Genomic DNA, 288,358 nt, shown 5'->3' on the forward strand with positions numbered 1-288,358 from the left:
TTCGACCAACGTAGTCCAAGTAGCAGACAGTGTGAGCTGAATTCCTTGTGCCTTGTGGAAACTTCTAATTTTGGCAGATAAGGCATAGTGAGATAAAAGGATGTCCCCGGGAGCACACACTTTGGTTAAGTGGTGGAGCTGGGATTTGAGATTCAGGCACTTGAACACATCTCTTCCCAGATGTAATTGAGAGAAATATTGTTTGCAAAAGATCTTTTTGAAACTGGTTTGAAAACATCATCAGACTGTTGAAGGCATTGCAAAAATATGGTGATTTTGTTTTGCTATCTGAAGTTAACTGCTGTTTTTTGCAGAAGTTTCATAATTGTTTTATTTTTATTTTGTATATATTTGGTCATATTGTCCAAGCTAGCAATATGCTTTTATTTTAGAAGAGAAAGAAAAGGATTATTTGGACTGTCAAAAGAAATAAACTCCAAGCAGGCCCCAAGGATCTGATGTCAGGGTAGTGATTGGGCCCGCGGCAGACTAGTTGATATTCTGAAAAGTATTTGCATGGGCCGACCAAAAAACGAATCCCTGGGTGTGGCAGGATTTCTGTCTCCTCTCCTGCTGGGTTCTGCCTTGATGATGTGTTAGCATACATCTAGCAAAGTTATCAAGTGCTGCTCACTACAAAATGAGAAGGGAGCCTCATCAATGTACCCACTGGCATTGATTGGCGGGGGCCAGCATGGGAATTGCATGGGAAGCAGGGGATCCTATAGAAGAATGTTGCAAAGGCAAATCAGCAAGTTAGTTGACTGTTGCTGAAATGTTATATGTTTATACCTTCTAGTAAATGATATGGCTTTTTTCCTATAATTGCTGTAACAAGTGTTGTAAAATGTGTTGTTTCAACCTGGGAATAGGTACGGCTCCCTCGCTTCACTTGGTGTGGGAATATTTACCCCCATAGCAAAAATCAAAAGCTGGCACACATGAATATACGCTCAGTAAGTGAACATATAAATATACAAATTTAGTTCAATTGATCTTTCCACTTTGAAGAAATTGCACAAGACAAAAGAGCATTGGCCTTTGAAAAAAAATAATTAAAACCAGGAAAGTAACCTGAGAAAGGAGATTTTCCAATAACTATGCTGGCAAAGTATAAAAGGTGCCCACCTTTTAAACTCAACAATCTGAAGTGAAATATTCCCTTGAAAACAAAATCCTAATATAAGACACGTGCCTTGATGACACATTTTTTTGGTCTTGTGTGTAAGCGTCTGCACTTTGAACATGACAAACTGGGTGAAATCCTGGTAGCCAAACACTTGAGCAAGCTTGTCAGCCTCAAAAACACCTAACGGGGGTTGCTTCAGCCCCGTGAAAAAAGTGCATCTTCTACATGGTCACAAACAGGGAAAATAACCTCTCCAGTCTCCCGGATTGCAACCTCTCTGGCCACATCCTGGGTAAATATTCATGACTAACTTGGCCTCTCATCATTTTCCCTCCTCACCCCTATGTTTGGCTTTCAAAACTACAGTTTTATAAAGATAACTTGAAAAGTACACAAACCATAGGAAGGGAGTCACACAAATATATAAATCCGTAGAGAAATATGTCAGGCAAAGAGTGGACAATTATGGCGTTATTCCCTGCATCTTGAATGGGAGACTACAAATACCAGAATGCAAGTCAGCAGAAGGCAAGAAATGCCATTTGGGGTTTGAAAATGTACTTTCAAGACTTAAAGACTGATAACAAAAGGTAATGTGTGAAAGGGTTACCAGTTTCGTTTCAGTGTTTGACAAATGCCCGCTTCATATATGATGTGATGAAAATATTACATTCTACCAAAAATAAATGCTTTTTGGTGAGTTAAATATGAACATCTGTAAATAATGTACTTAGTTTAAAGCTGTTGTGATACATTTTAATTGGCCTGGAGGAGGGCAGATTTAGGCAACTAACTAGTGCTTTGTGTGTGCCATGGAATACAAATTCTCCTTTGCATTTCCTAACATGGAAACATTAAGAACTTCCTGTCTAAAGCAATTCTCTCTTAAATGAGCCATCTCTTTCTCTCCCACTTCAAAATCTCTTCTAGAAGAAAGAAAGGGATGAGCAGTAATTATGGGGCCTGCAATGTCTGATGATGAGCCACTGGAAGGGCATTTTTGTCTCTAGAGCATCACAGGGTTTGGGCAGTGACACCATGGTCTCAATCGGACAAAGAGAAAAGCGAGCCTCGTACACGGAAGCAGCACTGCCCCCTTTAAAACAATATTGATCGAAGCAGGCACTGGTGCCTGAGCCCACTTGACAGCCGAGCCCTGGAAAACGGCACAGACTGGCCATGCCTCGGGCCGGCCCTGAGTTGTAGTCCAACATGTCTGCGGAAACAAAGGTGGCAGACCGTTTTAATGTGCAGGGATATCAATCACTATCCACTGTGCAGGTGTAGGCCTGATCCATTTGCAGAACAGCCACTAGAAACCTATTTGGTAGAAGTATTTTTCCAAGGTTGGGCTCCAGATGGATTGCAGAGTCCCACACCACCACTAGAGGGCTCTCCAGCTTTGCCTGCAGCACACAGCTGGCAAGATATGCAATTCCAAGTTCCTACGCTAAACCACATAAATATACTGCAGACATGTAGAAACACAGCATACACAGATTAAATTAGTTCACGTATATTCAAACCCTGGCAGGCAGCAATTGGCATCAGGTGGGGGTCCTAGGCACATTGGGCCTCATTACGACCCAGGCGGACTTCGCGGTGCTAAATGCACCGCGAAGCACGGCGGAAAGCCGTCGATAGCGCCATGGGGGTTGGCGGATTTACCGCCCCATTCCGACCTTGGCGGAGCGGTAAATCCCCAATCCCCATTCTGCCCTTCCCCATTCCCATTCCTGCCCCATAGGGTATAATGGGAGTGGGGAAGGAGTTAATTACGCCACCGTAGAATACGGTGGCGTAATTAACGACAAGGTCCCTTACCGCCATGGATTTTTCCGGCTGCAAAAAGCAGGCGGAAAAATCTCCATGGCGGTAAGGAATCTCGTAATCTGGCGGAGAGGTACGCCATGCATTACGCTGGCGTAATACCCCCTCCGCCAGGGTCGTAATGAGGCCCATTGTGTTTTTGGGGATCCGGATCATCTGGCCTTTCTATGCTTGCATGGCTTGGCATGGCTGCTTCCTGTGTGGTGAGCACCCACAACGCATAGCTGGCCACATTCTCTCTAGGATCTACTGTTCCACTACCTCCTTGATTGTGGATACTTGGGGAGACCCATGGTTTCTGGGGGGGAAATGTTCTAAACCTGCATCAGTTAAAACAAGTGGAAATCAAGCAAGTGACCAGTTTTAAAGGGACACAATGCCACTATAACATTTCACAGTGCAACATGGATATGGCAGAAGGCCATTTTGTTGCCCACAGGCAAGAGGCACTACTAATAGCTTCAGTGCAGGGTCAGCTGTGGATAGCAGCACCAATGTTCACTGGATTCTCAACCTCAGATGTGTCCTCTCAACAAATACCGCCTACAGGGTCAGCATGTCAACACATCCAGGATAACCTAGGGTTCAACAGTGCCATCTTCACTGCCTATCCGTTCCTTGCACCTTCAGTTTTTCACAGGCCTATAATGCTGGTGCATAGCGTCAACAAGCCAACATTTTCCAAATTCCTCGGACAAAGTCACTGATAGGATGCTTGATCAGTTGTTGTACAATGCTTACTATTAAGTTGCTTGCCCAGTGTTATTACAATTATTATGCTTTCATACTGCACCACTCATCACCGTAGTGGTCTTGCAGTGCCCGTACCTTACCCGAGAAATTGGCTTAGTGTGTAAGGGAAGTTCTACTATATTTTGGGATTACTCAATATTGTTATTGAATTGGACTGCATAAATGTTGCCTTCATCCCACCTTATGCCAGGCTGAAGGTCTTACTGTAAGAGAATGATTTAACCTACTCTGATTATCTAGGGGGCATGCAATGCAGACGTGTGGATGGCTGGCTCCACGCATGACTACATGGTGCTGAGGAATGCCTTCTATGGGTCACAGAAGCCCAACTGTTAAACAGGAACCCAACAGAGGACTCCAGATCCCCACTGCACCACTGGCTGCTCACCGCAATGTGGCAACCTGCAAAGGCCTCAAGGAATCCCTCCAGTACTGTGTATGCTCCGACCAGTAACTCAATGATGCAGGCCATATGGGCCCTGAAAATAGGCGTTTCTCCTTCCAAAATACCAGGTGTAGGGACTACAATACAACCCAAAACTCTCACCCTGGCTCTTTAACGTCTATCTCGCCTCGCTTGCTCACCTTATCTCTAATTTCTCCCCTCACTTCCAGTGTTATGCAGATAACACCCAACTCTTCTTCAAACTTCCCTCTGATGTTCTCCCTACTTCCTCTACCATTCCCGACTACCCATCTGCTATCCAGTCCTGGTGGGCCTCCAATGATCTCTGCCTCAATACCAGCAAGAATTAGATCCTTCCTATTGGGACTCCCACTCCCTCTTTCCTCCCTTCACTCTGGCCACCCTCCATGGGCTCTCCCCCTTCTCCTGCACCTGAAGCAGAAACTTTGGGGTCATCTTCTATTCCACTCTCTATTTCCTCCCTTACATCTTGGACCCTGCCAAGAAGGCCCTTTTTCAATTCCACCTCCTCTATCACATCCAAGATTCAACAGCATTCCATCTGGAACAGATGGAGAAGGATCAGCCCGATCCTCCAACCTCCTCCCAAGATGGCACCTGGTGTTCCATGCAACGTTCCAGCTCTCATACTCCCTCCAGTCTGCTTCATGTTCCCGCCCAGTTCTGACTGCAGCAGAGGATTTATGCTGCGGCAGTCAAGACATCGGTGCGTTGCTACTCTCCTTTTCAGACGCTCTGTGAGTACATATGCTAGCTATCGTACATTTACTCTTAAAGGACTTTTCCCTATCTGACTTTCTTTCCCTGCGATTTAGTTTCTGCAAGAGGATGCTGTACTGTGCTTTTCTCAGCCTGATCCTCCTGTACCTTTAGCAATAACCACTCCTTCCTGGTACATGGTGATTCTCTGTCCTTACAATCTCCAGAGTCTCCACATCGCATTCATTACCCCATTCCTCTTACCTTCCTTTAGCACGACTGCTCCAGTTGCCACACAACTCTTCAGATCCGGTTGTCAGTCCATGCCTTTCTGTACTCAGAAATCCTCTTCAGTATGTAGTGCTTGTTCACCTTTCCCTGATCTAACAGTCACACGCATAACACTTCCTTACCTGTCTATTTTCCCTTCCTCCAGCAAGGCAACATTGAATCTTGTGTTTCCCTGTGATGACATATTCCCCGGACTTTCCGCACTGCAAGACCAACTCGAGTGAGAAAACGTAGTAAGACAAGCTCAGCGATCTGCATGCCAGGGTTTCTTACCCCCACAGGGCTTCCCTGGAGCTTTTATATTCCCCATATCTTTTATTTACAAAGGGAGCGGGGGACAAGGGTTCCTGGGAGCTTCTCTCAAGCCTCAAGCTTTTGCACCGGATAAGGTTAGTGCAAACATTGGGGGTGAGAGAACAGCTTTATGCATTTCAACACTGAGATTGGCAATCTGTATTCTCACCTTAATGATAGATAGCGACGCCCAAGACGAAGCAGCAGACATAGCCATGGATCAAATGCAACAGCTGGTGCCTGTGCAATCCCTGACCATTGAGGTTCAAAACATCAAAAAGGAAAACATAAATTTACGGCAACAAATGATCCATCCACCCGTGAGCCCTGAGATGCAACCTGGTCCCCTACTAGGAGGCAAGTTTGATGGCAATCCCCATAATTTGAAGGAATTCCCAGAGGCGTGTACAGTGCATTTTGCTTTCAAGGCAGCATTTTCTCCAGTTTATAGAGATAAGGTGGGACATATGATCTCACAGTTGACCGGAGCTGCTTTAGCATGGGCTACCGCGTTAGTCACAACCAACAACCCCATTCTAGATTCACATGCAGCCTTTGTAAACAGTCTCAAAGCAATGTTTAGTAGACAGGAGATTACTGTTTCCTCTCAAGAACGTCTACTAGACTTCAAACAAGGTTCTCAGGACCTTTTTACATGTATGACCAGTTTCAAACAGATGGCTACTGACACAATGAGGCCTGATGATGCTTTAATTAAGCTTTTCAAAGAGGTCTCACAGAGGAAATTAAAGACGAGATATCTTGTGTTCCTCGTTCTCTTAATCTCGCAGAGATGATCACACTAGCAATGCAGTTGGATTACAGAATGCAGGAACGACATGTTGTAAGGAAAAGAGGCAGGGCAGTGAGGACCACTCTAGAACCACTTTGTCTTCCCACTCGAGCTGTGGCACCAGAGGAACCCATGCATATGGGAGTCGCTCGGGGTCCCCTGTCCCCGGATGAACGTAATCGCCGGCGTACGATGGGTATATGTATGTATTGTGGATCAAAGGATCATTTGGATTGAGACTGCCCAGTCGCCTCCTCCCCTAGAAGACAGGGAAACGCTGAATCCCAATCGTGGGGGGAACCGCGATCAGGGAAGACAAATCTGGTTCCCCCGAACAGAGAACTGACCCTCATTGCACTTACCCCACAAGTGTCCCTATCGGAGTCCTTAAAGTAAATTTTGTATTTGCTGTTATGGAACTTCATAATGTACCACGTTTGATATCATCAAGGCTGCCCATTATCCAGTGATCTTAGGACTCCCCTGGTTACATCTACACAATCCTTATGTGAATTGGACAGCAGGTACTTTGTTCTTAGGATCAGAACACTGTTAAGCACATTGTCTCACAGAAGGTTTGGTAAGGCTTCACACTTCCACACCCCTAACCACATACAAAGCATTCCAGAATCGTAGCTGGAATACCAAGAAGTCTTTTCCTCTCCACAGCATTCTGAATTGCCCTTTCATCGCAGAGATGATTGTGCCATCAATATTCTCCCCGACCAACCTATTCAGTTCGGAAGAATGTACATCCTCTCTGAGAATGAAAAGTCCTAAAGTAATACCTACAGTCCAATCTTCAAAACGGGCTCATTACTGAGTCCACTTCTCCAGCTGGAGCTTCTCTTTTCTTTATTCCCAAGAAAAACACAGATGAACTCCGTCCTTGCATTGACTTTCGTGGGTTACACGAAATCACCCCCCAGCCGGATACCCCATGCCATTAATTCCCGACAACTTGCAGGCGGTCAAAGGTGCTTCCATAAACACAAAACTCGATCTTCGCGGAGCCTATCACCTTAACTGTGTTAAAGCCGGGGATGAGTGGAAGATGGTATTTCGTACGCCTTTTGGACACTACGAATATAGGGTGATGCCCTTTGGTTTGTCCAATCCTCTTGCCATCTTCCAGCGATTTATGGATCATGTATTCGCTGACCTTCTTTTCAACTCTATCATTGTCAATCTGGATGATATTCTGTTTTTTTCACATTCTGTAAATGAACACATTCAACATGCCCAGATGGTCCGTGGGTCAATTAAAAGAAAACCACCTTTATTGCAAATGGGAAAAGTGCGAATTCAACCAGAGCCAAGTCACTAACCTTGGATATGTTCTGTCTGCACAGGACATTTCCATGGACCCAGCTAAAGTCTCAGCGGTTTTGGATTGGCCTTCCCCTTCTACAGTGAATGAAATTCAGCAGTTCTTGGGATTTGCAAATTTCTATAGAAAATTAATCCCTCACTTTTCACTGATCATCCTTCCCCTAACTGCTTTGCTGAAAAAGGGAGACATCTTTAATTGGACAACAGAAGCACAACAGTCCTTTGAGGAACTCAAGAACTTGTTCTCCTCTGCCCCTATTCTGCTTACCCCAGATCAGAACGCAGGATTCATTGTGGAAACCAATGCCTCACAATATGCATTGGGAACAGTACTTATGCGAGTATCAGACCAGGGACTAGAATGTCCAGTTGCATATCTGTACAAGACGTTAACTGCCTCAGAGTTAAATTTATTCCGTCCTGGAAAAGGAAATGCTTGCAATCAAAAGAGCCTTTGAAGAGTGGAAGCATCTGCTATTGGGCACAAAGTTTCCAGTAGAGGTCAGAATTTGAAATGCCTCCAATATGCAGAAACCCGGAACAGCCATCAAGCCAGATGGGCACACTTCTTTTCTCCATATAATGTAACCTTCACCTTCATACCAGGAAGGATCAACCTAAAGGCAGGAAAGACACACACATATTTCCCCACTTTCATTCTGAAGAGGTTTTTCCTTAGGCTATTTTCATTCATGTGGTTTCTGATTTTCTTCAACACGTCCTGGAGGAGACACAGGACCAAGAAGACTTGTGTCGGCCTGTCACAGACAAATATGGGCTTAGAAAGGAAAAGGGTTACTATTTCTATGAGCAAAGCGTATATGTCCCTTCAGCCTCCTTCCAAACGTGAAGTCCTAAGGATGTGTCATGATTCAAAGGCAGCCGGATATCGTGGTGTAGCCAATACAGTAGACTTGATACAAAGACACTTTTGGTGGCCCACCTTAACCACCGATGTGCATGGATATGTCTCCTCTTGTATAACCTGTTTAAAAACGAAGATACCCAGGAAGTTTCCCTTGGGGCATTTGGTTAGGATGCAAATACCGGACAAGCCCTGGCAGATTATGTCTACCGATTTTAACGTTGATTTGACACCCTCTCAGGCATCCAAAGCAGTGATGGTCACTATCGAATACTTAACAAAATTGACTAATTTCGTTCGACTACCTGGAGTTCCTTCAGCTGCTTGTATGGCAAGATTGTTAATTGAGAACATCTTTTCTCATCATGGTTTACCAGAAACCATCCTGTCTGAAATGGGTCCCGTCACTGGCAACAGATTTGCTCCAGTCTCAACATCAAACAGGTCTTAAACTCAGGGTTTCATCCTCAAATCAATGTGCAGTCAGAGAGAATTAACCAAATGTTGGAGGGTTATCTATGATGTTTCATTTCAGCAGCTCAAGACAACTGGGTCGATCTGTTACGATTGGCAGAATGTGCTTATAACATCGCAACCGATACTGCCTTGAGATTCAGTCCCTTTCTGTGCACATATGGATTTCATTCCTTCTTTTTTCCAACTTTTTCACCTACTTCCACCTGGTTCCCGGACATTGATGCCCTGGTGACAAACATTCAACAAGGTCACAGGATCACCCACACGGCTCTCCAGGAGGTACATGATCATGTCAAACAGTTTGCTGATCACCATTGCTCACAAGTGCCTTACATTTCTCCGGGAACAAAGTGTGGTTGGCTTCTCACTTTCTCCCAAGCCATCTGGTACCTTTGAAACTGTCTACTAGATACTTTGGCCCCTTTGAAGTGCTGGAAAAGAGGGGATCAGCAGCATTTTGACTGCAACTTCCTCATACCTGAGCCAGTATCCACCCTGTATTTCATGAATCACAATTGAAGCTTGATGAACTGGACTGGTTTCTTTGAGACTCAGTTCTTCGCCCTCCTCCAGTGCCACTGCCACAGGTCCAGAATTTGAAGTATCCGGGATATGTGACTCTCGTTATTTGCATGTCAGTCTTCAATATCTGGTGGACTGGAAGGGTTATTTTTCAGCAGATCGAACATGGGAACCAGCAGCCTCTGTTCATGCCCCCCACTTGGTTCAGCGTTTTCACAGACTTCACCCAGGCAAACCAGGGTTGCATCCCATTGGGAGGGTGCATACTGTCACATCTAGGATTCAACAGAATTCCATCTTGAACAGATGGAGAATGATCAGCTCGATCCTCCAACCTCCTCCCAAGATGGCGCCCAGTGTTCCATGCAGCGGTCCAGCTCTCAGACTCCCTCTGGTCTCCTTCCTGTTCCCGCACAGTTCTGATCCCAGCAGAGGATTTATGCAGCGGCAGTCAAGACATCGGCGCATCGCTACTCTCCTTTTAATGCGCTCTGTGAGTACATATGCTATCTCTCGTACCTTTACTCTTAAAATACTTTTCCCTATCTGACTTTCTTTCTCTCTTTCCCTGTGATTTAGTGTCCGCAAGAAGATTCTGTACTGTGCTTTACTCAGCCCAATCCTCCTGTGCGTTTAGCAATAACCACTCCTTCCAGGTACGTAGTGATTCCCCGTCCTTACAATCTCCAGAGTCTCACATATTACATTCATTACCCCATTCCTCTTACCTTCCTTCAGCAAGACTACTCCAGTGCCTACTCAACCCTTGAGCTCCGGTTGTCAGTCCGTGCCTTTCTGTACTCGGAAATCCTCCCCAGTACGTAGTGCTCCTTTGCCTTTCTCTGATCCCACAGTCACACGCATAACACTTCCTTACCTGTCCATTTTCCCTTCCTCCAGCATGGCAACATTGAATCTTGTGTTTCCCATTTATAACGGATTCCCGGGACTTGCCAACTCGAGTGAGACAACGTAGTAAGACCAGCTATTTACAAGGGGAGCGGGTGACAACGGTTCCTGGGTAGCTTCTCTCAAGCCGCAAGCTGTTGCACCGGATAAGGTTAGTGCAAACATTGGGGGTGAGAGAACAGATTTAGGCATTTCAACACAGAGACTGGCAATCTGCATTCAGACCTTAATGATATTCTCAGGGGTATCTTTCCTTTCCTCACTTTTCCCCAGAGACACCATGTCTCTAGAGCTCTGGTACTCTCTAGGCTGGACTACTGCAACAGTCTCTTCCTCAATCTACCCTCTTCGTCTCTCCACCCCCTCCAGCTTGTCCATAATAGGGCTGCAAGACTTATCCTTGGCCTCAAGCTCAGGGACCGTATCTCTCTAGCCCTACAATCCCTCGAATGGCTCCCAGTTTCTGCAAGGATCACATTCAAATCCCTTTGCATCATCTATAAGGCTGTCTGGGGCCAAGGACCAATCTACCTACAACTTGTTCTCAGCAAATGCTTTCCTTCCAGATCTTTACAATCCTCTGGCTCCAACTCTCTGTGTGTCAGGCATTTTTCTAAGCAACGAGCTGGTGGCAGATATCTCTCCCCGGTTGGCTCCCTCCTCTGCAACAGCCTCCCCTATCCTCTCCGTCTTGAGCCAGATTTCCACAAATTCCAGAAGCGCCTCAAGACTTTCCTCTTCACCTCCTACTTCGCCCTCTCACTCCTGTGCTAATACCCGTCAGTTGCTGAGATTGGTGGCCTGGGACTTTATGTGTCCTTCTGGGTCCTGGCCTTTCTGCCCAATCACCCTCAGCCTTCTGCCCCATCCTAGCACTTGCCTGCGGGCTCCCACTGGTTTGTGTGCTCACAGGCCTGCACTTATTATTGGAAGTTGATCACTCTGCACCAAGCAATCTGTGCCTGGGACTTACTGTTGCACACAACTGAATCCTTGGCACTTCCCTCTGTGGAACTCGTAGCACTTACCTCTCTCCCTGTCCCTTATCTCTCTCCCTGCACTTCTCTCTCTCTCCCTGCACTTGCACGCTCTGAATGCTCACAAGGCCTAGTAGGACCGCCCTTTCCTGTTCATCAGTTTTTTCTATTTGCCTTTGTTCCCATGTTCCCGCCCCGTTGCCCTGTGGGTGCTTTGAAACACACTTTCTTGATGCATAAGTGCCTTAGAAATGCACAATAAATTAAATTGAATGTGGTAAGGTTGTGCTACATGCTGCACAACATTGCAATATTGTGCGATGTGGCCATGCTTCCCCAGGAGAAGCATCCACTGGCTTTGCTTGGTGACTGCTGTGGGGATGATTGGGAGTGGGACGAGAAAGGGACTGCACAGCTGGTCTAACTGTTTTTCTCTCAGTGGACAGACAGAAAGGGGAGGGGCAGATCCTGTCAATGCAACTGCTGGGTCCTTTGAAATCTGCTCGGGCATGTTCTGTATTGGCAATAACCAAATGCAAGCAGAGGTAGGGTTAGGAAACTCCAGAGCATTGTTTGGTCTATAAGATGCACTGTTAAGCACGGACAAGGCAGAACTGAGTCTGGAGGTAAGCTCATGAGCCAGGGGAGTAATTCTTCCCTGACTGCTTCCAGGTGCTAAGTTCCTTTCCCAGGTAGCAGGCGCCCTCTTTTTTCCCTTCATTTCCTCTTTCTCTGTCACATGGGCAAAACAATATTCTCCAAGGTATTGGTGACTTGCCTGCTTTTCACCAGCTACTTTAACAACTGAGTTGCTTAGATTACAACCATTAAAAGGTGTACACCATTGGGGGCTGACTGCTTCTGGCCAGTCTCCGTGTCTTTCACACTGTCTAGGAGGTTAGACAAGGATTTAGCCAGTTCTGTCCTGATTGGAGGGAAAGGCAGGGTAGGAGCCCCGGTGCCAAAGCTCTGTGGGCATTTATGTGGGGGATCAGAGGAGGGCTCTTGCCATTCCAGCCCTTATAGGCCATCTTCCAATGGGTGCATGTCTGTATCCCCTGTGGACGGCATCCACAATACAGCCCCTGGACTTATCCTCTACAGCAATTGTAGAATTACTAACATCTTGACTCTGTGCAGTCAGGATGGCATCTTGGTGATCAGAGACGGGGTGGTTGGTGGGGACTACAGGCTGAAGGAGAGTAAAGTGGGCGGCTACTTCCTCTTCTTCTATAATCTCAGCAGATGGTCCTGGGGTGTCTGCCAGATCACTGCTCTCCCTGAGACTATCTTCCGCTGCCCTGTCCCATGTACTGCCTGTAAAATGGAGCAGTGTGTCAGTGTGCTTTGATCTTCTCATGGGTGTACTTTAAATTGACAAACATTGGTTGAAATGCATTTGTTGTACGTATGTTGATTCAGACTTCCATTCTCGTCCTATCTGTAGGCCATGTTCTTTCATGAGGGACCACACAGGTGTTCAGAAACCCTTCATTCATGTGTCTTGGGTGTGTTACATCCCTTCCTGATATTGTCCAGTCAATAGGTTGAGCAGCCATCTAATTGAATTGGTTGGAGATGGACTACTGCAGCCACATCCTTATGCATGGTTGAGTTTTGGCCATGAAGAACCTATAGAAGCTCATCACCTCCTTCACAATGCAATCTACAAGTAATGACAGCTTTTCATCCAAGAATCTTTTATTTTCATTTTTCATTTTTATATTTCTATCGTGCACCAAATAGACTTAACTGCATCTAGCGCAGAATGTTATAGTCAGAAACGAGGAAACACACTTGTGACCCATTATCAGCCCAGAAGAAATCACAGAGAGGTCTGATCACATAAGCTAGGAATCAGCCTAGTGGTTAGTAATGTGCTCCACTTCAATAAAAAGATGGGTTTTAAAGCCTTCTGAAAAATGGGGAGTGAGGTATAGAGGTAGCAAGTTCAAATCTCTCTCTTCTGCAGGAGTCTCCCTCTGGAATGGCCTCCCTACCCCCCTCAAACTTCAGCCAAACCACCTGATGTTCTGGAAGCAACTCAAGACCTTCCTATTCTCCCCTGCTTTCTCTCTCTCCCTCCCCTGCTGACCTACCTGTCTGCCACACCGACTGGTTGCCTGGTTACCCTCTGAGCATAATGGGTACCAGGCTCCTCCATGATAAGTCTCCCCTGCACGGCCTCCAGGCTACTGCACACTTAGGGGTTGTTACCTCTACAGTCCCCTGCCTCTTTGCACTTACCCAGAGCTGTGCTGCCCTGTATGCACTTACTAAGAGCATTGCTGCCCTGATCGCACTTCCCCTACCTCTCCCTGGCCCTTCCCCCTCCCCCCTGCACTTTGGCGCTGTCGCACTTGCACAATCTGAATGTCACAAGGTCTAGTAAGATCGTCTCTGTCTTCCCTCCCTTGTCTTGTCGTGTAGGATACTTTTTCTAACTTAAAATTGTATCAATACTGATCTAGGAGTGTACTGAGACCATATGAGTCTGGTAGTGTAAACCTAAGCCTATGCGGACTTACAGTGCTATATGGGCATTGATAGGAAAGTGTGAACCCCCTTACTCCCTCTAGGTACTGCATTAAGTACATAGTATATGTGAATTCATTATTTGTTAAGTACTAGAGGTTGTGGGAAACAAGTTGACTGTTCGTGTTGGCATTTTGGTCCATTATACCTCTTTAGTCTATTCTTCTGCCTCGTCTATTTCACCTATCCATCAGTCTTCCTACCGGATCTATGTGATTACATCGAGAATCCTTTCTCGAAGACGATTTCCTCAAATTTGTTTTTTCTTTTAAAAGACATTTTATCCCAAATATATGCCTGCAGTCCAGTTCGGCCCACATCCCCCCTACCGTAATTATTACCCTAACGCATATACCCCCCCACATATATTTGCGGTGAAATTCGCTTAAAAACAAATAGATGAAATTGTTTTCAAGTGAATCTTCTGCGATGTAATATATATACCTTCCTACCTCCCATGAGTGGGGGACTGACTGCTTTTCCAAAGCTACCAGTTTAGAGAGTTTTGTCTGTCTTTTGGTTGGAACACTAGCTACCATTAGGATAGATGTGCAATATCTTCTAAACAAACTACTCGGCTGGATAAATGTGGGGTACACGTTTACATGGTAACACTTGCTTTCCAGCGCCGGTGGTCTGGGCAGGGCAGCAGAGCTTGGGAGTTTTTTTCACTTGTTTTAATCCACACACCTGTAGTGTCATTTTACATACGTGCCATACTGGCTCATACGCCCTGTATGTATGTATTATATTCATAAAGCACAAACCCAACTAAGAAGCCACTGAGGGCTGTACAAGGATGTACATTGTCAACAAGGATGGTCCTTGGTGAGTGGAGCCGCCTATCAGGATCACTATAACTGGTGGGTTGTCCTACCCTCTGTGAATCAAAAACATGTAAAACAATTTAAATCCTCACTGGTTTTAAACCCTTATGGATGCCCATATTGATGGGGCAGCCATTGTTAGGAACAGCACGCTCGCTGCTAATGAACACATATCTCTTACTTTTTGAAAATGTCAGCTTTTTATTATTAGTTAGCTGATACCTTTTCTTTTTGCAAAATATTTAAGTTTTTTTATATATATAACAGTACATGATGACTATTGTAATGAACAAACACATGGTTATATTTAAAATCCAGTGCAACATGTTTACAGGTGTCCAAGGCGTAAACAATACACTTGTATAATTAACAAACAACTTGCTAATGAGTGAAAGATACCATGTAGTTAGGTGGAAGAAAACACAGGATGTGAGCGCAGTTGGAGGAGACGTTGATTGTAGGTCTCCTATGCCCGGCTAAAGTCTGACCTCATATTTGGTTCACAGCTCGACTTGAGGAATTCCTTCAAAGCGACGTTTTCTGTTCTTTCATGGATCCTGTGCAAGGCACTGTTTTACCCTCGTGTGTGGTCTTTTCCACCGATATTCTCCCACATGCAAATTGTGTAGGGAAAATATCTGAAATTTATGCAGAAAGGCGGTAACACAGTACATGTATTGATGCCTTTGGGTTTTGAGCGCTCTATAAAATGTAAAAATAAATATATAAATGCATACATAAATGCCCACTACATGCGGATTCCCATTAGAATAGCACTGAAATACTCCTTCCGCTGATTTCTCGGCAGCTTCCTCATTCATTGGAGGGAGGCTGTGAGTCTTTGGCTCACTCTTAACTCTCATACTGGGATTGAAGTTTCTTATGTACACATTGTACTCGTTTTGGAAGTTCTCCAGTGGTGGAGCAAAGGGGGTCATAGGGTCGATCATCCCCCTCTCTCAGCATTGATGCCCAGTTCGCTCCCTTAAACTCTGTGGGGCCATCCCTGAGGGCACACAGTATAATCGTTTTTATGTTACTTTATTTTTAAAATTGTGCACAAGCACACAGTTATGTGGTTGCTAGCATGTTGCTGAGCAACCGTTTTGATAAGCAGCGCCGGCGTGTCCCAAATCCCTTATTTTCTAATTGTGATGAATCAACTTCCGGGGTACCAGTGGTCCAGGGATGAATATTGGTTTCTAAACCATCAATCAGCCCCACTCCTCTATTACACCAGAAGGCATCCAAACAGATAGGAATGAAAAGCAAATGACAAACCTCCTTATCCAATTTTGGTAACATGGACGGAACGGCAGACTTATCTCCAAAAAGGTTGCGGATCGTTGGTTAGTTGCAACACAACGAAAATGCAATTATTACCCAATGATAAAAGGGACTGTCCAGTCCAGGTTGTATCAAAAATATTTACTTTCTTTATATCACAACAGACAGTCCTAGCAACACTACAAAATACAACCCACCCTGTAAAGGAATGCAGGGGACAGACAGTTTCAAAGAAGGCAAAGGAATGCACACTGGCTACTGACAGGAGGTTTGTTGGTATGGTTAATAACCAGAACCGTTTGTTAAGGTTTCTTGGCTTTAGCACAAAGGGAGCAATTGGTCTTAACATGTCTGTAGGGGCCTTCTGGGAAGAACTAGGGGGACAGAACCACAATGTACCTTGTGCTGTAAGTGTTCTTGGTGCTCAACAGGGTTGAGTCGGCTTCAGGGCACTTTGCAGGCTTCTGTGGCAGAGTTCAAGATGGGAGACAGTTGCAGGTATCATGCGGCAAGAGGGATTGGCGAGCAAAGCTAGACGAACTGCTGCAGGCTGGCCTATATGGCAGCTCAGGGCCAGGAATCATTGTCTCAGTGCTGGTCGGCGGTTCTGAGGCACTGGTTGCAACATCTCAGATGTCTTTAAGTGACTGCAGCTTGGCACTGGTCAGCTTTGAAGTCGGTTGCAGATCGAGGAACTTGACTGGCTAGAAATTATCTTCTAGGCGGACATCGGCAGATGCTTGTCGAGGCACTTCTCCAAAATTCTTCAATGGGCTCATGTCATAGGCTCAAGTATGTTGCAGGCAGATAATCTTGTCCTTTGATGTAGGTTCAGAGACCTTCTGGCACTTCCTACCTAGGAAGCTTGCTGCAGAGCCTGGCTGGATACTGCTTCTGAAGTGGCTAGAGGGTCCTCTGGATTTGGTATATTCCTCTGTTCCCTGCGAGATGTTTAGGGGAGGGATCTTGCTTTCCTCTTGGAGGTCCTGGCCTTCCTTCAGTGGCGGAAAATATGAGGCAGACTGTATCTTCAGCCAGGTTCCAATGAAGAGTTGTCCTTTCTACTGCTTGCAAAGTCTTCAGATGATCTGCCAAAAGAGGGGCTCAGCCCTCTTTTAAAGCCAAGTGGGACACAGTCGTTGGTGTAGGCTAAGCCCACCTTAATGAACCAATCATGGAGTCCCCTCCAACAATCTCTTGTATGCATGAGGTCATAACCAGAGTACTTTGCAACTGGAAAGGTAAAGGGGTGTAAACATGTGATACTAAGTCGCACCCATCTTCCTGTCTGTTGTCGATCAAAGTGTCTCTCTGGTTACTTGATCTCTCTGTGGTTCCTGTTTAGAGCGGCAGGTCTCCCATGAAGCTGCAACGTGACCAGACTCTGTGGCTCCTGCAAACCACATTCTCTTACCTGATTAATGAGGTCCCTCTACCGGGGAGGCTTACTGCCAACAAGCAGTCCCAGACATGACAGTTCACTGTCAATGACACTGAGGGCGGGAGCTGTTTTCAGGTTGACACAGTTAAATATGAAAGGTTGTTGGGGTTTCCTGTCTCCTTTGTTTACCTCTGCAGCCAGGCACCATGTGGGCCTGTTTGAAGTACACTCTACTAGTATGGTGATCACTGCCGCCAGCTGTAAGGCCCAACAAAAGAGCACAGCAGATCCATAGAGCCTTTGTTAGTTTATCAGGTAGGCCATGGCAGGGGGAAGGTTGGACTTCCCCCTTTCTGGATATGACGTGGTGTACTCCTTGCTGTCATATACCAACTAATTATGACAGGGTGGACTGTGCCTTTAGGCTGTTTCCAGTCAGAGTACAAGGTTCTATGCGTTTGTTGTGATGTGAGGATAGGAACATTTGTGTGGCATTTTCCTGATGTTGGCCTACCATCATTCCATTTAATTAAACATTTAAAGAAAAAACAGGCAAGCACACACCCAGGGTGATGCGTGGTGTACCAGCACTACATGGAGTCATTTCTGCCCTATGGTTGCCTCTGGTGGAAGACAGAAGGACCTAAAGGGAAGAGAGTTTGTTTTAATGAATGTTTCATGCTTGTGTGCATGTTTGAATGTAATGCATGCAATGTATGTGTATGTGTAAGACTTGCTTAGTTAGTCTGTGTAGCTGTGCGTCTTTGTATCTGTAGGTTAGCGTCTGAGTGTCAGTGTGTGTGTGCACGTGTCAGACTGAGTGTGTGGATGTCTGCGCATGAGTGTGTACAAGAGAGCGGAGCGACCTCTGACGGGCCCATGGGATCAGAGCTCACCCTTAAGACGAGATAGCTGCACCTTGAGGAGGAGGGGATGCAGGATTCTCTTACTCCAACACAAATCAATAAGGACAAGTCAATGGTTTGGCAAAGGGAAGTCCGTTTAATGACAAGTACAAAAAAACGGGGAACCAAATGGAAATCAACATTTATGCGATCGTCTGTCTCACTTCAACTCCCAAATTCTTCATTCAGACAGCAATGGTTATAGTACATTCTCGTCATCACTGACGTGTAACACTCAGAGTTTGTCATCCACTTCTATTGGTTGGGAAAGGTAACTTAAGTATAGGTGTTATATCTGTATATGGTAACAGAGCGTGAGGATTGGATAACTCTTATCGGGTGGGCGTCTACGCCCATCCCTGTACATCACTCATGATAGACGTCACTACAAGTACAATGTCTTATTGGTTGTACTAGCTATAGGACCCTAGATAATTTGGTCCATTGTGATTGGGTGGGTTACACCCCTAGACATAAATCTCCACGTTAATTAGAGGCATGCAGAATGGACACCCAGGTGCCTTGTGCCCCAAGATTCAGCCTGCCTTCCTTCCATCAATCAGTACTTTAGGGCTACGTGTCAATTAGTTGGCTGATGATGGCCTCGAAACTGTAGATTCTTATCAGGAAAAGTTATGGCATCCTTGCATTCTGGGTGACATCAGACATTGGTACCTCTTCGCGCTTGGCTGGTCACGTTTTTGTTCACTGTCAATCTGCTTCATTTTCCTTCTTTTTGTGTATTTGATTCTTCCTTAGCCTTGCCACCTGCCAGGGGCCTCCTTATCTCGACCATCACTGGCTGGCTGCTATGCTCTGAAGTTTTGATTCTTCGAAGTTGCCGCTCTCCTCCCTTCCTTAGGTTGACCTTGAATTCCCAGGCATGAGCTACTTCTTACTGAGTTTCGATTCTGCTCTTCCCTTCTGGCTTTAGCTGGAATATGAATCTCGGCCTGTTTTATCCCTTGCAGCCTGGGCTTAATTCTGCTGTTACAAAATGGAGTCACACTTGTATAAAGTGCTTAATTGTGGTAGATATATAATTGGCGCTTGCCGCTCTATCCTTCTACTAAGCAGTGCAAGCGGTATTGTTTCCTTAGCTTCTTGCGTTCCAAGCCTAATTACAGGCGTTTGCTGGCTGAATGCTTCCATCTTGTTTTACAGCTACATTTCCCTATGTTTCAACATTGCCTCTTCTTCTAAGTCCATTACATCTATATTCATAGCTGTTCGTCCTGGCGTTTCATCTTTTAGTTGTCGTTTTCGTTCATCCGTGAGTCTGTCCGGGCCCTCGTGTCGTCACCACTTGCTTTCCATTAAGGCTCTTTGGGTCTCTTCGGGGACAGTCTGTAGGTAATCTTCATTTCGTGTCAGCTGCTGGTACGGTTGTCTAAGTGGGTACCGAGCTGCCCATGGTTGTCTGGTTATAGGCACTTCAACAGGTATTGCTCTTCTGATGGGCATTGGGCAGAGGCTTAGTGCTGCTCTCTGTTGGTTCATTTGTTCCTCACACATCACATACCTTGGTGAGTATGTTCCTGGTACCTCAAAATGGGGGGCTGGGGAGCAGGCGATGTCTGGGACCCCCTCTACACTCCCCCCTCTGGTCGGTTCATCGACCACTTCTGCTTCCTCCTTCGACTTCTTGTTACTCTGTTCTTCCGTATCTTGTTCGTCATCTTCTGGGTTTGTGCATGATGGTGCGAATACCGGTGTCTTTGGAGTCCATATTTTTTATCACTCCTTTCAAGCTTCCTGCTATTGTTACATGTTCGTCTTTGTTCCAGGTCATAAACTGACATTGTCCATTTGGGCTGCAGTAGATCCATTTTCCTTCATATTTTCTTTGTTTTAAGGGATACACAAACTTTGTTCCTTCTGGCGCAAATTCGCTGCCCTTCACAAAGCCTATTATTTCTTCATCTGTCAGGTCTCTCGGCTTCCATCCTGGTTTGACATCGATCATGATCTTCATCCCAATGGCCTTCTTCGCAGTTTTCTGGCATCGTGTGATGATTATCTTGATAACACAGAATCCTAGCAGTGTCATCAATAGCAAGGCTCCCAGAAACTTGAATATGTCCACCATCCATTGTGTGACCCATGAGAATAGTGTTCCAAACCAGCTGTCATCATCCACTTCGTCAGTTTCGTTGATCATCTGGTTCTGTAGGTTTGTCAGCATACTTATGGCTTCTGTTAAGGTTCCATTTTCTTCATCATGCGAAGGTATAAATGTGCAACATGATTCTCCGATTTTTACGCAAACACCTCCATCCTTCGCTGTGATCATGTCAAGTACATATCTGTTCTGGAGGGTCATCAATTGGATTGCTCTTAGTTCTTCTTTAATCGCCTTGAACCCTTTTATGGTAGTGTTGATGGTCTGCAATACTCCCATTTGGTTATCTGCAACCATTTCGTATTTACTCCAACTTGGATGTGTGGTATGAAAATCATTGTGAATACTGATGAGGTGAGGCTAAACAGCCTGTGTTCATATGGGATGCTTCTTCTGATTTGGCAGAAAAGTTATTCTCTCTCTTCATTCGTGATACCAGTTCCACAAACCTCCTCTTCCTTAGGTGAGCATCTGCCTTCGGTAAACTGTCAATATTCAGGTCACTTTTTCGGGATCACAAGTGCAGGAACGTGGACGTTCACAATTGTGCATATGCCTCCCCAGTTTTTCGGTAGTCTTATAGATGCTTTGGATCCACACGCCCAATAATGATCCATGATTACTGCGGTCCCGTGAGTCATTCCGGTAGCTTCAAAGATTCATCCGCAGTTTTGATTTTCTCCCATCTTCCTCGTGCCATTGTTCCTGAAGCACAATTTCGGGCTTTCCAGTGGTACTATCTGCAAGGGTCCTCCTCTGTCTTCGACCCAGGTTAGTAACTTTAACAATTTTGGCCATAGAGGTTTGCATAACCTCTGTGAGTTCTCTATTGCTTCTTGGCAGGCACCAAGGACCACCCAAGCTTGACAGATCACCACTCCTTCTTCCCATTCGTTTGGGGAAACCACTGTCCCCCAGATCTGCATTTGGCCTCTGTTCTTCCAAATTTGAGCTTCTTCTGGAGTCTTTCCTTGGACGTTCAGCCTCGTGTTTATCTCCCATCTTGTTCCCGTTCCTTTAACTTCAGGCTTCTCATACCTGATCACGTGATTCCTAGTATGAGCTTTATTTCTCGTCTTAATGTGCTGGACGTGGCCATCTTCATCCGGGTAGTCCGTCTCAGTTGCCCATATCAATGAGGCATCCCTCCCCATAACCTGTCCTCTGGTGTTGCACATTGCCACGTGTGACATAGAGTGTGCTGTTGGAACATCAATTTCTACCGTCACAAAGATCTTGGATTTTCCCATGCTGTATGGTAGGAGTGCACAGACAAAGTATTCTCCTTCTGATTTTAACTTCTTCTGACCTCTTTCATGTGTTGGTACCAAATGTTGTTTCCTAGATGTGCTGTGTCCAGGTAATCGTTTAGTTCATTGCTATCTTCATGTGGGCTTCTCTTGATTCTTAGTGTCTTTGTGTAGTTAGCTATAACTACATCTCTAAATGCGTCTCTATGACTTTTTGTTGCTGAAGGACTCTCGGGCATTCTGGTCGGTGAAGCAGTTTTCTTCATCAGCATCGATGTGCTAAGAGGCGGTTTTGCGTTTCTCTTCCTTTCCTCTTGTATTTTTTCGTAGAGTGCCTTTACCCACCATCCGTCTGACATCAGCCCGACGTAAGGCCGCATCGTGGGCCTGGTGCTTGTTGTTTGTGTTGGAACTGGTGTGTCTATCACTGCAGTCTCTGTGGTTCTTTTTCTCAGATCCTCATGTAGTTTCCTTGCCCTAGCTATAAACGGGAATAAATAATCTATCAGCATTTGCGTCCTTGCAGTGAATTCTCCCGTAGCCGCTTCTGTCTTCTTGAGGGCTCTTGCTATATCTTCTTTAGTCGGCCTTTCATTTGATTCTTTTCAGTCACCTTTACTATTTTCTGGGACTGGTTGTTCGGTAGGCAGTCTCGTACTTTCTGTTGTCTTTGTTCGAGTATCTCTAGCCATTGACACTTGCCCTTGTTTGTGTGCATTCAGTGTGTGTGTGCGTGTAGTAGTCAGTGCTATGTTTTCATTCATTCCGCGCTGACCCTGTCTCCAGCTTATCTCTTCATTCGTTACCTCAAGTGTGTATGAATCACTACTAATTACATTCAATTTTAGTTTGTTTACCTTACCATCAGGTTTTCTTGGAACCGGAATAACTATATAGGGCCTGGGTGCCTTCGTGGGACCCAGGCGTACATTATCTGGTGGGTGCACTGAAATTGGAACGCTTTGTGCACCAATAAAGAATGCAGTTCTGATTGTTAATAACAGAAAAGCAAAGATAATCACTATGCATATACACATAATCAAGTGGTATGACAGTTGGCAGCATTTCCTTCCAGGGAAGCGAGGGCGCCCCTCTGTTTGTGGTAGGACGAAGTTACTGTTTTGGGCTCCCATTTCAATCATAGCAGCTGTTAAAGTTCTGTTCTTTTCACTTACTCCATTTTGTCTCTCAGAAAGTTTATAGCATAAAGTGTCTTGTGCTTCGTAAGTGCCCCCCCCTCTTGCGGGTGACGATTATCTCTGGTTACGGGATACAGTTCCCCTGCTAAACTATGGAGAAAGATTAGACTAACACCTTTGGTAAGTCACATTCATTGAGCATATTCAAAATAGGTCAATTCCCAGTCCACCCCCCAAATTTGCTTCAGTCCTGAAGACATGCTGGATCCTGTTCAATGTAAAAAATGGAAAAAATAGCAATCAATCCAAATCAAAGTCAAAAAATAAAATTAAAATAAAAAACAAGATGGTGAAGTTCTCGTCTCCGCTCTCTCGATCTGTCCCTCGGTGGAAAGATGAAGTGCTGTGTCTCTTTCTCCTCAATCTGTCCCTCGGCGGAAAGATGAAGAGCTGTGTCTCTGTCACTTGGATCTGTCTCTCGGCAGGAAGATGAAGAGCTGCCTTGGCTTCCTTGATCTGTCCCTCGGTGGAAGGTTTCACTGGAATCTCCTTAGATAGTCTCTTTGAAATTTGGAAAGCTCCACTTGGAGCATGATTCCATGGAGGAGTGTTCCCATATGCGCAACATTAGCTGGATCTCTGATGAAGGTGATGATGTCAACCTCGGCAGGTCTCCTCACCATTTCTGGAAAGTCAGTGACTAGGCGAAACAGGACGTTGTGCGCCAGTCGGCTGTCCTCGGGAGACAGGGACATTTGTCCTGCTTTGCTGGGTTCTGGATCACAGGCCTTTCTTTTGACGTGAACAGTCTCTACACTTTCCTGCTGCGTGGATTGCGACCACGTAGTTTAGTTTGACCCACAGCTGGTTCAAATGTTCAGTGTTTCTTGGATCCCTAATGTATGTAAGTATGTAGGGGATATGAATAGGTGGAGAGGGAATCCAGATGATAAAGAGGCCATGGCCATGGAAAGTGCCATGAATAACCTGGCCTTCTAAATAGTAAATAACAAACCCACTACCCCGCAGGGAAGCCAGTTGGACTGGATCTGCACAAATAACCTACAATCAACACAGGTAAAGCCAGAGCCATGCATATGGTCTGACCATAGTCTGGTGACTCTAGAGATACTCCTAACTTCCCCATTTAAGCAGTTAGAGAACCCACATGTGAAAGTTTTGAGTAGAACTATTAAAGAATTGGATCAGAACAACTAAAACCATGTCTACTTCAGATCCTCGAGTCCTTCTCAATCAATGATGACTGCGAACATATGCTGTTGAAATACACCAAACATATGCAGGTGATGATAGAGAAGTATGCACCACTAAAATGCAAGCTGTTAAGGAAAAACAATAATAAAGGCAAATGGTATAATGAGCATACTAACAAACTCAAAGAAGTAAAACGCGCCAAAGAACGAATTGGCAAAGGAACCAAACTCAGGAAAATAGGGAGGACTAGAAATGCGCGAACCAAGCATATAGAAAGGCATTTAAAGAAGCAAAGTCCAATTATTATAATAAAGAAATAGAGGCAGCTCATAACTCGACCAGCAAACTCTTTGAAATACTCAAAGATATGGAAAAACCTGAGATCCTCTCTCCTCCACACATTCCTTCAAAGGAAGACTGTGACAGGGTACAAGAGGGTTTTGCTGCTAAAATATTAAAAGCAAGGAATAACATAATTCTAGCTAGAGACACCGCCAGCATATAGACCCCCCCGCCCTGGGAGAAAATCTCACTCTAAACGAGAGGGAGAGATTCAATTTCTCAGCGGTCTCAGAGGAAGAACTATGTAAGGTGATGTCAAAAATTAAACCAATCTCCTGCGCTGAAAACATCCTTCCAACTTAGATCATTCTGGATCACAAAGAACATTTCGCACCTATCCTGACTAGGTTAGTCAATGCATCTTTCTTAGAGGGAGGAGTACCCGATGTTATAAAAAATGTCACGATAACCCCGCTAGTAAAGAAGGCAGGTCTGGATCCCAAGGATCCTAGTAATCTCCGCCCCATCACGAACTCTAACTTCATTTTGAAAATCTTAGACAAAGTAGCTACAAATCAGCTACAAAAATATGTGGAAACCGCAGATGTATTACATGAACAACAATCAGGCTTTAGGGCGGCTCACAGCACAGAGTCAGCTATGCTGGATTTACTGACTCACATGCTGGAACTGATAGAGAAAAGCCAAACCCGGGTTACTCATGTTGCTGAATCTCAGCGCTGCGTTTGACCTGGTAGACCACCATCTACTCCAATCAGCTCTGGATAAATTAGTAGGGTGCTCGTCAACAGCACTGGCTTGGCTAGCATCTTTCCTGAAGGACAGGAAGGTGAGAATACATTGGGGCGAACATTTCTCAGTAACAACTCCAATACTGTTTGGATTCCCCCAGGGAGCCAGCTTGTCTCCACTTCTTTTTAACCTCTACATAAGAAGTCTCTGTTCCCTGCTAGAAAACATTGGCGTGTTTTTCACCAACTATGCCGATGACACGCAGCTGATCTTCGAATTAATAGGAGACTACGCAGTAGATAGTGCAAAAATAGAGGAAATATATAACATCATTGATACCTGGATGCAGAGACACTGGATGTATCTAATCAATACAAAAACTGAATTAATGGTTTTTGGATCAAGCCAGGCTAGGTCCAAGTTAGACTCCCAATACAAGGCCTTCTATATCAAAGAAGCCATCATACCAGTAGTATCCAAGGTAAAAACCCTGGGTATGATGGTGGAAGCCTCATTAGGCTCCGGAGCCCAGGTCAACTATCTGTACAAAAACAATATGTACTACCTGTGCCTTCTGAGAGCAATTAGACCCTACATAAACGAGACAAACTCGGCTACCATCGCAAGAGCAATTTTGTTGTCCCTTCTAGACTATGGTAATGCATTGTTACTGGGAGCCTCCAAGAGAGAGCTAACAAAATGCCAAGTAATGTAAAACGATGCGGTTCGCATCATCAAAAAGAAAAAATATAGGGACCATATATCAGAAGGAAGAAAGGAATTGCACTGGCTTAGAATAGAGGACAGAGTCAAGTTTAAGGAAATGACGATAGTCCATAGATGTCTCTTTGGGGAGGCACCAGCCTATTTAAAAAAAACAATTCTCCATGTATGCGCCCCAAAGATGTCTAAGATCAGCAGACACGGGTCTCCTAAATATACCAGAGGCCAAACGGGCAACTGGAAGGGGAAGATATTTCCCTGTCAAGGTGGCCAAATATTGGAATGGGTTACCAGTGACCCTGAGACAAAAAGGAAATGATCTCAGTTTCAGGAAGGCGCTGAAAACTTTCTTATTCCAATAGCCTTTGAAGTATCATTGTGCCTCCACAGCGTTGAGGAAACACTATGAACCCAGAAAATCCTTCACTGTTAATTTAACTTCTATGCGCTCCCCTCGCCTTGATGCCCGTGGGTTTACGGTGCGTTATAAGCTCAAAGACATAGACATAGACAGCATGTCAGTGGTTCTCCTGATGAGTGCTGGGCACTCTTTGATTACGCGAAAGAAAAGCGTATATGTGAGTTCATCTATAATCACCTGTGGTGGAAGCATTTGTGTCCTTATCACTGTATTCTGGCAACACAGCAAAGGCTTCCGTGATGACAGTCAGCAGCTGCCGGATTACCTTCTTGTTAGCAGGATCTTGCAGAAAGTCTGTGACACTGGTGACTCTCCCTACAACGGTCGGATAAGTCTCTAATACTAATTGGAAGTAGGTGAGCACATCCCTTGTGAGATTTCTGCGGGGAGATACCATAAGTTCTGTGAAACAAAGTGGTGTTGCTTGCTTCAGGACACTGTTTTACGCTCTTAAACTAAATGTCTTTGCTCACAGTCTATCAGAGTCTTGTTTTCCAACAATGCTTAAGTGTGGCTTGATTCAAAGGTTCGTATCATCAACGTGTGGTGGTTTAGATGCGCAATTTTCTTCTTCACCCTGCAACTATGATGCACAGAGTGTCCATTTTAAAACCCTTACTCCCTTTTTGTTCGGCGGAAATGTCCAGTTTTTTAAGCTACAACTTACAAGGGAGTTCTTTTGTCTTGGCTTTTTTGCTCATGCGTCCTTCTTCCTTGTCATGGATCTCGTCTGCATGTGCTGAGGTTCTTCCCCGTTGTCTGTGATTTCTTCTCGGTGGGGTGCAGCTAGAGGGATCTCACTGATATAGGGTTTAATGTCATTCAGAAAGATCCATGCTCTCCTGCCCTGCAGTTTAACGGCTGACAGAGTGCAGTCCTCTACGATAAAAAGGCAGTTGAATATTTGCTCCTCCCACCTTTCTCTCGTGTGTTTTTTGACCAACACAGCGTCTCCAGGGAAGATGGGTGACGTACATGGACCTTGAACTGCATCTGTTTCAGCATCTTCTGCTGTGTTTTGTGCTGCGTTGCACCCTTTTCGTTGTCGCTGTAGTTGGTCTGAAATGATAGTAAGGCTTGATGTCATGCAGTTCAGGTATTCCTGCAGCTCGGTTCCCAAGACCTCTCGGGTTGCCTGGGCATCACATCTAGCTCGAGGGGTAGGTGGGTGTTCATTCTCCTTCCCGTGACTATCACGTGCGACGTAAGATGATTGTCGGAGCCTGGTTGGTTCCGAAGAGCATACAATGCTAGTGGTAGGCAGTGCAGCCTTCCCCTCTTTAGAGTAAGCTTCAACTTGGCTATCCTTTCCTTTAACAAGCCATTGAGCCTCTCTCAAATACCATTACCTTCCAGATGATACTCTGACGAGAACTTCTGCTTTATACCAAGCAGCAAGCTGATCTGCTCAAAGATTATGTTAACAAAATGAGCCCTTTTATCTGACCACATCACCTCACACACACCCCATCTAGGGAACACTTCCCTCATCAGGAGTTTGGCAGCACAGGTTGAGTTTGGGTCTGTACAGGGACCTGCTTCTATCCATCTAGTGAATGGACACAGCACTACAATTAAGTACCTGTACCCGTTACACACTTGAATCATGTCGAAATAATCGATATGTAAGTGCTGAAAAGGCCCATTTAGGCGGGGGATGACTCCTCTCACTACTTTAAAGTGTGCCCAGCGGTGAATTGCTGGCAGATTATGCAGTTCAGCATAAAGAATGCAACATGCTCCGCTAAATTCGGTATAAACCAGTCTTCTGCGAGCGTTGCAGCACGATTTTCTTTTGACATGTGAAATGGGTAATGCAACTGTTCCAATGCTATTTTTAGTAGGGCTACAGGCATTAGTGGTTTACCATTGCTGTCTTGCCGCCACAATCCATCAGAGGGGTTTAAAGAACACCCTCGATGCCTCCATAGGGTCTTTTCATCCTGAGGTGCCTCCCCTTGAAGCTCCATCAGTTGAGTCTGCCCCACATTACTATAGGCCTCTGGTGTGGCTCGAGCTACCATCATTCGTTCATGGGTGCGTGCCACTTCTACTTCCATGATCGTTTCACTTTTAGACGCCATACGCTTGGCCTCCGTGTCTGCTGCATGGTTTCCGCGTTACACGAAATCTGTCCCTTTTGTGTGGGTGGCGCATTTCACGACCGCTATGCCCACTGGGAGCTGTAGTGCCTTTATCAGCCTGTCCAATAAGGCTGCATGTTGCACTGGCGTGCCATCTGCTCGGCGGTAGCCCCTCCTTTTCTAGCGCGCTAAGCCTGCGTGCACTGTGGATGTCACATAGGCGGAGTCACTGTATACTATTTACTTCCTGGTCTGCGTGATTCTCAATGGCGAGCATCAACGCCAATAGTTCTGCAGCCTGTGCTGAATAATTAGATGGTATTTGTTCACTGACGAGTACTTGAAATTCTCCGTTTGCTATGTGTGTCATTACGGCCACGCCTATATATCTTTGTCCGTCTTCTTGGTCGATTCTCGAAGACCCCTCAATAAAGACGATCTCACCACCTGCCAGGGCATTTTCTTTCACCCTGGGGATTTCATCATAGAATTCATCGTAGTTCACGCAGTCATGTATCTGCTCGCCTTCAGTGACTGGCTCAGCTATGAACGTAGCTGGGTTTACTGTTTTACATCGAACTATTTTGATCGATGGATTAGATATGATCACTTCATATGCAGAAGCTCTCTCAGATGTCAATGTGCGTTTTGGTTTCTCTAAGATGGCAAATAATGAGTGCTCGACGTTAACGTCATGGAGCATCCCATACAATGGTTGTCGCCTTCTCTATGGCGAACGCCGCGGCAGCTAAACTTTGTTCGCATGGGAACTGGCCACTCATCACTGGGTCCAGATTCCCACTGTAATACGTCAGGGCCTTGTACCCAATGAGGTTCTTTGGGTGAGCACTGCCGTCATAACGCTGCCATTCGTGTGTGAGAACAGGTAGAATTCCTCTGCATAATTAGGAATCCCGAGAACGGGAGCCATACAAATCGCTCTCTTGAACCCCTTTTCCATTGTCTCAGTCCATTGAATCCTTTCCTTTCTCGCCTGGGCCTTCTTTAGGGCCTGGAGCAAGGGCTTAGTATATGAGCTGTAATCGAAGACCCATGCTCTAACATAATTGCACAGGCCTAGGAAGCTCTGCATTTGCTTTATCGTGAGTGGCTGAGCCGTATTCATGATAGCTTCAGCCCTTTCTGGGGTTATCTTTTTCCCCTCATGCGAAATTAACTGGCCTATGTACAGCACCTCTTGTTGACAGTATTGTAGCTTTTCCTTGTCAACCTTATATCCTTTCTCAGCCAGTATAGTCAGTAGCTGGATAGAATTGCGCATGCATTGCTCTTCAGTGGTGCTGCAGATCAGAATGTCATCCACATACTGCAAAACGACACTGTCTACTGCAATATTGCTTAGGTCCATTTGCAGGAACCCTGTTGAAAATGGACGGGGATTCACAATACCCCTGTGGCAACCTCGTGCTTTTCAGACGCATTTTTCTGAAAGTAAATGACGTTAGATCTTGAGTCAAGGTGCAATGGGATTGAGAAAAAAAGCATTTTTCAAGTCAATCACCATGAAGTATTTCGCCTCGATCGGTATGTTACACAGGATCGTAGATGGATTAGGGACTAGAGGGAACTCGGCTTCGACAATATCGTTTAATTCTCTTAAATCTTGGATTAAACGCCAAGACCCTCCCTTTGATTTCTTGACCGGGTAAATCACTGTGTTACACAGTGATTCTGACGTCACTAGGATGCCCTGATCCATCATGGCGGAAATTGTCTTTGCGATCCCTTCCTCCGCTTCTCTGGACATGGGATATTGTCGCGCTCTTGGTAAAATTGCTCCTGGTTTCAGTTTAATTTTCACTTCCCCCAACCCCTTCAGGAGGCCTACGTCATAGGGTCCTGTATTTCATACTGAGACAGGCACTTGGGCCATGTCGTCATCAAAATATTCCGGACGCTTCAGTGCCAACATCATTTTCTGAGGCACTACTAGTTTGATCATTTTGACCCAGAATATGAGACTTACTTCCACCCTTGTCTCTTCTAAGTCAGGGTGTTCTTCGAACAGATAGTCATTGGTGACATCAGTCACTCGATACCCTTCTTCAATGGCAATAATTGCACACCATTGTCTGCCTTCATCATCGTACTCTTCGACCAATGCTACTTTCCCTCGTACTGCTGCAATATGTATCATCAAGGGAAATAATTGTCCCCCTTCCTCATGCATAGGTATTCTTGGTCTGAATAGAAACTCGTCAGGGGTTCTCATGGTCCTATCTGCAAAGCCAGGCAATCCTGCCATAAGCACACGCATGCCATATGCAAAGACTTCTGGTTCTAATGGTACAGCTCTCATGGCTATGCGTCCAGAGTATGCTCTGATCATTTTGCACACGTTTGAATAATGCATTCCTGGAGTGGAGCATACTATGCCCTCCTCCGTGAACGAGATTGTCATATTCAATTTTGTCATTAAGTCTCGACCCAAAATGTTCACTGAGGTCTGACGTGTATATAATAAGGGTACATTCATCTCACATTCTTCTACGGAGACAGGGAGATTGTCCGTAAAGGGAACTCTGCTGTGAGCTCCTGTAAAACTCTGAGTATCTATGGCCTAGCCGGACAAGGAAAACTTGCCTTCTCGTATGCACGAGTGAGTTGCACCCGTGTCAACTAAGAAAGAATATTCTTTCCCCCCTATGACAACATTCACCCTTGGTTCCCTGTTAGGGTCTGGTGTCACTGATAGGATATAGCACATCAGAGTTCCCAGTGAGCTGTCCTAGTTCATATATAAGTTTGGTCCACTCTATACTTGTGGATTGTCTACATTCCCAGGGTTGCCTTCCTTTCTGCAATTTGTGCCCTGAGACCTTTGCGGTGGTGCCTGTTGGGATTGCCCTTGTGGCAAGTTCCCCATGTTCGGGGGTTGATCCCCTTGTTGCGCACCTTGCTGCAAACCTGGTGCTTGCTGCTGCACTGTGTGATTCTGTGCACCGCCCTGTTGTGGGATAGCAGGTGGATTCACTGTGCCTGCTCCCATTCCTTGATCATTTTGCCACGTGCCTTGGCTTCTGCACGAGGGCGCCACGTGCCCTGTCATTCCACACAGCCAATACACTGGCGGTGGTCGGTCTTTTTGTCCATTTGGCATATCTGGATTGCCCATCTGCTTCCAGTCCTACCAATTTTGGAGCTGTTTCTGCACTGGTTCTGGCAACCCTTGGCACAATATGTGGTAGAATACAGGGATAGATTTCGTCCAAAATTCATGCGTTTCGAGCACTCACGCATCTTGGAAATTCTGGATATAAATCAACGGATCTTCTGACTCAGAAGTGTCTAGGTACAGCACTCGTAGCGTTTCCACACTGCTGCACTACAGTTATTGAATGGTGCTCCATCATGGGTAGTGTTACTTATGGTTACACCAGGGTACCCTGCCCGTTTCCACACATCGTCTGCTCTCTCACCAAGTATAGCGATTAGGAGGTCCTTAATGTCCCCTATAGCTAACGTGACACCCCCTGTCATTTTTTCTAATTCGTGTATCCACTTCCCGGCTCCCGATGTCAGCATTGGAAGCTTGTTTTTCAGGTTCTCTCGATCCATGTGTAGCCATGGAATATATTGTGGTCTTACTCCCCCTTTTTCTAGCAGTGGGAATTGGAATGCGCTGTCTTCCTTCGCTTTCCCCATGGCTATCCTGTCTATCGCCGGGGTAACATTCCTGCATCGCCGTCTACCTGGAAATGTCCTCAATCTGTCTACATAGGCGGGTGCTGACACCCCCCTCTGACTGTGGGGTGTTCCAACATGTCGGTCAGGTTGCGCGGCAGACTCCGATGTCCTGGGTGCAGACTCACTAGCGTCTGACCATTGTACCCCTTTGTCCCTTGGGAGCCGCTTTTCACGCCGTCTCCCTTCTTCATTTGTCTCATCCTCCGTCTCCTATCCGGAGTCGGACACTGATTGTTCCCAATTCACGCAACTCCTTGCGTCTTCGTTGTTCTTGCTGATTTCCAGCCTGTCCAGGGACAGTCTCCTGCTCCCACTACTTCGGGTGATATCCTCTGTGTCATACAGCTGAGTGCTTTCCAAGCGCTCGTCTTCCCTTCCCTCGTGGGAATTTGGTTCCAGCCTCATTTCATCGTATATTTTATCGATCGTTTCCCCGATGCTTCTGGTGTCGAAGTCATCTTCGATATTCTCCCCACTCGTGCCTGGTACTGAATCGTACGCAGGAAAGAATTCTTGAATGTCTTCCCATTCTACAACAGGATTGGGTTTTTTAACTTCCCGCTTCAAATATTTGAGATCCTGTGCCTTCTGTCTATGCTTACGTTCTATATCATCATCGACTTCCTTGCGCTTCCTCGCTTCTTCTCTAGTCTTATCTTCTTCCCTTCTTCTTTCATTTCTACGTTCATTTGCCCTTCTAACTTCCTCATCTTCCCGTCTCTTTATTCTCTTTTCACATACTCTTTGCTCTTCTTCCAACCTTTGCAGGTTCTGTCTGAACTGGTCATAGGCTGCGCTCTGTTTGCGACTGAGCGGTTTTCTTTGCTCTTTGCGATATAGCTGTTCTCGCCTCAGCCTATCTTTATTTTTTATTCTCTCGTCCCTTATTTCCTTATCCTTTTCTTTCTACCTTCTTTGTGTCTCATCAGACTTCTCCCTCGGTCTCACAACATCACTTCCTTTACCATCCAGTTTCAACAATATCTGTCCTCCCATCCATTCGTCTTTTGCGAATGCTATCTCATCATTTCTGTCTTCACTTCCTTTCCACTTCTTTCCCTCTCTCTCTTTATCGAGAGGTGCACTAATCTGTGCTTGGTCCTTCCTTTCATCATTGCGTCTCTCCTTGTCCCTCGGGACTGCGGAGGTAAGATTAATTTCCTGATCCTTCCCCTTGATTTCATCACTACTGTACGTAGGTGACTCATATGCGGGGTTGCTATACCCCATGGCTGCCTTGAGCTCTCTTAGTGGGTAGAGTCCCTCTGACTTACTTCCCTCGATCTCTGGCTCAGGCGGGGCTGGTGGAATGGTAGGCGTCTCACCCCCCTCCGTGCATACGTTTAATATCTTTAATATCCAGTCTGCGGGTGGCTCTTCCTCCTTCGGCTGTTCAAACATCTTCCAAAGTTCTAGAACAGCAAGACGTTTTTCAAATGTCTTGCCTGTATATGTGGCATGCAAGTAAGTTATCATACGTTGTAAGACGCTTTGGGGAAGGACCCGTTCTGTGGCCATGGCATAAACATCTTGTAGGCAGTACCCTTAACCCACTTGGTGCTATATTTCTTAAGCTTGGGTGCATGTTTAGGCAGTTGCTTACATAAGTGTGCAAGTGGGGTAATCTCTTCCATGCTTGTACTCTGGTTCTAACAATACTTTCATGCAATTTCACCACTCCCAACAATATGAGCGAGCACCAAATACTGCAAGCTCCAATCCAATCTTGTCCCGCCAAAATTTGATATCACCAATTTACTCAAAAACATCAATTCGTGTGCGATTCCCTCTTAACTATAGAATCGCGTAAAACCCAAACTTCATTTCAAACAATCAATGATACAAGTTCTTTACATGTGACATACAACAGAACACGTACAACAGACACTTGACAGACTAGACAGACACCAGCTGGACACAAATATCTCTGCCTTCTAATCAATACCCCCGACATGGGGTATAAACAAACTCCCTTAACGACGCCTTTAAACGTGGTCGTATCCTAATCGTCCTCTATTATGTGGGCTCTGGGTTCACGTTTCTTCTGACCGCTATATTAAAGCGCAGGAACAAGGTGAATCCCCTCACTTTTATCTCAGGTGTCCTCCCTGGTATCCTCTTGTTTTCTTTTGGGTGTCTTTCCTGGTAACCTCTGTTTTCTCTCGGGTGTCTATCCCGGCAACCTCTGTTTTCTCTCGGTGTCTATCCTGGTAACCTCTGTTTTCTCTCGGGTGTCTACCAGGTAACCTCTGTTTTCCCAATTATGCTCGAGTCATTATCCCCATTATCAAAACCATCCTCACCGCAACCAAGTGTACAAGAGGGCGGAGCGACTTCTGACGGGCCCATGGGATCAGAGCTCACCCTCAAGTACTTTTAAGACCAGATAGCTGCACCTTGAGGAGGATGGGGTCCAGGATTCTCTTACTCCAACACAAATCAACAAGGACAAGTCAATGGTTTGGCAAAGGGAAGTCAGTTTAATGACAAGTACAAAAAACGGGGAAACAAATGGAAATCAACAGTGATGCAATCGCCTTTCTCGCTTCAACTCCCAAATTCTTAATTCAGACAGCAATAGTTATAGTACATTCCCGTCATCACTGACGTGTAACACTCAAAGTTTGTCATCCACTTCCATTGGTCAGGAAAGGTAACTTAAGTATAGGTGTTATATCTGTATATGATAACAGAGCGTGAGGATTGGATAACTCTTATCGGGTGGGCGTCTACGCCCATCCCTCTACATCACTTGTGATAGACGTCACTACAAGTACAATGTCTTATTGGTTCTACTAGCTATAGGACCCTAGATTATTTGGTCCATTGTGATTGGGTGGGTTACACCCCTAGACATAAATCTCCACATTAATTAGCAGCATGCTGAATGGACACCCAGGTGCCTTGTGCCCCAAGATTCACCCTGCCTCCCTTCCATCAATCAGTGCTTTAGGGCTATGTGTCAATTAGTTGGCTGAGGATGGCCTCGAAACTGTAGCTTCTTATCACAAAAAGTTATGGCATCCTCGGGTTATGGGTGACATCAGACGTTGGTACCTCTTCGTGCTTGGCTGGTCAAGTGTTTGTTCATCGTGAATCTGCTTAATTTTCTTTCTTTTCATGTATTTGATTCTTCCTTAGCCTCGCCACCTGCCAGGGGCCTCCTTATCTCGACCATCACTGGCTGGCTGCTATGCTCTGAAGTTTCGATTCTTCGAAGTTGCCGCTCCCCTCCCTTCCTTAGGTTGACCTTGAATTCCCAGGCATGAGCTACTTCTTACTGAGTTTTGATTCCGCTCTTCCCTTCTGGCTTTAGCTGCAATATGAATCTCGGCCTGTTTTATCCCTTGCAGCCTGGGCTTAATTATGCTTTTACAAAATGGAGTCGCACTTGTATAATGTGCTTCATTGTGGTAGATATATAATTGGCGCTTGCCGCTCTATCCTTCTACTAAGCAGTGCAAGCGGTATCGTTTCCTTAGCTTCTTGCATTCCAAGCCTAATTACAGGCATTTGCTGGCTGAATACTTCCATCTTGTTTTACAGCTACGTTTCCCTATGTTTCAACATCGCCTCTTCTTCTAAGTCCATTACATCTATATTCACAGCTGTTCGTCCTGGCGTGTCATCTTTTAGTTGTCGTTTTCGTTCATCCGTGAGTCTGTCCGGGCCCTCGTATCATCACCACTTGCTTTCCATTAAGGCTCTTTGGGTCTCTTCGGGGACAGTCTGTAGGTAATCTTCATTTCGTGTCAGCTGCTGGTATGGTTGTCTAAGTGGGTACCGAGCTGGCCATGGTTGTCTGGTTATAGGCACTTCAACAGGTATTGCTCTTCTGATGGGCACTGGGCAGATGCCTAGTGCTGCTCTCTGTTGGTTCATTTCTTCCTCATACGTCGCATACCTTGGCGAGTATGTTCCTGGTACCTCAAAATGGGGGGCTGGGGTGCAGGCAATGTCTGGGACCTCCTCTACAAGTGGGTGTGTGTATAAAATGAGTGCTTGAGTTTATATAGGTGGACGGAGAACACAATACAAATTAGCACTGCTTTGCCCCCACAATAAAATGATGAAAGGGCAGAACAACGCTGATTTCTATTGTATTCTCATGCTCTGCTTCAAATACATGCTGCTGTGGTCACAGCCTTCCATGATAGTAATGGTCACAGTAAATCACATGCATGAGTCTGCAGCCACAACCGCTTCATGGCAGAAATGGTTACTGTAAATCACATGCATGAGGCTCCAGCTACATCCTCTTCATGGCAGTAATGGTTACTGTAAATCACATGCAAGAGGCTCCAGCTACATCCTCTTCATGGCAGTAATGGTTACTGTAAATCACATGCATGAGTCTGCAGCCACAACCGCTTCATGGCAGAAATGGTTACTGTAAATCACATGCATGAGTCTGCAGCCACAACCGCTTCATGGCAGAAATGGTTACTGTAAATCACATGCAAGAGGCTCCAGCTACATCCTCTTCATGGCAGTAATGGTTACTGTAAATCACATGCATGAGGCTCCAGCTACATCCTCTTCATGGCAGTAATGGTTACTGTAAATCACATGCAAGAGGCTGTGGCCAAAACCTATCCATGCCAGTAATAGTCACTAAATCATATGTGGCCACATCCTATCCATGCTGATGTCAGTAATGGCCAATTTGAATCACATGTATGAGTCTGCACCCAGCACTTATCAAGTAATGTTCATGATAAATCACATTCATGAGACTGCCACAGGGACAACCTATCCATGCCAGTAATTGTCCTTGTGAATCACATGCATGAAGCGTAGGGTAATCAGACATTCCGGTTTTGCTTGGACTGTCCCAGAATTGATTTGTGCCCTTCTGATAGTGGTCTGAGTTTGCAGAATCCCAGATGAGAGAGTACACATCTTTATCTCAGTGGCTGTGCACGCTCGTTTACCAACAGCCTGATTATTACAGTCCAAGTAAATACTAGCTCTGCGATTTTCCACTTATATCTCACCATCCCTGGCTAGTCTCAAACCACCAACATTTCAGATAATATGAACATTAATGACCCAATTGTGCCACGGAAAAGGCTTGAGAAATGGCTTCACAGCCAGGACACAAATAGCACTCTGCACAGTTTATATCCAGGGGAATGTCTGGAATATGCTCCTGTAACCCTTTACCACTATTGCAATCTAGTCCTGGCAGCCTGTAGCCCTACTTTTATATTGTTGGTCTGTCCCTGTTTTCTATTTTGTAAACCTAGTCAGGCTAATTGTAGTGACCATTCCCTGCATAGATAGTTTGTGGCCACAGCTTCATGCATTTGATTTACAGGGACCATTACTGGCATAGTTAGGTGTGTCTTCAGCTTTGAGCATGTGGTTTACAGTGAGCATTATGAGCATAAAGGGGTTCTGGTCTAAACCTCATGCAAGAGATTTACAGTGACCATTACTGGGATGGATAGAATGTGGACTCAGCTTCATTCAAGTGTTGTACGGTGACCATTAATGTCATAGATCGATTTTGGCTGCAGCCTCATGAAAACGGTGTAAAGTGTTCCTGTGTACTATTGATGGCATGCCATTTATAAGGGTTTTTCATGTTTTACCCCAGTGAATCAATTGTAAATTGTATGGTGTAATAATGTATGATCCCTAGGCTCACAGGTAGGTTCCAGCAGTTACTGTATTAAAGATACTTAAGTTACATATAGAGAGCTCAGTAGGAACACCACTGGCTCACATCACCCAGGCAGAGGCTCTCCAACTGTATAAGACTAGAACCTGTACTACAAGCATTCCCTCACTCACAACATAACATTCTATCTTACATCACCAGGCTTGCACAACCATCCCAAGCACTATATAACACATCTCCCTTCCTTCCAGAGCTCATCACATCTTAACAGAACACATCATAACACATCGTCCTTCACACACTGCATAACCCCTTGTACTTGTGATGCCTTTCATACCCCGTGGCCAAGCAAATGCCGTACGTGGGCTCCCCTTTATTAATTCCGCATGTGTGGCCCTCGCTATGGCTCGCGCATGCGCACAGGGTATGCATCACTCCGTAACAGTACTGAAAGTTACATCGCAACATATGGCTTTGTACCAATTTCTTCTAACACATTAGGCTTTTAAAATGCACCATTTTAACACATTATTTTATAATCTTTCTCGTGGAGACCCCTAAATTCCCCCACGTTTCGTTGGGCCTCTCGCTATGCTCATTCACTTGTGCTAACTTGGAGAATATTTAGGCTTCTTTACTGAAAATATTCACTGGATGGGATTGGCCCTGAATCAAGAAATGTACTGGATTTTTTCATGTGTTACCCCAGAGAACCAATTGTGAAATGTATGGCTTTTCAGCCCCTTTTTCTTAAAAATTGTGCTGCAAAATGCACCATTTCAATACATTACTTTAAAAAAATTCTCGGACCATCAGTTAATTATGCTGGGATCCCTCACTTCGCTCAGTTACTCATGCTAATTTGGGGGAAAATGTGCCCCCCTACAATGGAAACATTCATCAGCTGTGAGTGTTGCCCCATGAATCAGTTAGAAATCTGGTCCCCTTCGAGAGCCATCACCCACCCCCTGGCACGAAATCTGCCCCCGCCACTGTAGTTCTACAATGTAAACCACATTCATTCTTATGGATATGTGGCATCTACAGGTAGTTGCACTACTCTAAGGGTGGGGGGGGGGCGGATACCAGAACCGGACCGACTGCTCAAGTGAGGCACAGAGGCCTAGACACAATACCGCGGATGAGGCTGCCGACACCATACTTCAGATGTGACTGCTAGAAGGACAATGATTACTCAATACCTGGCCTCCTGATGTCGGGTGCAGTCTCAATAACAAAACAATACTCTGAGGTTGAGACCTATAGAAATGACCACAATCCTCTCCAGAACTGTACACGTGGTGGGATCTGGATCTTTTATTCTGCGGATCTACGAGATAACATTGCATCCATTACTGCAAATACGATTTCGCCAATTTATTTCTGCGCTTTTCATTGCAAATTAATAAGGGGGAGACCCCTGTAACCTCACCCAAATACCTCCTCCTTATTGATACCCACACCCACCGCCCCTTCTCTAATGCAATGAAATGCACAGAAAAAGATCCCGCGAAATCTGCCTTGCAGTAATGGGCTGCGATGATTTAATGCGATACCTATTCTGCAGGCTCTGCCTCACCCTGTGTTGCTGAGTGCATCCTTAGCTTTCCCCATTGACTTGTAGCACTGCTTTGAGGTTTCCACAATGGGGCTTGTCAAATAAACTGCTAACTCCCGAGATGCCCAGATGAGGCCATCAAAGAGGATACAGGTATGCATTTCCATTGTGGAGATACATGCCACTGAAAAGCATGGAATTGGAGACAGGGATACATTTCTAGAGTGGTGCCAATGAAAAGCATGGAGTTTCCAGGGCTGCCTTGGGCCCTGATTCTATCAAATGGTACATAACATGGCACATTTTAGTGAGTGTGGAGGGTCTACGTAAGAGAGTTTATCCCTGGGGCCCATTCTGGCTCTTGATGCCCCTGGGGATTTACATTTGCAGAGTGAGGCTTTGTGCGTCAAGCTACCATGACCGAGTGAGCGCCAACCACTCTAAGGAACGTGAAACGTGGTAGGTCTGCCCTGGGTGGATGCTGGAGAGCAGCCAACAGCCAAAACGTGCTTCCTGTGCAGCTGCATGGTGCTTCCTGTGCACCCTTTAGCCCACCGCCATCCTGATTGGAAGGGGATGTTTTAGAATCTCTGAGGCCATCAAGTGAGGCCTAGCTTTGTTAAAGTATGTTGACAGGCATTTGTATAGCGCACATCTGCCGCTTGTAGCGTCAACCATTGATTGCGATAGGGTGAGGTAGTCATGGGGCCTTCCTTCCGCCAGATCCTGGATGTGTTATCCCTGATAGGAAGCGTGCCCTATAGGTGAAGAAAGATCACAGCAGGGGATAGTTTTACCCATGTCCACCTTATAGAGCGATTGATTGCTTCTATCTGAAAGGAATATTACTCTATATGTATATTGTGAGCTCTCACTAACAGGCCAGAGAGTTTGATAGGCCCGTAGGGCTGTGGAAAAGTTATTACAAGTCTGACATGTGACTGACTCTTCGGAGACACGCCTTACCTTAACCGCTTCATCTAAAAGGTTATTGAGATGGAGGAATGAGCCATAGACGATAAGCTAGGATTTAGTAAATTGGCTCACCAGTGGCTAGCAGAAGATTGCTTTTGGTTGCCACTTGACATGAGATAAAATGGCATCAGACTTAGCTTTTTTTCTACAAGAAGAAAACCGTTGGTTCTGCATCTCTTCTTAAACGAGAAAAATGCCATACTTACCTCTCTCAGCCAAGTCAATCTGGCCACCGATATTTAGGAAATTGTTTCATCTGTCCTCGCATCACCCCACCCCTTTTATCCCTTGCACGTACTGGTCCCCGCCCAGCCTCTAGACCCCCGCCACATGGCCAGGCAATAGCAGAAAGGAGAGGCCTAGCAATGCAGCATAAAGACACATAACAAAATGGAGTGAGCGATCAATGCGGGCGATGTTGCTTTCCCTAAAAAGCTTTGAATAAAGGTGTGTATGCAGGACAATTTCCTTGTCTCCAGAGCTTCATATGAAATTCACAGTGCCTACAGGGCACTTTAAGGTTACATGTGCTTTTAACGAATAGAAAATAACGAACAACATGTATATCTAAACATTTATATTGAAAAAAATACAGATTTTTTTTATTTTTTATGGTCCAAGTGGCAGAAGAGCAAAGGAAGGAACTGTACGACTATGCCGAGGAAGAAGATGAGGACAATGGGTTCTTCTTGTCCTGCAGCAGTGCAAGCGGCCAGTTTGATCCAGGCATTTTCTGATCCCCAACGCCGGCCACCAGGGACTCTGTGGACTGGAATACACTTTACTTTGCAGTGATTGAACAGTTCATCGGAGTGGTGTGCGGACTGGAATGCACCACTGTTTGCAGTGAGTTGGTAGTTGACGGGTGGTGCACGGACTGGATCACACTAGTAGACCCGGTATATGGTCATTGTGTTATGTGTGCTGTGTTCATTTTGTTATAATAAAGGAGGGATGTGGTGTGCGGCCCATTCAATTGTGGGCCCCTTGCCCCTTTAAGAAAAAGCATCATGACATTGTCATGACGCTCCTCAAATAAAAGGGGCTCTGCTGGCACGTTTAAGGCAGTGCAGCCGAGCCCCAGGAAGTGGCAACTTGCGCCTGTGTCCTTTGTTGTGCGATCACGCCTACTGTAGCAGCCCTGGCCTGGGTGCCCCCAAGCCGAGGCTGCGTTCTGCTGGGTGTCCCAGCCATTGTATAAGTGTCCGGTGTTCCGGATATTGCAGGGTTAACCCTGCCTCATGGATGCTGCGAGCCCGCAGCCATACTGTCCAGCCCGGTGCTCCTGGCATATGGTGCGGCCCGCCCTGGTGATCTGTGGTGGGCCCCTAACAGAGATATACATTTTATTTCTTCTCATAAAACATAAACCCTGTGTGAGCTAAGCAAACTAATTTAAACAGAATGCACCCACAAAGTTTGTCGTATAAAGTGTTCAGGAAATTCTGATGAGATAGAAGCATCCCACGTTGCAGCTCAACATAAAGTTGCACCAGCATTTAGGGATGTGTAAGTGACTGCCCCCAGGTTTACTTTCCTGAGCTTAGTGTCTCTTTATCTAACTTCGTCGTGGAGACTCAAGGGCTTGCCAGTGTACAGTAATGTGTGTGTTTTTTTTCCCTTCTCTTTTCTTTACCGCAGCTGAAGTAGATGCCCACCGTGAGCGAGATACACAATGGGTTGCAAGACGAATGCTACGAGCAGCTATCCCCCTAGCTGATACCCCTCTTACCTCTCAGCTAGAATAATTGACAGAGAGACAACGGCTCTTCAGACAGAGTCACCATGCAGATGATAGCATCAGACTTTAAGAACCCTCGGGACGGCAGACGGCTCTCTCACTCTCCCCTCCATTTTCCTGACCAACTTCGCCTGATCCCCTGAGGAGGGAATAACTAAGCAGACCACTCCTGCCTTCCATTCACATGTCGATTCCTCCACTTTTTTTACTCTCTCCCGGCAACTACCCTGGGATGGGGGGTAAAATTAACAGGCCAGAGCGGCCTGTAAAAGTCGGACAGCACAGCTCGAAGAAACAGAAATCCTTCAACTTCTGTTCTCCTTTTCCCTCTGATGCGTCACCCCCCTCAGTTCTCTCCTGCACTCGCTTTTCCCGTGATGGAAAATGATATATTCAACAGGCAGGACTGGCCTGTCAGGAACATTCCCAGGGTTCGAGAAACCCTCCACCAAGGTGTGGTTTCCATTTCCAGTCAGCACACATTTTCATTTTACTTTCTTCATTTTACATATACAACGGTCTTTGCTAAACCCAGAATTCTCTGAAGGGTTACACATATATTTGAGTTCTTTTGTCTTACTTTCTTCTATACTATCTTCACTACTATAAGCAGGTGGTGCATATATTTGATTAATGTACACCTGACACTGATTTTAACTCCTTTAAAGGATAGAATCCCAGTTTCTCAGTATCTGTACTTGTCTTCAGAAGGTGAAAGAGGAGCCGAAGGCGCTGCACCCTCCCCTTCATGCTGATAAAGCATCCACTCCTTTTCGGGTGGGTCTTCTTTCTCTCTCTGATACATTTTCCATAGCTCTAAAAAGCTAACCTTTTTCATAGCTTCTTCCCTTTGCACACAACATGTAAGTATGTTGTCATGTGTTGCAATACCGTTCATGACAAGGAACCCTCTTGAAGCCAAGGCATGAACATATTGTCATCCGTGCCTCTTACCCATTCAGAATGATATTTCCTAATCTTAGGTGTGTACCAAAGTAATGTTTTGCACAAATGTAAAGAGGAGTGTCCGCCATCGTGACAAGTAATTTCTAACTGTCAATACTTACCGAACCTTTTATACTGTTATTACTTTTATTAATTATATCACAACAATCAATTCGGCCAAGCACCATCAATCACCGCCCATTATCCAAAAACAATTCTTCAACCAAATTTCAAGCCTATACAATCAATATTCTCTTTATTCTTACGTTTACAGTTCTATCAATGCTCACTGTCCTGCTGTTTTATCATTGACAATCTAAGAATCTTATTTTATTTCCATTTTTCCTCAACTGTTCCCCTCGTATGATTGACGTCAATCGCTTGTTTTTAGGGTCTGATAACCAGCTATATTATTACTATTATTCTGTTTCTTAATTCAAAGAAATTAAAATGTTTAGACTGACATATTCATAACCCTGAACAAATGTATACAACAATTTCTACAATTGGCTTTCTTTACTCTCTTTAGTAGAATTATCTCGTCTTCGTTTTACCCAATCTTGGAGTGTGTAACGCATTCTTCATATTGGCCTTGACTCAGGAATCTCTAAAAATGTCCCACTTGGAGTGTAATGCGTTACCTTCTATCTCCTTGAGATTAGAAATCAAGGTATCTGTCTCTCTTAAAACAAATCCCATTCCTGTTTCCTTACTATATATATTTACACTGACAGTACAATCCCTCATCTTTTATTTGCCACTTTTGATGTTCTACTTAAGTCCTTTGCTGAGTTCAAGCCCTTCGGTATTGACTCTTCCCCAATCGACCAGTTCGCCTTCACTCCGCTGGGTGCCCATGAGGACAGGACAGGAATTTCTTCAAAGTGGCACCTGCCGACCATCTCATTTCACATGCGTGTTTTCCTCGCTCTCCAGAGGAAACTCTGCAATCTTCTGGCTAATGGTGGAAATCGTCAAATATCTGAGAGTCTGGATCTGAACCATCCGCACCGCTACCAAAATTTCAATAGCACCTGGAGTGTTCCAGGTGCCGAATGGGATTAACAAATAAAGGATCTCAGGCCCAAATAACTGGACAGACTCAAACAATATGGCAAAATACTACTTTATTATCAGTTCAATAAAGTAGGGAGACCTGGCGAACAAACAGATTGTAGCTCACACACTCGCATCTCACTTCCATTACTCAAACAACTTTATACCCCAATGTACATCAGCTATGATGTCATCCTATGTGGCAGAAATTACATTCCTTCACTAAATACTGGTCTATACATATTGTATGATGCGGAAGTACCCTCTTTGTACCAATAGTCTTGAAAAAATAGACTTAGTACCTAGTTGTTTTTTCACAATATCAAAAACAGTTTATTTTAATAGGTTAAATCACAACCCCATTTTTCCTTTATAAAACCAACCCTAAAAACAGAATTTTCTTAAAATAGACCCAACAACACAAGGTGGATACATATACAATACAAATTACTAGTTTCACACACATACATTTCTATAACATAACAATACAATACAACAGTCTGGATATACAATCATTGTATACAGTTATTCCTCAAAGGGCCACTCTGGAGGTTATAGAAGAAATTCTACGAGATAGGGAAGATGGTCATCCTGTAAGTAATGCCTTCATTATGTGGTGTGCTGAGTTTGCTTTGACCCGTAATTTTTTTCAGTTTCAAGGAGCATTTTGTGAACAAATTGAGGGCACAGCCATGGGTGCTGCCATGGCACCGAATCTTGCCAATTTGTATGTGGAATATTTTGAAAAAATGTTCATTTATCCGGTTACCAACCCTTACAGAAAACATCTTTTGAAATGGCTTCGGTACATAGATGACATTTTTATACTATGGGAAGGAACAGTTGTAGAGGCAGAACTTTTTGTTGAATGGTTGAATGTACAGAATCCTTTCTTAAAATTCACTAAAGAGATCAACGCACAGGAAATCAACTTCCTAGATATCACCATATTCCACTATGAAGGCCATTTTAAAGTTAAACCCTACAACAAAAGAACTGACAAAAATGCTCTTCTCCATTTCTCCAGCCACCATGCTAATCATATCAAGGCCAACTTGCCCTTTGGGCAATTTCTGAGGCTAAAGAGAAATAGTAGTTTGCAGCAGGACTATAAAGAAAGTGCAGCTCTTTTGTCTAGAAAATTATGTAGTAAAGGTTATCCAGCTAAGTTGATAAAGAGGTCTTCTAAAAGAGCTTTCAACAATAACCGAGAGGCATTATTAGAGAAAAGACAAAGAGACGACAAAGGGGATCGGATTGTATTTGTCAATACTTTTTCAAATTTGTCATATAAAATCAAAGGCATCATTAATAAGGCATGGAGAAAAGTGTATAATGATAAATCGACTCCTCCCCCATTGGTGGCATTTAAGAAAAGCCAAAACATTAGAGAGATGCTTATCAGGAATGATATATCCATCAAACAACCATCAGAACCCAGACAAACCACATTGTGGGGTCTCCCACCTGTTAAGGGACATTTCTCTTGTGTAAAATGTGCTATGTGTGCCACGACGAAAGAAACCAAACAGATTATGTTGAATCCAAATACTAAGTGGGTTCTGAATGAAATGACCAACTGCAACACTGAAAATGTTGTTTATTTAATCACGTGTCCTTGCGGATTACAGTATGTAGGTAAAACCAACAGGAAATGTCGCACCCACATGATAGAACATCGCAGTTGCATAAAAAATCAAGTACTGTTAGCACCTATGGTCAAACATTTTGTACAGATGAAACATTCTCACAAGGATTTCAGTTGGGTGATTTTAAAGAAAATCTGTGGCAAAAATAAATCAGAAATAGATGGTAAACTCATCTTATTCGAACAAAAAATGATTTATAGGTGCCAAAGTCATATCATTGGTCTTAATGAAGAAATTGATTGGCCACATACACAGAGATAAAGGGACACTTGATGGATATACTTTTCTGTGGAGATATAGTTGTATCTGATATGTCATTAATGAGAAATATGAAGACATGTTATGGTCTAAATTATATGAACAGAAATGGTGTCTTGAAAAACGATATTGGTCCGAAATTTGAAAATATTATGTGATGGGTCGGATATGGTTCAGGTACTGAGAATGCTTTGTTTAATAAATCATCAGATGTTGTTTGGGTGACTCTAATTGTCTACAAAAAATCGTATTTAGAACATGGGTTAATAATGGTCTCCTAGTTATGTTATATCCACAGGGTCTTTTTAACCTACCTGGCGTATTTATGGATGTGGATATTGAGTTTCTCCAACATGGAATCCAGTGTCAATTACATTCGTGGTTACAATTCTGCTTGCCGTCGTGTGTGTATGCTAGTTGTTATATTTTTGTTTATGGCTTTGCTTTTGACATGGCAGTCGTGTCTAGTCGTGTTTAGTCGTAGCCAGTGAGGGTTTAGTATATGGCGTGTAGAGTTCACGTCATCTTTGCGCCTCCATAATTAATATGTTTAAGTTTTTTCTTTTGAGTGGTAATTTTTTGCCCTTTGTAGCGCAGTTACTATCCTTATTCAATTTGGCAATAACTAGATTAGTGGTATTGCGGTGTCTTTGTAGTTTAGAGACATTGCATACATACCGGGTTCCTTGCTACAATGGAGTGTAATCCGCTTTCTATTTTTATGAAACAAAGGGTGTTAGTCCTTTGTTTATGTCGTAGCAAAAGTGCACGTTTACTTTTTCACACAACGCGAGCAGGATGCCGGCAGCCGAACCGCCGTACTGACTGGAATTGAGTTCTGGATTACCGGAGCTATAGCGGGTGAAGTTCCGTTCGCATTCAAGGTAATAAGTGCTTATACTGAGTATATCGCATTGTAGACGACACAGCACGTTATGAAATCACGTGTCACTTCCAACACGAGCATCCATTTGGGTTTTTTACAAATATCGGTTTATATTAAGTAAACTACATTGTAGAAGACAGAGTACGTTATGGAAACACACGTGGTATTTTTTAGCAAGTATATTTTTTAGCAAGTGTATTGATCTGGTTTCTTCTGTTGTAGGATGTATACTTAAATAACTTACCAGCGATGAGGAAAATGTAAAAAAACTTTGTTTATGTCGGCATCTACGCAGGAATGTTGGCGTTGCAGAGGAGGTATATATATATATATATATATTTCTTTGAATTAGTGACATTGTCATGGTGAAGGGTGTAGTTTCAGCAGCACGATAGTGGTGATATATGGCTGGTGTAATCATATTGAATGATATGGGTACACGATGGTGCACTACAGAGGCGGGCATTCCTGTCAGCACTGTTATCAAAGCACAACAGAGTGTCTGTGGTTACATGATATTGGGATGAAGTGAGGGAGTAGTGGTCGTGTTCTCACACCACTGTTTGTTTTATGTTCCTTTACAGCAGTGATCAGGTTCCTGGTTACTTAAGAACCACCAAGAAAATATTTACAGGCTTAATTAAAGGAGTCTGAGGTTATTCGGGTGCACTTTGGCACACCCACATTACAGAAATCCTACTTATGAGGTATGTAGTGGCCATCTTGTTTATTTAATTTATAATCTTACCAGTACATTGTATAAATTTCAATGTGACTGGAGTTCAGTTAGTAGTGTGGAACTGACTTACATATTTGGATGATGTTGATGTGTAGTGATACCCCTCCGTTTTTTGTCATTGTGTATTCAATAATTATAGGAGTACGATTTGAAGAGTATTTTTGTGGCCCTGGATTACATGGTGGAGAATAAAAACAAAAGGGTTCTTCCCCTGAAGAAGGTTCATGCATTGAGCGCAACGAGGAACTGAAACATGTCGGGACTGTTTAACCTGAGTCAATAATACTCAGAGATTGGAAGTGTTAAGACCACTACATAAATTTTATATGTTGATGTATTGTATTGTTATGTTATAGAAATGTATGTGTGTGAAACTAGTAATTTGTATTGTATATGTATCCACCTTGTGTTGTTGGGTCTATTTTCAGAAAATTCTGTTTTTAGAGTTGGTTTTATAAAGGAAAAATGGGGTTGTGATTTAACCTATTAAAATAAACTGTTTTTGATATTGTGAAAAAACAACTAGGTACTAAGTCTATTTTTTCAAGACTATTGGTACAAAGAGGGTACTTCCGCATCATACAATATGTATAGATCAGTATTTAGTGAAGGAATGTAATTTCTGTCTCCTTTATATGATAAAAATGTATGGTTATCCCCTGACCGTGAGAGAGAGGGAGTATTAAACAAGGGGAACGATATGCCTTTGTTAAGGTAGAATCCTATGTGGCAAACAGTAAAACCTATCAGTTGCAGGGATTGGTTCAGGGAACATAAATACCTATAGTTCATATATGTGTTAGTATAATCATTGGCTGCCCCTTATCTGGTAGGCATGCCTTGAACAACCTATATGTATAATACAGATAAAAGCATAATACCAGCAGCGGATAGGCTTCTGCAACAATGTATGGTATACCATCACTTAGGCCCTCATGATTGGTTAGCAAACTCTTCCAACCTTGGTAATTCGGCTCGTAAGAAGCACATAAGCAGCGAAACCCAGGTGCATGGAAACAACGTCAGACAATTGCCTTTCTTAGCTAACTAGCCTACCATCTCTCATCAGTTAAGGCCTAAGCCAAGTCTTCTTCTTTGTAGTTGACCTTGCTGGCCTTTCTCTTCCTCAGAACTTTAATGGTAGTGAAGGTACATTGCTATCTTCGTCTAGAGCTTCATGAATAGGCCTTGTTTTCTGGTCTTACACCATGTGTGAGGAGACCATAATTTTGTCCATTCTGTCCTTCCATTTAGTATTATTTGATTCAATTATGTTGGGTGTTATTACTCATCTTGGCCTCTGGAGACTTGGGTGCTCTGTCTTGCATGTGCTTTCTGCATCTTTGATTGTTCAATGCTTGGCACTCACAATTATTCACTCTTTTACTTCATCTGAGAGAAATATGTCTTACATACACGGCTCATCCTCTTAGACTCCTTGCGTTCATTGCAGTTGCTTCTTGTTGTGGCATTGTTGATACTGAGCCAAGCGAATACCCTTTGTTCCTTGCACGAATCTGTATTCTAGCGCCTTTCAGCTTTCCAGCCTTGGTCTCTCTTCTCGAGGCTTCTTGCTTACTATTATACTATGCAGACATCCATTTTCTCAACATGGCTGCTTTACTCACGTTATATTTCCTTCTTTAGCAAGCTTGTACGTTGTCTTATCTACCTTGCGTTTCTACATATATACATCGACAACATCTCTTTTCAGTTATCTTCTTAGTATGAATGGTTTTCTTCATATCCACATGTATGTTTTCTTTGTTGCTTCAGTTACATTCTTTTATCATCCATACATCAGATTCAGTGCGTATATATATCTTCTAGTTTGTGGCATCACTTCTCTTCTGTCAGACTTTACTTATAGTTCTTTTATATCCAGTGTTGCCTGCAAGCTCGTGTCTACCGCCTCAGTTCGAGGGTAAATTTGATGTGGTTGTCTGAGCGCATAACGTCTCTAATATCTTCGAGGTGGTATTGGGATGTCACCAGGTGTCATGCCCAGAGCTCTCTTGCTGTTCTTCCAATATGATGGAGGTGAGGGGATGGGCCCTATAGATGATGTGTACATCTGCCTCTCTACAGTAACCCGCTCCATCATCCGTAAATCCTTCTCATCTGGAACCTTTGCAGGGGCCTTCAAAACCCCTCCTGTCAAACCGCTACTCAAAAAAACTCAGCCTCACCCCACTCGTCCCATCAAGGTACTGCCCAATCTCCAACACCCCCTTCATTGCTAAACAAATTGACCGTGTGGCATACAAGCAACTTGGCCTCTTCACAGAAGCCAATAGACTCCTCAACTCAGCCCAATCTGTGGAATGGAATCCTCACTGGTCTCTATTTGGGATGACCTAAAAAGAACTGCTGATTCAGAAGGATGTGCTGCACTCTTCCTCCTGGATCTATCTGCTGCCTTTGACACCATCGACCACACACTACTCAGGAACAGGCTCCTCACCTTAGGCATCAAAGATTCTGCCCTTAATTGGATCACCTGATTTATTTTGACTTGCTCGCAAACCATTCTCCTCCCACCTTTCTCCTCTGCCCTTCACCCATAACTAAAGGGGTACCACAAGGAGCTTCCCTTTCACCCCTCCTCTTCAACATTTACTTAAGCCCACTGCTTGTTCTCATCCGCTCTCACAACCTTACCTGCTACCATTACGCAGACGACATCCCGATGATTTTGAAAATTCCCAAGACTCCAGCCTCCCCACTTCCTGACCTCACCACTTGTCACTCGAATATCGACCTATGGATGGTGACCAACCACCTAATCCTCAACCCGGGCAAACCAGAAATCCTAATATGTGTCAAAACTGCTCTGACTTCCCAATCTTTACCATAGCCACAAGCCCTGGGAGCCCCACTTGCCACCTCCACCTTCATTAAAAATCTTGTATGCACTATGGACCTATCTCTCTGCAAACACATCAACTCAGTATCCAGAAGCTGCCACTATCACTTATGCATCCTAAAGTAAATCTTTCTCTATCTCACCTATCCTCAAAGAGTCTCTGCAATACTGGCCATCATCATCTCCCATAATGCGAATTCCCTTTAGCTCTGCGTCCCAGCATGCCAGCTCAGGAAACTCCAACAAATCCAAAACTCAACAGCCAGACTGCTCCTTGCCCTCTTGCCCAGAGAACATATCACCCCTGTCCTCAGAGTACTACACTGGCTCCCTATCAGCCTAAGGGCGACCTTCAAAGCCATGTGCATCACATACCAAGCCCTCCATAATAAAAGACCTGAGTTCCAACAGAATAATATGTTCCACTACCAGCCCCAAGAAACCTCTGATCGGGTTCAACTCTCCTCCTCGCTATTGCGCCTTACCACTCCACCAGAGTTGGTGGCTTGGTCTTCTCTAGCCTAGATCCCACCATCTCCCACACTCTTCCTATGCACATCCGCCGCACCGAGGACTTCTTTTCCTTCAAAAACATTCTCAAACCTGGCTATTTGTTGCATTATCCTGTTATGATATGATATGACATTTATAACGCGCCTGTACACAAGTGTTTCTAGGCGCGACAAGACAAGGGGGAAAACAGAGGGAGGACAAAACAATGATCTTACTAGGCCTTGTGTCATTCAGATCGCGCAAGTGTGGGGAAGAGGGAGGGGAGAAGTGCCAGGGGGCCAGCGGAGCTTAGTAGTGCAGGTAACTTATAAGTACAGCCAGCGGGTGGCTCATAGGCACAGAGAGATGGGACTGTAGGGTTGCAGGTACAGACCCTTAAGTGCAGGGGGAGCGCGCAGGCACTGCAAGAGCAACTGGACATGCAGGAGCCTGGGCCTGAGTTCATACCAGTGTCGTAAATCTCCCCCCGTCTCACCTGTGATCGGGATCTCCCTTGTTCGGCCGCAGGACTCTTCCTGTGGATGGTTCGGGTCTTGAATAGGCTTGCCCGAGCCTCGTCAGGTTGCAGGACGCGTTCAGAGTTCTGGGAAGTTCGTGGTTCCAGGGTATCCAGGATAGCGATGAACGAGTAAGTAGGGGGGGAAATCCAGGAACAGGATAAAAGGCAAGGAAGGAAGTAAGAGGATCAAAGGAAACCAATGTAGAGAGTAAACACACGTCGGGTCACTACCGAAGATAGCGTTGAAACGCGCGGACCCGCAGGGGCGTGACCAATTTATAGTACGTGCCATGACGTGAAAGCTAGTGCGTAGCACGGAGCTTGGTACGGCCATGTTGGGAGGAACAAGGAGTACAAGCCCTTCGTGACAATGACTATGAGGTCCAGAAGGGGCAATTTCGCTGGGTCATGACAGCATGCCCCCTCCGAAGACTGGTTCCTCCAGGCTTGCCTGGGTGAATAAGATGGAATCTTCTGAGCAAACGAGGGGTCTTTAAATTAGAAACTGGTTCCCATGTTCTCTCGCTAGGGGGGTAGCCTTTCTACCCGACCAGATATTGTAGTCGACCCCTCCTATACCTGGAATCACATATCCTGGACACCTCATATTCCAACTGGTCGTCCACAACAACAGGTGTGGGTTTGAAGGGTTTTCGAGTAGAACTAACGTAGGGTTTCAACAGGGAAGTATGGAAGACTGGATGTATCTTCTTCCAGGAATCCGGGAGCTTAAGTCGGAAGGAGACAGGATTGATGATCTCCTTTATAGAAAATGGACCATAATAGCGAGGAGCTAATTTGTTTGGTCGTAGATGTCGAGGTAACATTTTCGAGGCTAACCAGACTTGATCGCCAACTGAATAGGAAGGTGATGGTATTCTCTTAGAGTCCGCATATCTTTTGGTTAGAGTCTGGGCCTGTTCTAACTGTTCTAACTGATCCTTGGCCTCTCTTTGTAAGTCGATCAGCGTCTGAATCCAAGAGTCAAGGGTAGGTACCGGAGTAGATTCTGGAAGAACTGATGGTAAAACAGACAGGTGATAACTTTGACTGCAATAGAAAGGGCTGATCTTGAGAGCTGAATGATCTGAGTTATTGTAGGAGAATTCGGCTAAAGGCATAAGGAGTTTCGCGCTGAGTTTCAGTCATCGGCAGTCACCGGTGTGAGAGGAGCTGCAGCGACCCCCTGCTTTCACCGTTTTGCTTTCTGCGTGTGTTGGACAGTACCTACACCTTTAAGGAAAGTAAGGCCAATCCACCTTAAAAAGGCCTGATCAGCGCGAAGCGCGCGCGGAGTTTCGCGCTGAGTTTCAGTCATCGGCAGTCACCGGTGTGAGAGGAGCTGCAGCGACCCCCTGCTTTCACCGTTTTGCTTTCTGCGTGTGTTGGACAGTACCTACACCTTTAAGGAAAGTAAGGCCAATCCACCTTAAAAAGGCCTGATCAGCGCGGAGCGCGCGCAGAGTTTCGCGCTGAGTTTCAGTCATCGGCAGTCCGCGGCAGGAAATCAGTTGCCAGGTAAGACTCTTGGTCATGGACACCCGCTCATTAACTCGTCTCAAAACAAAACAGATTTTGTGTGAAACCGGGTGCGACTCACCCTCGAACTCGATGCCTGTTGACTCAGACTTTATCCCCCCGACGGGGGTGCAAAAAAGATCAGCAACCCAAGTGGAGAATCTGTGGGGAATGAGTCCAGCTTCGTGAGCTCTGACCAGGAAGTCCGATTGGCCCCAGCCCCCTTGACAAATGCTCCCCTCGAACCCCCCATTACTATCTTTCCACCAGTATCAGCATTCTCCGCCTCAACACCGGCCCTAGATGCTGTACAAAATGGATTGTGCCCTGCGGAGAGACGCTCTTCGCCTGCTGTGCCCCTGGAAGAGGCCGTCTCAGCCGCTGAGTTCCAGGTAAAGGCAAGAGATGCATTGGAACAGCCTCACGCCGAAGAGGCGGCAAGCCGTGAGCGAACCGCTTGCTCAGATGTCCAACGAGACCAATCGAAAGCGGGACTCCTTGAGAGTACCGCAAACTTTCTTGACCCCACGCACTTAAACAAAGAATTTGCACTTGTTTCAAACACCGATTGCGTGGAACACACATGCAAAACATATTTCGACGCTACATGTAAGACATCACAATCATGCTGTCCACCAGAAGAGAGCAATGAGGACGGAGAAGATTTGTTTTATTCTCCCTTTGAGGTGACGGATGCTGAGCTTTTAAACTCGGACCCTTCACGCACCCAAAATAACTTCAAAACGTTACGATTTCATTTTCAAAACAAGGATGTCGCCCAATCCGCTGTCATTACAACTTCCCGCGGAATGTCTCAGAACAGTCATCCCCTGATTAACCAACTGGCAAATGACATAACGTCTAAATTAAATACAGAAAACACTAACAAATCAGTGTACATTAACAAAGAGAACATGCCAGTAAACTCCATACATTCCACCCCCTTTACAAGATTACCAAACATCGTAACTGACTCATCTGGACGGGAGGCCAGACTTACACAAAGGCTACAAGCTGACTTTGAGTTAATGAAAGCAAAACTGTCAGAAAGCTACCCCAAAGAAAAATATGAAAATGGGAATAGCAATCGAACGAAGCTAGTTTTGGAACCATCTCCCAATGTTGAATCAGGAACTACAAACTACCAACAAAAATCCAGTCCTCAAGAAAAGGAAGAACGCACATCGATCATCTCACCGAGATGGGAGCGAGGTGTCCTTAGCTCACACCGGTCCCATGTACTGAGAGATGATCGAGCTGAGAAAGCGGGAGGGACTACGCTCAAACCAAAGTTCGTGGCAAATAAAGATGGTGATAACGCGCCAAAATGCTCGACCCCCTTCAACGTCCATAAACTTGAATCTGCTGACGCAGGCCGAGAGAAACAACGTCTGCCACCTCAAGCGGACCCCCTCGAATATAATGGTCACTGCAAGCCAAAATTGGCTAGCCCAATGGACTCAATCTCCGAGGCCAAATCCAATCTTTCGGTCGCTGCAGCCATACAAATACATAACAACGTGCTAGCAGCGACATCTCAGGCTCTAATACCCTTCATAAAGTTATATGAAAGTATGAATGAAACACTTCATAATAACGGTGCAATCATTGGACATCTGACAGAAAAAGTATCCCTGCTAGAATATAACTTCAACCTGCAGTTGGAACAACGAACAAAAGAACAATTAGAGATAGAAGAGGGCCTCAGAAAAATATTCCTGCTAATTGGAAAAAACTCAAACGAAGCAAAGACACAAATGGACGAGCTGTCGACATTTATGCAAAAATCTCTTTTGCACCTAAGTCCAGCCCCGACAAAATTGCTCAATTCGGAAAATGGAAGCTGTCAACATATAAATCCGGGTGATTCAGCTACGCTGCCAATAACACTTCCTGGGAAAATGGTCCAGGTGAATGTTCAAGGTATTACTTATCCCCGAGCAAACGTCGAACTAAATGCACTAAAGCCGGAGTTAAAAGTGAAAGAAATAGACACTACAACTGACATTCCTGTGAAACTTCAATCCTTCCTAGTGGAGGGCTCTCAACTGCCAAAAGAAAGAGAAGTACATCAAAGCCTAAAAAGAAAAGTCCCTCCTAGCATCTGGGACCTTCCCCCAGCAGCACCAAGCTGCTCAAATCTAAAGGCTTCTTTTGGAATCTTTCACGGGGGCGCAAAAAACCTCCAAAACGGAAAGATTCCAAGTTCCACACAAAATAGTAAACCAGGAGGACTTCAAAGCAGTGATTCACACAACAAAAAGAAAGAAAAGACAAGATATACAACAGTCTCAAAGCAACTTCCAATTTCGAAGAAATTCATCAGAAACTTAACAACGCCTTCCAAATCCAAAGTCTTTGTCCGTGACAATATGTCAGGAAAATCGTTAAAGAGTCAATCTCTATTCCAGGCCTCGGTCTCTAGTAGAGAAAACGGCAATAAAAAAGAAGAGGCAAAAGCATCTAATCCCTCATCTCTGAAGAAAAATGCGCCAAACCATGTGATTAAGCCAACAAAACCAAATCCAAACAAGCGAAGGAGGCTCGTCTCGGATTCTGGCGGCGACTCGTCCGTAAATGATCTTGAGGAACTCTGCAACCTGTCCACTTACTCACAAGAAGCGAGTGAGGATTGTAGCCGTGTCCTCGATAACAATATGTCTACCATCGATAAGACCCCCCTCGAGCTTCACATTCAACCATACAACAATCCTTGGAAAATAAAAGAAAACCAAATACGTTTGTCAACAAAACTGAGTGAGAAATGCATATCAGATATAAGAAAGTCCGACAGCAAAATGGTCGGCGGAAAACTTCTTAACTTAAATATTAGTAAGGAAAAGCTAGTCACTGTCCTAAATCCAAAGTGCACAACGGCTCAGAATCATAAATTTAGGGACACAAGAACGAAATGTACCACTGTTGGGCAACACTGTGCCATACCATCAAAGAAAATCAAACTGACCAATGTGTTGGCTGACGACTCTGATGTAAATCTGAATCGTAGAAATGTGATGTGCCTCCTACATTCAGTCCCTTCCTTAAGGACAATTTCATCTGACGACATTCAAATTGTCGAATACTACTCCGAAGAAAGAGTCGATTGCGTACTACTACACGTCAACTCCCAAGCAGTCAGAAGGTCTATGATAGGGGCAAGAGAAGACATATTACGGCTTGGCTTCGAAATTCTTGAACACCTTGAACCAGCTAAACAGCATAAAGACAATCTATCGGAGGAATATGAACAAAAAACCACCTTGAATCATCGGTGTGAGCATATTCGAAGGCATCTGAATTCAAATTTGATATCTGCTAAGACCAACAGGCCCTCACAATACGACATGAGAAAACACTAACTAGACAACGATGGATCAGAGGTTGCTAACACCCTGATTTCTTGGAACACTAGAGGATTCGGCCACTTATATAACAACTTTCCAGTGGACCTTCAGGACAACTTTATAATATGCCTGCAAGAGACCTGGATGCGCCAGCTCCCCGTAAAAGACGGCTACCACATACTAATAAACCCTGCAAGGAAAAATGTGAGAGGTCGTCCGTCTTCAGGATTATTGACAATGATAAAAATAGGAACAGGTTGGGAAGTGGCGGATACAAAAAATCCTAATGGTCATGTACAGTCAACATTACTCGTAAGAAAAACCAGCGAATCCAGAAAAGATCCCAGCCCACCTCAACATCTTCTGCTAGTCAATGTATATTGGAACCCTGCAAAGATCTCGGCAGGGGTTTTTATCCAATCAATAACAACAATAATCGACACAAACCTAAGAAATCTTTACAACATGTGGATAATTGTGTGCGGTGACCTAAATATATCTTGGTTCAATGGAAACCACTCGGACACCAATCATCGCTGTAATAAAGATCTCAAGGACTCTTCCAAAAGAGCAAGATGGCTCGAGGCTATGGAAGCCAGAGATTGCACCATGTTAAACGGCAATGTGCCGGGCGATACTCCTCCGCAAATTACGTGGATGAAGATGGGACTAAAGAAAATACTGGACTACATTTGGGTGTCAAACAACCTGATGCCGACAATTACCAACTTGCAGATCACGCCTACGAAGAACAGCGACCACTTTCCGTTGAAAATGTACTGGCAACCTCACTGTAAGCGTCTAAGTGGCACGGCATGCACCCAACTAGAGGTGAATGCCAGTCGCAATAGACTTCGGATGTCATTAAAACAGATACAGTACCTCACTGCCGACTTTCAGTCAAGAAATGAAGTATCGACAGTCTTTATCGACTATCCCGCCATTCTCCTAACCTTGGGTAGTCCCTATTCAAGAAAGAATACGTCAGTGCCCAAACATAAACACACATGGAGCGTATCTCAGAACAACGAGAAGAAGAAACTGAGGAAAGATCTGAAGGAACTACGAGCTGGGATTGGCGTAAATAGAGTCGCAAAAATTAAACATCGTAAACAAATATATCGAAACTGGACAAAAGCTTTTGCCCTCCAACGTGACCAAGAACGCGGCGAGGAGATGCTGTCCTTGATAAGATCTCAGAACACCAGAGACATTTGGAGAATTCTAAACATGGACCACACAAACCAAGCTGCAATCATTGCTAATGGTATACCTGAGGCGGCTTGGGTAGCACATTTTGGAAATGTTTTCTCATCCAATGGCAATACGTCAGTGGATGAAGAAAACGGCGAAAACGTGTGCTGGGACACTGTGGAGACCGTGGACAACATAAGAGGCGCTATAACAAAGTTAAAAAACTCCCGAGCAGCTGGCCCAGATGGCATATCGAACATCATGCTTAAACAACATCCTCAAGTATGGGCCAAGTTCATAGCTGACCTATTCGTGACAATAGCCTCCTCCAGGAAAATTCCATCATCCTGGTTGGAGGCTATTATTGTCCCGATTTACAAAAAAGGCAACAGAGATGCACCTGCCAATTATCGCCCTATTGCGTTATTGGATACCATCGGGAAAGTATTTGCCTCGTTCTTACAAGAAAAGATCTCAGCTTGGGCTCGCTGCTGCAGATTAAACGACGTACGACAAACTGGTTTTACAAAGGGAGTAGGTACTGAAAATAACCTTGCTATACTTAATCTACTAAAGTTGGAAGCTCTGAGAAGAAAAGGAAAATTGTTTTTTGCATTTATAGACATGCAACAAGCTTTTGACGGAATTAACCGAGAAAAACTTTGGGGAAAACTGAAAAATTGGAATTGTCCACCCAACATATTGAATCCCATAAAAGCCTTACATAATTCTACATCAGTAAGAATAAGGTTAAACGAAAGTGGTGTTCTTTCTGAAGCCATTCCAACGAAAAAGGGAGTGAAGCAAGGCTGCCCTCTAGCAGCGGTACTTTTTAAATTATACATTGCAGACGTGTCAGATATACTAACAAATACTCACTGCTTTCCTCCCAAAGTAAACGGCAACCCTGTAAGCTATTTGATCTACGCCGACGACTTCGTCCTAGTTGACAAAACGCAAATAGGGCTACAGAGGCTACTAAATACATTGAATACCTATATGACGGACAACGACTTAAAAATCAATGTGGAAAAAACAAAAATTCTGAAATTAGGTCATGCTGAGGGTCACAGAAATAAGAACTTTAAATGGAAAATAAACAACGTCCCGATTGAGGAAGTGACCTCGATTCGATACTTGGGCATTCCATTCTCTATGTCAATAAGAGAATGGAGCTGGGTGTCCGAACTCGAAAAAAGAATAAAAACACTGTCCCTACAAGGTGCAAGGATACACTCGCAATACGGAAAATTCTCTCTGATTCCAGTACGAACATTCTACCAACAAAAGGTGATACCATCTTTAACGTTTGGAGCAGAGACAGGCTGGAACATTGACTTTAAGATCTGGTCTAAATTTGAGGGTCTATTCTGGCGCCGGGTGCTAAGATTACCTAAATACCTGTCAGTATCAGCAATCCGCTATGAATTGGGACTTGAACCGATGTATGGAGCTGTCATCTGGAAATCAATGACCTTACTACGAAAGATGTCGTCAGAGAAGGTTGAGCCAGCATTTAAACTGTTCAGCTTACAAAAAAATTTAAATTCGAATACCTTACAAGAAGTATGGGCCGGAAAAGTCAAATCAATCATGCAAGCTGTAAACGTCTCCATGGAGATGCTAATAGAACGACCCCAAAACGCAAAAAAAAAACTGAGACGTCAGCTCTGGATTGACAACACGGGAAAACTCAATGAACTAAAGACTGCCATAGACCTGAGCATGATTCCGAATAAATTAGACTGCTTACCGAAGTACCTGAGTATATTTCCATCTCGTCATCACAGAGATAGCTTTCTGCGATTAAGAACAAACATTTATAAGACCAGACAAATGTGCTTTCTCCGACACATCGACAATGTAAAAGACCCTTCATGTAGGTTCTGTGGAAATCACCCAGAATCGCTAAAACATATAATGACTGAATGTTAATCGCTCAAGGCCACAAGGTCTCTCCACCTATTTAAGTTCGCCCCCCGAACCGATTGCATGGAAGAACTGTGGCTGAGAATTTTAAGCGGGACCTCAGTTCACTTGACTTGTGCAGCTATAAACTTTCTGGAGCAAATTATGAACTAATGAGTTGCCAAATCCCTGATGTCGACTCTTTTAAAAAAAAAAAAAAAAAAAAAAAAAACAAACTGCTAAAGTGAAGTGACTGAGGAAGAAAGTTGGAAAAAAAACAAAAAAGGGAAAAAATTGTAATAAAAGTTTGTATGAAACTAGAAATTGCAAAAAAAAAAAAAAAATAAGGAGAGACCAATCGTCTTGAACCTTGGTGGCAAAACAACGAAGATATTGTCCCAGGGTTTGATTTACTCGTTCCGTTGCCCCATTGGTTTGTGGATGATAGCCTGAAGAAAGGGCACGTTGGATTCCTAGAACAGGACAGAGATCTTTCCAGAATTGTAAAATATACTGAGGTCCCCGATCCGAAATAATCTTGGAAGGAAGGCCATGAAGACGAAAAATATGTTCCAGGAAAATTCCAGCAAGTTCTGAGGAAGATGGTAGTTTATACAATGGTGTAAAATGAGCTAGATGAGTGAACAAGTCAATGGTTACCATGATGGTTGTATATCCTCGGGAAGGTGGTAATTCAACAATGAAGTCAGTGGCAATAACTTCCCAGGGTCTGTTGGCAACGTAGGTTGTAGAAGCAGACCCGCCGGCCTCTGATTATCGAATTTGTTCTGACTAGAAATAGCACAGGTCTTGATGTATTGAACTACACTGGACTTCATCCCTGGCCACCACAACTGTCTTTGTATAAGACGGAAGGTGTTGGTTACTCCTCGATGGCCGGAGTGAAGAGTATCATGGCATAGATTCATTACTTTCTGTTGAAGTTCTTTGGTCGGAATGACCACTGAATTGTTCTTGAATAAATATCCTTCCTTGATTGTTAGACGCCAGGGATTTTTCTTCGATATGTCCTTCCAGAGTTCAGATAATTGAGTCTGTACTCTGATTTCTTCCAGGAGATTGATCGCTTGAGCTACAAAGATTGTGGGTGGAAACATTTTAGGATAGATCTTATCCTCCAAGGGAACGTAGTCGGGACGCCGAGAAAGGGCATCGGCAATCAAGTTTTGCGATCCAGGAACATGTGAAATTTGAAATTGATATTGAGCAAAGAAGTAGGCCCATCGAACTTGTCTACTGTTCCTGCACTCCATGGATTGTAGGACCTGAAGATTTCGATGATCAGTACGGACTTGAACTGGATAATTAGCACCCAGGAGTAGATGTCTCCATTCAGTGAAGGCATGACGAATAGCCAATAACTCCTTCTCCAGAACTGAGTAGTGAGTCTCGCTGGTGGTCAGGGTCCGTGAGAGATAAGCAATGGGATGTTCCAACTTATCATCGGATTCTTGTTTTAAAACTGCTCCTATGGTGTAATTGGAGGCATCAGTTTCCACTAGAAAAGGACGATTTATGTCAGGTTGGGCCAGGATGGGGGCCTGAGTGAATTCTTCTTTCAAGCGTTGGAATGCCTTGTCTTGTGGTATAGACCAGTTAAATGGAACGTCTTTCTTCAGGAGATTAACAATGGGTTGAACAATCTCGGAAAAGGTGGGAATGAATTTCCGGTAGAAGTTGGCAAGCCCCAGGAAGGATTGTATTTGCTTAACAGATGTTGGGGCAGGCCAAGCCAGTATGGCCTTCACCTTTGAAGGGTCCATACTAATTCCTTCTGAACTAAGGACAAATCCCAGATAGTGAACTGATGTAACATGAAACAAACATTTTTCTGGTTTGGCTAAGAGTTGATTTTCACAGAGACGTTGAAGTACTGCTTTTACATGTTCTTCATGTTTCAAGGAGTCCTTGGAGAAGATTAATATGTCATCCAAGTAGACGATAACATTGAGAAATAACATGTCAGAGAACACCCTATCCATAAAACGCTGGAAGACTGCGGGAGCATTAGCCAGACCAAAGGGCATGACTAGGTATTCAAAGTGACCAAAGGGTGTTCTAAAGGCTGTTTTCCATTCGTCTCCTTCCCGGATACGGATCAAATGGTAAGCACCTCAGAGATCCAGTTTCGTGAATATCACTGCACCTCTCACAGCTTCAAGGATATCCGAGATCAGGGGTAGTGGGTATCTGTCTTTCAGGGTGTATTGATTTAGGCCCCGATAGTCCAGGCAAGGTCTAAGCTCTTTGGTATCCTTTTTTGGAACGAAGAACAATGAAGCACCAGCTGGTGATTTTGAAGGTTTTATGGTGCCGTTCTCAAGATTAGTGTCTAGGTATTCCCGGAGGGCTCTCTTTTCGGGTTCTGAAAGGATAAACATCCTGCCAAAGGGAATCACTGCTGAGTGTTCAGTATCTATGGCACAGTCTTCGGGTCTATGAGGAGGTAAGGCTTGAACAATGGCAGTAGAGAATACATCAGCCTACCCTTGATAGATCTCTGGAACTTGTACAATATTGAAAATCATGAGTGGTGTCTCTGGACACCTTGGTAGACTTATAGGAGCTGTGACTGAGGTATCCAGGTTTAAACAATGGTTCATACAGAACGCTGAGCCCAGGAATAAGGATCCCGCCGTCCAGTTAATATATGGATTGTGCCTTTGTAACCAGGGCATGCCCAGAACCAAGGGGTAATGGGCTGATTTTATAATGTCAAACACAATTCTTTCTTGATGATGATTTATGGAAAGATGGATCTCCCTTGTTTGCAGACTTATGGGTCCTGAGGAAAGAGGTCTTCCGTCAATTGCTTCCACTGGCTGTGAAAAACTTCTTGCTTCATATGGAATGTTATGACTTCTGACCCAATCTTGCTCAATGAAGACTCCCATTGCTCCGCAATCCACCAAGGCCAGTATGGGGTAGACCTTGTCCTTGGATGGCGATAAAAAGGCCTGTAATATCACCAATTTGTTTTGTCCAGGGGAGTTCAAGGATGGAATTGATGTGGAGCAAACATTGCTCTCCCGAAACCTTGCTCCATTTAGGATCGGGAGCTGGCGTTTCCCGAGCGTCGGGGAGGAGCCAGAGGACACTCTTTAACTAGATGTTTATCTGAGGCACAATACATGCATAAGCCTGTGTGTATCCTTCTTAACCTTTCCTGCGGGGAAATTGGTCCACGAAAGGCTCCAAGTTGCATGGGTTCAGAATCAGTGCTCGGATTCTTGGCAGATTCTGACCTTGTAGTATTCTCTGGGGAGTTTCTTTGAATTGAGACTTTATTCTTTTTCTTTTCGGCCTTTCTTTCTTGGATTCTGAAGTCTATTTGCATAGACAAGTCCAGGAGGGCCTGGAATGAACTAGGACATGCCATCCTGGCTACCTCGTCCTTAATCTCTTCATTTAGACCCCGCGAAACAAGGTAAAACTGGCTTCCAGCGGCCAGTCCGCCTCTTTGGCTAGCTGTTTGAATCTGGTAACATAGGTCAACATGTCTTGGGATCCTTGTTGGAAGTCAAGTAACTTCTCTTGAGCACCGTGGACCAGCTCTGGTCGTTCGAACATGGTCTTGAGTTCAGCGATGAACCCTTCATAATCATCCAGGAGAGCATCCCCTGAATTGAGTAAAGGAGTGGCCCATGTAAGGGCATTGCCGGAAAGATGCGATATTATGAAGCCCACCTTAGCCCTAGGAGTTGAGAAATAGTAGGGCTTGAAGGTAAAATGTACCAAACAAGAATCCAGGAATCCACGTAAGGTCTTTGTTGAACCGTCGTATTTATCAACCACTCCGCCCAATAAAACGCTGTCCTTGTTCGCGGAGTCACGTGACAAGACAAGCTGTTTTAGCGCCGCATTCTCGGCTTTTAAATTCTGCATCTCTGTGGAAAGTTCTTGCATTCCGCGCATCAGGTCCTGAATAGCATTCTCCATGGTAGAATCCGTATTGATCGTTTGGCGTCTCAAACTGTCGTAAATCTCCCCCCCGTCTCACCTGTGATCGGGATCTCCCTTGTTCGGCTGCAGGACTCTTCCTGTGGATGGTTCGGGTCTTGAATAGGCTCGCCCGAGCCTCGTCAGGTTACAGAACGCGTTCAGAGTTGCGGGAAGTTCGTGGTTCCAGGGTATCCAGGATAGCGATGAACGGGTAAGTAGGGGGGGGAATCCAGGAACAGGATAAAAGGCAAGGAAGGAAGTAAGAGGATCAAAGGAAACCAATGTAGAGAGTAAATACACGTCGGGTCACTACCGAAGATAGCGTTGAGACGCACGGACCCGCAGGGGCGTGACCAATTTATAGTACGTGCCACGACGTGAAAGCTAGTGCGTAGCACGGAGCTTGGTACGGCCATGTTGGGAGGAACAAGGAGTACAAGCCCTTCGTGACATTGACCATGAGGTCCAGAAGGGGCAATTTCGCCGGGTCATGACACCAGTGCGCGGAGCATTCGGGGACATCAGCTGGGGAGAGGAAGAGAGAAAGCGGAAGCAAAAAGGACAGTCTTGAGTTGCTTCCGGAACCGGAGGTGGTTCTGCTCAAGTTTGAGAGAGGCAGGGAGGCTGTTCCAAAGGGAGGCACCAGCCGAGGAGAGAGATCTGACCCCTACTCTATGCTTGGAGAAGCGTCTGACCCTCAGAGAGTTGGAGGTGGATGAGTGGAGAGCTTTAGAAGGAAGATGTTTAGGAAGAGAAAGTTGGAGGTAGTGCGGTCCCAGGCCCCAGAAAGCCTTGTGGACGATGCAAAGGGTCTTGAACTTGATCCTTGCAGCCACAGGGAGCCAGTGAAGAGATGTAAGAGCTGGAGAGATACGATCCCTGGGCTTGAGTTCAAGGACAAGTTTTGCAGTCCTGTTCTGGATAAGTTGTAAAGGTCGAAGAGTAGAGGCAGGCAGATTTAGAAAGAGGCTGTTGTAGTAGTACAGCCTAGAGAGGACCAAAGCTCTGGAGACAGTGAGCTTCTGGGGGAAAGTGAGAAAAGGAATAATACCTCTCAGGAGGTGCTGCTGATAGTTTGACTTCTTAGTGACGTCGGAGATGTGAGGAGAGAAGGAGAGGGTGGAGTTGAAGTTGACACCAAGGTTCTTAGCCTCACAAGAGGGAGCAGGAAGAGGGCCCAGAGTGGGCGGCCAGAAATAGAGTGGAAAGCAGGGTACAGGTGTACCGATGACGAGGATCTGAGTCTTACTGGCATTAAGGCAGAGATCATTGGCGGCACACCATTCCTGAATTGAGGCCCGACAGTCTGATATGAGAGAAGGGGCAGATATGGCTGAGGGGAGCCTGAAAGAGAGCTGGGTGTCATCCGCATAACACTGAAAATTGGAGCAGAAGGTAGCGATGCAGTGGGCAAGAGGTTCCAGGTAGTGGTTGAAAAGCCAGGGAGAAAGGTTAGGCCCCTGTGGAATACCTCCAGTAGAGGGAGAGATAGAAGAGAGGAAAGACCACTGTTGGACCTGAGAGGGTTGGTCGGTGAGAAAGGAGGTCAACCAGACCAGAGCCTGATCAGTGATACTCAGGTTATCATAGGGGTCGATTAAGCAGGATGGCATGATTGACTGCATCAAAAGCATAAGATAGATCAAGGAGAATGAGGACAGAAGGAAGATTAGAGTCTAGATTAGATCCTGAAACCCATCCCTAACCTTCCAATTCCCAATCCGATCATATGAACATTCACCACCAGGCGGCATTGGCCCTTTTTGTAGTGGCTCCGACCTCGCAGCACCTGGCGGCACCAACCGTTATCGCGGCGGCCCGGACACACACACTATCAATCACCATTCATGACCTTGGTCATGACCCAAAACCACCACCAGCTGAAACACAGACCTTCATATCATTTTTCACACTATTAAATGTCACAGGATTGATTAGTCCCTCCACCTCTCATGTACCCTCAAAACAGGCAAATCACACTCAAAGTTGTGATAGAATAGCACCATTGTCACACTGGGACAGACTGGGATGTACTGCTGGGAATTGTCATGGAAGGAGTTGTGCCATGGCCATGATTTGGCCAGAAGGCCGGGGGGGGAGGTTCTCATGCATTACTCCGGGAAGGCAATTAAGAACTAGCCTGGAATCACGCTGGAAGGACTTGAGGGATGGGTGGGTATCACGCAAGGATGAACTGCAGGTCGGGCCACCCATGGTAAAACTAACAATTGAGAAGGTTCATTATGCACACAATATCTGGGTAGATTCGCCATGCTATCCACCTAGAGGAGCCTGTAAGTATAGCCCATGCTCCTCTAGTTGCAATTTGTTGAGGCATAGACTATCGCTGTCGCTAACCGGTTTATCACAGCCACAAGAATCCACAGACGAAGTCACTACCTGATCGTGCAGAAATTCAACAAATCACCACTGCATCTGCTAGGTATGTATAATGCACCACTCAGGTGGACACTGGCATGGCTACCCGCACACATCAGATTACACCAATGACTATGACAAATTCAGTCACGCTGGTCACATAATTCTCCACCTACTTACACCAGACTATGCCTCAATACTTCTGACATCAGTATGACAAATTTGGGCACATAGATAGTCTCTAGCACTCACGTCATCTCCTGATTCCTCTCAACACCCATCCACATGCTGACCTCATGGGTTGCTCTCTTCCAGAGAACTGGCCAGCCCTGCTACGCCTTATTTTCCCAAATGCACAGAAGCATTCCAATCTTACTCTATGAGCTGTAACATTCTGGACTTCCGTCCCCGAGGGCATTCCCACCAACAGTGCATCGAGACTATAAGAATGGTAAAAGGCACTTTATAAATGACAACTTCAATACAATACAATTTACAGACATTTTACTATTAGGGGGTCATTACAAATGAAATGAGCAGCATAGCCAGCAGCGTCTAAATGCTCAGAAGGGTTGCAAGCTTGAACCACTGTCACAGACATAGTTCTGAAAATTAAACATTTGTGCTCGTTCTTATGTTCCCAAAATGTTCTTTGATGTTATGCAAAGCAGCCACGAGACTACATGTGTGGTATGTGTCCCCCCTCTCCTTTCTCATATGTGAAGATCCATGGGTGTTGATTTGGGCCATTTCAAAATGCTGCTTGTACTGCCCGCTTACACTCTCACACGACTGTCTGAGGCAGCTGTGTGTTACATAGATTATGATGGAAATGTCTAATTAAAATTCCAGTGAGTGATTTTCCACACCTTCAAATTAATTTTTCAACAAGCACATTCCCTGTCCCACAGTCAAGAGCGTAAAACTGTACATAACATGTCACTGATAAATTAACACCTTTTAAATATGTCTGTCTTTGGACAGAAGAAGCACATTTAAAGTGGCACAGCCTTTAGTTTGAGCCAACTGCTGCCACTGTAGGGAATACGTGCATACTATCAGCCCAAACTTGCAGCTTCATACTGTGGAAACATCCTTGGTAAAGCAACGCAGGAGGGCCAGGGATTAATAGCTGCAGATCAGCATGGGCAAGGTGTGCTGATCTCTGCAGAGCCAAGAAAAACAGCCAGAATTGGAGCTGAAACCCTAAATGACCACTTAAAAAAGATATCACACACTCTGGGCTGAGTAATTTATTTGCAGAATGAAGGTGGTTTACTCACTGGTTGAATTTTATTTAAAAACCTGAACAAGAGAGAACTTTATTTACAGGTAGTGGACAAAGACCACCTTATGCAATACAGAGTGACCTAGAATGCACATCTGCGGGGCTTCATTGTTTGGGGCTTCCCTAAGCCACCTGCTTACACCCCCCCCACACCGCCCTTCATTTCACATCCCACTTGAAGACCTGCTTGTGACTGCCTCTGCCCCCTCAGTCTTTAGGTGGTGAACCTCACATTTATCTGACTTTCAACCAGTGGCTATGGGCCGGTATCAAAATGTCCAAGTCGTTGTAGACCTACCCGCTTGTGCCCAGGGGCAGAAGGATCTACTAGGCTTTGGTGCCACTGCAGGAATGGGTATTGTGCTCAGTCTGCCTAAAACACTTCCTGTCTGCCCTCCATTGGGACAGTGGTTAATTCCCATCACAGGTGTGATGGAAAAAGATTGAAGTAACATGCTCCCCTCCAAAGTGCCAGGCAGAATTCCAGAAATTTTGTAAAGCCCCCAAAACACATCTGTTAGGCCATGCTTTTAGCTCATAACCACTACACGTTGAAAACCCAGTAGGTGCTGGACCTTCGCTGTTCTTGTCCAGCCAAACACAGGCACCGACTCAGACTGGCCTATAGGGCAATATGCCACCGTTTTTTGGGTCAAAGTGGGGAAATAATGTGTTAATTCGGGCCAGTTTGATGAGTTAATTCACTTTTCGGCTAGTGGAGCAGTGTTGCTGAATACATTTTCTTTAAAATGCTCAATTTGCATCACACTTTATCAAACAACTCCCCCTTGGTTGCTATTCAAACAGTGGCACAAAAGGAATGAATAGCATTTGCAACTGTGAGCTAGGTTTTCATTGGTGCCCGAGAAAATGTAATGGCGCAGTCCGACCCTGGCCCAACACCGGTCCCATTCGCTTGCTTATAACTGCTTAGCCAGACTCTTCAGCTAATAGCGCTTCTGTGGTTGCAACAAAAAAGCAACACGTGTATCATTTTAAAATGTGCTGCAAAAATGTGGACATGCATGCTAAAAAGGCGTAATATATAGTATTTTAACAATATGTCCCTTGTAATAATTAATATGGTTAACACGCCTGAGTCCATTTCTAATATCCAGCGCCAACACTACCAGCGTTGGAAAGCTCCACACCTCATTTATATGAAGTTACTTGCTTTGTTAGAGCTTGTTTTAATCCCAAAAGCACAATGAGAGCATTAGAAGTGGATTTATTTAGGTATCATACATAGGTACCTATAACTATTTTCATTACCTACTATGGTTAGCAAATAGATGTTAGCTGCCTTACCTTAAAAATAACACTAGAGGGCGCTCCAACACCCGTATGCGTTCTAAAGGCTCAAAAACCGTATTAAGGTGTTATAATAATGCACTTCCACTTTGTTATTCTTCATTGGCATGGATTTCACAGTCCCGCTGACATCTAGAGAACCCCTCCATCTGCCACCCTGGTCTTGTTGTTTGCAATTAGTCCAATGAAAGCTGCCAACAGCATTGAAATGTCCAAACGTGAATGGTAACAGCGAGTCACCCCCTTATTTTCCCGATAACCGTAGAATGCAGCCGAAGCCCACATTTGGCCTGGGATGGGAACCAGGCCGATCCCGGCCGCCCATTTGCCTACCTACTCTGACACCGGAGACTTACTGGGTCTTCGTCAGCTCTTTCTTTGCTCTCGTACTATATAAAGTGTTAAAAAAAAGTCAAACAAGTTCCTTTGCTGTACGTCGCAGTTGATATGCATTTTGTGACTTACGACAACACAGATGAAATGCCCAAATGCATTCCCAATATTTGATGTTGCTTACGGTTCTTCTGTGAGACACGCACGCACGCACGTACGCACACGCGCGCGCGCTGCCATGACATTGTCATCACATTGGAGTTGTCATCGAAACTGTCAACGGCGTCTTCGACTGTGTCTGCTTTGTTATCTTGTTTACACTTATATCCGGCTTCCTTCTTACATTTGATAACTTTGCGAGTCGATGCGCCAGACTCTCCCCTAGCCCTGCCAACCTTAGGCTAGCACAATGTCGCCAGAGTTCCCTTAAGCCTTACCCTCATCTTTATTTCGCTTTATTTCTAACCTACAGGTCCCGGAACATCTGGTCCTATAGAAACACTAAACATGTCCCAGGAGCCAGGCGCAGCCCCCACCGGCTCCCGGGAGCCCCGCGCAGGCCCGGAAGCCCATCAAGGGACCTGGAAGCCGCCCTATACAAGTCAATTAGTTACTGCTTCCCTTTCCTGATACTCAAATGTAATTACTCTGCAGTAAGTGATTGCGGCTCTCATCCAGTTCCTGCGGACACAATGGCGCGAGACGATGGCGAGCAGTAGGCGCGCCCCCGATGGTGCCCCACTTAGTTGATCTCTTGCGACAACCCACATACGGTCCTCTTCTGGACTCTGGCCTGATTTGAACGTTTCCTTTAATTTACCGGAAGTGTAGGGGGCTTCAGTCAGCCTACTACGCACCGAACTGCAGTGGGGTTTCTGGCGGCCGAATGCTCATTTTCAAGCATATGCCTGTAGGGCCGGCCCCAGGATTTGCAGAGTCTTAGGCGGCAACGGAAGTAATTAGGGCCCCCTAATTTGCACGTGCAGTGACATCACTGACATCACTGAAAATGACGCCACGGAATGGGTCTTTAATACTCGATGAGTTACATTGAAAATTCCATTGACAGGAGTTGCCAGAAGTAAGCCAAGAGACAAACGTTGTGATGTCCAGAACACGAATGGTCACTGTTATCATGACTTTTTGGGCGCAGCAAATAGTGTGAGTTTCAGTTCTAGATTTATCATTTTGCCAGACAAGCTCAGTGAGATAACACGATTCGCCCAGGAGCACACACTTTGGTTATATACCGAAGCCAAGATCTAAACTGCGTCGTCAACTCAGGCACTTGAACGCATATCTTCCAGCTGCGATTAGTGGTAGTTTTGTTTGTTGCAGGTAATTTGAAACTTTGGTTTGAAAACATCATCTGACTGTGGAATGCAAAGAAAATGTCATTGTGTTTTGGAAGTGATGTAAAGTATTGCTTTTTCCTCAGTTTCTTGATGTTTTTAAATGTATGATGTATATTTCAATTTAATTCCGTTACGATTAACACCCCTTAGAGACAGGTCAAGCGGGATCTCACTGGGGGTGACTCCCCTGTTGTGGACCCCAGAATGGGGTTTTATTCATCCGCCTTCTTGTGAAAAGTTTCATGTGTTTGTTGGGTGTATGGGGATTGACCAGTATAATTTATATGTACGACCCTTTAGAAATGGCTGGTGTAGTTGATGTCCCTTTTATAACACCCTCATTATGAGAACCACTGAATCAACAGACCATCCATTCTCGTTTCAGTGTGAAACATAAATACGCTGTACGAGGAACACCAGGAGAGAAGGAAAAGGAACAGGACGTCGCGCCGAGGATTCAAGAGACAGGAAGCGACCCGCTACAGAAGGCGTGCTGCACGGAGGAGCCAAGGAGCCTGTGGAACACTTTTCTCTACGACAGTCTGGAACCAGCCAAGCTCCACCGAACGAGCGAAGTACCGTTGATGCCAGAAGTGGTATACTGGCGCCTGCAGTCCACTGTGCTGATGAACCAGCGAGCATCGGCGCCACGAAGAAGCCAGCGTGACAAACAGACATGGGGGACCCCAGAAAGAAGCCAAACCATGGTTTCAGGAAAGCCGAGGAAACAGCCTCCTCTAAGGAACACCACCATGACAGACAAGGTATGCGGTTGTTACAGGAAACATGGAAGAGTGCAGAGAGACACAGCCTGAACCCAAGACGGAGTGAGAGACCAGATACTTCTAGCTGGGGTGAAAGCTTAACAACCCCAAGCTAGGATCAGAGGTCAGAAACCACACGGCGGGGTGAAATACCAGAGAACCCTTGGCGGGGTGAAAGCCAAACGACCCCACAGTGTGGAGCAATATACACAAACCAAAGGTTGGGTGAAGAAATCCCACAGTGGGTCGAGAGAGCAGAGTGCCCTAGGTCAGGTGAAAGACAAAGGACCCCAAGAAGGGCTAGGAGATACAATACTCCCTGGTGGTGGGTAGAAAGTGTCTGGTCCTCAAGACAGGATGAGAGAAGCAATACACCAAAGTGGGAAGAGAGATATACAACCCCAAGGTCACCTGAGAGAAACTATATTACCTGCTGGTTTGAGAGATTCACACCCTCAAGCCGGGGTGTGAGAAACTATACTCCAGGACGGCTCAACTGCAAGGGTCAAAGACTTTTCTGCCAGAAGACAAGGAAGAATAAAGTTACACTTTTGGTTGACATTTGAACTGTACAATCAAGGATGGGGCCTGGAAACATCCAGAGAGACATTTGGGTGGTGGTCAAAAATCAGCCACCATTTCATAGGTTGAGAATAACCCCTTTCTGGTCAAATATATGTTAATCCTTTTCATTAGTGGTAGGGTCAGAGCTGACTGTGTTAGGTTTGTGAGAATAACTGACAAGCACCATTTATTAGTTTCTTTTAAATAGGGCCAAGATCCATGTTAGACGTAGATAAGAGTAGGCCTTCTTCTCTTTGTTTTAATGAAACTCAAATTGTGACCTGACCTCTTGTCCGTCTCCTGAGTCTGACTTACCACAGCACCCATAGCCATATCCCACCAGCCGAGTCACTCGTGTCTTCCCCTCTGAATTTCTTTGTCTTACTCTTCTCTCGCTTGTTCGCACTACCTTCTCAACAAATGCTTATCCTATCTCCTGCTCCACTCGCTCTTATCTAAGCTCTGGTAACACCAGGGCAGGGTCAAAATATGCTTCATTTTCAGACAAACTCTAGGCACTGTAAGACCATTATGCTGGTGAAGGGTGCAGTGCAAATAGTGAAAAAGAACAAATGCAGTAACCATGCCTTACTGCAAGCCACACAAAACCAAATGGGAAGAGTGGCAAATACTGGATGCACTATTTACCACATAATTCCAACCAACATTCCTGTGGCAATAAGCCCCGAGACGGCGGGCCAATACCGCCCCAGGTAAAGCCCCCGGGACCCATAGTTACAGGCCTGAGCGTAGCAAGGGCCTTATCGAGGCCCCGGGGGCATTGCTGCAGACGGTATTGGCCCGCCGTCGAGCGGGCTTATTGCCATTAGTACCCCAGCCCGTTAGACCGGGGTACAAATAGCATTTTTTTCTGTTCCGAAACGCTACTGGGTTTCGGAACAGAAAAAAAGTCTAATAAAATGGCCGCTGGGAAAGGGAAAATGGAGTCCATTTTCCCTTTCCATGACGGCCATCGGGAGCGGACGTGCTCGGAACAAAAGTGTTCCCAACGCGTTCGTCCCCGTGAAAAGAAGAAAAAAGAAGGTACGTGGGGTTAGGAGGCTGTGGAGGGGATAGTTTGCAGGGGAGAGGGGTGGAGGAAAGAAAAACATACCTGAGTCCCCAGCGGGGGATGAAGGCAGCCTCCAGCCATGGGGAGGCTCGGAGCGGGGATTGCCCTGTTTCGAGCCTCCTCATTGGCTAAAGGGCTGCCACGCCCCGCGCCGGGAACAAACGCAGGCACGAAAATAAGTCATTCTTCAGAAAGGTAAGTACAATAGTACACAATAAGTAATTTAGAAAAACGAAGGCATTATTCACAGTAAGTAAATTACTTTTTTAATACTTGTACAATGGCAATATGCAATTCAAAGGTAAGTAAAACTTTTGTTAAAATTTTCAAAATATCTATTTCAGGTAAAAGTGGATAAAACAAAACCAACATAAAGCAGGTAAATATGTGTAATTATTTCAGAGAGGTCTTAGGCGTTAGCAGTCCATCCCTATCTAGTTATGAGTGTCTGAGAATCAGATAGGAGGTTAAAACAGGTAAGGCACAAGCTGTGGGAAGTTCAAAGGTTCCAGAGGAAGTCTTCTGTAGCAAGTAAGTAACACATTTGGTTGAAGTACGATTACTGTCTGGTCCATTTGTCTCACTTTCATGGTCCAGCACTCCGGTGAGGGGACTCCAAGGAGTGGAATCTTTTCTCTGGAGGTTGAGAAGGAGTCTACCAAAGTTTTGGGAAGATTCAATCTTCGGAAGATAATACACTGCACAGGTCCCAGGGTATTGGCTGTTTGCAGCCCATGAAGGTCACAGCTCATTATGGGATGGCTCAAAATGCAGGTCGTCTCAAGACTGATTGGCCCCATTGGTCTAAAGGGGAGAGCAATCCTCTTTGGAGTTGTTCTGATGCTTAGAAGAAGGGGTCGGGCAGCAGCGATTACACAGAAGGCATCTCCGGTTATCTGGAAGCAGCTGCAGACATCTCTCCCCTTCTTCCTCATAGATTCTTATATTCCAGGGGTCAGCTTGTCTTATGTGAATGACATCACACTAAAAGGTGCACTTATTAACGCCAGATCTATCACAGTGCACGCATTAGATATTGCAGATGTAATTACTTCCAATGGCTTTAACTGTCTAGCAGTGACAGAAACCTGGCTACACTCAGCATCAGCACCACAGCTTTACCTAAGCGATCCCAGAGGGTTATACCATCTCTAGGAAAGACAGAGATACATCTAAAGGAGGCGGCATTGCCCTTTTAGCCAAGGATACCTTAAACATTAGGACATCAACGTATCTCCCCTTTAATGCTGGTGAAATAATTTCCCTAAAAATCTCCATTACACCATCCTGCACACTCACCACACACATCATCTCTAGGCCCCCAGGAGCCAAATTCACCTTTGAAGATGATATTACAACACTCCTGACACATAATTTGAAACCTCAATCCAAAGTAGTCATTATGGACGATTTTAACCTAGGCCTGAATGATCCTTCAGACACTCACGCAGACCTATTAGGTAAATCAATGGAAGCTATCAGATTCACCCAAAGAATCCTTGCCCCTACCGAAGAAAAAGGACGCACCTTGGACTGGCTAGCAGACATTCATTGCACTACCAATATACTGTCCAATACACCCACACTGTGGTCGGACTGTAATACTATAATATTCACCACTACCATTAGCACCAAATGTCAGAATTTAGCTGCCTCTACACCCACTGCACCAACTAGAAGCTCCAAAGATATGAATAGAGACAACATGCTTCCGCTCCGGACACCATTCCTAGAGTCTAGACACCTAAACATTGACCCATCGATTCCAGTAAGCCAATATCACAAAATTATGCTTAACAAAGTAGCCCCCTGAAAAGTAAAAAATCCAAGTGCCTAGCACACATCAATCCCTGGTTCACCCCAGAACTCAGATCAATGCGAGCGTCCAAAAGATCAGCTGAAAACAACTGGCGCAAATCGCCCACCACAGCATACATAAACCTCTTCCAGATAGCAGATTACAACTACAAAAGAGAAATTCTACTAGCAAAATGTGAGGTCTACAACAATAGAATTACTAACTCACAATCCAATACTAGAGAAATCTTTACTATCCTGCGGGAATTAGAATCGCCTGCACCTACCCAAGACCATATAGTGAAAGATTAGCAATGGTGCTCTAACATTCAAAATGCGCTAGCAAACAAAATCTTGCTACTTACCCTGAAAATAGAAGAAAAAAAGACAAATTATGCCTCACCCAAGCCCAGTTAACCTCACCTCCCCTCGCGGAGGATAATACATTTTCATGCTCTCCTCTCTCTATCCCTGACACTATCAACATCATCAATAGTCTAAAACCATCCAGATGTAAAGGGGACATCTGCCCGGCAACATTGATAAAAGAATGTGCACCTGAATTTGCACCTCTCATCACTTGCCTCATTAACAGCTCATTCGCATTCAAATCAGTACCCAGTAACTTAAAAGGAGTCCGGACATTTAGTCGAAAGACATTTCGTCGAAAGACATTTGGTCGACGGAATTTGGTCGAAAACCAAATGGTCGTATTTTTTAAAATTTATATATATATATTTTAGGTTTTAGTTTAGGGGAAAAAAAGGGTTTTTTTTAAAAAAGGGGGGTTTTGGGGGGGACCCCCAAAAAAAAAAAAAAAAATAAAAAAAAAAACATTCGACCATTTGTCTTTCGACCAAATGGTTTCGACCAAATGTCCCGTCGACCATTTTTTTTCGACCAAATGTCTGGTAACCAACTTAAAAACATCCTGGGTTCTACCCTTGCTCAAGAAACCGACACTTGATCCTAATATCCCCACCAACTTCCATCCCATCACTACTGTTCCGTTTCTACTAAAAATACTTGATCGTGCAGTTTATCTGCAGATCCAGAAACACCTTGAATATAACAATCTCCTGGGCCTAAGACAATCTGGCTTCAGGCCAGGTCATGGCACTGAGATGGCCCTTCTAGATCTGAAAACGCAAATGGATCATTTTAAAGACAAAGGAGAATCATGCATACTCCTACTTTTAGATCTCTGCAGCCTTCGATCTAGTCAATCACGAAATTCTCTAGCAACATCTACAGAACGCTTCCCAATTTTGAACTGACTCAAATGGATCAAATCTTTCCTTAGGAATCGAACCATGAGGGTTTTCTCTGAGAATGCGGCTGCCCCGGCAGCCCCGGTTATCTGTGGTGTGCCACAAGGCTCCTGTGTGTCACCGACACTTTACAATGCCTTCACTAAGTTATTGTTTGATAAACTAGACAACATGGGCATCACATACACAAATTATGCGGACCATACGCACATTCTAATCCCCATCACTGGATGCCATGACACTGACTCCAAAAATATCAACAAGATCTATTTGGCTATGCAGGAGTGGATGGCACTCAACGAATTGTGTCTCAACGATGACAAAACTGAGTTAATAATCATTGGCAATAAAACTAAACTGAGTAAACTCCCACAGACATACAAATCGTTTAACATCGATGGTAACACCATCACAGTTGCCAAAGAAATCAAAACTTTGGGGGTATATATTGACTCCTCTCTAACTCTAAATAGACAGGTCAACGCGGTCGTCTCTTCAGCTGCATATACTTCCAAACTGATAATATCTAGTAGACCATTCCTTTCGGCTGACAACTCCATCACTCTGGCCAGAGCTCTATTACTATCCAGGATAGATTATTGCAACTCTCTTCTCACAGGAACAAGTGCAAGAAATATAAAAATAACATCAAGTTGTCCAAAATAACACCATCCGAGCTGCCTTAAACATCCCCAAAAATGAACACATTTCTACCATCAGGATTAATATCCATTGGCTCCCTGTACAGGATAGAATAAATTTCAAAATTATGACACTCACGCACACATGCATTACCAACAAGACACCCCTGTACCTTAGGAATCTTATACACAAAGTCCAATCTAACAGACCTATTCGGTCCCAATACACTAACCTTCTCATCTACCCCAAATACAAAAGACAGAAAGCAGGAGGAGGAAGCTTCCCGACTCAAGCACCCAAATTCTGGAATGCTCTCCCTACTTATCTAAGCAATTACACTTCCTTCTGGTCCTTTAGAAAAAACTTTAAAACACTACTATTCAGGACTGACCGCTCTGCACTAGTTGTCTAGGTCTATACCTAAATTGAGCCATCATATTATGTATACATGTATATAACTGCCTATATGTTCCACTGTTTCCTGGGTATTTGTGTATATGTATTTTGTAACCATGAAGCTTTGCAACCACCTTCTGAACTATGTAACCGTGCCTAGTTGCCTCTGGGATTTGAGCGCAATACAAATGAATAAATAAATAAATAAATCAGGATCTATGCCTTTTATGCAGGAACCCAGCCAATCAGCACCCATGCACCATTCAAACTATGGATGGAGGCTGTCCTTTTAGGACAGCCAGCCTCCCAGTTGGACCTGGTTCCAGGCAGGCACAGCAGAAGACAAAGTACAGTGGAGTTTTGGTGTCCTCTGCCGTTTCCTGTCCTCATAGAAACTGGAGCCTCGGCGGGATTCAGAAAGGAATCCCACCGAAGACAGAAGTCAAACCAGGAACTTCCCCACCCAGCATGGCAGAAGAAGGACCAAAAAGGGTCAAACCATCTTGTTGAATTGGTGAAAAAAAAAACAGTCACCATTTTGTGTCACTGGTGACCCTTCTGCGCACTACCACAGCTGTGAGTACAGCCTGGAAGTAAATATTGCACAAAAGTATGTAGGATAAAACCACTGCCATCAGCCATTCAGATTAGCACATCACTGTAATCAAAAAGTTACAGGCGCACTGACAAAAGGGAATACAGTGTAACCCGTCAGCACTCCACATAAGGTTGGGTGTGCTGATTTCACAATAGAAATGATAGGAAGGACACTAAATATCCCCCTGCCATGGGAACATAGGTTCTCACAAGGAAAAAAACAGAAAATAAAAAGGGGAGCCTAAGGGGCTCTTAGCAACACTGCACAGAAAGTGTTGTGTGCTGCAAAAGTAAAACGCAGGTGCCATTAAACTGGGAGGAAAGCATTTCTCCAAGGAAAAGGTATAAAACGAAATATAAATATATGCCAAAAGATAGGGTAAAAGAATGAGTGAGTGTGGAAAAAGGTTCCCACTCACTCAGGGGAACAGACCAACAATCCAGTAGTCCAGCAACAAGTGCTGGGGGGCTCACACGTGGAGGAGATTGTGCATAAAAATGAAAATCTCCCCTAACACCCTGCTGTCCAGTTTCTCACACAGACGCAACATGTGCTGTCCTGTCTTCTACTCAAAACACGATATGACCTTTTTGATGTCTTGAAGGACATGAACGTGTTCATTTGACAAGTCCTCCCACTGTACTCTGGTGTCCAGCTCTACGAGACATTGGATAGCTGCCTGGTGTTGGGCCTCAATTATCTTTTGTTGGCCTGTGTGCTGAGTGTTTGCAGCTGCCAAGTGGCAAGCAGGGGGAGTAGGTACAGACAAGATCATAAGAGCCACTTGTTTTTTTTAATATTGGCAGGTCCATGTGAATCAGGTGACCACACGCCAGTGTCACACTGATCATCATCAGAGTTATCTGTGGCAACCCCAGTAGGTGTGCACTGTGGAGTGTCTGTGTCCTCCTCTCCCTCTTAATCCCCAAGGCCCACTGGTTACACTTCTGAGTGTGGGATGCATGTTAGGACATATTAGCTAACCTCTACAGGCACAGCATGGGTGGAAGGCGGCCTTTTTGGTGCTTCTGAGGGACGTGGCACTTCGGTTTGCACAAGCAGTGCTTGTGGTTCACTCTGTGCCACCTGCTCGACTAGAGGGACCTGGTGTGGCGTGGCTGGCATATTGCCCCCTTGCTAGGGTGGCTTTTGTGGCAGGAGTGGTTGCAGACCTCTGAGACAAAATACTCCATGTTTTTGCTGTTGGTGTGGTGGTAGTGAGGGCTGGTGTTTGGGTGTCCGACGGGCCCTTTTAGTCACTGAAGTTGTTCTCTGTGGAAACAAATTTTGCACCTGCAAGGATGTCACTTTACCAAAATGCCTGCGGTAGCGGAAGTGACATTGCATGACACTTGACCTCTGATGATATCACAGGAAGTGATGTCATTTGATTTCACTCCGAAATGACCTGACATGAAGCGATGAAACACAACCTTTCACCCTTTGACAAAACAGGAAGTGGCATCACATAGCATTGTTCCTAAGTACATTTAAAAAATATGGTAACGATATCACTATAATGTGATATACATTTCATACAAGAATGGATCACCATGTCTATCGTTAATATCAGTGGGTATAGGCCCATATTACCAAATTACTGTGAATGCAAGCAAACGTCCAGGGCCAAATGATAATTATGTATTATTATATAGCATTTAGGCTTAACCACTTTATATGGAACACATATACATACAATGTCACCCAACCTGTGTTGGTCCTCATTTATTGACCTCAGAAGGATGCAAGGCTGAGTTGAGGTGTTTAAGAACAGACTAAATCAGTGACTCATCCCCTGAAGTGTGCCTGAAATAAACCTTTTAATGAGTCTAGCAATTATTGTATAGAATTCCAGAACAACAAATTCTTTGTTATTCCTATTCTTTCTTATTTAGGGTCACTGTTGAAAGTGTTACACTTGTGGAGCCCCCTGTTTTAAGAGGCCTAACAGAAAAGACAGCCACTCCAAAAACAAAGAGCTACATGGCGGTGGCCACAGTCCATGAGCTTACATTTCTAAAAGAAAAATGTGTGTTTTAATATTTCTTTTTACGGGTAGCAAGGGAGACCTCAGGGGTCGCACCTGTGACCCCTGGCGACCCCCAAATGACAACCTTGTATACATGTGGTCAGTTACTCTGCCTATGAGAGTGCCAGTGAAGCCTACTGTCAGTCTCTTTCTAAACAGTTGCAGGTCTGACATTTCTCTAATTTCCCTGGGCAGGCTATTCCACAGATTACTCCCTGCCACTGTACCAGATCTCCCAAACACCCTGGTTTTCTGGTACCTGGGAACTTGGATTGACAAGGGAAGTGATGATCTAAACTGCCTGTCTGCACTGTACCAAGCAAACTATGTCTTCAGCTATGTCGGGACAGAACCATATAAAGGTTTAAGGATCCAGGTCAAGATCTTAAAACTGATTCTGGCCGGGATAGGGAGCCCATACAACTTTTGACACAAAGGGGTTATATGTTCCTGATATCCAATATTATGTACTGTCTGGATGGCCATACTTTGAAGCCTTTGAAGGCAGGTAATCTGATGTTTATTTATGCCCAGATTAAGACTTTTGCAATAGTCCAGTTTGGCAACTATAATGGCCTTGGCTATCGTGGCACAGGTTGAGGTAGACAGCAGTGAATGCAATTATTCCAAGGGGAACGGTGGTGGAACTCAACAGGTTACTCATTTTTAAAAATAATTATATTAATTTTATTTCAACAAACAATACAAACCAAACTTGCAGTGCGTACAATAACATTATCAGCATACATTGCTTCAACATGTCCACTGCTTCTCCCCTTTGCTCCCCCCCTCACGAGCCTATTCCCTTCCGTGTTCTGTTTCTGCATCTTGTGATAAGGATTCCTCCTCCATGTTTTCTGTCGGGTCTCGTATTAACCCAAATAACTCTGCTATTAATTGTTTCCAGGCTATCAGGGTCTCAGCCCCCCCCTGACATTACTTGCCTCTTGCCATACTGCAGTTTCCGCTTCGGCCCATTTCTGTAGATCTTTCCACCATACTTCTATTCGTGGTCTCTGGCATGCCTTCCACCCCATGGCAATTCTCCTTTTTGCAAGTGCATATGCTAGATGATTTAATTTACTCATATGCTTGAGTTTGCGTGGTCTCGGAAACCCTCCCATCAAACAGGCCCACACCGTATCTACCACAATCTTGATTCCTTTTTCGGCCAACCTGTGCGCCACCTCACCCCAAAAACGCTCAATAACTGGGCATGACCAAAACATATACACCATTCTGGCATTTTCTTCATCACATTTGGGGCATGCTTGTCGTCCTACATTTTTTAAATTGGCTATTCTCTGGGGCGTCACATACCCCCTATGGGTTATGTACTGTTGTATCTGTTTCAGTCTTGCATTCCTCGATACTTATTTGTGGTACCCTTGGGCTCGTTCCCACATCCCATCACTCATTGGGGCTCCCACTTCCTCTTCCCAGTCCTGTCTCAGTTGTGCCACCTCCTTCCCCACATTGGACATCAGCAGCTCATATATTCTGGATATCTCGTGTCCCCCTTCTGCAATGTCATATATTGTGTCTATGGTAGTGTCCGGTTCTTCTTCTAGTACTAGTTCGGACCATGTCTCCCTGATTTCCGCACCACCCTGTGGTATGTGATATACTGGCCCATATGTAATCCAGTTTCCTCTTATAACACCGCAAAGTCCCTTATGTTCCCCTCCTGCCATTTATCATCCATGGTTGCTAGCCCCACCAGTTCTCAGTGTTTCTTAATCATCATCCTTAGTTGCTTGTCTTTGCCTGCCAGCGCCACTAGTGGTACCTGCGGGGAGCACAAGAATGAATTCACCATCAGCTGGCAGGCCCTGCGCCATATCTTCCACCCTAGTATCATCATCCTTGGGCGCCCTTCCATATCTGGCTTAGGCAGCCACATCATTTCCTTTAGGAAGTATGGAGCACAGTCCTGTCGGAACAGCCTGGACTCCGAGGTTGACTCTTCAGAGAGCCATTTAGCTACATATTGCAGCTGGCTTGCTATGTAGTAAATTTCGTAGTTTGGCAGTTTTATGCCCCCTTTCTCATATGTGTTTTGTAGCTTCCAAAGGGCTACTCTTTTCCTCGTCCCATGCCAGAGGAAGTCCCTGCACATGCTTTCTATCTTAGCAAAGGTCTGCCTTGTTATAAGGTATGGGATATTTCCAAAATAATGCAAGAGTCTCAGTAGGACCACCATTTTCAACATTGCCCCTCGCCCCATCATCGCTAGGGGTAGCTTCACCCAAAACTTCATGCTATTTCCAATTTTCCTGATCGCCTCCTCTGTGTTATACTGGTGTTCCTCTTCTACCGTGTGGTATATATTTATTCCAAGATATCGGAATGTGCACACCTCCCATGGTATCAGTTGCACCAGTAGCTGTTCTAACGGGATCCCTTTGTACCTGCCCAGTGGAAATATACTAGACTTTTGGGGGTTCACAGCTATGCCAGACAGCCTTGCATATCTCTCCATCACTTCCAGAATGTACTGGAGGTTTTCTTCGGGGTGCCTTAAATACAACAACATGTCATTTGCATACAAAGAGATTAGATGCTGTTCCCCTCCTACAGCAATGCCTATCAGGTCGTACTGTTTGTTTGTTTGTTTTGTTTGTTTATTAATTTGTATAGCGCACCTGACCCAAAGGTATATGGGCGCTTAATCTTCGAGTTACAGGCAAGGTAGGGTACAATTATACAGTGATGAAGCAAAGGTATACAAGACAGGATAGCAATTCGTGCATAGACAGTAATATAGCAATTCGTGCATAGACAGTAATATGCTGGCATGGTGCAAAATACAATCAAGCAGGAGGTATGCATTCAATCATGGTAGGTTAATTGTTGAGTAACCAGGTGATGACCTTAGTTCTGAAAGGTTGGAAGGTGGGTGTAGATTTGATATCCAGTGGAATGGTATTCCAAAGTTGTGAAGCCAGAACTGGGAAGCTGGAACCACCAGCTCTTTTGAGGGAGAATTTGGGCACAGTCAATTGTAGTGTATTAGAGGATCTAGTGGTTCTAGTGTTCTGTCTTAGTGTGAATTTGTTGGTGAGATAGGGCGGGGCAAGGCCGTTGAGTGCTTTATAGGTGAGGCAGATGGTTTTTAGATCTATTTTTTGTTGGATGGATAGCCATTTGCATGCGATTCTGGTAGCCGAAATATGTTCTCTTCTGGGAATATTCAGGGCGGCACGGAGTGCATTATTTTGTATAACTTGCAGTTTATTGATTACTGTTTTGTTGGCACCTACGTAGAGACTATTGCAGTAATCTAGTTTAGATTGTATAAGTGCTCTGGCTAAGGTGAGGCAGTTGTTAGGGGAGATCAGCGGTCTACAGGCCCTGATTAGTTTGCCTGTGTAGGCCGTGGCTGAGGCAGTCATGTTAATTTGTTTGGCTAGGTTAGTGTTCGTGTCGAGGTAAAAACCAAGGGTTTTTACACTCTTGCCGATAGTGATGGTGTTGCCGTCAATGGTAAGGCTAGTGTAGCTAGGACTAAGTTTCCGAATGGTGTTGGGTGAGCCGACAAGGAGCAGTTCAGTCTTGTCATCATTCAGGCAGAGGCCATGTGTGGCCATCCATGCCTGAATGATGGAGAAGACTTCATTGATCCAAATGGCGTCCGAATTATAGTTGCCGGTTAAGGTGAGGAGTATCTGGGTGTCGTCTGCGTAGTTGGTGTAGGTGACACCCAGATGGTCCAGCTTGTCGAATAGGGGCTTTGTAAAAATGTTATACAAAGTGGGTGATACACACGATCCTTGTGGGACACCACAAGTAATAGGAATAGGGTCGGCCGCTGCTAGGGGTGAGAAGACCCGCATGGTCCTATTGTCCAGGAAGGATTGGATCCATGAAATTGCGGAGTGGGAGAAGTGAACTGCCGATGACAGATGGTTGCACAGGATTTTGTGATCAACCAGATCAAAGGCAGCGGATAGGTCAAGAAGAAGAAGGATGCCAGCTTTACCTTTGTCTTTGAGGTCGTCTATCTGGCACTTGAGATCGACCAGGGCCGTTTCTGTCCCGTGTTGTGGACGAAAGCCGGACTGGCGAATTCCTAGTAGATGGTTTGTCTCAAGGTAATCCTGGATTTGTAGATAGGCCACTCTATCAAGAATTTTTAGTAGGAATGGGACAGTGGTGATGGGTCTGTAATTTGTGGGTATATCTGGGTCGAGGGTAGTTTTTTTTAGTAGTGGTTAGACCCAGGATTGTTTTAGATTACTAGGGACCGAGTTATCAGAGAAAGACAGGTTTATTAATTTTGTGATGAATGGGGAGAGATCCCTTGCAGCATCTTTTATAATCTGAGCGGGACAGCTGTCCCCCTTGCAGTTCGAAGGTTTCAATGACGCTATGATTTTCTGTACTTCGGGTATGGATACCTTTTTGAAGGTGAATCCTGGGCTGGAGGCTGTAGGAGGGGGAGGGGTGGGACTGGAGGTCGGAACATAGGTGAGTTGTTGTTGTTTATTGTCAATTTTAGACTGGAGCCCTGAAATTTTGTTAACAAGGGCATTCTGGATCCCTGTGCACCATTGTTTATTTTTAGTGCAAGTACCCGTGGGAGGAATGGGGTTTTCTAGTTCCTTTAGGATCTTAAAGAGCTCCTTTGAGCTGGAGCTTGCCTCCGAGATCCTGGAGTTGAGCGATTCTTTCTTTGCGCGTATAATCTCATTTTTGTAGAAAGTGGAGATATTAGTGAGATTCGTTCTGTTAATTGCTGAGGGCGCTGATTTCCATAGTGCTTCAAGTTTACTTTTTTGTTGCCGGAGGGATTTAAGTTCTGGGGTGTACCATGTATTCAGGTGCGCTTTTGGTTTCCCTTTGCGCATTTTTAGTGGGGCAATAGTGTCAACAGCTATGGCCATGGAATTATTGTAGACGTTGACCAATTGGTTCAGGTCGGTTGTGGCTGGTAGTGCGTTCAGGATAGGGGTTACCAAGGGTATTAAGGCTTCCGCTGTGATGTTACTCTTTTTCCTAGTTAGGCAGGCTGGTGCGGTAACAGGCTTGTTATGCACTAGGCTGCTAGTGTTAATGTCAAATGGGAGGAAATGATGGTCAGTCCATAAGAGCTGTATGGGATCCTTCATGGTAATGTTGCAGTTAAGGGCGGTTACCCAATCGAGGATTCTGCCCTTCGAATGGGTAGGTTTGGAGCAGAATTGTTGGAGGCCATGCTCCTCTAATGCTGTGGCCAGGGCAGTGGCTGGGACGTCGAGGGGGTCATTAAACCCAAGATTGAAGTCTCCAAGTATAATCATTTGTGCTGAAAGTTTGGAGCTTTCGGCAACTAGTGAGGTGATGTCTTCCTCAAAGGAGCCTGGTGGGCCCGGGGGTCTGTAAATTAAGTGCATCGTAATGGTGTTCTTAGGGGACGTTTGTAATTTGAATGTGAGATGTTCACATGATTTAAGTGGGGGAGATGAGGCTAGTCTAATATTAAGTGAGGACTTGAAGATGATAGCTACACCGCCTCCTCGTGCGTTAGGTCTATCTGCTCTGAGGATGGTATAGTTGTCTGGTATAGCTAGGGTGAGAGATGGTCCTGCAGCATCATGCAACCAAGTTTCAGTAACAGCAAGGAAGTCCAAATTGTTTGTTAGAATGATGTCGGCTACTTCTATGGAATGGGCGACTAGTGATCTAACATTTAGGAGAGCTCCTTTAGGAGTAGAAAGGGTGGAATTGCTAGGTATTGCAGTGTGATTGATAGTCTTGCAGGGTCGCTTAACTAGGGGTATGCTGGTCTTATGGTGGGTTCTGGCACCGAGTCTTTTGTTCCGATCAATAGGGGTGAGGGTGGTGGTTCTAGAGACAGTAAGGTCAGCAGTTGTAGAGGTACTGGGACCAGAGGTGGGGCTTGAGGTACTTATATTGGTAGGGTTCCGCTTGGAGGTATCTAGGTGATTAGTAGCCGGGACATCAGAAGAGTATGCGTGGTAATAGGTCGGAGAGGCGGATTGTGAGACTGGGAAGAAGGCAGGAGTGGTAGGCAAGAAAGGTGTGGGGCATATAATGGGGTAATGTCTTGGGCAAGCCGGCCTGGCTAGACCGTTTTTATGGGCTATGTAGCTATTGCCATTGCAGGGTATGTTACTTTGCATGACACAGAAGGGGAACATGATTGCGAAGAGGTAGGAAAGCATGCTATGGCAGGGGCGACTTGCGGGAAATTGGCGAGTATGAGGCATTGGTGACATACGGTAGGCACACAACAAGTCAGATGCGGTCTGGGGGCGACCATAAGGCACAACACAGTTCAAGAGTGGTCTGGGGGCGACCATAGGGCACAACGCAGTTCAAGTGTGGTCTGGGGGCGACCATAAGGCACAACACAGTTCAAGAGTGGTCTGGGGGCGACCATAGGGCACAACGCAGTTCAAGTGTGGTCTGGGGGCGACCATAAGGCACAACACAGTTCAAATGTGGTCTGGAGGCGACCATAAGGCACAACGCAGTTCAAGTGTGGTCTGGGGGCGACCATAGGACACAACACAGTTCAAGTGTGGTCTGGGGGCGACCATAGGGCACAACACAGTTCAAGAGTGGTCTGGGGGCGACCATAGGGCACAACGCAGTTCAAGTGTGGTCTGGGGGCGACCATAAGGCACAACGCAGTTCAAGTGTGGTCTGGGGGCGACCATAGGGCACAACACAGTTCAAGAGTGGTCTGGGGGCGACCATAGGGCACAACACAACTCATATGCAATGGGGTTGTATGTTGGCGGGAGTACATCAAAGTATTTGAGTGCGAGGCTGGAAGTGGAGGGCAAGAGGGTGGCAAGGTGGGTGCGGGGTAAGGCAATGAGCATGAGAGTGAGACAGTGGCTGACGGGCCTTGAATGTCACAAGAGAATACAAGGCGCATGCATGTGCACGTTGCCTAGGGCCTTTATAGGGCAACTCGGAGCACTTGAGTGCATTTATACCATAGTGAGGCAGATTTGAGGCTGGATGACCAGCACAAACAAAGATAAAGAATAGCGCAATGTGGCAGCGCTTACCAGGTATCTGATCCCGGAAGGTTTCCTAGCCAAGTCCGCTACTTCTGCGATGTCATGAGCTCCTGCTCAACCGCTGCGTTCCACGGTGTAAGCCCATGTATTGTCCTGGGGCATCAGAGGGTCATAAATGTATAATATGGGAACTCGCCACGCGCCGTAAGCGGCGAACAGGGGCAAACAGGGCCTTAGAATGGCCTTTGAATGTGGCCGGCTCTTCCGCCTGCCGGCGGATGTTGTGTGCTATGAAGCACGGTTGCTTAGCAACCAGGATGCCGAGCCTCGCTCTGGCGCCGCATCGTGCCCGACATTTTGTTTTCTTTTTTTTTTTTTTTCGAAATCGGCGCGTTGCTGGAGCGCGACCCGGGCCGCTTCTGGGTGAGGGGTGGCCGATGGGGTGGTGAAGAGTTCCTCTGGGAGGGGTGGACAGCACAAAGGTGCTGGCGGGGGCTCGTGGGGGCCTGACTGGACTGCGATCCTCTTCGTGCCTCGTGGCACGGTGCGGCAGCTCTGATGAGCTGATCCTGGGCTGTGGAGGGTGGGGGCTCCTGCCCACGCCACCTGGCTGATGGAGACTGTATGCAGAGGGGCAAACAGGGCCTTAGAATGGCCTTTGAATGTGGCCGGCTCTTCCGCCTGCCGGCGGATGTTGTGTGCTATGAAGCACGGTTGCTTAGCAACCAGGATGCCGAGCCTCGCTCTGGCGCCGCATCGCGCCCGACATTTTGTTTTCTTTTTTCGAAATCGGCGCGTTGCTGGAGCGCGACCCGGGCCGCTTCTGGGTGAGGGGTGGCCGATGGGGTGGTGAAGAGTTCCTCTGGGAGGGGTGGGCAGCACAAAGGTGCTGGCGGGGGCTCGTGGGGGCCTGACTGGACTGCGATCCTCTTCGTGCCTCGTGGCACGGTGCGGCAGCTCTGATGAGCTGATCCTGGGCTGTGGAGGGTGGGGGCTCCTGCCCACGCCACCTGGCTGATGGAGACTGTATGCAGAGGGGCAAACAGGGCCTTAGAATGGCCTTTGAATGTGTTGCCTCAGGTATATGGCCAAGGGCTCCAGGGCAAGAATATGCAGCATAGGAGACCACGGGCATCCTTGGCTAGTGCCTCTACGAAGTTGCCACCTCTCTGATATCACCGCTCGCTCCTGTTTTAACTCTGGCCAACAGCGCGCTATATAACATTGTAGCCCACTGTAGGTACCCAGGCCCTATCCCATAGCCAGCCAGGGCCGCCATCAGCCACGGCCATTTGACCGAATCAAAGGCCTTTATTGCGTCTAGCGATACAATTGCCAGTTCGCCTTCATCCTCATTTGCATGCTCAATGACTCGATGGAGTTGCCTGAGATTGTTGGATATGTTCCTGTTCGGAACATAGACAGTCTGGTCGGGATGTATTAGTTTAGCAATAACCCTCCTCATTCTATTTGCCAAAACAGCTGTCAATATTTTACTGTCCTGATTGAACATTGATAAGGGTCTGTAGGAGCCGCAGTTATGACTGGGCTTATTGGGTTTGGGCAGCGGTATAATTGTCGCTTCTCTAAGTGACTCTAACAACCTTACCACTTCATACGCTTTGTTCAGTATTTCTAAAAGTGGAGGAAGCACCTCATCCTTATATGTTTTATAAAATTCAATTGGGAGTCTGTCAGTCCCCGGGGTCTTGCTGGTGGGCAACTGTCTCACTACTTCTTCCAACTCCTCTAAGGTAATTGGGACATCCAGCTCCTCCCGCTCTTCGGCACTGACCTGCGGCAGTCCTATATCCTCCAGTGTTTCTACTATTTATGTACAATCTCTGTACAGGAGTCGATAATACTCCACAAATTCCTGGTTAACTCCTTCCTGGTTGTCCACTATGCTCCCATCCTCCCTTGTTATTGTTCTGATTGTGGGCCTGGGGGTCTCACTCTTGTATAGCCATGCCAAGACCCTCCCTGGTTTATCCCACCCCCGCATGCTGTCTCTCTATATAATTTCTTATAGTTAAGATTGCACAATCTCTCACAGTGCCCCGTACATTTCTGCTGCAGCTTAAGTATTACTTAATTATCTTCCTTGGTGTTACCTCCCTCACTTAACGCCCTTTCTAGTTCCCTCTGCAGTTCAGCCTGGATCCCTCCTTGTAGCCCTCTGGACTTAGCTATAGCTATAGCTACCCCCTCATTACCAAATTAAAGGCCTCCAAAAGCATACCCGCTGTCTCTACACTGCCAGTATTTATCTCAAAGTAGTTTATTATTTCCTCCCTCATGTCCTCCCTGAAGATGGTGTCTTTCAGCGCCTCTGCTCTGAGGCGCCATGTCGGATCTTTGCTCTCGGGGGTCGGTATTGCCACCTCAGGATTAGTGGCGAGTGGTCTGAGAGGTCCCTCGTTTTATATTCCGCCTGCGTTATCTCAGTCATTAGCTCCTGTGTGGCAAATATATAATCCAATCAAGTATATAGGTTTTGTGGGGCTGAGTAGTTCGAATACTGCCTCCATACATCCACAAACCCGAAATCATCCAACAGCGTATGCAGTGCTCTAGCGGCTGGGGTGGGTCTATCCATTTTACCATCTGACCTATCTACCCCAGGGTTTTACAGGCAATTGAAATCTCCTCCCCAGATCACCCCCCTCCCAAGCACGTACTGAGTTTGTTGCATAAGGTTCTAAAATATGCTGCTGTGTTTTGGTTTGGGGCGTACATGTTTATGATGCTTATCTCCCTGTTTTCCACCAGCCCTCTCATCATGACCATCCTCCTGTTTGCCTCCACCTGGACTGTAACAGTTGGAACAGGACATGTGGCGCCACCCAAATGATCACTCCCCTGGCATAGGCCGAATATGAAGCACCCACCACAGTCCCCCTCCATTTCTTCCGAATCATCTCCATCTTGTCTTGCGTAAAATGAGTCTCCTGCAGCAGAGCTATGTCTACTTTCTGTCTGTGTAGATATAGCATGCCCTTATTCCTCTTTAGATAACTATTGAGCCTTCTGACGTTCCAAGTAATTATTTTAAGGTCCTCCATGGCATGTCAGGGTCCCTCTCCTCCCCCCACAAGTGCAGTCCATGACCAAGTACATTTCCATTCTGTGCAGGCTTGTTTCCCAACATAAACTTCCCTGAACAACAAACACTTCAAACTACTCAGTATGTTGTTCCATCTCGCTCTCCCTTCAGCCTCCTCCACGCAGTTCTACAAGTTGGCGACCTGTTGCTTCAGTATGTGGACTTCCTTTGCGTTGCTTGTGCGGGTTTCCGTATTGGTTTTCACCGCACTCTCTAGGCTGCTTGTTCTTTCAGCCAGCGCTCTCAAGTCTTGTCGCAGCAGGTTGACCTCTAGCCCAACCGCATCTATTTTGGTTTCCAGAGCGGTTCTTAGGTCCGCCATCACTGTCCCCCACGAGGCTTCCAACTCCATAATGGATGTTAGGATCAAGTGATCCTCTTTTGTCAGGGATATTTCTGCAGGCGCTGCTGCTGCACCCTGTACCGGGGTGGTTGGAGTCTGTTGTGGCTTGGCAAAAATTTCCATAGTGGGCTGCTTGCTCTTGGTCTTGCCTCCTCTCACCGACATTGTGTAGTCCTGCCTATAAGCCGGGCCCAACTTTTCTGTAGCCTGCGGGTCCTGCTTCCCCGTTCCTCCTTCTCCGTGGTTGCAGCACGCTGTGGCACTGCCAGGCCTATATGTCTCTTGCGCCTTATCCCGGCCCACTTTCTGGGGGTTACACCTCTCGCTCTCGAGGGTAGTCTGTTGCAGCTCACGAGCGTCGTGAGCTGCTCGTGCACTGTGATGTGGTCCGCTTCTCCTTCGAAGTCTCTACAGGTCCCCCATGCTGGGTAGTTGAGCAAACCCCTCAGCTAATCGCCCCGTTCGAGTGGGCTATTCGGGCCCCTTCTTTCTTCATCTCGCGGCTGGGCCACCTCGATGCCCGGCATGCAGTGTAACGGTGCGTCTCACTGGTTCTATATTCCCAGTGCAGTTCTGTCAGCCGCAGTTGCTTTTCGCTTTACATTCGACACGCTGCGCTCTCCCTGCCAGCCTTCGTCCGCCGTGGGTCTGCTGGGCCTACCTCAGCCTCCTTTGTTCTAGCGCGCTGGCCATTTTGTCCGGGGTGTTGCACCGCGGCTACAAACTTTCAGTTGATCTTGCCAATCTTCCTGTAGTCATCAAGGACTCAGTTCACCATCAAACTTGCCCCACGCCTTTACACATCCAATAGTGTATTTCTGAGCACGATCATGCCTTTTTTAGCTTATTTTCACGCAGGATCATATCGGATCATTGGGAGCAGCTCGGAAGACACGTCCTACTCCATGGCCCTCTAGCCAGGCCCCCCCACCCAGCTTACTCATTTGAGGAACTATCGACAAACAGGAGTCAAGATAAACACCTGAAGACTTAACTTTCGTCGCCACTTCTATCGAACAGTTACATTTTGAAAGGTCTAAATATTTTGGAGGTTCTTTTAGCACCCGGTGTGAGGAGACCCTTCTCATGTGCTGTGTTACTCCCCCCACAATCTTTAAGGTCTGCCATGCTTTCTCCACTTGTAAAAGGTGATGGGCTAGATGTCAATATAATGAGCTGCGGGTGTATGTAGCACTCTTTTTGAACAGGCGGACCACTCAATGCAATACTCACAACCCATCCATGGCTCACCAGTCCTTCTTTACACAATGCCAAGGATATCACAAACAATTGCTTTACTGGCCATGCTTTGCCCGTTATCAAATAAAAGTGATAGCCCACTACAAAGCTTATCTAGAGATGCAGTGCACAATATGTGTGTTTTTTTAACCGTGTTGTATTCTTATGTTAAAATAAAATAAAAATCTAGAAAAACAGCTCACCTGCCACTGTTATACAAGTAAACGAAATAAAGAAATACATTTGCTTTTTGTGTAAATTTGAATTGATTCATGATTTAAATATATTAATTTTGTACAAACTCGTAAAATCATTGTTTTAGTACATTCCATGTTGATTCATTTTTGCTCAAATTCATTTTCGTTTAAATGAACACTTTATTTAGTAAATAGTATAACATTTTCCTTCCAAATGATAACCAGTATCATATGTTTAAAACTCTACTTGTGTGCCTCTAAAATAGGTATAGACGTCCTACACGTGTTTCACACTTTTCATGTTTGTTGTAATGACACAAGAGTCGGGCTTCTTCAGGGACACAAAATAGGATGAATTATTTCACAATATAAACTTCACAAAAGGTTTTCATGTTCGAAAGAGAGGCATAATATTCAAAACATAAATAACGCAATTTAAAAAAGGTGCAAAAAAGAAAACAGTTAACCCCACTCTTTTCTAATGCAATGAAAGCTGTATTGAACCCACACATACGTTGTTATGAATTTGTATAGTATGAAAACTTTAAAATCAATTATCAATTAAATGTTACACAACTATACACAAATCACATTTAGAATTTTTTTTATAAAAAGAATCGACCCCGGAAGTGTGCAGTCTGTATTAGAGGCAGGTCTGCACACTGATAGCTCTGGTCCGTTAAGCGCCGATAATGTCCACTCTGGGAGCCAGCCTGGTGTGGCCCGGGATCCAGCACTGAACGCACGTTCCCAGACAGCGCCTTGAGTGATGGATGCTCCTCGGGTTTCAGTTCTTGCAGGTCATTTGTGCGCTGACATTTGGAGCGAAGATTCTGAAATGATCCAGACGGGCCTGCCGTGTGAGGTGTGTGAGCCCACGAGATGCGCATGCTGGCCGTGGCGTGAGTCGAGAGCACTGAACACCTACCGGCGACCAGGAGCCCGCCGCGGGGCTCCTCTCGTTGCTCTTAGAAACTCATTGAGGCAGCAGAGCTCCTCCAGACGAGGATAAGGTTCAGATCCCAGAGATTTCAATTCATGCCCAAGCTTTGTAGATTCCACGGTGTTCGTGCGATGCTAAAAGCGGGAATGTGAGGCTATATGGTGGTGTTGCACGCTGCCAGGCAGTCTGTTGCTTTTGCTGGCACTACCTGGGCAGAACACGGGCGTATTCCAGTCTTCAAACTTGGTCCCTCGAGAGATCTCCTCACAGTGGCGATCATTGTCTTCCCCTATTCTGGACAGTGTACGATTTGAAATAGATGAACTATTTTATCCATAAGGCTCAGATCCTGGGCTGACAACGACAAATAAATAAATACACCGTGAAAACGGTGCATTTTATAGCACACTTTTTGTGGAAAATTGGACATAAATCTATACAATTTACATTTTTTTTCTGAAGAGTAACACTTGAAAAAATCCAATAAGTAACAGTGCACGGGAGCCTTCATGATGTGTTAGCTCAATACATGCCTGTCAGTATAAAAAGACATTCTCATGCTGACTCTGCCCCCAGGGCTTTAAGTGTGCCAGGACTTGCCAGGATTCAGCAACGGCAGGTTCCAAAAAGGTCTGCCCAAGGGAAACTCTGCTGAGGCTCACAGAACTGAATTCTCCAACCTGACTTCCAAGTGTGCTCCACATAAGTGACAATTCTGCTTTTCTCCAGTGGATGCAATGTTCAGCTATATTTACAATACCATCTTCAGTTACAGACATTTTTGGTATTTGATTATTTGTTTTTAAAAATGTAAGCGAAGGCAAAGTATAATATAGAGAATACATTGTTGGATTTTTGCAACATGTTGTATTTAAATGTTATTAGAATGATTTGATAAAATGAATACATAACGCAAACTATTAACGTTAAAAGAACTGCGGGAATGGAAGGTGTGTTCCCCTATTTCGAATGGATGTCATTTTTATGTTTGAATATCGTTGTTATCCATTTTTTTGCTGCACATCCGTTATATTTGCCATATAAAAATACCTGTTTAAAACAGATTTGACCCGCTTTCATTCTGGCCATTCCACAAGTCGATCGCTTCCATTAAACCACTCCTCTAAGGCCCTTACCCCACATATAATTTTTTAGCGTTTTAGGGCCCCTTCCATTTTTTACCCTTCTCAAAGCACTGCTATAGCCGCTAATACCAGCAGCACCACTGTGAGCACACAAGTACATGTTGGCTGTGTCAATGTAAGGTGCCCTCCTTTTGGCTTTGCCCATACCACACTAATGTCACTGTAAAGAGATATGTCCATGCTGACTGAGTTAACTTAATACATGCCAGTGTTGCCACATAAAAGCAAACTTATGTTGGCTTTGCCCATTATGTCAGTAATGCTACTGTATGAAGAAAAGTCCAAGCTGACTGTGCCTAATTCAAAACCTCCTCTGCCCCCACCCTCCTCCACACCCACCTGCACCGGCTCCTCTGTTCACCTTCCCCATCCCCATGACACACACTGGCTCCTCTGCTCACCTTCCCCTTCCCCTGTGACACACACTGGTTCCTCTGCTCTCCTTCCCCATCCCCTGTGACAGACAGTGGCTCCTCTGTTCACCTTCCCCATCCCCTGTGACACACACTGGCTCCTCTGCTCACCTGCCCCCTCCACTGTGACACACACTGGCTCCTCCGCTCACCTCCCCCTCCCCTGTGACGCACTCTGGCTCCACTGCTCACCTCCCGATCCCCTGTGACACACACTGGCTCCTCTGCCCATCCCCCCTCCACTGTGACACACACTGGCTCCTCTGCTCACCTCCCCCTCCCCTGTGACACACCACTCTGGCTCCACTGCTCACCTCCGCCTCCCCTGTGACACACACTGGCTCCTCCGCTCACCTCCCCCTCCCCTGTGACACACACTGGCTCCTCTGCTCACCTCCTCTTTCCCCTGTGACACACCGGCTCCTACGCTCACCTCCCCCTTCCCCTGTGACACACACTGGTTCCTCTGATCACCTTCCCCATCCCCTGTGACACACACTGGCTCCTCTGCTCACCTCCTCTTTCCCCTGTGACACCCACCGGCTCCTATGCTCACCTCCCCTTTCCCCTGTGACACACACCGGCTCCTATGCTCACCTCCCCCTTACCCTGTGACAAACACTGGCTCCACCGCTCACCTCCCTTCCCTTGTGACACACATTGGCTCCTCCGCTCACCTCCCCTTCCCTTGTGACACACACCGGCTCCTATGCTCACCTCCCCCTTTCCCTGTGACACACACCGGCTCCTATGCTCACCTCCCCCTTACCCTGTGACAAACACTGGCTCCACCGCTCACCTCCCTTCCCTTGTGACACACATTGGCTCCTCCGCTCACCTCCCCTTCCCTTGTGACACACACCGGCTCCTATGCTCACCTCCCCCTTCCCCAGTGACACACACTGGCTCCTCTGCTCACCATCCCCATCCCCTGTGACACACACTGGCTCCTCCGCTCAGCTCCCCATCTCTTGTGACACACACTGGCTCCTCTGCTCAACTCCCCTTTCCCCTGTGACAAACACTGGCTCCTCTGCTCACCCCCCCCTTCCCCTGCGACACACACTGGCTTCTCTTCCCCTTTCTCCCCTGTGACACACACTGGCTCCTCTGCTCGCCTCCCCCTTCCCCTGTGACACACACTGGCTCCTCTGTTCACCTTCCCCATCACGTGTGACACACACTGGCTCCTCTGCTCACCTCCCCCCTCCACTGTGACACACACTGGCTCCTCCGCTCACCTCTCCCTCCCCTGTGACACACACTGGCTCCTCTGCTCACCTCCCCATCCCCTGTAACACACACTGGCTCCTCTGCTCACCTCCCACCTCCACTGTGACACACACTGGCTCCTCCGTTCACCTCCCCCTCTCCTGTGACACACTCTGGCTCCACTGCTCACCTCCTCCTCCTCTGTGACACACTCTGGCTCCTATGCTCACCTCCCTCTCCCCTGTGACACACACTGGCTCCTCTGCTCACCTCATCTTTCCCCTGTGACACACACCAGCTCCTATGATCACCTCCCCCTTACCCTGTGACACACACTGGCTCCACCGCTCACCTCCCCTTCCCTTGTGACACACATTGGCTCCTCCGCTCACCTCCCCTTCCCTTGTGACACACACCGGCTCCTATGCTCACCTCCCCCTTCCCCAGTGACACACACTGGCTCCTCTGCTCACCATCCCCATCCCCTGTGACACACACTGGCTCCTCCGCTCACCTCCCCTTCTCTTGTGACACACACTGGCTCCTCTGCTCACCTCCCCTTTCCCCTGTGACAAACACTGGCTCCTCTGCTCAACTCCCCCTTCCCCTGCGACACACACTGGTTTCTCTTCCCCTTTCTCCCCTGTGACACACACTGGCTCCTCTGCTCGCCTCCTCCTTCCCCTGTGACACACACTGGCTCCTCTGTTCACCTTCCCCATCACGTGTGACACACACTGGCTCCTCTGCTCACCTCCCCCCTCCACTCTGACACACACTGGCTCCTCCGCTCACCTCCCCCTCCCCTGTGACACAGACTGGCTCCTCTGCTCACCTCCCCATCCCCTGTGACACACACTGGCTCCTCTGCTCACCTCCCACCTCCACTGTGACACACACTGGCTCCTCCGTTCACCTCCCCCTCCCCTGTGACACACTCTTGCTCCACTGCTCACCTCCTCCTCCCCTGTGACACACTCTGGCTCCTCTGCTCACCTCCCTCTCCCCTGTGACACACACTGGCTCCTCTGCTCACCTCCTCCTCCCCTGTGACACACTCTGGCTCCTCTGCTCACCTCCCTCTCCCCTGTGACACACACTGGTTCCTCTGCTCACCTTCCCCATCCCCTGTGACACACACTGCCTCCTCTGCTCACCTCCCTTTTCCCCTGTGACACACACTGGCTCCTCTGCTCACCTCCCCCCTCCACTGTGACACACATTGGCTCCTCCGCTCACCTCCCCCTCCCCTGTGACACACACTGGCTCCTCCACTCACCTCCCCCTCTCCTGTGACACACACCGGCTCCTATGCTCACCTCCCCCTTCCCCTGTGACACACACTGGTTCCTCTGCTCACCTTCCCCATCCCATGTGACACACACCGGCTCCTATGCTCACCTCCCCCTTCCCCTGTGACACACACTGGTTCCTCTGCTCACCTCCCCTTTCCCCTGTGACACACACGGGCTCCTATGCTCACCTCCCCCTTCACCTGTGACACACACTGGCTACTCCGCTCACCTCCCCCTTCCCCTGTGATACACACTGGTTCCTCCGCTCACCTCCCCTTTCCCCTGTGACACACACTGGCTCCTCTGCTCACCTTCCCCATCCCCTCTGACACACACCAGCTCCACTGCTCACCTTCCCCATCCCCTGTGACACACACTGGCACCTCTGCTCAACCCCCCCTCCCCTGTGACATACACTGGCTCCTCTGCTCACCTCCCCCTTCCCCTGTGATACACGCTGGCTCCTCTGCTTGCCTCCCCTTCCCCTGTGACACACTGGCTCCTCTGCCCCCCTCCCCTGTGACACACACTGGCTCCTCTGCTCACCTCCTCCTTCCCCTGTGACACACACTGGCTCCTCTGCTCACCTTCCCATTTCCCTGTGACACACACTGGCTCCTCTGCTCACCTCCCCATCCCCTGTGACACACACTGGCTCCTCTGCTCACCTCCCCCCTCCACTGTGACACACACTGGCTCCTCTGCTCACCTTCCCCATCCCCTGTAACACACACTGGCTCCTCTGCTCACCTCCCCCCTCCACTGTGACACCCACTGGCTCCTCTGCTCACCTCCTCCTTTCCATGTGACACACACTGGCTCCTCTGCTCACCTTCCCCATCCCCTGTGACACACACCGGCTCCACTGCTCACCTTCCCCATCCCCTGTGACACACACACCGGCTCCACTGCTCACCTTCCCCATCCCCTGTGACACACACTGGCTCCTCTGCTCAACTCCCCCCTCCCCTGTGACACACACTGGCTCCTCTGCTCACCTCCCCTCTTCCCCTGTAACACACACTGGCTCCTCTGCTCTCCTCCCCCTTCCCATGTGACACACTGGCTCCTCTGCCCACCTTCCCAATCCCCTGTGACACACACTGGCTACTCTGCTCAACTCCCTCTCCCCTGTGACACACACTGGCTCCTCTGCTCATCTTCCCCATCCCGTGTGATACACACTGGCTCCTCTGCTCAACTCCCCCCTCCCCTGTGACACACATTGGCTCCTCTGCTCACCTTCCCATCCCCTGTGACACACACTGGCTCCTCTGCTCACCTTCCCCATCCCCTGTTACACACACCGGCTCCACTGCTCACCTTCCCAATCCCCTGTGACACACACCGGCTCCACTGCTCACCTTCCCCATCCCCAGTGACACACACTGGCTCCTCTGCTCAACTCCCCCCTCCCCTGTGACACACACTGGCTCCTCTGCTCACCTCCCCTCTTCCCCTGTAACACACACCGGCTCCTCTGCTCTCCTCCCCCTTCTCATGTGACACAATGGCTCCTCTGCTCACCTTCCCAATCCCCTGTGACACACACTGGCTACTCTGCTCAACTCCCTCTCCCCTGTGACACACACTGGGTTCTCTGCTCACCTTCCCCATCCCCTGTGACACACATTGGCTCCTCTGCTCACCTCCCCCATCCCCTGTGACACACATTGACTCCTCTGCTAACCTCCCCCATCCCCTGTGACACACACTGGCTCCTCTGCTCACCTTCCCCATCCCCTGTGACATACAGTGGCTCCTCTGCTCACCTTCCCCATCCCCTGTGACATACACTGGCTCCTCTGCTCAACTCCTCCCCCCCTGTGACACACATTGGCTCCTCTGCTCACTTCTCCCATCCCCTGTGACACACACTGTCTCCTCTGCTCACCTTCCCCATCCCCTGTGACACACACATGCTCCTCTGCTCACCTTCCCGATCCCCTGTGACACAAGCTGGCTCCTCTGCTCACCTTCCGCATCCCCTGTGACACACACTGGCCCCTCTGCTCACCTTCCCCATCCCCTGTGACACACACTGGCTCCTCTGCTCACCTCCCCTCTCCACTGTGACACACACTGGCTTCTCTGCTCACCTCCCCCTTCCCCTGTGACACATGCTGGCTCCTCTGCTCCCCACCCCTTCCCCTGTGACAAACACTGGCTCCTCTGCTCACCTTCCCCATGCCCTGTGAAACACACTGGCTCCTCTGCTCGACTCCCCTTTCCCCTGTGACACACACCGGCTCCTATGCTCACCTCCCCCTTCCCCTGTGACACACACTGGCTCCTCTGCTCACCTTCCCCATTCCCTGTGACACACACTGGCTCCTCCGCTCACCTCCCCTTCCCTTGTGACACACACTGGCTCCTCTGCTCACCTCCCCTTTTCCCTATGTCACACACTGGCTCTTCTGCTCACCTCCCCCTTCCCCTGTGACACACACTGGCTTCTCTTCCCCTTTCTCACCTGTGACACACACTGGCTCCTCTGCTCGCCTCCCCCTTCCCCTGTGACACACACTGGCTCCTGTTTTCACCTTCCCCATCCCCTGTGACACACACTGGCTCCTCCGCTCACCTCCCCCTCCCCTGTGACACACTCTGGCTCCACTGCTCACCTCCCCCTCCCCTGAACACACACTGGCACCTCCGCTCACCTCCCCCTCCCCTGTTACACACACTGGCTCCTCTGCTCACCTCCCCCCTCCACTTTGACACACACTGGCTCCTCCGCTCCCCTCCCCCTCCCCTGTGACTCACTCTGGCTCCACTGCTCACCTCCCCCTCCCCTGTGACACACTCTGGCTCCACTGCTCACCTCCCCCTTCCCTGTGACACACACTGGCTCCTCCGCTCACCTCCCCCTTCTCCTGTGACACACACTGGTTCCTCTGCTCACCTCTCCTTTCCCCTGTGACACACACTGGCTCCTATGCTAACCTCCCCCTTCCCCTGTGACACACACTGGCTCCTCCGCTCACCTCCCCTTCCCTTGTGACACACACTGGCTCCTCTGCTCACCTCCCCTTTCCCCTGTGACACACACCGGCTCCTATGGTCACCTCTCCTTTCCCCTGTGACACACACCGGCTCCTATGCTCACCTCCCCCTTCCCCTGTGACACACACTGGCTCCTCCGCTCACCTCCCCTTCCCTTGAGACACACACTGGCTCCTCCGCTCACCTTCCCCATGCCCTGTGACACACACTGGCTCCTTTGCTCAACTCCCCTTTCCCCTGTGACACACACTGGCTCCTATGCTAACCTCCCCCTTCCCCTGTGACACACACTGGCTCCTCCGCTCACCTCCCCTTCCCTTGTGACACACACTGGCTCCTCTGCTTACCTCCCCTTTCCCCTGTGACACACACTGGCTCCTCTGCTCACCTTCCCCATCCCCTGTGACACACACCGGCTCCACTGCTCGCCTTCCCCATCCCCTGAGACACACACTGGCTCCTCTGCTCAACTCCCCCCTCCCCTGTGACACACACTGGCTCCTCTGCTCTCCTTCCCCTTACCATGTTGCACACTGGCTCCTCTGCTCACCTTCCCCATCCCCTGTGACACACAATGGCTCCTCTGCTCAACTCCCCCTCCCCTGTGACACACACTGGCTCCTCTGCTCACCTTCCCCATCCCCTGTGACACACACTGGCTCCTCTGCTCAACTCCCCCGTCCCATGTGACACACATTGGCTCCTCTGCTCAACTCCTCCCTCCCCATTGACACATATTGTCTCCTCTGCTCACCTCCCCCATCCCCTGTGACACACACTGGCTCCTCTGCCCACCTTCCCCCCTCCACTGTGACACACACTGGCTCCTCTGCTCACCTTCCCGATCCCATGTGACACAAGCTGGCTCCTCTGCTCACCTTCCCCATCCCCTGTGACACATAATGGCTCCTCTGCTCACCTTCCCCATCCCCTGTGACACACACTGTCTCCTCTGTTCAACTCCTCCCTCCCTTATGACACACATTGGCTCCTCTGCTCACCTCCCCCATCCCCTGTGACACACGCTGGCCCCTCTGCTCACCTTCCCCATCCCCTGTGACACACACTGGCTCCTCTGCTCACCTTCCCGATCCCCTGTGACACAAGCTGGCTCCTCTGCTCACCGCCCCTTCCCCTGTGACACACGCTGGCTCCTCTGCTCACCTCCCCTTCCTCTGTGGCACACACTGGCTCCTCTGCTCGCCTCTCCCTTCCCTTGTGACACACACTGGCTCCTGTGATCACCTCCCCCTTCCCCTGTGACACACACTTGCTCCTCTGCTCACCTTCCCCATCCCCTGTGACACACCAGCTCCACTGCTCACATTCCCCATTCCTTGTGACAGACACTGGCTCCTCTGCTCAACTCCCCCCTGCCCTGTAACACACATTGGCTCCTCTGCTCACCTCCTCCTTCGCCTGTGACACACACTGGCTCCTCTGCTCGCCCCCCCTTCCCCTGTGACACACACTGGCTTCTTTTCCCCTTTCTCCCCTGTGACACACACTCGCTCCTCCGCTCGCCTCCCCCTTCCCCTGTGACACACACTGGCTCCTCTGCTCACCTCTCCCTTCCCCTGTGACACACACTGGCTCCTCTGCTCACCTTCCCCATCCCCTGTGACACACACTGGCTCCTCTGCTCACCTTCCCCTCCCCTGTGACACACACTGGCTTCTTTTCCCCTTTCTCCCCTGTGACACACACTGGCTCCTCTGCTCACCTCCCCCTTCCCCTGTGACACACGCTGGCTCCTCTGCTCGCATCCCCCTTCCCCTGTGACACACGCTGGCTTCTTTTCCCCTTTCTCCCCTGTGACACACACTGCCTCCTCTGCTCACCTCCCCGTCCCCTGTGACACACACTGGCTCCTCTGCTCACCTCCCCCCCCTGTGACACACTTTGACTCCACTGCTCACCTCCCCCTCCCCTGTGACGCAGACTGGCTCCTCCGCTCACCTCCCCCTCCCCTGTGACACACACTGGCTCCTCTGCTCACCTCCCCTTTCCCCTGTGACACACACTGGCTCCTCTGCTCAACTCCCCTTTCCCCGGTGACACACACTGGCTCCTATGCTCACCTCCCCCTTCCCCTGTGACACACACTGGCTCCTCCGCTCACCTCCCCTTCCCCTGTGACACACACTGGCTCCTCTGCTTACCTCCCCTTTCCCCTGTGACACACACTGGCTCCTCTGGTCACCTTCCCTATCCCCTGAGACACACACTGGCTCCTCTGCTCAACTCCCCCCTCCCCTGAGACACACACTGGCTCCTCTGCTCAACTCCCCCCTCCCCTGTGACACACACTGGCTCCTCTGCTCTCCTTCCCCTTACCATGTTGCACACTGGCTCCTCTGCTCACCTTCCCCATCCCCTGTGACACACAATGGCTCCTCTGCTCAACTCCCCCTCCCCTGTGACACACACTGGCTCCTCTGCTCACCTTCCCCATCCCCTGTGACACACACTGGCTCCTCTGCTCAACTCCCCCGTCCCATGTGACACACATTGGCTCCTCTGCTCAACTCCTCCCTCCCCATTGACACATATTGTCTCCTCTGCTCACCTCCCCCATCCCCTGTGACACACACTGGCTCCTCTGCCCACCTTCCCCCCTCCACTGTGACACACACTGGCTCCTCTGCTCACCTTCCCGATCCCATGTGACACAAGCTGGCTCCTCTGCTCACCTTCCCCATCCCCTGTGACACATAATGGCTCCTCTGCTCACCTTCCCCATCCCCTGTGACACACACTGTCTCCTCTGTTCAACTCCTCCCTCCCTTATGACACACATTGGCTCCTCTGCTCACCTCCCCCATCCCCTGTGACACACGCTGGCCCCTCTGCTCACCTTCCCCATCCCCTGTGACAGACACTGGCTCCTCTGCTCACCTTCCCGATCCCCTGTGACACAAGCTGGCTCCTCTGCTCACCGCCCCTTCCCCTGTGACACACGCTGGCTCCTCTGCTCACCTCCCCTTCCTCTGTGGCACACACTGGCTCCTCTGCTCGCCTCTCCCTTCCCTTGTGACACACACTGGCTCCTGTGATCACCTCCCCCTTCCCCTGTGACACACACTTGCTCCTCTGCTCACCTTCCCCATCCCCTGTGACACACCAGCTCCACTGCTCACATTCCCCATTCCTTGTGACAGACACTGGCTCCTCTGCTCAACTCCCCCCTGCCCTGTAACACACATTGGCTCCTCTGCTCACCTCCTCCTTGGCCTGTGACACACACTGGCTCCTCTGCTCGCCCCCCCTTCCCCTGTGACACACACTGGCTTCTTTTCCCCTTTCTCCCCTGTGACACACACTCGCTCCTCCGCTCGCCTCCCCCTTCCCCTGTGACACACACTGGCTCCTCTGCTCACCTCTCCCTTCCCCTGTGACACACACTGGCTCCTCTGCTCACCTTCCCCATCCCCTGTGACACACACTGGCTCCTCTGCTCACCTTCCCCTCCCCTGTGACACACACTGGCTTCTTTTCCCCTTTCTCCCCTGTGACACACACTGGCTCCTCTGCTCACCTCCCCCTTCCCCTGTGACACACGCTGGCTCCTCTGCTCGCATCCCCCTTCCCCTGTGACACACGCTGGCTTCTTTTCCCCTTTCTCCCCTGTGACACACACTGCCTCCTCTGCTCACCTCCCCGTCCCCTGTGACACACACTGGCTCCTCTGCTCACCTCCCCCCCCTGTGACACACTTTGACTCCACTGCTCACCTCCCCCTCCCCTGTGACGCATACTGGCTCCTCCGCTCACCTCCCCCTCCCCTGTGACACACACTGGCTCCTCTGCTCACCTCCCCTTTCCCCTGTGACACACACTGGCTCCTCTGCTCAACTCCCCTTTCCCCGGTGACACACACTGGCTCCTATGCTCACCTCCCCCTTCCCCTGTGACACACACTGGCTCCTCCGCTCACCTCCCCTTCCCCTGTGACACACACTGGCTCCTCTGCTTACCTCCCCTTTCCCCTGTGACACACACTGGCTCCTCTGCTCACCTTCCCTATCCCCTGAGACACACACTGGCTCCTCTGCTCAACTCCCCCCTCCCCTGTGACACACACTGGCTCCTCTGCTCACCTCCCCCCTTCCCCTGTAACACACACTGGCTCCTCTGCTCGCCTCCCCCTTACCATGTTGCACACTGGCTCCTCTGCTCACCTTCCCCATCCCCTGTGACACACAATGGCTCCTCTGCTCAACTCCCCCTCCCCTGTGACACACACTGGCTCCTCTGCTCACCTTCCCCATCTCCTGTGACACACACTGGCTCCTCTGCTCAACTCCCCCCTCCCATGTGACACACATTGGCTCCTCTGCTCAACTCCTCCCTCCCCATTGACACATATTGGCTCCTCTGCTCACCTCCCCCATCTCCTGTGACATACACTGGCTCCTCTGCCCACCTTCCCCATCCCCTGTGACACACACTGGCTCCTCTGCTCACCTTCCCGATCCCATATGACACAAGCTGGCTCCTCTGCTCACCTTCCCCATCCCCTGTGACACATAATGGCTCCTCTGCTCACCTCCCCCCTCCACTGTGACACACACTGGCTCCTCTGCTCACCTCCCCCTTCCCCTGTGACACACGCTGGCTCCTCTGCTCGCCTCCCCTTCCTCTTTGGCACACGCTGGCTCCTCTGCTCGCCTCTCCCTTCCCTTGTGACACACACTGGCTCCTGTGCTCACCTCCCCCTTCCCCTGTGACACACACTTGCTCCTCTGCTCACCTTCCCCATCCCCTGTGACACACCGGCTCCACTGCTCACCTTCCCCATCCCTTGTGACAGACACTGGCTCCTCTGCTCAACTCCCCCCTGCCCTGTAACACACACTGGCTCCTCTGCTCACCTCCTCCTTCCCCTGTGACACACACTGGCTCCTCTGCTCGCCTCCCCCTTCCCCTGTGACACACACTGGCTTCTTTTCCCCTTTCTCCCCTGTGACACACACTGGCTCCTCCGCTCGCCTCCCCCTTCCCCTGTGACACACACTGGCTCCTCTGCTCACCTCTCCCTTCCACTGTGACACACACTGGCTCCTCTGCTCACCTTCCCCATCACCTGTGACACACACTGGCTCCTCTGCTCACCTTCCCCTCCCCTGTGACACACACTGGCTTATTTTCCCCTTTCTCCCCTGTGACACACACTGGCTCCTCTGCTCACCTCCCCCTTCCCCTGTGACACACGCTGGCTCCTCTGCTCGCCCCCCCCTTCCCCTGTGACACACGCTGGCTTCTTTTCCCCTTTCTCCCCTGTGACACACACTGCCTCCTCTGCTCACCTCCCCCATCCCCTGTGACACACACTGGTTCCTCTGCTCACCTTCCCCTTCCCCTGTGACACACGCTGGCTCCTCTGCTCGCCCCCCCTTCCCCTGTGACACACACTGGCTTCTTTTCCCCTTTCTCCCCTGTGACACACACTGGCTCCTCTGCTCACCTCCCCCTTCCCCTGTGACACACGCTGGCTCCTCTGCTCGCCTCCCCCTTCCCCTGTGACACACACTGGCTTCTCTTCCCCTTTCTCCCCTGTGACACACACTGGCTCCTCTGCTCACCTCCCCCGCCCCCTGTGAAACACACTGGCTCCTCTTCCAGGGCCTGCACAGAAACAGGAAGCCGGAACCTGCAAAGGAAGATGATTGACACTTCTCTCCCTAAATACTGCTTCCTGCACAATCCGTAGAAAGGCATTAGAGGAGCACCCAAATTACCCATCCTCACAAGCGCCATCTACTGGGTGCAGCGGGCACAGAGGACAAGCGGGCCCCCATTTGGCACAGCACCCCAAATTAAGGTCTGTATGTCTTCTGTCTGCAGACAGGAGGAAGTCATCGTGTCCTTCTCAGCGCATGACGGGAGGGACAGCTGGTGGTCTGCAGGCTACACTGACCACTCTCCTCTTCTTCTGCTTTGCGCACTGTGGATCCTGTGCTCCTTCTCTGCACCCTTTCTCCCCTGACCTTGGCTTCCAGAGGGCTGTTCTCTCTTGGCTTCGCTCTGATCTCCCTGACCATACTTATTCCATCACTAGGGCGGGGACTATTTCCCAGACTATTCCATTACGCTATAAGGTTCCTCGGAGGCCTGTACTTGGCCCTCTTCTTTTTCCCTTTACACGATTACGTTATCCTCTATTATAAATTCATTTTCTATTCCGCCCATGCCTTCATTTTATTCACCTTCCCGTACTCTCCGATCACACTCCGGTTCCTCTTAAAAGTCCCACGCACTCCATGTTTTCAAATCCGTTTCCTCGCTATACCGATCAAAATTCCTCTTGCCCTCGGATCTGTTTCCCCTTTTTCTTTTTTCTGTTCGCACTTCAACTATCATTTTTTGTCTATCTCTTCTCTTAAATTTTGGTAGTGTATTTTTTTTCCTTAATATTGTACCACTTGTGCGTCTGCAGTGATAAGGTGGCTGCAAAAATCCCACAGTAAAAAAGAGGTGTTAAAAAAGCACTTTTGAAGGCATTTATATATGGGGGCGTGGGAAGGGTAACAATCGAATGTAAGGGAAGTATGGGGGAGGTTTGAGGGTCTCCCCCTCATATAAATGTATTAAAACATGTTTTTTTTAAACAGCAATTTTGGCCGTGGGATTTTGTTTGCCGACCTTATCACATAGATCCCACTTATCTTTGTTCAGCGCTTTGGTTGAAGTGCTTTATAAATCCCTATAAATACAAATACCAATAGATAATGGAGACTCTGAACCCCCACACCAATCCTGCGCCAGCCGCAGAAGTTGGCTGAGAGGGTGGAAAAGGGTACCCAGTCACCTTACCGAAGCACATTTCAGAGTGGTACATTTCACTGCAACCATAACACCGAAAAATACTGAAAATATTAAATAAATATATATAGGGCAGTGGGCTAAGGGGTTAAAATGGGTCGGGTTGGGTTTTAAGGATAGAAAAACATTGGGTTTTGGGGGGAACCCCCGAAATAAAAAAATAGAAATGTCTGTATTTTTTCAGTATTTTGGTTGCGGTGAAATGTACCACTCTGAAATTTGCTTCGGCAATATCACATGTAACCGTGAAAAAGAGTGTTTGGCGTGCCCTATGTGAGTTACGTTCAGTATCATGTAAGAGGATCAGAGATGTGGTGGTGTTGCTGCGCGCTTGTTGTTTCTGTGCTTGGGCTTTGTGGGCAGATAGACTGCTCGGCTGTAGCTTAAGTGGAGCAATCTGAAGATTGTCAGGTTTTTTGCATTGTGTGCATATCAGTGTTTCCCAGTGGGTTGTGCGTCTTTGCTTCTCTTCTTTCACTTGTCACCTCAGGTAGTCTGTGCCTGGCTTTCTCTGATATGACACTATCAGGGCTTTTGATGTTTGACTTTTGTTAGATTTGCAGTACTTTAAACTGAAAAAAGCGTGTTGTCGCTCAAAGTAGTCATCAAATATTAAACATATCTCTGGACTCAGAATGCACAGATATTACAGGTTTGAACCTCTGACAGAACAGCCATCCCTGGGATTACCCAGGTCACAGCGGTTCAGGTTGAAGACAGCAGAGCTATCTCCCAGGTTACACAGATACTGCTGAGTCAAACCTCTGACCGAACCTTTATCCCCGGGATTACCCTGATCATACAGGTTCAGGTTCCAGACAGCAGAGCTATCTCCCAGGTTACACAGATCCTGCTGAGGCAAACCTCTGACCGAACCTTTATCCCCGGGAAAACCCTGAACATACAGGTTCAGGTTGCAGACAGCAGAGCTATTTCCCAGGTTACACAGATCCTGCTGAGTCAAACCTATGACCAAACCTTTATCCCAGGATTACCCTGATCATGCAGGTTCAGGCCGCAGACAGCAGAGCTATCTCCCAGTTTACACAGATCCTGCTGAGTCAAACCTCTGAATGAACCTTTATCCCCGGGATTACCCATATCATACAGGTTTAGGTTGCAGACAGCAGAGCTATCTCCCAGGTTACACAGATCCTGCTGAGTCAAACCTCTGACCGAACCTTTATCCCCGGGATTACCCTGCTCATACAGGTTCAGGTTGCAGACAGCAGAGCTATCTCCCAGGTTACACAGATCCTACTGAGTCAAACCTATGACCGAACCTTTATCCCGGGATTACCCTGATCATACAGGTTCAGGCCGCAGACAGCAGAGCTATCTCCCAGGTTACACAGATCCTGCTGAGTCAAACCTCTGACCGAACCTTTATCCCCGGGATTACCCTGATCATACAGGTTCAGGTTGCAGACAGCAGAGCTATCTCCCAGGTTACACAGATCCCGCTGAGGCAAACCTCTGACCGAACCTTTATCCCCGGGAAAACCCTGAACATACAGGTTCAGGCCGCAGACAGCAGAGCTATCCCTCTCCTAGGTCACACAGATCATACAGTGCCAGGCAGTGCAGTAAATTGACATTTACTCTGCCCGCCCCTTCGTGTGGGGCAGAATCGACAAAGGGACATGGGCAAGGCTGTGGGGTTATAGCTGAAGACCAGGTCAAGCATGATAGACAGGATCGAATCCCGGCAGGCCCAAACTTAGCCTTTCATCTTTCCGAGGTCGATAAATGAGCACCACACACCATGGGTAATAATAAGCAGTGCTCAGATATCTGAGGGTTCATAGCGCTATATAAATGCTAAATTATTATTATTATTAGAATTCTTAAAATGAAATAGGTCTTCTTAGCAAGTAACATCACCTTTCTACTCATTTCATTTGTCACAATACACACACATCCGAACAGTGAAATGCCTGTTGCCAGTTGGGTTGGGCCAGAGACACATTTCACTGGAGCACAGTTCTGTCTTTTGATGCCCAAATCCTCCCCTGATGTCAGGCCTCTGCCAGAACAGCCATCCCTTGTGTCACACTGATTGTACAGGTGTAGGCCAAAGACTGGAGAGACATCCCTGCCCAGGTTACACAGACCATTGGGCTACACAGGCCCCCGGGTCATCCTGCAAGTTATACCCGACAGTGTTAGGCCTCTGACAGAACATCCATCCCGTTGGGTTACAAGTATCCTACGCAGTGGTGGAAGTGTACGAAAAGAAGTAGTGGAAGTTTGTTCCCTGCTGGTCCACACCCGCTCCCCACAAACCCCACTGCCATGCCCTCTCTCATGCACACTCCAGATCTCCATACAAACACATTCCGGAATGGTTTCTTTTTTAAAATAAAAGTATAGGAACAGTAACACTTAAAAAAAAAGTAGAGGGGCAAGACTCCCGCCTACTTTGACCACTAATCCTATAGTTTTAGGCCATGAATAGCATAGCCATCTCTCAGGTTACACAGAGCCTAAAATGTCAGACCTTTGACACAACAGTCGTCACTTGGGTCACTGACCATATAGGTTCAGACCATAGGCCGCACAGCGATCACTCTCCCAGGTAACAAACAGGAACGTCATTTCACCAAAATGCCAGGGGTAGCGGAAGTGATATTACACGACCCTTGACCTTTGATGACATCACAGGAAGTGATGTCATTGGACCCACCCTGAAGCGATAACACAGGAAGTGATGGATCACGACCTTTCACCCCTTGACAAAAGAGGAAGTGGCATCACATAGCATTGTTCCTAAGTACACTGAGAAAATGTTTACGATATCGCTAAATTGTGATATACATTTCATACAAGAATGGATCGTCATATGTATCGTTAAGAACAGTGTGTATAGACCCATATTACCAAATTACTGTGAACACAAGCAGAGGTCCATGGCCAAATGATAATGATGTGTTATTATATAGCACTTTAGGGGTGTCACGGTATTAGTTTAGGACGGTACAATAACCTTCTTGCCAAATGACGGTATATCATGGTTATCGCGGTATAGCAGGTGGAGTTAACTAATCTTAACAAATATTTTCTAAAAGGTCATAAATTGTCAGATTTATCATCACAAACAAAACCAGGAACCCAGGGCCAGAATTGGGCTTTTCAACATACTTTCCACTGAAATGCCACCCCTTGCTTCCACCAAACACAAAAACACGTGTGGAGAGGAGGAGGGGCAGGGGGGAGCCCTGCTGCGACTGGCAAAGCAAACTGAATAGCTTTTCTTAAGTGGTCATTTCGGCTTTTATCCCCCCCACTGGCTACTGGTGAAGATGAACATGTTGCCATCTTGATAACCTGCATGCCACAGGTCAATGGAGTCTGATGGTAGTATACGCTTGTGCGCATACACACACACACGCACGCTCTCTTTACGTTACAGCCTTTAGTTTACTTGTGGGCCAAAAGGTGTTCAGTAATCACGGACATGTTACACTTTGGTATGGCAGCAGGGAATACCCACAGAGATGAGTACATTTCGCACTGTGACTTATTATATGTAAATTCAATGATGGAACCAGGGAAATCCCCCATTGTCATATGTTTAGAAAACATTATCCATTATAAATATATAAACCCCAAACCGCCAACCCAAAGTAAACCCTTTTCCTTCTTGGCACTGTATTTATTCTTCCTATTGCTAACATATTGATTTTGTGTCAGGCACGTGTGGTTTACGGAATGGCATTAAAAACTGCTCCAACTGAAACTACTTGGCAGATGGCACATCCAACAGTGCAAGCCCAAGACTGCGCAGCACTTGCTTACTGCAGCCTTTCCAAATCAGATTGAAAAGCACACTTAACAGTATGAACGGTATACCGGTATAAACAATGTGACGGTTATTATTGTTCAATTAAGTGGTTCACGGTATCTTTAACGGTATACCGTAATACCGTTACATCCCTATAGCACTTATGCCTAAGCGATTTATATCAAACATATATGCATACAATATCACCCAACCTGTGTTGGTACTCATTTATCGACCTCAGAAGGATGAAAAGCTGAGTTGAGGTGTTTACGAACCGACTAAATCAGTGACTCACCCCTGAAGTGTGCCTGAAATAAACCTTTAATGAGTCTAGCAATTATTGTAATGAATTCCAGAAAGACAACTTATTTGGTATTCCTATTCTTTCTTATTTAGGGTCACTGCTGAAAGTTGTACACTTGTGGAACCCATGTTCTTATTTTTTTTTAAGAGGCCTGAACAAGAAAGCCAGCCACTCCAGAAGCAAAGAGCTACATGGCACTTTCATTAGAAAAAAGAAAATAATTCAGGGGTTGCAATGGCGATCCCTGAAGACGTCGCTGGTTACATAGATCCTCCAGTGTCAGGCCTCTGATCCCCAGGGTTTACCAATCATAGCGCCTCAGTTTCCAGAGGGTAGAGACATCCCTCAGGTTACACCAAATCCTACAATCTCAAGCGATACAGCCGGCATGTCTTGTTCTGAAAGATTGATATTGATGGAAGTAGCGGCTCTCTGCCACTGCAGCCTCCACATTTAACCCTCAGCAACCCGGCGAGAGAGATATGAAAAAAGAGAATGTGCAGTGGGCAGTTGCAGGGGTGGAGGGGGGTTGTTGTAGAGGTGGTGATGGAGTGAGTGGCTGCTAAAGCAAGAAAGGAGGGCAGGGGAATTGAATGGGCCTAGATTACTGGTATTGAAACTGTGGGTCTGGCCCCCTTCACAGGGGGGCTGAAGGATGTCCCGGGGGTTTTAGGGGGAAGGGAGAACATGAGACGCTTCAGAAAGGGAATACTGTGACTGCCTTTAATAGACATTATTAACAGAGATGGCATTTGGTGTCCCTGGCAACAATAGTTTTATTCACGGGGGGCTTGGCAATAATGAGTTTACTCAAGGGGAGGGGGCTCAACATAAACATGTTTGAATACCACAGCCCTAGATGGACACAGGCATTATATAAGCATGTACCATGAAATCTCACCATGACCCCAAATACCCCTCTCCCGGTTGCCTCCATCCTGCTGCTTCCTTTTCTTACATCACTTCCATTCCAACACTTTGCGGCAGTCTAAACGATACACAGACCCTTTATCCACCCCCTCCTCCCCTCCCCGGAGAACCTACCCCTGTTGAATGATCTTCTCTCTGGGGTTCTGTCCAAACTCGAGCATCATCCGAAATCCAGAACAAAATGCACGTCAATGTTAGTAAGAATTTCCAGAAAGAAATACTGTTTCTTATCCATCACAGCTGGAGAGCTTGGATGCTTTTTACAGCCCTAAAGCTACAGCCCTGGACTATACCTGACAGACTGACTGACAGACTGACTGCAATAGTAATACTCAAGTGACACAATTTAAAAAATCTAACATGTAAAATGTGGGCCTCATTACAAGTTCGGGAGTGCAGTAAAAAAAAGTGGTGGTAATTTTTAGGGCTGTAGCTTTTGATGTAGCTTTGAGGAAGTGCTTCATTGAGTTTGGCAGAGCTTTTGCCATCTGCAGACAAGCTGGGGTTCAGCGGACAGGACCCACTGGGATTTCTTTCAGCCACTCTACCAGTGCTAGAATGTATGTAGTTGGTCACAGTGGGTTTTGGCCGGTGGGGAACCAGTTGTGTCAGTTTGGTTGCACTCAAAATGGCCGACGCGTGCAAAAATATCTCAGAATGAACTTCTCATTAAAATGTCTCTGCTACTTATCCTTGCTTAATTAAATCCCCGGATCAGTACTTGTGCCCTTTGATCCCTCACATCTGATCGCAGGATAAATGTAAGAAACACAAAGGTTCTGTCTGGAATTCAAAATGCCCTTCAAGAATTCTCATTTAACTGAGCATCAATATAGCAGCCTTCAACTTCCCCAGAATTGCTTAGGATGGGGTAACGCATTTTAGAGTTCAATGCAGACATGTGTGCTGTTATTGAAGCCACGGCATGCATTCGATGTTGATGTTGCACAATGATTGTCAGTGTGAAACATTTCAAAGATGGAACGTTATCAAGTGTGTGTGCAAAAACAGTTTTATTTCAAGTGAGTGGACTGTTTTTTTAGTTTCACATTTGAGGAATGTTACAATAAAGGAAACCCAGATCTGCTTTATTCATGCGGCAATGAATGCCCAGACCAACTTTAACTGCTAGCAGTGCTGACTCACCCTTTTATCCTAAGACTAGCAGTGCTGCCTCACCCTTTTATCCTAAGACTAGCAGTGCTGCCTCACCCTTTTATCCTAAGACTAGCAGTGCTGCCTCACCCTTTTATCCTAAGACTAACAGTGCTGTCTCATTCTTTTATCCTTTTAAAGTTTGATAAAGATGAGTGCTGGTTTCACATATTACTACAGCGCCTAGAAGAGCAAGGAATCCAGCAGGAACGCTCTTTTCAAACATGTGATATTGCTATGTGGAGAATGGACCTCTAATGGTGGTCATTTCCCTTCTGAGGCTTGTGCACGAGTTGTGCTGGGCTGTAGCCGGAACTGTGCGTGTCTGTCCCTCTGCCCATCTACCACTGTGTGAATGCACCGATGCATTGTTTTGTGTGGCAGTGTCTGTATGCGCCAACGCAAAGGTTGGAAAAAAAGACCGGACAGCATTCGGATACTTTTGGGTTCCATGGTCCTCCCAGGCTGGCGGAGTCGGCGCGGTGTGGTAGTCTGCGTTATGGCTATTCTGCTGGAGTGAAGGAAGTTTGCAAATGTTTTGCCTGTGCTATAGCTTTTTTTTGTATGTGTGAGGGAAACGTGCACTCCAGCAACTAGCCCTGTGACACGCCTGCGTGTACAAGGGAAGCATACACTGATGCCTGTGCTTTGCCCGTCTTGTTCTTCGTGAAGGATCGCACCTCCTCCCAAGTCACATTTGCTGGATAGGCATTTTCCAAAGTGTCAGGTTGTGGGCCTATGTCCGCATTGATGCAGCAGAAAGGGGTGGATTTTCAAACTTTTCCCGTGCAAGTGAGGAGCAATGCAAGCGCACCTCAACACTTGTGCAAAAAAAGTGTGCACCCTAATCTTAAAGCACATCTGCGCACAGCATGGATGCATGCCTTCATGTGCTCTTTCCCACACCCTTTGTACATTTGCTCAAATAAGGTGGCGTTTCGGCATTTTTCAATGCACGTCCTTAATTTAGAAAGTAGAGGCGCTATTAAATGTTCAGAAACAAGGCACATAGAAATGCGCCCAGTTGAAACAGCCACAGGGCGACGCGCAAATAATGACATTGTCATTTCTGACAAGCTCATGCATTTTTATTTAACTGCAACCACTGCTGTTACACTTGCATTTCTATCTCTCAATTAGGGATAGTAATGCTTTTATTTTGTTATTTACATTTCGCAATGAAGGGTCATTTAAGGGACCACCCCACCCCCGTAGACCCTCCTCCCCCCATGGCTGTAAATAGCCTAGCAGATATTCCTGACACTAATGTAGGCAAGGGGACTGCCATCAAAACGTTTGCGCTGCCTCCCAACCACCAAGACGAGAGCAGGTCTTTTACTTGCGCCAATATATGAGACTCTGCCCCAAAGTGTTGAAATGGGTGACCAAAGGTAGCCGGAGCCAAGCAGTGCACAACTGTGTACACGCATCAAGTAGCTACTTTCACATAGGTTTGTAAGTGGAAGTGCGCATTTATTTGTGTGCGTAACATATCTACAGTGACCTTGCGCACGCTTTGCAGAACATTCCTCAAGGCCATTTATAAGATGCGGTCACGAATTTGGCGCCATATAAAGTAAAGACATGTAAAGAGAACATTAATCTGGAATTCAGGGGCGTTGCTAGGGGGGGGGGCTAAGGGGGCTATAGCCCCTGATCTTTTGGTTGTAGCCCCGGATTGAATCTCAGGAGCTACAGCCAAAAGACTAGCTAGCCCCCAGTCCCAACAGTTCCGACATCAGCATAGCCCAGGGTCTTTTCCAGACCTAGCAACTCCCCTGCTGGAATTTATACATTTTCTTAACCTTGCACCAAACCAGTGGTCTTCTAACTGTGGGGCTGGCTCTCCTGGGGGGCCCAAGGGGTGTTGGGGTTGGAGGGGCGAGGCTCTTGCCAAAGAGAGTACGGTGACAGCTTTTAATAGAAAATATGAGCAGAAATGGCATGGGGGCGTGGGGGGCGACAGCGATATTGTTACACAAGGGGGGGCCGGCAACAACATTTTTACTCAAAGGGGGGTTTGCATAAAAATGTTTGAATACCCCTGCACTGAACTATTGTGCCCATTGCAAAGCACAGCCTTGTAGGAAAAGGGGTGTATGTCAGCATTGTATGTGAATACCATGCGCGTATGTGCACATTGCACACAAGTCGTAAGGTAATGCATGTGAACTTGAAAAACGTCGTCATTTATGGGTCGACAAAGTTTATGTGTAAATTACGACTTTTTGGCCCGTGGTTGTCAGCCGGGCCCTAACTGTTTATTAATGCATTCCTTGTCTGTTGCTGCAGAAGGCCTCTAGTGCTCGGAGCATGTGTTTGTGCTACTTGATTGATTCACCTGCCCTCTTTTTACCGACCTCTGCACTTACCCTTATGAACCTCTCCCTGCATAAATAAAGAACTGTTTAATTTGCAAGCAAGACAGCTATGCTGCTTGTGTTTAATCCAGGGTGAGGTTGAGTGCTGTGTTTACATGAGGCATAAATAGGGACGAGGAGGAGACGTCTGGACAGAGTCATGGCGTGTATTTAGCAGGTGTGTAGGCTCATTTTGGAGAGATCCCCTCGAAGCACCAGTGTCGCCAATGAAGAGCTCAGGGCTCTCACAGCTATATGCCAAACTACAGGGGTTAAGGGTCACAGGTCTACCAGGCTGCCACTGCTTGTATCAGCACCCCACGTAATCCGGGGATTCCGATGAGCTGGTTGCCAATGGTAGTTATATTTTAAAGATCTTTTTTGAGAAAAGCAGCACTCTCTTTGAAAGTCATGGCATGCTCCCGGTCCTGAGACTCACACAAGTGAGGTAAAAATGGCCTCTGGTGGATTTGACTGCCTCCTGCACTGTATGAGCGGGGATGGAGCCGGGGCCTTTCACATTTTCCAATTGACATGGGCTCTGAGCCTCGAGGGTGGGGCCTTTGCAGCGCACAGGTTACAGTCTACCATTGCTGGCACTCTCAGGCTGTTTTCTCTCTTGAGTCTTGCAGTATCCAGCAGTGTTCTCATAACCTCATTCCCTTCTTACTCCGGTATCAAATACAGTAGCACTGTGCTGTCATAGAGAGCTTAAAGCTTTTATGTCTGTATTTAACGTGCTGCCTAGTTTTTGAGAAGTGACGAGACATTGGAGGGGTACGAGATGATATCACCACCGTGCAATCTGCCTCCATCGTGTCAGTGTGTCTTAATATTTGCCTGCATGTGATTTTAAAGGAAAGGTAGCATTTTCCTTTTGTGAGGGATCAGAAATGAGAGCCGGACACAAGGTAGTCATGCTTTCAAACAAAGACATTTATTATGTAAAAATGGTTAGTGAAAATTACTCTATGGCCCTATTCTAAAGAGGAACTTCCCTACCTAGAAACTAAAAACTATGGATATGTCTTAATCAGGATGTCAGTAAATGAAAAGTCCTCCTTGTGTACAAACTGTCCTATCCTGACCCTCACACTATAGACAAAACAACAAAAGAGTGCAAGGAAATGTCTTTGACTTGATGTTGGCAAAAGTGTTCAAAAATCAAAAGTGTAATGATGACTCTAAAGAAAATGTTCTAAAAGGTAAATGGCAAAAAAGGAAGGCAAAAATATCTCTTTAGCTAACAGTTCCTTTGTGTCTTCACTGGACTCACAAGTTAAACAATCATTTCTGTAACAGTCTTTCTGTAGAATTTCTTGTCACTTTGCAGATTGCCTGGTATACTCCCGTGCCAGAAATCTTTATACAATTTCAGATGCTTGGTGTACTCGCCTGCCAGGAATCTTTATACAATTTCAGCTGCCTGGTATACTCACCTGCCAGGAGTTCTTATGTGTTTCACAGTTCTTTGGCTATATCATAATAGCATACACTATGAGATGTTTGGTATATCTTTCTATGATACCATTTGCTCATACCTCTCCCCCACAGTGGCATCTCATGCATCTGTACTTGATTGTGGTTTGCCTTTGTACTTTGCCTTGTCTGCATTCAAACATTCTTCTTATTGGGTGTTGAATTTGTCTTTTGCCTTGATTACATTCAAACAAACTTCGGGTATCTTCTGCATCAGCAAATTCGTAAAATTTAAACACTTGTTGGAATGCTTGTCGTAACGCCCTGGGGTCCCCAGCTGCTATGGGCAGAATCACGGGTTCCTTCCAACATCTCCAGTGCTGATTGCACCTCTCCTGTATGGTTCCTTCACCCGCTTTCCACTTTAGAGTGTGCAGACAGTCTTCCAGCATCCTGGGCAGCTTGGCGGTCACACTCAGGCTTTCCTTTTCTGCTCGGACTGGAGAACATTGTCTCCCCGAGCAGTTCAACATCCAGGAGCTCCTGTGTGGCTCCCAGCATCTCCACAGCCCTTCTTGCTCACACACAGCCTTTCTCTGTCTGTCCCGGCAGCCTTCTCCATTCTACCACACCTGTCTGCGTGCCTTGTGTCGTGAGCTTCAGCATGGGGTTCAACATCTTCTCCTGCACTGCTCTTTGCAATGTCATATGCACTGAAGACTTGGAAAAACAACTAGCATGCATGTTGTACTTTGAGCTCCTGTTACTTTGCACAAACTCCCTCCTCCTCCTCGTCTCAGTACCTGAGTGGTTATGGGAGTTGGAGTCCATGGATGTCATCAGACCTTTAACTATTAGAAGGATTTTCACAGAGATTTCATATGAAGGCATATCAGAAACAAAAGGTGTTACGGGTCATTTGTGGGTCTGTGGGTCAAAGGTGGGGGATTGACCAGAATGACAATAGGCCATTAAGAACTTGGGTATTAGAGGATCTTCTTCATGGGAAAGGGGGGAATACCGCGTCTTGTCCAAATGTCTCCCGGGTAGTTGTTTCCTCCCATGTGATCCTCCCTCATACAACCGCCCCCAGGGTCAGGATCAGGTAGCGGCTAAGGTCCCCTGGCCACATGGGAGGAGGGCACCGCTGGGGAATCCATGATGACTCCATTGGATTCATCACAATTTCACAAGACTGTTTGGAAAATGAAAAGAGTAAAAGCGATCTCATGTCAATTTGACTCTTTCCTTGTTCACTCCGTCTTGTGGACTGTTAAAATTGCATGCAGGGGGCTCAACAGCACATAAGTACTAACGTTGGCTGTCTCCTGCATCCAATTTAGTTTTCTTGTAAAATGACCACATAGGTGTTTCAACTCCCTGCTGGTTGCCTTTCATTGTTCTGTGTGGTGGCCAATAAACATGTCTGGGGATAATCAGCAGCTACTCATCCCGTCCCTCCATTCCTTTACCTCTCCATTATAAAGTATGCACCCCACCAGTGTTTCAGACTTGTTTTCCTAGCTATAAACAAGTAAACAAGGGGGCTACTAAACATTTTGAAATGGGCCCTCATGAGGCCTGACTTATCTTTAGCTGGCCCTCACATAGAGAATCCATGGGAAATACACCTTCTGCAGCCGGGGGTTACCATATTCCCCAGGGATTCTTATGCTGATCTGTATCTCATGAATGCCTATCAGCGCTTGTCCGCAGAAGAGCGAAAGCTGAAACGGGGCTCTGCGGGCTCGCAGACAACCCATGGTTTCTTTTGTTTGACGCATCACTTACTCAGGAAGAAGATTGGTGGCCCTGAAACAACACCACACCCCTCCTGGAAAACATTTGTGTGGCAAAATATGACCTAAAACTGATTTCCTGTGGTTCTCTGACCTAATCATGATGGTTCCACTTTCAGCAGAACTGTCCAGATTGGTCTGTGGGGCCAACCGACTGTGTCACCTCTATACTAAGTGAATCTGCGTCAAAGAGAGACACCCCGTGCTCAGAAGACTTGGAGGGTGCAAGAGGAAGACCCGAAAAGCCTTTTTCTGTGTCCTTTTCCATGTATCCGCCTAGCCAAAATTGGGGGCATAAGTGGGCTTCAGTTGTTTGAACCCATCAGAATATATCTGCATAGCCATAAGCATTTGAATAACCAAGAGCATATGCAGTATACAACATAACTTATATTATGTTGAGGTGTGAGGAATCTGTTTCCGAGGTACTTGTGAAGTAGAACTCTGCGCCCTGTGTGTTAGTTCACGCATTTGAAATTAAACGGTCACATTCACCAGGGTAACAATGGTGTCCTTGATTCCTCTACTCCATTAGGAAAGGGCAATTTTGGAAAGGGTTACCCTAGGGGTATGTTTATGCGCCATTCTTTTGAATTCCATTGAAGGAAATAAAAGAAATCACACGCCTTATGTATTTGATCCACAGAGTGTTGATTTATATAAAAAAATGAAATGCCCTGTAATGATGACACGTGTTTCGACGTATAAAACGTCTTTTTCAAATCAGGGCTTCAAATCAAAACAAAATGGGCATTCACAGTTATTGTTGACAAAAATAAAACATAATGAATCACAATTGTTATGATCATTGCCAAATTGTAACACGAGTGCCAAAAACAAAACCATCAATAGTAAATTTTGTAAAACATAAAAGTATTAGCAGTTGTTTGTTCATTCATAAAGTAAAGAAATGGCCATGTTTGGGGAGGGGGAGAAGGGTAGGAGGTTTGTGGGAACTCAAAAAAGAGAAAAAAGAGACAAAAGATATAATACAATTGGTAAGTAATATAAACAAACTGTCACCCTGCTGATGGATGACTGTCAGTTGTGTATATTATATACATTACATCAAATTGCAGTCTCATTTTGTGTCTTACCCAATAGTTGTTGTTGCATTAAATATCCTTCACAGCATTGTTCATCCAGTCATGGGTTAATCCCTGTTTCCCTATGGGAGATGTGCCCACATACTATCAGTAATATTATCTGCGTTTTTACAGTGATAATCAACAGTGTTTTTATGTTTTCCCTGTGCGTGCGTTCACCCTTGCTAAGGTAATTTCAATTCCCAGATCCGTATTTAGGCAAAAAATGCCTAGCAGTATTTGGTAAGCTTGAGTAAACCTTATCCCGTAACTAAATGTAACATAACATTCACCACGGAATTAGACCACATCTTGGCTACATCAAAAGGTGGCCGTAGGGCTGATCCGCATTACGCGCTTTACATTAAAAGTGAAAATGGGGGGTTTTACTTTCTCTTGACTAAGCACGGGCAAAGTTATGTGTCTGCACAGAAAATTATTGGTGGCTACAACAAAAGGTTGCCATAGGGCTGAGGCGCGTTGTGCGCGGCAACATTATAGAAAAAATATAAGGGATTTCTATCCACGAGGGTCCAGATGCCTCTGATCCATATTCAAATCCTTGGTGGGCTAGTCCTACTATGGAACCACCTCCGTTTTCCTCAGGTAATGCCTTTCCGTCCTCGTGCAAGTGTGCCCACCTGATCCCTGTCTATTATGTGGTTACGTTGCTAAGTAACCGTAGTCCTTCTACTATTTCTGACTTGGCCGCCATGCTATGGGCTAATCTGCTCCATTTCCAATGAGTATTGCGTGTTTATATTGTCATTATACTCAGTTAGGTATTTAGGTGGATTACTGTCTAGACTGTAGTTTAGCCCGGCTAAGTCCGAACATCTCACATTATCAATATAATAGGCTAGCTAATTATTTATGACTAATTTGCTGTGCCCAATTATAATGGAAAATTACGGCACATGTTATGAATTTTAACTGAAGAAATTAACCAGTGCCTAATGTGAATGTTAAATAGCTCGCTTTTACTACATGACATTTTCTAAATTATTAAATTTTAATTCTAATTACTCTGGTTGTAATGTAATTTTTCCCGATTTTTTAAGCGCAAATCCCATTGTGGATGTCTGCCGTGCCTATTCATGATGCTAGCCGGAAATACATAGTGAGTGCTCCGTCTCGGTGCTAAAAAGCTCACTTCTAAATGTTAAGTTCAAATTGGATAGGTCCTGGAGTAAAGTGAAGTTAGATAATTAGACAGTCACTTTTGTGTGGTCATTGGAGAACGATGTGCCATGCCTAAAAAGTACCACAAATAAAGGGGGGGATTTTTTTAAACCAATGGTTTGACTATACTGACCAGATTCATGTTTGTATGAATCTAATAGCAGGTAGTTTACATGTTCTATCCTTTAATTTGAATAGCAGATCACAATAGTTTGAGGACATTTGTTAAAAAAATGTGATGCACCTGTTATGAAATGGGTGTGTGTATTCTCTCCTACAACCCAGATGAACAGGTTAAAACATTAAAGACATTTTACAGAAAAGAAAACATCTCGTTGTCTGAGTTTAAACCTCTTTCCACTGTACGGAATTTAAAAAATCATTTTTGCGTCTTCCTGTCATAGTTTTAGTTCATGATTTCCTCCTCTTGGTCCCAGGGTTACCCTCTTCAAACCTGCACATTTTAAAGTTCTTTTGTCATTGCATTGGTGTTCCTTTTGCCAATGCTGGGCCAATGGTGAGTTTGTGATTTGATTCCCTATGGATGAGAAGTGTTCTCTTATCCTAGTCCTTAATTCTCTTATGGTGCTCCCTATGTAAATCCCGTGGCATTCACAAATGATAACATATATGACATATTTGGTTCTGCAGTTAATATGTTCAGAAATATTGTGCTTTATGCCATATTTGTCTTCAAAACTTGATGTGCTGTCAACAGCGTATTTGCACATTGTGCAGGTCCCGCATTTCCTAAAGCCCTTTGTTTGTTTAGGTAACCAGGTGGTTGCATTCACTGTCTTTAATTCTGGAAGTAAAGATGGGCTTAGTCTATTTTTGATGGTCCTTGCTCGTTTGAAAATGATCATTGGACTGTCTTTAATGTAGTTTCTGACATGTGGGTCCAGTTGTAGAAGGTGCCAGTTCCTTTTGAGGATGTTTCTCAAGGTTCCATTATTTTTGCAGTATCTCGTAATGAAGCTGACTTATTCATTTGGTTGTTAGTTTTGATTTTTGGAGTTAGAGCCTCTTTTCTGTTCAGATTTCTGGCTTTCCTTTCTTCCTTGGTAATAGTTTGAGTGCCATATCCTCTAGCTTTAAACCTTCTTGAAAGCAGATGACATTCTTCCTCAAAAGTCTCTTGTTCAGAACAGTTTTGGCGGGCTCTGACATATTCTCCACTTGGAATGTTCCTGATGACCGAGTTATGGTGACAGCTGGTTGCAAATAGAGTTGAGTTTGCCTCTGTGGTCTTTTGGAAAGTTCTGGTCATCAAATGATTTGCTTTTACATAGATGTTGAGATCCAATAAATCTATTTCTTCTTTACTAGAATTTCCAATAAATTCTATCCCCATGGAGTTAGTGTTGGCTCTGTTCCTAAATTGTTCCAAATCGTCTTCTTCTCCTTTCCATATTAATAGAACTTCATCTATGTATTGAGTCCAAAGGATCACATGTTGTTGATATGTTTCATCTTCATACACATGTTTGTTCTCATATATGTCATGATCCACAGAACCCCTTTTAGACTTCCTGGTCCCTATCACAACGGTGCTTGCACTCCTTGGTATCCCAACATGGCCGTCTAACGTGGTACGCCTTCCACCAGCCTCCACGACGGATGTAGTGCATTCTACAAATAGACCACGCCCCCACGGCCCCATGCGTCTCAATGCTATCACTGGTAGTGGCTAGACGTATGCTCTGTAGTTCGCTGAACTATTCTCCTGTTCCTGGTTCCCGGACCCCCTAAATCCCACCTCCCTTCCTCCCTCTTCTTTCTACCTTGCTTCCCGGATTTCGTGTGCTGTCTTTGTGTACACCTTCCTCGTTTCCTGGACTTCCCGGAGCCTCCGAGTATCTCGGAACACTGAACGCACGCTGGAGCCAGAAGAGGTTCGCGCGGGCTTGTACAAAACCTGATCCGTGCGCAAGAAGACTCCTCCCAAGAAATCCTGCAAGGATTGATCTCAGGTGAGAAAGGGGGAAATCCATGACAGTTTGATACGCCAAACCGAAGTTGAATTTAACATGGAAGCGGCCATTCAGAATCTCATGCACGGCATGCAAGAATTAACGACCGAGGTGCAGAATTTAAAGGCACAAAACGCTGCATTGAAACAATTAGTTTTGTCCTGTGATTCTGCCACAAAGGAAAGCGTACTACTGGGCGGCATTGTAGACAAATACGATGGGTCTGCAAAAACCCTTCGTGGATTCCTTGATTCATGTTTAGTCCACTTTACCTTTAAGCCCTACTACAATTGGCTAAGGAAGCGGATTGGTCTTCAGAAGCAAGTTTTACTCTTTTCCGAAGGGGACTAAATGAAGAGATAAAAGACGAATTAGCCAGAGTGGCTCGCACAAGTTCATTCCAGGCCCTTATGGATCTTGCCATGCAGATAGACTTTCGTATCCAGGAAAGGAAGGCAGAGAAGAAAAAGTCCAAGATGCCCTTCCAGAAGGTGTCCTTTGAGACCTCATTGAAACCTGACCCTACCCCAGTCTCTGTCAACGATCCAGAACCCATGCAAATAGGGGCTTTCCGTGGACCCATATCCCCGCAAGAGAGGATGAGAAGGATCCATACGGGGTTATGTATGTATTGTGCCTCGGATAAACACCTAGCTAGAGAATGCCCTCTAGCCCCTCCACGGCGTTCGGGAAACGCCAGCTCCCGATCCTAGATGGAGCAAGGCTTCAGGAGAGAGATGTTTGCTCCACATCTATTCCATCCTTGAACTCTCCTGGACAGAACAAGCTAGTGATTCTACAGGCCTTCCTATCGCCATCCAAGAATGAGACCTACCCCATTTTGGCCTTGGTGGATTGTGGGGCTATGGGAATATTCATTGATCAAGATTGGGTCTTTAGCCACCACATTCCATACGAAACACGAAGCATCATGCAACCTGTGGAGGCGATCGACGGAAGACCTCTCACTTCAGGACCTATAACCTTGCAGACCAAAGAGATCCAACTCTCGATAAACTATCACCAAGAGGTGATCAAATTTGACATCATTAAGTCGGCTCATTACCCCATGGTACTGGGCATCCCCTGGTTACAGAAATGCAATCCATATATCAACTGGACAGCAGGATTCTTGTTTCTTGGTTCTGAGTTTTGCATGTCTCACTGTCTATTCCTGGATTCCTCCTTGACATCTTCCGAAAACACGCCAATAGACCAGCAAGGCCCACTCATGGTTTCTCATATCATACAGGTTCCTAAGGCCTATCAGGAATATGCTGATGTGTTTTCAACTTCTATAGTCCAGGCTCTACCCCCTCACAGACCTGAAGACTGCGCTATAGATACAGAACCTTCAGCAGTGATTCCTTTTGGAAGGATGTTCATTCTATCCGAACTGGAAAAAAGGGCCCTTCGAGAATACTTGGATACTAACCTTGAAAATGGCACAATAAGACCATCTAAATCCCCAGCTGGAGCATCGTTGTTTTTTGTTCACAAGAAAGACACTAAAGAGCTTAGACCTTGTCTTGATTATCGTGGATTAAATCGATGCACCCTCCAGGACCGCTACCCCTTGCCCTTAATCTCTGATATCCTGGAAGTGGTGAGAGGAGCTGTAATCTTCACGAAATTGGATCTCAGGGGTGCCTACCATCTGATCCATATTAGGGAAGGAGACAAATGGAAAACAGCCTTTGGTCACTTTGAATACTTGGTCATGCCCTTCGGACTTGCTAATGCCCCCAGGGTCTTCCAACGTTTTATGGATAGGGTGTTTTCTGACATGCTGTTCCTCTTAGTCATCGTTTACCTGGATGATATCTTGATTTACTCCAAGGACCTTCTAAAGCATGAAGAGCATGTAAAGGCAGTCTTGCAACGGGTACGTGAACACAAACTCCTAGCTAAACTGGAAAAATGCCTTTTTCATGTCACTTCTGTTCATTACCTAGGATTTGTCCTTAGTCCAAAAGGAATTGGAATGGACCATTCAAAGGTAAAATCCATACTATCTTGGCCGGTTCCCACTTCTGTGAAACAGATTCAATCTTCCTGGGGCTTGCCAATTTCTACCGGAAGTTCATACTGTCCCTTTCTGAGATAGTTCAACCGGTCATTGCTTTCTTGAAGAAAGATACTCCCTTTCTCTGGACCTCAGCTCAAGACAAGGCATTCCAACGATTAAAAACAGAGTTTACTCAAGCTCCCATCCTAGCTCAACCCGATATTAATCGACCATTCATAGTGGAGACGGATGCCTCTAACTACGCCATAGGAGCAGTGGTAAAGCAGGAATTTGAGGACAAATTGGAGCACCCCATTGCTTACCTTTCACAAACCCTAACTCCCAGCGAGACTCATTATTCTGTCTTGGAAAAGGAGCTGTTAGCCATCTGCCAAGCCTTCACAGAATGGCGACATCTACTTCTGGGAACTAAAGATCCTGTCCAGGTCCGTACGGATCATCAAAATCTCCAAGTTCTACAATCTTTGGAGTGTAGGAACAGTCGTCAAGCTCGTTGGGCCTTCTTCTTTGCCCAGTACCAGTTCCACATTCATCATGTCCCTGGATCACAGAACATATTTGCTGATGCCTTATCTCGACATCCTGATTACGAAACTCTTGAAGATTGGGCCTACCCAAAGATGTTTCCCCATACAATCTTTGTAACCCAAGCAGTCAGTCTCCTGGAAGATATTTGAATGCAAACCCAGTCCTCTGAGATCTGGAAAGAATTCACGGGGAAAAATCGGTGGAGTCTTGGAACTAGAGACGGGTACCTGTCCAAGCACAATGCCCTGGGCATTCCCACACAGAGACTGCAACTACGGATCATTAACCTCTGTCATGACACTCTTCACTCCGGGCACTGTGGCATCACCAACACCCTCTGTCTAATACAAAGACAATTTTGGTGGCCTAAAATGAAAATTGATGTTCAACGGTACATTCAAGCCTGTGCAGTCTGCAATCAAAACAAGCATGATAACAAGAAACCGGCAGGTCTCCTATTTCAACCTATGTTATCTTCTAGGCCCTGGGAATTCATCGCTACGGACTTTATCGTGGAATTACCACCATCTAGGGGCTATACGACTATTATGGTCACCATTTATTTATTCACCCACATGGCCCATTTTACACCCTTATACAAGTTGCCATCTTCCTCAGAACTCGCTGGCATTTTCCTGGAACATATATTTCGCCTTCATGGACTCCCTTCCAAGATCATATCAGACCGAGGACCTCAATACGTGTCACAATTCTGGAAACATCTATGTCGTATTCTAAGAATCCAACGTGCCCTCTCATCAGGATACCACCCACAGACTAATGGAGCACCGGAACGTGTGAACCAGACCCTGGAACAATACCTTCTTTGTTTTGCCACCAAGGTACAGGACGACTGGTCGCTCCTTATACCCGTGGCTGAATTTGCCTACAACAATTCTGATCACTCGGCAGTCAAGACCAGCCCTTTTTATTGCAGCCAAGGATTCCACCCGTCAGTTCTACCTTCCATTCTCCCACATCCCACACCAGTACCAACCATCGACTCCTGGATTGAAACTCTCATCAATGTACACAAGGAAGCCAAAGAACATTTAGAAAAGGCCCGAACACACACTGAGCGTTATGCAGATACCAAAAGAAGACCAGGGCCTTCTTATGCCGTCGGTGATCAAGTCTGGCTGTCCTCGAAACTACTGCCTCGACATTTACGACCAAACAAACTGGCCCCCCGATACTATGGCCCCTTTTCCATAAAGGAAATCATAAACTCAGTCTCATTCCGGCTCAAGTTGCCGGTTTCCTGGAAAAAGATTCATCCAGTTTTTCACACTTCTTTATTAAAACCTTACATCCGATCCTCCCGGAAATCCTGCAGACCCAACCCCATGGTTGTGGATGACCAGCTGGAATATGAAGTTTCCAGAATATGCGACTCCAGGTATAAACGGGGTCAACTCCAATACCTGGTCGAGTGGAAAGGATATCCTCCTAGTAAAAGAACCTGGGAACCGATTTCTAATCTGAATAGCCCTCGATTGCTCAGAAGGTATCATTTCATACACCCGGGCAACAGGTGGTGGTGGAACAGGTTTTCGGAGAAGGCATGCTGTCATGATCCACAGAACACGCCCCTTTTGGACTTCCTGGTCCCTATCACAACGGGGCTTGCACTCCTTGGTACTCCCGACATGGCCGTCTAACGTGGTACGCCTTCCACCAGCCTCCACGTCGGATGTAGCACATTCTACAAATAGACCACTCCCCCGCTGCCCCACACGTCTCAACGCTATCGCTGGTAGAGGCTAGACGTATGCTCCATAGTTCGCTGAACTAGTCTCCTGTTCCTGGTTCCCAGACCCTCTAAATCCCATCTCCCTTACTCCCTCTTCTCTCTACCTTGCTTCCCGGATTTTATGTGCCGTCTTCGTGTACACCTTCCTCGTTTCCTGGACTTCCCGGAGCCTCTGAGTATCTCGGAACACTGAACGCACGCTGGAGCCAGAAGAGGCTCGCGCGGGCTTGTACAAAACCCGATCCGTGCGCAAGAAGACTCCTCCCAAGAAATACTGTAAGGATCGATCTCAGGTGAGAAAGGGGGAAATCCATGACAATATATCGCCATCACCAGATTGGCAAGTGTGGGGGCAGATTTAACCCCCATTGCCACCCCTCTGGTTTGTCGGTAAAAATCTCCATTGAAAATGAACACGTTGTTTTGCAGGGTTAGGAGTACCATTTCCTTTAGCATACTGACTGATTGAAATTTGGATGCAGTTGTTTGAGAGAAAATGTAATCAATTGTTTCAATTGCCGTGTCATGTCTGATAGATGTATACAATGACTTAACATCCCAAGTGGCTAATATACAGTCAGATTCCCATTTGATTGAAGCCAGTTTGTTGATTGCAGAGGTGGTGTCCTTCAGATATGCTTTAGTTTGGTTTACTAGAGGGCTGAGTATGTTGTCAATAAACTCTGCCATGTTCATTGCTGCCCAGTTGATCCCACTAAGAATGGGTCTCCCTTCTGGTATTTTATCAAATGCCTTATGAATTTTTGGCAGAAAATATATTGTAGGTAAAGTAGGTTGTTGCATGTCCAGGAATGATTGTTCCTCATCCGTGATCAAACCATGTCTGTGCCAGTTTGTTATGGCATCTCTTAGTTCAATTAGAATTTGCTGTTTTGGGTTACCGTCAAGTTTATTGTAGCATAAGGGGGTGTTTAAGTGGTTTGTAGCCATTGTTACATAGTCTTCTCTATTCATAACAACAATTTTGCCTCCCTTATCCGCTGCTTTTATAGTCAAGTTTTGATTCAGTTTGAGTTCCTGCAAAGCCGTTCTTTCTGCTTTAGTCAAATTGTCATATTCGTGTTTAAAATGATTTCTGTTTTTCTTTCTCTTTTGGTTGTCCATGAGGTCATTGAGATCTTTAGTGACTGCTTTATAGAAGGTGTACGCAAGGTTGTCTAGAATTAATTGTGGTGTGAACCTAGATTTTAATTTCATGTCCTTCGTCTGAAGACTGGTCTGTTGTATCTGTAAATCCTGTATGGTTTCATGAATGGGCCGCTCTACCGTATCTTGCAGTGAGCTCAAGAGATGGATATTGCTTAAATCTTTGATTGTGTAGTCACTGTCCTCAATGTCTGGTTCTTTGTCATGGAACATCGAAACTTGTGTTGCAAAGTACTTTTTTAATTTCAGTTTTCTGACAAACTTAAACAAATCTATGTGCACATCAATTTTATCAAAATCGGTGGCAGGGGCAAAGGAGAAGCCTTTGTTCAACAATGAAATGTCTTCTGTTTTTAAATGTTAATCAGATAGGTTCAGAACTAAGTCATTTGTTTGTTCTTTTTCGCTGCTTCTCTTGCCCCAGCTCTTGTTAACCGCCTGAAATCTTCTAGAGCGTCTGGGTTGCCCGTGTCTACCATTCCCCCGCTGACCCCTCCTCCTGTAGTTTGTTGTTGTAGATTGGTCTGCTGGGGTAATAAAAAACGCACCTGTTTCTGTAAATTGATTTTATGACTTTTTTTGTACCGTCTGATTTGATTGACGAACCCTTGTTCCTCAGTTGTTTTCTCTGTTGTTTCTGTGTCCTTTGTTTGGTCTCCTTCTGATTCTGCATCCGAACTGCCAGGTGATGTATTTGGAGTGCTCTCTCTTGGTACTGGTTTTGTAAACTGTCTGTATTTTTCTTGGAAGGTGTAGTCTTTATCGTCCTGGTAGTCTCTGTCATCTCGGAAGAACTTGCAAATTTTTCTTAATTTAATTTCATCTTGGTAGTCTTTTAAAATGTCAAACATTTTTTGGTAATTTTTCTCCTTTGTTACTTCCAGGGCCTTTGCCTCTGTAATTTCTTTTTTAATTGCTTCTATTTGTTCCGTTATTCTCTTATGTTCTCATGATGCATGTTCAATTAGGAGTTCCAACATGGTACTGGAGCTTTGATTGAGATTCTGTTCCCATGAGTCTGCTAAATCTTTATCTTCGTCTTTGGTGAAATCAGAAATATTAGGATCCTTAAACCCCTAGGTATTTGTTTTTTAGTACATAGTTCTTTAATTATATAATTTCCCAATATTTATCCACTTCCTTCTTTGAAGCTCTTTCCAATTTTAAAAATTTGTAACGTAAATCCTCTCTGGGTTTAGGCAGATTAGATGCAAAAGAATGAGCATTACTGCCCTTGGCGGGCAAAAAGCTTTACAGCATCCTCTTCCCTTGTTTCTAACTATTCTGCCATTTGGGTCTGGTTTCTGGATTGATCCTGGTCAGCAGGTTCTGAAGTACCTATTGCAAAAATCTGTTGAGTTGTGAGGAATCTGTTTCCGAGGTACTTGTGAAGTAGAACTCTGGGCCCTCTGTGTTAGTTCACACACTTGAAATTAAACAGTCGCATTCACCAGGGTAACAATGGAGTCCTTGATTCCTCTACTCCATTTGGAAAGGGCAATTTTGGAAAGGGTGACCCTAGGGGTATGTTTATGCGCCCATTCGTTTGAATTCCATTGAAGGAAATAAAGAAATCGCACGCCTTATGTATTTGATTCACACATTGTTGATTTATATAAAAAAATTCAATGTCCTTTAATGATGACACATGTTTCGACGTATAAAGCATCTTTTTCAAATCAGGGCTTCAAATCAAAACAAAATGGGCATTCACAGTTATTGTTGACAAAAATAAAACATAATGAATAACAATTGTTATGATCATTGCCAAATTGTAACACGAGTGCCAAAAACAAAACCATCAATAGTACATTTTGTAAAACATAAAAGTATTAGTAGTTGTGTGTTCATTCAGAAAGTAAAGAAATGGCCATGTTTGGGGAGGGGGAGAAGGGTAGGAGGTTTGTGGGAACTCAAAAAAGAGAAAAAAAGGGACAAAAGATATAATATCATTGGTAAGTATGATATGGAATTTAATATAACCACACTATCACCCTGCTGATGGATGACTGTCAGTTGTGTAAATTATGTAAATTACATCAAATTGCAGTCTCATTTTGTGTCTTACTCAATAGTTGTTGCTGCATTAAATATCCTTCACAGTATTGTTCATCCAGTCATGGGTTAATCCCTGTTTCCCTATGGGAGAAGTGCCCACATACCATCAGTAATCTTATCCGTGTTGTTACAGTGAAATCAACAGTGTTTTTATGTTTTTCCTGTGCGTGCGTTCACCCTTGCTAAGTTCATTTCAATTCCCAGATCCTTATTTAGGCAAAAAATGCCTAGCAGTATTTGGTAAGTTTGTGCAAACCTTATTATGTAACTAACTGTAACATAACATTCACCACGGAATTAGAACGCATCTTGGCTACACCAAAAGGTGGCCGTAGGGCTGATCCGCGTTACGCGCTTTACATTAAAAGTGAAAATGGGGGGTTTTATTTTCTCGTGACTACGCACGGGCCAAGTTATGTGTCTGCACAGGAAATGCATGGTGGCTGCACCAAAAGGTCACCGTAGGGCTGAGTCGTGTTGCGCACAGCAACGTTATAGAAAAAATATAAGGGATTTCTACCGTGACTATGCAGGGGCAGAATCCACGAGGGTCCGCATGCCTCTGATCCATATTCAAATCCTTGGTGGGCTAGTCCTACTATGGAACTCACCTCTGTTTTCCTCAGGTAATGCTTTTCCGTCCTCATGTAAGTGTGTCCACCCGATCCCTGTCTGTTATGTGGTTACGTTGCTAAGTAACCGTAGTCCTTCTACTATTTCTGACTTGGCCTCCATGTTATGGGCTAATCTGCTCCATTTCCAGTGAGTATTGCGTGTTTATATTGTCATTATACTGAGGTGTTTAGGTGGATTACTATCTAGACTGTAGTTTAGCCTGGCTAAATCCAAACATCTCACGTTATCAATATAATAGGCTAGCTAATTATTTATGACTAATTTGCTGTGCCGAAATATAATGGAAAATTACGGCACATGTTATGAATTATAACTGTAGAAATTGACCAGTGCCTAATGTGAATGTTAAATAGCTCGCTTTTACTACATTAAATTTTCTAAATTATTAAATTTTAATTCTAATTACTCTGGTTGTAATGTAATGTTTCCCGATTTCTTAAGGGCATATCCCATTGTGGATGTTTGCCGTGCCTATTCATGATATTAGCCGGAAATACATAGTCAGTGCTCCATCTCGGTGCTAAAAAGCTCACTTCTAAATGTTAAGTTCAAATCTAAATTCACCTAATGGTGGATAAATCCTGGAGTAAAGTGAAGTTAGATAATTAGACAGTCACTTGTGTGTGGTCATTGGAGAACGATGTGCCATGCCTATGAAGTACCACAAATAAAGGGGGGGATTTTTTTAAAACAATGGTTTGACTATACTGACCAGATTCATATTTGTATGAATCTAATAGCAAGTAGCTAACATGTTCTATCCTTTAATTTAAATAGCAGATCACAATAGTTTGAGGACATTTGTCAAAAAGATTTGATGCACCTGTTATGAAATGGGTGTGTGCATTCTCTCCTATAACCCAGATAAACAGGTTAAAACATTAAAGACATTTTACAGAAAAGAAAACATCTCATTGTCCGAGTTTAAACCTTTTTCCACTGTACGGAATTTACAAACAATTTTTGCTTCTTCCTGTCGTAGTTTTAGTTCATGATTTCCTCCTCTTGGTCCTAGGGTTACCCTCTTCAAACCTGCACATTTTAAAGTTCTTTTGTCATTGCATTGGTGTTCCTTTTGCCAATGCTGGGCCAATGGTGAGTTTGTGCTTTGATTACCTATGGATGAGAAGTGTTCTCTTATCCTAGTCCTTAATTCTCTTATGGTGCTCTGTATGTAAATCCTGAGGCATTCGCAAATGAAAACATATATGACATATTTGGTTCTGCAGTTAATATGTTCAGAAATGTTGTGCTTTATGCCATATTTGACTTCAAAACTTGATGTGCTGTCCATAGCGTATTTGCACATTGTGCAGGTCCCGCATTTCATAAAGCCCTTTGTTGGTTTAGGTAACCAGGTCGTTGCATTCTCTGTCTTTAATTCTGGAAGTAAAGATGGGCTTAGTCTATTTTTGATGGTCCTTGCTCGTTTGAAAATGATCATTGGACTGTCTTTAATGTAGTTTCTGACATGTGGGTCCATTTGTAGAAGGTGCCAGTTCCTTTTGAGGATGTTTCTCAAGGTTCCATTATTTTTGCAGTATCTCGTAATGAAGCTGACTTATTCATTTGGTTGTTCGTTTTGATTTTTGGAGTTAGAGCCTCTTTTCTGTTAAGATTTCTGGCTTTCCTTTCTTCCTCGGTAATAGTTTGAGTGCCATATCCTCTAGCTTTAAACCTTCTTGAAAGCAGATGACATTCTTCCTCAAAAGTCTCTTGTTCAGAACAGTTTCGGCGGGCTCTGACATATTCTCCACTTGGAATGTTCCTGATGACCGAGTTATGGTGACAGCTGGTTGCAAATAGAGTTGAGTTTGCCTCTGTGGTCTTTCCGAAAGTTCTGGTCATCAAATGGTTTGCTTTTACAAAGATGTTGAGAACCAAGAAATCTATTTCTTCTTTACTAGAATTTCCAATAAATTCTATCCCCATGGAGTTAGTGTTGGCTCTGTTCCTAAATTGTTCCAAATCGTCTTCTTCTCCTTTCCATATTAATAGAACTTCATCTATGTATTGAGTCCAAAGGATCACATGTTGTTGATATGCTTCCTCTTCATACACATGTTTGTTCTCATACATCGCCATCACCAGATTGGCAAGTGTGGGGGCAGATTTAACCCCCCTTGCCACCCCTCTGGTTTGTCGGTAAAAATCTCCATTGAAAATGAACACGTTGTTTTGCAGGGTTAGGAGTACCATTTCCTTTAGCATACTGACTGATTGAAATTTGGATGCAGTTGTTTGAGAGAAAATGTAATCAATTGTTTCAATTGCCGTGTCATGTCTGATAGATGTATACAATGACTTAACATCCCAAGTGGCTAATATACAGTCAGATTCCCATTTGATTGAAGCCAGTTTGTTGATTGCAGAGGTGGTGTCCTTCAGATATGCTTTAGTTTGGTTTACTAGAGGGCTGAGTATGTTGTCAATAAACTCTGCCATGTTCATTGCTGCCCAGTTGATCCCACTAAGAATGGGTCTCCCTTCTGGTATTTTATCAAATGCCTTATGAATTTTTGGTAGAAAATATATTGTAGGTAAAGTAGGTTGTTGCATGTCCAGGAATGATTGTTCCTCATCCGTGATCAAACCCTGTCTGTGCCAGTTTGTTATGGCGTCTCTTAGTTCAATTAGAATTTGCTGTTTCGGGTTACCGTCAAGTTTATTGTAGCATAAGGGGGTGTTTAAGTGGTTTGTAGCCATTGTTACATAGTCTTCTCTATTCATAACAACAATTTTGCCTCCCTTATCCACTGCTTTTATAGTCAAGTTTTGATTCAGTTTGAGTTCCTGCAAAGCCGTTCTTTCTGCTTTAGTCAAATTGTCATATTCGTGTTTAAAATGATTTCTGTTTTTCTTTCTCTTTTGGTTGTCCATGAGGTCATTGAGATCTTTAGTGACTGCTTTATAGAAGGTGTACACAAGGTTGTCTGGCCTTAATTGTGGTGTGAACCTAGATTTTAATTTCATGTCCTTCGTCTGAAGACTGGTCTGTTGTATCTGTAAATCCTGTATGGTTTCATCAATGGGTCGCTCTACCATATCTTGCAGTCAGCTCAAGAGATGGATATTGCTTAAATCTTTGAATGTGTAGTGACTGTTCTCAATGTCTGGTTCTTTGGCATGGAACATCGAAACTTGTGTTGCAAAGTAGTTTTTTAATTTCAATTGTCTGACGAACTTAAACAAATCTATGTGCACATCAATTTCATCAAAATCGGTGGAAGGGGCCAAGGAGAAGCCTTTGTTCAACAATGAAATGTCTTCTGTTTTTAAGTGATAATCAGATAGGTTCAGAACTAAGTCATTTGACTGCACCCACTATCCCTAAGAGCTGGAGTATCCACTCCATTGATCAGCACACTGTCTTTAAAGTAGTGCTTGGTATTATCCGGAATCCTAGCATACGCCTCTGCGACTTTAGGCTCCCAGGAACCCAGGGACACTAAAACTACCTCAGCCTCTATTCCGCTGGGAAATGAGTCTGAGGAGAAGGATGCTCCTGTAATCTCTTCTTCCTCGTAGGAGGAGAAGGCCAGATTAGCGGAGTGGACCCCCAAAGGTCTAACCTTACAACGGGGATCCCCCTTCACATGGTCAGTTGCTCCACAAGAAAAACAAGCCCCATTGGGTCTGTTTACGTAGGGAGGCTTATTATAACCAGAGTTCTGTTTCGGAGGCGAACCTCCACTACCCTGTGAGTTCTCGGATGGCTTACCCTTATTTTTCTTTTTGTGGCCCTTATGGGAAGAAGATTTAGCAGATTCCCCACCCTCCACATCTTTGGACTTTTTCCCTTCCTCCTGCTTACCAGGATGAGTTTTGTCCTTATGGGACACTCGATGTGACACCCATAAATCTGCTGCAATGGCCAGCTTCTTAGGATCTATCTCCTTCGAATCGGCCAAATGCTGCTTAAGCTCCGGGGAAGAAGAAGCAAAAATGTGTTCCAGCATGACCAGATTGATCATGCCTTCGAAGGTAGAAACCTTATAACCTTCAACCCAGCCAGTCAAGTTTTTCAGGGACTCAGCTACATACGACACCCAAGTACCACCTTCCTTTTTCTTATACTCTCTAAACCTTTTCAAATATTGGGTCGGAGTCTTCCCAAACTTTAAAATGAGAGTCTGCTTCAACATTGCAAAATCAGCGCGCTCAGCCTTCGACATTTCCATAATGGCACTGCAACCAGAATGGGGCAGTCTGCTGAGTAACCATGCAATCTTATCCGCATTATCAACCTCTTGAACCTCGCATGCATACTCAAACGCATTTAACCAGTCCATAATGTCATTTCGTTCCTCATACACACTGAGCAGATCTTTTGGAAACCGTGGATGAGAGGAAGCCCCAGAACCATGTCCAGGACCCTTGGACCCATTTGCGAACTGAAGCTTGGCCAGTTCCAACTGGTGATCCCTGTCTTTTTGTTTTTCTGCCTGGTCGATTTTCAGTTTGGCTATGCTGAATTCAAGCTCCTGCTGCCTAAACCGCAGCTCTTGCTTCTTGAATTCAAGCATAGCCTCCCCATCAACACTGGCAGAGGAAACGTTAGACATTACATCCTCCCTGTCCTCGTGGTCGTGATGGATCAGTGCAGCGGCAGAACCGTCGGTTCTGCCAGTGAGAGCAGCCCCACCACCTTCTGCACTGTCCTCGGAAGTTATAGCGTCAAGCTGCGCTTCTTGCCACGCCACGATTCTCTGGATCATTTCCAATTTAGTGCCTTGAGAGGAAACCCCTCTCTCCGCACACATCTTCTTCAATGTTTCAGATTTCGAAGCATTTAAGGTTAATAAAGTATTCGTTTCCATACTGTTGATAGGACTATGGCCTTTTTAACGTTATATTCAATACTTTACTGCGTGTCCTGGTTGGAATAACCTGAAAACGCCTTAGCTCGTGCGCAACACTGGATACCTTCAGTCGTATCCCACCGCTGTACACCAATTTGTTAAGACGGATTTCTGAACTCTGTCCTGGTGGCGCAGAGGTTCAGAAGGCCAACCTAATTACTTGGAACAGGGTAACCTCTGGACAAGCCAGACCAATCAAGGTAGCGATCGCGGCGGTCAAGACTAGGTCTCAAGAGGGGTGAGGGTGACTGAAAGCCCGCAATGAGCACACAAAGCAAGAGCGCTTACAAACTACTCCAAACAGTTGTTTATATCAAAAATAGATACACATTTATTATAAGGCCTTGAAACTAATAACTACAGTAAAAGCAGCAATATACAACGATATTAAACCAACACATACACTATCCACCCAATATATATACAGAATACACAGTTTCACAGCATTAGCAGCACGAAATATGTTATCCACCTGCAGGGGAAGGAAAACAGGCAGTGCGAACCAATGCGTGTGATATGTCCGCCTTCTGAGGCCCCTAACTAGATGGTAGTCCAATCCCTACGAAGAGTGGAGCCTAGCGCTCAAAAGTACCTGCACACGCCGGTGCCAAAGGGGCAGAAGGTGAAGCTCTTCGGAGGACGTTGAACAGCTCTGTAGGGAGCTCTAATGAAGGAGAACACGGTCCGCGACTCTAGCGCAGCCTCCACTGTGAGGCAGAAGCAGGGCGCGAGTACGGACAAGGGGTGCTGTATTTACAGCGGGGAAAAGCAAGGGGCACTGCAGGAGGGCGACCAGATCCTAGCTAATCTACTCACCGGTCCCCGAAGCAAGCAGGCCCGAGCTTCTCCTCGATAGATACAGCTTCTGGCAGGTTCTGAAGAGCAGGGAACGTCTCGTCGTCGTGCAGAGTAAAAAGACGTCCCGATCGAAGAAACAAGCACAGTTTTGTCGCCACAGCAGGGCAACGGAACGGCCGGGTGTATTCAAGCCAAACGAGCACTGCTCACCTCTAGCTTAGGACTGCTAAGCAAACGAAGCGTGTGAGCATGCCCCGGACTCAGAATACCACCCAACCTGTCGGCGATTACAGAGCAGGCCTCCTTAGTAAGCTGGTCAGTCAACTGGATGGCCCAGAGACACTTCCGAAGGCTTACAGCAGGAGTTGATGAAGGTGCCGGGAATAGCTGGTCCTGCTATTCCAATAGGTCGAAGCGCCAGTACAGGCCTTCTTGTTCGATCTTAGGTGGAAAGGGCTTCACCGGCTTACAGTGCCCTCTTGTGTCGTGTTGCACTAAAATGGCGACACGATAAAAGAAACTACGGGAAACAGCGTTCCCCGGTACTGACTGTCTTAAGGGCATGTCAGTTTCCCCGTAAGAAAGGAGCGAAAGCCCAGAGGAGTACAGCAGAAGGCTGCACTTCTCTGGCAAAGTCAAGAAAACAGGTTGAAAACAATAGCAAAAAGTTTAGGGGTTGCCACATGGAAGGAAAGTTCCCTACAATAACGAAATCTTTCCTAACACTCGCCCCTCCCAGACTATGGACAGGGGGAACTAATCCACCCCTGGATGAGTCTCTTGTTCAGGTCGGTAAAACATTCTGGACAACCCATCAGCATTGCTATGTTGGACACCTGGCCTATGCTCAATAGTGAAGTCGAAGCCTTGTAGACTTATGGACCACCTAAGCAACTTTGGATTCTCCCCCTTCATGTTCATTAGCCACTTTAACGGCTTATGGTCAGTCTGCACAGTGAAGTGGGTCCCATAGAGGTAGGGCCGCAGCTTCCTTAGGGCCCACACAACAGAGAAACATTCTTTCTCTACCGTGGACCATCTGAGCTCTCTGTCCTTAAGCTGGCGACTAATAAAACCGATAGGGTGTTCCTTACCCTTCTCATCTACTTGTGATAGTACAGCTCCTATCCCAGTGTCAGAGGCATCCGTCTGCACGATAAAAGGTCTTTGATAATCAGGGGCCCTGAGCACAGGGGCCTGGCACAAGGAGTCTTTCAAGCCATTGAAGGCCTTCTCACACTCGTCAGTCCAAGTTACCTTCTTGGGTTTCTTCGGAGTTGTGAGGGCAGTCAGAGGAGCAGCTATGGTGCCATAGTCTGCCATAAAATTGCGGTAATAACCCGTGAGTCCTAAGAAGGCTCTCACTTGGGTTTGTGTAGTGGGGGTAGGCCAGTCTTGTACTGCTTGTACTTTACTGGGGAGAGGCTGTATCCTTCCTCCACCTACTTCATGCCCAAGGTAAACCACTGAGCCTTGTCCAATCTGGCATTTACTCGCCTTTATGGTCAAGTGGGCTTTCTGAAGAGCCTGGAGCACAATCCCGAGGTGTTTCACATGGTCTTCCCAGGTGGCACTGAAAACTGCTATATCGTCCAGATATGCAAGACAGAATTCGTCCAACCCATTCAACACATGATTCACAAGCCTCTGGAAAGTGGCAGGTGCATTCTTCAATCCGAACGGCATTACCCGGAATTGGTAAAGCCCGTCGGGAGTTGAAAATGCTGTCTTCTCCTTGGCATGTTCTGCTAAAGCTATTTGCCAATAGCCCGCAGTCAGGTCAAACGTGCTGAGGTACTTGGAGGCACCCAAGGTATCCACCAGCTCGTCAGTTCGAGGCAAGGGGTGAGCGTCTGTCTTGGTGACAGCATTCAGAGCCCTGTAATCCACGCAGAACCTCAATTCAGAAGTGCCTGCTTTTGGAACCAGAACCACAGGACTGGACCAAGGACTACTAGAGGGTTCAATCACCCCAAGGTCTAACATCTTGTTGACCTCGGTCTTAATATAAGACCGTACTTTATCCGACATCCTGTATCCCCTACTTTTGGTAGGTACACTGTCTCCTGTGTCAATGTTATGTTTGCACCAAGGTGTCAAACCAGGCGACTGTGAAAACAGGGGGGAAAACTGCCTAAGCAAACTTTTCACCTCAGCCTGCTGATCAGAAGTCAGGTGAGGGGCCACTCGGACACCCTCAACGGAGCTATCTGAAGGACCGCTTTGGAACAGGTCGGGAAGAGGTTCTGACTCCTCTTCCTCAACGTCTGACGCCAGTAGCAGTGCTGCGATTTCGACTCTTGGGACGAAAGCCTTCAGCCTATTTACGTGGAACACTTTTGGAGCCTGTCCAGGCCTTCCAAGGTCCACTAAATAGTTCACCTCACCCAGGGGCTCCACCACTGTGTAAGGGCCTGACCATTTGTCCTGTAAAGCGCGAGGCCTTATAGGGTTCATGATCAGGACTTGCTGACCAGGGGTAAAGTGAATTAAGGAAGCTTTCTGGTCGTACCAATGTTTCACCAGCGCTTGTCCGGCCTTCAACTTTTCACTAGCCAAGCCCATCAGGAGTACCATCCGTTTTCTGAGCCCTAGCACATAGTCAACTACATTGGTAGTAACAGGGGGAGTGGGCATCTCCCATCCCTCTTTGACGATGGCTAAGGGTCCCCGTACGGGATGACCGAACAGAAGTTCGAAGGGGCTGAAGCCAACACCCTCCTGTGGTACCTCTCTGTAGGCAAACAACAAGCATGGTAAAAGAAGGTCCCATTTCCTCCTCTGGGGCTCCTCCAGAGCCCCAATCATGCTCTTTAGCGTTCTGTTGAAACGCTCCACCAGACCATTGGTCTGGGGGTGGTATGCAGAAGAGAACTTGTAGGTGACCCCACATTCTTTCCACATAGCCTGCATATACTTCGACATAAAGTTGCTGCCACGATCTGACACAACTTCTTTAGGGAAGCCAACCCTAGTAAATATGCCGAGTAACGCTTTTGCAACTGACTTGGCAGTTACAGTCTTTAATGGGATGGCCTCAGGATACCTGGTTGCATGGTCGACCAGCACCAGGATAAACCTATTGCCTGAGGATGTTTGCGGGTCAAGGGGACCAACGATGTCGATCCCTACCCTTTCAAATGGTACCCCCACAACTGGGAGCGGTACCAACGGAGCTTGGATTGTCGCGCCAACCTTACCAGACAACTGGCAGGAGGCACAACTCCTGCAGTGACTTTCTACTTGCACCCCCATCTTGGGCCAGTAGAAGTGCATAGATAACCTTTGCTTGGTCCTCTTCATTCCAAGGTGACCAGCAAGGGGAACTTCATGCGCCAACTGCAGGAGGAAGGGTCTAACAGAAAGGGGAACCACCAACCTCCTATGGTCTCCTTCTGTAGACTCTGTGGGCTCACTGTACAGGAGTCCACCTTCCCAATAAATCCGATGCTTCCCAGGAGGTTCACCCTCAAGCTGGGAGCAGGCCTGTCTCCTTAGGCCTTCCAGAGATGGGCACTCACGTTGGCCCTTACTGAAGTCGTCCCTATCAGGACCTCCTTCAACTAACAAGTCTTTTAGTTCAGGATGGTCGTTGGGGTCGAACACTTCAGGCATCGCCACCTCCTCGTCAGGCTCGGGCGATTGACCAACTCCCTCCACCGCAGTGGTAGGCGAGTTCGGGGGAATATTCTCTTTCCCCCGTCGGGACTTGTTGACTCCTTTCGCCTTGGGTTTCCCCTTCGGCTGGGGCGGCGTATTGTACTTGGCCAATGCTGCCCGTGCTTGAGACCGTGTGTAGGGTCTTTCGGCAGTGTCTCCTACGAGCCCTAGAGCTCTGAGATCATTGCCCAACAAGACCTTTCCCGGGACGTTTCTCTGAATGCTCACTGGAATCCTAACTGCTGTACCATTTAAAGTTAGATTAACAGGGATCACGGGAAACATACGGAGGGGGCCGTCAGCCAACTTAGTGGGCATCAGAGTAGCTCTGGCAACTTCCTCTGAGTCTACCAAGGTAGAATCCACTACAGTTCGACTGCACCCACTATCCCTAAGAGCTGGAGTATCCACTCCATTGATCAGCACACTGTCTTTAAAGTAGTGCTTGGTATTATCCGGAATCCTAGCATACGCCTCTGCGACTTTAGGCTCCCAGGAACCCAGGGACACTAAAACTACCTCAGCCTCTATTCCGCTGGGAAATGAGTCTGAGGAGAAGGATGCTCCTGTAATCTCTTCTTCCTCGTAGGAGGAGAAGGCCAGATTAGCGGAGTGGACCCCCAAAGGTCTAACCTTACAACGGGGATCCCCCTTCACATGGTCAGTTGCTCCACAAGAAAAACAAGCCCCATTGGGTCTGTTTACGTAGGGAGGCTTATTATAACCAGAGTTCTGTTTCGGAGGCGAACCTCCACTACCCTGTGAGTTCTCGGATGGCTTACCCTTATTTTTCTTTTTGTGGCCCTTATGGGAAGAAGATTTAGCAGATTCCCCACCCTCCACATCTTTGGACTTTTTCCCTTCCTCCTGCTTACCAGGATGAGTTTTGTCCTTATGGGACACTCGATGTGACACCCATAAATCTGCTGCAATGGCCAGCTTCTTAGGATCTATCTCCTTCGAATCGGCCAAATGCTGCTTAAGCTCCGGGGAAGAAGAAGCAAAAATGTGTTCCAGCATGACCAGATTGATCATGCCTTCGAAGGTAGAAACCTTATAACCTTCAACCCAGCCAGTCAAGTTTTTCAGGGACTCAGCTACATACGACACCCAAGTACCACCTTCCTTTTTCTTATACTCTCTAAACCTTTTCAAATATTGGGTCGGAGTCTTCCCAAACTTTAAAATGAGAGTCTGCTTCAACATTGCAAAATCAGCGCGCTCAGCCTTCGACATTTCCATAATGGCACTGCAACCAGAATGGGGCAGTCTGCTGAGTAACCATGCAATCTTATCCGCATTATCAACCTCTTGAACCTCGCATGCATACTCAAACGCATTTAACCAGTCCATAATGTCATTTCGTTCCTCATACACACTGAGCAGATCTTTTGGAAACCGTGGATGAGAGGAAGCCCCAGAACCATGTCCAGGACCCTTGGACCCATTTGCGAACTGAAGCTTGGCCAGTTCCAACTGGTGATCCCTGTCTTTTTGTTTTTCTGCCTGGTCGATTTTCAGTTTGGCTATGCTGAATTCAAGCTCCTGCTGCCTAAACCGCAGCTCTTGCTTCTTGAATTCAAGCATAGCCTCCCCATCAACACTGGCAGAGGAAACGTTAGACATTACATCCTCCCTGTCCTCGTGGTCGTGATGGATCAGTGCAGCGGCAGAACCGTCGGTTCTGCCAGTGAGAGCAGCCCCACCACCTTCTGCACTGTCCTCGGAAGTTATAGCGTCAAGCTGCGCTTCTTGCCACGCCACGATTCTCTGGATCATTTCCAATTTAGTGCCTTGAGAGGAAACCCCTCTCTCCGCACACATCTTCTTCAATGTTTCAGATTTCGAAGCATTTAAGGTTAATAAAGTATTCGTTTCCATACTGTTGATAGGACTATGGCCTTTTTAACGTTATATTCAATACTTTACTGCGTGTCCTGGTTGGAATAACCTGAAAACGCCTTAGCTCGTGCGCAACACTGGATACCTTCAGTCGTATCCCATGCATTTTCTGTGCAGACATATAACTTTGCCCGTGCTTAATCACGAGAAAGTAAAACCCCCCATTTTCACTTTTAATGTAAAGCGCGTAACGCGGATCAGCCCTACGGCCACCTTTTCATGTATCCAAGATGCGGTCTAATTCCGTTGCAAATGTTATGTTACAGTTAGTTACGGGATAAGGTTTATGCAAGCTTACCAAATACTGCTAGACATTTTTTGCCTAAGGGTCTGGGAATTGAAATTAACTTAGCAAGGGTGAACGCACGCACAGGAAAAACATAAAAACACTGTTGATTTCACTGTAACAACACGCATAAGATTACTGATGGTATGTGGGCACTTCTCCCTTAGGGAAAGAGGGATTAACCCATAACTGGATGAACAATGCCATAAAGGATATTTAATGCCACAACAACTATTGGGTAAGACACAAAATGAGACTGCAATTTGATGTAATTTACATCATTTACACAACTGACAGTCATCCATCAGCAGGGTGACAGTGTGGTTATATTAAGTTCCATACTTACCAATGATATTATATCTTTTGTCTCTTTTTTCTCTTTTTTGACTTCCCACAAACCTCCTACCCTTCTCCCCCTCCCCAAACATGGCCATTTCTTTACTTTATGAATGAACAAACAACTACTAATACCTTCATGCTTTACAAAATGTCCTATTGATGGTTTTGTTTTCGGCACTCGTGTTACAATTTGGCAATGATCATAACAATTGTGATTCATTATGTTTTATTTTTGTCAACAATAACTGTGAATGCCCATTTTGTTTTGATTTGAAGCCCTGATTTGAAAAGGACGTTTTATATGTCCAAGCACGTGTCACCATTAAAGGGCATTGAATTGTTTTATATAAATCAACACTGTGTGAATCAAATGCATAAGGCGTGTGATTTCTTTTATTTCCTTCAATAGAATTCAAACGAATGGATGCATAAACATACCCCTAGTGTAACCCTTTCCAAAATAACTTATATTATGAATGTTACATTATTGTATTCTTGTATACAAGAAACCCACTAACAGGAATAAGTAGTTGCACAGAGCATGTTTCCAACCAAACCACACAAAAGGTCTGCTATCTACAGCCAGACCAATCCGACATCCACACATGTGCTCTAACAGGAAAACAAGGGACAACCAAGTTGCCACACTCGGCACATGCTTCTTGCAAACAGGTCAGTTGGCCAGACTAATTGATAGGGAATTTTACAATGCTTTGAAAATACCCAGAGACAACCTGCTACAACACAAAAACAGAAGAGATGCAGAATGAATACCTTTGGTTGTCACCTACCATCCGGCACTAACTCAACTGAATAGTATTGCTAAAGACCTACAACCATGAAGAACTGAATGACGTCTTCAAACAAGCTCCCGTAATTGCACACAAGCAACCGAGAAACGTAGCACAGTCTTTGCTCAGGAGTAAACGTCCACTAAATCAAGAACAAGGAAAACCTGGAACATATCTTTGCAATATCTGGAGTTGCAAAACATGTCAATACATCTGCACCACAGCTGCCATAACAACTCCAACGAAGTGAACAATACAAATACAGGGAACATCCAAATGCAGGTCATCCAGAGTTGCAGACCTCATCGAATGCAAAAAAATCAATTCAAGAGAATAACCTGGGTGAGACCTGCAAAGAGCTGTATAAAAGGGTGAACCTACCATATCACCATATCAAACAACAACACAGAAACACTTCACACAGGATGGGCATTCAATGCAAGTTCTATCAGTGGTGGTTTTAAAAGGTGGCCTCTCAAATTCCACACACAGAAGGACGTGGGAGCTGACGTACCTGAGGATGCTTAACCTAAAAGACAGCGGTCTTAACACAGATAATATATTTATGACACACTATGTCCAACTATGAGCCCAGGTCCAGCCCAGGTGCAGCAGTGCAATCACATCAACAAAGTCAGAAGGCTCCCCTCCAGCACAATTTCTCACCAACAGCTGCCAGGCACTACTGTTCAGGATCCCTAATGCGTGAGGGGCACAGGGCACCCAGAACGGAAATCTTGGGCCTCTAAGCTCAAACGTTTCGCACTCATTACACCATCCAAAAAATGGGTAATTTATTTTTCATTTGCCACACTGTATTCCAGCCGGGAATCCATTGTGAAGATTCAGGCATAGTGAGGCAACATTGGAGACTGCATCACTTAAACCTTAGAACACATTTTTGTAGTGCTAAATTATATATTAGCCAGGAAGGTTTAGCTGCTGCATTGGAATCACTACAACGCCCTGACCCTACTTTGAGGCTGCAAAACACCAGCCAATGAAATGTTCTTTTTTCTCTCATTTTGAGAATGGTCTGTGCTGTGGCTTTCCTTTACACATCATTTCACTCTACAACATCTAATTAAGAGGTCTGTGGGACTGCGTAACTAATGTTCTGTTCCATTTCAGCATCATTTTTGGCGGGGCGCAAACAACGTGTACAGGTCAGAGGTTTCCTATCTGAAATCCTGTTGCAATGCTGCGGTGTCCCACAGGGCTCTGCGCTTTCTTCCCTTTGTTCAATATCTACCTATATCCTGGAGAAGCACCATATCAGGTTTCAGTCATATGCTGATGATACGCAGCAGTACATAAGACTAGATGATGTGGATAATGCACTCATCAAGGTGGGTCGATGCCTTGAAGAAATAGGGGAATTGATGGCACTAAACTGGCTACAGCTTAACCCAAAGAAAACAGAGGTGATCTGTTTTGGTCCAAAACATCTATTTGAGGGAAATAGTAGCCCACCCCACCTCTGTTTCTGGACTCAAGACTCAATTATGCTTCGAAGGTGAAAAACGTGGGATGCATACAGCAGAGTGACTTGGGCTGTGATGGCCAAGTTTCAGCTAAAGTGCAGTCAGCATTTTATAACATTCGGCTGTTGCAACAATCGCTCCCTTATGTGCCTACGACTGACCGTGCTTTGGTTGTGGGAGCTCTAGTTAATTCGAAACTAAACTATTGTAATGGACTCCTTGCTGGAGTTCCGGCTAAACAGAGCCACCGCAATAAAAGGCACAAAATGCAGCAGTCAGACTAGTGTTTGGCGCACCTAAAAATACCCCAACCTGAGGCCTCTGCCGCTCCCTTCATTGATTGTCTGGTGTTTAAATGTGTTAATGGTGTGGCACCAAGCTACCTGAGGGATGAGCTGAACTTGTTTAGTTTAGTTTAGTTATTTTATTTGTAACGCGCACCGAACCCTCGGGTAACTGGGCGCTAGAACATAAGAGAGGGTTACAGAAATACAAGAGGGTTAAGATACAAAGGTGCAAGTCGACTGATGGTTAAAGGGTAGTCGAGATGCGAAATAAGTACAAGTGTGGGTAATGACTAAAGTGCAGAGAGAGATTATTTTGCGCACTGGGAGCCAGTTGGCATCCTGTCTAAAACTGGTGATATGTTTGGATCTGGGGATGTTCAGTGCAGATCCTGGGGCGTTATTTTGTAAGACCTGAAGCTTGTTAAGGTTCCGTTCCGAGGTGCCGAGGAGCCGAGGATCAAGCTGTTACAATAGTCGATCTTGGACAGTAATAGGACAGTACTAGGGCCCTGGCTAATGTGATGCAGCTGTTAGGAGATATAAATGATTTGCATGCATTGATGAGCTTGTTAGTGTACGCAGTAGTTGAGGTGGTGGCGCTCACTTTTTTCACGTTTCTTGAGCAAAAGGGTTGAGTCAACGTTTTGATTTCCTTGGCAAATTTAATTGAGTTCCCATCGATGTTGAAGGATGTGTAATGATGGTCTAGTTTGTTTAGCCATAATTGAGATCCAACGATCAGGAGCTCAGTCTTCTCGTCATTGAGGCAAAGGCTGTGGTTTGCCATCCACGCTGGATCTCCAAGTAAATGTCACTGATCAGTTTAGAGTCGTCTTCATAGCACCCTGACAGTTTGATGAGAACTTGCGTATCGTCAGCGTAGTTTGTGTAGGTGACACCCAAGTTGTCAAGACGGTCGCAGAGGAGCTTGGTGAAGATATTGTAACGCGTCGGCGAGACGCAAGAGCCTTGTGGGGCACTGCACAGGCTGGGGATTGGGTCAGCTGAGGCTGAAGGTGCAAAGACCCTGGTAGTACGATTAGAGAGAAATGACTGGATCTAGTTAGAAGCGTTGTTGGAGAAAGCAGCTACTGTAGTCAGGTGATCTGTGAGGATCTGATGATCAACAAGCTCAAATGCAACAGCAGGAGCATGGCCAAATTGCCATTATCCTTGGCCTCATCCATTTGGATTTTGAAATCCAAGAGGGCTGTTTCAGTGCCCTGTCTCGGCCTGAAGCCGGATTGTCTCAGGCCAAGTAAGTTATTGTCCTCCAGGTGTTTCTGGATTTGTAGATAGGTCACTCTATATAGTATTTTTAAGAGGAAGGGGATGGTAGTCATGGGCCTGTAATTAGTAGGTGTATTTGTTTCCAAGTTAGGTTTTTTTAAGCGGGCATAACCCATGCCTCCTTGAGGTTGTTGGGGACTGAGCTAGTCTTGAAGGAAGAGTTAATCAGTGTAGCAATGAACGGTGCCGAGTCCTTGGTGCCTTCCTGAATGATTGAGGCCGGACAGATGTCTCCTTGGCATCTTGAAAGTTTAAGGCTTTTAATCATTTTTACAACTTCATTAGGGGAGACTGGTGAGGCAAGAAGGGACATGAGAATTCAATGAGTGGGAAGGGTTGCAGTTATTAATCAAACTGTTCATTTTGTTACTTGATTTTAGTTTGTAGTAGTGTAATTTTATCGGAGAGGCCTTTCTGTATTTTGGTGCACCAGTCTGCGTCTTTCACACAGACTTCAGTGGGTGGGGCTGGGGTCTCCAATTCCCTTGGGACGCTGAAGAGCTCCTTGATCCTAGATTTGGTGTTTAAGATTGTATTGTTGTAGGTCTCTTTTTTAGTGTTGTGAATGGACGATTTATAGGTAGAGGCAGCAGAGGTAAATAGCAACTTGTTGGTGGGGGTAGGTGATTTTCTCCATATGGATTCAGCTGCTCTTTTGGCATTTCGAAGGAACTTTAGTTCAGTTGTGAACAATTTGTTCAGGTGAGCTATAGGTTTGGCTTTTTTTAACTTAATAGGAGCAATGGTGTTCATAGCTGAATCAAGTGTGCCGTTGTACCATCCCGCTCGGGCCCTAAGGTTGGAAAATAAAGCTCTACTCAAAATCCCCCAGGGAAAAATGTGTCTCAAGGGGAGATTTTAGATTCTCAGTCTTTGGGCCCAGATTATGGAATAGTCTTCCCCCGAATTTCTGAAAACCAATTCTCTTTTAACATTCCGAGCAGGCTTAAAATCCCATCCCTTCAAATAAATGTGTTCTTCTGCTATGACTCCAGTGATACTACCGTCATGTGATTGGCCCCCACATTTTGTTTGTTGACATACTACATCTGCAACAGGGTTCGATTTGGTTCGTTGTGTGCACGCTTATAAATGCCTCAAAATCAAAAATAAATAGATGTTTCAGTTATTCTAAAAAAGGTATCAAAATCTGCAACTACTGTGACATTATATTGTACATTTTACATTACATTACGTGCCATACAATGTAAAACCTATTGATACCAAAAATATGCCCCCAATTCAAAGTACTAAAACACTAATGAGTAAAAGCTACTAATTGGTAAATGCAAGAGCACTGGAAACATTAGAATATGGGCCCTATCATCGTATGATTTGCGGGGAAAGTATGTAATATACTGCAGTGCCCAACAGAATCGGAATTAAGACAAACTGGATTTGCGTCTCCATGGAGCTCCCAATGCCAAGACAAAAAAGTATCTCAAAAGTCTCAATTGTACAACTTTGTTAATACAATATTCAGCAAGATACCCAGATGCAATGGCATATACAACTGGCAGACACCTGGACGGGTCATAACATCAAGATATTCCTCAGTCTTAACTTCTCTGTAGGTGCTGTTGGGCTTGATGTTGGGCCAGCAACGTTTACTGGATTGTGGTCTCCTTGATGCTAGCAGAAGTTAATAGCGCACCTAAGCAGGTGTCATTCCCAAATGTCCAAACCATACCTTCACATGACACCCCCAGGGGTGTTGCGTGGCCTCATCTAATTGTTTTACTCCAGCCAAATGTGTTTTATAAATTGTAGAATCCATAGTGGCTCATATGCTATTTTAGTACCTAGTCAGGGGGGTTTGGCAGTCTCCCAGCCAATGAGGAGGCTCAGAACGGGGTCTATCCCACACTGTAAAGACCCTGCTCTGAGCCTCCTCAGAGCAGGAGTCTACCATCTTCCCTCGCTGGGAATCAGGTAAGTGCCCCCCCCCTCACCCCCAAGTCCACTCCCTCTTCCCCTCACCCCCAGCCCTTGTGTCCACATCTCCAACACCTAAGCACCCCCACCCCACTTACCTTGCACTGCCGCGTCCCTCGTAAGTACCGGGAACACCAATGTTCCCGGCGCATCCCTGATCAGGGAATGACCACGATGGAAAGGGAGAGGGGAGTACTTGCAGTTTCCATCTCCCCGATCCATGGCGGCATTTTGATTGGTAGTTTTATCTCGAGCTGGGAAACGGCAAACATATTTCTCAACTTGAGATAAAACACTATTAGCACCCGGTACAGCGCGCCTGGATACTAATATCAATATAACCCTTGCAGTGGGGCATTACCGGTCAGGCTTTACTCAGACTTGTAACTGAATGCCCCCCTGCTCAGTTTATATTGCTTAAATGGAGACCTTTGTGACTCATGGACACACAATCTTTTAAAAATAGGAGGCCTTCGAAATACCACATGTTTTCACCGTTACCACCTAAGCTATAATGAGGGCAATATTCTTGATTACACGATCATGTTATTTTATGTTATGTTGATTTATACCGCGCAGGGGCAGTGTCCAGGCACTCCTGATGCCCCTTGTCAAGGAGATGCCGGTTCTGGGAATGGTGTATTTCCGTAAAACGTTCTTCATGTGTCGGATACACTTTAAAAACTTGGATTTGCTCCTGCTGGACAAGCCCCAGGAATTGTCTTCTCCACTCCCCTGTTGCGCTGGTAATCTGGAAAGGCAAGTGTGAGCCAGAGACCAGTGGCAGGTCCATGTGCCTGCAAAAATAAGCCTCCTAAGACCTTTATCTTACCTACTCACTGTCCCATCACACCTATCCCTTACTCACCTTCCAAGAGGAAGAGCATTTTGCTCCCAGAAACAGTTACACATTTTCCAAAGGAAATCGTGTGGCGTCATTGACAGTGCTCTCCCTTTCGTCCCTTGTCGCTTTCCGGGTAGAACGTTCTATCCGAGGTGGAGACCTCTGTTTCCCTGCCATCAGGACTACGGAATAATTGACACTCGCCCTCTTATTTTTTCGTCAATGCTTCATTCAGCGTCCCTGAGTGGGCTCTTGCACGGCACGGAGGTGGCACTCATGCTGATATTGCATAATTTATTTGGAATGTCCTCACCTTTGTCTGCGGTAGAATATATTTTTTCCAAGAAGAGTGTCGTTCTGAACACGTCTCCCTGTTCTATGTGTTTTTATTGCATAATTCTTCACTGTTGATCTTTTACTTTAAACATTTTACTGATTTTATTTGCCTAAAAATGCACCCCCACCCCTCCCTAATGCATATTGCTTCGCCCAAACCTACCCACTGCATTTTGTGGCACGAATTTGGTAAAAAATGTGTGGTAACGAAAGTCTGTGGTGACTTCTATGCGGTAAAAACACTGGATACCCTTCAACCAACTATATTTAAAAAGCCTATGACCATTAGAGGAAATATTGTTCTACTCTTGTCCCCGCCTTACAGAAAACGAGCCTTTCTTCTGGGATTTGCATTACATTAGTTTCTGTTAATCATGATTACAAAGCAACAGGGCACGGGCTTCATGGGCCAGAGGTGGCACACTACCAAATCATGGTACACAAGAGTATAGCAGTGGGGTGTTTACATCAAACTGAGGATGAATTCTTTATTTTAGGGGTTTTGTATCCCACCACACAAAGGGCTGGACCGGGAACCAAAAGTGGCCCTGGAAACGTTTTTCAAAATGGCCCCATATTGACATATAATGGAAGCTTTGTAACATTATTTACTTCATACCACTCAAAAGAGGCCCATAGTGCAGAGGCATACCGGAAAATCTCCAGAGTTCCCTCTAGACCAGTCCACCACTGACCACACAACGCTAGGAGATTTTTTTTGTGGTAATTGTAATTGGTCATTTATAATGCGCTTAACACCCAGAGGTTGATAAGCGTGGACCTGCGGATCGAACCTGTGTTGCTCTGCGTCGTCTTGCTTTCAAGACCAGCGCGTTGCCCCTGAGCTATCCTCCCCAAAGTTGCAAAGAGGTGAGTTGGAGGAGGTACACAGTACTGTACTTGACAGAATAATAGTTGCTGGGATAATTAGTCCATCTCGTTCGCTGGCATAGGCAAGGATCATTGGAAGTGCTGTACCTCAAATCTTCAAGTCAAAACTGGAGCTTCATTAATCGCTTCAAGGTGTCTAGGGTGTATGTGTCCTGGAGATTCAAGGTGAAGGGGTTCCACTATAAGTGAGCAAAGGAGGAGAATAAATTGGCAGACCTCTCACCTGTAGGTGTCAGGGACCGTCTGGTGTGTAGGCGAGATGAGAATAGGTAAGTCGATCCTTCCTAGATGCCACCGTGCCCGTCTGAGTAAAACAGGAAGGGCAAAGGGGTCCCCCAGAGGAGCGTCCTCAAGGTCGGGGGGAAAAGGCCACAAGGCATAAAAATACCCTGGGGTGGCTGGTGTTGGTAGTTGCAGTTGGCAGTTGGTATCCAGACGGAGGCTCCAGGTAAAATTCCCAGCAGGAGGAGGTACACAGAAGCAAAGGGACTCCAGGACTCTGTGCAGCAAAAGACAGGACGAGGGAAACACAGGAGGCGGGTAACAAGGAAAGGAAGGCACAGAAGAAGGAAGAACAGGCACTTAGTGGTGCAAGGTAGCACCAGGGCACACAGTCCGATAAGCAGGGCCAGCTGCGAAAGAATGGAAATGAAGGCCAACTTGTAATACGTTAGAGCGGTACCACACACTTCTCAGATAGCGTGACACCACTGTCCACGTCCTCACGTCTGTTTCCAACATTGCCACATGGACCACCTCTGTGTCACAGATCGGTTGTAGACTCTGAAGGTGGCAAAGGAGGACTTATGGATGGCACTTCAGTCAATTGAGTTGCATCAGAGAGTATGGACGAGTACATAGCAGGATTCTGATTTTTGTAGGTAGGAGAAAGGTTGTGGACAGATTTTAAGTCCAGGATTATGAACAAGTGAAGTGATCCATAATGGACAGAGAGCCGCCCTACCTAATGCTAGTAGAGGGAGGAGAGGGTGAAGTCCTGCGCATTCCGAAAGGTGCTGTTGGTGAAGTGGAGGACCTTTCAAAGGATTGATGAGCAGAGTTGCACCTCTTGCAGGTCTAGATTCAACCATCTTTGGCCCTCTGGGCCTGGTTTATGAGACTGGAATGTGGAAGGCACACCACTGCCATTGGTTGGTATGGCCTCTTAGCATTGTGTTAGCCTGGTATTACCTCGCACTGCGGTCCCGGGCTTTGGCGGGTCATATAGTAGGTTCATGTTCGGGTGATGTGGGGGTCTATCTTCAGATGCTATGCAGCATGCGAGGGTCTGATATGTGTCATAGAGCATGCCACTACCCTTATTGCATGTACAAGGTTCCAGAAGAGGAAGTGTGTAGCATGGACTGAGAAACTTAAAAGCTGCTATTGCCTCGGGCCATAGTGCTGCAGTGTTGGGATGGTAAGTATCCTATCAACAAGTATGTCTGAGGTTGCACAGGTGATCTCAATTATGTGTCATGGCCCGATTTTCTAGATTGTGCTTTGCTGTAGTTGTGGCCTGCACGTGCTCAGAACAAGACCATTTGCCACAGGGTGTGAGACCTCTATTCTGTGTTTTGGCAAAACACTAATCCTTTAGCTGTTTCAGCGCTGCATTTTGACCCCCCTTCCCTCCCCCCTCTGGACTGGGGATTCCAATATCCCTTCAGCTGCAAGTGTTGCTGTTAATATGGCCTAAACCTTTGCAGCTGTACCACAGGATTTTCTTTTAATTAAAAAAGTGAACTGTGAAAATGCGGGCTTGTGTATGCAGGCTTAACCCCCGCGGCTTAACCCTTGCACAGCACCGTCTTTCTTTGAAAAATGAAAGGACACTGGAACCCATATTTCCTATCCCCATGTATGCTATTTTGTATGACATTCTGAGTTAGCCCTGCCAGCATCGTATAGAGACTCTGACACTTTAAAGAGTTTTTAAGTATTAAACAGTGTAAATTCATACCTGAATGGTGGCAGCTACGAAATATACACATATTGCAATGTATATGGAATTTGTTTATGAAACGCACACATTTAAAATTAGTTTGGCGAGAGTTGTTTCCTAAATGATGCTTACTGCAGAAGTGTAGTTTTAATTAATGTTATTCTATCCAGCCCAGCAAGCCTAGTTTGTAGGGAATTATGGAACTACTTGTGATTGGGTTATTTGTGTGTTAATGCTTTGCCCGAGAGGTTCCTCCCCGTATTGTCACATTTGGCCCTGCACAGAGGTACTCCCCTTATATTTCGTAGGCTAAGAATAAACCATTCACAGCATGGGACCAACCACTCACTGCAACCCCATTTGTATTAGGAGACATCTGCCATGTTGGAATTGATGATAAGTACATTATAAGATTTGCCGTGCCAAAAATCACATTTCCCAAGCTTCAGTAACTAAGATGCTCATAGGTTAGACTAGGGAAAGTTTAGGATTTGTAGTTTAAGAGAGGCTTGGAAATGGGCAATTCTAGAGCCCAAACATTTATATAAAATAATGAACTTGATCTAGAAAGGTGTTGCATCGTGAAGGCACATCTGCCTTATTTAAAGGAACTAAAGAAGAGTGTGGTCCCATAGCTTCAAAAGAGATATTTATGTCCAAGGTGGGCCCCAACATCTCCCTGCCCCCCTCCGGAGCCTCTTAGGGATTAGCTCATCTCTTGCTTCCTGCTTGCCTGCACCTTGGGTTCCAGCTTGGAGGAGCCTGACAGAGGATGCAGGGCCCCCTTTGAGCTAAACATCTATGGCTTTGTTCCCTGTGGTTTGCTGGGCCCATGAGGGTTACTTGTCTGCCTTGGGAACTCCTGGAAGACATTAAGGCCTATGAACCAGGCCCTGGTGTCTTTGGACCAGCAGGGGCAGCTCTACTTGCCTGTACCAGAACCCTCTTGGAGGAACGGACTTTAAACAAAGACTACAGTTGTAGTTGTCCAGCATCTAGCATTTGCAACTGCTTTTGTGTTAATCTTCAGAAAACAAACGGCAAGAGATTTCTTCAGACACCATCTGAACAGAAATGATACATTACATTGTTGCTTTATTAAACTTGTGCTGCATCTCTGACCCCTCCCCGCAGCCGATCCAGACTGCGATGAGAAACCAAGCACACAGCGGTCCTCTACTCTTCACATAGACGTTTTTGTAGACTTTCTTGTTATTTTAGTATCTTTAATCTCTTATTTTCTTTCGGGGTGCCTTTGAAAGACACATATTTTGGGGAGCGTCTTTTCCCACAGAATAAATTTTTGTCTACTTGTATGCACTTTCCTTCATGTTTTCTTTAACCATTTTTCATCATTCTTTTGTGGCTATTCCCAAACACATTTTTGTCATGCACTCACCGTCCCAGAATACACCTGTCCCGCTCCCGACACACCAGAACACGCCCGCCCACACTCTTGACTCTCTTCCATTGCAGCAGTGGGGTTACGTCCTGTCGGCTCCTCCGCAAACAGGCTTGCAGACTCAGAAGGTTCAACATGGTATACCATTCTACCATGTTCCGAACGGCTGCAGCCGTTTTTACGATGACAACTTCCTTGGCGTTTGTCAACACGCCCGCCGAGAAGTCAAGTTTCCATTGTACCACGACTCCCTGCATGTCACGTGATACGGAAATTGCGATCACGTGTCTTGGGCTCCATGGCAACCCTATAAAAAGCTGCGGTTCGCACCACTCTGCGCTTCTCAGCTGTTATATTTTTTGCGTTTCGGTGTTTCGTTTTTGGACCTCGTCTTGCAAGGAGCAGCATTTGATACCATGAGCCTCATTACACGGTAGGTGGTAGGGGATTACCGGCACCGGTAAGGGCACCGGTGCCGGTAATCCCCTGCAACCCTACTACGAGGTCCCTCAGCGGGTCCCGTCCTTAACGTGTGGTCTGCCCAGGCTTTATGGACGGTTCCCGCGGAGGGACCTCAGAGCTAATAACGGTACCGCAAATTGTGGTACCGTTATTAGCTCCTTCCCCATTCCCATTGAGCCCTATGGGGGCTCAAATGGGGAATGGTTCCCAGAATGGGGACTTACCGGTCCCGCAAAGGTCGGAATAGACCGGTAAGTCCTTATTCCGGGAACCCGGACTCCGATGGAGGTAGGGGGTAGCCATGGCGCTAATAGCGCCATGGCTACCGCCTACCGTGTAATGAGGCCCCATGTCTGTTGGTGTTGCAAGGACAAACAACGCAGATACTGATCCATTGCTTGGTTGACTCGCTCGGTCTGCCCGTCCGTCCCAGGATGGTAGGAGGACGAGAACCGGGCGTCGATGCCAAGCAGCTTGGTGAGAGCCCGCCAGAATCTGGATGTGAATTGAGAACCTCGGTCGGAGATGACGACCGTGGGCAACCCAAAGAGACAGAAGATAGTCCTGAAGAACAATCCCACTAAAGTGGGAGCTGAGGGTATCCCTGAACATGGAAGGAAGCGGGCCATTTTCATGAAGGAATCCACGACCACCCAAACCGTATCAAAACCATGTACCTTGGGCAGGTCGGTTACAAAATCCATAGTGACTGTGTGCCAAGGCCTGGGCGGGATGGGTAAGGGTTGGAGTAGTCCTAAAGGGTGGCCTTTCCTGGTCTTACATTGCGCACGAATCAAACGGGTGTTAACGTAGGTGTTGACGTCCCTGCGCATTGTGGGCCACTAACACCAATGTTGAAGCAATGACAGGGTGTGCTTTTGGCCTGGGTGCCGTTGATGGGTGCATCGTGGGACCATTCTAAGGCCTGACTACACGTGTCTGGTGTGGGTAGAACCAGTCTGTTCTGTATAAAGGGTAAGCCTTTGTGATAAACTGGATCCCATTCAGACAGGTGTTCTGGGTGTAGGGCCACCCATTGACGGACGGAGGACAGTAGGCCTGTTGGAGGTGTGCAGAGGCACACTACATGTTTCTTATCAAGCAGTAATTCAGGATATATAGGAAGGGATACACCCCCAGGCGAACGAGAAAGGACATCGGCTTTCCCATGCCTGACCCCTGGCCTGTTTTTAATCACAAAATGATAAGCAGAGAAGAACAGGTGCCAGCATACTGCATGGCTGTTGGCACACTTACGAGAAAACAGGTCTTGCAGGTTGCGGTGGTCGATGTATACTGTGGTTTGGTGTTTAGCCCCTAGGAGATGGTGTCTCCATACCTGAAATGCATCTTTTATGGCCAGGAACTCCTTCTCTGTGATGGTGTAATGTAATTCAGTCGACGTAAACTTACGTGAGTGGAATGCTATAGGGTGTAAACGGCCTGAAGCCACACAAGTCTGTGAAAGGACAGCCCCCAACGCATAAGAACAGGCATCAGCTTCTATGAGGAATGGAAGGTCTGGGTTGGGATGTTGTAGGACTGGAGCCGTGGTAAAGGCAGATTTCAGCGTCACAAATGCATTTTGTTGCACCGACGACCAGATAAACGGGTTTGGGGGCTGGTTAGAGTGGTGAGGAGGGCGACGATAGATGAGAAACCAGAAATGAATTGCCTGTAAAAATTGACGAAACTGAGAAATGACTGGAGAGACTTAACGGCCATCGGGACTGGCCAGTCCAGGACCGCACAGACTTTGGAGATGTTCATTGACAAGCTCCCAGGTGAGATATGGAACCCCAAAAAGCTGACCTCACTGACGTGTAATAGACATTTTTCTGGTTTAGCAAAGAGGGCATGTGTTTGAAGTCAGGAGAGCACCTCTCGAATATGTGTCACGTGTTCCTGTAGGGACAGGGAGAACACCAGAATATCGTCTAAGTAGACAATAACAAAGGCGTCCAGGATGTCACCGAAGATATTGTTCTTAAAAGTTGGAACGTAGCTGGCACGTTGCACAGGCCGAACGGCATGACTTTGTACTCATTGGGCCTCATTACACGGTATGTGGTAAGGGATTACCGGCACTGGTAAGGGCACCGGTGCCGGTAATCCCTTACCGCCCTACTACGAGGTCCCTTAGCGGGTCCCTTCCTTAACGCCTGGTTTTACCAGGCGTTAAGGAAGGGACCTGTTGAGGGACTTCAGAGCTAATAACGGGCCCGCTAATAGCGGGCCCGCTATTAGCTCCTTCCCCATTCCCATTGAGCCCTATGGGGGCTCAGATGGGAATGGGGAATGGTTCCCGGAATGGGGACTTAACGGTCCCGCCAAGGTTGGAATGACCCGGTAAGTCCCCATTCCGGGAACACGGACCCGGAATGCGGTAAGGGGGTAGCCATGGCGCTAATAGCGCTATGGCTACCGCCTACTGTGTAATGAGGCCCATAGAGTCCACATTGTGTGCAAAACACGGTCTTACATTCATCGCCCTTGCGAACCCGGACCAAGTTGTAAGCCCCCCTTAAGTCTAATTTTGTGAATTTGGAAGCATGAGTTAATCGATCAAGCAGGGGGCTAATGAGAGGGATTGGTAACACATTTTAATCGTAATGATATTCAGGCATCTGTAATCAATACAGGGTCGAAGGTCACCCTCCCTCTTTAGGACATAAAAGATCAGACTGGCCGCCGGGGACTTAGAGGGTTGAATGTGACCTAGACGGAGAGAAGTCTGTATGTATTCCTTTAGGGCCTGATCTTCTGAAGGAGACAATGAGTAGATATGCCCACTAGGTATGGTTGAACCGGGAACAAGGTCAATGAGGCAGTCGTACGACCTGTGAGGGTGAGGTGTTCGGCACAGCCGTTATCAAACACTTCCAAGAATTTGTGGTATTCCATGCGAATGCCTGATTCGACAATACCCACAACATGCAGAGATGGTTCCAGGTCCATGGCCACAGGGTCATTCAGCATGAATTGGGCGATAGCTCCCAATGCCTGAGAAGGTGTTTCGTGCTATTAGGAAGGGTGAGGCATTCGCTTTGACAGAAGGCAGACTTGAAATAGATGCGACCCAAAGCCCAGTCTATGACGGGATTCTGTATCCGCAACCAGGGAATTCCCAAGATGAGGCCGAACTGCAGTGTGGTGATTAAATTAAAGTAAATGGTTTCCCTGTGGGTATCCTGAATGAGCAATGTCAAAGGCGCTGTTTGCTGTCTGATGGACCCTGAGACTAATGAGGTGCTGTCTACCGCTTGTACTGGTTCCGGACGTCTCTTGTTTTGTAATGGCAGATTGAGGGAGACAGCCAGGGAGATGTCAATGAAGTTGCCAGTGGCCCCTGAGTCGATGACTAACTGAACTGGATGTGTGACATCAGCTGTGGGAAGCAAAATGGCTTGCACTAACATGGGTTTCATGCTTCAAAAAGGGGGGATAACTCCAAGGGGGTCAGGAATTGGCTCATCCGTGCCCCTGTGTCTAGGGACAAGCCTTCTGAAACCCTGGTGCTTTGGGTTTGGGGCGACGTGGACACTCCTTGACATAGTGCCCGTTTAAGCCACAATAAAAACATGTGTTAGCCGACCTCCGGCGTTCTCTTTCTGTGACTGTGATCAGGCTACAGACCCCTCCGATCTGCATAGGTTCTCCGGGTGATTCTGTGGATGAGGAGAAAGACCGGGAAGCGACAAGGCCAGACTCCGATTTCGGCTTTGCCCGTCACGCATCGAACTGTAGTGCCAGGACCACAAGCTCAGGGTACTGTGCGGGTAATGATGGGACCACAGCCAGGGCGTCTTTCATGTTGTCATTCAAACCCCTGTATAAAACCACTCCCTTCTTATTTTTGGGCCAGGAGGTTTCGACTGACAATTGACTGAAGCGAGCAATGTATTCGATGAGTGGGTTTTTAACCTGGATTAAGTCCAGTAATTCCAGGTCCCGTGACTGTGCCTTGTGGCGTGCATAGTATACCCTGTTAATTTCGGCCGCTCACTGATCAAAGCCATACAAGACAGATGTGTCGCCCTCTAGTAATGGGTTGGCCCAGGTAGCGGCTATGCCGCTCAGGTGAGATAGTGTGAAGGCCGCTTTGGTTGTGGAATCAGGGAAGGCCTGGGGTCTACATAGGAAATGCAATTTGCACTGATTCAAAAACGTGCATAGCTTTCTAGGGTTGCCCTGAAACTTCTCGGGGGCAGCCAAGGGAAATGGAGTGGGAACAAAAACCGGAGTCGGGTGTACTGTTGTTAGATGCACTTGGTTGTGGAGGGGGATCCCCAAATTCTGGGTCTGCGGGTAAAGCATGACGCTCGCTCTGTATAGTGTCGAGCCGCTGATGGATGGCAGTGGTGGCGGCCGGCATATTGGCTCGTAATACAGTGATTGCTTGCGCCAGTGCGGCCACCGGGTCCCCGGCAGAGGCATCCATAATCTAGGTGATGGAGGCTTCTCAGTCTGTCAAGACTCGGGAGTCGTGTAGATGAGGTTTACCTCCGTCCCTAAACACTAAACAGAGAGATACCAACAACTCGCTGTTCGGTGATTAGGGCCACAGGTGGCAGGAACAGAAACACTGGGTCCTCCAAGTGTCTGCAAAGGAAACAAGCAATTAGGTAAGTTGTACAACAGGGCCCCAAATGGAGAATGCTTTGATCCAGCAATGTTGCCTTAGTAACAGTTTCAATCTTCAATGGGAAACACTGCAGATGATCTCCCTTCTCCTTTTAGCCAAACTGTGGTTTTCTATGTCCAAACATCTACCCACAGAGGAAAATCACCTACCCTTAAGAAAAGTCCTGAAAAGCTGTCTATTCAACTGACACCAACAAGAGATTCACCCAAAAATCTTCAGCCTACAGATGCCTGCACTTGCCAAAACTAATTTAAGGAACCTCCTCTGTCTAATTACACAAAGATTCCACAAACTACACACAGCTCGTAGGTCAAGGACTACCGGAGTTCGCACTCATTCTGGTCTCTCTCTTCACAACCTTCAAATGGAATTCAACACATACCCCTGTGAACATGCAAAATGCGTCAGCCAAGAGCATGGGAAATTTGACTAATTCGTGCCGGTCTCGCTGTGCCCTTTTCACTAAACTGCAACAGCAGGAACCCTCAACAACAAAGATAACAACCAAATACTCACCAACACCAGACAAATGATCTTGACCCCAATAGTTTCCCATTGCTTAACCATTACCTCTCCCCTCTAACCAACTCGCATCTTCAAATCGCTCCATTTTTTCATTACCCACACAATCAACCCTTGCACATGGAAGGATGTTGCCTACCACATTAACCGAGCAACACCAGTGCTCTGGGACGTCATTTCACGAAAATGCCATGGGTAGCGGAAGTGAAATCGCACGACAACCTGACCTCGGATGACATCAAAGGACACAATGTAATTTGACCCCGCCCCAAAGTGACTTCACAGGAAGCGATGGAACACGACCTTTGACAAAACAGGAAGTGGCATCACAAAGCATTGTTCCTAAGTACACTACTAAAAATAGGGTTATGCTATCACTTTAATGAGCCCCTCTACTGAGAACGAAAATGGATCAAATACCCTGCTCTATGGAATATCTTCCACTCAGGAGGGTCTACAACTACGTTTTAGCTCACTGAACCCTTCACAGAGGAGAAGTATCAATTTGAATATCAGTCTTTGTCCCACTCACAAGGGCAGTGCAGCACTGAAATGCTAGGCAAATCTCCTCTGAACCATCAGCAACTCCAAACACGTGTTTTGGCCTAGCCAGGCCTCATCAGTGAGGTGAAGCTGAGCCTCTCTAAGACATAGTGATATTTCTTCTCTATGAAGGGTGCAGTGAGCCAAAACGTGGTTTGGACCCTCCTGAGTGGAAGAAATTCCATAGAGCAGGGTATTTGACCGATGTTCGTTCTCAGGAGAGGGGCTACCACGCTCCTTTGTATTAATTGGGGTTTCACCCTAAGCAACCCAGGGTAATCAAGACGTCGATCTCTTGCTCACTGTGTCTTAGAGAGGCTCAGCTTCACCTCACTGATGGGGCCCGACTAGGCTAAAACACGCCTCTGGGGTTGCTGATGGTACTCTTGTTCAAGGAGATTTGCCATAGCATTTCGTTGCTGGACTGCCCTGGTGGGTGGGACAAAGACTGATATGCAAATGGATATTTCTCCTCTGTGAAGGGTGCAGCGAGCTAATACATGGGTGTAGACCCTTCTCAGTTGAAGAAATTCCATAGAACAGGGTATTTGACCCATGTTCGTTCTCAGTAGAGGGGCTCCCACGCTACTTTGTAAAACGTGGGGTACCCCAGGGTAATCCAGATGTTGACCCCTTGCTCACTGTGTCTTAGAGAGGCTCAGCTTCACCTGACTGATGAGTTCAACTAGGCCGAAACACGTGTGTGGGGTTGCTGATGGTACTCTTGTTCAAGGAGATTTGCCATAGCATTTCGTTGCTGGACTGCCCTGGTGGGTGGGACAAAGACTGATATGCAAATGGATATTTCTCCTCTGTGAAGGGTGCAGCGAGCTAATACATGGGTGTAGACCCTTCTCAGTTGAAGAAATTCCATAGAACAGGGTATTTGACCCATGTTCGTTCTCAGTAGAGGGGCTCCCACGCTACTTTGTAAAACGTGGGGTACCCCAGGGTAATCCAGATGTTGACCCCTTGCTCACTGTGTCTTAGAGAGGCTCAGCTTCACCTGACTGATGAGTTCAACTAGGCCGAAACACGTGTGTGGGGTTGCTGATGGTACTCTTGTTCAGAGGAGATTTGCCTAGCATTTTGGTGCTGGGTTGCCCTTTTGGGTGGGACAAAGACTGATATGCAAACCTGGCGGCCCCTAAATGATGTCCCTGCCAGTGCTCTCTTCCCTGACCCTATCACAACACACACACTAGCAGATAACGAGGTACTCACAGCACTGACTTCAACTGATCGATCCTGAGCTCCCCTACAATCGCACTTACATTCAGGGCTCTGGTACTCCCAGCTGGAAAGCCCATTTGCATCTACCCTTTCCTCTATCCTTTGAACAATCCCCTCTTGTTGCTTTCCTTGCCGACGACTCACAGTCATGGCAGTGGAAGTGCCCTGTGCATGGCCGTTTTACATAACACATTCCGTTTTTCTGATTCCTACTTCTGTTCCATCTAGTCTATTTCAGGGCACAGCATCTGAATTGTATCTATTTTTACCTCTTGTCAAGGACAGGCTACTTCTGAACTGGCCCTTGCACCCTTAGTCTTCATGCCCCTGAAAGTCTCTATTCTATTCTATTTCATTCTAATAGATCTGTGTAAGGCGCCAACTCGCCAACAGGCCTCAGAGCGCTCAACAGACAGTACAAACAAAAAACAGGTAGCAGAATTGCAAGCAAGCTTGTCATGTGAAAGCTCTCATTGGGCTTCTCTCCCACTGACCTGCTTGGGTGCTTACCTGCAAATGTGATGGTGAGGGTAGAGACTGGGGCCGGCTCCTTGCAAGTTATCCTCACTCTATGAAGGAGAGGCTCTCAGAAAATGAGGGACGAGCAACACTTGGCTCTCCAGATGTTTTGGGTTACAATACACATCATAGTAGCATACTCAACGGAAAGGGATCGTGTCGAAGCCATAGTACAACACATCTGGAGAGGCACGGGGTGCAGACTTCTGCTTGAGTAAAGTATTGGTTCCAGTGTGACAGGTTCCTCTCCTTCCCGTAACATCTAGAGGTTCCTGCAAAACGGCGCCCAAGGCACTGTACTGTGACGTGCTGCACTGCAGCCTCCCCCGCCCCCCTCCCCTACCCCCCCATCCCCCCCAAGAGCCTACAGAACTGTGTAGGTGATGATGCAGTGCGAGTCCATGTGCACATCTCATCACTGGTTTCTGCAGGAGATGATGCAAAACTGTATGGAAGGTCCCTCTCGCTCCATGCCAGGTCTCCCAGTATCAGAGTCCACAATGCCCTGCAGATCTCCGAAACGCCCTGGATGTAAGACATGCTGCTATGTGCTGTTGCAACGCAAATCTCTGGGACCCCAGGGGAATCCAACAGGTCCCCCTGGGTGAGGGTGAAGGGGTCTTGGGTGCCCTCTAATATTGCCTATCATTTCTTCTTAACTCTCCTGGGTCTGGAAATCCCTGCAGGTCATGACACATCAACACGGTTCTCTGCCACTCCCCGCACGACCTTGCAGGTCCCTGCATGCAAAGATGCTCCGGGCTGCGATGCAGGGCCGTGGGCAACTTCTCGCAGCCTCCACGACCCGTTCATCATTGTCTGACTTGTTATGAATGAGCAAACCGCCTACATCTCCGATTATAATCTGCTCAGGAAGCAAGAGGTGACCTGCCACAGTGGGCCATTTTCCCCAAGATAAATATTATACACTGGGGAGGTCTTTCGGCTGCCTGGCGGTTCCATGCTGATCTTTGTTGATATAGCTGGCATTTGCTTACAAGCAATACGGAATTAGGGTATTTGCCTACTTTGTCATCCCTAGTTAGCTCCTGCAGCTTCCAGGGGCCCAGATGGGCGGGCGGAGGGACATCTGCTTCCTGCAGCTCGCAGTAATCACTGCTGACAGATCCCGTAATGGCTGTGCAGGAATGCGCTGTGGTGCTCAGCCAGGAAGGTGTCAACAGTGCAGCCCAGAGGGGCCTTATCCTGCCCGAGGCAGACCGCCTGATAGGTATCGTGGTGGCAGCCCACTCTCCAACACTAGGCGATTTTTTGATACCCTTTCCCTGGTGTCTGCCAGCCCCTTTTTTCTCAACACCCGAAGCCCCTTAACCCCAAGAATTGACAACCAATGCAGTTTAGTGAGTAAGAAAGTGCTGCCACTGGTTTATTTGGCGAGTGTTAATTAGTACCTTAAAAGGAAAAAGACAAATGCAGGTAATCACCAGTATAGGCTTTAAGTGGGCTGGGGCTCATACCTGGTAAAGTCCAAAATTGATCTTGTGCTGAGCCCTGCCGGGGCTCCTCAACCCATTTCTATTAAATGTAGCCTGTCTCCCCATTCAGTCACATATTCTCTACTTTTCTCACTTTTTATGCGTCTCGATCTTTGAATTTGAAGAATTTATATCGCGCACACAACAAACTTAATCGTATCCTGGTGCAGTTGGTACCATGTGATAGAAAAGAACATCAACCTAGTAGAGACTGACACCACAGAAATTCAACAAAAACCACAATCACCAGATTTACTTGAACAGGTAGGTCTTTAAACCCGCTCTAAAACTCAATAAAGAGTCTGCCTGTCTTAGCCTCAGTGGAAGACTATTCCATAGTCTTGGTCCAGCAACGGAAAAACTTTAGTCTCCTCTTGAGACACAATTAGTCCTAGGGCTAATGAGAAGAAATTGGTCTTCAGACCTAAGGTCCCGTGTTGGTCGATAGCACTTCTGTTTAATTATTAAATAAAGTGGTGCCGACCCTGTCAAACATTTGTAGACCAAACACCCAATTTTAAATTTCATCCCATCTTCCACCGCTAACCAGTGCAATGACCGATTGCAGACCAGAGATAGGGGGGTTCTTAGCTACATCAAACCGAGCCTTACGCCTGCATTTTGCGCTTTTTGAAGGCAGTGGATCTGTTTACCCAGGGCTCGAGCCAAAGGTCCATTACAGTAATCTAAATTGGAGTTGACTAGAGCCACGATCACCCCAGCACGATCAGTGGTGGGAACATAGGGTAGTGCTTGACAAAAGGCGAATGTTGTAGGAAACCGATTGCACTTTAGCTGAGACCTGGGCATTACATCCCAGATCACTCTGCCAAATGCAGCAGAGATTCTTTACCTTAGTGGTATACTTAAGGCTAGTTCCCAAAAACTGGGGGGTAGAGAGCACATCTATTTCCTTCAAGCAGATGCTTCGGACCGAACAGAATCAACTCCGTTTTTTTTGGGTTGTGTTGTAACCAATTTCTTTCCATTCAGGTTCCTATTTATTCCAAACAACTGCTAACCAAGGCAATAGCATCCTCCACATCATCAAGCCTGATATATAGCTGAGTATCGTCAGCGTGCAAATGGAATCTGAGACAATATTTTTCCAAGATATCCATGGGGCACGACAATAGATATTAAAGAGGAGTGGAGAGAGTGCCAATCCCTGCGGCACACTGCAACAATGGAGGAGAATTTCTGAAAGAAAGCCTCCGACCTGAACACGTTGTTGGCGTCAGGTAAGAAATGAGGTGAACCATTGTAGCGCACAGCAGTCCATGTTCACAAGATTTTTCATACGATCAAACAAAATACTCTGGTCCACCTTATCAAAAGTGGCGGACAGGTTGAGCATCACAAACAGGGAGAGTTTACCTGCATCCCCAGCCTATAGCATCTCGTCCCAAACCACTAACAATGCCGTCTCTGTTCCATGCAGGGGGCGAAAACAAGACTGCAAGCAGTCTATCCATTTGTTTCTCTCCCTTCTTACCACCTCTCCAAACATATTTTCATCCCACTTTGTGTAAGTCCCTTTTTTCTTTGCTGCTGCCTTGGGATCCTGGCACACTGAAGAATTAGCACCCTGGTGGGGGAGCCAGCCAATCAGGTGGATAAGAACACAGGCTTCAACCTCTGTCATGCTATTTTATTTTTTTGTCCCTTCCCACCCCACACTTACCTTATTTCTGCAGCTGCGGCACTCCACGCCACCACTGCTCCTTCCTCTCCACTCCATCAGGCCACCATGGAAAGGGAAAGGGGCTCCATTCTGTTCAAAATGCCCCATCTCAGTTTCAATCACCTAAACATTTGCACACTAGAAAAGGCCCTGCATAGAAAATAAATGTGTTTAAAAGTAATTGCAAGGCCCTCATGTTCACATCTTGTGTTGATCCATATGGTGTAGCAGGAATGAGACACTATGGGACACTGCAGGTGTGGCAGGAGTGATCAGGCACAGATTACCCTGCAAAGACTTCAGGAAAATATTAAATGTAATTCTGGCCAACAGTGGCAAACATTACAAAATGGTGTTGCAGGACTTTGATGAATTTCGATCTGAACTTATAGAACCTTGATGGGACATTCCTTTGTTTTGGACTGTAATACTTTGCTGTTGCTACTGAACCACATTCACACCCCTCTTAAGAGTATAGCCTTCCCTTGGTCCATGTCACCACAAAAGTTGAAGCAGGTATATCTCTCCTCTGTGCCTGTTTTACCTTATGATTTTCTTGGTTCTTGGTTTGTTGAAGTGTGAGGGCTGAGTGCGCATTTTAGCCTCTACTTATCCTTCTACTCCTGCGGGGCAGAGGAAAATAAATCACGTAGTTCAGCGGTTGGGATTTGGAAAAGACTGTGCCTACAGCCTAGCCAACCAAAATAAGAGTTTACATTTAACGTTATTTTCACTGCCCAGGCATATTTTATAAGTGCAGAATGGAACTTGTTATGGACCACGCAGTCACCTTGCCGGTAGTTGAACTGAGAGAGCCAGGGGTCTCCTCTATTGCAGAAAGGTAAAGAAAACTGAACTGCTGAAAAGTATCCATGTTTTTCGAGGGAGCTAGGGGGCTGGAAGTTTCCCCAGAGGCCAGCAGCAGTGCTGCGCCTCCAGCTCAAGATCCCATTTCTCTGGAAGGCGAAGAAGTGGATGTGGAGGGTGATAGTGATTCTCACCATTCCCTACAGAGAGCAGGTAGCATAGTGGCCCAGAGATCACACAGGTCCCAGGCCTCAGCTTGGTCCCAGGCCTCAGCTTGGTCCCAAACTTTTGTAAGGTCAAGGGTTTCTTTTAAGTCCAGGGTTAGCCCACCTGGATCAGATTTAACCGATAGGGAACTCTTACTTGAGGAAAAGAAGTGGGCCTGTAAGAAATATACCTTGCCACTTTTCTGTTATCACTTAGATTCCAAGGGCTAGGCTAGGCACCAGAACACTGTGTACTCAACTATGCACACACCATATTCTTGAAATACTAAGAGTTGGACAAGCTGCACAATAAGAACCAGACACCATAAATACCACCACATGCTTTCATAATTATGCCCTCAGGTCCCTTTATACACCTGTATACACATTCCTCAGAGAAAACATGCAGCATAGAAACTTCAGTGTTACATTTGCATTGAACGTATGCAAGAAACAGGACAAATACTTTGCAATGAAAGGAAATCGAATAAACTGCTGTTTGTGGATCAGCACAGCCTCAGACCCAGAACTAGTACATTGTACCTTGACTATGTAAGCAAATGTATTATAGATCTAGCTTCACTTCCCATTTACACTTTGCCCCTCTAGCTAAAGGTTAGGTTGTGAATTGTGGATGCATTTACCAGGACTTTCTCATTGGTTCTATACAACAGGTGTTCTGCCAATACCATAATTCTGCCTGTCAAGATTTCATGTGGACTGGGTTTTGTAGACTTCGATGGTGTCGCCCTAATGGCATCAGTACCAAAGAGAGTCACAAATCCCAACTAGACCCTGCTTCAGCCTCACATTTTTTTAAGAATATCAATTATTGATCGGTTGTCTCGTTCTACATCACCACTAGAAGATGGCCGATAGGAAATATGTAGCTTCCTCTTTACTCCCAGAATCTGCCACATCTTGGTCCTCACTGCACTGGTAAAATGATGAGCAAGGGTAATCTAAGAATTACATCTTGGAATTGCTGCAGACTTGCAAATTTCCAACGGTGGTTTGGTAAAGAGAAAACAAGTAAAAATCATGAAATAATTCTTCTGCAAGAAACGATGCACATGTCCCCCTTTAACATTTCAGGTTATAGTTCATATACTATGGAAGCAACTGGGGGATTAAAGGGTAGGCCTTCTGGTGGTCTCGCAATACTTGTAAGTAATCGCTGTAATTTTGATGCTATGTTGTTGTTAAAAGATGAAAGTCTATTGGTAATCCAACTAAAGGCTAAGGGATTACAAAATCTAGCATTAGTAATGATATGCTTGTATTGGAACAGGGCCCGTACCACCTAGGATCAAATTGTGCAAGCACTTGATGGAATTTTGGAAGATGTATTTGTAACTATGCAATATGTTGGGATCATTATAGGTGGGGATTTTAATTCTTCTTGTTATAGGACAAAATACTGTGGAGTGTGCACAGAAAATAGGAATTTACCCCTAACTATGATAAATGGGCAAAAGTGGGTACGATATTTGTTGGGATGGGATATGCAATTAGTGAATCCCAAGCAAAGATCTCACTTGTCTACCTGGAAGCGAGATGATCGCAGCTCATATATTGATCACTTTTTCTTATCTTCATATTTGTATAACCTCAGTGAACCCACTCAAATTCTCAATTATGGCTATGGGGACCACTCTGCTATCTCTATTTGTTTAAATATAACAAACTGGAGCTTAGTTAAGGAAGAATCGCTTCAACTGATAGAGGCTAGCAGGCCAGGTCTGTCGATTAGATGGAACAGACACACTTGTAGAAAACTGATTGCCAAGATCAAGGATGATGCATTTTTTATATCTATCAATCAGAGCCTTGAGTTTTTGAATCCAGAAATGGAAGCGAAGCTTAGTAATATTATTCAAGGACACTTGTTGGATATTGCCCTTGACCATACCCCGTCCTCTACTCCGAGGGAATATCATCATGCATTCGATCTTAGAATATATGATTTAAAACTCCTAAACAATTATAAAATTAGGAATCTAGTGAGACTGAATTTGAGTTCTACAGTGTATGATGTAGAAAAGAAGTGATTATCGTTTCATTCAAGAACCAGATTAGGGTTTTCAGGCAAGAAATTGCCCTTAAAGACAATCAGCGCATGATGTATAATATTCTGGCACAGGACACCAGGAATATCTGGTCTCTTATCAGAAATCTGCATGCCCCTTGCGCTCCAAGTGAACCCTCTATTCTAGCTGCGACTTGGGTTAAATACATTTCTGAGAAATGTGTACTATCGAGATCTTTCAGAAATGTCTCATCCATGGAATACTCAGAATTTATTCTAGAATATTGTCCTTGGTCTGTAGAGGATGCGATAGATGCTATTATAAAGCTAAAAGATACTAAAGCATCTGGTCTGGATTGTATTCCAGCATGTGTATTAAAACTGGATATGCAATTCTGGGCCCAGATTCTCAAAGCTAAATTTGATTTAATTTTTGCTACCAAATGCATTCCCAGTTCATGGTGCTCCGCCATTACAGTTCCCATTCATAAGAAGGGTCCCTCCTATGATTCCCAAAATTGTAGACCCATCACAATTACTGATGCATCTGCTAAGGTATTTTCTCAGCTCATTTTAAAGGAATTACAAGAATTCCTATTTAGTAATGACATCTTGTCCAAATTTCAGACTGGTTTTCGTAAAGAGATGGGGTGTACGCTCAATGCCACTATTTTATCTCTCCTCCAGTGCCAAACATAAAAATTGGAAATGGTGCACTCTATATGGCTAAGATCGACCTCAGTTCCGCATTCAACACTGTGATAAGATGTATACTATGGAAGATTATGATCCATTTAGGGATCCCGGTACATTTGGTGGCCCTGATAGCACTATTGCACTCCAACACAAACTATATGGTACGGGTCAATAAAATAGGAACTTTAACAGAACAAATCATGACTGAAATTGGACTTAAACAGGGTTGCTCTATGGCTGCGATACTATATAATATATATCTTTCTCAGATTGAAACACTTTGGAAAGATCTTATAAGTTATCCGGCTGGACTTGGACATCTTAAATTAAACTGCATTAGCTTTGCAGATGACTTACTATTTTTTGATAGAACCCCCTTTGGGTTACAAAATAAGCTGGAAGCCTTCCATTTCTTCGCAGAGGATCACTTAAAAATAAATTGGGCCAAATCTAAAATCTTGATTTTTTCAGATGGTAAGAAAAAAAATAAAAAATACAACTGGGCAATTGGGATGGAAGAACTTGAGGTGGTTAGTGAGTTATGCTATCTAGGCTACACTCTCACTGACTAGAATTCCAAGACATGGTGGTCCAAACTGCTAAGGGAAAGAATTAAACCTTTGATATCGCAAATCAGTATTCTGTTTAGAAAATATTGTACTTTTTCCCTAATTCCAATTATTCAATTTTATTTGTTGAAGATTGAACCATGCATACTATACATTCTTGATTTATGTATGGCTGGGATGGAAGATTTTCTGGCCATGATTCAAGGGCAACTGGGGAAAAAGGTATTGGGCCTTGCTAGATCTGTTCCTAATGCCGTAATTCTGCATGAATTAGGATTGTTGCCTCTTTCTGCTAAGTGGAATTGGAGACAACGGCATAACTACAGAAAGATGTTGAGTCCTCCCAGGAACTCACTATATGTAGATCTCAGCAAAATTATAGAACTTGGTTCCTTACTGATATTAACTAATGTTGTTAAGAAAATGGATGGTATTTTAGAAGTGACTAATATCTCTAAAGAAGATTTTATACTGTGTTTACCTGCAGACAAACGTAAATTCCAATTGTTGGCTTGGTGTCTGCAATCTGATCGCATTGGTAACTTCAAGTCGTACAAAGAATATGCACCATTTAGAAGAAAAATGGGCCTTTTGCCCAGGTATATATACCAATTTCCCAGTTTTTTGGAAAGAAATTTATGTATGCGATTTCGATTAAATCAATTCTCTACTTATGAACGTATTCGTAGCTGGGCTGAAAAAAGCGTCCAATTTGGTAACCAAGGTGTAGAATGTAGATTCTGTCAAATACATGGTACCGTTGAATCGTTGAAACATCTGGTGATCTATTGCAAACATTTTGATGTACCAAGAACTAGACATTTGGGAAGCCATTTGTACTCTGATACTGAATTCTCAAGGTTAACTTTATGGAATAGATGTATGTGGGGGAACAGTATTAAGCTGTTTATTAGTTTGACAAACTTTTTAAAAGTAATAGTGAAATGTATTTCAGCACTAAATGAAGTAATTTGAATTGAAGTTTTAGCTTTTTTCTATGTTTGTTCTTTTTAAATTTATGGGACAGTGTTCGAAATTGATACAAACTCTGTAATTCTTTTTGAATTGAGAATTTTATATTACTATTTGTTTTGTAAATTCTATGAATTGTAAAGTTTCTATTATGAATCAAACACAATAAAAAAAATGACTTCCACAGTCTGTTTCTATTCTTTGAGGTAAAACAAACCTAGAAAGTTTGTGATTCACTAACAAAGTAGCTGCTGTCTGTGCACTACAGTCAGGTGCTGGTGTGCATTTCGAACCCTTTGAAATTAAACAGGTAACTGTTAGCATATATTTGTTACCCGTGATAAGCTTAGGACTAGGCCAATGAAATCTATTCACAAGTCTGACCAGTGGAGAGTCAGATATCTTTTCATTAAAGGTGCTCTATGTGTAGGGGAGGGATGTGGTGGGCTTAAACTGTGCACACACTAAAACCCCCTGTGTATACAGCTCCACATTTTAGGACATGTGCAGCCAATAAGCATATTCAATATTTCCAATGTTTTCTGTGAACCTCTGTGTCCGCTGTTATTGCATCATGGGCACGATTTAGCATTAACCCCTGAAATGACAAAGGGACCACCCATTGGTTCTGGCCTGAAATGGATTCTCGGACCAACAGTTCGAGTTGCAGTTGAAATTTATTTTTATTTTTTAGAAACACCTCAATTCTTCTTTTCCTTTGCAGTCATCTTCTGTTAAAGGATTCTCCTCTGCATCTGACAGATGATTGTACAACATACCTATGATTGGGTCTTCTTTCTGTGCCTTGATAAAGTCCAGATCGGCCATATCAAAGCTCCACTGCACCACCAGTTGATCATTTGCTCCCTGAGATTTGGAACGTGTTACCACATCCACTTGGATCTCACCAAACAAGTGTTCAATAGGAAACAATTCCTCCATCAGTGCCCCGATTTTGGTCAATTGATCAGCCTCGTAATTTCCTTCCTTGTCTTCCCTATGTATTCTGGTGTGACCTTCAATGTCGATGTCCTGAATCAGTTTTCCATGTTTGAGTGTTTTTTTTTACATGTGACCATCCCTCTCAGCTTGCACCCTGCTAAGTATTCTACAAAACTATTTGAGGAATAGTCAGAGTTGGTAACCACACCTATTTCTTTCAATTTGTTTTCTACTGCTGTGGATATCGCTTTGTAAATTGAAGCCAATTCTGCCACCTGACTACTTTTGGCACCTATCCTCATGCAGACTTGTAAGATAGATTTACATTTGAGCCACACATTCCCCATTCCGGCAACCAATTATTTTTCAAGATCACCACACACGTGGTATACACATTCATCCACATATACAGTTGAGAGATTTCTACACCCTTCTTCATCAAAGGCCTTGTGTGGTGATGGTTAAAGTTCAGTCAAATGTGTTTCTAGTACTGTGCCATCCATAGCATCTACAGCTGCACAGTCATGTAAGTCTGCCAGCCCCTGAGCCACTGGATTCTTTTTTATTCTGGTGAAATCTCACTTCGACAGGGAATCCCTGTAATGCCAATGACCATGATGTAATGACCATGATGTATTTCTTGACTGGGCTAAATTCCTTGATATAATTCTTTAATTCTGAATGAATTGCAGGGGCTGATAATTAGCTTCAACAATCGGCCGCTCTCTTTGAATAATGGCGCGGAAATGTTGTCATTCCCAAGTGAGTTCCCAAGCTGTTAGTAGAGCCTCAGTGAAAGTCATGATGTGCTGTTCACGGGGCATTGAGCACAGCTCTGGATTTCTAAAATCCGAATTTTGCCGTTTTATTTCTCTAAACTGTGCATATAACTCTTGTATCGCTTTATAAAATGCAGATCTCTCTTTCCTCAGTTTGGCTATTAAATCATTCATTTCTGTGACATGCACTTTGTAATCATTGATTGTTTCAATTTATCATCTTCAGACATCAACTTAAACACTCCGCTTTCTAACAATTGTATATCCATAACAGATTGTTATTATGTTTGCGTAGCGATTGCACCTCTGACAAAGAAAAATCCCTGTCTGCCTGGATGCCATCAAAAACAATATTTCAGTAGTTAGTTTCCCCCACACTTTCTTCCAATTGCTCACCATCCTTCCGCCTCATCGCCCAAACGAACTAAACAATCTTACTGACCCTTACGGTCAAGCAGTTAAAAAGTCTAAGTAAACAAGAATCTAGCACTGTTCCTTCCGCAAGCAGCTGCTCAGGGGATTCCTTGTCAATTTCCAACAACAATCGTTCTCACCAACTCGTAATAGGTCCTGACATCCAGGATGCTAGAGCATAGAATTTAGTTTCAGCATAATCAATCAAATCTTATACTTTAATATCAGCCATGTATGCCTGCAAAACGCACAGTGTGCTGAAACAATGACATTTGCAGCACTTAGTTCACCAAACAATTAAATTGTGCCTCCAGTACAGCACACTATGGCAGATAACAAATGCATTTAGACAAAGTAGCATCTCCACCAAAATATTTAAGAAATATTTCTTGTCACTTTTCTGTTATCACTTAGATTCTGCGGGCTAGGCATCAGAAGACCTTGTACTGCACTATGCACAGCCTTAGAGGTCAGGAAGCAGAGGGACGCTGCTGCTGTGGAGACAGAAAAAGAGGGATGCGGATGCCCTAGAGGAGCAGCAGATGAGCCGGACTTTGTGCTCCTGTCCAAGATGGAGGTAGAGCAGAAACAAGGTCTTCCAATGGAATAAAGGGAGTACCTCCAATGGAAGCCTAGGTGCCACATCCCCAAGGACTTAGTCCCCCCTTATTAGATGGGGAAGGACATACTTGATTGGTTTGAGGGACTGGAGCTTGTCTTCCGCATGCAGGATGTGGAAGAAGAGTTGTGGGGTGCATCCTTTAGGATCTATCTACCAACGGCTGATACTGATGTAAATATTCAGTTGGCTCCTGAGTAGAAGCCCATTTATAAGAGAGTGAAGCCACCATCCTCAGGAGGAAGTTCTGCAAACCCCCTGAGCAGTACCCCAGGAGCTTTAGAGAGCTCACCAATAAAGGAAGACAAACGTTTGAGGCATTTGCGCATCAATCTCTAAAATATCTGAAGGGGTGGGCTACAGGCAACAAAGTTGACACATTCCAGGGCATGTTCAATTTAATTGCATGTGAGAGTATGCTTGAAAAATGTGAGATGCAATTACACCAGCATTCAGTGGACAAGAATATCACAAACCCTAGGGAGCATGCTAGGGCTGCTCACAAGTATGTGAATACTTAAGTCTAAATCATCTGAGTCAAATGATAAGGGACATGATAACAAACACAACAAGGGAAAGGATGAAGGTTCTGACCCTTCCTCACAGAAAGGCCCCCAAAACCTGAAGGGATGGTTTGTCAGCATCTACACAAAAAAGGGTAAAGGCACCTCAGTGCTAGAGGTTGTTTTCTGTTTCTGGATATGACATATAGAAAGGGAGATACCGCTTGCAAGGGTAGACCTAAGCAAGCAATGGTAACTGTTAGACTCCTGGAAGAGGAGGCCATAGTTAATGTGGGCTTCTTAGCAGGTGAAGTCCCACTAGGCCAGGGAGTACCGGATATTTTTAGACAGTGTGTCCATAAATGGGGAAAAGGCTCCTGCTTTGTGTGCTGCAGCTGCGACTATCACAGCTCTCATGCGACAATAGGTGAACGGACAATGGGTGATGGAAGGGCAGTACATTCTAGGAGCAAAAGAACCGCTGAGAGGGTTTGATGGTCTGATGTACTGTTCTTTGGCAATGGTAGAGCTTAGTTGGATGGGGTAACACCTCCCTGCACCATGTTGCAGTCAAGAATTCCAATCCAGTATGGTGTTTGTTCGGAATTGACCTCCCTGACCCAGACATTGTAGAGGCAGTACTTAGAGCACAGGCTCAAAGAGCAGCACAGGAGGAAGCGCGTTAGGGCCAAGGCCTTGAGGCTTCCTCAGCTGGAGAGTGCGAGAGACCGGTCTCACTTGTAAATCCCAGTCCAGACCTGAAGTCCCCCTGAGGCTCCTACTCTTGCGAGAAAAGACTTTGCAGCATGAAGTTTGCACAGGATTTGGTGATGTCAGGGCTGCTTATGACACCTGAGATTGCCTTCAGGGACAGGGACGTTTCAGACATGAACGGCCTGCTGGAGCTCGAGGAGTGTTCTTTAACTAGAGGCCCAGGTCAGGATGCCTTTTGCCAGGAACAGAAGGACAGTCCCACTCTGGCTAGTCTGTTGAAGCTGACAGAGCAGCACGTGGAGGGTGGAGGTCCTGAACCACTCATAAAAGCGTAAAAGGTGAAGAGCGAAGTCCTTGGCCTGTTCCAAACCAGGAACCAGTGTAAGGCAGAGCCCAAGAATTCTGGGGCAAGGCCCTGAGTTGATTATTCACCCAGGCCCCAGGAGGTTCCTACCAAACATGGTTCCTGAATAACCTGCTGGCCACTTAGATGTTGCTGGGACACCTGGCAGTTTGTCAGATTATTTCTGTTATCCCAGTGTGGATTCAGAGATGGAAACTGTGCTCTCAGTCCAGTCCTGCCTAGTTGTTGACCGGACAGTAGCAGAACACCAGACCCCTTTAAATCCACTACCTGTGGTTGGGTGGTTCGTGTGAGAAGAAAAGTAACTTCTCTCAGGTGGGATCCCCCTCAAGATGGCATAACTGACAGGGGACCCCATGTCATCTCAGCTGGTTTCCGCCTGCCAAGCTACTTTCCAGCGCTGGAAAGCTGGCTGAAGCATGGCCCCAGTTATAGAACTCTCAGACCACTGGCAGGGGAAAAACAGCCAGACAGGCACCTGTAAAACTGGAATTGGAGTGGGCTCTCTGCAGCTGAGTCTAGATGTCGCTGATCAGCCCAGCAGATGGGATTAGAACAAAACTGGGCCATGGTTGAGAACAATCCAGAGGTTTGGCAATGGGACATCTCAAGAGTAAGGTAAAACAATAGAATAAGCGTGAAAAAATAAGAGAAGAAATCAAAAGTTTAGCAGCATTAAATGTGAGAAAGGGACAAGCTTTCCGAATATTAAAAAGGTGAAAATGACAGGAGCCAGATGTAGTCAAGATATGATTAGAGAAAGATAAAACAGTATCAAGGTAAAGACCAAGATTATGAGCAGAACCAGAGATAGGAAGAAGAGAAGGCAGAAAAGAGACAAAAGGAGGAGGAGGAAGTGTGTTAGCAGGGAAAATGAGAACTTCAGTTTTGGTTGCATTCAGAACAAGAAAATGATCAGGCATCTAAGTTTTGATGGCTGAAAGACAGGAAGCAAGATTGTTGTGAATTTGAAGATGTGAAAGAAGAGAAGAAAAGACAAAGGGCCTCATTACGACCCAGGCGCTAATGGGTTAACGGCGCCGTAAAAGGCTGCGGCGCCGTTAACCTATTAGCGCCTAATTACGTGGTCCCTTTACGGGACCCAACCTTAACGGCTGGTTATACCAGCCGTTAAAGTAGGGACCCGCAAAGGGACCTTGGTGCTAAGTACGGTGCCGCAAATTGCGGCATCGTACTTAGCGCCTTCCCCATTCCCATCGAGCCCTATGGGGCAAAAATGGGAATGGGGAAGGGCCATGGCGGCATGGGGAATTACCGCCCCGCCAACCTTGGAATGGGGTGGTAATTCCCCATTCCGCCATGGCGGACATCGGCATGGACCATGGTGCTAATAGCACCATGGTCCTCCGCCTGGGTCGTAATGAGGCCCAAAGAGTTGGGTATCATCCACATAGAAATGATGTGAGATACTGAAAGATGAAATAATATCCGCTAAACGAGAAGTGTAAAGTGAAAAGAGTAAAGGTCCAAGAACAGAGCCATGTGGAATGGCACGAAGAAGAGGTGAAATATTAGAAGAAGTCCCCGCCCAAGTTACCCATTGGCCCTCATTACAACCTTGGCGGAGGACCATGGTGCTATTAGCACCATGGTCCATGTCGCTAAGGTTACGATTCCGCCATGGCGGATGGCAGAATTACCGCCCCATTCCAAGGTGAGTGGGGCGGTAATTCCCCATTCACCATTTGCCCTTCCCCATTCCCATTTTTGCCCCCATAGGGCATAATGGGAATGGGGAAGGCGCTAATTACGGCACCGTAAATTACGGTGCCGTAATTAGCTCCAAAGTCCCTTTGCGGGTTGGATTTTTAACGCCTGCTAAAAGCAGGCGTTAAACACCAACCCGCAAAGGGACACTTGTAATCAGGCGTTAAGGGTTAACGGCGCTGACGGCGCCGTTAAACCCTTAACGCCTGAGTTGTAATGTGGGCCATTATGTGCAGTTAGATAGATAAGAACGAAACCAAGCTAAAAAAGAGCCATAAATGTCAAAAGAAGAAAGAGAAGTAAAGTATGATCCACTGTGTCGATAGCAGCCGACAAGTCCAGTAAAATAATAAGAGACGAGTGTTTAGAATAGTGAGCGGAAAGAAGTGAGTCACAGACCGAAAGAAGAGCGGTTTCCATAGAGTGAAGAGGATGGAAACCTGACTGGATATGAGGAAGAATAGAATTCTCAGTGACAAAAACAGAAACCTGAGAATCTGTAAATTGATTTTGCACATGTGTCAGCCATGTGGGCCCAGTTCAGCTGTGGAAGGATTATGTGTTTTCCTCCTCAACAAGGATGCCCATTTCTGTCCACTGACAGGACTCTTGGGGGATTGCTTCTCTTTGTTCCTTTAGTTTGTAAGGGCATATAACACCCTTTCCCCCAGGAAAGCCACCCCACAGGACGCTGGCCTGGAAACAGAAACCAAGAGGTACCCCCATTCACAGAAAGCCAGGCCTCGCATGCATTTCTATACGCCTTTGATCCTATTGAGAAGGAAAGTGGCGGGATTAATGTAGACAGAGTGGGATCTATACAGTTTTGGGATCGTTCTGCCATCTTGATTCTCTCTGCCTCTCTTTCTCTTTCCTGTCCCCTCGAATTCCTCTGGAGCAAAGCACTTTGTACTTTGGGTAAGACATAATATGGGCAAGGTAGACACATTTCAAGAGCAGCGATTGAACCTCTAAAGCAGGCTAGCTTTAGTCCAATAACTTGGGGACTTCAGCCTATAAAAGAAGGGGTCTCCCACCACTTCTTTGAATCATCTTGAAGCATCTTTGGATCATCACTTGAGAGGCATTCACTATACCCTGATGAGAGAGCAGTGATATCTAAAGTCCTCCAGTTGTGAGCTGAAGGCAGGTGTTCCAAGGCAGAGACCAGCTCTGGCCCCTAACCATACCCAGGGACCATTGGGGGTTATCTGCTGCTGGAACTGCACCTGCCTTTCTGCCAGCCACAGCGGTCCCCAGGACCTCATCGTGTTGGAGGAACCCTGCAGTTGTGTGACAGCCTCCTCTGTGTTTGAGAGCCTGAGAACAAGGACCTGTCTTGTCCCTGAGTACCTGGAGTAGGACTCACAGCACCCTGAGAGCCAATACATCTGGGATACTAGTGTTTTTCACTGTTGAACTGTGTGGAGCTTGTTTCATGAACTGTTCAACAAATTTGAACTAGCAGTACCCGCTGTTGCTGCCTTTTGCTCTCTCCTGATCTTCACACAGCACCAAGAAGACTGGTTCGGCACTGCTGAACCATCAATAACTGCAAATAAGGTGCTTTTGACTGCTATCTGCACTCTTCGTCCATTTGTGGGCCCTAGATATGGTTAGGTGACTTTGAATCATTTTTGCTCACAAGTACATTCCTTTTTCAAGAACATAGTTTATTGTGCTTGCCTTTCACCCCTGATTCGTTACCCAGAGTGCTGCATCTACGATATTTGCTTATTCTGTGTTCTTTCCTCAAGGGTGGGTTTTGTGTAGTGTTTTTCTATTTATTTTGTATTGTTCAAATTGTGTCTCTGATTAAAGCATATATTTTTTATAGAACCTTGATTGGACATTTCTTTATTTTGGACTGTTATACGTTGCTTTTGGGTTGATACTGTACCATATGTACACCCCTCTTAGGAGTGTAGCCTTCCCTCGGCCCACGTTACCACAAAAGGCGAAGGAGTAGCTCTCTTGACTGGGCCTGTTTTACCTTTATGATTATGTTGGCTCTTGGTTTGTAGACGTGTGAGGGCTAAGTGGGCAGTTTTAGCCTCTACTCATCCTTGTACTCCTGAAGGGCAGAAGTCAATTAGTCACAAGTTAGCGGAGGACGTGATTTGTTACGACATCATTGGCACCCTCTCCCAGTATCTGCTCCTCCATCCATTTTTATGATAACATTTGTGGCAAAGTCATTTTAAAACATACACAGCACAAATAACAACACTTTAGACATGTTATGCATACATGGCACCGACTTGTTAGATTTCTCTTCAGGGCCTGTGCTGGGATTTCCAAGGTTCTTCCCTGCAAAAGACATGCAGGTCCCCTAATTTGCACATTTTCTACTATGCACTGCTACGAACCAGTGCAAAGAAACCCATCCCTCAATTTAATTGAACTCCTCAACAAAGAAACGGAGGCCACAACCACACCATCAGCAAATAACAGTCTCTCCCAAAGGAGAGCCTCAGGAAAAAAAGAAAACACCACCACCACTGAGACACAGGAAAGGATAGGCAACAATAAGCAAGGAAAAGCACACACTCTGTACTGCAGCCTATGCAACGTAAGATCCATGAGCAAACACAAAACAGAAATGTATGATCTACTAAGTGAGGGTGGCACTGACACAATTTATTTTAGAGAAACCGGTCTATCAGACGACTACAAAACAATCGCCCATGAAGCCATAGCAGACAGCTTCAAACAAATACACTCCAACAGAAAACCAAAGAGGAGATGGAATCGCAATAGCACACAAAGACGACATCTGCATCACACCACTACTCCCACCTGACATAGAAGACTGTGAATCACTCCTAATCAACATCAAGCTCAATGACCAAACCAACCTTCTGTTCCTCCTGATCTACAGACCACCATCCTACAACCCCAATTTTGTAATGAAGCTTGCTGACGCAATTGCCAACCTCTCCACTTATCATGATAACATAATTGTTCTGGGGGACTCCAACATCAAAGCAGACTCCCACAGCAGCCTACTGGAAACCCTCCACTTCAAACAACTAGTGAACAGACCCACCCATCATGATGGTCACCCATTGGATGCAATTTTCTGCAGAGATGGACTCTCGACCAGGGCCCCACCACTACTAATCATATGGAGCGATCACCACTCAATCCCATTCATTGTTAAAATCCCAAACCGCATGTTGCCTGGAAATGCAATACTACATGCCATTAGCACCTCGGGCAGGAGAGGCAACCAATCAGGTTGCTCAGATCGTGTGCTGAAATTGCAAATGTCAGCCCACGTTCTGAGCAGCCTGGTGGCTGCTTCCCCTGCACCACCATCTTGCCCCCCACCCTCCCTTCCCATTCGTTTTTTAAAAAGATTGTCCTCCTCCCCCCCACTTACCATTTGTTTCTGCAGCTGTGTTTTCTCCACTTCACCACGGAAATGGAAGAGGGGCTCTGTAAGGAGCCCCGCCTTTCATGTTTGCGGCAGACATCTTTGGATAGTATTTTGTTTGAATGAACTAGAATGCTGCATGGTATCCCGTTCAATCAAACCAAATACACCGCTCTCAGCAACCCGGGCTACCAGATTGGCAACCCGGGGTGCTAGTAGCATTAACACCCTTTCTGGCATGCCGGATCGGGTGTTATTGGCCCGTGGACCCTTCTCACTTTGCTCTGGCCTTGGGCTGATAACATCCACCGCAGCAGACAGGGTGTTAACGCTATACTAACGAAAGAGACTGGAAAATTCTTAACCTGGAACCCCTGACAAAATTGATGGAATCAACCAAACCAAACATCTCCCAGCTAAACAGAATGAACCCAGACTCAGCAGGAGAAAAACATAACACCTGGATCACAGAGGCTCAAGACCAATTAGCACTCTTCAAAGCCACTGCAACATAATTGGCAACAAGATGGTTCACAGAAGAACTGAGGGAACTTAGAAAAAAACACAAACTGGAAAAACAATTGAAAAACCATTACAACCAATCAGACAAAAACAACAACAACTCAGAATGTACAAATCAGCAGTCCTTAAAGTAAGAAAAGCATACTACATCACAAGAATCCAATCTACAGCAAACCCTCAAAAAGAACTATTCAAAATCATCAAAGAAATCAAAAACCCAACATTGGGAAGCAAATGCGTCATCCCTATGTGACAACATCACAAATCACCTGACACAAGCTGTGCAACAATAAATACAAATTCAGAACCACCAGAAACCAGCGCACCTCCAACCACTACTACACTCGACCGATTCGAACCAATAGACGAGGAAACCTTCAACAAACTAATAAAATACACCAACCTCTCTGGATCCCCCAGTGACCCATGCTTGCCAGGCATCTTCAAATAAATCCTCAACCACAGAACACCAGCATCATACTTTCAGCTACTGATGAACCTATCCCTAAACACAGGAATAGTACCTAAAATCTTCAAATCAGCATGCATCAAGCCCTGTTTTCTTTATTAAACTGAAAAATATACATAAATAAATTTAAACAAATTCGCCCCTTTTTTTTCTGATCCTTTTGCATTCGTGCAAAAGGTCATTCGATCCTTTTATTTCGATCGTTTGACTGGACACCGAAACCAATGGAACACTCAATGACTCCCAAGTCAGCTTCACCCACGAGAGGAACGGAATCAACACTCCTATCCATATTGCACGACCTAAAATAAATGCAGGCAACAGCAATCGATTGGCCCTCATACTACTAGACACATCAGCCGCCATCGACACAATCAGGCACAGAACAATAATCTAGAGACTGGAAGAATGCCGCATAAAAGACTCAGCTCTACGATGGCAAAAAATATTTCCTCACCAACCGAATGGAAAGAACATACCTACCACCATTTACATCAAACACCAAAAACATCACATGCGGCCCAGCACAAGGATCTAGCCTCTCTCCACTCCTCTTGAACATCTTCATGTCCCTCCCTGATGAAACTCATTCAAAACCAAGGACTGACGGCCTACAACTACACAGACGATACCCAACTCATCCTCAAGATAACCTGAGCACACTTATTTCATTTTAGTCATTGCATTAACTGTTTCTTCTTATGTTATTTTTGTGTGTGTTTTCTATTTTAAGTGTGTGTTTTCATGCCTTTGTGTAAGGCTAACAAGTTCGAAATTAAATAAATAACTTCAACACAAGGCCCACACAACACCCTATACAAATGCCTCATGGACATATACACCTGAGAAACCTGGGAATACTCATGGACAACAAACTCTCAGTAGAACCACAAGCCGTTCACTTCCTGTCTGCGTGCTCTCGTATCGTCTGTCTTCCCCCTCTCACTCCCTCCTACTCCATGGTGATCTCTATCTCGCCTATCTTCTCTAACTGCTTCTCTATTGACTATCCTGCTCTCTTCACTAAATCTGGTAAGAAAAAGTTTAAAAAGGACATCCTGGTCTCCAACCCAGGCCTCCCTATCACTGACACCTACACTAGTGCCTGCTCCAAGGAAACTCTCACGGACATCCTCTTTTTCGTGCCTTCGCCTGACCTATGGACCCTTCATATGGTCTCTGTGCTCTCTACTTTCTCCTCTTCTCCCATTAATGGTGGCACCCGTTGGGATGTCCTCTTGGCCTCCTTCCACTCCTCTAAAGCCATCATTAATGTCTATGCTAATGGGACCGTCTTGGGCCAAGGCCCTCAGGCCAACCTTCACCTCTTTGATAGACGCTTCCCACTCCTCATCAACTTCCTTTCCTCTCCTGCTGTCCCCCCTCCTCTGTCCTCGGCTACCTTGCCTCTACCCTCCCTCCCTGCCCCCTCTCGTGCTCCTTCTTCACCTCCTTCTTCTACACCTCTACAGGGCGTACCTCTGATCTGTACCCCTCCCCGGAAGTCCTTCAAGGATGGCAACCTTCTCCACATTGCCACTCTTAACTCTCGCTCTGCCATCAAGCATTCCTCTGATATCTGTCGCCTTCTTGAGGAACTGGACCTTGAAGTCCTCGGTCTCACTGAGACATGGTTCACGGCCAGCTCTGTCACCACCTTTGACACACTCCTACCTGACGGTTACAAGATTCTCTCCGTGCCCAGGCCCAACCGTGCAGGGGGGGGCGTTGCCCTTATCTTCCCTGAGTGGATTCCTGCCACTGTCACTCTTACGCAGACCTACTCCTCTTTTGAATGTCTTGTCTGCCGACCCTCTCTCTCTCCTAGCCATTCCCTTACCGTGGCTACTATCTATCGGCCACCTGGTCAAATTTCCTCCTTCCTCTCTGAGTGGGCTGACCTCTCCTCCTCACTCCTGTCCTCAACCACTCAACTCCTCTTTCTTGGTGACTTCAACATCCACCTGGATGCCTCCTGTCCTCCCACTGGACTGTTTCGTGACCTATGCGACTCTCTCTCACTCTCTATTCTCCCTTCTGGGCCTACTCATTCCGCAGGGCACACTCTTGATGCTCTGATCTCTTCTGACCTTCCCCTCTCCGTCCCTCTCTCCACTCCTCTCTCCTGGAGTGATCACTTTCTCCTATCCTCCCACCTCACCCTCCCTACCCCACAGGCAAAGCCACCCTCATCACTGCCACCCACCTTCTCGGTCATCCGACCCATGAAGCGCGTGTCAGTTGAGGCTTTCGCTGCCACCTTCTCGCCCCCCCCATCCCCCTTCGGCTGACTCCCACCCTGACACAGCCCTCTCCATGCTCCACTCTGCTATATCTGACACTCTTGATGTCCTTGCCCCCGTCATGAGAATCCGCCTGAAGCCCAAAGCCAAATGTAACTCCTGGTATGACTCGGATCTCGTGACCCTAAAACGCAAGTGCAGGGTGGCTGAGAGGAAATGGCGTGCTTCGTGTTCATCCTCTGACAAACTGGCCTTCCGCCTGCTCCAAAGGCAATACCGTCTCTGCGTTCTCACCAAGAAGAGAGCCCTTATCCAAGCCCGCATCTCTGCGGCATCTAACAACTCGGGCAAACTCTTTAAAATCTGCAAGGAGCTTGCCAACCCTGCTGCAGTCTCTACCTCTCCTGTCCCCTCCCAGGCCCTCTGCACTGCACTGGCCTCTCACTTCATCTCTTATACTCAGGACATCCTGTCCTCACTCTCCTCCTATAACCTCCCTCCCTCTCTTCCTGGCTCTTTCTCTGGCCCTTCTGCAGCCACCCCTCCTCCCTCCTTCTCTGCCTTTCCCCTTTTTTCTGCTGACGAGGTTTCCAGACAAGTCCGATCTATGAAAGTCTCGTCTAAACAGGTTCACCCCTGTTCCTCCAAAACTATCAAGGACCACATCAACTCCCTGGCTCCTGCCCTGGCTGACTTTTGCAACCACTCCTTCACCTCTGGAGTCTTCCCATCCCCCCTCAAGCACTCCCTTGTGCACCCTCTTTTTAAGAAACCCTCTTCCGACCCCTCGTGCCCGGCTAACTATCGCCCAATCTCCTTCCTGGGCAAGCTCCTGGAGAAACTGGCCATCTCCCAGCTTAACCTCTATGCTGAATCTGTTGTAAGTCTTCATGACCATCAATCTGGCTTCAGAGCTGCCAGAAGCACGGAAACTGCTCTCCTGAACATCCGTGAGGACCTGCTCTTGAACCTCGACTCCAACACTCCGTGTGTGCTCATTCTGCTCGATCTCTCTTCTGCCTTTGACACTGTCAACCATGCCATCCTGCTCAACCATCTCCGTGATAACCTGGGTATCACTGGTCAGGCTCTGGCGTGGCTGACCTCTTTCCTTTCCAATCGACCCTCCCAGGTCCAACTGGGGTCCTTCCTCTCTGACATCTTTTTCTCCACCTGTGGTGTCCCCCAGGGATTTAATCTCTCTCCCTGGCTGTTCAACCAGTATCTGGCACTCCTTGCCCACCGCATCGCTGCTCTCTGCCCCAACTTTCAGTGCTATGCGGACGATACCCAGCTCATTTTCAGGCTACCCTGGGCCTCCTCCTCTCCTTCCCTCATCTCTAACTGTCTGTCTGCTATCCAGGAATGGTGTGCCGCCAATGACCTCTGCCTTAATGCCAGTAAGACTGAGATTCTACTCATACACACCCACTCCCTCCTTCCCTGCAGCTCTCTGGCCAGCCTCTCTTGGCCCTCTTCCTGCTCCTACCTGCAAGGCAAAAAACCTCGGGGTCATCTTCGACTCCACACTCTCCTTCTCTCCTCATATATCTGACGTCTCTAAGAAGTCACACTACCAGCTTCACCTCCTCAGAGGTATTCTTCCCTTACTCTCCTTCCCCCAGAAGCTCACTGTCTCCCGAGCCCTGGTTCTCTCGAAGCTGGACTACTGTAACAGCCTCTATCTTAATCTGCCTGCTTCCACTCTCCGCCCTCTGCAACTCATCCAGAACAGAACTGCGAGACTTGTCCTTGGCCTCGAGCCCAGGGACCATATCTCTCCAGGACTGAAATCTCTACACTGGCTCCCAGTGGCTGCGAGGATTAAGTTCAAAACCCTCTGCATTGTCCACAAGGCCTTCTGGGGCCTAAATACCTTCAACTCTCTCTTCCTAAATATCGTCCTTCCCGAGTCCTTCGCTCATCTGCCTCCAACTCCCTCAGGGTTAGCCGCTTCTCGAAGCAACGAGCTGGGGGTAGATCTCTCTCCGCGGCAGGGGCCTCCGTGAAACTTGAGGAGAACCATCTCCGGTTCCGGAAGCACCTCAAAACCTTCCTCTTTGCCTCTGCTTTCTCTCTCCCTCTCCCCTGCTAAATCCTTCACTGAAACTGCACTGAATCTGCAACTGGGCCACTCTCACCGACCTCGGTCCTGGGCCCAGCCACTCTCCACTTGCACTGCCTCCCTTGAAACCTCTGCACTGCGGGACTGTCTCTGTATCCCTGCAGCCCCCCCTTCCCAGCACTTGTCTGCACTTACTTTGCACTTGCCACCAGCTGGCCCTATTTATTTATTTATTTATTTTATTCTACTTACTTGTACTGCACTTCCCCCTTCCCCTTCCCCTTGCACTTTTCCCTTCCCCCTACCCCTGCACTTGCGCGATCTGAATGACACCTGGCCTAGTAGGATCGTTGTCTGTCTTCCCCTTGTTTCCCCCCCTCGCTGCCTCGTCGCGCCTTGAAACACTTGTGTATAGGCGCGTTACAAATGCCATATCATATCATATCATATCATATCAAGTCCACACAATAGCAATGAAATGCTTCTACCTCCTGTTACTAATTAGAGGGATGATCCCCTACCTCAACTTCCCACACCGAACCCTTGCAATCATCTACTTGGCATTATCAAGACTAGATAGACTATGCAAACAGCCTCTATCATGGAATGCCAGAACGCCTCACAAAACAATCTCAAGTGCATCCAAAACACTGCAGCAAGACTACTTCTCAGACTAAACAGAAGAGACCACATCACACTGGCACTTAAAAGCCTACACGGTCTTCCAGTAAAAAAACACATTAACTTCAAACCCCTCTGCATCACTCAGTAATTACTACACAGACAAGGCGCCAAATTCCTGCAATCCAAAATCAACTGCTACCAATCAGGAAGAAACCTAAGATCGAGCAATGGCCTCCAAATCAATAAAATGCAGTATGAGAAAAGGAAATTCGGAGGAACCACATTCTCCCATTTGATAGCCAAACTATGGAACTCACTATCAAAAGAAATTTGAGCGACAAAAGATCACCTAATCTTCAGAAAAGGACTGAAAACCTGGCTATTCAACTCACTGAGACAAGCAAAAAACAGGCATATCCCACAACTCTTACTCCGGACCCAAGGCAATTCTGGGACAGTACGAATCCTGGAACCAACAATAAAACAACCACACACTAATGACTACTAACCACCCCTTCTCCTCGCTCCTCTCCTGCATACCTCCCACATGCCACACACAGCCTAATGGGCAAGCCTTACCACACACAAAGCACACAAGCCACACATCCGCCACACGAGCAAACTGCCACAAACAACAAACACCCCAGACACTGAATGTTACCCCTCTGAACACAATGACCCCAGTGCACACAGTCCAGCCACACTCAGAAAGACAACATGAATAGACACCAGTTCCTCCTGGTTCTGTAAGCATGAACAGAACAGCACAACCTCTTTCCTATCCTTCTTCCCTCGCTAACCTACCCCACACACTTTCTTGCAAAGCCACGTGAGTGCCTGTATACCATGCAAATAGTAGTGCGTGGTATAAATCAACTTAACATAACATAACAAATGTACTGACATCATCAGAAGTGACATCATGGGAAATAGAGTATCATTAGTCTTTGATGATCTATGGCATCATCGGAAGTGGCATTAAAAGAGGTTTCCATGCATAACCCAAGAAACACCTTAGTGGTAAGCAATACACGAATGGTCGCTGTTATTAATGTGTAACAACTCTATAGTTTAGTAAACCATAAGAGAGGTTTTTTACGATAGTAAAAGCTACACCCTCAAATACCTCTATGGACTCCCAATTTTGGCAGATAAGGCACAGTGAGATTACATGTGGAATATGTGTTTTCATAGTCCTCTTTTTAAACGTGTGCACTTTGTTCATGCACTTTTGGTCGAAATTGGCCAAGAGCTCTTTACTGACTCTGGAGTAGCTAGTCATTGTAATGAGGAGAATGGCAGGGTCTGCATCTGATCAGTTTGTCTTGCAACAAATTGCACATGAATAGCCACATCTATCAACAATGCCTGAGTTTCCTTTTGATACCTGTTCTCAAAGGGGTTGGTGTGCTGCACACTTTATAAGATGCCAAAATCTTTGTCAGATGTAGGGTTGCCTCAGAGGGTCTTGCACTCCACTCACACACATGGAAATGTTTTAGATCTGATCTTTGGCCCAGTTAGTTTCATTAATACAACCCCCTCTGGCCCCCATCCCTGTGGCCTGGTCAGACCATTTTCTCGTTCCCTTGTCATGTGCTAATAACACCCCTCCTCCTCCCTGCCCTAAACCTCCTACCTTTAAACGTAGTTGGCAGGGGGTGAGCAATCATGCGCTCACCATGTCCCTGGTAGATCGCTGTGGAGAAGCTGACAAATGCTCCTTACTCATTTTAGAAGAAGCATACACAGCTACGGCTGACTTATTGGCTCCTATGAAATTATCAAAACAAAGGGGCCACCCCTCTGTACCATGGTTTACCATGGAACTTAGAGTGCTTAAACTTCAGTGCAGACAAATCGAGAGGAAATGGCGCGCCACCTACTCTTGCGAAGCAAAAAGTCGCTTTCGTACTCTGCTCGGCATATACCATATGGCTATCACTAAGGCTAAGAAAGCCTATTTTAGCCATACGGTAGAAGAAGCACTCAACAAGCCCAAGGCACTATTTGATGTAGTTCAATCTCTCTCAACCCCAGCATCGAGTCGTCCCCTGGTGCCTCCCTCCCAGGCACTATGTGACTCCTTGTCCTTGTTCTTTGTGGATTAAATATCAACCAATCCAAAATGCTATAAATGAGGAGGCCATGACTCTGATTCCTCCTAACACGACTTCTGTCGAACCCCCCACTGTCACTGCTACTTGGTCCGCCTTCCCTGTTTTTTCACACTCTGATATTCTTTTAGCTATTCAGCACTTAAAATCTGCCTCCCCTGCTTATGCATTACCATTGGCTCTCATGAAGGAAACCTCTGACGACCTAATCGCCCATATTACTTCTGCCGTTAATTGTTCCTTCTCCGCTGGAGTGATTCCTCTATCACTCAAACATGCCTTACTCATTCCTTTATTGAAGAAGCCCTCATCTGACCCTGAGGTGCTCGCCAACTACCGGCCTATTTCTTTATTGCTGTTTCTTATGAAGTTCCTGGAAACTCTGGTATCTCCCCTTTTATCTAATTTTTTGGAGTCTTCTTAATACTTTGATGAGTTTCAATCTGGCTTCCGTCCAGGAAGCGGTACGGAATCCGTCTTGAACTCTGTACTTGATGATCTTACTTGTCTGGTTGATCAGGGTGGTGTTGGAGCCGTTTTGTTATTAGACCTATCAGCGTTGTTCGACACTGTCGATCACCTTACCGTGATCTCCCGGCTTTCTGATCCCGGCTTGTCAGGCCAAGTGCTCAACTGGTTCTCCGCCTTCCTGGCTGACCGTTCTCAATCGGTATCCCTTCCCCCCTTTCGCTCAGCCCCTGTTTCTGTCATATGTGGGGTACCTCAGGGCTCTGCATTGTCCCCTATTTTGTTTAATGTTTACTTTAGATTTCTGCTGGTCCTCCTTCAGTCTCAAGGATTTGTTTTTATTCATACGCAGACGACACCTAGATTCTGGCGCGTCTGGACTTATTACAGGATGAGACTGCAGCCCGTGTAAGGAAATGCCTGGAGGAGTTAGGAGGTTGGATGACCTCTAACTGGCTTAAGCTTAATGCCAGCAATACTGAGGTCCTAGCGGTGGGTACCACCTCCCCCCACCTGTTTTGGACAAAGGATTTCTGGCCCTCCTCCCTGGGCCCTCCCCACCCCTGTCCTCTCAGTAAGAAACCTCAGAATAAAAATCTCTGCCTCCCTGGCTATGGACGTACAGGTAGCAGCAGTCTGTAAGTCTGGTCACTTTAAACTTTGGGTTTTAAGTAAGGGTCTTACCTATGACCCCGCTGATGCCTAAGCGCCGGTGGTGGCCGCCCTAATTTTGAGTGGGGTTGACTATTGCAACTCACTTTATTTAGGACAACACTAGTATCTTCTCAGGAGGCTGTAACTACTCCAAAATGCGGCCGCTAGAGCTATTTTCCGCCCACCTTTTTGAACACATAAATCCCCTCTGCTGAGAAAGCTCCATTGGCTCCCCGTGAGAGCTCGGATTATGTTTAAATCCATGTGTTTGGTTCACCGAGCCTACTATAGTGGGGGAGCAGGGTACTTGCAGTCAAAATGTGTGCAATATGTGCCCTCCCGCGCTCTTCGTTCTCATTCCGCCTCTCTGATAGTTGTCCCGCGGTTTAGGCGCACCCGCACTGGGGGTCGCGCCTTCTCCGTTGTGGCAGCCAGGGCTTGGAATGACCTTCCTCTCGAGCTTCGGAAGATGGCTGATCACCTTGCCTTCCGGTGTAAACTGAAAACTCGGCTATTCTAATGCACTTCCTTGGAACTAAACTGTTTGGGCTTCCTCAGCGCCATGATGCCTTTGGGCGTATGTGTGCTTTATAAATCCTGCTAACATAACATAACATAACATAACATAACATAACATCATGTTACCAAAACAAATTACAACTGTTAATAAAATCCTAAACGTGTTTTTTCCAATGGATGAACCTAATCATTTGCTCTCACTGTACTAGACATCCCACATTTCAAGAACCAATAGCACACAGTAATATCATACATAAATACATACATATCATACATGTGTGCAGTTTACAGGGTTGTAAGACCAAGTGACTATGGAGGCACTGACATTATTAGTTGCTGCACAGGACAGAGACCCGGAGCTAATGTTGCATCACTTTTTGAATCTGTTGCACAGATAGGTTTTGCTAAAGCTGATGTTGGCCACCTGAATTGAACGATCTGTTGGCATAGCTGGTATGATTGGCAGGAAACACGTGAGTTGTTTGTGTCTGAATTTCTTACAGTGTTGCATGGAAGACAGTCCAGGTTGGAACACACACAGGAAATACTTTATTTGCCTAGGTTCACTCTGGGAGTCTATTCGTTGCATCGCCCCTCCTCTCTTTTTTTTCAACATTCAAACCAGAGTTTGCTATTCTTCCTGGATTCCATAGAAACCATGACAAGTGTAATTTTCAAAATCTTTAGCTCCTCCTCTGCTGTGGTCTTTGTTTTTAGGAGCTTGGGGTCATTGCAAATAATTGGTTGCATGAGTGTTCCGTTTCCAGCAGTTGTGCTCAAGGAACCCCAAATCTGCCGCACAGTAACTACTACTTTCATAAGGTGTAATGGGACGTACACTGCATTCTATGCAATGGGGCGTAGAACTCCATTCGCTAGAGCTGTCTCGTGGAAGAGAACTTTATTACGGCCCATCAAAGAGCCTGCGCTATGCATAAGCTGCAACACAAATGTGCAGAAATGTTTGCAATACATTGTCATGCTAACAACATGAAGTGGAATTTCACGTGGGTGCCATAGCTCTCCATATGAGGCACATGGGCACCTTTACATACGTTTCAGTATCCCCCTGGTTCAAATGTGTATTTTAACTCTCAAACACTCTTCTCAAACACTCTTCTCCCACCTAAACACCTTTGGAGAAATTATAAAACTCCTTGTGGTATTGCTGCAGGAGAATGATGGAAAAGGTAAATATTCCAGTTTAAGTTGGGACCTGTTTCATGGGAAAGTACAGCATCTTTAACGTATTTCTAAGAAACATGCTGCAATGGATGAGGGCAGGATTGATAGTACGTCCATGGCAAAACATGTTCCTGTTTTGGGGGGCAAAGGGGAGAATGTTATCATCTTGCATTTACATACCTTGAGTAACTAATTTCCTTTTTAGTGTCTCTCAGCATCTTCCATTGATAACCGAACTTTCCAAAGGGCTTCTAATGAACAGCCAGTGAATTGTACTTTACTTGCACATTGTGGCACATCTGTGGTGTTTCTGAGTGTATTTTTTCCCATTTTTTGTGATGCTATTTCATATGCATGAACATCTTTTCGATTAATCCGTTTCCATTGGCTATGTTCACATCTTTTGACCTGCATCTTCAGTGCAAACAGCATGCAGTGGAGGCTTCCTAGCTTCAGTTGGGAAGCATCCTGGGGGCAAGAACACTTTTTAGAAAAATTAGCTTAGCCCAAAATTAAGAACCAGATGTTTCACAGTGCAACATCTCTCCCTAAGAAGTTGTCCACTTTCTGGCACCTAGTCTCACCAAAATCGGGCTTATAACCTGAGTGGTTAATACATGTCTTAAAAGCCACATCCTTGCAAACTCTAGCATCAGATATCTGTAGAACGACAGGAAACCAACTTTTTTGGGGTCCATCTTTATGCCAACACATCTCTTGTTAGAATCTCTGGATTACACTGAAGCTCACAACCTTCATGACATTCCTGTCTCAGGCTGACCAGACCATTGCATATATATTTGCTCTTCTTGATCTTAGGGAAAGTATCTTGGGCTCGTCCATTCATTCTGTTTTTAAATGATGCAGACCGATAAAGCAATACAACACTGTAAAGCATGCTATTTTGCTGTCTGCTACAGCAGCATCTAGGGACCCAAGGACATGCCACCACATGCCACCACAAGATTGCTTCATTCCTGAATGATCATTCCACCAAGTTAACAGTGGAAAACCCACTGTCTGCACCTCATTGTTTTGTGCAAAGGATCTTTTCTAATACCCCTTTTTACCTCTGTGTCCCTCAGTACTTAACAATGACGCTCTGGCCTCCATGACAGGACTTTGTGGTAGGTCAGAAGGAGGATGCGGACATGATGGTGGCATTCTCACAATGTTTTATTTCAAAAATGAAAACGAAAAAGGTCTGTCTATCCCTAACAAAAAGGTTTTGCCCTACCTAACATAAACTAACTTGGGTGCTCGTCGTCCGGAATGTAGTCGGAATCAGCAATCCATCCTCAAACCAAAAACGAACCTATACTGACCCTACCACTATTCAACAAAACATAAAAAAAGAGGTCCAGGAGAATGACTCCTGTCTCCTGTACAGGCTATTCGGGCCACAATACAAATAGTTCTTTGCGATTTGTTGGACCAGTTCTTTTAGTTCCTCTAGGGGACTTGTCGACCTTCTGGTTTTCCCATTTTGCTACCAATTTTCTGAAAGTTGGGAGTGAAATGATTTTTTTTAGGGAGTAAAAACATGAGTCCGTTCCTAATGGGAGTGTTTTAAAAACAAGTAAAAATATGTTCAATTGTAAAACAGAAATATTTTTGGGAGAAATGCTTCTTTGCACCAAGTTATTCATGCAAATTAAAAGATACATTTGTCCTTTAACATAATTTTAGTAGTTTCTTTCTGTGGTACTCCATGAACTGGTGGTCCAAACACATCCATGGATCTGTTTGGGTGGAAGCAGGGGCAGAAGCTCCTATGTGTCAATTTACTTTTTTTTATTGGGAGTATTGAGTGTTACAGTATTTCAAGGGAGTAAAAAATAGTTTTCTCCTTCACAATAGAGTAAAAAGTTTGTGAAAACCAGCCAATGCATGCAGTGGGTCAAAATTGTATAGAAACCATTATCATACGGCAGCGACTCACAACATGACAAAAAAGCAGGTTTCTCGCTCAATTAACAGATGAAGCATAGTATGCAGAGAACAAACACCCTATCACACATTGAATAGATGAACATTAACACACCAAGCTTCACTTGCATGCAGAGAATAGGTGCATCAGCAGTGTAATCCGTTTAATGCTTTGCTCACACAAACAGAAAAGACTGGGCAGGTCAACAGCAATACAAGCTTTTCAACATTCTCTCTTGAAGGCCTGTGACTGCCCACTCCCTCTTTCCGCTCCCGATCCACCACCCACACTCTTCGCTCCCACCTACAGAATCCCTCCCTCTAACCAACTCCATCCCTCTAGTCACACCGACTGACCCAGTCTAACCGATCACCTCGTCCTTCCCAGTGACAAACACCATCCCACCGGCCACACTGACCAACCCCGTCCCGCCAGCCCAAGACAACCGGGGAAACACTGCCCCTGCAACTTCCCACAAACCTACCTGCTCATTCAATTCCCGCTCTGTGGCCAAAAACAGACACAGTATCTATGACCTGCTAACCTCCGACAATCCATTTTCATCACTGAAACATTGTTTTCGGATGACTCAAATCAATCGCACACGAAGCATTCCCCCGACTACTCATTCATCACCCACAATAGACCCTCTAGAGGAGTCGGAGTAGCCATCTTCCACAAACCACACATTTCCATCACCTTCACAGAACCACAGCCCTGCACAGCTAACTGTGAATCCCTACTTGTCAAACTCTCTCTCCTGCCCACTCTCTCACACAGCTTCCTACTAATTTACAGGCCCCTCCGGATATGACAAACATTTTGCCAACAGCCTCTGCGACTCACTGGCAGCCATATTAGTTAACCTTCCAGCACTCACCCTACTGGGGGGACTTCAATATCTTGTTTGATGTGCCCAACAAATCCATAACTCAACCCCTGGTTGACAGTCTAGAGGCACTCAACCTTACACAGCATATCACAGGACCCACCCACACTGCAGGCCACTCCGTTGATGCCCTTTTCAGCTCCTCCGACCTCATTTCCATGTCCACTTCTAAACCCCTCATCAGGGCAGACCACTTAGCCTTACCTTTCTCTATCCAGGCACCGCCCCACCTCCCAAGGCTTCCTCTATCCCTCCATCTCAGTTGAAGTGCTGGAACAAGGTCAAGATATTACTTAACCAGGCTGAAGCCCTGCTACGAGCCCTCCCCTCACTCTTGGCCAGCAATAGACCCGTACCCATTAAGCTCTTAGAATCCTGGCTAAACGACTCATTCCTTCCTCTCACCCCCTTCAGCTCTGCCCCCTCCCACAAAGGACCAACCTCCAAGTGGTTCACCCCCCACCTGAAGGCATTCAAAACCCAAAACCGCTCCCTAAAGTGCAAATGGCGAGCCTCCAGAACCCCTCAAAGCAAATCATTATACCCCCATCATCACCGAAACTACAAATCAGAGATCCCATAGGCCCAAAAAGCCTATTAAAATAAAAGAATCCTGAGCTGCCACAGCAGCAGCAAAGATCTCCACAGGATCATCATGAAGTTCCTGAACCACTCCTGCACCTCTGCCCAGGCCACCGCCTCGCAAACTCTCTACAGCTCACTCTCTGAACATTTCCACAAAACAGACATAGACAGGACAGCCACCCTCAATGCCAAACTGTGTACCATCAGCCCGCACCAACACCCGCCCTGCAAGAATCAAACCTCCACCCCCTGAGACTCCTTTGTTCTGCTCTTTCAACCCTATCTCGAGCGAGGAGTTCATAAAACTACTATCCGACAGCCGACCTTCCGCTCCCTTCTTGACCGTTGTCCCGCCTCTCTCCTCAAAGAAATCTTCACCTCCACATGTGCAGGAGAACTGGCGAGGTCCATCCTTAATGACTCCCTTAACTCTGGCAACTTCCCAGAACCCTTCAAAATCACACATGCCAAACCCCTTCTAAAGAAAGCATCCCACGACCCTCTCCAAACAATCAACTCCAGGCCCATTTCTAACACCTGATTCTTAGCAAAACACATCGACCGCACTGCATACTCACAAATCAACTGTTTTGTGGAATCCAACAACCTCCTTGACCCCACGCAATCAGGTTTCCATCTGCAACACCGAACAGAAACCACACTGATGTCTATCTGGGATGACCTCAAAGGCCCTGCAGACTCAGAAGGATTCACAGCACTTATTCCTCTTGACCTCTTAGCAGCGTTTGGCACAGTCAACCACACAAATCTCCTCGACAGATTACACTCTCTAGGAATCCGAGACTCAACATTCAACTGGATCGCTTCATTCCTCACTAACAGACAGCAAATTGCCTGGGTCACACTTTCCTCTCCACCAGACGCCCAGTGAGCACTGGAGTACCCCAGGGCACCTGCCTCTCACCCCTTCTCTTCAACCTTTACGTGGCCCCTCTGCCAGGGCTCATCCACTCTCACAACCTCACCTGTTCTAACTATGCCCAAATCTGCCACCGATCCTCGTCGTGACTTAGCAACATGTCTCACAGACATTGACCTCTGGATGATAAGCAACCATCTCCTTCTGAACCCAGGGAAAACAGAGAGCATGGTGTATAGCAAAACAGCTCTATTCCTGTAACCGTCTCCCTGGCCACCATTGCTCTCCCCCACCTCAATCAGTGTCAAAAATCTTGGCTGCACAATGGACTCTGACCTAACTCTGTCTCACCACATTAACAATGCATCCAAATCCTGTCATTTCCACCTTAGGCATCTTCCCTTACCTCACCTACCCAAATAGACTGGCTGTAGTTATGCCCATTGTCATGTCCAGACTTGACTACGCATTCTCACTTTACCTTGGTACACCGGCCTACCAACTAAACAAACTCCAAAGAGTCCAAACTCATCTGCCAGACTGCTTCTTGTACTGGGAAGAAGGAATCACATCTCACCTGCTCTCTGCACTCTACACTAGCGCCCAATTGGACGAAGGGCCACCTTCAAGATCCTGTGCATAACTCACAGAGCGGTACACAAAGTCAGCACCTAATACCTATAAAAAAGATTATGCCTTATCTCCCAACCCACGCCCTAACATCTAGCTCGGCACCCCTCCTAGTTGTTTCCACGTCCAATTCAGCCAGGATTGGGGGCAGGGTCTGCCTACTCAAACCTGGTGCCAACATTGTGGAACCCATCGCATCACTGCATTCGACACAGCCAAGACTACATGGCTTTCTGGAAAGTACTTAAAACCTGGATTTTCCCCTGTAGTCATGTAAGGGACCATTTTGGCCACTCAGCCTACCACCAACAGCCATGAAATGGCGTGGAACTCAAACTATACGGGCAGGTAAGAACAACTGGGACACGGAAACTGACTCCAGTGAACAATTAAATTCAATGCAATGAACCTGCTGGCCCCTACTTGCTTGGCAATGAACGCCTAGTTACTCTCATGCACCAACACGTTGATTGTGTTACCCTAAACCAGCCTAGAAAGTAATGCCCAGGACTCCACACCCAAGGTATAGTAACCCTTATGTTCTTACACTATGACTGGGCCTGCTCATTGTCTTCCACTAGGGTATGCACTACGTTCTCAGACCAGGAGATGTTTATCTCTAGCTGGAAACTAATGCCCTGGGCTCCAATACCGAGTCGGAATAGCACTTATGTTCTTACGTCATGTCCGGGCTTGATCATTGTCTTGCTCCAGCTATACACCACGTTATCAGTCTAGGAGATGTCTACCTTCTGTTAATCTTACTTTTCTGGAAAGCAAGGCGCATAACTACAACCCAGGCCTTAGTAGCACTTAAGTTCATATGATACGATTGGGTCTGATCCTTTCGTCCGCCAGGTATGCAATGAGCTATCTGATCCGGTGATGCGCAACCTGATCTGTCTGGAAATTAATTCCATGAACCCCTTTGTCTCGGACCCAGTATCATCTATGTTCTAAAGCTTTGACTGGGCTTGCTCTTTGTCTCTTGCAGACATGCACTACACTCTCCTCTCAGATGAGCTCTCTAGCACACTCAGCTCTTTCACAGTTCAAACCATAAACTAGGACGAGAATACCCAACCATTAACTGTAAACAAATCACCGGGACCTGGATAAAAAATGGACCCACTAGCACATATGCTCTAGCATTAGACATGGACTGACTTTTTTTCCACCGTGAAGGGAATACGCTCTTCAATCAGGTGAGGATTCTGGCATGGAAAGCTTGTGCAAGTGACATTGATGTGCTGTCGCCTGTTATGAATACTCTAAACACACACTAGAACAGTGAGAAACCAGAGGGTGTCTCACCCACTAGTCCCCAGGGACTTCTCTCTCAGGTGGCCAGGGCACTGCCATCGCCTTTGGATTCAGACCATGTGGGTGGAACAGTAAGGGAGGATCACCTGGGTGAGGGATCTTCGGGGAGCAGGATGAGGCAGCCAATGGTGAGACACGGTATTCCCCCCTTTTTTGTTCATCTAGCTAATCCTATATTTAGGATTCTCTGAGCTCCCAACCCCCCTTTTTTTTACACAAACACTGTGCTGAGGAAGAGGGTGACTGAGAGTAACAAGACTAACTCTCATACATCTTACTGTACATGCCCCGTTAATCGGGTTAAGGTAACGGGAGGGACTGCCCTATTTGTGGAAGGATTAAGAGCTCCAGGTATGTGCAACAAGGGGTTATCCCACCACAAAGCTTTAGTGAGATTTAATTGTTCAAACAATGTTGAATTTAATTGATATAGTTTGATGGCTTTAAACAAATTGGCTCTTGCCACCCAATCTCTGAAGTGTTTTGGATTTGCAGGGTCAGAAGTCTGCATTGTGTTTCAAGGATGCCAGCGACCCTCCCAGGTGAACGGCAGAGTTGGGGAGGCCAGGCAAGCCTGTGCTACTAATCTTGACTTGTGAATTGGAAATTGTAAAACCAAGAAAGAAATGCACGCAGCCAGTGAGATGGCAAGTGACCTGAGAGACCGGTGTGTGTTAAAGAAAGTTTGAAGTGGCAACATTATATCGCAAGTGAAGGCTGCACGCGGGTAGATGAGATGCGAAGAAAGGACAGCTTTGAAATCAGCGATACTGAGCAACAGAGTGGTCCGGCGAAAGGATTTAGCCCACTCGAAAGTCTATGTGAAATGTCCATTGTTTATAATGATATAGCAAATGAACTGCAAAAGCAAAGTAAGCAAAATTAACTCCTAGAGAAGGGGGGAGTGAAAGTTGAACCTTGAAATTTTAGTCAAAGTGTTCCTACGGAGGTCTGTAAAGGAAGCCACGCACATTCAAAGGTCTGTAACATCCAAAAGCGAACTGATCACGACATAGGGAGACCCGGAGTATAATAAGCTTGGGGAAGGGATCCCCCTTGCAAGTCTTATTGAACTTTGTTCTGAGGAGGTCTGAGCCCGACAGAGGGGGACCTATGTGAACTGTGTTTTGAAAGGTCTCAGCCTGACAGAGGGGGACCAATGTGAACTGTGTTTTGAAGAGGTCTGAGCCCGACAGAGGGGGACCTATGTAAACTGTGTTTTGAAAGGTCTCAGCCTGACAGAGGGGGACCAATGTGAACTGTCTTTTGAAGAGGTCTGAGCCCGACAGAGGGGGACCTACATGAACTTTTTGTTGAAACGTTATTTGGAAGTCTTGATCCATGTTTTGGAACTGTTTATTGTGTTGAAAGCCCATTCCAGAGTGTGTCATCCTGCCTATAGGGATCGCCTTACTCTGTGTGGTCTAATGGGGGGAGGAGAGATGATTCAGCCACATCTATTCATTTGGACACCATCACAAAAGATTCCATAGGCTTTGATATTTGTAGCAGCAGAGAAGCCATTATCCCTCCTGGGAAAAGAGGGATGATTCCCACAGACCTAGTCCTAATACCCTCTGCGGGTTGTTATATAAGATTGGCCCCAAAATCTGGCCTAGCCGGGCCTGGTAGTTTGGCCTAGATGTCCTACCATGCGATATAGATCCAGACTTTCAGGGAGACATAAAGGTTCTCCTACAGAACCAGGGCTGTTAATCGGGTCAGGCAAAGTCAGGCAATTGATTTTAAGTGCATACACCTGGCAAACCTACTGCAGCAGAGCGAGGAACCAAGGGACAAGAGCAGTGGGTCAAAAACCCAAAGAGTTCCCTACTGGAGGTCGTTGCCTCTGACTGGCCGCGAAAGACACACGGAGAGGCCCAGATCCCACACCAGAAGGCTGCATTGTGTTTCAAGGGCACCAGTGACCCTCCCAGGTGAATGGCAGAGTTGGGGAGGTGAGGCAAACCGGTGGTACTAACCTTGACTCGTTAATTGGAAATCGTAAAAACAAGAAAGAAACGCACACAGCCAGTTAGTTGGCAAGCGACCTGAGAGACCGGTGTGTGTTAAAAAAAGTTTGAAATGGCAACATTATATCGCAATTGAAGGCTGCACCCGTGTAGATGAGATATGAAGAAAGGCAGACCTGTGAATGAATTTTGAAGTAAGCACAGTTGTGAAATCAGCGATAATGAGCAACGGCGTGGTCCGGTAAAAGGAAGTAGCCCACTCAAAAGTGTCAGTGAAAGGTGCATTGTTGGTAACGATAAAGCAAATGAACTGCAAAAGCAAAGTAAGCACAATTAACTCCTAGAGAAGGGGAGAGTGAAAGTTGAACCTTGACATTTTTGTCAAAGTGGTCCTGCGGAGGTCTGAAAAGAAAGCCACGCACATTCAAAAGTCTTCAACTGCCAAAAGCGGTCTAAGCCCTACAGAGGGAGACCCAAAGTGTAATAAGCTTGGGGAATGGAGCTGTCACGATGCCTGCCCCCGGAAAGCCAGACCAGGCCCAGTAACCCCAGAAGCAGGCATCATGCCACTTGAAGCGTGCCCAAAAACCCCAGTTAGGGGCTCTTTGGCTACAGTCCTGGCGCCTATGGCGCCAGGCTCATAAGAATAAAGTCAGTCCTGGCGCCATGGGCGCCAGGCTCATTACAGAAATCTTACCTGTTGCAGACCATGCTGCATACCTACCTGATGCAGACCATGCTGCACAAAGCCACAAGCCAAATGAGGCTTAAAGGGACTACTTTACCTCAGGGAATCCTTTCCTCTCGGGTGGGGCTGTGGAAGAATACTTACCTGGGACTTCTTCCAAGGCTATTTAAGCCACACCCGGATAGCCACACGTGCTTCGCGTTATTCTGCTTGCTGCAGCGTAACGCTCACCGTGTCTTCAGCAGCTCCAGTCTTCAGCCACGCCCGCTTCAGCCCTGGAACACCTGGAACAAGAAAAGGAGAAGGAGAAGAAGAAGAGGTCAGAACAAAACCCTTACCTGAATCCTTGATCCAGCACATCGTCGATCTGGAAGAGAGAAGCCTTCTCAGGTGTATTGCCACGCACCTCGCAGAGCCGCGCTGAACTCACCAACCGGGGCTGCATTCCTTAACTCCATCGCGAATCCAGCATCTCCAGGCCATTCTTCAACACCTGGGGGAGACAAGAACAGATAGGTGAGCAAGGGCAATACAAACCACCCCCAAAGACTTACCTGATTTACCACAGGGGGGTACTCACCTCATCTCGGGTCGGCGTAGTCAATTCTGCATCACTGCCTATCCCGGCCCCTAAGGGGAAAAACAAGGACAATACAAATCACCCCCAAAGACTTACCTGATTACCACAGGGGGGTACTCACCTTATCTCGGGTCGGCGCAGTCAATTCCGCATCACCGCCGCACCCCGGCCCCTAAGGGGAAAAAACAAGGACAATACAACCTACCCCCAAAGACTTACCTGATTTACCACAGGGGGGTACTCACCTAATTTCGGGTCAGCGCAGTTAATTCTGCATCATCGCTGTACCCCGGCCCCCAAAGGGGAGAACCACAATAGACTTACCAGGATCTTACCAATTGCCACTTGGAACTCTTCTGGTGGTTTAAATCCGCAACCTGCAAGGAATCTGGCAGAGTGAAGATCAGACTATTGAACTCTTACGAACAATTGGACTTAGAGTCAATACTGGAACTCACCAATTCCTCCACGCCAGTGAAGTAACTGGTCGTCTACGCGCCCCTGCGCTCGACGCAGGATGGAGAGCTCATCTTTCCAAATCTTCAGAAAGATATTCGTACGAATCCAACAAATGAAGCTAAGTGGGTCTGTCCAATCTGTCATCTCGGCTCTACGTGTTACTCTGGTGGAAGCAACAGCAGGCCAGTCCAGATCAACGCCCCCGTGGGAATCAGGTGAGCGTAACAGAACGCGAAGCCTGCTCACAAATACCCACCTGGGCGTCATGGAGACCTCGGAAACCGATCAGTTGGCCCAATTATTAGGGGAACTAAGGGCCGAAGTGCATTCCGCCCGCCAGGAAACCAATGCCCTCAGGAGGGAATTGATAGTGTCAAAAGAACGAACTGATGATTTGGCCAGACAGCTATTACAAAGCCAGGCTGGACAAACACCTCTACCAGGACTCGGGGCCAGCCCAGCTCCGGTGCCACCGAGTAACCCGGTGCAGATAAACCTTCCTGGAGCCGTTCCCTTGGCTCCGCCTGAACGCTTTGCCAGAGACCCTAAAAGGTTTGCTATATTCATGAATCAATGTCGCTTACACTTTCTATGTAGACCTGGAGCTTTCCCAAACGATCAAGCCAAGGTAGCTTTTGTACTGTCATATCTCAGCGCAGTGCAGCGGACTGGTCCATTCCGCTAGTAAATCAGGATGACCCGATTCTTCCAGATTTCCAAGGTTTTCGAACTAGCATGGAAAGACTGTTCGCCCGACATTCCCAAGGACAGGAACTTTTATCCTTACGGCAAGGTAATCAGGATCTTTTATCTTACATTGCAACTTTCAATAGATTAGTTGTGGAAACCGAATGGCCTGAAGCCAAGCGAATTACATTATTCCATTGAGGGTTTTGGGGAGAACTCAAGGATGTTTTAGCCCAAGTCGTGAACCTGCCTTTAGACTGTGCTGAATATATAGATTTTGTGGTCCAGTTAGATCACAGACTTCAAACCAGAAAGGCTGATCGAACCAAGTTTGAAAACAAGGTCTTGGTTAAAACCTACGTACCCTCAAAGGGGGTAGATGCCTCAGAACCCATGCAAATCGGGGGGGTTAGAGGACCCTTAACCCAGAAGGAAAGGGAAAGAAGACGGCAACAGCAATTATGTTTATATTGCGGAGCTACTGGTCATTTCCTTCGGAACTGCCCTGTAAAACCACCCAAGAAAACTATAGGAGCAGCAGACGAAAACCACTTGAAACCTGACTCGGGAAACGATCAAGCCCGGCAAGCGTAGAGGTCAGCTTGCCGAGCTTAAAGAAGGACACTCTGACCTCGCATTTCACCATACCCATGGTCCTTATAGATCCAGAGCAGCCATCACGCATGCACGCGGTAAAGGCGTACGTAGATAGTGGAGCCATAGGAAACTATTTGGACTACGGATTGGCTTCCAGGATGAATCTACCTCTCACCCGAAAGACCACTACCGATGTCGTCACCACTGTTGATGGAACTGAAATTGCCTCTGGGCCCGTAACTCATTCCACTGCAGAGATGACTTTGCTGGGTCAGGATGGACACAGAGAGGTTATGGTGTTTGATTTAATCAAGGCTCCACAGTTTCAACTGATACTGGGAATCCCTTGGTTGGAAAAACACAATCCCTGTATTAATTGGCGAGAGAAGAGACTAACCTTCCCAGAATGTGCTAACACCTGTTATCCAAAGAGAACTCTACTGCTGAATACCAAGACTTTCAGGATGTCTTTCAAAAGGAGCAGGCAAACACCTTATCACCGCACAGATCGTATGATTGTCAAATAGATCTCATACCAGGAGCACAACCACCTTGCAGCAGAATCTATGCCCTCACGGAACCTGAAAATCTCCACTTGCGCCAGTACCTAGACCAGTATCTCGCTAATGGCTTCATCCGCCTGTCCAAGTCCCCTGCATCTTCCGCTTTGTTCTTCGTGCTAAAAAAGGAAGGCGACCTTAGAACACGCATTGACTACCGCACGCTGAATCAGATAACTATCAAGAATCGGTACCCATTGCCTTTGATCCCTGAACTACTAGACCAGGTAAAGAACGCTTGTATATACACAAAACTAGACCTTCGGGGGGCATATCATCTGGTACGCGTCAAAGAGGGTGACGAATGGAAGACTGCTTTTCGCACCAAGTACGGATTATTTGAGTACCAGGTGATGCCTTTCAGACTGTTTAACGCACCAGCAGCCTTCCAGTTCTTCATGAACGATGTCTTCCGAGAGCTCATCGATGTTTGTGTAGTCGTTTACATCGACGATATCTTAGTATACTCCCTATCAGAATCCGATCATGTAAAACACGTCCGAGCAGTCCTGGAAAAGTTACGCCAGTATAAGTTATACGCTAAACTGGAAAAGTGCATCTTTCACACTACGGAAGTAGAGTTTCTTGGATTTATTCTGACCCCGAAAGGAATCCGGATGGATACACGAAAGGTGGACGCAATTCTTAATTGGCCTTCGCCAAGCTCAGTCAAAGGAGTTCAAAGCATGCTCGGCTTTGCCAATTTCTACCGCAGGTTTATCTCAGACTTCTCACACATTGTACATCCCATTACAACACTATTGCGAAAGAATAAACGCTTTACATGGACAGAAGAAGCCGAGAACGCCTTCCAAGAGTTAAAAAAGAAATTCACATCCGCTCCTGTATTACGACACCCGCGCCCGGAGCTTCCCTACATAGAGGAAAAAGATGCATCCAGTTCAGCTATGGGAGCAGTGCTCTCCCAAAAGGATCCCGAAACTAACCAGCTGCACCCAGTGGCGTTTTGGTCAAGAAAGTTTTCTGCTCCCGAATTAAATTATGCTATAACTGACAAGGAACTGTTGGCCATTAAGTCCGCCTTCAAGGCTTGGCGGCACTATCTGCTGGGCGCCAGGCATACCATTACGGTCATCACTGATCACCGCAACTTACAATACCTAAAGGTAGGCAAGGCCCAATCTTCACGCCAACTCCGTTGGGCATTGTTCTTCGCCGAGTTTGATTTTGTAATAACCTATCGACCAGGTTGTAAAAATGGAAAAGCTGACGCCCTGTCCCGAATAGGAATGGGAGAAACAGAAAGAGCTTTAGAACCTGTACCCATAATTCCTGAACAGAGGATCCTTGGTCTGACATCCATACACTCTCTGGAGGACATTCAAGAAAAGGTCCATCAACTCTTTGATTCCAATGCCTTACAGGGCTGGGCAAGGAAAGGCCCAGAGTATTCTGTCACCAACAATCTACCTTATTACCAAGGCCGGCTATTTTTGCCACTAGAGGAACTGTCATTTCTCATTACCACGACACCTTGATGGAAGGACATCCTGGCATTGCTAAAACTGAAGCCAAAATCAAGAAACAGTTTTGGTGGCCCACCTGGAGAAAAGATGTCAAGTTGTTTGTCATGTCTTGTGGCATTTGCGCTCAAAATAAAGGGGAAAAGAAAAAACCTGCTGGATTATTACAACCGTTAGACATACCACCTACTCCTTGGTATACCTTGTCATTAGACTTTATCACGGATTTACCCCCGTGCAAAGGTTTTAACACCATTCTAGTTATTGTAGATCTTTTTTCTAAAATGGCCCATTTCATTCCTTTAAAAGGAATACCTTCAGCTTCAATCCTGGCCAAGGAGTTCCTTGAAAATGTTGTCCGTCTACATGGCTTTCCTTCCGTGTTAATTTCAGACCAGGGAAGCCAATTTATTTCACATTTTTGGAGGAAGTGCTGCCAGCTGGCACAAATTGATGTTAGACTTTCAACCAGCCACCATCCCCAGACCGACGGTCAAACTGAGAGAACCAATCAGACTCTTGAGCAATACCTACGTTGTATGCTACATCAATCTGAGGAGGATTGGAAAGACATTCTTTGGATCGCCGAGTATGCATACAATAATGCTGTACACTCAGGAACTAAACAAAGCCCTTTTTTTACCATATATGGTCACCATCCTCGAACCTCAGACTTAGATTCTCCCCAGCATTTAGAGATGCCTGCGGTGGACCATCTCCACGCTGTTATCACACAAGCCTTTAAAGAGGCGACTGCACATTTACAAAAGGCTAAGGATAAATACAAGAAGGATGCTGATCAACACAGGAGTGAAGCACCGCAATACCAAGTAGGGGACCAAGTATGGTTAGCCACCAAGTACTTACCACTCAAGGGAACACAGACTTTTAACCCCAGGTACTTGGGACCTTATTCTATAAAGGCTATTATTAACCCAGTGGCCGTCAAGTTGGACCTGCCTGGTCATATGCGTGTTCATCCTGTTTTTCACGTGTCTCTTTTGAAGCCTGTGCAACCAGGAACTAGACTAACGACCCCACCTGAACCTATCCTCATAGACGGGGAACCCGAATTCGAAGTCAAGAATATTTTGGACTCTAAAAGGGTGAGATCAAAACTCTTCTATCTCATTGATTGGAAAGGTTATGGTCCACAAGAAAGATCTTGGGAGCCTAGTGACCATGTGTATGCACAGCAATTAGTGAAAAGGTTCCACCAAGAATTTCCAGACAAATCAAGGCCGAGAGGGAGAACAGCTTTAGGAGGGGCCTTGAGGGGGAGTGCTGTCACGATGCCTGCCCCCGGAAAGCCAGACCAGGCCCAGCAACCCCGGAAGCAGGCATCATGCCACTTGAAGCGTGCCCAAAAACCCCAGTTAGGGGCTCTTTGGCTACAGTCCTGGCGCCTATGGCGCCAGGCTCATAAGAATAAAGTCAGTCCTGGCGCCATGGGCGCCAGGCTCATTACAGAAATCTTACCTGTTGCAGACCATGCTGCATACCTACCTGATGCAGACCATGCTGCACGAAGCCACAAGCCAAATGAGGCTTAAAGGGACTACTTTACCTCAGGGACTCCTTTCCTCTCGGGTGGGGCTGTGGAAGAATACTTACCTGGGACTTCTTCCAAGGCTATTTAAGCCACACCCGGACAGCCACACGTGCTTCGCGTTATTCTGCTTGCTGCAGCGTAACGCTCACTGTGTCTTCAGCAGCTCCAGTCTTCAGCCACGCCCGCTTCAGCCCTGGAACACCTGGAACAAGAAAAGGAGAAGGAGAAGAGGTCAGAACAAAACCCTTACCTGAATCCTTGATCCAGCACATCGTCGATCTGGAAGAGAGAAGCCTTCTCAGGTGTATTGCCACGCACCTCGCAGAGCCGCGCTGAACTCACCAACCGGGGCTGCATTCCTTAACTCCATCGCGAATCCAGCATCTCCAGGCCATTCTTCAACACCTGGGGGAGACAAGAACAGATAGGTGATCAAGGGCAATACAAACCACCCCCAAAGCCTTACCTGATTTACCACAGGGGGCTACTCACCTCATCTTGGGTCGGCGTAGTCAATTCTGCATCACTGCCGCACCCCGGCCCCTAAGGGGAAAAACAAGGACAATACAAATCACCCCCAAAGACTTACCTGATTACCACAGGGGGGTACTCACCTCATCTCGGGTCGGCGCAGTCAATTCCGCATCACCGCCGCACCCCGGCCCCTAAGGGGAAAAAACAAGGACAATACAACCTACCCCCAAAGACTTACCTGATTTACCACAGGGGGGTGCTCACCTCATTTCGGGTCGGCGCAGTTAATTCTGCATCATCGCTGTACCCCGGCCCCCAAAGGGGAGAACCACAATAGACTTACCAGGATCTTACCAATTGCCACTTGGAACTCTTCTGGTGGTTTAAATCCGCAACCTGCAAGGAATCTGGCAGAGTGAAGATCAGACTATTGAACTCTTACGAACAATTGGACTTAGAGTCAATACTGGAACTCACCAATTCCTCCACACCAGTGAAGTAACTGGTCGTCTACGCGCCCCTGCGCTCGACGCAGGATGGAGAGCTCATCTTTCCAAATCTTCAGAAAGATATTCGTACGAATCCAACAAACGAAGCTAAGTGGGTCTGTCCAATCTGTCATCTCGGCTCTACGTGTTACTCTGGTGGAAGCAACAGCGGGCCAGTCCAGATTGACGCCCCCTTGGGAATCAGGTGAGCGTAACAGGAGCCCCCTTGCAAGTCTTGTTGACCTTTGTTCTGAAGAGGTCTGAGCCTGACAGAGGGGGACCAACGTGAACTGTGTTTTGAAGAGGTCTGAGCCCGACAGAGGGATCCTACATGAACATTTTGTTAAAGCAGTATTTGGAAGTCTGGAAAGAGAATTTAATGCGGAAGACCAGGCGGGCCTCGATCCGTGTTTTGGAGCTGTTTATTGTGTTGAAAATGCGAGCCAGAGTGTGTCATCCTGCCTACAAGGATTTTTCCTTTACATACATTTCTCCTTTATGCACTTTGTGTGTAAGAGCTAGGGCAGGCATTAGGTTTTGTTAGCATAGGCCATTTTGATTTGACAGAGTCCACTAGGACTGTTTTGTTTATCGTTTGATGGTTGAGACTACTCCCATCTTAGTTAAATGGCAAAGTAGGAGTTTGTCCAACCCGAGAAACTTCAATAAAGGTTTTACAAACTGTACCTATTGTGTCAGTGTCATACTTGCGATACCATGCCTCCCCTACAACAGGAACACTGAAACCCCTGCTGTACGTAATAATGTGAGTTAGACACAGCACCAACAACACAGCTTGGTCTAATGCTGGACCTTTGGGTTCATTGAGTACTAGTCATCATATCTAGGATGAACTTGTAAGTCTGATAGAACAGAACTGGAGGTAACTGCATACTCAGAAGGTGTCATCCAATAAGTTGCAGACTCAACAAGACACTGGGATGACCATAGTCCTGAAATCGCCTAGCCGAGTAAAGGGCTGGAATCGGGCAACTCAACACTGATGACACTGTCAAGCAGGGAAAGACAAGCTCAAGCTTGGTAAACAGAACAAACTCCACATTATACCAACAATGGGCCTCATTACGAGTCCGGCGGTAACCGCAGCGGTAAAACCGCCTGGTTACCGCCAGACTCATATTACCATTCTGCCTCCGTGATTCCCGGAATTACCGGGGCATTACAACCCCGGTTTTCCGGGAATCACGGAGGCGGAATGGTGTAAATCCCCATTCCCATTGAGTCCTATTGGACTCAATGGGAATCGGGATCATGGAAACACCGGCAGCATCTCGTAATGCTGCCGGTGTTTCCTCGTCCGCCTGCAGGCGGGCGGTGTTAAACCCGCCAGGTCAGACCTGGCGGGAACATCACCTCCCGCCTGCAGGGGTCGGGATCAGGCGGTCCGGAAACAACGGTGGCGGCGGGTTTACCGCCACCGTTATTTCCGGACCGCCAGGGTCGTAATGAGGCCCAATGTCTCTCCGGGAACTAAAGCTCTGAAACTCTAAAATAGAGAGATGCAGTCACCTCAGCAGACACTGCAAGACAATCAGGAATATGCAACTCCCTCCATTTCGTACAGATGCTCAAACATCCCAATATGCTATTTCTCTCCTCTGCACCAACAGGCAAAATAATACAGCTATCCCCTCAATTAATTTGACCTATCTGCACACATACCTATACACCTAAATGAACACCTCAACAGTCTTTAGAACGTAGCTATCCCCCATGAAAACCAGCCTATCTGCACACATAATCTCAAACACAAGCTCCACCACCGCCAGAATGCAGTTTACCCAATATCAAATCAGCCTTGCTGCAGACATTCTACTGATCTCACACAACCACTGCACGATGCCTAGTGTTATAATGGAGTTACGCACGACGTAAACCACCCTGGCTGCACACAGAGTGCACCAAAGCACTATTTACTACCCTACTCTCTCCACTGACCTGGACTATGGTCCCCGAAGGCGTTCATCCCACAGTGCTTTGAGATCATACCAATGGTAAAAAGGTGCTATAGAAATGCCCAATAACTAGTAGTGGACTGGGAACCAAAAGAAGCCCTGGAAATAATGTTCAAAGTGGCCCCATATTACACATTTTCAGAAAGCCCAACCCTTTTCCTATGAGAAAATGTGAAAATTAAAATAGGCCACCACAAAAAAGAGGCCCAGGGTGCAGAGGCCTACCGGAAAATTTCCAGAGTTCGCTATTGGCCAATCAAACCATGCTAATGACATAACGTAACATGTAGGATTAGGTGAGTAGGGGGAAGGGTTGGGGATGGAGGGATGGGCTAGAAGCGGATATGAGGGACCCCCATTTAAAAAAATAAAATTGGTCGAATTTATGGTGACCAAAAGTGCACGCATTTAAAAGGATGTCTTTGAAAACACATAGAACCATTAAAGGTTTTGACCAGGATCATACACTTTGCTTAGTGTGTTAACCTCCCCCAGCGTTCCCTTTCCTTCTTGGTCTCTCCCCCGCCTCCCAACCCGCCCACCGCCTCTGATAGGCAAACTCACCTGGTCTTATTTGACCCTCCCAGGGCAGCCCTCTGCCCAGTAGCCCCTGTGGCTAAGGGCCCCACGGCAAAGGGCGGCTCCAACAGAGGCGGCTCTGGAAAGTGTCAGCAGGTGTCTGCAGGGGAAGCCAGTGAAGCCAGCAACCAGCTGTCAACCAGCAGCCACCCAAAAGTAATTGTGGCATGGGCATGGTGTAGAGCAATTACTCTACTCCTGAAAACCCTGCCAACATTACCTTACCTCAGAACTATGAATGTTAGCAATGCCGTTAGATTTGTTAACACTTAGTCAGAAATGCAAACATTAGCCTGCATCCAATCTAGATAGGATTGTGAATGTTAGCAATGCCACACTTAGTTGGAATTGTGAACATTAGCCCGCCCAGACCCATACCAGATTGTGAGTGTTAGCAATGCCGAACTTGGTTAGAATTGTGAACATTAGCCTGCGTCGCATCTAGATAGGATTGTGGTTGTTAGCAATTCCACACTCAGTTAGAATTGTCAACATTAGCCTGCCCCAGACAGGATTGTGATTGTTAGCAATACCACCCTTAGTTGGAATTGTGAACAATAGCACCCCCCCGACCCACACTAGATTGTGAATGTTTGCAACGGCGCACTTAGTTAGATTTCTAAACATTATCCTGCGTCTCTTCTAGATAGGATTGTGAATGTTAGCAATGCCACACTTCCACACTTAGTTAGAATCGTGAACATTAGCCTTCCACAGACCATACTAGACTGTAAATATTAGCAATATTGCAATTAGTTAGGATTGTGAACATTAGCCTACCCAGACCCATACTAGATTGTGAATGTTAGCAATGCCACACCTAGTTAGACTTGTAAACATTAGCCTGCGTCACTTCTTGATAGGATTGTGAATGCCAGCAATGCCGCACTATTTGATTTGTGAAAATTAGCCTGCGCCAGACCCAGACAGGATTGTGAATGTTAACAATGCCACACTTCCACACTTAGTTAGAATTGTGAACATTAGCCTGCCCCAGACCATACTAGATTGTGAATGTTAGCAATACCGCTCTTAGAATCGTGAACATTAGCCTATCCAGACCCATACTAGATTGTGAAGGTTAGCAATGCCACACCTAGTTAGACTTGTAAACATTAGCCTGCGTCACTTCTTGATAGGATTGTGAATGCCAGCAATGCCGCACTATTTGATTTGTGAAAATTAGCCTGCCCTAGACCCAGACAGGATTGTGAATGTTAACAATGCCACACTTCCACACTTAGTTAGAATTGTGAACATTAGCCTGCCCCAGACCATACTAGATTGTGAATGTTAGCAATACCGCACTTAGAATCGTGAACATTAGCCTATCCAGACCCATACTAGATTGTGAAGGTTAGCAATGCCACACCTAGTTAGATTTGTAGACAGTAGCCTGAGTCACTTCTAGATAAGATTGTGAATGTTAGCGATGCCACACTTCCGCACTTAGTTAGAATCGTGAACATTGGCCTGCCCCAGACCCATACTAGATTGTGAATGTTAGCAATGCTGCACTTAGTATATTTGTGAACATTGGCCTGCACCAGACCCAGACAGGATTCTGAATGTTAGCAATGCCACTTCCACACTTAGTTAGAATTGTGAACATTACCCTACCCAGACCCATACTAGTTTGTGAATGTTAGCAGTACCACACTTAGCTAGAATTGTGAACATTAGCCTGCGCCAAACCCAGACAGGATCGTGAATATTGGCAATGCCGCACTCAGGTGGAATTGTGAACATTAGCCTGCGCCAGACCCTGACAGGACTGTGAACATTAGCCTGAGCCGCTTCTAGATAGAAATGCAAATGTTGGCATGTCCCACACTTGGGTGGAGCTGTGTACATTAGCCTGAATAGCATCTGGATAGAAATGTAAAATTTAACATGTCCAACACGTGCATCACTGTGTACCCTGCTTTCCTGCTCCCCATGCTGTTGCTATATATCCGTATCCCCCCTCCTGTCGCTGCCCTGTTACCTGCCATTCTGTTGACATGCCTGGTCTTGGGAGCTTTAAACTAGTAACAGGAGGGATAGCCCAATTATGTCAGAACAATGGGCTAGAAATAATTGGTTTACAATTGGGGTCTGTTCTGACATGTGATATTTCAGGGGAGCTACTAATTGGTTATAGTAGACCTTATAAAATTCTATTGTGTCTCAAAAAAATACAAAAACGCAATAAATGTGAAGATGTACAATGAGAAATTCAGACAAGAATAGATATGATTCGGACAGCTTTTTAAATTTATTTTGCTGTTTGATGCATTTAGTCGTCATGCAAAATTAGTATTCAAAAAGAGAGGTATTTGTAAAGATAACAGACAAAAATGCAACTAAATTCTTCACAAATACTTGAGTATACCGGGAGGTTAATTCTCAGTCTTAGCCTAACCCTAACACAGTTATAACAAGGTAAATTGCAAAATAAAGTTGAAAGAAAAAAACACAAAATAGTACTATAAAGAGCACTATGTAACCACCACCTTTTGTGATAAGCGATTAATGTGTATTTAATACAAGACAATCCAAACAGAAGCAAAAGATGCGGAAACTTTTTGTTGTCTATAGCCAGGCTGAAGGGTGACCTCATACATGGTCGACGTCTAGAAGTGGATCAAAAAAGGTGTTGGGACCAGGAGAAATCTAAGTGTTGGTCCTGAGGACGTTTCGGCTGAATGCCTTCATCTAGGGCCTGGTAGGTCTCCCTTTAGGGGCTGCAATGCTGCATGTAATTGGAGGTAGCTGGTGGCCCCACAGTAGAAGAATGGGGCTTGTTTTTGAACAGTAGCTGCAAGCTGTGAAAGACTTGATAAATGGCTTTCGTGTGAAAGATCACATGAGGTAAGCGGGAGCTTTAAAGCTAACCATCATATTACATCACTATGCTTACTCTCTACTATACACCATCATTCAACTAGAACACAGCTATAACACTGATTAATTCGTCCTAGCTGTTCACATACGAATACAACCCCATGAACACCTCATCACCCTAATAAAATGCAGCTAGCCGAGCACATTCTGGCCTAGTTGCTCACATATGAGTCCTTCAGGCCTAACACAGTCATAGCCCAGTCTGGGTGTCCACCCAGTAGACTGCACACATCCAACTGATATCTTCAGCACCACACCTAATACTCGGATGCAGCTACCATCTGGCAATTACATCAGCTGCACACATATCCGGTGCACCCACGCACCCTACAACAATCTCTCTCTACTGACCTGAACTACGGTTCCAGAGGGCGTTCAAACTACCAGCGCTTTGAGGTTATACCAATGATATATAGAGCACTATATAAATGCTAAGTAACATAACATTAAATGGTGAAACCAGGATTTTTGTCCGATTGATGGGGAGCAGCTGAAGTTTCACAGCAAAAGCAATGTATTGAGAGTACGAGTGCTCTCATCGCAATTCTTTCACCCCTTTATTGTATCTAATACTGTGGATCAGTTAAAATGATTTATGAAAAAGAGAACTGATTGTTCCGCAGTGATAGAAAATGACACACATTTGTTTAAGTTTTGTTATTCACATGCACTTTAGTGATTTGATTATAGGCTTCTGTGTTTCGATCCTGTCCCTCCTTTTTAGTTTTGGCTGTTAGGTGTTGCTGTAGCGCCACCTATAATTCAAAACTATTGGAGTACTGATAGGAGACAGATGAGGCGTGAGGAGGGAAAAATAACTTGTGAGTGTTGTTTGACGTTTTAGTCTCCCATTAACCACCCATGGCGATGCCATTCTCCCCCACTACCTTCTCCTCCCTGTCCAAAACACACCATTGTAAGAGCGTTTTGAGCTGTTGTATTTTTATTTTATTTTATTTGTGTTTAAATTCACCAAATCACAATAATGGGCCTCATTACGAGATTGCCGGTATCCTGCCAGTGTTACCTGCGGCCTAGCGGCAATCTCGGCTTACCGTTCCCGCCTCCCGATATCCCAGTGTTATTGGGATATTACAGCCAGCGGCAGAACGGTAAATTCCCATTTCCATGGAGTCTGAGAGGACTCCATGGGAACACTGAAGCACCGGCACAGTGAATTCTCTGCCGGTAGGGGCCTGAACTAATGACAGGTCAGGCCTGCTGGTTGTTCACTGCCCCTACTGGCAGACTGTGAGTAACACGGTCTGTAAAAAAAACCAAAGCTGGTAGTACCGTATGTTTTCCTGCCATTTTATCCAGACTGGGTTACTCTTAAAGAAGCCCAAAGTCATTTCCATTCATCCCTAGACCTCGAAATGAGGAAGGAAAGTGCATCAAACAATTACGGCACAGTACAGAGTTGCGTACACTCCTGTCTGACAATAATTATATAAAGACAATCATTAAAGCAATACAGTTCAAAAGAGTGTCGCCCTAACAGTGCTAGAATTTTAAGGTCAGGTATGCAAGAATTTAAAGGGGCCTGAGGAAGGCCCTAGTGAAGAAAGTGTGAAGGGGAACTAGGTGGATTGAGGGCACCACAGGAGTCAAGTAACATTTCTAAGAAGCCTGATTTGAACACATCAACGTTGAGAGTTTTCTTGAACATTATGTTATTGGGTTCAGTTCTCAGTGAGGTCAGAAGAACATTCCACATTTTTGTAGTGAACACAGCAAAGGTATTCACTAGTGTATGAGTCTTTTCACTTTACAGTGGACAGGCGATTGTTTCTTTTGGATCTCTGTGGTGTCTTGAGGGAGTGTAGAGGAAAGAAGGGATCTGAGGTACCAGGGACCTGTGGACTGACGGCAACTATGGACAACTCAAGGAACATTTATGCAGACTTTGGTTTCAGTGGGGAGTCATTTTAGTGCTTTGGGTGCATGGGCGTAATTTATGGGGAGGACGGGGGTGTTTGTCCCCTCCAACTTTTATGGCACACCATTTTGTCCCCATTCATTTGGCTGGGGCAACTTTTCTTCAGATGTCATGTCCCCCCCCCCCAACTCTTTCAGCAAAGTTACTCCACTGCTTGGGTGGGCTGTATTATTCACACCTGAAAAAGTTCAAAATCTATCATGTAGAGAGAGTGATTTATAATGAGACTGAGTTGGTGGGTCTTCAATTTACTCTGTCCTATGCACATGGAATTTCAGTAGTCTACTTTGTCTGGAAAAGTGCTCTGGACAAGGGCTCTGGCCAATTTTATTCATATAGGCCATCTTCAGATAAGGGGTGATTTCAGAGTCAAGGATGACACCCGGATTACACAGTGATTTGGAGGGCGGTGAGTCCTAGTCTGACTGTCCATTTTAATGGAAATGTGTGAGGGTTAGGGCACCCAAACATATGAATTTTGGTTTTAGCATTGTAGTCGAAGGGTTTTTTAGGGTACAGCCACTCATGTAACGCCCAGAGACAATTAGGGATCTTGTTGAGGAAAGAGGTATTTCTGTCCATATTGAACACTATTTGGGCATTGTTGGCGTAAACCTGGACACTTGGTGAGAACTGGTTAAGAATGCTAGTTAGGGGTCTGATGTAATCATTGAAAACCCAGGGCAAGAATTCAGACCTTGGGGACAACTAGGTTTGTGTTTAGATGGGCATGATTTAAAATCTCCTTCTTTACTGCGGGGGCTGCAACCAGCAATGAAGGGCAGGGCCCATTTTACAGGGAAAATTTTGATGCCCATTGTAATGTTAAGTAAGATAATTACATGTTTTTCTCTCAAAACTGTAAGATTGCCAAAGGAGAATGAGTGGCGATTATCAATAAGGAGGAGTTACACCTTTATGAAACCCCTCTTACCTGCCCAGGATGCGATATCCTTCATCTCAAATGTACCCCCACCTTCACCTCCTGCATTAACATCATACTCTTGTATAGACCACCTGCAAAAGTGCCATCTTAGTCCTGGGAGATCTTAATAGGTGGCGTGGTGATACCCTTGACCTCAAAGCTATAAATCTGGAAACACATCTTAATAACTCTGATTTTAGGATATTAAACCAGGAACCTACACACAATAAAGAAAAAACCTTAGACTGGTTGATCAGTCGGAATTTGGACATCAGATTCTCAGAAACTAAGCCATGCATTGGGTGCGAAAATGTTTTGGTCGAATTCCACCTTCAACCCCATAGACTGTAAAAAAGAAGTCCAATCGCCTCATCAGACCTCTCGATGCGGCCTACCCAGATTTTTAAAGACACCAAAGACAGTGACTGCCCTAACCTTTTGGCAGCCACATTCCAGCAGCACATGACTCACATGCTAGACCAACTTGCACCAATCAGAACAACTACAGTTAGAGACAGGGCCTCATGTAACTGCTAGCTTACTCCCGCCCTCGAGGAACTAAAACAGAAAACACTCAAGCAGAACTTGCCTGGGCCAAATCTAAAATGATCCACCAACAAGAAATGTGGAAGGACTTGACAAAAACATACTAAACAGCAGTTTGTGATGCTATGAAAAATGACTTAAACCAACAAATAGTCGAGTCTCACAGCTGTCCAAAGCAACTTTTCAAAATTTTGAAACCACTAGAAAAACCAAAAAATCATCCCCAGAGCTTCATGCCAACCAAAGAAGATTGTTTAGAAATGCAGTTTGCCTTCTCAGATAAAATCTCACTAGCAAGTGAGATAATTAGAACTCTCGCAGTGATACACCCTACTAAGCACACCTCAGCTTCTCATGCCTCACAACCCACCTTAGGCGGTCTACCCCAATCCAACATCATGCCAGAAACATCAGACTGGGTAGCAGAACACCTGACTTTCTTCTTTAAAGCTATTACCACGTTCGAGCTAGCAGGAATCCTCGCTACCATGTGACCTACCTCCTTCCCAGGCGATGCATTGCCATCCAAGATCATCCAAAATCATAAACCACTGTCCATCCCGTTCCTCACATGCTTGGCGAACTCCTCTTTCAGGCACGATATTGTCCCTGACTGCATAAAAAAGCAACAGTTACACCTCTGTTCAAGAAGCCCAGAAGATCCCTCCAACCTCAGATCCATCACTAACACTTTCTTCCTTCTTGGGATAATCGCCAACATGGCTACTAGATAATATCAAGACCTTTTGGACCAATATTGCATCCTCCATCGAAGAAAAGTCCTGTTTCAAGGCCCACCAACACACAGAGAGTACTTTGCTAGATCTTCAAATCAACATGCTCAATATGGTTGATAAAAATCAATGGGGTCTGCTGATGCTGTTGGATTTATCCGGAGCACTTGATTTAACTGACCTTAACATCCTGCTTTACAGTCCAAAATTCAGACAGATGTTCCCATCAATCCTTGTCATGGTTTCTCTCCGTCCAGTCTGGCAGAGTCTCCGCTCTGTACTGGGGCAGCGTTAGCTCTGATCCTGTTGTTATCTGGTATGGGGTTCCCCAGGGAGCCAGTAGTTCCCCAGCTCTCTTCAATATATATATCAGGCGACTATGCGACAAAATGGATAGGCAAACATCTTATTTCCTAACTATGTTGATGACACTCAACTCTTGCTCATGCTGAACGGTGAACATGACTCTGTTTCCTCCAAACTAGTCAGCACCTTCCACCCGATTAAACAGTGGATGACATCTAATCAAATGTGCTTAAACAATTCCAAAACTGAGCTTTTACTTTTTGGCCCCCAACAAGCTAGAACCAAATTAGATCCACGTTATGCCCACTTTGAGATTGATGGCTGCCATATTGTGACACTCAGCAAGGTCAAAACCATAGGCACTTATTTAGATTCCTCTCTGAGTTCAGATTCATCTGTAAACAACCTAGTGAAAACCACACATTATCAGTTGAACCTGCTCAGACAAATCAAACACTTTATTTCCTCTCTTGCTTGGACTACTGCAATGAGCTCTTAGGCGGCACCTCCCAGGGTAATATAGCCAAGCTGCAGAAAGTCCAAAAGAATACGGGCCAGGCATACACATCTCAGAGCACAGAAGAAAATACCACTGGCTCCCAATAAGCTCAACTAACTGATTCAAGACCCTCATGTTGACACATCTACGGCAAAGCCCAGAAATATTTGAAAGAAAAAATCAAGAAGTATCACCCACAGAGAACAATAAGATCTAGTAACCAACATCTTCTAGTATGCCTAAGCCCAACCATACTCGAGGCAATGGCGGATCCCTTCATTGCCACTAAAGCCTGGAACTCCCTCCCTCCTTCCAACAGGAGGAATCCCTGCAGCCTTTTCGTAAGAAACTGAAAATGATCCTATTTGAATGACTCCTCCCTTGACCCCTCTTGCACTTCTTGTCCTGTCCTTTCTGTTGTCCTAACATGTGTTTTTAAGCGCCCTGATGTCCACGGGTTCCAGGGATATAGAACTAAATAAATAAAATAAGTTTATTAACGAGGGTGGAGTTATCTACAGTAACATAAGCCGCACAGAGGTCAATCAGAATGAGTAATGATGCAGAGTTGCGATAGAGAGCCTTGAGGATCTGTTTCAGCATAACAATGCAAGTTGGTGCTTTGCTTCTAAAAGGTCTGCACCCTGATTGGTTGTTGTGAGGCAAGTTCCAATTTTCATTCAATTTGGATAGCTTAGACCGGGCATTTATTCCCATTATTTTTGCCAGATATGCTATGTTGGATATGGGGCATCAGCTGGATGTGACATTGCCATCAAGGGAGAGATTTTAAAGTAGAGGGCATATGATAGCCTCTTTTAGAGGTCAGAGGACAATGCCTGTCCTGAAAGATACAATGTAGACAAGGGAGAAGTACCATTTTATTAACTTAAAAGGGGTTGATAAACGTCTTACTATCCTTACTCTGAAGAGGATTTCCCTGCCTATCCCCATAAGCTAAAGGAAACACTCTCACAAAAGGAATCCGCCCCTCCCACTTATACATACAACAAACATATGAAGGCAATATATGGCAATTAAAATCTAATAGAAATACCAGTTATGTCCAACATAAACCTCATAATTGTTTCTCTTTGTAACCCCTTCCCCAGATTCAAAGCAGGAATTTGCATCAACAGTTCAAAATGATGAAAGTTCCATTCTGGAACAAAGTTCTGGTGATAAGATTCTTCTTGCTGCAAAAGTCTCTTACTTGGACTTTCCAGCAGTTCAAGAGAAATGACAACTCTTTGCCTTTCCGCTTGTAGCAAAGAGTTCAACACAACTTCTTCTTAGGAAACAAAAACACTTCCACAGTTCATCCTTAGCAACAGTAATGATTTGTCAGGGTGCTTCCACAACAGCTCACAAAATAGTTTAGTGGTCTTGCCACTTCATCTTCAAAGCTTTTAACCACAACACAGTACTTCTATGACTTTTACCTGGTCCACTCACCTGCTAGGTCTACCGCTAGAAGGTCCCTGGCCTGGTATTATATCACCTGTCAGGACTAAAGAAACTTCTAACAATACTACTAAAAGTACTTCTGTGCTAAAGTTGACTTCAAATAACTTAGTAAAGTCTTTTGACTTTCAACAACATCAGCAAAGAATAATTCTTCTGGAAGGACAAGATCCACACTGGTGCTGTTTGTTCCACACATGTGATTTCCACATGCAATGCAGGTTATTCTCCTCTCCTCCTACATACTTTCTATCAGGAGGGCAGGACTTCTGCCACTTTTGTTTTATCACTTTTATATTAACCAAAGTTTGATAATGGCTTTTTCTCACACTTGCTCTTCTTTGGTTTAGACAATGCTTTTTGGGTCATTTTCAACTACTGCCTATAACTCACTTTCGCACGATGTTTGTTGCAGAGCCAAAGGTGCTCCACAACAAACCATAAAAGCATAGCACAGTCCCCCGTGCAAACAAAGCACACGGGTGGACTGGGCTGCCTGCCATCAGGAGCAGGGGTGGTCTGCTTCTCAGGCAAGGGCGTGGCACCCCACAACTGCCCTTCTCTGCTCTTAGTCTTGTGAACAGACGATTGAGATTGTGTGCATGTCATAAGCAAGTAACATAACACAAAGTAGCATGGCGTACCATGCCATACCTGACTCTATAATATCTGACAATACGACCAGGCCTTACCGCAACATAGCATACCCCCAGACAACAAACTACTGCTTCCCTCTCCTGATTCCTTTACCTCTTGTCCTTCTCTCCTCTTGTCCCTTCACCTCTTTTTCCCCCTCTGTGCTTTGAAGAAGTCTTATCACAGCATAAGCACTTCACAAGAATCTAACATAAGCACAATCCTTCTCAAGGGCGAGGGTTGATGTTGGGCACCTTTTTTATAAGGGATACGGAGCATTAGTGTCTTTGTTTTGCAGAGATTTGTGGGCATATCCATTATAGCACATTGCACTGTGTGAAGGTCCGCAGCTCACACTTAAGAACAAGGGCTATTCGCTATTTACGTCCAATCGATACTTTTACCACAGATGCTAATGTGACTCTCAACCTGCTCCCCCTGTTCATTTGGGCGCTATTGTCTCCTGATGCACATGTGCTGCTGAACATTGTCATCACCATTTTCCATTCGTTCCATGGGCCTGCTAGAACCTTGCCCCACCTTAGCCCCTTGGGGTGGAGCTCCTAGGATCTGGGCCTGTTGGGTACATGCCACTCAGCAAACTGCAGCCTGGTTGAACCAAGGCCACAACACTTTAGGACTGGGTTTTTGGGCGATCCACATACCTTTAAAGTAAATAATTCAGAAAGCATCTTGTGATAGTCCATAACTGTGGGCTCATGCTTTTCCCATTTACGATATACCAGCTTGCAAGGCCGAGAACAAAGCCAATGTCATGCAGGTTCTGCAGCAGAAGAGAGATCTGTCCTCCTCTTCTCAGTTCAATGCATCTCCCTGACCCAAGTGCCCAATATCCTGGTACTTTCCTCTGTGTCTCCTGAGCCCAGTTGGCAGGGTACAGAATGTTAAATACGTTTCAGTGCCGGGAAGAGATCCTTTTTTCCCCCGTACTGAACTTATGCAGGCCCCAAGTCCACGTGCCTCTCTGCATGGGATCGTATGTTTTGCCCTCAACCCTGCTTTCTTCATTTTCCAATCAGGACACACCATAGGCAGCGGGGTAGCAGGTTGGTTGGAATGTGAGCAGCCTCCCCTAGCTCCATCTGCAAGGTGCAAGGTTGCCCATTCTAACCCCAATACTGCTCCAGCACAAGGTTCAGACCATTGTCTTGGCAACGCCTTTCTTGTCCTTGCCACTGGTCATACATTGACCAGGGCAAGCAGATGGTGTTGGGTCCGGTCTGGAGGGTTTCCCAGAGCAATGCCTGTTGTTATGATTAATTCAGAACTTTCCAGCCATCAACCTTCTGCTCTGCTTATATCTCTCCTATTGTTCAGGACATAGGGCAACTTCTCCCTCCTTGCCAAAAGGGAGGGCTGCCTGCTCCGAGTCACGCTGCAGCCGCCAGTCTCGCCGTGCCAGAGGCCCTACCTGGGTCCAGGTTCATGGCAAAAGATCATATAATGAACCACAGTTTGGATGCCCATCGTAAACTGGGAAATCCTTGGTATCCCAGTTGCTACCTGATTATAACAAACTGCATTCTGGGCTAGTTCCCTTGGTTTCCGGGTAAAATGGGGTCACAGCTGCATTGTGGACATCACTGGGAGTTAAGCAACCTAACAGCATGCCAATCTCAGATAATCGCCAGCTCCGCCTAATGGGATGCAAGAATGTGGCAGAGGTTATGCATTTGTTCCAGGGGAGCAGGGACTTGGCACAGAAAATCATTCCTACACCAGGAGGTATGACCCCCAGAGCCTTTTTTCCCTTTCATTGCATTCTGGGCATACAAGTTGCTTTACATAAGAATTGAACCTAAACACATTTTTTTGTATGTGGCTTGTAACATTAAAAGGATCTCTCCGCGTGTATCAAAAGCATAACCTGGTTCCTATCCTTCACGGATTGAACCAAAGCTAAACAACCTTGGCTACAAATCCTTAGAAGTACAAGTGAGGCTCTAGCAAGTGTGAGATATAGGCAGGCAGGCTTGTATCCGCATTAACACAAATAATGTAACTCTTTAGAGATCGAACCATTAACAGTCACTACGTGTAAACAAGCGTACAAGAAGGCTGTGCAATCCTGGAAAATATGTAAAGGGCCCTTGTCAAATTAACTGCAGCTGTCCTTTGCCTAGAGAAGGGGTAGCCAAACGCAACACGTTTTCATTTTAACACGGAAAAGCTGTCATGCAGCTTTGCAAGAATATAAACAAACAGGTTTATAGCAATGAAAACTGTATGGACCTCATTTAGAGTTCCATTTCACGATACAACAGGGAATGCATGCGATTATGACCATTTGAATCATGTAATGTATAACAGCATGGATCTGGCATAATTGAGGTTGGTGACGGTGCGGTGGGGGGCTTCACTCACTGTTGGGGGATTCCAATTGATGTGAACGGCTCTGATTTATCGAGGAATCATGCTCAGTGGCCATTGTGGGTCTCCATGTGCAGTGGCAATACACTTTTCGCGAGTTTCAAGGAATGCTGGGCAGATGGAGAAACTGCGCATGACAATGCTTAATGATCATATTGGGGCCAGTGGTCATGGCGGGTTGTATTTTGTTGTTCCAGAACACCTGTTTCTTTTGCTATGGGTGCCCATAGGTTATATGGGTGAAATCTCGTACACACAAAACATTTGGGAAGCCAGTAATGTCATAGATGTATGACATTTTGTATCGAAGGGTTTCTGCTCCATGGAAAAATGCTTGTTTGTTTGACTCTAGTTATCCATGACCTGTCTGCATGTGGGCTCGGGCATGCCATGCACCATTCTCACTTTGTCGGGAATGCAGTTAGTTGCACAGGATTTCTGCACTGGCAACAGGGCTGGGGAGTTGTTGCCCTAATTACTATTGCTTTTAAGAGCCTCTTGGATGGTATTCACAAAGAACATGATTTTACCCCCATCCATCCTACACAGGGTGAAGATTTCTCCATCTCCGAGTAACCAGGAGAGAGCACCCATGCCAACATTATCCATTTCGTGTGGGCGATGCTAGTCCAGTCCTGGTTTTAAATTGGCATTCCTGAACTTGAGTTCCTGGATTTGCCCATTATAAAGCCAGGACTACAAGTCTCAGAATACACAGTTAAAACCAGGCCAAGTTATGCATCTCCACAATAGAATGGATAATGTTGGCAGAGCCGCTTCCTATATATCCTGGCCCATTCACTCTATTGTATTTTCCTCCTCTGCAGCAGTTCCCTCAGGTACCTGACCTGCAGCAGAGCAAGGTGATTGCCTCTAAGGGCAGCAGTAGGTTTCATGCAGCTCACAAGCATATTCATTATGGAAGCACCTTTCTGTTTGGGTGTGTCAATTGACTTGCAGCACCTGTGCTAAAATGGGTATGTCCTGTTAAGTGATTTACTCAAGTTGAGTGGAACCACCTGTGATGGGATGGGTATTTGTTTCCTGGCGTGTACTTTTGCCCCATTGATTTTCAACATGTGATCAGATTTTCATGTTTGGTTTTGGCTTTGTTTGCAGAGAACTTTGCTTTATTTCCCCCACCATTACAGTGGAATAACGTGTGTGAGGTAAATCCGTGAACTTTTTAAAATGTTTTCCTAGGCATTATCACATCCATACCATCTTTACTCATTCCATCAGGAGACACTGGCCCAGTCCTCGTAACTTTGCATTCTGGGACTTACAAAAGCGCAGTCTTAACCGATGGCCTTGTGCAACCCAACACGATGACTACAACCAACAGGGAAAATGGAAAATGTGATCGTGATCCTCGTTTGAGCAGACCTTTTCATATCCTGTGACTCCTGTTTAATCCAATAGAGGTGTCACATAGGAGAGACACTGTTCAAATGAACCTGATCAGAATGTACGGTCTCTGCTAGTCTGTGTCACTAAAAGACATGATACTTTATGCTCTCTGCTGCTTCTGTGGCACTGAAAGACATGATTGCTTATGGCCTCTGCTGCTGCTGTGTCACTAAAGGACATGATAGCTTATGGTCTCTGCTGCTTCTGTGTCACTAAAAGTGATTATAGCCTATGGTCTGTGCTGTTCAAGTGTCTCTAAAAGAGATTATATCCTATGTTCTCTGCTGCATCTCTGTCTCTAAATGAGATTATATATCCTATGGCCTCTGCTGCTTCTGTGTCTCTAAAATATATTATATATCCTATGGCCTCTGCTGCTTCTGTGCCACTAAAAGTGATTATATATCCTATGGCCTCTGCTGCTTCTGTGTCTCTAAAATATATTATATAACCTGTGGTCTCTGCTACTTCTGTGTCTGTAAAAGATATTATATAAACTATCGTCTCTGCTGCTTCTGTGTCACTAAAAGAGATTATAACCTATGGCCTCTGCTGCTTCTGTCTTTCTAAAATATATTTTATAAACTATGGTCTCTCCTGCTTCTTTGTCTCTACAAGAGATTGTAGCCTATTGTCTCTGCTGCTGCTTCTGTGTCACTAAATGAGATTATATATCCTATGGCATCTGTTGCTTCTGTGTCACTAAACGAGAGTATAACCTTGGTCTCTCCTGCTTCTTTGTCTCTACAAGAGATTATAGCCTATTGTCTCTGCTGATTCTGTGTAACTAAATGCGATTATATAGCCTATGGTCTCTGCTGCTTCTGTGTCTCTAAAAGAGATTATAACCTATGGTCTCTGCTGCTTCTGTGTCTCTAAAAGAGATTATAGCCTATCATCTCTGTGCCTTCTGTGTAACTAAATGAGATTATATATCCTATGGCCTCTGCTGCTTCTGTGTCACTAAAAGAGATTAGCAGCTGGGCAGGGAAGCCAGCCAATCAGGTGGCTAGGAACACATGCTTGAACCGCTGATGCAAGCCTGTGTTCCAGCCAGCCTGATGGTCAGCTCTCCCCGCCGCCATCTTCGCCTAACACTCATCCCTCTTTTTCAATTTTGTTTTTTACACCCTTCTAACTGCCCACTCACCTTATTTCGGGTGCAGCAGTGCTCCTTCTTCCTGGCTCCAGTTGGCTGCCATGTAAATGGAAGAGGGGCACTGTACAGAGCCCTGCCTTCCCTTTTCCATGGCGGCCATCTTTCTAAAGGTTTTTCCTTCATTCAATGGACGGTCATGGCGTCCCATTGAAGGAAGGAAAATCCTTTTGTTTTTGCACCGTGGATTACTGCTTTGGCAACCCAGGGTACTAATAGCCTTAAGACACTGTTCCAAGGGCTTCCCTCAGGCCGATAACTTGGGCTGCTGGGCCATTAAACCCCATTGTAGCTCTTGGAACGGGGGTTTAACACCATTTTATAACCTATGGTCTCTGCTACTTCTGTGTCACTAAAAGAGATCATAACCTATGGTCCCTGCTGCGTCTGTGTCTCTAAAAGAGATTATATCCTATTGTATCTGCTCCTTCTGTGTAACTAAATGAGATTATATATCCTATGGCCTCTGCTGCTTCTGTGTCACTAAAAGAGATTATAGCCTATCGTCTCTGCTCCTTCTGTGTAACTAAATGAGACCATATATCCTATGTACTCTGCTGCTTCTGTGTCACTAGAAGAGATTATAGCCTATGGTCTCTGCTGCTTCTGTGTCACTAAAAGAGATTATAGCCTATGGTCTCTGCTGCTTCTGTGTCACTAAAAGAGATCATAACCTATGGTCCCTGCTGCGTCTGTATGTCTCTAAAAGAGATTATATCCTATTGTATCTGCTTCTTCTGTGTAACTAAATGAGATTATATATCCTATGGTCTCTGTTGCTTCTGTGTCACTTAACGAGATTATAACCTATGGTCTCTGCTGCTTCTATGTCTCTATATAAGATTATATAGCCTACGGTCTCAGCTGCTTTTGTGTCATGAAATGAGATCATATAACCTATGGTCTCTGCTGCTTTTGTGTCACTAAATGAAATGATTATATAACCGCTGGTCTCAGCTGCCTCTGTGTCACTAAATGAGTTTATATAACCTAGGATCTCTGCTCAGCAGAACAGGGCGGCAAATTCCCAGCAGACTTTTACTGGCTTGTTATGATTCTGGAGCACCATTTATTACCAATGAAGTGATCACTGGGTTCGATAAAAGCAGCCTCGTAGCTCACCTGGATCCGGGGAACCACATAATGGTGTGAGATCATGCCAGTTGCTCAAAGTCCTACTGGAGGTGGCAAGGTGAAATGAGGTACAGTGTAACACTGACACAACTATAACTGACAAAGAAATAGACAAAGATATAATGACTTTAAAAAGACAAAAATCTCCAATTTACTTCAATAGGAACACACGTGGTAAAACAAAGCACATATTGGTCAAAACGGAAAGTTTCTCGCCCCTAGCTGTTTTTTGGTTAACTCTCTTTTATTATGGTTGTAATTGGCATGAGTGCATAGAGAGCCCTCACAATACCATAAGCAAGTCATTGGTTCCAGACAGCGCATAAAACGTAGTACAGCTTCTCAGTAGGAGTCACAGGCATGGGCCTATGCACTGCACGCTCGTGCAAGGAGGCACAGGCATTTTGGGACAGTATGAAGGAACAACATGACATCCTCTGCAGTAACCATTCACTGAAAAAACATCATTTACAGCCAAGTCCATATACGCCTCCCTAACAACAATGGTGAAAGGGGGTATACACAGGGTATCCAGACCGTTCGCACACCTGACTCATGAAGGGTAACTCCTTCAGAGCAACTCAGTCCATTCGAGAATGGGGATTAGTGCAGAAGGAGAGAAGGGGGCGGTTAAAAAAAACAAAAAACGGTGGGGTATATTTATAGAATTCAGTTAGACATCAAGCTCAACAACAACAAAAAACGAACCAGGCGTATTATATGCAATATTCTGGCATGGTGAGTGCACACAAACATTATAGTCAATTTCAGATCCATTCTTAACACAGCAAAAGAGTCAAGCAATAACGCCAAGCGGCAGGGCAGCAGTGACTCCGGATCTTACTTATCAATTTATAGACGGGATTCCTGTGGTGGTCACGGCTATGGTGGACATGGTATGTTGACCCATCCCCTGCCCCCCAACTCTGACAATCTCAGCATGTGTGGGACTGTCCAAGAATGGGGATACTAGGGCCGATAGTTACACCACTGAATCCACTGAGGCTGCCCTGGCAGCTAATAATGAAAGGTCCATATTATGCATGGGAGAGGTCAAGTTCCACCAAGGGCACGCATTTATATGGCTACCTTATTTGCAGTTGGCGGCAATCATTTTTAACCCTACTGTTAACAGTAAGTCTAGTATCTTGGACGGGCACTTCGTGAGGCGGGACTGGAAGGCACCTGATTTTGCCCTGCAATCATATTACATGAAAGGTGCAGATATTTTCAGAATCAGGGATATTGTGTTGTTCTATAATTATAGCCAATAGTCATGAAGTATAGTGTGCACAAATATCAAATGCACTAAGGAGCCCAAAGCAGAGCCACAATGCCCACAGCAGCTTGAGTTTTGCATCTTACCTCTAAACAGGCGCAGCAATGGCCATACAATGCTGGAGCCCAGCCATTGCCTAGACTGTGAGAGGGAAGTTCACCTTAAAGAAAACCAAATATTAGCCCATTCTTTTAAGGTTAGTGAGAAACCCCAATTTCCCAACCGGCCTCACAGTTAGATTTAGGCGTTAATTCTATCTCATTTAGGGTTTCGTACCATAATGAGGACTTGGGTTTATGCTATGCAGAAATCCAAAGTATAACTATGAGTGGAGGCAAACCTTTTTAGAACCCATTAGTGGCCAAAGAGACAGCACTACACAACTCATGTATTCCAGAAACCATGGTCAGCAATATTGCATTTTTCTTATAAGTGCTTGAAGGACATAATTGTGGAAGCACTCATACTCTTGTCAAGAGAGTCACTACCAGGCTGAAACTATTTGTGCCAAACAGCAGTGTGGTACCCTATCCGGATGCTTATTGTTTGAAAGGCAGGCTGTGATGGGCTCCCAGAAAGATCCAACCAACTGAGAACAAAAATAATCCATTGCCTATACCAATGCTCTAATCACCATGTGACCAGGCTGCAAAGTAATCAGGCACAGATATTTCAAGGGTAAGGGGGTGAGATCTTGCCAGTATTCTTTCCAGGTAAAGCCATGGTAGCCACCTCCCTGGATCTTATCTGCCAAAGGACCACTTCATTTAATGTGACTGCAAAGTGGTAATCCTAAAATATTGCAAATGTTGCCCCTACTCTTTTCATCCTCTCCTGCAAAATGGTCAACTTCTAATTTAGCTTGAGAACCATCTTGATGGTCTCCAGCACAAAGACATACGAAGTGAGAACCTTAATTCTCTCAAATTCTCAATTGTCTGCAGAATCTTATCTGTATTGGCTTCTGATGTTTTGCCAAATGACGCCTCAAACAAGATCTGCAGGTATTTCAGATCTGCTCACCACCATGAGACCAAATGATGAAGAAACATGCAGGCAAGACATTATTTATTAATCTAATTAGTCTTTTCACAATTAATACTTTGCCCTGAAATGTAGGCATATTCATAAAAAAAGGGCTGTGAAGGAATTTATAGTGTTCTCAAGACACACCACAACATCATTCACATACAGAGTCACATTTATTTTGGTATCCCGATCTCTGTGTATTCTCTTGAATAGTGGCTCAAGTGCTTAAATAAGCATAATTAGAGCAGGGAATAACCCTGACAAGTCCCTCAAGTCAGATTCAATGGTAGAAGTCAAGCACTGTTTAGGGAGACAAAGGATCTAATGTTGCGGTATAGAACTTCTAGCATCCCAAGTATATTTGGGCCCATGCCAAACCAACTCAAAATGTGAATCTGGTACCCCACTGACATGGCTGAATGCAGAGGTGTTGCTAGGTTTGGAAAAGGTCCGGGGCTAAGCTCATGCCAGGACTGTCAGGATCGGGCTAGCTAGTCTTTTGGCTGTAGCCCGGAGATTCTTATCTGGGGCTACAACCAAAAGACAAGGGGCTATTGCCGCGTCAGCCCTCCCCTAGCAACACCTCTGGCTGAATGCTTTCTCTGCGTTGAGGGAGATATAAGGCCCTGAGAAGCGTCCGCTCTCTGGAGGGCTTTAGAAACAAATTGGAATGAACACTTGGCAAATATCTGCTAACAAACCCGACCTGGTCCGATGACACTCCGCCCGACAGACGCCACCGATCCTAGAGTTGAGGTTCTTCGCCAATATCTTGCATTCGTAATTTATTAAATAGATTGATCATTCGTTTTTAACCAGCCATCTCCAAGGCCGCTTCAAAGAAGGTGCTTGCCCTCTTGTTCCATTCCTTCAAATCAAAGGACAGCCTTTAGAGGTTTTGGCCTCAAACGTTAAGTGAATTTGCTATGTAATATTGCATTTAGACCATATGGGTCTAGACATTCCCCTGGCAACGGATTTGATGACTAAACAGAAACAGCAACATAACAAAGAGTTCTAAAAAATATGTGTTTTTAATAATCAATGAAATCGGACGCAGTGACCGAGGCCGTTGATTCCATAGATTTCCTCCCGCAACAGAAAATGCAGAGCTAACCAGTCTAGTCTGGCAGAGCCATAGAACCAAAAGAAGAAGTGCATCCTGAGAGTGCAAAGTACGGACGGGCAAATAGGGACAGAATTTGCCTTGAAGATGTTCTGGCCCTAGACGATAGAATGCCGATGAACCAAACAAACAGAGTTAATCTTTATCCAGCTCTGTACAGGCAGCTAGTGGAGTTGATGTAAAAAGAGGCGAAACATGATCTCGATAAGATGACTGGTTAACAACCCTGGCTGCCTGATTTTGAAGAATCTGAAGGCACTAAATGAAATATGCAGTCTGTGCGAGATAGATACAGTTGCAGTAATCTAAATTACCAAAAATCTAAGAAACGACCACAGGAGCCTGCATGAATTCCTTCTACAACACGAGCAGGAGCTACACTGCCGTGGCGCACGCTGTAGGAGCAGTCCACGTCGCCCCTGAGATGTTGAGATCCAGAGGTAATCTCTAGGCATATTATCAGCTGCCTTAGAGCCTGCCTTAGATCCTCTTTAACATCGCGGCCTACATATGGCCAAATCCTTTCTAAATTGGATTTCATAGATTAGCACCTTGTTTGCCATATTCTGCTAAGTTTTCCCACCTTATCCACCTGCAAAATCCATGTGCACACTGCCCGTGTCCTACCTGCATCGACCGAAAGTTGTCTGACCCGGCCCTTCTAAGATGGCCGCTGTGCTTTGTGCTTCCCGAGCCTGACCTTGTCCTGAATGCTTGCCTGACTGCATCCCGACTTCTGCTGCCTTTGGATTGGTGTAAATGGGCATCGTATTGTGCCACTAATCACCGGCAGGTGAGAGCCGGCCAACGAGGTAAGGCCTAGAGAGAAGGCCATCCCCCTGACTGAGCTGACCGAGCGCGACCAGGTGTGTCGGCGTGCAACACTGCTGCTTCCTTGAATGCACCCTGCCGCACTGACCTTCACTCAAGGTAACATTAATACATGCACCTCGCTCCGGATCAATTCATTTTATGCTTTATTGATTGACTCTCTATGACCTATACTAACCTCACATGCTTTGCTGCGTATTAGCCTACAAGCCCTATGATTATACGACTGACGCTTGATTCTCCCGGTGCACCGTGATTGCCAATAATTCTACAACTACTTGCACACTATACTGTATTTAAACCTAGCACCATTCAAGTAATTATGCTTATGATTGCATGCATCCTATTGTGTTACCTAGCATACTAGCCCTATACTAGTTCCCTTACACCATTTGCGCATGCAACCTATTGCTTAACCTCAGGTCCTATGCACACATACTATGCTAGTCCCGCTAGATCTAGCCTGCTTGCAATTAGACAGTAGCTCTACTCTGCTTCAATCTATTACTTCACCCATGATTGCCAATAGATTTATAGTCACCAGCACGCTAAAATGCATTTAAACCTAGCACCATTCAAGTAATCATGCTTATGATTGCATGCATCCTATTGTATTACCCAGCATACTAGACCTATACTAGTTCATTTACGACATTTGCGCATCCAACCTATTGCTTAGCCTCAGGTCCTATGTACATGTACTATGCTAGTCCTGCTAGGTCTACTCTGCCTTGCTTGCAAATAGACAGTAGCTCTGCATTGTTCAACCCACTATTTGTGTCACATGCTCAGTTGCCAAACTATAGACTTGTGGTCCCATTTATGAACTTTGCCTCATAGCCACCCACACTGCACATCTATCCTTGATCCACCCGCAAGCAGCCCTACGCACACGTTATGTACCTCCCACCATTCTACACGGTCCTACTAAGGACACTCCTCCATATAATCACCATGCAAGACCTCACCGTGTTACACTACACACCTCCACTAGTGTCTGCGCACAACCTCCCTAAACAGATTGACATAATCACTAGACCTTGTATACTATTACAGAGGAACCTCAAATTACGCGCGAGACTCCCAAGACTGTACGACCCTCTACCTAAAAAAGTATCAAGTAATGATACTACTAGTCCTTGCAAAACTAGCCATTCACAGCATCCCCTCCAACTGAACAGCAGACTTTTCCGAGAGCCCATTTCTGCCCCGAAAGGCAATCTTAAAGTACAGCCTTCACTGCCCCAACCAACACAGTCTGGGACTAAGGGTGCTCTTACTAACGCCCGCTCTATGGTTGCCCATGCAACAGATATAGCCGATCTGTTACAAAAAGAAAATATAGACTTCCTAGCGATTACTGAATCCTGGCTCCACCCTGCAGCTGGCCCAGCAATTATGTTAGCCATCCCAGATGATTACACCCTGCTAAAACTAGATCGTACCACCTCACGTGGTGGAGGCCTCGCCAAAATAGCTAAAACTAACCTTACACTGAGACACTCTCCACCCCACAACACTGACTCTTGTGAATCCCTTACCACCAAGTTAGCCATATCCAATACTCAGTCAGTATCCATCCACCTTGTATACCCACCTCCAGGCCCTCTAGGATCCTTCGAAGAGGACCTAACAAACATCTTGTCCAACAACCTTAAAGATTCCTCTCAAAGCATCATACTAGGAGATTTTAACCTTGGCTTCAGTGACCCTCTAGACTCTAATGCTACCCTAATCAATAATTCCTTAGAAGAATTAGGTTTTACCCAAAAGATCACAGCTCCCACCCACACCAAAGGGAGAACTCTTGACTGGATTGCCGAGCACAACTGCCCCATTACGGTCACGTCCATAATGCCCCAGTCCTGGTCTGACCATCATCTGATTATGTTCTCACTAGAGGCATCAGCTCCACTGCTTATCGATAGTATAGCATCAGCGGTCCTCACCAGAAACGAAAGAAATATTACTCCAGAAAACCTCTTCCCATTGATATTACTCACTCTCAACTCCATCCCAGACCACACTGATCCCTTCACTATGGTAGATATGTACAACAAAGCGATACTATCATCCCTTGATGTCATAGCACCATTAAAAATGAGAAAGAGCAAACCTCGCAAACATGTGAATACCTGGTTCACTCCACACCTAAAAGCAATTGGACTACAGAAACGCTGTTGCGAAAAAATATGGAGACTAGATCCATCTGAGACCAACAAAAATAACTTGAGTAAACAAGCCACCCTCTATAAAAAGAAATGTTCCTTGCTAAACAAACTTCCTACAACCTCCGCATCTCCCAAGCCAAATCTAATACCAAAAAGCTTTTTGCTATTCTAAAAGAGGTAGAATCCCCTATCCAAACCCCAGATTCCTGCCTCAAGGACAAAAACTGGTGCACGGGCATACAAAATGCTCTGGCCAATAGAATTACAACATTACAAACTAAGATCAATAACAAAAAAGACACTCTTCTTACCACCTCAAAATCTAGTAACATTAATGCAACAGCACTGCTACCAATTTTGACTCCACGTCTGCAGCCATCCCTCACTTTAACTTTTGCAAAGTATCCACCAAAGAGGTTGAAAAAGTCATCCTTACGCTTAAATCTTCAAACTGCCATGGTGACTTATGCCCAGCGCAACTCATAAAAGATGAAGCTCGTGAACTCTCCCCTTTCATTACCAAACTTATAAATGCATCCTTCACCTCAGGCATCATACCCAAAAACTTGAAAAAATCCTGGGTCCTCCCACTCCTCAAAAAACAAAATTTAGATCCCCCCATCCCTACCAACTACCGTCCTATTACCAGAGTGCCATTCTTACTTAAAATCCTTGATAAAATAGCATACCTACAAATCCAACATTACCTTGAATACAACAACCTCCTAAGAGTCCGACAGTCAGGTTTCAGACCCCAACATTGAACCAAGACTGCGCTTTAGACCTTAAGGCACAAATAGATGAGCTGAGAGACGAGGGCAAGATGGCACTACTGCTGCTCCTTGATCTCTCAGCAGCATTCCATTTGGTCGACCATTAGATCCTCTGCAAGCACTTAGAGACGGCAGGCCACTTCTCCCAAGAGGCAATCGACTGGATTCAGTCCTTTCTCAACAACAGAACAATGCAAGTCTTCTCCCCGTTAGCAGCCGCGGACCCAATACCTATAACTTGTGGTGTGTCACAGGGCTCCTGCGTCTTGCCCACCTTGTACAATATCTTTACGAAGCCCCTTTTCGATGATCTTGACGGTCTGGGTATCACCTACACGAACTATGCTGATGATACCCAGATCCTCATCCCGTTGACAGGGGATTATGACAAGGATTTGGCCTTTGTAAACAGAGTGTACCTCATCATCCAGGCATGGATGGCCTCCCACGGTCTATGCCTGAATGATGACAAAACGGAACTCCTCATCTTGGGCACAACAGCTAACCTTAACAAACTTGGCCAGAACTACTCTTCGTTCGAAATTGACAATTCCATTGCCGTGGCTAAGGAGGTTAAAACCCTTGGCTTCCATTTAGACTCTACACTAACATTCAAAAAACAAGTTAATGCTATGGCTTGTGCCACATCCTATACTTGCAAACACATCAGAGCAGCCAAACCTTTCCTCTTCTCCAATAATTGCATCACCTTAGCCAGAGCTTTGATCCTGTCTAAACTGGACTATTGTAATGCCCTATACGTAGGCAGCAACAAATACATAACAAACAAGGTTCAAATCTTGCAAAATAATGCCTTAAGAGCAGCCCTTAGTCTCCCGATGAAAGCCCACATTTCAGATACGAGAAGATCTTTCAACTGGCTCTCCACAACAGACAAGATCTTCCTTAAATCTGTCTCGTTGATCCACAAATGTCGCCACCATTCTGCCCCTCTTAACCTGTCAAAAAGATTTACCAGACAAGTTTCCTGCCAAACCTCCAGAAAGGTCAACTCAAACCTCCTATTGGTGCCAAGATTCAAACGCACTATGACCGGGGGGAGTAGCTTTCCCGTCAAAGCAGCACAACACTGGAACTCTCTATCTCCATCCCTAAGGGAAGACCTTCCTTACACACGATTTAGATCCAATCGTATCCACTGGATCAAGGAACACGACAATTAATGCACCTGCTCCTCTCACCCACCCTATATGTTTAGCTACAACTTGTAAATTTTGTACATTATACTTTCTGTAAATTTGATTTTTTGTACCTGTTATCAATGATGCTGATATGTCCAGTACTGTAACCTTAGCTAGACTCCAGCCATTTTGCCATATGAAACCTAAGCTATACAACCCTCTTGTTGCTCTTGCACCCTGCTACCCCTGGGTTAGGTGCGCATTACAAATAATAAAAACAAACAAACAAATAAGAGGATTCCGATAAGAAAGGAAGAATCTTGCATAGCATTTTCAGTTTGGCAGATGGCATCATTAACCTGAGGGTGCACTAACAAGGATGCAGCAATTTTGAAGCCAAGATCTTTGACTATACAAACAAGCTTAGGAAGGGGGCCTAGCGGGAAGGGTCAAAAAGATGAAGACCAATAAGATTTAGCTGAAGGAGGGCCCACCATAAGCCCCTCCGTATTCTCCTCATTATGTTTAAGCCAATTATTGCTCATCCATCTGCCAGTGGATTCCAAGCACACCCTAAGCTGGGACACCATGTTCTGCTGACAGAGATCTAGCCTGCCAATCATCTGACATCAGCATAAGAATAGCACTAGAAGCCATATGAGTGGACAAGCTTGGCAAGTGGTTGGAAATAAACTATAAACAAAACTGGTGAAAGAGCAGAGCCCTGAGGGACACCACAGGTCAGTGGGATTGCAGATGAATGGTGGGGACCCATAGAGAGCGACTGGACATGGTCTGATAAAAAAGACTGAAACCAACACAGCACTGAGTCGGTAAAACCTGCCTGTGCCAAGCGATCAAGAAGGATGCAATGCTTGATCATTTCAAAGGCGGCAGACCGGTAGAGCAGGATCAGTGCACCAACCCCATCCTGATCAAAACGGCAGGTGAGATAATCAACTACAGATACAAAAACTGTTTCCGTATGTCATGGTCATCGGGCCAAGAACACAGACGGGGCCCGGATGGACACTGTCCTGGTGCCTTTGGTGCCAGGGTCATAAATAACAGTCAACAAGAACATTTATTCGGGACGAAATGCTTTTATTACAAGCATAGCACCTCATTCCGGATACAAGGTGCATTTAAAGTGGGAACTTCCATCACTTAAAGCAGCCCCACGTGTATTCTGGGGTGGGGCTGCTATTACTGGGTTGCCTTGCACGTGCTGACTCACTAGGAGTGGCCGCCAGGGTTTAAAATGTACGTTGGAAATCCTGCTTCCTGCTTCTGTACTTACCATCTGGGGAATCGGCTCTCACCTGTGCGCGTCTTCTTCAAATCTTCCGGGACGCCGTCACCTTCAGCTTGGCACTGCAGATCACCTTCAACCTTCTGGAGTGAGATGAGTGACATCAGTGAGGATTGGGAGCAGGACCAGTGATTGATCTGGGGCCATTGGGGCTACAATTCCCCCATTTATGTTTACTGGAGCAACTGACCACTCTGCGGTTCCACAGACAGGAGTGTTAAGTTGTTCATTTTTAAAAAAAATGTTATATCGTTTAACATTTACACAAAACACATACAAAATAAAAAAACACCATAAGAATATATAACAAGAAAATACACACAATAAGATATACTTAACCTTTACAAATATTTAAAAACGGACATTGAGAACCTTAAAAATCACATTATAACTCTACTACTAATGTAAGTAGACAAGGAGTAGTAGTTAGTAAAGACTAAAAATATCATCCTCGAATTCTCTTCTAATTTTAAACTTTTAATAAAAACAACTACTGCTAACATTATTGAAGTAGTTCGACCAGCCAAACAAACATTCAAAAATTCATTAGCTGGGCCTTGCTAAAATGTGTAAAAGTTCTAAAAAAAAAAACTCTTTTCCCTTGTAATGTAGCACAAACCACTAGCAGGTGTTTGAGGGTTTCCAAAGAGTCCACATTGCCACAAAATGTACAATAAGCATTCTCAATAAACATTATGCTATTTGTAACCAATGTTTGTTAATAGTCTTTTACACTGCCGCAAATCACCACCTTAAAGCTCTGAGCCTTGTCCGAATGATGGCAAATTGTGACCACGGCCAGGCTAACCATGAGACTGTTGTCTGTGGGGTGAAAAGAAAACAGGGAAAAGGATGAGTGGGAAGGGAAAGAAATTAGCACTGATCCGCCTTTTAAAAAGAAATGCTGCTTTACTCCCAGCTGCCCGCAACCGCATGGGCCCACATGGGGTCTGTGGGTGGCCACCTCTTATTGTAGGATTGTGTATCTGCATTGAATACCCATGAGGTCCTACAGCCCGAGGCAGGCTGACGAGAAACAAATCTGCACCAACTCCTAGCTGCCCGTATATACACGCTATTAGTAAAAGGTGTTTCTTTGAAGCCCTACTTTCAGAATACCATTAATATGTTGAGTCCACAATGGGGCTGCTGGAACAGTTTGGGGCACAGTTTGGGACACCTGACCCCTAAAGCTTAATGGGGCTCTGAGGGCATGTTTAGAAACTTTACGCACAAGGCTGGGTGATGTTGTGAAGGCCCTGGAACTTACCCTCTTTACCATCTCTGGAACTAGCATTGCAGAGCGGGTGGTGGTCACTGGCACCTAGGGTCTTCCAGAGCCTTTATTGCGACCTTGCCACAGCACCAAGCCACAGTCAGTACATCAGCTCTGAAGACAAAAACTTCTTATCTGCTTAAAGTCCCATAGCAAAGAGTTGAGTGGGGGTTCTTAGTGGGGCTTCTGGTTATGAAATGGATAGTTCTAGTGATTGATTGTTCGTATGTCATAAGCGCACTGGCATAGCATGACGAAATTCCATTAGTGTTCGGCCAATACCGTTCATCAGTCCTGCTCCAACCTTCTGCTATTTCAAAACTACAGTAGGTGAGGGGAGAGCTACCTTTCAACAGGGCCAAGAGCCACAAACATGAGAATTGTTTGGTTTCCCCCCGCTACATGAAATAAGAATTTGTCACTTTCTCCGCCATTCCTCCACTACCTTTCAGTTTCTGCCAGATACCTGGGAGCTCCCAACCTGAGAATGCCTTGGCTTCTCCCCACTACTGTAAGGGTGTTGACACGAGAATATTTGGGGTCACTCCCACTTCCGGAGGGCCACCAAATTGATCCATTCTTGGATTTTCCCTGAGCTACCTGAGAGACACATCCAAACATAACATTTTTCTCAGGGTCTCTCTGATGATGGCAGGTGAAGGGTAGAACATGAAGTGGAGACAAAGGACTGACTAACAGGGGAAAACAAATAATCATTTACAGAGAGAGGGAAGAATATATACCGTGGTGGTTGGAGAGAGGAGGATCAAGAGGGCAAGGATGTGTTGGGAAAGTGTGGGAGCCCCTTCCAAGTGTAGGAGATGGAGCTGTATGGCCGACTCAAATTCAAAGATTATGGTGTTTTTGTGTCAGAGTGGTGAGTTGTAATGGTGGAGCAGGGAAAGGAGAGAGAATAAGTCGAAGCATGAGGATTCACCGGTCGAGGGAGGGATGGAGAAACTGAGATGAGTATTAGATAGTAGGGTGTTAGGTGTTGGAGGAGAGTGTCGAGAGATGGGAGCAGCTTGCAGGGTGGGCACGTCCATAGGTACATGTGGAATTTTCTCAGTCTTTCCTCTTGCCCAATTTAGTTGTAGATGCTGTGGTAATAGACATGCAAGTGAGCCTCCTGAGCATCTTGGACTGCATTGCTTTCCTGCTACGAATGGCTGAGCACCACCCTGAAATGCAATGTGTGCCTGCATGCCAGAGCGAACAATCAAACTGGCTGTTTTCATATACAGGATCAGCCAACCTTTCTTCCTCTCTACTGCTATCCTCTTGTGTCTTTTGACACTGATAATTCCATTAACAACCAAGTACAAACCACAGAGAACCAGGAAGCAAGCTGGGCTTTTTATCAGACACCAAACCTCCAAAATAATCATGGGCTCAAATTGTTTTCAGGTGAAGCTTTGCAGGATGTTCAGTGGTTATGATGGGCCCTCTGATGCATTTTCTGCACGACAAACATTTCATGGCGCTTTGAGTGCTATTTTGGTATGACAGTGGGCCCCACAAAATCTTGTGGGACAGCTGAATATCATTAATGATATTCACCTCATCCCATAAGATCAGTCACTTGGAAGTTTTTCATCCTTACAAATGAGTAGTTGCTTTTTTTAATTTTTATTTTTTATGGATTTGCTTACAACATGAAACGTTTCAATACACATAGCCATATAGTTAATGCAAGTGAGAAGCATATATATATACAATCTGATTAAAAAAATGTAAAAGAAAAAAAAAGGTCATGACATGCAATATTAAAAAAGTAACGAAAATAGCATTTCATAAACTACCATTTCATAAGCAATTTACTTTTGTATTATTACTCTTAAGAATTTGAACAATGAGTTATCAACCCAATGTACGGATCTTCTAAAAATGTCAATACAGCTAATGTTAATGAGATATGTACACCACTGAAGATTTTCGGCCACATGATTTCAGCGGTTAGAACTCTATAGTCCCTCTGTGAATAGGTCTTGCATATACCGTTTCCTTACATCTGATGTCGCTGGACAGACCACTAAGATGTGTTTCAACGTTTCCGGTTGCAGCACATTTTAACAGTGATGACAAGCTCTTTCCTTAGCCAATGAATTTGATCTTTAACCCAACAGATCTCTCGTGGGCCATAGATGATTTGGTCTTAATCTTAAGAACATGCTCTTGTATTTGGGATCTGGGAATTTTAACATGTACAATTCGGGATTATTCATGGGTTTCAACAAAGGCTCTCCTATCTTAAAACTTTTATACATTTGAGACACTTCTCTAGTATGCTGCCAATCGTACCACCACAGTTTAGGTTTAGCTTTCGTTGGATTGTTTATGAGCAAGTCGATGGATATGTCAGCCGTTTCCATATAATGAGTTTCAGGAAATCCGTGCTTTCAATGATTTATCTATTAGGGAGTTCTCTAGAGCAGCTATTGCACCTAGTAGAGATTTTGGTAATGGGTCATTCACACATTTCTTGTACAATGATAACATTTTCTACACCAAAATTATATTTATAAAATTATATTCAGCGAGAGTTGCCCTAATTCATGTCTGACAATTGCCATTGGTTGGCTAGTTGGGAGCATTAACACTATTTTCCAGAATGCGCCTTCGAGTCTTGTCCAATACAACACTCCTTGGTACACTCTAGTCTCCGTGCCGTATGTTACAATCGGTACAGTTTTCTGCCTATGGTGCATCATTAATAGTTTCTGTGAGAATTTGCCATATTTCTGATGAAGAAATCTAGCCTGTGATACTACTGTCTGGATTTTTATTTTTTAACTCCACATGATATGGAAGGTCAACCAGGTTGTTATTCGCATTAACAGAAAGATAGTAATACTCATCAACCAGGGCAACAGGGCTGCTGTTTATCATCCATTTAAATTGTGCTTTTTTGCTTCAATTTCGTTGGATTAAAAGTACTTACTTTTGTTTTTTTCTAAGTTTATAAATAAGGAGTTATTTTAGCATATGATTCAAGGGCAATTAATAGGTTCTGTAAGCGTATTGGTGTTTTTGAGATTAAAATTAAATCATCGGCATATAAAAGCCAGGGTATCTTCACTGCACCTATTTTAGGCGAGTCTGATACCACCTCTTTAAAATCTTTGCCAATCTCTGATATAAAAAAGTTAAAATGTTTTGCAGTTAAAATACAAGGTCAGGTAGATAGCTTGTCATGTGAGGATGCTTTGGCGCTTAATTAATGTTAGTTCTAATACATTTACCGAGGTATTTAGACCCACTGTCAACCCTGTTTGAAAGTTATCAATCAGTTGCACCTTGAAATCTTTCAGTACAAGACGGGCAAAGTATTTTTCCCGGAATATCCAATAAAGCAATTGGGCGATAATTCTGTGGTCATTCTCAATCTCCTTTTTTATAAACAGGGATTATTATTGATTTCGTCCAGCTTGGGGGTATCTGTTTTGTTTGTAGAACTTCATTAAAGAGATCGAACAGTATATTAGCCCAGTCTTCCGGATGAGTCTTAAACATTACATTTGTCAGTACATCCTGGCCTGGGGCTCTGGAACCACTCAGCTTCGCAATCAACAGTAATATATCTTCTTTGTCAAATGTGATTGAGTCATTAGATGACCAAGGTGAGGGATCTAGCTTATGTTCTTGGGTTCGCAGGCCAAGTAACGCCCACATTTGTCTGGAATTCTTAGTCTCTATAGCTTTCAACATTGGTACCCTCTCATTGTGTAGGGCTTGTGCTTGATGGGCCTCAGACCAGTTACGATAATTTAGCTTGAGTTCCTGCGTCACAGATAGTCTCCTGACCTCGTCCAAGTGTGCAGTTGCTCTGATATCTTTTCATAATAGGGTTTTCTTTTCAAATTCAGCTTGGTCAAAGAGGTGTTTGTGTTTGTAGCAAGGCTTCAAAGATAAGGGGGTAAGAAGCTCAAATAAGCTTATGATTGCCACATACCTGCCTTCGCTTTGAACCAGGCTTGTATTAGATATTGTTTTATGTGAAGCAAGCTGAGACTGTAAACATTCTAATTAATCTTTTGTCCACCTAAATCTATTCCTGCCCCCCGTTAGAATTACTTGGTGTGTGTATTAGGTGTTCTCAGTCATGTGTATGGTTTGCTTCCAAGTTACTGCTAATATGTCATGATCGCTTTGCATCTGTTCTATTACCTCAAAATGAGTTATGCTGTTAAACATTTGACTTTGCATGAATATATAATCATTGATTGAAGCAGATTTACCACGCCTCCACATGGGTCTGTGTGGAATATCAGTTTTTACAGCGCCATTCACTATAACCAACTGTCTGTCCTTTATCAGTGGTAACCATCGCATAGAGGCATCTGAAGTGTGCAATTCTTTCGGAGACAGCATTTTATATTTAAATCTCCTCCTATAATCACCTACGTAACTTTTGGTTCTATATTAATCAAGTCATCCATTTGTCTTACACCCAAGAGTAATGCATTATCTGTTATACCTGCTGGACTCCAATATAAATTTAATATAGCAAAGATCTCTTTTGCAACTTTCATCTGAACGAGCTGGGTGAAAAAGTTTGGCAATGCCCACAGTTCCAGGCTCAAGCCACTACTTTGCTTCACAGCTATCAAAAGACCAGAGGTGGGCCTACGCACGGCTCCTCTACTCACTGGAACTAGGGATAGAATATGATCTTCCCATACGGGGGAACCTACAAACCATGTCTCTTGTAATAGTATAACATCAACGTCTTTGAGGGTATCTATTTTAACAAATGCTCAAATCCCCTCCTATTCCAGTTTGCCAGCTTGTAGGATTTTTGCTGATTTACAGTGAGTTGTTACGTGTTTTTACTGTCTTTTAAACTGTGTTGCTGTTTTATCATATCTGTCTCTCAGCCTGGTAGGGTAGTAATTTGTTTGACTACTCTTGGTTCCTTTCTGTTACTGTTAGAACAGTTAATCTGTAATGTGTGATCACTATTCTCTTCCAGGTAGTGCCTCGTGCTTATCTGATGGACATCTCTCGTGTTAATGTGTGAATCAATATTGTTACAGGATGACCTCATATTCTGAGTCAAGCATTCGTCGAGCATCAGGAAGCAATTTCCAGATCCTGACAGTAGATATTTATGGGTGTAGTGTGGTGGGCGACGTAGATCAGAGTGTAATCTTGGGATAGTATAAAACCCTGTTTAAACAGTACATCTCTTGTAAACCATAGCACATTCAGAATTACCCCTGACTTTATCCATAACCTCACAGAACTCAAATTAGGCTCTTCAAGAAATTCTAGTAATATCAGTGCTTTGCAGGTCCTCCAAAGCGTGTATATCACTGAAAATATTTAAAATACTTGATCTGTTTCAAACATATTGAGGATAGGGTTCCGCTTTGTATTGTAAGATAAGTGAGTGGGAATGTATGTGCATCTTTGTTAAAATGCTTGAATTGCCATGGTGGTGGTTGGATGTCTGTCGTTCGCTTATGTGCGCTCCCTCACTAAGAGATGGACTAATTAAGATTGGCGTCTCCCTATGGGTGTCCTTGGATGGCAACTTCATAGATCCAGTCTCTAGATTCTTGGGAATTACAGGTCTCTTTAGGGATTTTTCTATTTCGTTCCTTCGCTGTTCTAGAGTCTGAAATTTCACGACATTTTGTGATTTTTTGAGAGTTAGCATTTTATCACCCCAGGTATCTGCATAATTACGCTCATTTAAATCTGGGAGAATAACAGAGTCAACTATTCTGCAGTTATTCTCTTTTCTGTTCAGTAGTTCAACAGCTTCAATCAGTTCATCCAAAGGCTCTATATATGCTCATTTGTCTACGGCTGAGGTGGCGACTTCAGTATTGGTCTAGAATGTTAGATTTTTTTTAGTTTAGGCACTCTCACTCCTTTCTTTGTTTTTCGCCCTTTTGTTTCATTTATATGAACACACTGTTTCTCTGGTGTTGTTAGTGTTTGGATGCATTTCCTAGAGCCAAATTTCTGTGGTTTCGTTTCTAATGTTTTGCTTTTAAGGGAGCATCTCCGTTTCAACCATAGAGCTTTTTTCCTTTGCTCCTTGAAAAATCTCAAATGTGGGGTTTGGAGGTTGCAAATCAGCAATAGGCATACCTACCTTACTACCCTCTTCCCCATTAATCCTCTGGGCAGCCAGTGAGGCTGTAGTAGCTACTTCATCCCTAAAACAGATTCTAATTTCTTCATGGGCCAATAGTGAGAAGACTCTCCTGCACTCATACATATTTGGCAATGTGACAACATCCTCTGACTTACGCTACTGTTGGATGGTCTGATCAACAAAATGGCTAGGTGGCACCACAAGCCAAGTGATGCCAGGTCTGGGGAAGGCATGGCGAGAACCCCTTATCCAACCACACATCCCCATGCCATGCCTGGGAGGCAGTGGCTCATCATATTGGCACCTTAGTAATGTCTGTCCGTTCAAGGGAATGAATTTGTGGCAGTTTAGAAGAGCAGGTAGTGTCTACATGCTCCGTACATCTTTCACAGGTGCAGAAATCATATCCAAATCCACGGGGGGGGGAGAAAAGAACACAAACTAACACAGAAAGCCAAAGTAGTGAACCAGCAATCTCACAAGATCTCCACACACATACACGTACACAAAAGACCTGCTAGGCTAAGGGATTCCGCCCCACGCCCCTCCTCAAGCATGGGGGCACAGTGTGGAAAACAGAGAGAAGACGGCTCATAGGGAGGGACTCACCAACCCCAAGGCCCATATCAAAACTACAAGCCATCATCAGGGGTGGGGCACATAAACCATTCTTCAAATTAGTTGCATAGGGAGACATCCTGAGTTCCCTTAGGTCAAAGAGAGGCTGGAAGTTGGCCAGAGGTCTATTAAAGGAAGGGCCTGGGGCAGAAGGATGCTGAAGTTTGGAGAAGGAGCTTATTTGGAGATGGATGGAAAATAGTGCAGAGGGTAGTGGAGTAAGCAGGAAACAGGAGGGCAGAAGAGAGACCCAGAAGATGGACCAAGGAGGCAGGGCTAAGGAGGAGATAGGAGTCAGGAGGAGTGAGCAAAGGGCCTGGAGAAAGAAATGCACAGATGTGTGGAGAGAAAGGACCAGGAGGCTAGGGTGTGAGACCAAGACATTTGGGGAGAGAGAGACCCAAAGGCCTGAGAAGAGAATGTCCCAGGATGGTGGCGAAAGAGAGAGCCAGGGGACTTGGAAGACAAAGAAACATGGGGCTGGGGAGAGATATATTCACGGGCTGTGGACAGAAAGACCAAGGAGGCTGGGGAGTTGAGGACACAGGAGACTGAGGAGAGAGAGGCCCAGGAGGATGGATGAAAGAGGGATCCAGTAGGTGGGGAGAGATACACAAGAGGCTGCAAAGTGAGAGACCTAGAGGGTGGGAAGAGGAAATCCCAGAGATCTGGGAGAGAGACTCGAGAGTTTGGAGGTGGTGAAAGACTATATGCTGGAGGTGGTGAGAGGAACCACAGAGGAGGGGTTCAGCCAGCCCTTAATATAGAGGTGCTCAAGAAGGGGTGCCTAAAGAGGAAGCAGTGACCAGTCATCAAAGAGAAGGGTGATCAGTGTGGAGAGGCGAATCAGAAAATCACAGGAGTAGGAGAGAGGAGGAGGAGGACAAGGAAGAGAAGGAGAAAGTAAGCTCATGGGGAGAATAGAAGAGCAGGTGGTGCAGGAAAACAATACAGATAGCAGACTCCAGGGGATGGTTGGGATTGGTAGTAATGAGCCTAAGGCGAGGGGCAGAGGAGGTGTACAAGAAGAATGTGGATAAAGGCAGTGCGAGGGAAGAAGAAACACCCCTTTACTTGTGCAAATGTAGAAAGGGGGTGCAAAAGGGAATGTGCACATATCAATGTACGCATTCAGAAGCCCTGTTGTGAACTGATTTCAACTTTTTTAGGGGCCAAATTTGAAAATCACTAGCACATTTCATCACCCACGTCAAAGACATTTTTGAGAATCTGGCCCCAAGAGTCAAACATGTTACAGAAAAATTAAGGAAATTAGTCAGGTAATGCCCTGGGGCTTTCGTTGACTATTTGCCCCGGGGCATTACAAGACTCAGTAATGCCCCTGCGGATCGGGGCTTATTGATTAATTATATTAGGCTGAGATGTGACTTTGGCCTGTGAATATCAGAGCTGTATGCACCTCCACTTCACTATACAACACTTTGCTATGATTCACACCTCCTTCCACCAGCATACATGTTAACTACTATACCTCTGTATCACACCTCCCCTAGATCGCAACTGGATATTTTGTAATGTTCTAACTCACACCTCTACCTCACTGAACCATTCCAGTTTCCTTCGAACCGTATCACCTGTCACTAAGTTATATTGTGATGGGAAGGGGGAGGGTGACACCACCATGCCTGCTCCCCACCCCCTTCTTCTTAGGTCAATCATACAATGCACACACAATAAATTGGGGACACCAAACAAGTTTGGACTCAGACGCATAAAAGGCACTACAACAGTTAATGGGTTAAAATGGCCATAAACTACCTTCTACTTACATTAATTGGGGGGAATCCCAATTCTAGGGTCAAGGGCGCTCTAAAGTTAGATTTACCTGCCAGCCTTCCTGTCAATGTAGCAGGTATCTCAGGGTAACTGTGGGTGGTGGTACTTCCACTCACTGTAGAACTGCTTGCCTTTAGCTAGATTGGTTCACACCCTAACCTACATCCCCATGTTGATCCATGTGTAGGCCAACCTGGACCACCTTAGATGCCATTTGTTACCAAGTCTAATATGTGTATTTTTGTTTCATCCGAGGCACGTGACGAGTGCAAACAGACCGCAGGCAAGCAAGGTCACAGTGCTGTGTAATGTGTGAATACCACACCTTAGGAAGCCTCCCGAGAAGGGCATGGCTGCGTGACTAACAACATGGCTCAAACAGACCCCCAAGGACAAGCACTGCCTCGTGACCAACAAAAAGTCACTCATCAGCAGAACTCCGAGCAAAGCTCAAACAGTCTCTCTGTACCGCACCTTATATGGATATATGTTTTATTAGCAGTGCTATTGGTGGATAATGGGGCACCCACTCCATGTTTTTTATAAGGGTGATACGCACCTGGGGCAGAGCAGAGCAGTCCTCGCAGGCGTTGGCTCCTGCTTGCATTATACACTATACCTTTCTAGTTCTGGTCTCCTGTGTCTTATTTGGCGTCTGAGTGCACAGTCATTGGTGGGGAGCAGGATGGATCGGTAACACATGGTGTCGAAACCCAGGAGCTCCATCTTTCATGTGCAAGGCTCAGACAGATAACGTAAGTGAAAATGGTCTTCTTCGCTATACCTGATGCACGCGCCTTGGTGCACCTGCCTGATCAAGTTGACACCGGACTCATGAGAATCCGGGACCATACGGAAGTACCGCCCAAGACGGTTGGTGCCACAGAGTACTTTCAATAGATATAGGGTCAGAAGGGCAAAAACACGGCCACGGTCGGGTGAGAGCAGAAATAGGTACTTGTAACACAGTCAATGCACGGGAAAGGTGCAGGGTCTCTGCTGTAAAGGCACAGAGTAAAGGTGTGGGGTTGGAAGCCTGAAATATATACTGCAGTAGTGTCAACATAGGGGAAGTTTCATAATGGCGGATACCTGTCCATTGACTCAGTGGATAGAGGAGGCAAAGGCACTTACAGAGGAATATTTGAAAAAGAAGAAGGGCATGTGCGTTTGGCACGGCATAGACCAGCCCCCCAAAACATATATAACGGATATAAAGGATGGGGGTGACTGGGAGAAAAAACAAGGGAAACCCCAGGACATGATGAAGAGGGTGGCACTCCTCAAAGAAATGCCACGTTACAGGGGGACATCCCCAATGGAATTGTTCGTGGCATTACATACCATGTACACAACGCTAGATGTGCACTGGTTGGACCGGGAGCAAGCAATGGCAATATTAAAGGCAGTTTGTAAGCCAGCACGTCTCAGCATTCAGCGATTTTCTCACATATGGGATACAGAGCAGGTAGAAGACAAGTCACATGGGGGCGGCAGTAGGTGGAGGATGCAATCTGATCCCATAGTGGTGCTAATGAAAAAACCTCATCGGATATTGGCATTGCCAAAATTAATACAGGTCTTCAAAATAGGGAGGGACCAAAGCCCTTCAGACTTTGCAGACATTTTGAATCAAACTTTTATGAAAGATGAGAGGCCAGAGGATAAAGTTCAGATCAGATGTTGTGTTTTGGGTCTCCTTTGCTAGAGACCATCTATAGGCCTCATCTGAAGCCCAGATATGGTGGTGCTAACAGGTGTCTGCAATTGGTATCACCCCCAATTCTACCTGCTTGCGACAAGGAATCTTATTGCCATTGCTGCCCAGCTCATGGGGAAGTTTGGGTGGGTAAAACATGCACCCTTTGCTTGAGCCACACAGCGATACAAAAGACTGAGGTAGTGCGTCATGACCCTGACATCATCATGTAGGAATGTGAATGTGTTATATGCTTACGTCACCATTAATGCCCCCCTGAGGTCGCCCAGAGAGGATATGCGAGAGCCCACCACCAACCACTGCCTGTGCACAAAGTCTGGCGGGCTAGATACCCACACCGCGGGGGGGGGGTTGCTATGTTAGGGCAGGAACGCAAGAGTGCAACCTCTCCCTTTTCCCCTCAGTTCAGGCATCAAATGCATGCACACACAGTACATTAGAGTCATCAAGTCATTCGGATCCAGACTCATAGAGGACACCCCAATCAGTGTTGATTAAATAGCTGCCTTTTATTGCAATTAATTAAGGAGGTTCTTATTTATTGGTGCAAGTGCCTACCAAAGTCAGATTCACTTACAATGCCTCCTGCCAATCTAGCAAGTACCTCAGGGTAAACATGAGGGCCCTACTTCCACAAACATGGCAACCTTAAGACCTTCAACTAGGTTGGTTTACACACCAGCTTGCTCTCCCTGTGTCGATTCAGGGTGTAGGCTGACTCAGAACACCATCTCCCTTGAGTCAGATGTCCACCAGGGGGCCTACCTTGCCTGAGACTGTCTGTTGGCCTCATCCAAAGCCGGATATGTTGGTGATAACAGGTAACCCCAACTGGTACCCGCCCAGCCTTGCTAACCCCTCAGTTGAACGTGTTCCTCAACAACTAGCCGGACCCACCAATTCCCCAAATATTTTTTTCAGGATTCACAGGCACCCCATCCTGCTCAAAAGGAGTGAATGGCATTCTGTGACTGAGGCAACTAAGTGCAACTTATTGCGTTGCGAGCTGCTTAAAGCACTTTTTTTGCTCCACTGATAATAAAACTCCATGTTCTAGGAAAACCTTTATACTTGCTCTTCCATCGGCACACTTCTCCACACTTACACCAACAATTAAATCCCTGCCCCTTTCAACCATCTATTGAGGACGCCTTGGGAAGAAATTCCCCCTGAAAAAAACCTTTCTTGGGTAAAAAGGCAGAAGGGGAATTCTCCCAAGCCCCCTAGGCAACCAGTTCCCCAGGGTGCACCCCTTCTTCAATTGACAGTGTTCCCTGTGGTAGCCAAATTAGTGGGTGTACATACTGCTTAAAAGACTCAGCATGCCACTGACCCACCCCTGTAATGCTTTGACCAGTTGGACTTATTTCTGCAGCCTCTGACACTACCCTAATCTAGACTTCATGTTCACTGACATTTCTGTATCCAAAGTATGACGAATTAAGAGTATTTGCTCCTTCTCCCGAGGGGTGAGCCACCCACTTTGAGGCTAGGAAGGTGAGTTGGGACCTCAATGGAAGTGACTTGCCCTTAGGGGACAAGGACTCTCATTTCCAAAAGGAACTCACTATGCAAGCCACCTTATCTGCATATATGGGACTGCCTCCAGTAATGAATAACAAGCCCTCCTTTTGTTTTGCCCCATGCAATGCTGGATTAACCACAATGCCTGAAGGAAATTGAAATCTCCCTTTAAGAGTAAACTTATATGTAAGAGGGACGAGTGGATCAGAGAAGAGGAGAGCGCGCCATACGCAGGGGAAGCCCTTTGACGTTGCTATGTCTTGGAGGTGTAGAGCAGAGTGGAGTCGCAGAGTCCGTGGCAATCCTAGAACCAGAGACCTCCAGAGTGAGATGCCAGAGATCTGACAACCCGAACAGCGGAACAGATGCTTTCAGGGCAGAGCTTGGAGGACCGCCTGATGTGGTGGCGTTACCACAGACGCACTGTGGTGGGCCTGGGGCCCTCCTAACGACGCTGACACCAGTGGAAGCAGGAGACCTGAAAACTCCAGTTAACAGGCATTCACCAAGCATGGCAACCTATGGAGACGCCGAGAGCAAGGCGGTTGCGAATACCGGAACAGGCAAACGAGGAACCGAAGAAACAGACCCTTGTGTGCGGCAATCCCAGAAACGCCACCAACTATGAACAAAGGTATCGGGGTGGAATGGAGAAAGGCAAGGCCTCCGGGGGAACATATCTTAAGTGAAGGAAGTTGTGAAAACTATGATATTGATGTTGAGACATTGAAACCACATAAGTGTATATATCACGAGAAACCAAGGAAAGTGAATGGAGATATTAAGCATGAGGGTTTGAGAAAGCCAGAAAGAGTATCCCATGAAGGATGGAAGAAGTTACCAAAGTCAACTGTTGAAGAGTGGGGGAATCCCTTAAAGATAGACTTTGAAAAGCACTATGAGTCAAGATTACATGATTCGCCAAGAGCTCAGAGAAAGGGCCCAGTAGAGAGACTCCAGGAGTGGTGGTACCTCACCCATGATAAAGATATAGTAAGCCCCTTAAGGGTCGAGAGGAAAGAGACTGAAATACTCAAAGTCAGAGGAAGGACTGTAAGAGAGTATCTTAAGAAAAACATTAAGGAAATCACTGGGAGTACTGATAAGAATAACACCATCTGGAAGTCCAGACCTATGATCAGTTGGTAGGAGCTACAGGGGCTCATAAATAAGACACTGAGAACCAGAAGGGACCATTGTAATTAACTTGTTTCCAGAGGATGACATTTGTATATCTGATATATATTGAAATAAGGTAGCCCTGAGACTGATGGCCGAAGCGAAGCAGAACAAATCATGTTCACTTGGTCCCAGTATCACCCATGCCCCCCACATCTGCTGGTCAGTTTTAGGTTCTGATTCTGAAACCCAGCAGGACCCACCTTGAACCGCCCTGCTGTTGCTCCTTTGCTTTCTTGCCACTGCATGCTTGGTGACTCTGCTGAGCTCAAAATATGCCAGCCGAAATGCATATCTAAATAATTTGCCCCATAGGACCACTTCCCTTGATCATGCCCAACCTAGAACCTTCCACTCTTCTGGCACTGGCAATGACATGCACTGCTGTTATCATAACTGCTAACCAGGACTTAAATGTGCCGTTTGGCCAAGCACACTCCACAAATTCTGCCAGGGCATAGTCCAATATCAAGTGATCTCTTAGTTTGAAGCCTTCCTTGTACCATTAATGTGACTTTCAAAACATGCCTCATAGCGCCTAATAGTCGCGTTGTGAGCCAGTTTACAGCCAGTGTATTCAGAGTGGGGCCCAAAATGGCAAAGGTGTGGCAAAAACTGTGACATCTCTTCTTCTGCCTCTAGTGCTAATTTTCTGAATGCATGTATCTTGAAATGAGAGAGGTCATCAGCACTTAATTTGTACATCCCCTACAAATTTAGGAGGAAAACACATTTTCAATTTCAAGCATCTCAAGGCCAGTGCTGTTAATACTTGCAAAATGTAAGGGCTTGTAGCCTTGCAGTTGTTTAAAACGAGCACTATGGACCAACCATCTGACCAAAAGACACTCTAATTTGCTAGTAGCTCTCCCAAGAAGTCACCACAAGCTGTACCGAAACAGTTCTAAGAAGTGTTCATTAGTGCACAAACCACTGTCCATCCACCACTAAGGCCATCTGATAGCATACCATTCTTTGCCCATTACTGCAGTAGAACAGATGCTTCCTGCCCTGTGTATAGCTCCAATGCTCAACTCGTGAGCTGATAACTCTCCACACGATCAGAGCCGGCCTTCGGGCAGGGCGTGCCGGATGGCCGCTATTAGATTCCCACCATGCCAGTTCAGGGAGTCTTTCAAGGTCTCCCGCGAGCTGGCGTGGTGGGAGAAGGCACGGCAGGCGCCCTATTGAAATTAAATGCGCATCTAATAACAATGGGGCGCCTGCCTTGTCTATTGAAGATTTTGACGCTCCCCCTGTGTAGTGTTTCAGGAATTCTTCCCAACTCTCTGATCCTCCCTGGGCCCACTTTGGCAGCCTAGTGGAATGATGCCAATGCTTCCAACCAAGTATTGTTTGCACTAGTCTCCTAGAAAGTGGAAATTCCAGCTGCCCCAACAGACATTTCAACTGCCTCAGCATGAATTGTTTCCTATTCACACATCATTTCAATGCTCCTCGAAGCGCCTCCAACTTTTCTGCAGGTAGAGGAGATTCTTGTTTCAGTGTATCCAACTGGTAAGAATGTGCAAGGACCTTAGCATGTTCCTAGCGGTAGTGGAACCCCAAACTTTCCGCCAGATCCTTGAACGCTCCCACCATGGTGTCTCCCTCCTGAGACCCCCCACCCCGTCCCTACGAAAGAGGAAATCATGCGGATCACGTATGGAACGTTACAGGCCAGGTTCATGCCTGCACTTCCTCTCAAGAAGCTGCCTGAAATGCTCAAAGGCAGGCATGATATAGCACAACCCATAGGTAGGCAAACACCTGTCACAGTAGAGCGCCTCGTCAAAGGCAAAGACCAGCAAATGATAGCTGCCCAGATTCACTGGCAGACTGAATGTTTTAGCCAACAGGGGTCCGTGACCTCTCTTCCATAGCACCCTCTCAGCCATGTCAACAGATATACATGTGAAGAGCAATCAGCAGAGGGATCTGCTGTGTTCTCCTCTAGGCGGGGCAGATGATTAATCATCCTGAACTCCCCCTCTTGCTTCTGGCCACCAGCCCCAGCTGGGATGTACTGAAGCCTGACGTGGGGGGGCTACCAAAGAGCTCCAAACTGCTACCCTTCAGAAGCATGTCTTTTAACTTCCCCGTTCTGTCCCTTACTGATTTCAAGTTCCTGGCCCAGGTCCTTTGAAAGGAATTGCAAAAACCTTAGCAAAGCCTTTCACCAATAGCTCAACCTCCTTCTAATCTGGCAAGCTTATCTATGCCTTACACACTTCTAGCACTATTTCTGGTGTCAAAACGGACACACACAAATTGCATTTTAGGATTTTCCACCACCTGGTCGCCTCTCCCCCCCCCCCCCTTCCTTTTTCGAGACTTAACAAAGGAAATCCCTTGACTGGGCACCTCCATGAGGCGGCATTCCCTCTTCCGAGTAGTTCTGGCCCACTTGTATCTCTGCATCTGACTCTGTCCCTGTGCTGTCTCCCGCTCTGTATGCCCGGATGCCGCCTGCCGCATGCGCCACACAGGGGCACAAATCTAGCAGCTGTCCCATATTCGACAGCCAGCAATGACGTCTCGTCCTCCTCCCTTTTGTTCCTCCTGTCTTTGACAGCCCCGCTCCGGAGGGAATCCCTCTCAAAGGACACTTGCGGCCTTCCTCTGGCTTCCAGCCTGTAGCCCGTGTGTACCTTGTACCATGGAAAAAGAGGGACGCTCTCTCCTTATGCATCATACATTGTTGGTTGTAATAGCAACACATACCCCCCCTGTGTTTACACATGCAGCTTCCTTTGTGATCCTGTTTTCATAGAATGTGGCCACTACTCCCATAGAATAGTAGCAATTATCCCCAGACCTGGTCACCAGTTCTCAAATGAACTAGTCAAAGTCACCTGGATGGTTTCTTGAGAGGATCAACCCACGTGGCCATGTACTGTGAATACACTTTCTCCTCTCGCTCCCTTGGCATCGGTACACACATCACAATCTAATTCAAACCAGCCAGCTTAGCTCCCTGGAGACATGCATCGCATGGCTGGAATCGTCTCCTTGCGACTCTAGCCAAGGACGTGGCCACCTGCTTTGATAGGGCTGCTTTAATCCCAGACATCTTTAGATAGCTCCCCTGATTCATGCAGCTTGCCATCAAATGTCCCCTTGACTTCTCTGCTCATTTTCCTTACTATCCTCTCTGCTACTTGGGCGTCCGATTCCCCTGCCTTTATTTCTTTGATCAATGCCGCCTTATCACCCCCTTTGTTCAACGCCTACCTTCTCCCCTTGATGTGCCACTCCCCTTCTCCACTGCTGCTTCTGATTCTCTCCCTTTTGCTGTCTTTCTTCCTTTCACTATACCTGAGTCATGATCTGGTTCTGCCCCCTTCCCCGAAGCAGCAACTCTCACGCTACCCTTTCCACTGTTCTTCTCTTGTATCCCCCCTGAGCTTCTTCCCATTCCCAAAATTCCCAACACAGCTTCTCATTCTGTTCTCATCCCCGTCTTCCGCCCCTTAACCCTTTCACCTGCCTAGTGGTCCAGCCAAACCAAATGTCCCTGTGCCCTCTTTTGCTGTGCGATTCCTTAAATCCAGCGTCTTCCCTATTGTTTTCTCACACCCTTTCCTTTCCTTTTCCTGTTGTGTTGCCACGTTCCATACTGCTCCAAGAATCTCATCTCCCAACTCTTTCCTTCCCTGTTTGTAGGAAATCCTGGCCAGCTACACTACTCTTTTGTGCCCTCCCCCCATGAAATCCTTCACTGCCCTTTCCAACTTTTCTGCTCTGGCTTGTGCCCTTTCTGCCTCAATCTCCGCCAATGTGTTCTTTAATAGCACTGCCACCATCTTAAGTCCACACTCCTTCCCCATCTCACCTGCTTTTTTTCCTTTCATTAGCATCTCTAAAAGGTACCACCAGGCTGGCCCACTAACCATTACTGACTTGTTCTGCTCACCCAACAATTACATATCACCCCAAAACACCTACACACCTGCTCCCTTCCAGCTCACCTTACCCATTGCCATCGCTGCTGGTCTTCCTGTTGCCCCGTTCCTCTTCTCTGCTGCAGTACTCACGCTGCTGCTGTGTCAATGATAAACACCTCCTTTGTTGTTGGGAGAAAAGTAACATTGGGACCCACCACACACTGTACCCTGCATTTGGCTGTCTACGCGTATACCCCCACTCTTCCCTACTCTCCTTCTCCCTTAAAAATGGCCACCTCTTGCCTGACTCCTGCAGTCCCCCAAGCCCCACTTTCTTTCTGTTCGCCTCCCCACTTACAATTTCCCTCTTACAATCTCCCTACCACACGCACATTCCTCACCTTGCTCCATGATTCCCTCTTCCCCCCTTTCCTTCTCCATTTCCCCTCTCTACATCTCCCCATTTCTCATTTGCACACCCCTGGATGGTTTCCCTGATCCTCAACATTTTGCCTATGTCTTGTGCACAATTGTGCCGGTCCCTGAAGAATGAGCTCTATTTAAAAGCTCATGAATTATGCTATTATGCTTTCGGTAGCTCCCTTGATGGTAGTCCTCAATCTACAGCAACTAAAGAGGAGTAGGTGGGTAAGGGTGTATTCCAATATGTAGTGTGGGTCTGGCAGAACGTTTGGATCTGTCATTCCATGCCACAAAAGACTAAAGTGGCTTATGGAAGACCCTTAACCATGCTAGGGGATGGGGTATTACAGCTTCACCATCATCACATAGGAACCTAAATGTGCTATGCCTGCTCGCTTCATCATACACTGCACCCTGACATCACCTGTATCCCGGGGAGGGCAGTAAATGACCAGCTGCCTACTATCTCAACCATGCAAAGTCCCTCCGGTCCAGATGCCCACACCTCGGTGGACATTTCATCTCAATAGTCATTGAGCGATGTCACTATCATCAGACCCCTCCATTTCCTACTAGACCGCGCCTCCAGCAGACCTTTCCTCTGACATTCCACTATTCCTACACATGACCATGTCTGCTTCACTAGAGCACATCCCTCCACCAAACCACACCCCACAGAAGCACATCTGGAACACTATTTCTCACATAGACCCAGTCCATTGCCATCATTTTTTAAAATTTATTTGCATTTATAAAGCTTAAAAACAGCCGGGAGGCATCGTGGCACTGTTACGTGGGATCGGCTTAGTTACGGGTGGGTTTACAATATTGCACTCCGCTGGGGCTGGAATGAAAAGAATCGGACTGGGAGACAATCAAATGTGAGTCACATTCACAAACTGCAATTTGTGACTTCTCATGCTGAACAATTTGGGTAGCATCTGTGAAGCATGTTGGGAACCTTTGGGCAAATGGTTCGCCTTGTGCCAGTAACATTGATCACAAATATAATCTGCACAATGCAGTATGTCATGAAATTGGCCCCCATTGGTCCACAAAACCGACCCACATTCATCGATCGGGTCGCATTTTAGGGCATTGGCCAATAGTCCCCTCTGAACTTGATCACAATTCCTAACACCACATTGTTAAGTCGTTCCACTTTTAGAAAGGGACACTGCATGGAAGCTGGCTTAGCTTTCCTGCACACATGCACACACGCATTCAGCGACATTGTTTGGCATCACTGGGCCAGGAAAGATTTGGCCAACCATCTGCGCTTCAGTAGGAAGTCAGATCAAGCTTGGATCACCACCAAGCTATGGGTCAGTCATCTACAGGGCCACTATAGTGCATCAATACTTCCATCACTGCTCACTATGCTTTGGTTAGCACAAACAGATTTATGCGATTATTGCGATGGCTGAAAATGCCGACTTTTTTTAACCCCTTTACACCACATATATATATGCGGGGGGAGACTCCCTGCAACCCCCCCATATTAATATTATATTCTAAGGGGAGGGACCAAAAAACAAAAGGTCGGCCTTTTCGGCCATAGTAATTGTGAGGACGACATTTAAGCACGATTCCGCACAACCGCTTTTGCTTCACCAGATTTCCACCTTTTGCCACTTGCATGCAGCCCTTTTTTAGTTTGGCTTCTAGAGGGCACTACAAGCGCTGCCTATAATCTATAACCAATGGTGTGGTAAGTCAAGCTAGGATAGAGAGGGTGACATAGACTGTTTGCATTTGGGATTTTACCCCCCCTATTCACCTTCCAGGGTCATGATAGTCCCTATGGCCAATGCTGTTTCTATATAGCCTTCTTAAAGGTAATGGCCTAATTGCAGTTGTAAACCAGCTACTAGTGTAATAAACATGTATGAACCAAGTGTGACTTCTGCCACTTAATATTTAAGTAAAACATGTGTTCCTTGCACAGAATTCCCGTTAAAACCAAACATTGGTAAAGCCAAATGTTTTGTGCTATGTATAGGTATTCGATAGGAATTTACCAGGGACTCCCACAATATACATAGCTACTAACTGCTGTTGCCCTTCGTTGTGGTAATGCCGGGAAATGCTTATGCCATGCCTACACAAACGCCCAAACTGCTGGCTTTGCAAATACTTGCTGTAAAATGTGGGCTACATCGTAGCCGCGAGGGCGTCTTGGCAGGTATCAGAGGCAGATTCTGGCCCTTGGCAAGCGTCTGAGCCGATAACCTTGCTAGCAGAGCCTGTCTCCGGGAACTGTGTTTATATAATTCTCCTCTGAAAGCCGCCGGGATTTTCTGAGCGCCAGTCGCTGCAGTTAACACACTGGAACCTCTGTTCCCAACCAAACAGCAGATCTTGGGGTTTTATATACTGCGAAGCACGGGGATCAGTTAGCAGAAGGCCTCTCCTGGTGCTGTTGCCTTTTCCTTGCTGTTCTTTGAAGGTGATTGAATATGTGTGAACAGCTGTGTTTATGGAAGCCCGCAGACAGCTCTCCATCACCGTCCAAGTCCTTCCCACTCAGGTCGGCCTGGGAGCTCCATTCTGCCGCGAAATGCACTCTGTCCAGTCGCACATCATCAAACCTAGCCACATGTTGCTGTCTCTCGACGAGCCCCGCCCACAAACCTCGACGCCATGTTGGCCCAGGCTGAGACTCTAGTCGGGCAGCACGTGGCACGCTCAGAGAGCCTCGGTCATGGAACTGAGCCACATGCGGCAACCTTTCAGCATCCCCGGTCAAACATGCACCCATTTACGCCCTTTCTGAACCTCATTCCCCAAAATGAGATGCATGCAATCTGCTGTGAGCCTCGTTCGTTGAACTGGGTGGCACGTGGTGTGTACCGCCTCTTAATTCAAATCAAGTCACAAGTGCCATGTTATGAACTCGATTCATTCATTAAACAAACTCGCATGTGATTCTCTCTGAGCACCCTTCTTCAAACCGTGGCCCATATGTCCCACTCTGAGGTTTGTACATCAAATCTTAGTACATGGCCCACTCTGATCACCGTTCATAAGCCCTGACTATTTGCTCATGCTGTGTCTAAGCAGCAAACGGCCACATTCATTGACTCGAATCATTCATTCTTTTTCACCTACTCGTAAAACGTCCTGGCTCTCTCCGGATCTTATTTCTCTCTGCCGCCACCTCAGGCCCGCCTCCAGGAATTTTTATCTGGGGGGGCAAGGTTTGTGATCAGGGGGACCAAACTTTTCTCAGATTCGTGATGCGGCAATAAATGTCTTCCTGGATCTGAAAAATCCATTTGCTCATAATTTGCCCTTAACTGCTGTCTATAAGGCAGAAGCCTAGATTAAAACCCAGGTTGTTAGGACCAGGGTTGACATATTTACCTGCAAGACTACTTGAATGTCTGATAAAGATGCTTGTTGGGATTGCACTCCCTGGCAGATTTAAGCCAAATTAATTCTTGGGCATAGCTGACAAATGATCCCGGGTAGGTGGGGCATGGGTTTGGAGCTTATGGTGGGAGTCGTTAATCGCTGTCATGAGTGCAACAAATGTTACATATTTTTTAAGTTGTCTTTTTCTACTATTGGAGCTGTATGTTTAGGGGTATGACTCTGGCTGGAAACAGCCTGTTCACCTCACCAGGTTTTGCTGACATTAGGTTCACTCAATGTGTTCAAATGGGAAATCTGCTCTCGCCTTCCACCTGCTAGTCCTTAAAAAATCACAGGCTCTCTAATACCCCTTCCAGAGTCTTCTGCTCTCTTCTTCCATTTGCTCCTTCTTCCATAAGCTGCCTCACTAACTTGACCTTCCTTTGGCTACTCACTTCATCTTCCATATGCTCCCCCATCTCCATGTGGGAAACGTTTGCCAAAAATGCAAAATGAAAGCTGTATACTGCCCTTATTAATCCCAATTATTCATGCCCTAAGAAATACGTTTGGTACCTTTTTTCAACATACTGCTATAATTGAGATATGTAAAAACAGTACAGAGCAAAAGGGAAGCAGAAAGAATAGTGTGGCAATATCACCCCTTGTCACCTTCCATCAGTTCCCCCTGACTACCATTCCCATTTACAATCACTTCCACCTACCCCACCATGTCTTCTTGGCCTGGCTGGGGAGAATTGAGGATGATGCCATCTCCTTCACTGCCGGGGCTGATCAACGAGGACACCAGTTCATATTCCATCTGACTTAGTGTGCGCTCAATAATACCTCCCTGAATACTGTGGCTACTCCCAGGAGGCCACGTAGGAGGTGCTTGTGTCCAGCCATATTTTTGTGAAAGACAGCCCCCTCCTCCTCGATAAATATTGAAGCAAGGAATATGATATTTAGTTTCTTATGAATGACATTTTGAAGCACAACATTGGCCCTCATTACGACCCTGGCGGAGGTCCATGGTGCAATTTGCACCATGGACCATGGCGCAGAGCTGCCAACTCCGCCATGGGGGTTGGCGGACTTACCACCCCATTCCGACCTTGGCGGGGCGGTAAGTCCCCAATCCCCATTTACCCTTCCCCATTCCCATTTTTGCCCCATAGGGTATAATGGGAGTGGGGAAGGCGTTAATTACGCCAACATAAATTACGGTGGCGTAATTAACAACAGGTCCCGTAGCGCCATGGATTTTTCCGCCCGGAAAAACCAGGCGTGAAAACCGCCATGGCGCTACGGGAACTCGTAGTAAGGCGGAAGGGTACGCCATGCATTACGCTGGCGTAATACCCCTTCCGCCAGGGTCGTAATGAGGGCCATTGTATTTTTGTTGCAATTTTGCAGCTAATTTTAATTGAGTTGAGGGTGAGTGGGAGTGCTAGCATTCAGGTGAGAGTATGATCAGGAGGTAGACAGTGGAGGTTGAAGGGTTTTCGGCCTCCTGTTATCACTTCCAGTTGGATGTAGCAGGGAGACGTGTCTGCCGCTCCCCTGGCACCCCCTATACATCATTGTCTGGTACATACTGTTTATAATATGCAATTGTCCCTGATGACTTCTTATTTGACATGTTTACTTTGCTATTTTGAATGTCACAATTTTGTTCAATAAATGTAGCCTTATATTTTCCAAAGAAAGATGTGTGTAGGTCTCCTTGGCTGGCCCCGACCACTGCGCTACACATATTAAACCATACTACAAACTGGATCACTTCTAGGGGGCTCTTAATTTTGGCAGGAAACACACAGTGATATTAAATGATTTTTCCAGGTTTCACACTTTGGTTAAGTGGTAAAGCCAGAATGTCATCATAGCCTGAAATGTAGGTACTTGAGCACACATCTTCCCAGATAAAGTTGGTACAAATATGTATTGAAGTTTGGTTTTAAATTCCTAAAATATTACAATTCTGGGTCTTTGCACACAAGTCATTTTTTGTACATATTTTGAAATGGTACTTATATGATTACCATAGCTGTTAGTCTGTATATAAAAGAAACTTTAAGTGATAGGGATGATTTATAGGAAAACATTTTTTATTGTTAGGAATTGCATACTTTTATACCAATGATTGTAAGCCATGAAAATAAAAATGTTGTTTAATTTGTAAATTCCTGTATTCGATTTTTCTCTTTACTTTTCTTTTTCCATTTATTTAGTTTCTTTTTCTTACTTTGCTAACTTTTTTGTAAAGGTTTGTAATAAGCCATAAGCAATAACAAATAATAATACTCACTTTTATACAGATTACTATAAAAAATGCACAAGTCACATGATAAACCAACCCAACAATGTGTTCATCATTGTAGAATCAGGTTGATGAAAAAGAGTATTGGGGCAATTTTGTTTTGAATCCTAAATTGCTTAGAGGGGACTGCTACGGTTTGCACTTTTTTGCAAAAGGGCCTCTACAGGCAATTTGAATTGTTTCCACAAAGTACTGGAAAAGTAAATAGCAAAACATAGGCAAAAATCACCTTTTCACTTCACTTTTGCACTATGTGTCTGGAAAAGTAAAGATCTCTCCCACAATTAACGATTTGGAATCTGCTTGCTTTTACCAATAAAGTTACAATTTTAGGTGGTAATTTTTCAAGTCATGTGGAGTGGAAAAAGTGGCGGTAAAGTGATTTTTGATTGTAGCTTTATTTTCCCCGTTCTAATTGAAAACTTACAAGCTCCAGAATGCTATTTAATCAGAATTTACAAAAAACCCATACAGACACAAAGTGAAAGGAAATGCATAACAAAGTCATTGTTTCAAACAGCTTTTTCTGTACCCCCATCAATTCTAATTACCCAACAGTCACACTTAAATAGCTTATTAAAAGCGTATATAATTTTAAAAAAAACGTTTTACCCTCTTAGTCTCCCCCTCCACTCCCCAGGTCCCAGTGGCGGATAACCTTTATTTTTAGTTTTTATTAATTGCATATAGTTAAAATACATTCAACATTTTGATGAAAAAAAGAAAAAAGGGAAGAAAACCTCACACCACTGGCAAGGCCTCTGTAATAGCAGGGCTGGACTGACCCACGGGGACACTGGGGGTTTCCCCGGTAGGCTTCAGACTATAGGGCCTCTTTTCTTGGGGGAAGGATACTTGGGGTCTCAAAATTAAACTATCACTCGCCATTCAGGGATATGTATCCATACAGGCCAGCCTAGGTGTAGCCGTTTGCTGCATGACTTGTTTGCCAGCCAGCTATAACAAGGGGGGTTGTCCTACCCTCTATGGGTCTTAGGGGTGCGTGGGATAAATTCTGTGCACACTGGGTTTAGACCCTAATGGGTGCCCGTGCAGTTTGGGCAACTGTTAAGGGAGGCAGCATCGTTGCTGCTGTCAAACAGATATCTCTAATGTACTATTGATATACAAAATTCCAATTCTTTTATACACAATTGCAGCTTTTTATTAATTAGCTGATGCTTATTTTCTTTGTGCAAAGCATTTTAGTACATTTTTTACATATAACAATCTATAATGTGCGTTGTGGAACACAGAAGCATAGTTCGACATTCACTATGACATCAATGTGGAAATAAATGGTCAAAGTAAAAGGCATGGCAACTAATACATTCATTTATACAATTTAACTAACAGTTTGTTTGTGAACGGAGATGTTTCATGCCATTGAGTGTGCAGAACACAGGGTAAAAGTTCAGATGTAGGAGACGTTGGAGATCAGTCTCCTATGCCCGGCTAAAGTCTGACCTCATATTTGGTCTACGTCTGGGTTTGATGTTAGGAAATGGAGTTTGCAGCACAGGTTGAAAACCCGAAACTACTTTCGGAAAAAAGTGCTGATGACGTTTCGGCAGAATAGATGGTAGCCTTCTTCTGGGGCCAAAGAGAGTCAGGAAACTCTGTGTTGAGAGAAACAGAAAAGGTAGAAAAAGTGCATAAGAGAGTATAGTTAACAGCTGCTAGTAGCTGGTCAGGGTCAATATGTAGCATTAAATGCTAAGAGACAAATCCTAAAAAAAGATTCCAGTAACAGAATCCACTCACCACTGGTCGTGCGTCCAGTTGGAGCGGATGAACCCAAAAAATTTCATCATAATGTGGTTGGAAGGGCAGAGGTCGCCTATGTGGGCGCAGGTAGTGTGGATCGCCGGGGTGCCGGCGGGCAGTTGGTGGATTAATCTTGCCGGACACTCAGGGTGGGTAGCGGAGTCGGTGATAGGTCCGTAAGGGTAGAACCTGTGAGGCACGCAAAAGAAAGAGAGAAAAAACAGGGGAAGAAGGAGAGTGAGAGGGGGGAGGGAAGAGAAGGGGAAAGGGGGTGAGGGGAGAGTGGCATGAGACAAGAGAAGTGAATATGAGTGCAGGACAAGCAGGTTCAGAAATGCATGGAGGTGCATTGGGAAGCGAGAAGAGGTGGGGGTGGCAAAAAAGTACCTGACGCTGGTGGGTGGGGTCCCACTTGGATTAGGCGGGGGACCGTCTCAGGAGCAATCCAGAGGTGAAGGCATCATAACTGGATGGCTCTGGGGAGAAGGAGCGTCTGGAGCGCCCTGTGGGATGGATAGGAACAAAAAAGTAAGGAACATGTAAGTGTCCATAGGCGGGCATTATTGAGTCATGAGGGGTGGGCACTCTCAGGGGGAGAGTGCGGCGAGTGGCTGAGTGAGCCGAGTCCGGGTGTGGAAAGCCATACCGGCAGTCAGTCAGGGCGGGCAGCACAATGACCGGCGTCTCAGAATGGCGCCTGTGCTGTCTCTGCTATGGAGAGCTGCGGATAAGCGTTTACGAGCGCCAAGTCACTGCGCATGCGCACGGGAGAACTGTCTTGTGTTCACAGTGCTGTAACTGCGCAGAATCCCGTGGATAGTGTCTCTGACTTGCCTCCCTGCTGCGGGAACAGTACAGAATGCTACGAGAATCTAGTTCGTGGCATAGGGGAAGGGCTGCCCCTTGGAACAACCAATCTGTGTGTGAAGAAAATATGGGGGGGTGGAAAGAAGTGAGCCAGGTGAGTGCTGAGCGCGTGGGGGTGGGTGTAGGAGGGAAGAGTGAGTGGGAAAAAGAAGAAAGGCCGGCATGGGAACGGAAGCAGGAGTGAGAATCATCCCGTACTCAAATCGGAGAGAAAGAAAGCAGCATGTCGGTGGTCATGCTGCTTTGAGGTGTGTGCGAGAAATGAACGCACGGCACGAGAAGATCGTTGCTAGAGGCGAAAAAAGTGGCATCCGAAGGCCTAACTGAGTGGGGGATCAGTGCTATGGACAGTTTATGTGCGTCCTGTTTAAAGGGGAGAAATGCCATAGACCCAGTGGTGATGTTAGAGTTGGAAATGCCCATCATAAGGAGGAAGCAAGTGAAGGCATGCGATTTGGCAATGCAATCTGGTATGTACCTAGAGGACAACAAAAATATTAACATCCGAAATAAAGATATGTCTGAGGGAGCCACATCAATGTTAAAGGAGGGGGGCAGTAAATTAGTACCAAAACTGAGGACGCTCTAAGGTATGCATGTCTAGTAACCTGCGTCAGGAGATAAGAGCAAAGGGTACATTGTAAAAATACAGAGTTATAACGCAGGTCATGCATGTATTGCACAGATACAACATAAAAAATACAGAATTGTACTTCAAGTCAAGCCTCATAGATAAACATTGATGATGAATGGCACCATTAGTATGCACATAAATACAGGCACACACAGACGTGTAACAGTGTCTGAAAATATGGTAGACAATAATCTCTGTTGCATATAAGTGCATAGATTGAGGCAGAGGGCGGAGCAGAAACTGAGCTCATAATGTAGTCACAAGGAAAGGAATTTCAGATGTTGAATGGTCCTTGTTTGCCAGCCAGGCCCGCCTCTGCCCATGGATTTTGGGGCTTGCACTCTTGTCGCACTAAGGCGCGTGCACGCTGAAACCGCACATGCCCTAGTATGCTCTGTGCTGTCCAGTCGCATGGGCAGGTGTTGCTGGGCCCGTGATTGAACGTGCCATTGCCACCTGAGAGACACTCCTGACAGACAGTCTGAGGCCTGTGCTGGTACCGGGCCCATGCCATGTGCTGTGCCCGTGTTCACGGTGTGCTCTGACAGATTCAAGAAAGACTGCCAACCAACCAGGTGAGGTGGGCCGCACTGCCTCCATCAGCAGACAGCAGCAGGTGACCCAAGTGAGGCTGTGGCTGAGAGCAGCTGAGGGCAGTAGTCAGACCTGAAAGCTAAGTTATTATTTGTACGTGCATGCCCCTCTCCCATTCTGCCAAGTGCTTCTAACACTCACTCTCACCCTATGCGGTAAACCTTTTCCAATGTGCTGTAATATTTTCTAGCCATCATGCTACAATGTTTTCCTTGTGTTGCTATCCTGCATGCAAGTGCTGAACTTTTTTCTTACTGCGATGCCATGGACTGTAATATTCTCCATCTGCTGCAATGTGTTCCTCCTGTGCTGTAATCATTTACCGGCCGGGGTTGTGTAATATGTTCTCCATAAGCTCTAACATTCCCCTTCCTGTCCTTTAATGTTCCCTGCCTGAGCTATACTGTAAAACAGCACCCTGTTTGCCTAATTTCCCATCCTTGTGCAGTGATCCCCCAGCCCCGCACTGAATGGGGATGGTTAACGGGGTGTAGTGGGAAAACTGGCAACCCGTAGACCTATTAAAATGCACTTCAGCTCTGCTATGCAGGACCAAACTAAACTGCTAATCCAGTACTGCCACTCACACCCACCTCTACAAATGTACCTTACCATGACCTAAAGAAGCACCTACCTATGTCAATATAGAGGCTGACACACCGCTCTGTCCATGCACCTCTACCCAATCCTGACTTCCCACACCCCCGCAATACCAGTACGTTAGAGCCATATACCGCTCTGCCAGTGTGCCTCAGCACTGACCTCCATTGACGCCTGCTGTTCCATTGCAGCAACTAACGCAAAGTTCATCTGACTGTCACTACTACTCCATCCTTACCAGCAGTAACCCCTTTGCTTCTATTACAGCTATTCACAAAACTGTGCTAATGGACCTCAATCCTAGTCAGCAGCAACCCCTGTTGTTCCATAAGAGTGGCTCACATACAGCTCTTCCAATGAACCTCAATCCTGGCTAGCTGCAACCTCTGTTGTTCTATTACAGTGGCTTACATCTGCCAATGGACCGTCAATCCTGGCCTGCAACACTTTCCGTTGTTCCATTAAAGTCAGTGGCTCCTTCACACGCAGCTCTACCAATGTAACTGACCCTTGGCTAGAAGCAACCCCCATTCTTCCATCACACTGACTCCCACAAAGCTCTGCCAATGGACCTCAATCCTGGCCAGCCACTGTCTGATTTTTCATGCTTGTGGTAGGTGGTGAGGTCTGCATGCCTCCGGAGTTGGCCCTGATAAGCAGGTCTAAGGTTATGCTGTTTCTGGACAGAAGGAGTTGTGTATGTGGCAGATCGGGGGGGGGGGTGTTCCAGCAGCCCCCTCCGGCAACCCCTTATCTTATCCGGTTGTATTTTGGGTGCCTTGACATGGCATCTCTGCTTCTGGGCCCCTCTGTCTCTGCGAGAAGAACACATTCCAGCGATTCCAGGCTTTCTCTGGCTGTGGGGCGTGCAGATGACGGCTTGGGCCCGCAGGTGGCACTTAGCAAGGTGCTTATCCCCTTGTGCTGTTACATTCTCAGTGGGGGTAGTGTGCTCTCCCAATGCTGTACTCTTCCAACCACGTGCTGTAATATTCTCACTGTCTGCTGCACCAACCACTTCCCACTGTAACATTGGCCTCTTCTACTGGTACAGTCGCTCCCTGTGGTGTGCACCTCTCTTCCTGCACTTTAACGCCCCACGCTGTGTGCTGTTATATCAGTGTGGTGTGATTTCCCAAAAACACCTGTACTATAGCTCTCCTTGCTCAGCAATCATCGGCTAGTATATTAGACTATGCCCACCCCCTTGCTCCACACACTCTCTGTCCTCCCCTCCACCTCCCCAATCCTCCGGACTCTGATGGTAATTTCATATCTGCCCGGCTGATTCATGGGTGCCTGCCTGCATGTGCCGTTGTCTTCTCGCTGCACTGAGCACCCCAGCCCACAGCTTGTGCATGCTGTTTAATCCTCCAGCCCACCACAGCTTAATGCTTCCCCTGGTGTGTAAAACCCCGGCCCCATGCTGTAATATTTCTTCCACATAAGAAAAATCCCCTTCCATATTATGAAATCCCTTAGCCCTGCATAAAGCCAGCCCTGTGCTGTAGCATGACCTGCCCATTGTTAAACACACAAAAATGGGTGCCCTAATGGACTGGCAGCAGAACAGGCAAAAGTAATGTTAGGAACACACAAAGTTCTGTTCTTCCCTGCTTCAACTATTCCTCCTACCCTTCCTCCTCCCTCTGTGGAAATGAGTCTCTGTGGGTGGATGTCTACGTTGTTTCTGATATATGTTAGATGTTCTGTTTTCATGTATTGCATACCTGTGTTTCTTGTATACGTCACATTCTGCATTTTAATGTATGGCATGTCACATGGTGCATTTTAATGTATTGCATGTCACTTGGTGCGTTTTAATATGTGCCTGCACTGGCCCAGACACAGGGGATTGTTGAATTTCAATGTATTACATGACTTTTCATCCCTCACTGTATTTCTCATCTTGTAAAATTGTCCCCACCCCAGGCACAGCTAACAGCTGCCAGTTTTACGGCCAGTGAATCACCTCATCCTGAGGAACTCTTTGTCATGATACCCGCTCCCGGGGAGCCGGTTCAAGCCCTGCGTCCCCGAAAGCGGACATCCAGTCCCCAAGGAAGGACCCAGCAACCCCATATAGGGGCCCTTTGGACAGTGTCCTGGCGCCTATGGCGCCAGGCTCATAAAAGACATCAGTCCTGGCGCCATAAGCGCCAGGCTCATTATGGAAGTGCTTGGGTGCACTTACCTGATGCAGACCATGCTGCAGGATCCCGGCCTCCTTGAGGCCTGAAAGGAACTACTTTACCTGTGGGACTAATTTACCATCCGGGTGTGGTCAGGGAAGGATACATACCTGATTAGAGGAAGGATACATACCTGGAACTTCTTCCAAGGCTATTTAAACCCCACCCGAACAGCCACACGTGCTTCGCGTTGTTCTGCATCTAGCAGCTGGACGCTCACCGTGTCTGCTCCTGCATCCTGACTTCTGCCACGCCTGCCAGCATCCTGGATCACCTGCAAAGGAAGAGAAGAAGAGAACAGAAGAAGGAAAAGTCCTTACCTGCTAAATCCGCATCCCGGAGACATCTCGCCGACAATCCTGAAAAGGAAGACTTTTATTTAAAAGCTCATCGCGTCGATCGCTGCAGCGCCGCATTCCACTCACCTTTACAGGGCGCCTCCATGTTCAGCAGCGATCATCCGGATTCGCAGTCACGCCCCAGCGCCTAGGGAGAAAAAGACCAGAACAAAAGGTGAGAGAGAGATGGGAATAAGGAAAGTTAAATTTCCATGTTAAGACTTATCTGTTGATTCATTCCCTCTTCATTTCGGGTCCGCGCCGCATCCTGGCATTTCCGGACCCCGGCCCCTAAGGGGAAAAAGAGACATCAGCGTTAATGAGCGAATGAAAAGACATTACCAAAAAATGCTCATTAAAGACTTACCAGATTTCTACAAGGATTTCACCTCTCATCTCGGGTCGGTGCCTGTTCCCCGGCATTCCGTACCCCGGCCCCTATGGGGAAAAAGACACTAGCATTAGTACATTAATGCATGGACACAAGGGGAACCTCTTATCAAAAAACTTACCTGGAAGCCAAGCAAGTTTGGTTCTCACCAATACGAAAATCCAGTGAAGTAACTGGATACCAACGCGCCCCTGCATCAGAAGCAGGATGGAGAGCTCGTCCTTCCAGACCCTAAGGTGAGACGCTACGAGGAATCACAGAAGGGTTTCGAGGAGGGTGAGAGGGGAAAGTGGGAGGCTGATTGCATTACCCCGCAGACAGTTAATCCCCTATTTTCGCCTACAGAAGGATACTTCTGCGAGCCAGACAAGCGAGATTTGGGGCCCCGGTCCAGTCCGTCTTCCGAACCCTGCGCATCACCTTAGAAGAGGTCACAGCAGCGCGAACCAGGCCAGCACCTCCGTGGGAGTCAGGTGAGCGTTACAGAACACAAAGCCTTCCTACAAATTCCCACCCAGGCGCTATGGAAAGTTCTGAGACTGATCAGTTGGCCCAATTACTGGGGGAATTACGGGCCGAAGTACATGCCGCTCGTCAAGAGACTAATGCCCTTAGGAGGGAATTAATAATATCAAAGGAAAGAACTGATGACCTGGCCAGACAGCTTTTACAAGGTCAAGCTGGGCAAACTCCTCTACCCGGTTCCGGAGGGAACCCCGCTCCTGTGGTTTCCAGTAACCCTGTGCAGATTAATCTACCTGGAAACATGCCGCTGGCCCCACCCGAACGCTTTGCTGGGGACCCCAAACGATTCGCCGTATTCATGAATCAGTGTCGTTTGCACTTCCTATGCAGACCTGGGGCCTTCCCTAATGATCAGACCAAGGCAGCCTTTGTATTGTCATATCTCAGCGGCTGCGCTGCTGATTGGTCAGTTCCACTGGTTACTCAAGATGACCCGATTCTCCGTGATTTTCAAAGGTTTCAAGCAAGCATGGAAAGGTTATTTGCTCGACACTCTCAGGGGCAGGCTCTGGATGACGAACTTCTATCCCTGCGACAGGGCAATCAGGACCTCCTATCCTATATTGCAACCTTTAATAGACTAATTGTGGAAACGGGATGGCCTGAGGATAAAAGAGTCACGTTGTTTTATCGAGGCCTGCGCGGAGAACTTAAAGATGTCTTGGCCCAAGTTGTAAATCCGCCCCAAGAATGCACAGAGTATATAGACTTAGTGGTCCAATTGGATCACAGACTTCAAAACAGAAAAGCAGATCGGTCCAGGTTTGAGACCCGGGTGTTGTTCAAGACCCATGCTAATCCCAAGGGAGTTGATGTCTCTGAAGCTATGCAAATTGGAGGGGTTAAAGGACCCTTAACTCAAAAGGAACGTGAAAGGAGGCGGCAGTTAAAATTATGTCTTTATTGTGGGAATTCTGGACACTTTCTATGAGATTGCCCGGCAAAACCGCCCCGAAAGGCGGTAGGAGCCGCTGATAAAAACCATGAAGACTCTGTTTCGGGAAACGACTCCGCCCGACAAGTGTAGGGGTCCGCTTCCCAAGCTTGAAAAGTAACTCTCAGGCCTCGCATTTCATTGTGCCAATGGTTCTCGTAGATCCAGAACAGCCTAAGCGGTTGCATGCAATAAAGGCATACATCGATAGTGGGGCTATTGGAAACTATGTGGATCATGAATTGGTCTCTAGGATTAACCTCCCTCTCCGTCCTAAAGCCAGCAAAGATGTCATCACCACAGTCGATGGAACTGAAATTGCCTCTGGACCGGTAACACATTCCACTACTGAGGTGACCCTTATTGGTCCCGACGGCCATCGGGAGGGTGTTGTGTTTGATGTAATCAAGGCTCCACAGTTTCAGGTTATTCTTGGAATCCCTTGGTTAGAGACACATAATCTTCGAATTGATTGAGAATAACCTTCCCGGATTGTACACAAACCTGCTACCCAGAAAACCTGAAGATTAATCTAGCATCTGTAACCTTTGCCTCCATGCAACTACCTCCGGAATACCAAGACTTTCAGGATGTCTTCCAAAAGGAACAGGCCAACACGTTACCTCCTCACAGATCGTACGATTGCCAAATCGATCTGGTGCCCGGTGCACAACCCCCTTGTAGCAGGATTTATGCCCTTACCGAACCTGAGAATCTGCATTTGAGACAATATTTGGATCAATACCTAGCTAATGGTTTTATTTGCCCGTCAAAGTCCCCGGCATCCTCGGCTTTGTTCTTCGTGCCCAAAAAAGAAGGCGACCTTAGAACTTGTATCAATTACCGTGCATTGAACCAGATAACGGTTAAAAAACGTTATCCTCTGCCTCTGATCCCTGAACTCCTTGACCAGGTGAAGAATGCTTGCATATACACCAAGTTAGATCTCCGGGGGGCTTATCATCTGGTACGAGTTAAAGAAGGCGACGAATGGAAAACTGCCTTCCGTACTAAATACGGATTATTTGAGTACCAGGTGATGCCTTTCGGATTGTGTAACGCGCCGGCTGCCTTCCAATACTTCATGAATGATGTCCTTCGGGAACTCATCGATGTTTGTGTTGTCGTATATATCGATGACATTCTGGTGTACTCCTCTTCGGAATCTGATCACAGAAAACACGTCAGGGCAGTACTTGAAAAACTGCGCCAACACAAACTATTTGCTAAATTGGAGAAATGTGTTTTCCATACCACAGAAGTCGAGTTTCTAGGTTTCATCCTGACACCCAAAGGAGTCCGAATGGACTCAAGAAAAGTGGATGCCATCCTCAAATGGCCATCACCTAGCTCTGTAAAAGGGGTTCAAAGCATGCTTGGCTTTGCCAATTTCTATCGCAGGTTTATCCCGGAATTTTCACGCGTGGTACAACCCATTACTGCACACTTGAGGAAAAATAAATGTTTTGAATGGTCTGAAGAAGCCGAGCAGGCCTTTCAGGATTTAAAAGCTAAGTTTACCTCCGCACCTATATTGAAACACCCGCGTCCAGATCTCCCTTATGTCGTTGAGACTGACGCATCCAGCCTAGCCATGGGAGCTGTCCTGTCCCAAAGAGATCCCGAAACCAACCAACTGCATCCCGTAGAATTTTGGCCCAGAAAATTCTCGGCACCCGAGGTTAATTATGCAATCACGGACAAAGAACTGTTAGCCATTAAGTCCGCTTTTAAAGCCTGGCGGCATTATCTGCTTGGCGCTCGACATACCATCACAGTGATCACTGATCACCGGAATTTACAGTATTTGAAAACCGCCAAGGCTCAGTCATCACAGCAGCTCCGATGGGCTTTGTTTTTCGCTGAATTTGATTTCGTGATTACCTATCGACCTGGCTGCAAGAATGGCAAAGCAGACGCCTTATCCTGAATTGGAATGGGAGAATCTGATACAAACTCAGAACCAGTACCAATAATTCCCGAACAGAGGATTCCAGGCATGACTTCATTACAGATGCTTGAAGACATTCAAGCCAGAGTGAAACAACTCCTGGACCCTATAACCTTACAGGATAGGATACAAAAGGGATCAGACTTTACCATAGATAATGGTTTACCTTATTTCCAAGGACGCTTATTCCTGCCACATGAGGAATTACACAAACTAGTTATTTCCGGTTATCATGATGCATTAATAGAGGGATACCCCGGTATTGCCAAGACAGAGGAAAAGGTGAAACGACAATTTTGGTGGCCCTCTTGGTGAAAAGATGTTAAATCTTTTGTGATGTCCTGTGGTGTTTGCGCCCCAAATAAAAGTCAAAAGAAAAGACCAGCCGGTCTCCTTCAACCTCTAGACATACCGCCAGCACCCTGGCACACCCTATCAATGGATTTTATTATGGACCTGCCTCCTTGTTCGGGGTACAATACTATTCTGGTAATTGTGGATTTGTTTTCTAAAATGGCCCACTTTATTCCTTTGAAAGGTTTACCTTCAGCTTCTGTCCTAGCCAAAGAATTCCTCGAAAATATTGTTCGGCTACATGGATTCCCATCTATACTAATCTCTGACCGGGGAAGCCAATTCATTTCCCACTTCTGGCGCAAATGTTGTCAAATGGCGCAGATCGACGTAAGATTATCGACCAGTCACCACCCTCAGACCGATGGTCAGACCGAGAGGACAAATCAGACCCTTGAGCAATACTTACGGTGTATTTTACAGCAATCTGGAAGCAACTGGAAAGACATTCTTTGGATAGCCGAATACGCATATAATAATTCGGTACACTCTGGAACTGGCCACAGTCCTTTTTATACTTTGTTTGGGCATCACCCTCGAACCTCACACCTTGACTCACCTCAGAACCTCGGAATGCCTGCAGTAGAACATCTGCATTCTACAATTACCCAAGCCTTCAAAGAGGCAACTACGCATTTACAACAAGCCAAGAGAAAATACAAGGAGAATGCTGATCTACATCGGAGTGAAGCACCTCCGTATCAGATTGGGGATCAAGTGTGGTTAGCTACCAGACATTTACCACTCAAAGGGCCTCGAACTTTTAACCCAAAATATCTGGGACCTTATTCTATTACGGCAATAATTAACCCAGTGGCTGTTAAACTTGATTTACCAGCTAGTATGCGAATTCACCCTGTTTTTCATGTGTCACTTCTGAAACCAGTGGTACCCGGAACCCGACTACTCAAACCTCCAGAACCTATTCTAATAGATGGGGAGCCCGAATTCGAAGTGAAGAACATTTTAGACTCAAAAATGTTTAGGTCAAAACTGTTCTACCTAATTGATTGGAAGGGGTACGGACCTCAGGAGAGGTCGTGGGAACCCAGCGACCATGTGCATGCACCTCGATTAGTCAGGAAATTCCACCGACTCTTCCCAGACAAACCAAAACCCCCGGAGGGAACAACCTTGGGAGGGGCCTTGGGGGGGAGTGCTGTCATGATGCCCGCTCCCGGGGAGCCGGTTCAAGACCTGCGTCCCCGAAAGCGGACATCCAGTCCCCAAGGAAGGACCCAGCAAACCCATATAGGGGCCCTTTGGACAGTGTCCTGGCGCCCATGGCGCCAGGCTCATAAAAGACATCAGTCCTGGCGCCATAGGCGCCAGGCTCATTATGGAAGTGCTTGGGTGCACTTACCTGATGCAGACCATGCTGCAGGATCCCGGCCTCCTTGAGGCCTGAAAGGAACTACTTTACCTGTGGGACTAATTTACCATCCGGGCGTGGTCGGGGAAGGATACATACCTGATTGGAGGAAGGATACATACCTGGAACTTCTTCCAAGGCTATTTAAACCCCACCCGAACAGCCACACGTGCTTCGCGTTGTTCTGCATCTAGCAGCTGGACGCTCACCGTGTTTGCTCCTGCATCCTGACTTCTGCCACGCCTGCCAGCATCCTGGATCACCTGCAAAGGAAGAGAAGAAAAGAAAAGAAGAAGGAAAAGTCCTTACCTGCTAAATCCGCATCCCGGAGACATCTCGCCGACAATCCTGAAAAGGAAGACTTTTATTTAAAAGCTCATCGCGTCGATCGCTGCAGTGCCGCATTCCACTCACCTTTACAGGGCGCCTCCATGTTCAGCAGCGATCATCCGGATTCGCAGTCACGCCCCAGCGCCTAGGGAGAAAAAGACCAGAACAAAAGGTGAGAGAGAGAAGGGAATAAGGAAAGCTAAATCTCCATGTTAAGACTTACCTGTTGATTCATTCCCTCTTCATTTCGGGTCTGCGCCGCATCCTGGCATTTCCGGACCCCGGCCCCTAAGGGGAAAAAGAGACATCAGCGTTAATGAGCGAATGAAAAGACATTACCAAAAAACGCTCATTAAAGACTTACCAGATTTCTACAAGGATTTCACCTCTCATCTCGGGTCGGTGCCTGTTCCCCGGCATTCCGTACCCCAGCCCCTATGGGGAAAAAGACACTACCATTAGTACATTAATGCATGGACACAAGGGGAACCTCTTATCAAAAAACTTACCTGAAAGCCAAGCAAGTTTGGTTCTCACCAATCCGAAAATCCAGTGAAGTAACTGGATACCAACGCGCCCCTGCATAAGAAGCAGGATGGAGAGCTTGTCCTTCCAGACCCTAAGGTGAGACGCTACGAGGAATCACAGAAGGGTTTCGAGGAGGGTGAGAGGGGAAAGTGGGAGGCTGATTGCATTACCCCGCAGACAGTTAATCCCCTATTTTCGCCTACAGAAGGATACTTCTGCGAGCCAGACAAGCCAGATTTGGGGCCCCGGTCCAGTCCGTCTTCCGAACCCTGCGCATCACCTTAGAAGAGGTCACAGCAGCGCGAACCAGGCCAGCGCCTCTGTGGGAGTCAGATGAGCGTTACACTCTTCCCCTCCCCAGTACCTGCATGTGCACCCAGCTGTCCCCATCCCGTGACCTTCTCAACTCCTTTCTGTCACTTGGACTTTCCTGCTCCCCCATGGGGACCTGCTTATGCTCCGATTCCTACCCCTTCCTCCCTGGACTTAAAAGAACAGGTGGGTAGGGGAGCTCTTCCATTTACTTCCTTTGCTGTTGTCCCTTGATGTTTACCCACCTGTCATGCCCCTGCCCCTTCTTCCTTAATCACTCCATCCTCTTCCTGGGACAGTTGTGTAAGATGGGGGCTGTGCCTGCGCCTGTCAGCCAACCCCCCGTGACTCTCCACCTTTTCTGTCACTTGGACAGCTGGTTTACCATGGTCCCTGCCCCCTACCTCTCTCTCTCTTTAACTCTGTCTTCTCTGCCTTTTTTTCATCTTTGCGCAGTCAATATTTTTGATCTTTCTCCCTCTTTTTCATATCACATCTCCTCCATTGCTCATTCCTGTCGCTATGCACTCTTCAACATCCATCGTGCTTGCCCCTAGCTCTCTTTTCATGCTACAAAATGTCTTCTCTTCTCTGTTGTCTTTTCCTGCATTGATTACTGTTCATCTCTTCTGCTTGGTCTTCCTCTTTCACATGTTCTCCCTCTTTGTTCTATCAATAACTCCTTGATTCATCTTCTTTTTTCTTTATCCTCCTGTTCTTCTATTACATCTTCCCAACTCTCCATTTCGTTGCTTCCGTTTGAATCACATCCTTTTTATGATATGATATGATTGTTTATTTATATAGCGCCTATACACAATGTGTTTCAAAGCGCTTCAAGGCAAGGGAGGGAACAAGGGAAAATACAACCACATTCTTACAGGCCATGAACAGTAAGGATATGAAATTAACTATCATACTCGGCCTGACGACATTTCAGATAGTGCAAGAGCTAAGACATAGATAAGGAAGGGAGGGGGAGAGTGGAAAGGAAATGGAAACACACAGGCGACTACCGTACTAGTCCTGATGACATTTCTGGTAGAGCCGGAGAAAAACAAAAGGCGAGGGAGAGGGGTGCAGAAATGGAGGGGAGGAACAAAATAAGCGACTATCATTCTAGGCCTAATTTTCTTTCAATTTTATTTAATTGTACCCATGTGTTGTGGCTCAATAAGAATGTGGAATGTAGCGGAGAGAGAACTGGAAGGAGGGATGGAACGGTATGGGAAGGAAGGTCAGTTAGAAAGTAGGAATAAAGGAGTACAGACATTTAGATCGTCTCTTGTCATCATTTAATGACATCATGCTATTTATAGTTGTATAAACGAGGTACACAACACTTGGCGACGAGGAGATGATGACCCGTGCTGCTGCTGATAAAGGGAGAAGACTAATGAAATAGTGGTGAAGAGAAATGCAGCCTGTGGAGGCGGATGACACAACATCAAGGGAATACTGGCAGCCTACAGAGGGGGCTGAGAGAAACGAAGCGCGGCCTGTGAAGGTGGCTGACACAACGGTGAAAGTGAAGAAGACGACGACTGGAGAAAAAATGAGCGAACGACCTGAGGAGGAGGTTGTGGTCCGCAGTTGAGCAGATGCAAGTAAAGTAAAAGAAAAGAACTGTCTGGAAAAGCAAGCCACAGGTGGCCGATTGCAGCAAGCAAAAGGGTAACGCATGAAAGGATGCAGACGCCGCTGGGGAGAGAGAGAAGTAGCAAGAGAAGCAGCGATTGTGAAGACGGCAAGGCGCGCTGCGCAGCCAGCTCACAAGAGCACTCAGGTGCTAAGAGAATGCAAGTTGTACTGCACTAAAGATTTTATTGACTGGAACAATTTATATCACAGTATGTTAATCACAAACAAGAGCAATACACTGCTGCGCGAGCAATTGCTAATGGACATCTTTGAAAATATTTAAAAGACGCGCTACTCACTAGAGCGCGAGGACCAAGATCCCCAAGCCAGTACTAAAGCTAAAGATGCTGTGCGTAGCATTAGCTCCAGAGGAAGGGACCTAGGAACGTAAGGAAACGTGCAGCCATATTTATTTCAGTTAGAGATACTTTGAATGCACTATGACAATGTAATGAGCGTGAAGGAAAACATTTCCAATGCCGCATCACTAATGTTACAAAGCAAATGAGATCACCCGCCTACATAAAATTGAATTACATGCTAAATTGTCCTGCAAATAATGATACTTTGCCGCCAAGCAATCAGTACATTTACATTTGCATCGCTTACCAGAGCGTAAGGTATCATGCACCGTTTGAATCGGCATTAAAGTTAGGGCGTAACACACGCATCGCGTGGATGCAGAAGAAAGGACCCAACGATGTGCGGCCATTGTATTTTTAGCTTGATCATCAACAACACGAACATTGTCATAGCAACGCATTGTAAAACGAAGGAACCTTGTATGGTGATGCCACATTTACAATTATCCTGGCACAGACCCAACAAAGTGAAATTGGACAAATGAAAACAGTACAAGCACAATAATGTATCAAGGAAACAACATTATACACAATCAAATGATTGCCAATAAATTGACACAAGGGCACATACGAATAAATACAGCTTAGTTGATAAAAGACTACACTGTAAACGCAAGAGTTTTTCAAGCGAATATTGAAAGAAGGAAATAATAACGAGGTGCAACAGTATGCATGCTTACTAAAAGCCACACGCATAAAGTGACTAAAGTGCACACATTGACAAGATAATAAAAACCATTACCAACGTGAAGAAGTGCTCGCCTCGAAAACAACACCTAAGGGCAACTGTTAACACTTATAAATAACATTTCCAAACTGGCAAATATAGACAGATCTAGGGAGCACAGAAGGAATAAACGTCAAGTAATAGAGAGATAGGTGGTCATGTCCTGTGGTAATGCAAGTAAAGACGCAATACCAAACCAAAATATGCTGGGATCACTGACAAACCTGGCTACTTCATCCCAGCCCATGTATGCTCGAGCCACATGATCAAGGGCAGAGATGGCAAGAATGGATAGAGGATTTTGAGGGGTTGTTGAGAGCAATGGGGAGTGAAGATGCCCCAAACAAAATGGACATATTGATGAATTTAGTAGGGAAAGAGGTGAAAAGTGTCATTAAAGCCATTCCAACTCAGGAAAGAACAACATATGAACTGTTGGTCTCCTCCATTCATGATCAATTGGTAGTCCCTCCAAATCGGGATTACGAACGCTACACGTTTATCCAATGTGTACAGGCACCAAATGAGACCATTGCACAATTTGTATTACGATTACAAAGAAAAGTAACGTATTGTGAATTTGCAAACTTTAGTGATGAGGAGGCGATTAGGTTAAGGATAGTTGAAGGATGCACATCATCGCAATTTTGGAAACATCCCTTAAAAGTACTTCTCCTGTTGAAAGATGTCCTGGAATTGGCAAGAATATATGAAAGAGTTGAAATGCAAGCAGCTATCATTGAAAACAAAAAAGAACTGGATACCATAGCAACTATTGGGCGCAACATGCAAGGACGGTCGCGATACTCAAGGTTGACACCCCGTCAAGACGCCTGGAGTGGCAACCACACGAGTCTACCGGGGAGACAATGTTATAGATGTGGTTTTGAATTTCCACACAAAGCTCAATGTCCAGCCCTTGGCCAAATGTGCATGTAATGTGGCCAAGGAAATCACTTCTGGATCATGTCCAGAGAGAGGGTCCCGTTATTACTAGCATACGGGACCCAAAGCTCAGTTAATGCCAAGTAGAAGATATGACATACTGAGATTTCACAATGCGAAGCCATACCGGGACGACATACAACCTGATCCTAATAGTTATACAAAAATGCATCAGACATGGTCAGGACTTATCAGAGTGAGGGGGAACTTACAAATTAAAGCAGCTAAACATGAGAGTTTAGAACATAGTCTCAATTCACAGCCATACCGAGGAGAGGGTCAGGGGCGGTCGAGAGTAATATCTATGGAAAATCTGTATGAACATTTTCCAGTTGAAGAAAAACACCCAAATGCGGGGCTGACCAACACGCTCAGACAACTCCTCAAGAGAGACTCAACATTTGGGTGCAATGAAGCATGTCAGAGGGCATTTGATACAATAAGGAGGAACTTACTAATGATCTGTTTGCAGAAAGGATTAAGGCTGACCCCAACATCCAAGCAGCCATTCAGCTCAATGACAGTAATAGGTGGCAAGGCCTGACCACAGAACATTTTGAGAACGTGGAGGGGGAGAGCGAGAAAAGAAAGAAGGACAAAGAGTGGACAACTCGCAAGAGGAGAGCTGCTGAAGAACATCAGATACAAGTGGGTGAGAATGTACTGGTTCAACAGAAGCAGCAAAAGAAGATGGATTCCAGTCACTAGCCAGAACCACTAATAGTCACGGCTGCCAATGGGCCCATGGTTACGGCTGTGACGGATGATGGTGAAAAAACTGGGGATGATTCGTTCTTTCATAAGATGTTGTTTCAAGATGATTCAGATGGAGTGCCACAAGAAGAAAAGGGAAATGAAGAAGATGTTGGCCTCATGTTACTTAAAGATTGTGGACATTCCACACCTTGGTTGCATGGCGAAGAAGCTGGAGGGGCCACTGGTCGTCCTCACAGAATTACTTGCAAACCCTCACGTCTTATTGAGCAGATATCAATGTGATCTTGCTGGACAGATGGAGAGGGTGAACTTTTATGATAAGCAAGGGGGAGGTGTTGTGGCTGAATAGGAATGTGGAATGTAGCCGAGAGAGAACTGGAAGGAGGGATGGAAAGTTATGGGAAAGACGGTCTGTTAGAAAGTAGGAATAAAGGAGTACAGACCTGTAGACTGTCTCTTGTAATCATTTAATGACATCATGCTATTTATAGTTGTATAAACAAGGTATACAACACCATGGTTTGGCGCCTCTTATCTTTCTTCGCTAGTCTCATTCTATGTTCTGTTTAACGCTCTTAGCTCACAGAATCTATTTCGTCTCACTATCCCGAATCCCCAATGTGCCTCCTCTCTTTTCCGTTGTTTTTCTAGCTCCTAAGCATTGGTACTCTCTTCCTCTTTCTCTTCGCTCTCTGCTACATCTCTTCGTATCTTTCGATCGAATCTGAAAGCTCATCTTTTATCTTCCCTTTCCACCTAACTCTGCTACCTTTTCCCCCTCTTCTGTTACTACTCATTTTTATATCATCATATATTCTTTTTGAAACACTCTTGTTCAGCGCTTTTGGCGAAGAGCGCTCTATAAATCACTCTATAAATGTAATTTAATTAAATCAATCACATATGGACCTTTTTTCATCAACCTGATCTAACTCTTGGGGGCTGGGTGGGGGGGTGCTAACCCGTGAAATGGTAGGGGACGGGCTACCTTCAGAGACTTTGGGCCTAATTCACAAAAATGTTTCCAATGGGGTTTTGCCATTATAAAAAGCTTCTGTGAATTAGGCCCTTTTTGTGGGTGGGGCAAATTTGCTTGTATAGTGCTCCAATCCTGTTGTCCCAAAGGAATGTTTTTGGGAACCAGTGTCAAATTAGCAACCAATGGTGCAATTTAATGTCCATTGGGCGGCGGGGTTGCCAAAAAACATGACATGTATTAAGTGCAAAATGCACATTTTGATGAACTGTCAGCATGGCATTGCTGTGGTTGTGTTCTGGTGTATGGTTGGATTTGTCGGCTAGTAGTTCATGATGTGTATCCAGCTGCACTGCACCACAATCCCTTGTAAGACTTAGTGTTTTTGAGGCATCAGTGGGAAGTCAGGTTGGAGGTCCTAGGAAACTGACTAGATACTGTGGTCCCTGAATTTTTGCCATGGCATAGTATCACCTAACATAGCATCCCCTAGCCTAACCGCACATAGGTACAAACACAACTTCAGCAGCAAAACAACATAGGATACACAATGGAATGTACACTAACGAATACAAAGATTTACACTAAATTTCTCTAAACACTACACTAACCTACTACAGATACACCAACCTCTTCACACTCCTTAAACACTGCATGACAGATATCACAATCAAACAGGCAAAAAATATACATTAGCACCTTGGAACCCAAATTAACTACTGCTCTAGACTAGAAAAAAAATAGCTTACATTTACAGACTACAGAAAGCCTTAACTTTTCAGATCTTCACACATCAACATTGCAACAAAGCACTCTTCACCTTCCCTGTCATAGGGCCCTAGCCCACCACTTACAGATCCTGAAGCTCCAAGAAATGGTTCACTTATTCTGATTTGGTGTAGAACGCTGAATGGCGCAAGCAACTTTGGAGACTGGCAGCAAGAGGGCAGGAAATGAATGTCAGTCTGCTATGCTATAATCCTTAGTGCAGCGAAGGGCTGGCAAGACTATATTTCTGCCTGTCAAATTAAGTGATTTTGGAAATGAGGGATGGCCACTGCAACAATAACTCAAATCCAAGTGGTGGCCTCAGAGGCCACTAATGGAGGAGCACATGGAGGCACCATTCTGGCCCTAAAAATATGAAATCTGCCCAACTGTAAGGCAGGGTTCTTTAAAATAGTGTGAGTTTAATCATATTTAGGGAATCCACTTTCTTCAGTTGAATCACAGTGAGATTATTTTGTTCAAGCAGTGCACCCAGAATGTTAACCCTCTCTATAAATTAGTCACTTCACCAAATACCTTCTCTGCTCCTCTTGGTAGACCTATTAAAGTTTACATTTTCAAGGACTACAATAATACTTCTTTATAAAGTTTATTTTAAAAATACACACATCTCATAGTAAGACAACCTGACAATATGCACATACTTATAGAAAGATGTTAAGCCAAAAGAATGCCATTGTACATTTATTTTACACAAAGGAAAGCTACAAGTTCTAGAAGGCAAAATAACAATAGCCTGAAACATTTCCTATGGTATAGCATTGTGCTTTCAACACTTACAAATACAAGTGGTCGAATAACTCAAAATTGTAAATTGGTTGCAGGGGACTTGCTTCATTTGCTCTTATGTACAAGCAAGCCCCCTGTCTGCATTTTTTGTTGTTTGCACTATGAAGTGCAAAAGAAAAGGTGTAAATGCATTCGTAATCACCTGTATGCCTTAGTTTGTTCACGTTATAGTGCAAATTGGGTAAATGCCACTTGCTGTTTTTGCATGGCAGGCAGCGTTTGTAATTAATTGCTTTGAATCTTCTTGCTTTTAGCTGATGTAAAAAGCAGGCATATTCCATAAGAATACAAAGCATGTGTGCTTGCATGAAAATGTCATGCTGGCAGAAATGTGTGTGCCTTTGTATGACAGAGAGGATGGGGGTTGCGAAAAAAAGCATTTCACTTCTGTGCCCCCTCTCGCTATACAAATGAATGAAAATATGGCACAGCATAAAAAGTATACATAAAACTGTTGCATATCCATTTTACACATGCTTTTTCTGCTATGTTATGAAAACATGAACCCTACTCTAAAAGAAATTGTGTAAATAGGTCACCTGGTATGGGTCATAAACTTCCAGCAAGGATTTAAGCATGATGTTAAGAGCATTTCATATCTAAAAAAAAAGTACATTTGTTTTCATGTCAAGGTAGTGCACAACCTAGGTATAAACTCATATTTTTCATATATTTATTTAATATGCATATAGCCAATTTAGGCTTTACATATATTCTTTCATAAACACATTTCCGTATAAAAAGTTAAGACTCAATTTTCATGTATCATACAATAAATCATTACCTCATATATCATAAAACACATTCAAATTTCAAAACAAAATAATACTAATCAACATACATCACAAGATAAAATTCTAAAAACAGCTAATCATGCTAATAAAAAACATCCTGAGATAGTTGATTAAGAATTACTATACAAAACGTATAAAACTTCATCATATGGTAGATGATGTTAAGATCATGTCCTTGCATGAGTTTCTCCCAGATCTCTTCCATATTATTTAGGTCATAGCTATTATTATAAGCTTTGACATATCTTAGTCTGATCTTACATAGATTTTCACATATACAGATGGGATGTTGTGCTGTCTCAATATAAGAGACTCCACATAATCAACACCATCTATTGCATTGCAAAATCCCCAATCTACTTCCCATTATCTCCATACATTCAGACATATTAAATTTAAAAATCAGATAGCAACGAATTATCTCTGCATCCGGAAAGTCTGTCATGTAAGTCGGAAGGCCAATAGCATTTTCTCTAGCTTGTAAAAATACACCACTGTTATTTTTTTTTGCTAATTGTATTGTATCTTCTCTACTGTTGAGAAGGTTAACCATTCAACTGCATTTTCTTTTGACCATTTACAGTATGTACATTTCAATCGATCTATTGTTACAAGAATCTTATTAGACTCAATAGTATTGTATCACTTGCACATATCAACCATCAGAGTGCCATTATTTAAGATACATAATTTTGTGTATAAAATGGCAGACATAAATTCCAGTTTATCACATATCTGCATCAGATTGCCTTCACGTAAAATATATTCACTGGCTAAAGCTTTCGGCATACGCAGTAGAATCTTTAATATTTTACCTTCAAATTTATTTACTTCTAGCAGCAACTTTATTTCCCCATATCTCTATTTCGTATTGCTGCACTAATGAAATTTTCGCTTCATATAATAGTAATATCGTCTTAATTGATATCTCAGATTGTTTTTCAATAAAATGACTTAAAGTCATCGTACAATTCATACATTTGGTTTTAACATCGGTCCACTGTTGCTTCCAGGTTAGTTTCTGATCCAAGATTACCCCCAAATATCTATAGCAATCAACGATTTCAAGTTTTTGACCATTGATTAACCATGTAAGATTTTTTTGGGGCATGTTTCATTCCTCTAGTAAAGATCATCACCTTTGTCTTGCTCAAATTAATTTTGAGCCCATTTTTTGCAGCAAAGGCTTCTAACATCGATAATTTATATTGAAGCCCTGCTGGGGTGTAATCTAATAGAAGGAGATTGTCTGTGTAACCAAGCCAACCTACTCTTAATGGTCCTATTTTTAAGTCATTAGATAGGAATTCATTAAAAGCTTCAGGGAGATCTGAGAGTGACTCAATGGGAATGGGGATTAAGAATTTACCGGCACCTGACTTCCCGGAGCACCAGGTTTGTAATGCCCCGGTGTTACCGGCAAACCAGGTGCCGGTAAATATTGCAAGTCCGGTGGAAACCCTCCAGTAGCACCGGCAGTGTTACCGCCGGACTTGTAATGAAGCACATGGTCTTGACTCAACCTTTCCCATTAAACATGAGCACATGGGGCAACTCTGAGCCTCATGTATGAAGTCTTACCATAAATGAACCAATCAGAGGTTTTTTCATGAAACTATCACCCTCTTTAATAGTTTTTACAAGGGGCACATATTCTAGTCTTCACTCTTTGCAACATCCTCAGCTCCCTCTCTGTCTCTTCCCACCCAGCCTCCTGCACATTTTACTGTATTCATTTCCCTTCCTCCCTGTATCACACTCAATTGCTACCTGTCTGTTTGCTATTTTACCAATTACTACATAGATGCATACTGATAATCTTTCAAATCAATTCACACATGGCCCTTCTGAGCCTCAAACGTCACCTTCGCACACATGGCAGTATTATCTACACATTCTGTGGAAATTAAAAGCTTAATATGAGTTTTCCGAGACAACCATTCACACACAGGATAAACAAGAGAGAACTGATTCCTAAACAGGCAGGACCAGAGAGTGGCAGGAATGGCAGAGTGGAAACTAATAAATCAGACAGGCCAGTTAAAGGCTTGGTCTGGCTCCTTAAGCCCAAATTGAGGCCACGTGCACCAAGAAGCAGCAACACATCTTAACATCCCTGTTGAAATTACAGATTAAGGGGAGGACGGGGGGAACACTATCAAATGCAAAGACTCCATGCTGTCAGTGTGGGTGTTTGGAGGAAGAAGAAGGTCAGAGATGGAAGAGTGGTCATTGGAGTAGTGAGCAAAGGGTTGGAGTTTGAGAAAAGGCTTTGGAGGTGAGGGGCGATCCCAACGAGTGCAGGGAGGAGGTTGGGGCAGTGGTACAGGAGAGTAGATGGGTGAAGGCGGGAAAGGGAGAACTGGGGGTGGATATAAGATTTTGTGCCTATTCTTTAATGCATCAATTTACAAACTCCTGCTGTGCTCTTCACTTTGCCCAACCAGATTTCCAAAATAGATCTTTCACTTTCCCCTTTTCCTGCCTACCTCCCCGAACCCTTCCGTAATGTCTGGAAGACACTCCCAGGAATCCTTGTTGCCCGCCTTTCTATAACCCCAGCTTCCTCCTTCCATTATCATCAGGAAACCACTGGACCCCCTGCCACTCCCACACTGCCCCAGCCCACTCCCTCCTTCCCCTACCCACTCCCAATGCCATTTTCCTCCCCTGCTGCCCCCTCCCACAAACCTCCCCCTTCTTACTGCCCCTCTGTTGCCCGCTTTCAACTTCTTCATTGAATAATGGACGTTTTGTACACGTAACATGTGTGGCACCCAATTCACAATGAAGAAAGCACAAGGGACACAGTGAGATCATTCTAGGAGGGCCCTGTCCTGGATAGAGACCCAGGAGGATGGGTGAAACCAGGCAACAGAGAATTGGTAATTAATAGAGGCACCCAGGGTTGCGTGAGGCCATGCCCTGATTGACTCATCCTAAATAGAGACCCTGGAGGTGGACAACTCCACTGGAGGCTGGTAATAAGCAGGAAGAGTTTGGGGTACAGCAGGAGATTTGTGTTGAATTTGAGGAGGATGAGGAAGTTGGAATTTAAGATGAGGTTGGTGAAAGTGAAAATAAAGTTGTTTACAGAGAGATTTTTGAAATCCTGCAGGAAGCTGCATGAGGAAATTCAGAGTCTAATGACTCTGAGGAGTAGGTTTACAAGTTTAGGGATTATGTGGGGACAAAAATGGAAAAGAGTAGTGAGAAGGTGCGAGATACAGAGGTGGAGGTTGGTGACAGTATGGAGAAGGCTGCAAATGTTCTTTAAGAGGGTAGTGAGGAGGTTGAAGGTACCAAGGAGGAGGTTGGCTATAGTATGGCAAAGGTTGGGAAGTTTCTGAAAGAGGTTAGTGACTGTAAGAAAGAGGTTGGTAAATATCTGAAAGAGTAATCTGGAGAGGTTTAGAAGGAGGTTGGCGGAGAATGTCATGAGAGGGATCGTGGCAAACTAAAAGAGGTTGTTGGGAACAGTGAGCAGAAGTATGGAAGATACCAGGAGGTTGACTGATGGGGCCAGAAGATGAGAATATGTAAGAATGAGATGGAAGGAGAACATCCCATCAGGGTTAAGAAGTGGAATGTGGAAGCATTTCCAGTCCTTGGCAAAGAAGGTTTGGAAAGGAGGTTGGCAATGAAAATGTAGAGGAGCAGATGTATACCTCCGCAGGAGATCCTGCCACCCTACCTCCTTTGTTTTGGAGACATGAGACTGTGAATTGTCTAATTCCAGCTATCGTACCAAAACCGCAGAAAGTGTTTGAAAGAAGATATCCATTGAGACAACCGTATCGAATGTATCCATGAGGTAATGACGGCCTGCAGGAAGAGATGCCTGAAGAAATATGAGAACGAACTAAGAAGATGGATTGAGGACGTCATAAGAAAATGTGCACAAAGTCCTGATGTATGGAATGGATACAATGTATGGATTAAACAAAACAAAAGGACTGTTTATGGGATTACCAACTGTGTGTTGCCCAAAATCGTAGTCACACTGAAAAAACACAGTTTTATCGAATGGGAATAGGTTTCATTTATTTATTTATAATTTATTGTGACTTAGTTTACAACGAAACTTTACACATAAAATATATATTTGAATAAGAGCAAACTTCTACTGAGAAAATTGTCAATAATAACAACAGATTGCATAAAAGATGCCAAAAAGCAAAAGCAATACATTACATTCTTTAGATATACATTTTCTAAAACCATATAAAACACAACTTCAATTTTAAATTCGTATTTACATTTACAGTAATTCTGAAGTCCTGGCTTACCACCTATTGCCCTATGATCTCCACTGAGAGTTTCCTTAAATCCGTCTATATAGTTATCCTAAGTCTTGTTTCCACAATCAGCCAAATACTATACAATGCCATCAAGAGCCTTATACTGTTTGAGTTAATGCAGTGATGCCAGAATAGTTCCTCATAGATATAACCTTGGTTATGCACAAACGGCCCCAAAGCAAGGTTTATGGTAGGTGACATTTTGCAGCACTCGGTCAGTACATGTCTGGCCTTTTCTATGCAATTCACTCCTTTACATAACCGGCAGAGTCGTAATTCTAGGGGGATCATATCTCTTCTACCTGTTATCATTAAGGTAGGCAGTTGTTCTAGCCTTAGGAGTAGTATAAAGCGTCTGAGTCTCCTATCTGGGCATAGATTGAGATATCTCTGCAAGTTTTTGTAATTATACAATCTATACTGGACAAACTGATAGCTTTTTAGCTTCTGGAGATGGTCGTAATTCTCCAGCCAATCCCATAACTCTATGCGTTTGACCAAGGCCCTTTGTGTTTCTATAGTAACACTGCCTTCCCTAATTTGCCACCCAATGATCTTCAGAAATGTAGACATTTGCTCTTTCAAGGAGCACGCTGGTTTATTTTTCGAGATCTCTATGTAGACCGCCTTAAGTAGCCCATTCTTGGTCTCCTCTCTCATTCTCAGATATAATAGGGCACGCTTTTTCAATACGATCGCTTTCAGTGAGGTCAGCCCCAGTTCTAGTCTTAGTATTGCCATGGGGATTCCCGGTGGAAGGCCCAGAATAGAGCGCCAGAATTTCCCCTCGATCACCTGCAACCATTTCAGGTCAGAGTTGAGGAGGGCTTCCAGGCCATAGGTGATCATAGGTGCTAGTACCTGCACGTACAGTTGTCTCGTTCCCCAGATAGTAAATCCCCCCTGCTTTACTGTAAATCTGTGGAACAGTGCAGTCAGTTGTGTTGCCTTTACATTACGAGCCTGCTTGCAGAGTCCAGAGTCGCCAATGCTCTCGAAATCTACCCCTAGATAGCGATAATGAGGAGAATAGGCAATGATATCTGTACCAACCCTGAGCTGTACACGAGTGGTGTTCTTGATGGTAAATCTCATTGCCTTAGTTTTATCCAAATTGATTTTGAGGCCGTTTGTCTTGGCGTATTCCCATAAGGCAATGGCCGACCTTCGGAGCCCCCCAATTGTGTGGTCCAGAATAACCAGATCATCTGCATAGGCCAGGACAGGACAGACAGAATCTCCTATTTTCGGAGGACAGTTTGTTGCTCCTTTAATGGCCTCCGGGATGTCATGTACATACATATTGTAGATCAGCGGGGCCGTAACACATCCTTGCTTGACCCCCCTATTTTGGAACACACTTCTAGTGGTGTGTCCTTCCTGGTCTAACTTTACTTTAGCAGATGTGTTCTGATGCAGTAATCTAAGGTAGTAGGTCAAGCCATCCGGGCAACCCATTGCTTTTAACTTCCTCCAGAGGGCCTCTCTTGGGATGGAGTCAAATGCCGCCGAGAAGTCTATATATAAGGCATATAGTGGTGGCTGCCCTCTTGATCTAGCACGTGTTCTCAGAAGATCCAGCACCATGATGTTATGTGCTGTCGAATATCCTTGCCTAAAGCCACTCTGAAATTTACAGAGTATGTCTGACTGCTCTACCCAAAGCTGCAGCTCCTTTAATAGGAGAGAGGCAAATATTTTGCCCGTGACATCCAGCATTGAGAGTAATCTATAGTTGTTGGGGTCAGCTCTATTCCCCTTCTTAAAGACTGGTATGAGCACCGCTGTTTGCCAGGATCGAGGAATTCTCCCCTCTTTTAGGATTTTTTTAAACATTATAGTTAGCAGGGATGCCCAGAATTCAGGATATGCCTTCATCACAATGTTAGCTAGACCATTCGGGCCCGGGGCACGCGAAGATTTTAGTTCAGAGATTGTATTCAGCACCATATGATATGTCACATTAAATGGGGGAATAGATGGCCTATGAATCACTATATGAGGTTCCTCTGGATCTGCTTTGGAATTCCTATTTGCGAGGAAGGCTATCCATGTTTCCGCATTAATAGGGTTAACTATTGTGCCTTGTGTAGTACCTTGTGCCTCACCCAGCAGAGCCCAGATGTTCCGCGTTTTGCCTGTGCAAATCGTGTTAACTAGTCTTTGCCAGGTCTTGATTTTATCTAGTTTCCGTTTAGTCTTGATCATGGCTCTGTATTTGTTTTTAATGCTCCTGACCATCAGAAAATAGACATCTGAAGGGAGAGCTTGTCTCTTGGCCAGCCGGAGTTCCGCTCTGCGCTCTCTTTTCAGATTTCGCATGGCTATGTCAAAAGATGGCCTTTCCTTTCCGCACCTAATCATAGGCCCCATTCGACAGACTGCATGTTTCTTAACAAAATTGCAGATCCAGTATTCAATGGCTTCACTCGACATCTCCTGGAAATCCGGTAGTGAGTTTGGATCAGTATTAGCCAGGGCTGCTACGGCAAGCGTGACATTTTTGTCTGACCAGCTGATCCTAGTGCCGGTTTTATTTGGCACAATATTACCCATGTTGATGCTAATAGGGGCTTTTGTTCCAATATTCAGTTTACAAGTGAGTGTGGCATGGTCACTCCACTCGTTAGGGGTTATTTGCATGTCCACCACTATCTCATAGAGGCTAGGTGAGACAAACATGTAGTCTATGGTACTTCTCGAAATGCCATTGGACCAGGTATAATTACCTGGCGAATCACTCACTGTTTTCCCATTAAGCATTTCGATGTCCCATAGATCAAACAAATGTTTCCATCCTAGACCCTCAGGATCATTATTTTTAGAGTGTAGCATCTGATTTTTAGTTTTTAGATTAGGGTTATAGAACTTCTCTGTGTTACCGCTCATATGGCAGTTGAAGTCTCCCACCACTATTATCCCAGTATTCCCAGATTTTAGTAGCCATGTAGCCAAAAGATTGTGTAAGGCCTCCTGGAGTTGTTCTCTTATTAGTGCACCCGGGGGGTTGTAGAGGCTAATTAATAGTAAGTGCTCCATTCCTAACTGGTTGTTATAGTCGATCTCAACTGCCATCAAATTACTGGCACAATCAGTTTTCACTAACTTGGAGCCAAACATGTTGGCCACCCCTATGATAAGTCCCCCATATGGTCTTCCCTTTGTACCTTTATTGGCTACCATTTGATAAATAACAAAGCCATCCAGGATCAGTGGCTCCATTGCCCAGGTTTCTTGTAGGCAAAAACAACTGTGTTTATCTAGGATCTTAATGGAGCCCTCAGTAGACAACAAATGAGCAAAACCCCTGCAGTTCCAGGAGAGAATAGACATATCTCATTGCTTTAATAGTACTTCAGGTAGTGAAGCCGCTAACCATTTTAATGCTTGTTGTATGTCTGATATGCCCACATTTTTACCTTCCGGGAGGTAGGGGCGGAGGTTAGTTTCAGCTATCATGTCTACCTTGATGGGCGGTTGGCATAGGTCTGGTTCGTTGGGATCGGCATCAATCTCCACGTCAACTGCTTTCAATTCGGTTTTATAGTTCCTTAGTAGTGTCGCTGTGGATAGAAACTTACAATGCAGTGCCGAGACCTGGGGATTAGGGCCTTTTAGTGGTTCCACGAATTGGAAATCATCAGACTTTAGGACCCTCAGTTGAGGTACATAGCTCAATCTAAGTAATAATTCTGAGCGAGAGAGCCATTTCGTATTTTCGCTTAGGTACAAATTCTTTATAAAACATATACGGTTTCCTTCCATGGTAGTTGTAGATTCAGTGGGCCGAGTTATCTTCGATGTTGCTGATAGCTCTAATGGACTCCCGGGATAGTCTTTGTCCACAGTCTCTGGCACTTCACTCGGATTTTCCTCCTCGCATAGATCCTCCACCTCCTCAGGCTCGATCATTTTTTCTCTGTCAGCTATTAGCCAGCTCGTCAGGGATCCCTCACCGCTGTTCTTCCTTTTCTTTGCCCTTGCTGCCCGTTTTTTGGCTTTCTTTGAGGGGTGCCCTGCTGATTCGTTAACCGGCTTACGGAGGGCCATTTCTTTAGCTCTTTTGATCCTTGCTGCCCTCCTAGCCAATCTGCGTTGTTTACGTGAGAAGAAAAGTTCTTCATTTCCTATTTCTGTCGCCCTCCCCGGACTGTGAGGCTCGTCAGAATGGTCTTCTTCATTTGCGTCCACCAGTTTTATGGCTTCCGAGAGGTTGGACTCTGCTGATTGATCAACTTCAGCAGTATTCTCTTCTTTCTCCCTCTCGGCCCTCTCTAATATTAGGGCGTTTGAGTTGTCCATGATTTTCCCCGTCATTTTCAGTAAGACCTTAAGGGCAAATTGCAACGATGCAACTGAGGACTGGATCTCCGCAATCTCTGCAGCTCCTGGGTAAGTATCAGCCAAGCATACACTTTCCGCTGGGAGACTGTCTTCCATAGAGGCCATCGCCAAGTTTGGTGATGCTGACAGTCTACCCATAGCTTCTGCTGAAGTCGGGGATGCAAATGGAATATTTCTCTGCTTGTTTGAATTAGCACAGTCCACGCTAATAGGTAGCGAGCATGGGGCAGGAGTCATTTTCCTCTGAATATTAAGACATAATTCCAGTAGCGAGTTGTTGTCAATGTCGTCGTAAGTAGACGCATTTATAGATCCTGCATTGGACGGCACAAGAACCAGATCTTCCTCAATTATAGTTGAATTGGTTTCTGGGAGTGGGTTTTGCTGGAAGAACTCAGTGATCACTCCCTGATCCTTAGGTATGTCGTTCTTAGTTTTCTTTTTGGATTTCGCCCGCCCCGTGGGGTTGTTTGAG

Source organism: Ambystoma mexicanum, chromosome 9 (assembly GCF_040938575.1).
Source record: "Ambystoma mexicanum isolate Mex_15411 chromosome 9, UKY_AmexF1_1, whole genome shotgun sequence".
NCBI lineage: Eukaryota > Metazoa > Chordata > Amphibia > Caudata > Ambystomatidae > Ambystoma > Ambystoma mexicanum.